We start from the raw sequence: 288,358 nt of genomic DNA, 5'->3' as shown, positions 1-288,358 counted from the left end.
TCGGTGGATTGGTGTCCGTGAAGGGCCAATCGAAAGGCCACCTGGCTCCCTTGAGTTACTTCCATTGGATTTCTTACTTTGGGTTTCTTTAAGGACCGTCTGTATGTCTCTACCCTAACAAACAAATTATCCGAATTTCCGTTGCGAAAGTAGCGCCCTGTTTGCTGCAATGGTGTGGAAAAAACTTGGTTGCAGATGGGGTGTTAGTTGCATCAAAAATGGTAGTCACCTCAAACCAAAATGGTGATTGACACTTTTAAGTGAAACTTGAGATGGTTTGCTACAGAATGACACATCTACCGATTTGTAAGTTATCTCAATAAATTTCTGTACCATTCCGAAATTGTAAAATCCTTTTCGACTCACCCTGCACAGAAATGATGCTACGTTCACCCCTATGGCTGGTGCTGGCGGCTTCTCGGCAGCACGGTCGTGACTGTGACTGATGGTCGCAGAACTGTGGGTTAAATAGCTTGCAGTTTCCTCGCCGAATACGGATTATGTTAGCACCAGCCAATGGCAAACGCTTCTCAAAAAGTGAAACGTCGACGTTATATGAAATTGACAAACTAAGTTCTCTCAGGCCAGATAAGAATGTATAAGAAGTTAAGCCTTTACCAATCGTCAGTTAAGTAGGCTTCTAATGTTAAAAATAGGCGGATTTACAGAACGAATGAAGAAGCAATGTCGTCTACTGACATTTACATGAGTTCTTATCGACATTTACTTCGTGGGTAGCCGCGCGGTTTAGGGCGCCTGCCACGGTTCGCGCGGCCCACCCCGTCGGAGGTTCGAGTCCTCCCTCGGGTACGGGTGTGTGTGTTGTCCTTAGCGTAAATTAGTTTAAGTTAGATTACGTAATGTGTAAGTCTAGCGACCGATGGCCACAGCAGTTTCGTCTCATAGGAACTTACCACGTCAGTTAAATCTTATCAACGTTTTGCAGATAAACAAATAAATTAGGGAAAAGTAATTACATGCGAGTGCAGATACCACGCGAAAATATAATTAGGAAGTAAACTGCATTAAAAGGAAAACCCATTGAAATTCATAAATCTCGCAAATTTGCTAGACACTGCCCACTAGTGTGCATTCGAAAATGACGCCGTTGTCAAAGCAATACAGACGTGAAGATCAGAGAAGTGTGTATTCAAAGGGAAGCCGTTGTCAAGGTAACGTATAAACCAGTATGGAAGCTCCGAAGCCAAAGAGGTACATATGGGGATTCCGACTGCAGTCATGTTATCGATACAGGTCGATATCTTCAACGACGATTGTGTGGACGACCTGTGACATACATTGCTGGAGGAACTGAAAATCATCCTTACCACATGATGGCATGTGACTGGAAAATTGGAGTAATATTAAGCAAAAATTATAAATGCAAATGGTAACGTAGTAACCAGCATGGAAGCTCATAAACCAAAGAAGTACACATGGTGATGCCGACTGTAATCATGGTAACGATACAGGTCGATATCTTCAACGACGACCCGTAGCACAGCCTTCCAGAAGAAACGTAAATCATTCTTACCAAGAGGCCGCGTGTGACGGAAAAATTGGAGTGATGTTAAGCAAAAATTATAAATGCAAACTAGGGTCTGAAACGGAGAAAACATATAAAAATGCTGTAAAACTGCTACATGGTAATATTTCTGTATTTTCTTGTAACGCCTTCGTTTTAGTTCTCTCTTTAACTTTGCTTTTCCTACCCTTCCAGGCCTCATATTCTCAATATGACTTTAACTTAAAGTCGAAACTTTTCATAATAAATACGTTTCATTCCAATCTAGAATGTTGTTCTAACTAAATTTTTCATATTGAGGATCATTCTGTCTACGGAAGTACCCCAGTATCAAACAGACATGTTTGTTCTGTTGAAAAATGGCAGCCATATCGATGGCTCCCGACACCATGAAGCCAACGGTAACACCGTCGTGCCTCTACAAATCACTGGAAGGACGAGACCTCTCATTCGCACTCGACGACTACTCATGGTAGTGCAGTACCTGAGCTCAAGAATGCGACGCCAGTTTTCGGGAGTACATGCTTTCCAGTCACAACAGTTTGTGTTGAGGTGTTAACGACAACCTATTCGTGGACAGTAATTCCTTAGTCTGCCTGCTGCGAGTCTCCAACCAATGGTGTGCAAGGAGGAGACACAAGGGATCCATTACTACGTGCCGGATAGCAGGCACAGACGTGAAGGTGTTACGATGTGTTTGGTGCACAACACGGTGGTCGTACTGTGTAGATGTCAGATGGACGACCGGAAACCTGACGACGAGTGTGCCTGCACTCACGTACCCATGCAGTCCAACATTTGAACCACTGTATATCCGCATCTCAATATGGACCCATTCGCAAACCGTCCAAGCAGATATCCGCAATGAGGCTATTTTCAAACTCTGTCAAGTTGATGATAACGCTGTCTCACATGAGTATGCGGCTTGTCCGTGTCCTTCACAGTTATCATTCAAATTCTGACTCTGTTCATGGCCCTTATCTACCCTACCAGACCTAGTAATAACATTGAACGCGAATTACTCTAATGAACTCTGGTGGTCACCATACGTTTTACAGAGAATTGTAACCGTAATCATTTACGTACCCGTCGGGCACGAAGTTACAGTGGCGTCTCATGATATTCTGGGTGCTTAGTATTTTATTCTTTTTTTTACGGCAGTTTTTGGTAACATTTCTGGGAAACAGTGACCTTGTAAGCTAAATAAAATCAGTGAAAAAACAATCTATATCGCGATGGTTATTTTATTAAAATGACTGATTTCCGATTAGTCTTAGGCCGTCTTCAGACCAGCAACGTCAAGTTGACGATGTCTAGAATAGTCAGTACATTTCAGTTGCTACAATTGCTTCTCTCTGCAACGACTGAGGTCTACTGGCTGTTCTAGAAATCATGAAGTTCAGCTGATGGTGCTGATTTGAAGATGGCCTAAGACTAGGCCGAAACCGATCATTTTGATAAAATAAATATTCCAGACATCGATTAAAATTTGATTTCCAATCCTGAGGTTGTACTTGTTATGGGAGTGGAAATGGACGGAGTACCATATTGATTCGTTATTAACTGTTTACCCATTCCATATCATACAAAATTGCAAACATATCTCTAACCCGCGAGACACAGTTTCAGTTCGGAAATTAATATACGAATATTGTAGCACGTTAGCACCCAGTATATGAAAAATAATGAATGTAAAATCATATAATGAGGAGTGATTTTGTTATATTTGAGCAGAACACTGCGAAATTCTCATTATCTGACATATGTCAAAAAGCAAATACACAGGACATCGCACGCTACGAGTCGACATAGGTCCAGTATTCTATTTACGTCGCACTAATGAGCTTCCAGCACAAAGCAGGCAGCAGGGAACAATGCCAGTTACGGCGATTTGCTGTAAATCTTTAATGAACAGCAACTGGTGCGTGCAATTTATTTCCGTTTAACCATCACTGAATCAGCAAACAGATTACTACACAGTCGGAATTCACGCTCTGCATTTCCGCGGTGTAGTTGGTTGCGATGTTCGCAACGGTGTCAGGTGGCGGCGTATTGTGTGGACGGCGTCGCTGTGAGGTGCGGGCGCTTGTTCCGGCTAGCAGGTGTCTGGTGGCGAGTTGTCGAGGAAGCCTCTGAAGACGCCGCTAGCGGTCCCTCATCTGCCTCAGCAGCGCGTAGAACGTGTAGGAGGCGTTAATCAGCTGTAACACAGACACATTAATTATTCGCAGCACCTGCACACCTGCGACAAGTCGCTAATAATCGCTAAATACAGCCCTCATAGGGGACGCGTTATGTTCTACCATCTTTCAGAGAGTTATTCGTTCAGTATCCACTTATACACCCAAATGTCAATATCCTGTGCTTCAGTTGCATCACAATAACTAATCCTGTTATATTTGAGCATAACACAGCGAAATTGAGTTATTGTGATCGCTTCTCAGTTTTGTTTATTGATAACTTGATACCAGTATCTGAGTTTTATTTGTACAGCACTGAAGATGATCACTATGTGATCGAAAATCGATTCTGCTATCAATAAAACATCAATATTACGGCCAACGCTGACCTTACTTTTAATCCTGAGTCATCATTGTGACAGTTCACTAACTCTTTGTTAGTAAAATTTTTTACGTGTAATTGTCTTTTCTATTCTTAAATGCAACTACATTTTATGCTAATTGAAAGGGCTGTAGAAGACCTCTTCTGTGACGTGTGTGAAAACATATCAAATATTAAGAAAAAAGATGCACTGTAGACCACCGTCCGGTCGTATACAGAAGGGACCGCCTATAGGTCGCACTATAGTACATCCCTAAAAGCAATGACAAAGTGCCTGTTATCAAAATATGTACCCATAGGATAGAAATGGACCGGAAATCCTAGAGAAGGCCGCTAGAACAGTCGGGGTGGCAACACGATTCCACACCGAGCATGCGAAAGAACTTGCCTCTCTTCTAGTAGCAGTATACAATCGGTCTCTCCAGGAGCACAGGTCATCCCAGTTTTCAAGAAGGATCGTCGAACAGACGCACAAGAGCATACATCTCTGACATCTATCAGTTGCCGAAGTTTGGAACGTGTTTTACGCTCACACATTCTTCTGCAATAAATTTTAGCTGGTAATAGCGAATACACTGTTGAAGAATCACAACAGGTTGACCTATACTTGGAAAAGGCCGGGAGACACGAGAAGATTTCGGTTACATTACGTCATGGTCAGTAAGAGATTTCAAAATCAGATACTGGAATGTAAGGCGTACCCACTCAAATCACAAGTTAGTACTGATCGAGAGCAAGCTTAATATTAAGAGATTAGTGAGGAAGAATCAATACGCAAAGAAGTGGGATACGGAAGTACTAAGGAATGAAGAGACACGTATCAATTTCTCTGAGGCTGTAGTCACTGCGATAACAAATAGCTCATTAGGCAGTTCATTAGAAGAGAAATGGACATCTCTAAAAAGGGAAATCACAGAAGTTTGAAAGCAAATCATAGACACAAAGAGGGTAACAGCGAAGTAACCAAGGGGAACAGAAGAAATACTTCAGCTGATCGATACAAGAAGGAAGTACAAAAATGATCAGGAAAATTCAGGAACGCAGAAATTCAAGTCGCTGAGGAATGAAATAAATAGGAAGTGCAGGGAAGCTAAGACGAAAAGGCTGCATGGAAAATGTCAATAAATAGAAAAAGAAATGATTGTCGGAAGGGCTGACTCAGTATATAGCAAAGTCAAAGCAACTTTCGGTTAAATTAAAAGCAAGGGTGGTAACATTAAGAGTACAGCGGGAATTCTACTGGAAAATGAAGAAGAAAGAGAGGATACATGGAAAGAATACATTGATAGCCTCTATGAGGCAAAGGATTAATTTGATGACGTGGCAGAAGAAGAATAAGGTCAAGGCGGATGAGATGGGGGATCAAGTACAAGAATCAGATCTAAGAAGAGACTGGAAAGACATAAAATCAAATAATGCTAAATAGATGGATAACGTTCCATCGTAAATCATTGGGGTAAGTGCAACAAAACGATTATTCACGTTGGTGCGTAGAATGTATGACACTGGCAACATACCATCAGACATTCGAAAGAACATCACCCACATTTTTCCGAAGATTGCAAGAGTCGGCAAGTGCGAGAATTGTCGCACAGTCAGCTTACAGCTCATGCATCCAGTTCCTGGCAATATACAGAAGAATGAAACAGAAAATTGATCATCTGTTAGATTACGGTCAGTTTGGCTTTAAGAAAGATAAAGGCACGAGAGAGGCAGCTCTGACGTTGCCATTGATAGTGGAAGCAAGACTGAAGAAAAATCTAGACACGTTCATTGGTTTGTCGACGTGGAAAATAATGTAAAATGTACGAAAATCTGATGAAAATAGGGTTAAGCTATAGGGAGTGACGGGTAATATAAAATATGTGCAAGATCCAAGACTGAATAATAAGAGTGGAAGACCAAGGAGGAAGTTCTAGGATTAAAAAAGTGTACGACAGGGATGTACTCTTTCGCCCATACTGTCAAACTATGTACCACAGAAGTAATGATTAGAATGAAGGAAAGGTTCATGAGTGGAATTAAAATTCAAGAGGAAAGAATATCAATGTTACGAATCGCTGATGACATTGCTATCCTAAGTGAAAGTGAAGATGAATTATGGGACATGCTGAATGCAGTGAACAGTCTAATGATTACAGAATGTGGATTGAGAAAAAATCGAAGATAGATGAAAGCAATAAGAGGTAGCAGAAATGAGAACAGCGAGAGAGTTAATATCAGGTTTGATATTCGCGAAATAGATGAGTTTAAAGAATTCTGAAGCCGGCCGGTGTGGCAGAGCGGTTCTAGGCGCTTCAGTGTGGAAGTGCGCGACATCTGCTACCGCAGGTTCGACTCCTGTCTCGAGCATGGATGCGTGTGATGTCCTTAGGTTAGTTAGGTTCAAGCAGTTCTATGTTCTGGGGGACTGGTGACATCAGATGTTAAATCCCATAGTGCTCAGAGCCATTTGAACCATTTTCAAAGAATTCCGCTACCTAGGCAGCAATGTTACCCATAACCGACGGAGTAAAAAGTAAACAAAAAGTAGATTAGCAGTGGCAAAATCGGTATTAGTGACCGAGAGAGGTCTCCTGATATCGAACATAGGCTTTAATTTGAGAAAGAAATTTCTGATAATGTATGTTTGGAGCACAGCATTGTATGGTAGCAAAACATGGACTATGGGAAAACCGGAGCAGAAGAGAATCGTAGCGTCTGAGATGTGCTGCTTCACAAGAATGTTGAAGATATTCATCAAGTATGCAATAAGGAAGTTCTTCGCATAATCGGCGAGGAAGGAATTTATGGAGTGGTTTGAAGGTATTAAGATGGCCAGTTTCCCAACACATGCGTTGGCCGGGGAAGCCATATGTGATGACCGCGCGGATCCCCCGATATAAATCCACTGGACTTTTATTTCTGGGCTGCATCAATGAGCTCGTCGAGAGAGACGTCATCGATGATGAAGCTACTCTGAGACGACGTATCCATGAAGCTGTCATAACCATCAGAGCTGGGAGGCCATTACGAACATACGCTATGAAGGACGTGACAAAAATCAGCGCTGTTGTTCTCTTATGCAAGCTCATAAGTACTTAATTTCGTTTGGAACATAAATTTGCTTCGGAGAGGTAATAAAACTCTGCATTAACCACAATGTCTTTCTATTTTCCGTTTGTTTTGCATAACATGTAAGTGTGACGCACATTAAAAAATGCAAGGATAAGCATTTGAAATGCCATGATAAGCTTTAAAACCTCAATTAAACGTTTTTACCAAATTATGCAGTGAACATCAGAGAACCGTCCAAGATGCAGTGTTTCTTTCGTTTATTACTTGATGACTAGTTTTGTGTCTAGTTCATCATGAAATCTTCCACTAACCTATGCAACAACATCAATTACGACAGACATATGCCTATACATTTAAGTTAAACATATCTTTTCAATTAGTAAAGGGCTTAACTTCAATCACCTAGATGAATGTATAGGCGTGTGGTCGTCGATTGATGGTGTTGCATACCTTATTCGGAGATTTGATAATGAGTCTAGGCTCGCAACTAGAGCGGTTCTCCAGAGTTTATTGCATAATTTGGTATGCCATGCAGCTGCTGACGTCATGACTTCCAGAATTTTGGAAATCTAAAATCTGTAAATAAACGTTTCTACACTTCCACACACAGTATTGCCCTTGTTTGTGGTAATGGACGCCGCACATAACACAAATAATGACTGATAAGTGATTGTTGTTTCACAGTAAACATATGTGTACGACAAATGGTTCAAATGGCTCTGAGCACTAAGGGACTTAACTGCTGAGGTTATCAGTCCCCTAGAACTTAGAACTACTGAAACCTAACTAACCTAAGGACATCACACACATCCATGCCCGAGGCAGGATTCGAACCTGCGACCGTAGCGGTCGCGTGGTTCCAGACTGTAGCTCCTAGAACCGTTCGGCCACTCTGGCCGGCTGTACGACAAATGATGTTTGCCAGTGTGCGTACAAACCCTGACAGATTCCTTTATTTGATGCTGACCTCCACATTCGTTATTGGAAGGCGTGCCACACCGCTTTATACGTCTCAATGGCATCTTCCCTGATCTCGGGAAAAGTAAACATTAATGGCTGCTTTGTACCACGCGTACGTAGATTTATTACCCAAACTCAAACCATATGACTTGTAAAGGCTATAACTGTTAGTTTACAAACAAAATAAGTTTTGATGTAATGTTGTTCAGTACTACATCCTCAAATTTTGTATTTAGCATTTCACTATGTCACTACGGCTGCAGTATATTTGGAAATATTTTTTATAAAATAGGTATGCCTCGTTATATTTAGAGCGAATAATTTTGACATCTATGTCAGTAATATTTTTCTTCGTGGCCTATTTTATTGTTTTAATCTGTTGACATCGAATAGTCATAGTTGTGTTTTGCTGCTGAACTGAAGATGGTCGTTGTTGACTGAAACCGGCAGTCTGAAGACCTACAATATTTGTGATAATGGAAGTGAAACAAAGAAATTAATTCTACAAACAGAATATTCTGCACGTACACCCATTACACCCTGAATATTGTAATTGTACGCCCAAAGTTACTTTTACGTCTAAAAACGTCTGTTCATTGAGAATGATACGATACTAGTAGACCTCTCTCGGCCACAAATGCACTTTTTGCCATTACTAGTCTACTTTTGATGTCCTCCTTCCTTTGTCCGTCATTGGTTATTTTGCTGCCTAGGCAGCAGAATTCCTTAATTTCATACACTTCGTGACCATCAATCCTGATGTTAAATCTCTCGCTGTTCTCATTTCGCTACTTGTCATTATTTTCTTCTTTCTTCGATTTACTCTCAATCCATACTCTGCACTCACTAGACTAATCATTCCATTCAGTAGATCATGTAATTCTTCTTCACTTTCACTCAGGATAGCAATGCCATCAGCAAATCGTGCCATTAACATCCTTCCACCTTTCACTATACGAATATGTGGGCCCGCCCACATGCTGCTGTTGAAGTTTCGTTGGGAAGCCGTTACAAATCCTCGACTCAATCCCGATCTCTTCCCATATGATTTCTACAACTTTGGAGTCCTGAAGAAAGGTTGGTGGCTGTCGATTTGGTAGAATCATGGTTCTGCAAGCAAGCGCAAACATGTTTCCATGAAGGCATTGACCGCCTTCTCTCACAGTGGGGTAAATGTATTAAGTTATGACGATTACTTTTCAAATAATAAACAGCCCGTCTACTCTTTTTTCCATCTGCTTCGTTTCAATTTGACAGCTTTTTCTGCCTCAGTGATCTTGTCGTGAACTGGTGCGTCTTGTTTCTTGAATTTGGGTTTCAGCATGAAATAGCACAGATATATTCTACGCGAGAAAGATTTTACACGTGATATTAGGAGTTCCCTTGGATAAAAGTTTGCATGGATTGCTTAGAGAATAATTTTCAAGCCAGTTTTCTTCTTCTTCGTCTTAATCAACATCTTCTTTAATATCTTATTATTCTTCATACACTTCTGCAGCCATGTTACGAAGACAATTTTGCTATCATTTTCGCAGTCACTCCAATCATTTTGGATGAAATGAAGTGAGAAAAGTTCGTTCAAAAAAGCTCTGAACAGTAACAGAATAGATAGTGACTAGAGCAGCATTAAAAGTATGTGTGTTTGTTGCTTACTGTAATTTTTATGTATCGGTTAACTACACAGGTGGTGTTCCGGCGTAACGACAAATGTCGGCACGAAGATGAAGAAGGCAAGAGCAGAGAAGGCTGTGAGACGAAGTCAGCACCACGACAGGAGCGGCCTCTAGCCGAAGATGATACAAGCGACGCTTCTGCCAGCCTCGGCTGCAGAGTGGAAGACCAACACTAGAAGAAACCACGGACTAGAAGAGAACATTAGAGCCGTCATACTAACTGTTATACTGAGACTTGTGCCTTATAACAATAATTGATTGTATGGACATTCTATGTAGAGAAGGACACTGATTATTTGTATGTCACCAATTGCTTGTGACCCACAGTTAAGTATTGTCAATCTAATTTATTGTAATGGCTGTTTAGCTATCCGAGAAAGCACCGTATAAGAGACGAGTGCACAGGACACCACAGACAGAGCTATAATCATCATAATGCCATTAACAACTGATTTGTTATTTTTATTGCGCAGTCTACTAAGCTTTCATTCCAAACTACTAACATCACAGTATTCGAAAATAAACTATCGAGGACTATTTTAGAATGTTATAGAAAAACCGGGGAAAGCTAATGAGTTTATATCCATTGAGTAATTGTCTATACTGCAACTGAGTAATGTAAATTCCATTATGACGATTCTGAATAAATAACCATATATGTAAACCGTACATAAAAATTACTTCCTGCTATTAAAGTTGCAACAGTGAACGCGCATATAACAAAAGTCAGATTTTCATAAAGTTGTATTTCCTTACATGTACAAATTATTAGCGTATTCGAGCACCTGCATTAAGTGGTAGCAGTCTACCTTCTGTACATGGGGAAAGGTTGCGCAGCGTGTTTCTCACACGGACATCACATTTGGACCCTGTTTGTTTCTGAGAAGATAGTGTTATGCTTTGTATAAGGGACGATGAAAAAGTTTTAGTATGAGGGCGTTGATGCAGCTTGTATGAAACATACCTCGCCTCCGATGTGTAGGCAAGGGATTTATGAGGCATTTGTGTCTTTCCAACGCGCGTGCGGAAAATGCGGAAACGTAAACTATGGCGATGTTATTACCAAACGTTTCGAAAAAGGACCATCGTGCTGTTATTTTTTCCCTGGCGGCCGAAGGATAAATACCGCTAGACGTCCATCGGAGAATGTAGAGTGGGTATGTGGCAGCACGTCTGGCGGAGACCACCATTGTGGAATGGTGCGTTAAGTTGCAGGCTGGTGGCGATCCGACACAAGACGCCGTTCGATCTGGGAGGCCAGCCTCATCCAAGTTGGATATACTCGAGTCCTATAGTCCTCCCCCCATGAGATTATCACGCCTTCGGTCCCTTAAAACAGGCCTCGTAGGCGATTCCTGTCGGACGAGAATCCGCAGCAGGCTGTAACGGGCTTCTCCAAGCATCAGGACACGTTGGTTTACCAAACAGATATCTTCACCTGGTGCCTCGGTGTGGTTATTGCCTCAATGCTCAGGGTGGTTTTGCCTGACTCACATGCCGATTCTGCACTGTACGACCTTCGAGCAGAAACTTTTGATCGCTCTGAAGGAGAAACATCTGCCATTACTTAACACAATTCGTCAGCACAGTATCGTGACTTATCGAGACTTTTGTTTATTGTTCTGTTATTTCGCTAATCACGTTGTTCGGGATCCCACGACTGTCATGTGAATATGAATGCCTTGCGTTCGGGAGATCCATAGCGTAGCTCGCGTGGGAACAACTGCCTCACGTTACCTGCGTCCGAGAGAACAAACATACTGTTCACTCGCCTATGCACGATCGTACAGCCACGTCGCACAGGGAATGGATTTCTAATAACTTACGCGAATGTAACCGGGTGACGTCGTTGACAACCGCCTATATTTCGACAGGAGCACATCCTACCATTTTCGAGCCATAGCTGCAGCAAGTAAGCGTTGCGAAAGCGAATTTAAAACCTCAGTTTTCAGAAAAACTCTGGAAAGATAACACTCTCAGACACTTTAAACACTAGCGCCATCACAGATAAAAGATGATCGAAGTCAGAAGTTACCGATTTTGAAATTAATAATCAACAGGTTGGGTAGAATTAACTGTGTCCTTCTGTTTTTTGAGAAGAGAAAGAGCAGGATTCCACGCAGAATTTAAACAAAAACCACCATCTCTATTTATAAGGTTACTTGCTAATCTATTTTCAACAGCTTCCTCAATAACGCAATCCAAACAGCTGGAAGTGCATGCCAGAAGCTCCGTGTTGTTTTATTCCAATGGATGATAGGTCCCAAGGCAATATTCTGCAATAGCCAATCTGCTCGGCTGTTGTAAGCGAGAGTGTCGCTTATGCCAAGTATATCGGTCCTCCACATTCCTGATGACATGCTGCAATTGCAAGGAATACGGTAGATACCCGCCTTATTCCAACCAAGATCATCTTTCACGGAACCTAAAAGGACCCTGATCTTAAAAGGTGGTCAAAAAACACGCTTCACATCATATATCCCCCAAATACGACCAATCCTGTTCCAAATGCTCCCTGTGTAGGGCAAAAGGCCGTAGACCATTTCGGTATTATCATCATTCGCCCCGTGCACAGTTGGCCGACAGGACAACGCACATCTGGTCTGTCTTTCATCATAACCATTCTGACGAAAGGTAACAAACTCTCAGCGTCCGCGATGACGTCGGCCCTGTGAACGAAATTACGAAGTACTCCTTCGCTTTGAGCGGAATGATGACAACCATCAACCTGCAGACAGATGTGATAGTTAATGTGAGTAGGCTTCCTACAAAAACAGCATTTCACGAAGTATCAACAACATTCCTCCCGAAGAACAAATCAGGGAAGGGAAGACACCTCAATCGTGAAACAAATGGTATAATTAAATAAGCTGTTGAAATTAGATTAGCAACTAATCTTGTAAATAGAGATGGTGTTTTCTTTTAAATTCTGCGAGGTATTCAGCTCTCTCTCTCTCTCTTTCTCTCCCTCTCTCTCTCTCTCTCTCTCTCTCTCTCTCTTCTCAAAAAAAAAAAAATAGAGGGACACAGCTAATGCTACGTCACCCGTTAATTGTTAATTCCACTATCGATAACTTCTGACGTCAATCATCTTCGGCGCTAGAGTTTCTAGTGTATGTGAGTGTTGTCTTTCCAGAGATCCTCTGCAAATCTAGGTTTTAAATTCCGTTGCACAGCGCCTTCTTGCTGCAGTTTTGCCTTGAAAACGGTAGGGTGTGCTCCTGCTGAAACATGGGCGGTCATAGACGGCATCACACGACAGAATTCCCGCAAGTTGTTTGCACATTGTATACTCCAGGAGAAACTCTGGTCTCTGGAATTGGATTTATTTCCAGCAAGATTAGTTTCCACACGGATAGCACCCGGACACTTTTAGTATAGCGGAGGCACGCTGTCCTTAATCGCTATTTCCCTTGACGTAATGGCAGAAAGAGCAGCGCCGACAGTCGTGCATCCATTGATAACTCTACGTACAGGAGCGGAACCACATCGTCTTTTTAGAAGAATCCCGATTCTGCGTACAGCATCAGATTGGACTTGCAGGTGTGTGGAGGGTTCGAGAAGCACCAACGTTAGCCGACTCCATTCCTCATCGATATGTGCGCCATTGGGCACACGACACAGTCACTTCGGAATTGCATAACAGTAATTCAGACAGCAGGCGCTACATTTGTGACGTGTTAAGGAAAAAGGCTGCGAATATTCGAGATTTACGTGGTTTTATCTTCCAACACAAATACAAAGGACCCCACAATTCCCCTGCTGCTTGCCCTACCTGGATACAGAGGATTTTCGATAACTGCCACGGCAAGCACGTCTTGCAGATCAGTTTATCTCTAATCCAATGACACCATCTGCTGATGGGTGGCGCGCCACCAGTCAGCAGATACTGAGACTGCTGAAATCTGGCCCAGAGTTGAAGCAGCAGAGTATTTGCCTGGAGAGGGTAAGTCATTTTTTGCAGCGAGAGGGGACAGTCGTGTACAACGAATTTCGTACCGTCTATAGATTCAAATCCTCTAGAAATTTAATGAAGTACCGTTCCTACTGTGTTATAAAGCAACATAAGTAACATTTCGTTGTCTGGTATCCTCACAGTGGATCAGTATAGGGACTATAATATATTGAAGGAAAAGAAGTCACAACTCCAAGAAGGACTCATGCGACATAAACGAAAGTTGGTAGGCTTGTTTCTACATCTGAAAGATATTGTCTGTTCATATTTGGAGTCAGTCGCATAAGACTGGCTTTAGGGGCGTCCCCATGAAGAAGCAAATCAGGTTTACTTTCAATACTCGCTGTAACGGTCGTGAGCGTTAGTTACCTCTAAGATTGGAGCTGGTGAGTTTGTCGCCCGTAAGGCGACAAACACGCCAAAATCAACACCTCACTGAGTTCGAATGAATTCGGGTAGTAGGGTATGAGCATACTGCGATGCTGCAGATAGACTTGACATGAATGCAGCTACTGGACATGATTGCTAGCAGCGGTGGCCATGAGAATCTGTGGTCTCAAGAAACCGGGCTCCGGATGACCAAGTGACACTACGAGAGGGAAGACCATCGTGTTCAGCACATGGCTCCGTCGCATCGTACTGCACCTGCAACAGCAATGTGAGCAGCAGTTGGCACCACAGTGACACAACCAACTGTTACAAATCAATTACTTCAAGGACAACTCCAGAGCCAGACGCCCTGTGGCGTGCGCTTCACTGACCCAAAACAACTGTTATTTCATTCATGTCAAGCGAGAGCTCATTGGAGTGCAGGGTGGAGGTCTGTGTGTTTTTGAAGAAAGTTGTTTCTATCCCGGTACCAGTGATGCCCGTGTTTCGGTTATGAGGAGGCAAGTTCAGGGCCTACAACCCACCTGTGCTAGACACAATGAACCTACACTCTCAGGCATAGTCGGGGGTGCGATTTCCTATGACAGCAGGTGTACTCTCGGTTACCACACGCACGCAATCTGTACGTCAGTATGGTGATGCGATCTGTTGTGCTGCTTTTCATGGATAGCTTTCGAGAGGGTGTCCTCCAATAGGCCAACACTCGCTCACATACGGCTGTTGTAACCCAAATTGCTCTACAGAGTGTCTGAGTCGTGCACGGCTCGCGTTTATCCCTTTTATTGTTTGTCATCTTCTATTACGGTACTGCCGTTCGTTTTCTTATTTAATTTACTGGCATCACTAACTTCCGGCCTTACTTGCCCGTGAGCGGCAGCAGCAGCGCGTATCGATAAGTGCACTGTCGTACCATCTCTGGAGCGACCGATAGTATTTCCGGGCCGTTGTGTGTCTGGCAGTCAGTTGGAGACGGACCAGCAGCGCAGTCGGGACGCAGCAGCAGTGAAGTCGGGGACGGAGCGCCGGTGAGGCACCGACAGCCAGTGCTCGCCGACCGCTGGCGACACACATGAACTGTCCGACGGAGGGAGATTGAAGGGGGACGACTGTTGGTTGGTCGTTCGGTAGGTCGTCTCATCGGCCGACGTATATTTGGTCCTTTCACCGTTTACGGGTCTGGGAAGTTGGTCGGTTGGCATGGAGCAGCGAGGAAGTCTCCGTGGCGCGTGTCTGGCCGGGTCCTGGTGCCGTCCACGTGCAGTGGGAGTGTGAGGGGCTGTTCCCATTGCTACGAGGTCCGTGGCTCACCTATCGCGGACACGAAAGATATGTTATCCTATCCCCTGGTCCGTTGACTATCTGTCGGTTGGGGTCTCGTCGGGTCGTCAATAGTAGGCCCGACTGCCTGTCTCACCTAAGCGAGCGTTAGTGTTTCAATTCCAGGCCGAACATCTGAAAGCCCTTGGGTGTACTGCCCCCTTTTTTAAAATTTGTTCTTGTTTTTCTTACTTATATGGCTTCTATCCGATTTTTTAAAACTAAGAGTTCTTTTGCTGTCAAGACCTTCAACTCAAATTAAAAAAAAACTGTTTCACGTAAGGCCTTCATCATTTTAAAAGAAAATTAATGTTTTGGAGTTTTAAGTATTAGGCCTTAAGCCGATTTGAATTTAACTTGTTTACTACAGCCTAACTAAAGAACTGTTTTAAGATAAGACTTGCCTTTTAAACTTCTGATTTTGCTTGCGTTTTAAGTTATTGGCCTTCAGTTGTTTTTAAGTTAAAGTGGCTTTCAGCCGGTAATTAAATCCCAAGGATTAAAGCTGTGTGTTTGAAAAAAAATGATATCTCGTTTGATCAAATAATAAAGTTGTATGTTCGAGTGTAACAGACAGCCCCTTATTTTGGCCCCTTTCCACAATTTATACTATCTGTTTTGTCCTGTCCTGTTCTGAGGGATTAGCAGGGCATATCATTGGCGTATCAGCGTCGACATATTGCCTTGGCCTCATCGAACACCAAGTCTGTCACCAATTGAGCACATATAGGACATTATCGGACAACAACTCCAGTGTTTTCCACAATGAGCATGAACCGTCCCTGTCCTGACCGAGTGCAACAGGCATGGAACTGACTGCTGACTAACTGTCATCCGGTACCTGTACAACACAATACACGCATTATTCCATGCCTGCATTCAACATACTGACGGTTACACTCGTTATTAATGTACCAGCAAATCACATTTGTAATGGCTTACCTCACGCTTATATTACCCCGTTATCTTTCGATGTTAATCATTTAAACGTATTACCCAGACAAAAGTATTTCAGAAATTTCATTACTCTACGTTATTTATTTTGTGGTTTTACGATTTTTTCGAGTTAATGTATTTTCGATATCCTGTTTATTTTTTGATACTCTTGGATTCCTCCCATGAACCATGGGCCTCGCCGTTGGTGGGGAGGCTTGCGTGCTTCAGCTATACATATAGCCGTGCCGTAGGTGCAACCACAACGGAGGGGTGTCTGTTGAGAGACCTGAAGAGGGGCAGCAGCCTTTTCAGTAGTTGCAGGGGCAACAGTCTGGATGATTGATAGATCTGGCCTTGTAACACAACCAAAATAGCCTTGCTGTGCTGGTACTGCGAACGGCTGAAAGCCAGGGGAAACTACAGCCGTAATTTTTCCCGTGGGCATGCAGCTTTACTGTATGGTTAAATGATGATGGCGTCTTCTTGGGTAAAATATTCCGGAGGTAAAATAGTCCCCCATTCGGATCTCCGGGCGGGGACTACTCAGGAGGACGTTGGTATCAGGAGAAAGAAAACTGGCGTTCTACGGATCGGAGCGTGGAATGTCAGATCCACTAATCGGGCAGGTAGGTTAGAAAATTTAAAAAGGGATATGGATAGGTTAAGGTAGATATAGTGGGAAATAGTGAAGTTCGGTGGCAGGAGGAACTAGACTTCTGGTCAGGTGAATACAGGGTTATAAATACAAAATCAAATAGGGATAATGCAGGAGTTGGTGTAATAATGAATAGGAAAATAGGAATGTGGGTAAGCTGCTACAAACAGCATAGTGCACTCATTATTGTGGCCAAGAGAGATACGAAGCCCACGCCTACCACAGTAGTTCAAGTTTATATGCCAATTAGCTCCGCAGATGACGAAGAGGTTGATGAAATGTACGATGAGATAAAAGAAATTATTCAGATAGTGAAGGGAGACGCAAATTTAATAGCCATTGGTGACTGGAACTCGATAGTAGGAAAAGGAAGAGAAGGACACGTAGTACGTGAATATGGAATGTGAGGAAGGAATGAAAGAGGAAGCCGCCTGGTAGAATTTTACACAGAGCATAACTTAATCATAGTTAACACTTGGTTCAAGAATCATAAAAGGAGGTTGTATACATGGAAGAAGCTTGGAGATACTGGAAGGTCTCAGATACATTATATAATGGTAAGACAGAGATTTAGGAACCAGGTTTTAAATTGTAAGACATTTCCAGGGGCACATGTGGACTTTGACCATAATCTATTGGTTATGAACTGTAGATTAATACTGAAGAAACTGCAAAAAGGTGGGAATTTAAGGAGATGGGACCTGGATAAACTGGAAAAATCGGAGGTTGTAGAGAGCTTCAGGGAGAGCATTAGGGAACAATTGACAAGAATGGGGGAAAGAAATACGGTAGAAGAAGAATGGGTAGCTTTGAGAGATGAAATAGTGAAGTTAGCAGAGGATCAAGTAGGTAAAAAGAAGAGGGCTCGTAGAAATCCTTGGGTAACACAAGAAATGTTGAATTTAATTGATGAAAGTATAAGATATAAAAATGCAGTAAATGAAGCAGGCAAAAAGGAATACAGACGTCTCAAAAATGAGATCGACAGGAAGTGCAAAATGGCTAATCAGGGATGGCTAGAAGGCAAATGTAAGGATGTAGAGGTGTATATCACTAGGGGTAAGATAGATACTGCCTACAGGAAAATTAAAGAGACCTTTGGCGAAAAGAAAACCACTTGCATGAATATCAAGAGCTCAGATGGAAACCCAGTTCTAAGCAAAGAAGGGAAAGCAGAAAGGTGGAAGGAGTATATACAGGGTCTATGGAAGGGCAATGTTTTTGAGTACAATATTATAGAAATAGAAGAGAATGTAGGTGAAGATGAAATAGGACATATGATACCGCGTGAAGAGTTTGACAGCGCAAAGTCGAAACAAGGTCCCGGGAGTAGACAACATTCTTTTAGAACTACTGACAGCCTTGGGAGAGCCAGGCCTAACAAAACTCTATCATCTGGCGAGAAAGATGTGTGAGACAGGCGAAATACCCTCAGACTTCAAGAAGAATATAATAAATACAATCCCAAAGAAAGCAATTGTTGACCGATTTGAAAATTACCAAACTATCAGTTTAATAAGCCACGGCTACAAAATACTAACACGAATTCTTTACAGACGAATGGAAAAACTGATAGAAGCCGACCAAGGGGAGGATCAGTTTGGATTCCGTAGAAATGTTGGAACGCGTGAGGCAATACTGACACTACAACTTATCTTAGGAAACAGATTAAGGAAAGGCAAACCTACGTTTCTAGCATTTGTAGACGTAGAGAAAGCTTTTGATAATGTTGACTGGAATACTCTCTTTCAAATTCTGAAGGTGATAGGGGTAAAATACAGGTAGCGAAAGGCTATTTACAATACGTACAGAAACCAGATGACTGTTATAAAAGTCGAGGGGCATGAAAGGGAAGCAGTGGTTGGGAAGGGAGTGAGACAGGGTTGTAGCCTCTCCCCGATGTTATTCAACCTGTATATTGAACAAGCAGTAAAGGAAACAAAAGAAAAATTCGGAGTAGGAATTAAAATTCATGGAAAGAAATAAAAACTTTAAGGTTCGCCGATGACATTGTAATTCTGTCAGAGACAGCAAAGGACCTGGAAGAGCAGCTGAACGGAATGGACAGTGTCTTGAAAGGAGGATATATGATGAACGTTAACAACAGCAAAACGAGAATAATGGACTGTAGTCGAATTAAATCGGGTGTTGCTGCGGGAATTAGATTAGGAAATGAGACGCTTAAAGTAATAAATGAGTTTTGCTATCTGGGGAGCAATATAACTGTTGATGGTCGAAGTAGAGAGGATATAAAACGTAGACTGGCAATGGCAAGGAAAACGTTTCTGCGGTTGCCCTTGACGCTGCATCTCAGACAGGAGCGCCTGCGATGGTGTACTCAACGACGAACCTGGGTCCACAAATGGCAAAACGTCATTTTTTCGAATGAATACAGGTTCGGTTTACAGCATCATGATGATATCATCCGTGTCTGGCGTGTTACGACCCGTGGCTCTACCCTTCATTCGATCCCTGCGAAATCCCACATTTCAGTAGGATAATGCACGACCGCATGTTGCAGGTCCTGTACGACCTTTCTGGATACAGAAAATGTTCGACTGCTGCCCTGGCCAGCACATTCTCCAGTCACTACTCTTGATGAACTGTGGTATCGTGTTGAAGCTACATGGGCAGCTGTACCTGTACAGGCCATCCTAGCTCTGTTCGACTCAGTGCCCAGACGTATCAAGGCCGTTATTACGGCCAGAGGAGGTTGTTCTGAGTACTGATTTCTCAGGATCTATGCACCCAAATTGCGTGAAAATGTCGTCACATGTCAGTTCTAGTATAATATATTTGTCCAATGAATACCCGTTTATCATCTTCATTTCTTCTTGGTGTATCAATTTTAATGGCCAGTAGTATACTAGCCATGGTAAAAATTTGGCATGCAGTAGTTTAGTGTCACTGGATTCTGAAGAAGGCCAAATAATTTTGGCTGAAACCTGGGTAAAGTTTGGTTTCTATTTGCAGCTGATGCTCACGTGTTACATGTTCAATTATCACATTGCTGACGGGGCTGCACAATGTTAAACATTCATAGAAAGGTAAGACTTTATATCATTCTAATATTAGAAGCTTCTAATAATCATTTAAGGTTTATTACTTATTTGTAAAAATTACTACGTACAGTTCATAATATAATTAACTGATGATGAGAAATAACTCATTAAAGTACTGAACACGATCTGCAGGTATCAGATTAAGTTTTACAAAAAATAAAATAAAGAATAAATATTAAGGAATCTTGTTCATGCAGAGATCAGTATTTCAGAACAAATTTCTATATTTCGCGACCATGATCACAAACTTATAAGTCCTCAGACTACCGGTTTCGGTGAGCAGAGACCACCTTCAGATTTGCAGAAACAAACATGGTAAAAACAAAAATAGAAATTGTGGATTGCCTACAGCTTAAAACCATAAAATAGGTTGTGATGAAAAGTATTACTGACATACATGTGAGAGTTATGCGCTTTAAATATGACGAAGCAGACCTGTTATTAAAACATGTCCTAATATAAGGGAGCTGTGGTAGCATAGTCAAATGATAAACACAAAATCATCAAATATACATAAAATATGGCATATACAACAGTCATCTTGCTAACAGCGGTACTATTGGAAAAAAGAAATAAAAATGGTTGTGTCGCAATCTGGGCAGCTGTCGCTAGTGTAGGCGTACACATATTCTTCAGTTATACAGTGTATGATAGAAAATAAGAAGAAGAATACAATCAGTAAACTCTGTAGCGGGCTTACCCTGAGTATAAGTCATTACAGTAATAAAATGCAGTAAATTAAAACACGACAAAAGTTGGATTGTTAAAAAGGAATAAAATAATGGAAAATCCAGGATGGAATGTATTGTTAAAAAGTAAATAGTTAAGTGACAATAATTCTGATACGCTCTTGTGGTGAATTTCAGATGAAAAGTTAATGACGTAAATAAGAAAGCTTACTAAATACCCAAAATAATATAAATAATTGTGAAGAAAATGACGAAAGAAATCAAATGAATAAAAACAGACTGTCGTGTATAACCAGCACCCTCTAAAGGCGTTACCGCAAGAATGTCGCGTAGGCGAGAAGTGGTTAGAGGACCGTATCTGCCAGAGGACACCTCGTACATTGTGATACACCGTTCCAAGAAAAGAATAATAAGACACCGTACCAGACCATTAACAAAATTATCTAGTTAATGAAATATATTATACAAACAGAGATGGGACAAGAAAACACGAGAATTATACACTCAACGTAAGAAAATAAAGAAATATCTAAAGCACTCTATACTAGGTAAAGACATAGGCAAGATATATAGAAGAGAGATGCTCAGTGCCTGTGCAAAGAAGCAAAGTAGGCGTCAGGTACAGACTCGTTCTGCCCATTGAGCACATTTGTTGGTGCTTCTTTTTCCGTTTTTTAAATGTCAAGGTCTTCCAACAAATTGAGAGCACGGCGGTTTTTCACTCTGTGGAGAATACACAAATTATTCTCAATGCTGCCTATAGAATGACCAGTTTTTGACAAATACAATCCCTAGACAGTTTTGTACGTGCCTGTGAATGCCCTTTAAACCATACGTCAGGAAAGCTGACAGTTAGGCAGATATAATATTTATCACAGTTATTACAATCAATCCTGTACGATCCAAAGCCATCAATTTTTCATATGCCCTTTTCAGTTTATGTTTTACTCGCAGTATTAGGGTGTTGTCAACTTGAAAGCCACATCTAACATTAGGTTTTCCGAAACATTTTTGTATTTTCTGTCACATTTAGCAGCGAAATTTTATAGGAATGGTTTTCCCTCGTTGTTTTTAAGTTCTATTTTCTGGGTGGTGTTTTCAGCTGTAGATAATCCACTCCTTGTAGTTCTGTTTTTCCCACGTTTTTATGCAGATCCGAAGATGGCCATTGCTGACCGAAAACGGTAGTCTGAGGACAAACAAGTTTGTGGTCATAGACATAAGATAAAGGAATTTATTCATCACTTTCTGATTCACTGTTCCACTCGCGACCATGTCGCAGATTCTGAAATCAGTATTTCAGTTTTAAAAATAACATATTTGGACTATAAGCAAACATGTTTGTTAGGTAAATGTTATATAACAAAAAGAAGACAATAACCAACTAAATTTTATTTATTCGAATACATAACTTTTCCCAAACAGCTTTAAAATAAATGTTTCAACTGATTTTCTCTGCTAGTTGATACGACTACATGTGATACTACTCAGGCGACTTATAGTATCATCGGCCCACTGTTTTCATTAAATATCTGTCTTAACAGTTAAGTCGCGGGGTCGAAAGTCCACTGTAAAGGTGCGTTAACACCTGTGAGACTTCCCGTGCCCACTAGGTGCATGTGGATGATGGTGGTTGAAAGTTCCAAACTGCAGAGGTTATCGCTCCCTACATTTACACACTACTTAATGTAACTTAAACTAACTTACGCTAAGGACAACACACACACCCATGCCCGAGGGAGGATGCGCATCTCCGACAGGGGGAGCCCCGCGAATCGCGGCAAGGCGCCTCAGAACGCGCGGCTACCCCGCGCGGCTGTAGATTTTGCACGTAGAGGCAAGGGAGCACATGCAGCCGTGCAAATTACGCTTTCCTTTGGTGAGTGCGTACCGTCCATTATGTGCAGGCGCAGGAGTGAAGGAGGCACATGCGACAGCCGCGCGCATGTCCGTGGTTCCCTCCGATTATTGGTTTCTTTGACTGTAACTGATATTTGAAGGAATGTTTTTGACATGCGTTTCCGTTAGTACCATGTCTGGTTCGGCTTATGAGAAATAAGTAGAAGTTGTTCAATATTATGGTTCCTTTCCTTTAATTCTGCTGATTATAAAGACAAAATTAAGAGGAATGATTGTCTACAGTTCCTGACAAATAAGTGTAACAGGTAAAGAACGAAATCCAATGTATGATAGACAGCGTACTTCACTCGGTAGCTCTGGAGAGTTGTACATACGTAGTCAATGGAACACTGGTTAGAATGTTGCTACGGTCTTTTCATTTTTTCGGTCAGTTCGAATGGCTACATCATATGAACATAAAATTCATTAAATATAAGCCAATTAACATATATATAATGTTATTTTATGAAAAATGGACATATTCTTGTTTCTACTTATTTATAGCATGCAAAATTGCAAAGACAGATTTTTAATTGTCGAAATTTTATAAAGGACTGTTAATAAATTTACGATTTTTTAAAAATTTTAACAATCTTTATTAACAATCTTTCAAACAATACCGGTAATTAAAAATTTATATTTGTAAGTAAAACGAATTTTGCTTGTGATATGTAATTAGAAACAAGAACACGTGCCTTTTTCAAAAAAATTATGACTAAATAAGTATTAATCAGCATTTGTTTTATGAATTTTATATAATACGATACACGTATTCGAATTGAACGAAAAAAATACAGCAGTGAAAAAAAAATCTGTAGTTATTTCTGATGTGATATAGATGAAAGTTTCGCGTGTTAACGACTCTTCCAAATACTCTCCTCTTTGTTTGCTATCATTTACTAAAAACTAATTTAGATGTCTTGAACTGTTTACGAGATGTGATTTCTTACATGCATCAAACGGAAACTCGTAGCGACCCCTATTTTTCGTTCCGAAATATTGTCATTTCGTGTACTGACGTACGTAATCCCTAGATATCGCAACAATTACGACCATTAACGAAAATATAGTTCTTCTTGAAATTGATATATATGGCTATCTATAATAGAAGAATCGATGTTTTTCATCAAGTAGTTTGCGTAACACCGTTTGAGAATAATTGTAGTGTAGCTGACGTGCGCGCGTCTTCGTTTTGCCAGAGTAGCGTGTCAACACGGCAAAGTGTCTCGGTCTGAGTGAGATCAATGAAGCGCACAGGCTGAGAAAGAGGCATGCGCCTACACGCGTGCCTCTGCTTAGAATGGGGGCAAGCAGCCACACGGGACTAGCCGCAAGGCGCACGTGTGTAACGCGCCTTACCGTTAGCCTTCCCTGCAGCAACGCTGGTTGCACGGGTCAGTCTGCGCGCCAGGCGGAGTGAATCCACTGCCAACTCGAGCGGCTCCTGCAGTGATAGGCAGCATAACGGGAACGAAGCGTAGAAACCACGATGTAAGTTGCACTCCGCGATTTAATGGGCAGTTGCACTTGCAGCTCCAGTTAGTCTCAGCTGATCTGTGGAGGAACACCGATCTGGTTCCCGAAGGAACCGTCACTGTCGCCGACGACGAGTTCGACATGGGATCAGCAGTCCAGTGACAACACGTCATCACGGAGCAGTGTTGAAGCCGGGAAGAAAACAGCAGTGTTCACCGATTTTGACTTACATGGCAGCATCGACAGCTTGATGTCGATTTTTAAGGACGAAAAGATGTGCACTTGCAACGTATCAGTCCCAGCAACCGACCCCGCGAGAAAATTTGTGTCATAATTCTGATAGTCTCAGTTTCGACGGGCTGTATTAATAGCTTTTAAACTTTTTGAGCGTTAGTTTTTGGTCACTCTCTCCGTCTAACTGCTCCCGCCTTATGCCCGAGCGCGAAGTACCGTACAATCGAGTATTATGTTCATAATGTCGCGGAACGGACAACCACTAATAAGGCATCTGCAGGAGCGGTACGGAATGACTACCAACCCGAACTAGAGCTCCTGAAAGGCGCGACTTGAAAGCATCGTTACTCGTGGTTATTCGACTAACTTTTCTACAAGACAAACAAAAGCCTATGGAGTTTTCTTTGTGTTATTATTTATGCATCTCAGTTACGTTGCAGCAGTCACAGTCACAAATGAATACGTGCTACATCTAGAGCAGCATAGTGGACGCTACTTTACTTGAGGACGTCATGATAACGAGGCTTTCCTTTCACCACAGTCACATTCGTGGACCATCTTCATTAGTACGACAAGGCACGGATGTAACACAGATAAAGGAGATTATGATGAAGTCTGCTGTGAAGATGATCATTTTTATCTGACGATTCGCTAATGCAGAGGAAATTAATGAAACGAATGGGAATGTTATCAAAGAAGATGTGTAGCACTGTTTAGTTAATAACATCGCTGTCGTGAAATGTTTTCTTTGGATTAAAGAAGTTGAACTGTAAGAGTAAAATACATCTGTAGGAGTTGCGCTGTTGTTCAAAGTGATTGGCATGGTTTAATTGTAAATCGAGAATTATTACCTTGGTTCAACAATAATTCTTTATCTGCTTCGGTTTTTATGACCAACTCCCCTTCCTCTTCCCACGACTTCAACATCCCGTGAACAGGACGGGACCACTGTGCATTATTTCCACTGTGGTTACAGTGGGGCGGAGTGGGTGACCAACAACCGGTACGTTCAAAGGTCAAGCTCTATACATTCAGAAAGTTGTAACTGCGTCTTATCAGAATTATGACCCAAACATTCACGCGGTATTAACTGCTGTAGTTGATATCTTGCAAGTGTACCTTTTCTCTTTAAAATATGAGGTCAAGCTGGTGATGTTACCTTGTTAGTCTCTGAACCAGAGTGTCACAGGCTATTGCTGTTTGTATGACGATCACATGATAGTTCATTATTTGTGTTAATGGATAAATCAGTGTTTTAACACAGACATTTGCAGCTCTTTCAATAGTTGCACTTTATGTGTATGCATTCCGGACACTGTTTGTTGGTATATACACAGACACAATAGCGGCACCTCGTCAGCTGTTGTCAACGTACGGAAGTGGCAGTAACCACATCTGTTGATGAAGAAATGAAGTTACAACAACGTCACTTTCCACACTAAACGAAGACAGACATTAGTCTCTTGACATTGCTGTGGTGTCGTAAACTACTTGTCAGGCGCTATGGATATTAAGATATCTTGTAACTTTGAGGCAATAGCTCCTGAACGAATAAAGTCATCTGCCAATAAGTTTTAAGTCAGTGCAATTAAAGGATATGGCCATTTATCCCACATAGTTGTTGCTCATCGGAGACTGTTCATGTACTGTTTACATACAACTCTCAGATCGTTAATTCTATTAGCACTTTCTTTTACGCAAGACCCTTCATTGCAGCCCAAATAGTCCACGCGTAAGTGCCTGAATGCAGAAACGTAAGAAAAATCTTGATAAGTACGGAGGGGAGTCGGAAAGTGCAATGGTAGCGCACACTGTTCGGGAGAGGTACTTTTCTGCGTTATAGTCGACTTTCCGTACACAGTCTGCATTGTTGTGAATAATTAGTTAGCTTGTGGTTCCCGTGCATTTGGAAGATACGAAATTACAAAATACTTACCGAGACAAAGGTGAGCCTGTTGACAGGGTAGAGTTTGCCGGCGGTCAGCAGCAGCGGTCGCTGCGCCCTGCACATCACGATCCGCAGTGCTCTGGTAAAGCGCTGACTTGCGCCTACCCAGCCACTGCTATAGGCCGCCCGCGAAACATACAGTCCCTGCGGGAGGTGTAAGAGTGCAGGCGAATCGAAACATGTCAGCTCCACACTGTACTATTAAGTTTTGTCTTCTCCCTCTGTATTTCGTTTATGCACATATTTTGCAAGGCACACATAGTATTTTCAGGCCATTTATTTATTTTCTTTAAAACCGGTGTTACAATACGCGAGGAAAATCAAGTTGCATATAATGAAAATTCGTGACGATCTGGTTATCTCCACTAGGACTAGCGAAGAAACCAAGTATGTCAAAGAGAAGCTACACGACAGAGCATCAAACGCTGGCCCCAAATATCATACAATAATATTCATAGTATGGAAAAATTGCATCATAATATTAAAAGTATCTCACTACAAACGAAATATGTAATTTATAGTTCTGTGCCCTCTTTGAAGCATGTCGGAGAATTCAGTGTATCATGTGGATCAGACTCAAAAAATCGTACGCAATAATACTGAATCTATAGAATAAACGAGCGATATCACTAAAGCGAAACCTCGGCATTACAATACAGCAGCTTTGCTTCAAGCGTTACACGCCCCAGGAAAGTCTGTAGCAAGCCAGTCAAAAATTAGTTAAATCCGGGAGAAAGAGCGAAAAATCATCAAAAAAGTTTATAGTGCCATCAATTTAAATGGTATATTGATTAAAACTAGTACTACAGACTTACGCAGAGCAACAGGCAACTTGACTGATGCAGTGTGTTGAACATTTAATGTTTGATATTATACCTGCAGATTGGACAACACTAGAGGAACTAAAAACCTACTTAATATAATAAATTAGAAACAGGTAAAAATCACTTGGATGCAGGAAATTAAGCAGGACATGCGAGAAATGAAAGCCGCAAAAGTTAACTAAGAGAATACAAAGCAATTTTCTATCCTAGCCACCGATCACAAATTTTCAGAGAAAGGTAAAAATACCACTGAAAACAGTGGACAGGGGAAGGAAGCTGTCAGACCAACATAACAAGTTGAAACGCGCGCTATAACTGGGCATAACGATGAAAAAAACAATAATAATAATGAGATCTACAAGCATTTATATAACATTTGTAGACTTCAAAAAAGCATACTATTCAATTGACAGGATAACACTGTTCAATACCTTAAAAGAGTTTGGAGCTGACAATAAATCAGTGGCAATCGTAAAAGACACACTGGCAAATACAAAAAGCAAAATTAAATTTTTAGGTAAAACTTCCAAGGCTTTTAAGATCAAAACTGGCGTAAGGCAGGGAGATGGTCTGTCCCCACTGTTGTTTTATTGTGCGGTAGAAAAGGTAGTCAGGGAATGCAGAAAAGAACAGAACAAGAAGGAATTAGAAGAATCACAACTGGGCGAAAAGTGGATTGTCTGACTTTTGCAGATGATATTGGCATCTTTATTGAATTTATAATAGATGCAATAATGAAGTTAAATCTCCTACAAGAGATACCTTCAAAAGCCGACATTCATATATCTTCTAAAAAAACAGAGTAGTGATAAATGTGAAGGAGGCGCCGAAATGTATGGAAACTGATTATGGCAGAATGAAAAAGGCTACAAAATTTAAAAATCTAGGCGAAATAATACAACCAAATATACAAAGAACCTAACCTAGAAGGGCTAGGAGAATGGAGGTGGCTTTTCAACTAACAAAAACCTCTAGAACAAGAAATCTGCTTCCATAAATGAAAACTTCGATACTACATTACTGTCAGAATGCCTTTGTGCATGAAAATGCCTATGGTTAAACACAGCTAAACAATCAGATGCAGTAGTAAAGAATGAAAGAAAAACAATCAGGTGATTAGTGGGGTCAAAATACATGAATTGGAAGTGGAAATTAAGAAGTAATAAAGAAGTTTATGAAAAAATACAGCGAACATCAGACACGATGAGGTAGAGAAGAAATGCATTCTATGGTCATCCAAAAAGTCTAGATGAAAACAGGATAACAAAAAGAATTCTTTGAGAGAAACCCCAAAACATCAATGACGTGGCTAAAATAAGTTAAAGCTGACCTGAGAGAAATGTAAATAATGGAGGAAGAAATAGGAGCAAGAGAAAGTTTCAGAGCAAAAGTTAAAAGTTTCAATGGCTTCCAGGAGAAAACAAAGAAAAAGACAAGTACAATATGGACAAAAGGAAGAAGAGAAAAATATAGGGAAGGAAAAAAGTAGAAAAGAAAGAATACATAAGTTTTTTCATGTGGTCCATAGTAGACCAAACTAATGAATAATAATAATAATAATAAGATACAGACGCCTGTATAAAATTTATACGTTAACAGAAAGTTTTTGATAACGTTCATTGGACAATGCAATTTCAAATTGTCAACCTATCAAGGATAAATTATAAGAAGCGGAGGATTATCTGAAATTGCTCATGATATAGATTGCTGCCATAAAAGTTGAAGTATGATGACGTAACAGTACTAACTGAAAACAAACGGGAACAGAGACGTGACTGATTCACCATGTTATTAATTCTGGACATGGAGCAAGCAATACAGGAAACCAAGAAGGAGTTTGAGAAATAATCATAATTCACGGAGAAGAAAAAGATGATTTGGAACCCACTTTGTAATTCTGTCAGAGTCGCCAAAGGATTTGGTAGATCAGGCGAATCGAAAGAACAATGTACTGAAGACAAATTATAAGGTGAACATAAAAAAATAATAATGAAACATAATCAACATATGTCAGCTTGCGCGGGAAATTAGATTTGGTAACTAGTCGTTGAAAGTAGTAGAAGAGTTTTGCCATTTGAGTAGCAGCATAACTGACGACGATAGACCTTAAGAGCATGTGAAATGCAGACTGGAAATAACAAGAGTAGCGGATAAATACCGTAACATCGAATATAAATTTAACTGTTGCAAAACAATTTTGTAAGTATTAAAGCATAGAATAACGCAAGAGTGAAACGTAAGCAATAAAAACCACCAGCTACTGTAGAAAAGAAGCTTTTGATATAGGGTGTTACAGACGGTGGCTGACGATTAGATGGGTATATCGGATAATGGTAAAAATCTGTGACGAAAAAGAACTATGACACAACTTGACAAAGAGAAGTTATAGGTGGACAGAATGCATCCTGAGGCTTGACACAGGCTTGAGTATGGTAAAATAAATTGGATGAATATTGGATGCTGTAGATTTTCAGAGATAAAAAGTCTCACACAGGACAGACTAGCATTGAGAGCTTCACAAAACTAGTCTTCAATCAGTGACGAACGAATTAGAACAGTTGACGTTAGTCATTAACATTGTGATAAATATCTTTTTCAGGATATAACATTCATCCCTAACGTATGTAATGATATGCAGAAAAGTATGGTGAAGGTACTGAAGGAATCTAATTTCGGATAGAACATCCACGAACGAGAGAATCTTAATGGATGATAGTTATCAGAAGAAATAATAAAGGAAAGAGTAAATGGGAGGGAACGAAATATAAGAGACACAAGTCTGAAAGAAACTGAGAGATTGTGACAGGAATACTGCTTCGCTTTCGGATAGAAGGAGACATTTGGGATCGCCGAAAGGGAAGCATCACGAATGATAGCAGGGAAAGCTTTAGCCTACTCTTTAGATCAGCGTTGTTCCTGTATCAAATGTAAGTTACTATAATTTGTTCTACTGACGCATGCCTCAAATGGAAATGGAGAAAAACTTAGAGATTTAGTTATGCATACATAGACCTAAGGTAACCAACGTATCAAATCCTTTATTGCGTGTGTGGAATAATGATAAGTGTTTTTGAGTATTTCAGTGACTAAAACACCGAGGAAGTGAACAGACCATCAAAAGATCACGTCGTCTACCTGGTTATGTCCGAGGTTTACGTTCAAGCGTACAAATACTAGACGTGCATCTTATGCTAGTTCGAATTATCAGGACGTTTCTCATATCGTTCTGGGATGAAATTACTGCTGGTAATGCGTCGTGCTGTGTCGTAACCAATGGTTTCCCAAAACAGAATAGTTTCAACCCTACACCGAGCTGACTCCTACACAGGCATTCTAGTTGAGGATTGAAATTTAACTTGAAAAATAAAAAATACATTCCACTCTGAAATAGAGTATCCGTAGTCGAGAAGCGTTATCTAAGGCTGTTATCATTAGAAACACTTAGCACTGAGCAGATGACATACATCATGTATTGTCAAACGGTGCAGCAGATACACGAACCGTTCTTCAGGAGTTTTTTACATGCATCATCGACATAACATTTATTCAGAATACTAGACGAGATTTCATTGCAAGTCTTTTGACTGCTCATGTGTGACCCGTCACGATTTCCTCCTTTATCTCAGAGAAACAGCTCCCCCACCAACTTCTATCCTCTGTTCTATACATTCTCTGTTTTTTCCTTCGATTTTCGACCGTCGCAGTTCACTGTAATACCATGTAAGTTTAAGCTTTGTACATCTCGAGCAAAATGTCTCTCACAGAAATAAGTTTTTATCATTTTATTCCAGTTTTGAAAAGATATTTTAACACTAAGCTAATTGAAGTTTTCCCCGCCAGTTATGAATTGCAAACTTACTTCTGCTGCATCGTCTAAATTACAGAGGAAAATATTGGCACAATGCGCTGGGTTTCGAATTAGAGAGCCGTACGGTTTCAATTACAAGACAACCGCGCTTTAGTAGTATGATATTGCAAGTTGTCTCATTATTGCATTATTATTGCTCTTAATATGTTCCTACTTTAATAGTGGGTGGGTGCAAACGTTCTCCTATGTCCATCTCCAACTTCGCTCTTATTTCGTCTATGACTAGCTACCATTATTAAGGCAATCTTTACCTCCTCCATTATCTCGTGTCCGCACCAGCAGTAGATGAAAATCTGGAACGCTGGTGTCGGCAGGTACATTGTACATTTCAGCACACCATTTCCTTCAGCGTTCTGAAAAGACATTATGAAAAACTTAATACACCTACCGTTAATATTACGATAAACTTACTAATTATCGGACTATGTCTCATTTAGACAAGTAAATGCTGGCCACGTACACGTTGAACAAAGAAATAATGTACATGATCGGCGTTGAAACAACACGTGGTTGAACAACAAACAAAAAAATTACATATGTTGTCTGATTTTGCTCTTACAGGAATCCAAGTAGCAATTTCAAATCTTGCAAAGAAAAATAAGTTAAATGGGGTCAGTGGAGTTCTGCCGTACATTCATATCGTGTCTAATTATTGAAAATAATGTTTGTTTACGTATGTCATTTAACTTTGCAGCAATGAGTCAAACAATTAGTCATCACCTAGAAGACATCACGCTTTCATCGTGTAACACCGCCTGTAGCTGCAGTCTAGGTAAAATCTACAAGTTTCTTTGGGTATTCTCATCCAGCGAAAGCCACCCATTGGTATTAGACGTCGGACCAAACAACTTGCAGAATCGTTGATTGCTACGTGCAGTTTCAAAAGGCCTCAAACTTTTACTATGAAGTTTACGTCGTGCGATATAGTGGATCATTCGAAACGCGATAGAGTGTCAAACAAACAACATATACGTCCAGTGCTGTGAACACTGCTATTGTCGGTCTGATAATGGAGAAGGTCCTCTGCCCTCGTCATTCTGCTCTAGGTAGCACGAAACATTCTTTATTTCGTTACACAAAGTAATCTTAACCACATTAAGGTCGCTAAAGGAAACGTAAACTAAATTTTTGTCGACGGTTCTAGAGATACTTAAAGATTAGCTTTAATTCGGCAGACGAATGCTACGGTTTTCAGTCGTAGCTATACACAAGTCCATTCTCTAAATCAATATGCCTTGTTCAACTATTAGCTGTACAACCTAACACATTGCTGCCACCAAAAGATAACGGACATGCTTAAGCAAAAGATAACGGACATGCTTAAGCAAATATATAAGAACTGAACCTCGAAACTCAGGGCTGCCAAAACGTCTTCCGTCTGTTTCCCATACCCAGCGACATGTCTGCCTGTGGCCTAGGCATCTCAGGGGTTAGGGGTTGCTTATTAGGATATATAAACCTCTACTCTGGAGGACTTTCAATTCGAGTTAAATGTTTAGCCAAGTGCTGTGGTAACAGAGTGACTGTCTTCCACCCCCGTACAGTCATTCCCATTGGCTCGTGTCTCTCTTCTGTTGTTGGCACTGTTTGCTACCAGCACTTTCGTCCTTGATGTCGCTTCTTGGCATAATCACGCGTTACTATTCCAAAAATTAGATTTTCACTCTGCAGCGGAGTGTGCGCTAATATTAAACTTCCTGGGTGATTAAAACTGTGTGCCGGATCGAGACTCGAACTCGGGACCGCTGTCTTTCGCGGGCAAGTGCTCTCCCAACTGAGCTACCCAAGCACGACTCACGACCCGTGAGAACGGGTCCGGCACACAGTTATAATCTGCCAGGAAGTTTCGTATCAGAGCACACTCCGCTGCAGAGTGAAAATCTCATTCTGGAAACATCCCCCAGGTTGTGGCTAAGCCATGTCTCCGCAATATCCTTTCTTTCAGGAGTGCTAGTTCTGCAAGGTTCACAGGAGAGCTTCTGTACAGTTTGGAAGGTAGGTACTGGCAGAATTGAAGCTGTGAGGACGAGGCGTGAGTCGTGCTTGGGTAGCTCGGTTGGTAGAGCACTTGCCCGCGAAAGGCAAAGGTCCCGAGTTCGAGTCTCGGTCAGGCACACAGTTTTGATCTGCCAGGAAGTTTCACTCGTTAGTGTTATTTTCATCCCAATTTTGAGAAAAATTTATACCTCGAGATAAGCTCTTGTTAGTGGTGGAATTCTCATGAACCCAACAAAGCCCGGTTTAACTGAATTCATCCCATCCATCCCCCCCCCCCCCCCCTAACTCTAAGCCGACACATGGAGCGTGCCTGTCCTCATGCAGACAGGATGCAAATCGTGTAACGGGCGATGGAAATGCCTACTGAGGTCCCACTGCTAAGGAATAATAGGCTAAATACACGTAAAAGTACTCCCCAAACCTAAGTGAAAGTAGCTTAAGTTATTACTAAGAAAGGCCATTCGCTGTAGGCTCAAAAATTTATGCTACAAATTATTTACTTCACAGTGAATGAATGTATATCTTATAACCCCTGAAAGTGTCTTAAATTTATCAAATTTTTCTTTGCTGTTACTGACAACTCATCGAAATAGATCAAATAAATAATCTTATAAAATAATTTTTTCAGCATAGCAGAAAGCACAGAAGAGAAATGCAGGCGAAGTAAATGGCATTGTCCCTCTCTTCTAATGATAAGCTTCAACAAAATAATGCTAGACATTGTTCAAGATCTGTGTAATTTTTTGCCTGGTTGCGAAAAAAATGGGGGGGGGGGAGTGCGGCAAATTTGGGTTGACGCAGGATGGTAGACAACCACGCTACGCCACTGTTGTCATGTCATTCCCATACAACATAGACCAATATATTTCTCCAGTCCCGAGAAAATGTGTCCTATTTGTGGATATTCTAAAATAAAATGCCAAAAATTTCCTGACACGTCGACTTCGAAGTGTGTACTTCACATGCTCAAGTAATAGCTGTATGTACACCGCGCTTCCGTGATGATGTTACAAACTTCAGGTATCATGAAGCAGGGTAAATATATCAATTTGAGGTAAGGAACTCAAGTCTGTAAACGATCGAGTCGACAGTTATAAGCGAAAACCGTTCCGATAGCTCCGACAGTGGCATACAAGTACCGTTACTATTGTTGCTAAGATTGTTGAGTAGGAAACTGTCAGAAGTAGAACATACCAAAAAAAGAGAAAAGTGACCAGTCAACAAGGGGTCTAACGTGCATACCTTAAGGACTATGAGCACTTGTCCACCATCGCTAATGTGAAGCATATCTCTCTTACTGGGGAAGTGCTGTTACATCTTAAGGTGTGCATTTTGGAGCCCACATTTACATTTTCTTCCTTGTTTTGGTGAATACTACAACCTCTGACAATTGCATACACTACATTCTAAGCAACAACAGTGCCGGTACATGTATTCGACTGCTATAGGTATCAGAACGATTTTCGCTTATAACTTTAGACTCGGTCGTTTCCGGGCCTGGATTTCTTACCTCAAATTCATACATCTATCCCTCTCCATCATCCTTGAGAGCTTGTAGCATCATATATTAAAGGTTCTCTATCAAAAAAGAATACTTAAATTAAACAGGACCTCAGCTGGACTGAATGTCGCGCATTCCAGGCGTAAAGCCAGTTACGGTGCAACAAAACTATCCACAAAACAGATCCACCTCACCAACAAAAAATTCTCACGTAAACGGTAATTTAGTTTCTGACATACTAATAAAAATTTCAAAGACTGAATTGGATGAGGCACATAAACAACAGCTCTAGCTATTTGGAAACTCACACTCAATATGCGCGTAACCTTGACATACGTGAACTCAACACATCCCTCAATTTCCTGCAGCTTAAAGAAGCTGCTGTATTTCATGGAATGTATTTAGAGTTCGCTAAAACTATAGGTTCTCACACGAAACAACTGCTCCTATGACTCTTCAATGAAATAATTCAAACCGGAAAACTACCTAAGATGTTTAACAAAGATAAAGTAAGGCAGTCTTAAAATCACACAAAGAAATAACTGATTCTTGAAATTTTCCCAGCGTGCTGAATATTCTATGAGGTTTCAAGTTTGCAGCCGGATCATGTTGACTCCTTGGCACAGTATTTCGATTGGCAAGATATCAAAGTGAACTAACTGCAATCCTGAAAGCTCACAGAATAAAGAAGGAACCGATGTTGCTGATTATTGATCGGCTCTCCACTTAGCAGTACTTATATATAATTAGAGAGGCTCTTTCTCACATCCAAGAAGCCATCGGTCAAATAATCCCAGCCGAACAGAGTGGCTTTAGAAAAAAATCGGAGTTATCGCGATCATGTGCTAACGCTTAAACCATGGTTGAAAGTGTATTTCAGAGAAGCCGGAATTTGGCTGCAGATTTCGTGTATCTGATACCAACTTACGGAACAGTATGGAGAGAAGGCTTAACACTCAAGTTTGTTGGTGTTATTCCACCTCGGAAGTTAGTACGTTTACTCAACAACATGCTTTATTATCCACGGTTTTCAGTTTTTTGAATGCAAAGCTAGAAGATGGAGAAACCTGCCTCCTGGCTCACATTCAATTTAATTTGGGTGTCTTTACGACATGCCAGCTACTAGCACTGAAGTGTTAGAACGAAGATGTAAATCATTGTAAGTACACTTTGAAATGACCGCACAGTGTTGAATGACTGTTTTGTAGGTGAAGGCTCCAGCTAAACCCAAATAAAACAGATGTCACAACGGTCCATCTCCTTAATAAAGAGGCACATAGGAAGCTGTAAGTATTACTTGACGGGGTGTACGTTTGCCAAAACTATCCTTAAAGTAGTCCTGAGTGCTGTTGACAAGGTATTTCAAATTGATTCCGTATTTTTGGATTTCCAGAAGGCTTTTGACACTGTGCCACACAATCAGGTTGTAGTGAAACTTCCTGGTAGATTAAAACTGTGTGCCCGACCGCGACTCGAACTCGAGACCTTTGCCTTTCGCGGGCAAGTGCTCTTGGTAGAGCACTTGCCCGCGAAAGGCAAAGGTCCCGAGTTCGAGTCTCGGTCGGACACACAGTTTTAATCTGCCAGGAAGTTTCATATCTGCGCACACTCCGCTGCAGAGTGAAAATCTCATTGAGCTTGTAGTGAAGTTGCACGCTTATGGAATATCGTCCCAGTTCTGTGACTGGATTCGTGGTTTCCTGTCAGAGAGTTCGTAGTAATTGCTGGAAAGTCATCGAGTAAAACAGAAGTGATTTTTGGCGTTCACCACTGCAGTGTTGTAGGCTGTCAGCTGTTCCCTATCTATATAATCGAATTAGGAGACAATCTGACCGCTATGTTAGGCTGTTTGCTGATGATGCTGTCGTTAATCGCCTCGTAAAGTTACAAATTGCAAAACGATTTAGAAGAGATATCTGTATGGTTCGAAAATTGGCAACTGACCCTAAATAATGAAAACTGCGAGGATATCATGAGTGCTAAAAGGAATCCGTAAAATTTACGTTACACGATAAATCAGGCAAATCTAAAATTCAGCTAAACACATAGAAATTACAATTAGGAAGAACTTAAATTCGAAAGAACACACTGAAAATGTTGTGGGAAAGGCAAATCAAAGACTGCGTTTTATTGTAAGGACCCTTAAAAAATGTAACAGATCTATTAAGAATTACGCTTGTCCATCCTCTTTTAGAATACTGCTGCGCGGTGTGGGGTCCTTACCAGATTCGATTAACGGAGTACATCGAGAAAGTTCAAAGAAGGACAGCACGTTTTGCATTTCCGCGAAATAGTGGAGAGAGTTTCACTGAAATTATACAGGTTGTGGTGTGGACATCATTGAAACAAAGACGTTTTTCATTGAGGCGGAATCTTCTAACGAAATTTGAATCACCAACTATCTCCTCCGAAAGTGAAAATATTTGGTTAACGCTCACCTACATAGGGAGAAACGATGATTATAATAAAATTAGGGATTCAGAGCTCAAGATACAACTGTTCGTTTTTTCCTCGCGCTGATAGAGATTGGAAGTGGTTCCATCAATCCTTTGCCAGGCAGTTAATTGTAATTTGCGGAGTATCCATGTATATGTAAATGTAGATGTAGTCTCCTCCGGTCCAACTAAGTAATTTAAAAGGCACTGCACAGAAATGTAAAAGAAACTTGGCTCAAGAGTAAATCTAATCAGCAGAATAGATGGAAACAAGTAGAAAGCAAATGTAGATATGCTGCACAATGCCGTATTTCGTGTACCCATCAGCTGAACATTGTGATCCTCCACGGGAAAACATCACACTTACAGTTAACATGAACCTCGTCTTAATAAGGCCAATGATGAACATTAATGGGACTGCCAGACCTACATTAAACCGGTGGTCTCATGTTCTGTCCACAATTGCTCCTTCCGATCTCATAAATAATCTGCCATGGTGCAAATTCTTAAGAAGAAAGAGTCGCATGAGAACTGTGTTTTCCTGAATCCGTCGGCAATACGCCTGATATCAAGAAAGCCGTCTTTGGTTCATCTACGGCTCACATCTACGTCTAGATGCGACAGAGCGATGGAAAAAAATAAACATCCACCTCAAACAGGCTCCCTAATTCAAAACCCAGAGAGTAAAGTTGCAATGTTTGATTTTTCCTGTCACGAAAGGTTGAGGCTTAACCGTATCCAAAAGGATCAAGAGAGATTTGTCCACGTCTTGAAGCGGTGGGATTTTTGTGAAGGCGCTGCGCATGAATTGAAGCGAATGAATAAACAGCAAGATATATTGTGTAGAACAGCCCGCACCATGCATTCAGAGGATGTCTGAAAGACACATAAGGAGTGACACCGAGAGCATTGAAATGGTTGTCAAATTGAACATTAACTGGTTAATTCATTTATATGTATCTAGTATGTTATCTAATGTCATATGACACTAAGTAATAAGCCATATAACTGCAGTGTATTATGACGTTTGTAATACGATATGGCGGATCTGTCATGCAGTATAAGCCTTGAACACACATACAATGAAGTAGGATTTGAAACTAATAGTAGTATAGTAATTAAAACACTATTCAAGAAGTAACACGTTTTCTGAAAACAGTCTTGAGAAGCTAGCTCGGCAGCCCACACGCAATGCAAATGTCTTAGACCTTGTAGCTACGAATAGGCCCAACCTTATCGACAGTGCCAGTATAGAAACGGTGATTAGCGATCATTATGTCGTTATAGCAACTATGGTTACGAAAGTAAGTAAATAAGTCGACAAGGCTCGGAGAGTGTTTTTGCCAGATATAGGAGATAAGCAGTTCTCAGCATCTCATTTAGACAGTGAATTGATATCATTTAGTTCCAGTGAGATGAATGTAGAGGAGTTATGGGCGAAGTTAAAGCCGATTGTAAATCGTAGTCTGAAAAGTTACGTGCCTAGTAAGTGGATAAGGGATGGAAAAGACCCACCAATGGTTTAACAAAGCAGAGACTGTTGCAAAATGGCTCTGAGCACTATGGGACTTAATATCTCAGGTCATCAGTCCCCTAGAACTTAGAACTACTTAAACCTAACCAACCTAAGGACATCACACACATCCATGCCCGAGGCAGGAGTCGAACTTGCGACCGTAGCAGTCGCGCAGTTCCAGACTCAAGTGCCTAGAACCGCTCGGCCACCAACGGCCGGCGGGCTGTTGCACCAACGGTTCAAAAGAGAACGCACAAATAACAACAAGCGCAGGTTAGTGGGGCTTCGTTCGTATGTGAAAAGATCTATGCGCGAAGCATAAAACAAGTACCACCGTCATATCTTAGCAGAAGATCTGGGAGAGAATCCGAGAAAATTCTGGTCATATGTAAAATCGCTAAACGGGACTAAGGCTTCCATTCAGTCTCTTGTTGACCAGTCTGATGTGGCAGTTGAATATAACAAAACGAAAGCCGAAATTATAAACTTCTCGTTCAAGAAATCGTTCACAAATAACAGCCGTGCACACATACCGTCATTTGATCATCAGACAGACCCCCGTATGGACGATATACTATTAAGCATCCCTGGCGCAGAGAAACAGCTAAAGGATTTTAAAGCAAATAAATCACCAGGTCCTGATGGAAGTCCAATTCGGTTTTACATAGAGTACTCTACGGCATTGGACCCTCATCTAATTTGCAGTTATCGTGAATCTCTCGCCCAGCACAAAGTTCCAAGCCACAGGTACCTTTTTGAAGGGTAAAAGAACCGACACACAAACTTAAAGAGCAATATCCCAATCTTCTCAGTTCGAATGTAATAAAATTTCTTAAGACTGAGAAGCTCAAATCCACGAATCAGCATGATTTTAGAAAGCATCGCTCCCGCGAAACTCTGCTCGCCCTTTTCTCACATGATACACTGAGAACTATGGATGAAGGGTAACTTCCAAACTCCATATGTATAGATTTTCGGAAAATATTTGATTCGGTGTCTCACTGCATGCTGTTAACGAAGATACGAGCATATGGAATAATTTTACAGCTATGTGAGTGGCTTGAAGACATCTTAAATAATAGAATACAGTATGTTGTCCACGGCGGCGAGTGTTCATCAGGAGTGCCCCAGGAAAGTGTGATAGGACCGCAGTTGTTCTCTATATACATAAATGATTTGTCGGACAGGGTGGGCAGCAATCTGTAGTTGTTTGATGATGATGTCGTTGTGCATAATAAGATGTCGAAGTTGAGTGAGTGTAGAAAGGTACAAGACAACTTACACAAAATTTACAGTTGGTGTGATGAATGACAGCTAGCCCTAAATGTGGAAAACAGTAAATTAATTTGGATGAGTAGGAAGATCAAACCTCCGATGTTCGGATACAGAATTGCTAGTTTCCTGTCTGACAGAGTCAATTTGTATAAATATCAGGACTCAACATTGCAAAGAGATATGAGATGATACGAGAATGTGAAAACTATGTTGGGGAAGGCGAATGGTAGATTTCGGTTCAGTGGGAGAATTTTAGGACAGCGTGGTTCATTACTGGTGGGTTCGATCAACACGTGAGCGTTACGGAGATGCTTCGGGAACTCAAATGGGAATCCCTGGAGGGAAGGCGACATTAGTTTTGAGGAACACTATTGAAAAAATTTAGAGAACGGGCATTTGAAGCTGACTGCCGAACGATTCTACGGCCGACAGGACACATTGAGCGTAAGGTCCGGGAAGATAATATACGAGAAATTACGTGTCGTACAGAGTCATAAGGAACGTCGTTTATCCCTCACTCTATTTGCGATTAGAACAGGGGGGCGAATGACAAGCAGTGGTACAGCATACCGTCTGTCATGCACCGTACAGTGGCTTGCTGCGTATTTATAAAGATGTATATGTAAAGAAAATCGAACAAACTCGTATAGCCACATAATTCCAGAATGAGATTTTCACTCTGCAGCGGAGTGTGCCCTGATATGAAACTTCCTGGCAGATTAAAACTGTGTGCCGGACCGAGACTCGAACTCGGGACCTTTGCCTTTTGCGGGCAAGTGCTCTATCATGTCTCCGCAATATCCTTTCTTTCAGGAGTGCTAGTTCTGCATGGTTTGCAGGAGAGCTTCTGTAAAGTTTGGAAGGTAGGAGACGAGGAACTGGCGGAAGTAGAGCTGTGAGGACGGGGCGTGAGTCGTGCTTGGGTAGCTCAGTTGGTAGAGCACTTGCCCGCGAAAGGCAAAGGTCCCGAGTTCGAGTCTCGGTCCGGCACACAGTTTTAATCTGCCAGGAAGTTTCAGACACATAATTGCCTACAATCTACTTCCAACGTTTGTACTTTCGGTTCTCTCACACAAGTTCATTCTTGCAAACAACGCGAAAACTAATGATCATTCGGCACTCTCACGTTTTCTGTGGTTGGATACTCGATTACAGCACGCTGTTCCTCAAGCACCGACAGAGTTGCAATATACACCGCCATGTTACATACTATTATTCCGAGCCTTCTAGTGACAGAGTGTTGCAACTTGCTTGAGCGAGCGGGAAAGTCGACCGAGTATATGCATGAAAGAAATACTTCACCCGATATTGAGAACAGAATAAAAAATTCGGAGGCATTACTTTTCAGCACACCTTTATAGTGAGGTCAGTTACATTGCGAAAGATTACGGCAGAATGTCTACTATAGGTTACTGCTTATATGTGTTACACTGAACTAGTCCACAGTCCATGCTCGAATATTTGTTTACTATGTCTAACATTTACTTATGAGGCACAGTTTAACTGCCTCTTGTAAGTTCATTTCAGTCACCTCTTGAATTTCCTTCGAAAGTGAACTGACTAGTTTGATTTCCTACCTGTTGTCCCTTTTTTCTTCATTCTTTTCGTTTGCTTGTTTAATATAAGTTAACTTGTGTTTTGGTATCACAGTTTTCCACAAATGTTTTTTCCCCAATGTGCAGTAAGAATTGTCAGATGTACCCCCACAGCGCATATATGATCCACGTCTTTTTTAACAGATCTTTATAAAGAAGCTGATCACCGTTTCTGTTCTTATTGGTCATTCCTGAAGACTGAAATGTGGTCAGTAGTTCGTTTTTCTCGTATGTAAAATCAACTCACAGCTAACACCTGGGTGTGCACGGAATAATGAAGACTTCAGACACTTGCTGTTATATGGTCTTCATACGACTCTAAACGTATGAAATGGTGAGCACATTCTTTTTCTGAAAGCACACCGAGTTGCTACCAATGAAAATAAAAATTTTTGTAATGTATGTATGTTCGTTATCATTATAAAAATAGTCCATAAATCAACCTTACTTTCTATTAAATAGCTTCATAAAGCAACAACTGAGATAAAACTAATCATATTTTCGTGAGTAGGATGCTCGTAACACATTTCGTGGCAGATCTTCTTATAACTACCAGTGTCTCGAGAAGCCTACAGCAACCTGTGTCACTTTGTACTTTATGGAAGTTTCTCTTGACCAGGACAGCAGCCTTAACCAAGAACACCATTATATACACGAAGGACTATCGTGTGTTTCTGTTGTTGAAGAATGAAAGAACAAAGTCGTACGTGCAATGACGTGTTGCCTGCATACGAACATTTCTCGGATTACGCGTTCCCAATGATTCGACGATACGAAAATTAGAAAGGAGTTTTCTAAGGACTGGCGTAGCTTTTTCTACGGGCTCAGCCAAGTGTGGTCACTATCTTTCGTACGTATCCGTGTAGACTAAAGTCTTTACTTATTGACACATTAAAGAGTTTAATTTTTTCGGTATTATTGACTTTTTTTAAATGTCTTACTGTGACATAAGAGTTCCTCTACTGGTATGTATAGGACGAATGTAGATGCTAGCAAGACAAACCTATTATCATTAATTGAGCGTAAGTGAATGAAAATAAAGATACTAAAATCTTTAGCAGTGGAAAGATTAGCATGACATTTACTAGGGCGAAGCAATAGTTGAGAAAACTATAGTAGATAGTAATGACAACAATATCACTTAAGATACTGGATGTGGTATACGCAGTGAGCAGTCGCAGACTATCCGTAGCCGTCTTCTGGAAATCGTACAGCAGATATGTGACTGGAAGCTGATAGCGCTTTTGCTGCGTACTCTCACTTTCTTACAGTTTACTCTGTGTTTCGTGTATGCTGCTCTCTTCATTTCATTTGCTCCCACATTTCATAGTGTTGGAGCCATTGCAGCGATATCACTGACTGTGCACTGTGATGGGAAAGCCTTACAAAGGTGGCCTGGAAGAGCGCCACGCACGCCGCCACCACGCTGCAGATGAACTGGATGAACGCCACGGGGCCCATCACCGTCTCCAGGAACAGCACCAGTCTGCGGACAGTACGTGCAGCTCCATGATGAGTCCCGCTGTGACATGTTATTCTCTTTGCATTAAGCTAATAATTAATAGTGTGTGGGGCTGAGAAGTCACCAAGACGTTTCTTTATGTACAGTGTAACGAAAAGTACTTATTGCCGACAATATTATGACAAAATACAGAAGACAAATGCGTGCATGGAGGTAGGTGTACAAACTAAACAAAAATCGTGTGTGTGATATTATTTACTTCTGTGCAGTTTAAGCGCAATTATTAAATCGTAAACGATATGCTATTGTAAAATTACTTATACCAACAACAGGGACAAGGAAAAATAGTATTAACGGCCTGGTATAAAAACATTCCCTACGGAGATACTTTCTGCTAGGGCAGCACACAGATGTGTCCTTCTATTTACGTTTTGTACCACAATATTGCAACGAATTATAGTATATAGCTAGAACTGTTCCGGCCCATTGAACGTTGTAATGCTTCTAATGACAGCGAATTGGTTAAATCTTGGTAGGAACAATCACAGATTTACACGGGACGAAGGACAAAGTTATTGTTTACACTGTCACGATATTTAAAGAATTCAATGCGGAACTTGTCCTAATTGCAATAGTGAAAATTAATACCACAGTTAGCAACAGAAGTAGGAAAATTTGAGTCCTATACCGCTTTTGAAAATAATGCAAGAGCGAGGTCATTCACCATTATGGTCGTAGTACTTGGCTGATGTACATAGTTTCCTTGCAATTGCATCATAATATTATATTTACACTTCGTGTGTGTGCGTATGCGTATGTGTGTGTGTGTGTGTGTGTGTGTGTGTGTGTGTGTGTGTGCGCGCTGTCCTGCTGCTTCATGACGGCTTATATATGTTGTTCGTATGGATGTATTTAATTATTTGCAACGAAATAACTGTAGAATTATTTTGATACCGGTGTTGGCACTATCTGTGTTATAATTCAGCTGCGAAAGACAGTAGTTTCCACAGACATTTGTGTTTGAGCCTGTGTGATAGATGAACGTGTATGGGTTTCGGCAACACACTATCTCTGTTACGCAAGCAGTAGATTAATGTGTTTGATTTTGATAATGAGGAAGGAGTTCTTTTAGTACTATGTTCATTTATAACTTCATGTAACTATGCAGTGCGTAATACCTACTATACAAGTGTTTGTATCGTGTACGAAAACACTAACGCTACTAATTAAAGTGAGGTGACGCATCAGAAAGTATTCATTTCTCCGTGATAGCGTGTAACGATTATAGGAGATAGAATGCGCAGGAAATGGTAATTATAAATTATAGGGAAAACTGAAGAGAACTATTATTCTTAATGAGAAAATCATTGCGCATTGTTTATACTGAAATGTAGCAGTAACAACTTGAAGATAACGTTCATAGAAAGGTTTGCTGTTTGTCACCCTCGTGTCTGCCACTTCGATGGAAAGAAGTGTTTCAGTAAATTACTGATCTGTTTTTGTAATATGTTCTATGGCAGGATGTTTTCCGCTTGGTTAAATAGTAGCAGAAACGTAAGATCGTGACTGACCCGTTTCAGTTATGAGGCAATTCTGGGTTTTTTTTAGCTATTACATGAGGGATTCCAGCGAGTTATGAGGTGACAGAGTAACATGGTTATCCAACGGCGTATCTTTCTTCTAGTGGAGCAAAATAGCTCGTAGGATGGCAGTGTATGGACCAAAACGGTTATAAATGTCATACATTGTTTTAATGGGCTTTAGGATGAAATAACTCGCCACGTACAGCCAAAAGAATTATCGATCTCTGAAAGAACTGTTCGAATCGCTAGAAAAAATTTGAAGTTCTTGACTAATTGAAACTCTCCCAAGGGAAGTACTTAACTGAAACAATTCCAAGGAAGCATTCTCTTAGAACAAAGTAAGTGTATCGATTCTAAGAGGTATTCTGGTGACCATGCACTATTTTAAATTCGAGTTATTCTATTTTGTCAGACACCTGTATTCTGTCACTTATTCGTACCGCAAAATCTCCTGGTGATTTTTTATGCAGCTGCGCAGTTGTAAGTACAAGTCATTCTCTTCTTCATATGGAATTATCTGCCTAACGGGTGCTGTATCTCCCTGGAGGGCGTTCCAGTACGGCGGCTGCTCTTCATAACGAGTCGTCTGTTTTCCGAGTCTGGACAGTCGGTGGCTCAGTATCTTCAGCTGGGCGGCGGCGTGGAGCATGGCAGTGGCGAAGAACACGTCTAGGCCGACGCTGATGAAATTCCAGTAGAAAATGGCGTGGCACTGCACAAAATAGGCTGCCGAGTACCCGATCAGGTCGTCGGAGCGGAGGCCCTTCAACTGGGAGAAGGGCAGCTTCCTGTCATTGGGATCGGTCGCAACCCCAGTGATAACGGGCATCAAGAACCAGGTGGGTGCCAGGACGTTGAGGTATCCGAGCGAGCCGCAGGTGAAGAGGATGGCCTGGCGGTGGTACGAGCAGAAGATGGCGGACACGGCGTCGTCTCGCTCGCAGTGACCCCTCTGCAGGTCGATGACCTCTCGCAGGTCGCGCACGAGGCGGCAGTAGGTGTCCGCGTTGCCGAAGAAGTGCAGCATCTTGAGGACGCCGCCGACGAGGGTCATGGTGACCATCATGGTGAGCGTGATCTCGTAGATGTCGCCCTCCGAGTTGTAGATGTGGTACAGCGTCATGTCGATGGCGACCACCTGGCTGAGGAAGGCGACGGCCGTGTAGGCGGCGAAGAGGCGGGCCCAGCCTGTCTGGCGCTCTGGCGGCCACAGGCCGGACCAGCGCAGGATGCTGATGTTGGTCGCCAGCACGTTCGCTGGCTGCATCTTCCTCTTCACCTGCGCCTGCACAACCATAGCAGCAACCACTCCCTACGGTAAAAAGATGGTCATGCAGTAACGTGGCTTGGGTACATACAAGCGATATTTATTTACACACGAGGTATTTCATGTGGTAAGACTATAGGCACGGCAGCTCTCTTGTATCTGGTCACACTGCAAATTCTTGTATCCTAAAATCTTACGTAGTGAATTTTATAAACCAAATGAAAAAAAAACAGACAACAAAACTGAAAGGCAGTCATACAGCTGTTAGTATTAACATAAGGGGAATTAGTAATACTAGTTTATTTTATTCTATAATGGTACGTAGTAACTACTAATTTATAATTCTTTATTCCAAAAAAAAAGTGGATATTAATTTCACATTTTATGCGTGAGAGTTCGTTAATAATTTCATATTTGAGTAATTACATTGTTGGCTCGAGAATACTCCTTAATTTCATTAAAATATTGAGCTCTGTTTAAAATGCTGCGTGCCTGCTTTGACAGTTTCTTTCTTTCTTTCTTTCTCGGGGTCTTTGTCCCGCTCCAACGCGGGGTCGGCTTTGTTTTACGGATTTGGCAGTGTTAATTGCAGAGGGTGGCAGATGCCCTTCCTGTGTACCCCAGCTCTCTGCGCCTAGTGTAAGTCATGAAATAGTGGGAACGTTTTCGACTGTCTGTGAGTCGTGTAACTGAGGTGGAACTTGGGGCCCAGCCGGTATTCACCTAGCGGGATGTGGGAAACCGCCTAAAAACCACATCCAGGCTGGCCGGCATACCGGCCCTCGTCGTTAATTCGCGGGGCGGATTCGATCCGGGGCCGGTTCGCCTACTCGAGTCCAGGAAGCAGCACATTAGCGCTCTCGGCTAACCTGGCGGGTCTTCCTTTGACAGTAATACACTGAAAATTAATAAATTGTAACTCACGCTGCAAAGGAAACTAGTCCGTCGACTGTCGAATGAAGAAAGTGAGATGAATCGACCTCATCTTGCCTGGCGTGGTAGATGACGTGGTACGGTTACTATAGCCAAACTGCCGTATAATTTTTTCCATCCTGCTGCTGTCACTTTGAGTGTATGCTGCCGTATATTGTACCAAGGAGTGCAATAATTTCTTTCCTTGATCACATCATTTGGCGCCATTCTATATTATTTTACAGATCTTACAGTCAGTAACAGACCTCTGAGGTGTCTTTGAAATTATTGATTGTGACTGACCTGCACTTCCGGTTTCTCATCTTAAGTCACAGTTTAACCAAACACACATGTAATAATGCATCGTTATCTACATCTGCATCTACATTTATACTCTGCAAGCCACCGAACGGTGTGTGGCGGAGGGCACTTTACATGCCACTGTCATTACCTCCCTTTCCTGTTCCAGTCGCGTATGGTTCGCGGGAAGAACGACTGCCGGAAAGCCTCCGTACTCGCTCGAATCTCTCTAATTTTACGTTCGTGATCTCCTCGGGAGGTATAAGTAGGGGGAAGCAACATATTCGATACCTCATCCAGAAACGCACCCTCTCGAAACCTAGACAGCAAGCTACACCGCGATGCAGAGCGCCTCTCTTGCAGAGGCTGCCACTTGAGTTTGCTAAACATCTCCGTAACGCTATCACGCTTACCAAATAACCCTGTGACGAAAAGCGCCGCTATTCTTTGGATCTTCTCTATCTCCTCTGTCAACCCGACCTGGTACGGATCCCACACTGATGAGCAATACTCAAGTATAGGTCGAACGAGTGTTTTGTTAGCCACCTCCTTTGTTGATGAACTAAATTTTCTAAGGACTCTCCCAATGAATCTCAACCTAGCACCCGCCTTACCAACATAGCAAAAAATGGTTCAAATGGCTCTGAGCACTATAGGACTCAACTGCTGTGGTCATAAGTCCCCTAGAACTTAGAACTACTTAAACCTAACTAACCTAAGGACAGCACACAACACCCAGCCATCACGAGGCAGAGAAAATCCCTGACCCCGCCGGGAATCGAACCCGGGAACCCGGGCGTGGGAAGCGAGAACGCTACCGCACGACCACGAGATGCGGGCACCAACATAGCACATCTACAGTTAGTTCGCATGCTGGACGATGACTTCCGACATCTACCGACTCGTACCGATCAGAGAAAGGGGCCAAGTTGTTGCATCCAGATAGTAGAATGCAAACATGTCATAAAGAACCTTGTTCTGGTGTGGGTGGAGTGTCAGGGACATGATGCCACCTGTGGGGCGACGAAGGACAAAGGAAGCGGCTTGCATCATCACGGGCAGTGCTAATACATTTTAATTTGCTCCGATCATCTGCTGTGGTAAAAATTGTACACGAAAGTAAAGAGATTTACTGAAAGCCCGTTATAGAAACGTTCATCTTCAAATGCGGCTCTTATTCGTAACAATCGATATGATATCAAATTAAACATATTATAACACAACTAGAGTACTGTTAAATAAGAAACATTGGCAGTTATTGGCGATCCACATGAGTAACTTTTACCGACTAGTAGTGATGAGAACTAAAGTGAAAAAGATTATGTATCACAGTTGTACAGAAATAATACAGAATTTCCTTATATTTCCATAATTTAATTTAATTATACGTCTCTAAATCTCTAATTTCGCCGTTGCAACTTAATAGCTGTAAGATAACAGAGCAGCGCGTCTGACGGATTGGCCAGTCATAAGAACGAGACTTCGGGGTTCAAGCATAGCATGTCCGACAGTGTTATGAACGGCGTGGACGAAAAAGAAAATAGAATCGTGTGGCGGGAATTTCGAACTGAAAATATTCAATTTATCATAACTTTTTCGCGGCGGCAAGAACATTTTATTCATAACTTTCGATAAACGAGTCCGCCCCGATAGCTGTGTGGTCAGCGCGGCGGCTTGTCACGGCAGGGGGCCAGGGTTCGATGCCCGGCTTGGTTGGAAATTTTGTCGTCTCAGGTACTGGGTGTTGTGTTATCCTAATTATCATTTCATTACCATCAATGGAAAGCAACTGGAAACCACCACTGGAATCACTACCCAAGACGCTCATGAGGTGGACCTCTCTGACTAGGCTCCCACATGACAAGACATACCGTAAGGCAGAACACAAAGTTTTAAGTTAGATAAACGAAAAACCTTTTTCTCCCCTATCGTGTTACAGATGGTCATTTCTTGGACCGTATCGATACTTGCATTGGGTAGCAGATTGGACACGCCTGGTCTCCGGTGACACGTTACAGAGTAATTGAATTCTATTTGAGTTCCTACCCTATTTAAATTTGCGTCTGTATTGCACTGAAAATATTTGCACAACAGTGCAAATTTCGAAGGTTTGCAATGCGTGTCTTGTTTGGAAACAAACCTGCCCCATTCACTAGCGGTAACTGCTGTCGACGACAATAATGTCCCTTGTCTCGCCGCCGACAAGCTTGCGTTGAGTACTGCTCGGTTCTGTCTTGGCCCTGTTCTCCAGGCAGTGTTAGTTGTATGTTAACAGTGGTACACAGCAGTACGCATAGATAGTCTTACTGGTGGAAGAGTTGGCCGATATGAACCTCGTGCGTGGGTTTACTGAATACATTGGAAGAGCGGCACAACAACGCTGTGTTGAACTGATCCTGTAGCGACGTCACGGTACTGAGAGTTGTTGCATTACTCTGTGTTTTGTGCAGTACTTTTTAGTGACTGTATACTACAAGATTCTTCGCTTTTGTGAAGGTATTTTCACTGAGGTAACAAACCAAATAAATCATAATTACTTTAATACTGTGCAACAAGAGACGCGAGACCACGGGTCCGTTATACCAATACGCTCAGAAAATATTCCATAACCACCACCGAAATTTTTTCAGTGGTGTTATGGTTCCCACTGTACACAGACAAATCAGTTAAAAATTTAAACTGAGGAACAGTAACGGTTCATCTATTACACAGAGTTGTCAGAAACAATATGAAACACTCGTAAGAGTGTTGCAGCGTATGTCGTGATGAGATATTACGACTAAGAAAAAGAAATCTATAATTTGCGCTAGACATTACTATCCTGTTCAGTTTAGTAGAAGCACTCCAGGCAGATACAACGCAAAAATTCAAAAATTTCTACTAAATTTAGTGAAAACATATCAACTGTTGCTGTTCTCTAAATTGTTTCCCTTTCTAGGGTACATTCAAGAACTAAGAATTCCTTTTGCAAGAATAATAAATGACTAGATTCATTATAAACGGGGCTCCTCCCTCACAGTATGCAGATAAATCCAATTTGTTGACAGTAGTAAATGAAAAATTAACGCCAGTTACTTAACGTGTATATTAAAAAAATAGCAATACTGAAGCATACATGTATTCGCTCATTCATTAATGCGGTTTTCACAAGTATTTTTATACAGATAGCTGTTCCGGATAAGTTATTCTTTGATAACTTGCACAACGTTCAAGAATCTGCAACGTGACAAAACCTACAGCAAGCGATGTATGCATGGGTGTTTACTACCATTAAAAAAATACCAATCGTTACGCTGCGACAGTTAAATTAATTCTGGAGAGGAATTTTAGAATATTGCACATTTCTTTTAAACAGCTACATTCGCACTGAACACACCACCATATTTACTATGATTACAAACAAAATCGTTATACTGAGACAGTTAAATTAGTGACAGAGATGTATCACAGAATGTTACGCATTTGTTTTAGACAGTAACAACCGTACGGCAGGCATCACTATGTCTGTTACATTGAAGAGCCCAAGAAACCGCTACACTTCCCTAATATCGTGTAGGGCCTCCGCGAGCACGCAGAAGTATCGCAAAACGACGTGGTATGGACTCGACAGATGTCTAAAGTAGTGCTGGAGGGAATTGACACCAATAATGCTGCAGGGCTGTCCATAAATCCGTACGAGTATGAGGGGGTGGATATCTCTTCTGAATAGCACGTTGAAAGGCATACCAGATATGCCCAGTAATGTTCATGTCTTGGAGATAAGTGGCCAGCAGAAGTGTTTAAGCTCAGAAGAGTTTTCCTGGAGCCACTCTGTAGCAATTCTGGACGTGTGGAGTGTCGCAATGCCCTGCTGGAATTGCCCAAGACCGTCGGAATGCATAGTGGACTTGAATGGATGCAGGTGATCAGACAGGATGCTTACGTACGTTTAACCTGTCAGAGTCATATCTAGACGTATCAGGGGTCCCATATCACTCGAACTGGACAAACCCCACACCATTACAGAGACTCCACCAGATTGAAGATTCCCCTGCTGACATCCAGGGTCCATGGATTTATGAGGTTGTCTCCGTACCCGTACACGTCCATCCGCTCGATACAATCTGAAACGAGATTAGTCCGACCAGTAAACATGTTTCCAGTCATCAACAGTCCAATGTCGGTGTTGACGGCCTAGGCGAGGCGTAAAGCTTTGTGTCGTGCAGTCATCATGGTTACACGAGCAGGCCTTTGGCTCCGAAAGCCCATATCAGTGATGTTGCGTTGAGTGGTTCGCACACTGATACTTATTGATGTTTCAGCACTGAAATTTGTGGAAGTGTTGCACTTCTGTCACGTTCAACGATTATCTTCAGTGGTCGTTGGTCCCGTTCTTGCAGGATCTTTTTCCGGCCGCTGTGATGTCGTAGATTTGATGTTTTACCGGATTCCTGATACTCACCGTACACTCGTGAAATGGTCGTACGGGAAAATCCCCACTTCATCGCTACCTCCGAGATGCTGTGACCCGTCGCTCGTGCGCCGACTGTAACGCCACGCTCAGACTCACCTTAATCTTGACAACCTGCCGTTGTAGCAGCAGTGATAAATCTAACAACTGCGCCAGACTTTTCTGGTCAGATGTAGGCGTGGGTCACCGTATACGCCGTATTCTGTCTGTTTGCGTATCTCTGTATTTGAATACGCATGCCTATACCAATTTATTTGGTGCTTAAGTGCATAACAACATTCGAAATGGGGACAGGGTGTGTGTACCCACATAAAGGAGGTACGAATACGATGACTGTGACTAACAAAAATGATCAAATGTGAGTGAAATCATATGGGACTTAACTGCTAAGGTCATCAGTCCCTAAGCTTACACACCACTTAACCTAAATTATCCTAAGTACACACACCCATGCACGAGGGAGAACTCGAACCTCCACTGGGACCAGCCGCACAGTCCACGACTGCAGCGCCTTAGACCGCTCGGCTAATCTCCCGCTGCACTGTGACTAACCTGCGAGTAAGGAACACCAGCGCCAATTTCAGTTGCTGTTACACAGTAGTTATGGCGTATTTAACAGTTAGTCTCCAGTATCTTCTCGTCTGAGCTGGTAGAGTTCTGAGTGGCCAGGCAGATCGTACGTGAGACACTACGTCACCAAATCGATGAATCTCTCTTACATTGCTCTCCAGACAAAGGCTCTGTCATTGGTCGCGTTCATGTAGAATGAGAGCCTTCGGAAACATAAATCATGCAGTAATACCCCGACATTAAAAACTGCAGCACCAATGGTTGGCTTCTGTCGCTGAGCAAACATATTACTTCACTCAAAGTGTTTTAGGATCCTGACAAGTCGAGGCTGAAAGCTAGGATTCTGGGTGAAAATTTAAACAGTATTTTTGGGGATGAAGGTAATTCTCTTTGGGTAGAGATGCCAGAATATATTCTCCCTCAGTCGCCATCATGACGAGAACTGTAATTAGAGTGATCTGTTACGAAATCGATTCAGTGTTTCGTAAATGAGATACAAGTTGTGGCCTTCCATTAATGATAAATTCCGTTCAGAGGGCACTGTGCGACAGTTGTGAAGGCGAAATGACAGCTCTATTTCGCTTGGCTCTAAATAATTGGAGCTGCAGTCCAGTTACGTCGTCTAACGTAATGAAGCTCCGTCTGCTCCCATCTACTTACGCACTGACGTTATCAGTGGAGCGTAACATCGGAGGTAATTATTTTTGATTTAACCCAAATAATATGGTTTGTTCTAAATTTTACAGAGTAGCTGAAAAGTCTTTGTCTCGCTATTGATTGCTCACATTGCTTTTTTCCCTAATTTACTAACGGATTTCACTTACTGGTGATTCTTCAATTAATTTTGATGTCCAATGATAATAATTTCGCTTTGTATTGCTCTTGCGTATCCAACCTGGAGCAGTCGTCTACATGAAACAACATATCGCCTTAAGATGACTACAAGTTACTCTGCGAAATATTGTGTTACGTAAATGATTGCACCAGGCTGGACATCCGAGAATAACACAAACAGCAGGTTCGCCACAACGGCTTAAGATCACACAACAACTACTTCCCCATAACTTTTTTCTTTTATTTCTTTTATAATCTACTCTCAGCTACCATAAAAACAAACAGCTAAAGATGGAAAGCGACTGAATGCACAACGACTATTGCGGATACACTTATCTTTCTATAGGAAAATATAGGCGAAGGTAATTAATCTCATGTACGATTAAACAAAATACGCACGTGAAACTCGATCGACGCCATACATCAATTAACATTTATGATTCCTCCACAGTTTCACCGCGTCTAATAAAAAACTTTAAAACTAATACTACCCTGTGATGAAATCGCCCATTTAATTTTCCTTTCAGCTAAGCTGTTAACTGCATTCTATATTAACCGATATCCCAGTTGCATAATAAAACATTTGTCCCTAGAATTATTCTCTTAAACATAATACGAAATTGTCCCAACGTTTTACGGACAGATCTTTTCAAAACTCTTCCAGAATAATATGCATCATAGAATTGATCTTAAATCTTAGCTCATACTTTGCATGTAACTAGATGTTTTATTCTAACAAGCAACTAAAATTTTAAAGAGGTCTGATGACCTTCAAGCACGAAACTTTGTGCGAACAATAATTACAAGTAACCTACACATATTACGCGAGAAACCCATCTGAAATACTGCAAGTATTACATTTAAACAACCGCTCGCAATTACGCCTCAAATCCTAAGAACAGAACAATTTATTCCTCCCTCTCGCAAATAAAGAAACCAATTATATTCTACTGATCTCCGTCCACCAAGAGTTGTGCTGCCAATATGTACTTCCCTCATACATTACAGTTTGTCCCACTGCGTTATCACATACATCTAAAATTCACCAAATTACTCCTTACACGAAACAGAAATCTCCCACCCCCCAACTTCTTAAAAACTACACATGAAAATGCCCTAACTTACCCACAGACTTTTTCACGTCACGTTCTTATTCACATCTCTGCCACCAATGCCTCTTATAACGTTTATCTCGCCAGTGAGACTATATTTTGAACCTCACTTTTTTCTGCTTTTTCGCCTACTCTAATTCGAGCCCTCGTCCCTCTTTCACCAACTGACTTACGTCTACAGGCAAAATTTGTCACTACCGCTGGAGCACTATATTTACACACTTTGTTTCTTCATTAGCCTCAATCACTTCACTTATAAGATTCACATTTTTAATTTTACACTGTTCTAAACATTGCTCCCTCAGAATATCATTTATAATATCCCTTCCTTTCTCCTACATACAATATCAGACCAACTCTCTGTTTCATTATCACCATCAAACAATTCATTAAAACTTCATTCGCCCCAGTTTCTCCTGTTCTACCGATAAAACATATTGCTACTATTTATTTCTCTCGGTGGGGCAGTAAAGGCTTCAATATTTCTGCTCATCATTTGCAATCAAAATAGAATATTTACTTTCTTCCTCACTGTGCTATTTTGTCCTAACATCATCTCCTTAACAAATATTTTCCCCATTACCCAATTCTACATTCTCCCGATTCACTTGCAAATCATCAGTAGGCGTCAAATCAGCCTCAAAATCCATTATTTTATCATCCTCGTAAGAATCAAATATACTGTTCCCTTCGTCTGAAGTAACTATATAAGTAGCTGCAAAACTCTTATAATTAACCAAACAACTTAAAACTTTGCCTCGAGTCCACAAAACCTCTCGTATTTCCACCGAATCACTACAATCTTTGTCACAATTAATTCCATTAACATCCACCGATATTTCATAAGATTCATTACTTAGAACATCCATTACACCTGTCATACGTAACAGGAGTCACCACCAACAACTCTCTCAATCTCTGCCATTACACCATGCAAAGTGCCGCTATTGCATCGCTCCACATCAAAATTCACAGTGCACTAGATTTCCGCCAAGCTCGAAGAACCGGTAGTCCTTTACATTTTCGCTACTCTCAGATTCCTCCGACACTTCGTATTCAGATTTACCATTGAACACATTACGTTCCTGTTCAACCTTCCACATCCACTCGCAATTCATCTTTTCATCAAGAGGCATCAGTTTACTTACATCAACAGAAATAAATGCACAGATTCCTTCCTCCAAGATATCCAAATCAGTAGCTTCAACTTTCGCGACTTAAGCTCCTCAAACATTATCTTTGTTTCCTTTTAACAATTTCCGCCGATACATAATAAAACTCACCACCTGGTGAAACTATTGCTATGCCGCCTGCACAGATACCTCACATAGTTCCGTCGATACACCACAAAACAGATCTTCAACAAACGACACCACAGCTTCACCGTCTTCACAGATAGCTTTACCTACTTCCTCAGATAAAATATCGTCTACATTACTCTCATATACATTAATGTAACTGTTACTCTTGACTAGTGCCTCATTGGAATTCGTTATACAGTCCACCTCCACCAAAATTAAGGCCCACCTTAGCCTCAATGCTGGCTCAAATGGTTCAAATGGCTCTGAGCACTATGGGACTCAACTGCTGAGGTTATTAGTGCCCTAGAACTTAGAACTAGTTAAACCTAACTAACCTAAGGACATCACAAACATCCATGCCCGAGGCAAGATTCGAACCTGCGACCGTAGCGGTCTTGCGGTTCCAGACTGCAGCGCCTTTAACCGCACGGCCACCTCGGCCGGCCCTCAATGCTGATCATAAAATTTACCACCAAGCACCCATTCACTCCATCATTAGCTTCCCTATCGTAAAACAATATTTTCAGCCCCATATCCTCATTATCGAATCTCTAAACACATTTTTTTATATTTATTGCGCCCACTTTCTGATTGCGCTGCTCAAAATTATTCCCCACTTTTTTTATTTTTTACAGCCTTCTTATCAAACATTTGAGGCTTCTTTGCCGAATTTTGGACACAGAGGTTTTAAAATATCGTGTCTCAATCAACGCAGGTTTATTTAAATATTTCTTGACCTAAACTCCAGCAATCTCTAATTTCCTGTTCTTGGATTCAGGCATTACATTTCGTGGAGACGCTGAACCTCAAATCTTCATTCCCGGTTTTGATTTCTGTTGTGAGAATTCCCAGTTCCACATGTCTTTTGAAAATTATCATCAGCATTGACATTATTTTGGTGGTCATTGTAATTCTCATTCTGATACCCATTTCCCAGTCAACTGTTCCCATTATGTGGCTTGTATTTCAACTCCCGGTCACGTTTCTCAATAAAATCCAAAACCTTGTTAATGGAATTTGTCAAACTTTGGACAAGAACCCACAGCAAAATTCCGGTAGTCGTCTCTTGACCGTCGTAGCCTCCGTCAACACTCCATTAGAATGATTTATATGCGTCAAATTAGCTAGTTCACGCACACAAACATTCTACAGCAACCCATTTTCGTGTTTGAAACAAGGTCTGTTTAGGAACTCGTTCTGAAGTAGCGTTTGCTCGATTCACTCCATAATTTGTTCAGGAAACAATTCTCAAATACTCTATAGTTAACAATTAATAAAATATTTCGGGAGATTATGACGTGGTCGATGGGCTTCACCTTAAAACCCGACGTTTTGTCCCATCTGCGGAGATCATATTAAGGGGGGGATCGTAGCTTTCTTGAATGTCCGATTCACATCCTGGCTCCCAACTCACTACTGCCAAATTCCGTTTCCGCGTAGTTCCTCGCAGTGGAGCGACGTCACATGTTTTGAATACGCGAGCGCAAAGGGCCATTGTAGTCTGCCGTCGTCCGCTGTTGATGTCACCTCATGGTGGAAGACTGGTACACGTCTTCTTCAGCACCAGACTGCCGGCCGGTGTGGCCATGCGGTTCTAGGCGCTTCAGTCTGGAACCGCGTGACCGCTACGGTCGCAGCTTCGAATCCTGCCTCGGGCATGGATGTGTGTGATGTCCTTAGGTTAGTTAGGTTTAAGTAGTTCTAAGTTCTAGGGGACTGATGACCACAGATATTAAGTCCCATAGTGCTCAGAGCCATTTGAACCAAGCACCAGACTGCAAATGTCATTCAATTTCACGTCGTGTTCCTTCCTGCTGATATTCGTGGGGTGTTTTACAGTCTGTATACCCTCTCCGTATAGCCTTTAATGGTACCCGCTTATGCCTGCCAGTAATTGAGTCCTTCAAATTGAATGACATGGTCTCCGGGTTGCAAAGCATGTTCCGCAACAGGTGATCTGTCTGTATCCCTCATCTTCAATTGACGTTGTGCTCTGCTAATCGTCTTTGGACTGTTTATTCACTATGAAACATTAATTTCTGTAATTATAAAAATATTGAAAATATTGTTGTGTCATAGGATGTGCCTCATTTTTCTGAGATCGCAAATATATTCAGATTTGCTTTAATACTTGAGTGGAGCGTAGGACCTGTTGCAGCGCGACCTGAGCCGTGCGTCCATTAGCGTTCACCCCTACAACAAATTCATTTTACCTTGTACTGAAATCGTGTGGCCGACCAGCTCGCCTAAATACGCGTAACTTTAAAGTAGTCATCCCTAGAAATGAGGTCAGTGCAGAATGCTCCCCTGAAGAGATGCACACGGTAAACGAGTAGATTGCCACAATAACATTGACAAGTTCGTGTACCATGTTAAAAGATCTGGTGATCAGTAACACTTTTGCAAGATTATACATCCAGAGAATATAACACCCGAATCATCAAAACGATCATTTTCAACGAAGCTCTACATACCCTCAGAAGGCAAGACGTGGGAACCAAGTAACGCATCGAGGAACTTGTCGAACCTCTTTTCGGGGATGCATTTTTATGGATGACAAAGCGCGGCCACTTAACTATGTACTGAAGACGAACTCTACATTCCATTGTTGGTTATCGTTGTGTAGAGATTAAGAATTTTTATCTCAGTGTACCAACAATAGAAATTGCCACCAGGATAAAGAAGCAGAATATGTTTCTCTACAATAGACAAAGCTATTAGGTGGAAGCACTCACACATCTTATACCCACAGAGACAATCTCGAAATATGTCCCTCCATTACGCTCTGAAAGCCTCATGGTATATATCCACTCCATTCATAACGTGTTCCGTGAATGGTCTGACACTCATTCCTTTAGTTCTGGTTAGCAATCACGACTCCAGATTTGACAGACAGGGATCAAATCTAAGTTTAGTTTAAGCTTTGTGAACTATCTATTTCACTGAACAAAATGACATATTTTGGATAGAAGGAAGTAAGGAAGGACGATTAGGGTTTAATATAGTCGCCTGCATGTTCTCTAGAGAAGGAGCACCATCTCGGATTATCTAACGATGTGGAAAGAAATCAGCCAAGCCCTTTACAAAGGAACCATTCCCGGCATTTGCCTCGACAGGTTTAGGGAAATGAAGGACAACCTAAATAAGGACGACTATACTTGGACGTGAACTGTCGTCCTCCACAATGCGAGTCCAGTGTGCTAACAACGCGCCATCTAGCTCGACGTTGTTTAGGATGGAGATGCGTGCCAAAATTTTATACTCGGTCCGAGCTGCAGCGTATATAATAATATGTGCAGTATTTAGCTGGAAGGTACTGGTATACGCATTACCTCGTCGAAAGGACACGTACTAAGGGAAGTAAAAGTGAGTCCTGGTTAACAGCAGCGTTACGTTTGGTAAATAATGGCAAGCAGAAGGAGTGAAGGGTGTGGTCGCACTTCAGTCGGATGATTGTTGCTGCCTTTGATGTACCAAAACCTGTTAGCAAATATCTCGACACAAGTGAAAATTTGAACAGCTTAAATCAGTATCTCCAGCCCCCCTCTACCGCCACCTACCACGGACCGTGCTGTGGTGGGGTGTCTTGGGCTCCTCAACGATATAGTTAGCCGTACTGTAGACGCAAACACAATGGAGAGGTATCTTAATAGAGGCCAGAAAACACGCGGTTCCTGAAGATGGGCAGTGGTCTTTTCATGAGTTGCAGGTTTAACAGTCTGGATTACTGACTGATCTGGCCTTGCAACACCAACCAACATGGCCATGCAGTGCTGGGACTGTGAACAACTGAAAGCAAGGGGAAACTGCAGCCGTTACTTTTCACAACGACATGCAGCTCTAATGAATGATTAAATGATGAAGAATCATCTTGGATAAAAAATATACTGCAGGTTATGAACTGTAAATTAAAAATGAAGGAATTGCAACAAGATAGGAAATTAAGGCGATAGGACGCGGCTAAGTTGAAAGAACCACAGGCTGTTCATAGTTTTAAAGGAAGCATTAAGCAACATTGACTGAAACAGAGGAAAAGAATACAGTAGAAGACGAATGGTTAGCTTTGAAAGATGAGGTAGTTAAGACAGCAGAGGAACAAATATTTAAAAGACAAGGCCAGCTAGATATACTTGTAAGAGCCGGCCAAAAATAAACTACCCCACCTGGAGTGCGAGATGTATGATACAGGAGAAGTACCATCAAACTTCAAGAAGAATCTAATAATTCCAGTATCAAAGAACGCTCATGCCGACAGGAGTGAATATTAATAAATTATTAGTGATTCAAAAATACTGAAATATGTACTTTATTGTAGAACGGAAAAACTGACAGGAGCCAATCTCGAGGAAGATCAGTGTGGTTTCCAGAGGAACGCAGAAACACTTGAGACAATATCGGCCCTACGAATTATCATAGCGGACAGGTTAATGAAAGGAAAACATATTTTATAACATTTGGGTACTTAAGGAAAGCTTTTGATCATGATGACTGGAATACACTTTAAGAAATTCTGAAGGTAGCAGGGGAAACATACAGGAAACAAAAGGTTAAATACATCTCGTACAGAAATAATGATAAAAGTATGCCAACGTTTATACAAAAAGAAAAAAAAACAGAAAGAAGAAGAGATACCAAAACTGGAGATAAACCAGGGAGTAAGGCATGGCTGTAGTATGTCAGCATTGTTCAATATCTACATCGAAGACATTGTCAGAGAAAGGATGATGAATCGATTATCTCAAGCTATTAGAATTGAGTCAGGTAAATTTCTAAATACAATGCTCTTCAAAACGATCAGGTAATCATATCTACATCTACATCATACTGCATAAGCAATATAATGGTGGGTGGATGAGGGTACTTTCGGTACCACTACCTGATACCTCCAACCCTGTTCCACTTGCGAATATCGCGTGGGGAGAATGATTGTCGGTAACCTATACAGGAGAGTGAAGAGAAGTTTCAGATACTGGTAAACAGATTAGACAATATTGGGCTTCAATCACACTCTAAAGACATCAACAATAAACAAATGCAACAGCGTATCCTATAAGGACTAAGGTAGTCATCATTACAGGTGTCCCATTTCCAGTATCTCATATTTGACATAACCTTTGAAGAAGAGAAAGATATGAACAACAAAACTAACAGCTGTCAGCGCATATGTGAGAAGATAAGATCATTGAAGACTAAAACTAGAAGAGAAACCCAAATGAAATTTAAGAAAGTCGTCGCATTGCCCGCAGTATTAAATGGAGCAGAAAGTTTGACATTAAGATCAAAAGACCTAACACAACTTGAAACATCGGAAATGAAGTTTTGCTTAGATATCTGAAATTCTGCACAATACAAGATATGATAAGAAATGAAGAAATAAGGAATGATCTAGGGGTACAGCCACTAAATGAAAAATTAATCAAACGGAAGCAGCATCGAATAGATAATCCCTCGACAAGCAATGGAATACATCCTGTTGGATTGTGGCTAATCCTAGGAAGAGGTGGTAACCACGAAACAGGCTATAAGGCCTGCTGAGGCCGAAGCATGCTACAAAGTCTAATGATGAATTGGCAGTAGATGAAGAAGATTGGAGAAAGCGGCAACAGGACGATTACCCGTGAGGGCATGTAGTTTTATAAGACTGGCGATATACCATCAGTCTTTCGGACAAACATCATCCACACAATTCCGAAGATAGAAGGAGCCGACAAGTGCTAGAATTATTGCACAGTCAGCTTAACAGCTCATGCATCCAAACTGATGGCAAGACAGAAAAACGGAAAAGGAAACTGAGGATCTGTTAAAAGAGGAAGAATTTATCTTTAGAAAAAGTAAAGACACCGGGGAGGCAATTCTGACTTTGCACCTGATAATGGAAGCAAGACTGAAGAAAAATCAAGGCATATTCGTATGACTTGTCGATCCAGAAAAGTGTTCTGATAATGGAAAATGGAACAAGATATTAGAAATTCTGAGAAATATAGGGATACGGTATAGGGAACGATGGGTAATATACAATACGTACAAAGCCCAAGAGGGAACAATAAGAGTGCTCGGATAAAAAACGGTGTAAGACATAGTCTTTTGCGCCTAGTGTTAAGGTTCAAGTGTGCGATTGAAGTTCAGGGTGAAAGGATATCAGTGATAAGATTCACTGATGACATAGTTATCCTCTGTGAAGGTGAAGACAAATTACAGGGCTCATTGAATGGAACGAATGCTCTAATGAATACAAAATATTGTTTGAGTACAGATTGTGGAGTGAGCGTAAATAGAAGGAAGACAAAAGTAAGAAGATGCAGCAGAAATGATAATTGCGTGAAATTTAACATCAGAATTGGATATGGCGAAGTATAAAAGTTTAAGGAAGTCTGCTACCTAGTCAGTAAGTAACTCATGACTGACGGTGCAAGAAGGACATAAAAATTAGATTAGAGTTGGCAAAAAGGACATTCCTAGCCAAGAAAAGTCTACCTAGTATCAAACATAAGCCTTAATTTGAGGAAAATATTTATGAGAATGTATATAAGGAGCATATGATTGTATGCTAGTGAAACATGGGGAGTGTGAAAACTGGAACATAAGAGAATTGCAGCATTTAAGATGTAGGGCTCCAGAAGAATGTTGAAAATTAGGTGGACTGATAATGATATAAATGAGAATGTTCGCCAGAGACCCGTCGAGGAAAGGGATACATGGAAACACTACCAAGAAGATGGAACAGTGAGCCATGGTGGCTCGTTTCGAGAAGGTCCATCGCTGTTTGCAATTCTTTGGTTTCCTGCCGCATCGTGTAGCTAGGTGGTGCTCCGGCGCCAGGAGGAGAGTTAAGGGAGAGAGAGTTGGCGTAGCGGAAATAAGGCAAATGCACCAACCTTGGCAAGAACTTTTATGAGAAAGTGTGCGCTGTTGGGTGTGCTTCGCGCCCGTGTAGCGCTACTGGTTGTAAGCTCTGGTAGTATTTCGCAGCGGTCACTATCCTGGTGGTTATCCCGTATTTGGGTTACACAATGGGCAATGGGCAGATCTGATTTTTGGTGCCTTCCGTTTACCCTTTATAGTCATATTAGTTCAGAATGAAGCCGATCTTCTGGAAGTGAAGGTAATACTGTTCCGAACTCTGGATCCAAGTAGGTAGTTGCTTCCTTCTGCATTTGTATTGCCAATGTGGCTGACAGCTGGCTTGAGATTGTATTTTAAACGACAACCTTCACCTGCTTCGGCTATGGCTAAGCGGAATGTGACGTTGTTTAAGTAAGAATGTGAGCAGTCTGTTTTAAATTCACGCATTTATTTATACTCAAAATTAATGGAAATCTAGTATTGCCCCCACGTGGACTGCAGAGTTTAAGCTACAGTTACATCACTGGACGGTATATATGACCCGTTGTTTACTCTTGGGCTCACTGCTGGAATTGTTGTAGACTGTAAGCTAATGACGCTTAATTTGCCTTAAGTTCTGGAATTTTATGTGTTGCGTACTGCACAGCATTGCAGGTCTTGGCGATGTCAGTTTGGGCCTAGCTAATATTTTACCGCATATTACATATTTAAGATTTCTGTAAATTTCCTGTGCTGTATAGTCAGCAGATTAATTGCATTTTATCGTTTTTGTAAGCTTTTTCGTGTTATTGAGGTTTCAAGGTAGTAAGGGCCCGGTATTTTGGACGATCGTTTCAATTTGTGTCAGTCCCAAGCGTAGTGATCTGGTACAAGGATTCGCTAGATGGAAATTTAATATTCATACAATAGTTCAAATTTGGGCTACCCTACCTGTTCATTCATTCAACAATTCTAGATTTCAAGTGGGAGACTTCTGAGCGCATTAGTGGTTTATTCCATATCGATCCATTACTGATTAGAAAATCCATAGTTGGTTTGAAAGTTACCAGAACTATGATTAGTTCCTGTGTGCTACAATTGTTCAAACATCTAAGCAATTTGCTTCCACACCTATACATTCACATACAGGTCCCAAATGAATTTGGGATATGCATCTATGACCATTCAAATGGGCTTGAAATCTTCATTGAATCTTGAATATTCTCACATACCTAGAAGATGAGCCTACCATAAATCATTGAATCCTTTTATTATCATACGCCCTGTCGAAAATTTTTGCATGCAGCCCTGTGAAACTAATGAACAGTTGTCTCCATAATTACTCGATTATGCATGATTCTCAAAGCTCTGAAATGATTAATATTATTTCGTTCATGTGAGCCATATTCCCTGTGGTGAGCAGACATAATCGTTCTATGATTTCGTTAGGAGAATCGTAATATATATACTCCAGCGGTAGCCTGTTCAGTCTTTTAAGCTGAGCTTCAGTGCCTTTGCTATATGCAACTGCTAACGTGGGTTTAGTTATATTCTTGTATCTGTCACACAACGACGCTTCAACTGGTCCTTTTGAAGTGTTAGCCTTCCTGTGTGAGTTAGTAACACATAATACTTCAGCATACAGTGACACCTCTTGCAGGAACTACTTTTCAATGTTTCAAGTTTTTGTGAAAATTAGTTCCAATAAAACAAAAGTTCTTTCAGATTCCTTATTCACAAATTGTATTCCTTTCTTGTTTAAACATATTGGGCGATTATCTGAAATATATCTTTTCTTCTTGTTGATATTGTACGTCCGGTATGACTCAGCAATACTGTGATGGTTAATGAACTCATTAATAGCATATACTCTCTCTTCTACCCCTTCCTCATTTTCTTCTTGTCTGCCTCCATCCTCACCGTGTGACAGCCTTTTAAGGCTTTCATTTACTGGTTTAAACATTTCAAAGAGAGACTGATCTCATTATAACTGCCCTAATTTTAATAATAGTAATTTTCATCTAATGGTCTTCCACACTTCAATAACTTGACACTTTGCTGCTTTATTAAGAATTTTTGAGATAGCCACAACTTATATATACTCTGCGACTACTGGTGGTGTCCGGAGCTAAGTGCCTTAGCTATCACCTTGTTTCTCTATCTATCTCTCTCTCTCTTTTTTTTATTTTTATTTTTATTTTTTTTTTTTTTGAGTTATCAGTCTTCCGACTGGTTTGACTGGTTTGATGCGGACCTCCACGAATTCCTCTCCTGTGCCAACCTCTTCATCTCAGAGTAGCATTTGCAACTTACTTCCTCCATTGTTTACTGGATATATTCCTAGCTCTGTCGTTCTCTACAGTTTTTGCCCTCTACAGCTCCCTCGTACCATGGAAGTCATTCCCTGATGTCTTAACGGATGTCCCATCATCTTGTTCTTGTCAGTTTTTTCCACATATTCCTTTCCTCTCCGATTCTGGGCAATACCTCATCATTCCTTGCCTTGTAAATCCACCTAATTTTCAACATTCAGCTGTAGAACCACATCTCAAATGCTTCGAATCTCTTCTGTTCCAGTTTTCCCAAAGTCCATGTTTCACTACCATGCAATGCGGTGCTCCAAACGTACATTCTCAGGAATTTCTCCCTTAAATGAAGGTCTTTATTTGATATGAGTAAACTTCTCTTGGCCAGAAATACCCTGTTTGCCAGTGCTAGCTTACTTTTGAGGTCCTCCTTGCTCCATCTGTCATCGGTTCTTTTGCTGCCTAGGGAGCAGAATTCCTTAACTTAATCTACTTAGGGCCATCAATCCTGATATTAAGTTTCTCGCTGTTCTCTTTTGTGTTACTTCTCATTACTTTAATCTTTCTTCGGTTTACACCCAATTCATATTCTGTACTCATTAGACTGTTCGTTCCATTCAGCAGATCTTATAATTCTTCTTCGCTTTCACGCTGGATAGCAATGTCATCAGCGAATTGTTCCATCTCTATCCTTTTTTGAATTTTAATTTCAATTCTGAACCTTGCTTTTATTTCCATCATTGTGTCTTCTATGTAGAGGTTGAACTGTAGGGGCGAAAGACTACATCCCTATCTTACATCCTTTTTAATTTGAGCACCTCTTTCTTGGTTGTCCACTATTATTATTCCCTCTTGGCTCTTGTACGTATCGTATATTACCCGTCTCTCCCTATACCTTATCTCTCCTTTTCTCAGAACTTTAAACATCTTGCACCATTTTACATTGTCGAACGCTTCTTCCAGGTCGACAAATCATGTGAATGTTTCTTGATTTTTCTGTAGTCTTGCTTCCATTATCAACCACAACGTCAGAATTACCTGTCTGGATCCTTTACCTTTCCTTGATACATCCATGTATATGAATTTTGTTTCTTCTATTTTCTCATTGATCTATAGTTCACATTGTTGGATTTCAGCGTTCATCCACTCCACCACCTCACCATTTCTAGCTACCACCTCAAAAGACTTCTCAGTTTCGTTAATTTAGCGTTGATTTCCTCGATTTTTTTCTGTCAGTGCATGAACATACAGGGTGTTTCCGTAGGAGAACGTGCAAAAATGTAACAGGACATAGAGAACGCTCCACTAAACAATTTGAGATAGGGAACCTGGGGTCGGAGAAGCCAGCTTAAGGAGATATGGAAGTAACTTGTTTACCGCTTTGTCTAGCGTTACCATTTCCCACCTTATTTATAACTAACATGCGTACAAGTTTACATATACTGTGCTGTTTATTTACATTTACTTTATTTCCTGCAAGGAAACGGGCAGGACGAACCTGATTACTAGGAAATATCTCCTGGTCACTGGATTGGAAGGTGAGGTCCTATTCCTTGGCCTGCGGGGTGACCGGACCTGAAACCCCTTGATTATTTCCTATGGGGATATCTAAAGTCACTTGTATATGAGACCCCAATCGATATGGGGATGAAACTAGTCGCCAGAATTGTAGCTGCCTGTGATGTGATTCGAAACACACAAGGGATATTGGTCAGGGGACGTCAGAATCTTGTTCAATGATGTCATGCTTGCATTGTGGTTGATGGCCGTAAGTTTCAGCAAATTTTGTAAGGAACAGTACAAATGGTATGTTCATTGCGTCATTGATTATATTTGCAGTTAACTGTAACTAAGTAAACAAAAAAGTACACAGCAATGTGATCTTATTCTTATCATCTCCTTATAGTGTCTTCTCCAGTCCCAGGTTTACTACCTTGAATTCCTTAGTGGTGCATCGTCTATGTACTGTTAAATTTCTGCACGCTCTTAAGGAAACACCTTGCATGTGCTTTGCACCCTGAGAACGAGTGTGTAACAAATGTGAAAATTTGTACATAGTTATAGTATACTGATACAGTTACAACACTGCCTTTTTAATGTAGAATCTCGTCAAATTTCGTCTGGTGTTTAGGCTATCTGTGTTTATAACCAGAAGACCATGTAGTGAGTTATACCAGCAATCCTCCATGTAGTGAGCTATTCCACCGATAGCTCCATACTGTAACGAATTAATTGAATGACATGTCATTTTCTACATGTGGTTCGTAAATACGCTTCTATTTCAGACTGTCGTGTTTGAAAACAATAATAATGTTCACATTATGTCGGACCAACTACTTTGGGTTCCTTGAGTATGTCTGACTCAAAATATATTGACTTGAATACGACACCCAAAGTAGCAATATTCCTAGATCTCATCTTAATTTTCCACAGTGGCATCATCAAATATGAATATTCTATTTGGCTTTATTTTCTCACATGGTGAAGTGTGACTCATTGACAGATACTTCAAATTGCTGGATTCTAGTGTTCAACTACTCCAATACATCATTTCTAACCACCACCTCAAAGAACTTGCCAGTTACATTAATTAAGCGTTGATTTCTTCGATTTTTGCTGTCACTGTATAGACATCTGTGCGTTGCACTTGTGTGGTTCGTTATTCCCTCAATGCCATGCAAAATCTTCTGCAATAGCCGATGTTTTGTCTGAAACAGGGTTTTTGAGAATATAGACATTTTACCAAAGCAGACTTCCTTAGGATGTGTTAACTTTGTTAGAACATGGTTAGTCATCTCACCAGCTGAAGGTTCAATAATTAAAACACATATAATGTAGGGCAGCAATGATCGAGTCTTCTTCTTCTGGTATTTAGCATCATCATTGTAGGACCAGTCGCTTACTGCAAGACCCTCGTCTTGTCCACACAGTCATGGCGGTAACTGTTCATTTACATAAGGATGTGGGACTCAGGAGGGAAATAAATAACACACTTATGGCACTTAAATTTCTTATCTATAAACATTTAGATATTGCTGAATATATAAACAAAATTATATAAGATTGTTGTTCTGTGCCTACATCTGGAAAAGTTGATTCATGTATCTGTAGCTCCATTGATGCAGAGCATGAATCGTAGACTAGAGTAATGGTTTCTTCTGATGGGTAAAGAGTCTGCCGAGTTAACTCTAGTACACTACTTCAGAAAGTCCCATAGGATCGGAGGATATACACTCCTGGAAATGGAAAAAAGAACACATTGACACCGGTGTGTCAGACCCACCATACTTGCTCCGGACACTGCGAGAGGGCTGTACAAGCAATGATCACACGCACGGCACAGCGGACACACCAGGAACCGCGGTGTTGGCCGTCGAATGGCGCTAGCTGCGCAGCATTTGTGCACCGCCGCCGTCAGTGTCAGCCAGTTTGCCGTGGCATACGGAGCTCCATCGCAGCCTTTAACACTGGTAGCATGCCGCGACAGCGTGGACGTGAACCGTATGTGCAGTTGACGGACTTTGAGCGAGGGCGTATAGTGGGCATGCGGGAGGCCGGGTGGACGTACCGCCGAATTGCTCAACACGTGGGGCGTGAGGTCTCCACAGTACATCGATGTTGTCGCCAGTGGTCGGCGGAAGGTGCACGTGCCCGTCGACCTGGGACCGGACCGCAGCGACGCACGGATGCACGCCAAGACCGTAGGATCCTACGCAGTGCCGTAGGGGACCGCACCGCCACTTCCCAGCAAATTAGGGACACTGTTGCTCCTGGGGTATCGGCGAGGACCATTCGCAACCGTCTCCATGAAGCTGGGCTACGGTCCCGCACACCGTTAGGCCGTCTTCCGCTCACGCCCCAACATCGTGCAGCCCGCCTCCAGTGGTGTCGCGACAGGCGTGAATGGAGGGACGAATGGAGACGTGTCGTCTTCAGCGATGAGAGTCGCTTCTGCCTTGGTGCCAATGATGGTCGTATGCGTGTTTGGCGCCGTGCAGGTGAGCGCCACAATCAGGACTGCATACGACCGAGGCACACAGGGCCAACACCCGGCATCATGGTGTGGGGAGCGATCTCCTACACTGGCCGTACACCACTGGTGATCGTCGAGGGGACACTGAATAGTGCACGGTACATCCAAACCGTCATCGAACCCATCGTTCTACCATTCCTAGACCGGCAAGGGAACTTGCTGTTCCAACAGGACAATGCACGTCCGCATGTATCCCGTGCCACCCAACGTGCTCTAGAAGGTGTAAGTCAACTACCCTGGCCAGCAAGATCTCCGGATCTGTCCCCCATTGAGCATGTTTGGGACTGGATGAAGCGTCGTCTCACGCGGTGTGCACGTCCAGCACGAACGCTGGTCCAACTGAGGCGCCAGGTGGAAATGGCATGGCAAGCCGTTCCACAGGACTACATCCAGCATCTCTACGATCGTCTCCATGGGAGAATAGCAGCCTGCATTGCTGCGAAAGGTGGATATACACTGTACTAGTGCCGACATTGTGCATGCTCTGTTGCCTGTGTCTATGTGCCTGTGGTTCTGTCAGTGTGATCATGTGATGTATCTGACCCCAGGAATGTGTCAATAAAGTTTCCCCTTCCTGGGATAATGAATTCACGGTGTTCTTATTTCAATTTCCAGGAGTGTATGATTGCCGCCTGAGTTAACATGCCTGGTATAAATTAAGAGGAAATAGTGTGAACTTATTATTGTTTTCAAACAAGACAGTCCGAAGTAAAACCATATTTTCCGAGCACATGTAGAAATTGACATGGCATTCAAGTCTACTGTAAATATATATACTCTCTGCTGTTAGATATTTTAATAGTTCCAGGGAAGTCCCCTACAAACATTGCATGATCATTCAGTATCACTATTGGTGAGTGAGCGTTCCTGTATAACAAGGCTGAAATCTGCAGTGGCACTTCACATAGTCAACGCCATTCATCCGTGGATAATATTATCTTGATGTCACTGAATCGAGGGTTTTCAAATACTAGCAACATGTGGAACTACTGATTCGATACCATACTTACTGTGACACACTTACAGCCACTGGTGTTTAAACGGTAGGTTCTAATGAACAGCATTATTCCCGTGTCATGTGGGTATTGCTAGAACGACTTCACCCTGCCTGCAAGAAAAAGCAATTATTAGTTGCATGTCTATTTTCTTCCCACCTACATTTCTGTTCATTACCATCGAAGTTAATACTTACACTTCCTTGCAGCGGGGAGTGTTGATAAGCGTCTTCACATCTTTACCCTTTGATGGTTCTCTCACAAGTGGGTGAACTGTTTATCTATCGCTGTAAATACGTACTATTCGCAAATAGACTGACCTCTGTTCCCGGTTCATCATAATCATCACTGTGAATAAACAGCGTGATATGTGGCAGTTTTGTCGGTCCAGGGAATGTGGTAAAGCAAACGCCCACAATAAGAGAGAAATCAGGTTTCGAGTTCCAGTCACTCACAAAATTTCATATGTCACCGATGGGTAGTTTAATCGTACCCAATACAGTTTATGTAAAAGAATACGTAATTCAGTGAATATATTTCAAAACGTATTTCAACTGCATAGAACTTTGAAGTAGTTCATGTCCCCAATCTACACAAGTAATCCCACTGTCGAAATGAAACTGACAGTTTCACGTGTAATCTGGACAGCGTGTAGTTTCGGGCGAATCTTCCACCCTCGTGAGAAGAAGGCTAGGTTAAAAGAGGACTAAAATATCCGAGACCTGAGAGCAATTCGATACCGCAACCTTTCGGTTTCGAGGTGAGCTATTTACCGCTAAACTACCAGATCATTTTTTGGATTATGCCTTCGGAATGGTCACTGATTTAACCAAAATGTTTGTCAGTAATAAAATTATCTAAAAGTTGTGTCTACAAATTAAAACTTTAATAGAATATGGTTCATTCTAATCGTAGCCTTCCCATGCTTTCTTCAAAATCTTACGATCGACAACATATACATTACCTTTGGTGGTCTAATCTCTTCATTTTAATACGACAGATTAATGTTTATGTACCACCTCGATGAAGTTTTCAGTTTTTCATCGATAAAATCATGTTGTTTATCTTGCTTTACACAGTGCTTCTGACTGTATTTCGCATACATACACTGATGAGCCAGAACCTAATCACCACCTGCTTAATAGCAGCACGTTTTGTATGCAATGAAACACCACTTCTGAGTGCTACGAAAAACTTATGGTGTAACTAGCAGACATGTTTTCATTGAGCTACGGCTCAATTTTGATGGACTCGTGCTCAGCGGAATTTCAGCTGACGTCGTTGGGTCAACTTGGGAACATGTAGACGTCATCTGCTACAGTGCCCCATCTTCAACAAGGTGTTCAGAATGGTGTGCTCCGAGACACTTGTGCCTGCTGCACCGCTGTACTCTGGCGTCAGCTGTGCCGTATGCCGTCACCTGCCTTGCTGTAAACAACAGGAAAACCTTCAAGTTCCGTGATGAGGAGTGATCTTCCAATACCTAGTCGTCTACTTGTTGTTTCACTGTCCTTGAATCACTTTCCGTATGACGGCAGCAGGCTAACATCCGAAAGACGTCGCCTTTTAAAGCTGCTGGTTCATAAGCGCCATGTCGTAACTATCTAACTTGTGTCAGACTCCATTATTTTAATGGACTTTACGATTTGCTGGTCATATCGTCGCTAAAATGAGTCCACAATCCTACCTGATCCGCTTACACTGGTAGGTCAGATGCAGTCTCAGGAACTTGGAAGTTTGTTGAAGGTTAGGTTGCGCTGAGAAATAATTCTTAGGAAAAAAATTGGCAAACTGCGCTATCACCGAGGTTATTAGCACTGAAGTTAGCCTACCAGTTCGTTGAGCCGCAGACTGAAGCGGACAGCCACAAACAATTAGTATGTAATAGCGCACGAGATCGCTTAGCATTTGGTTGTGGTCCAATCCTTACTATCGTCACACGTCCCATTTTTGTATGACCCTCTTGCTAAGTTTAAGGAAATCAAACAAAGAACACGTTTGGCGACCCCTTTCCCTGTGAGCCGCTTGAATTTGGGCGCGCAACGGCCTGATCTGCTAACTTCAATGCCAATTAACTGGGAAACGACGCAATGTATCGAATTTTTTTCTCAATAGTTATTTCTCTACCCTGCAACACACTTATTAGCTTTTCATACGGTTTCTAACCACCATGTATAAACGTATCAGGTATGATTGTGGAGTCTTTCTAGCGACGATACGGCCCGCAAATGAGGAAGTCCACTGACAAAGGGGACTTCTACAGAAGGTAGAGAGTCAGGACACTGTGCTTAGGAGCGAGCAGTTTGGAAAAGGCGAAGCCTTTCTGGTGTTAGCGTGCTGCTGTCATACGGAAAGCCATTCAACGACGGTGAAACAACGAGTAGGCGACCAGGTGTTGGGCGATCACTCTCCATCGCAGAACCTGGAGGTCAGAGGCTTTCCCGCTGTTTGCAATGGGTGTAGCAGGCGCAACTGTTTCGGAACACACCATTACGCGCGCATTGTTCTTCAAGTACCGCGCACATTGTTGTTAGAGTACCTGGAGCTCTGTAGGAGACGACGTCTACGTGTTCCCATGTTGACCCAAAGACGTCGTCTCTTACAATTCCAGTGGGCTCAAGATCATCGAGACGGATCCTTAAATTGATGGCAACTTGCCGACTAGACTTTTCAGACTGTCACCCAGTCACCTGCTCGTAACGCTATCAGCCGTGGGCAGTAGTCGTTGTGCTTGGTTCACCACACTTCATGCATTTCCGCAGCTGAATAGCGATGAAGAGAAATCTACACATGACATTCTCATACATTTGTTGATTCAAAATATTTGGTTAATTTCATTGTTCGCAATGCGAGAATCAAATGGATACCTTGTGTTTACATTTAATCTGCAGACCTCGCACTTCGTCGCACTCCGTACACAAGGATGTGCATACAAAAATATCGTATTGATCAGTGTTTGACCGAGGGCTTAATACTAGTAATGTTGGAGCTACAGCTGCTATTAAATGTGTGGTGACAACAAGTAGTTTCGTTAGTAAAGTCCGCGATCTAGATTCGTAGTCAATTAACTATCATCTCGCGATAGAGTTATCGTAGCCCGTACACATTTCTTTCGAAAAAACCCTTTCACCTACTAACTTCATGTAAAATTAAGTTCGGTCAGATTTCTTATTTGACGACTCCACTGTTGAATGTTGAAGGGACGTCGAATCCGAAGATATCTTCTTCTTAATTTATTAATAACCCATCACATGCCTCTTTAACTAGTTAAAATTAATTCTATTTTAATAGCGTACTTAATGTTAATTTTCTCCCCTTTACCATATTTTTACTCGTGGCACTGTAATCTATTTTCATTTTGTGCATGAGAGGTCCAGAAACAAGCCGGTGGAGAGGCAGAGTTAAAATCAAATTTTAGAAACATAGTTTCGACTACGGATCAAGATCTATAGGGTAATTTATTTTGATATATCTGAAAAAACTCACGTTCTTATTTTTCTTTAACATTATTTCAGAAAGGGGTTGCTGGAAGGCGTACTTTCTATATTTTCCAAAGGAGCAAGCTCAGTAGACGACAAATATGGGATGCCAAATTGCGGAATATCACATTCCAAGTCTCACTGCAACTCTGCAATACGTTTTTCACTGCACATGTTTCTAATACATTCATTTTAATGTCATCGTGAAGATACGCAGGTAAGAATGAGTATCAAGTATCGAATCTCATCGAACATAATTCCCTTACATTTTTCGCTGGCAGTAGAGGCTAGACCTGGTAGATATTGATCTGGAAATTTATGCTAGTACCTGTGATGGTTTCAAAATAATCAACGATACCTCTGAAGCAATTTTAGTGGAGGAATAAAATTATGTACTAGTAGTCCCATATTTTGCTATGACATACAGTTTACTGAAACGAGTCACGGGCGGAAGCTTCTGCTGAACAGTTATAGATAACCACTGTACTAGATTTTGAGAAAGATTTGTTGTCTACAGAACAAAAGTGAATTTGTGGAGAGTCATCATATGTATCGACAGCGGGGAAATGCTCGGTTTTCATACTTATTAGGTAAACAGCCATCGTGTAAGGATTCGTCATACTGATGCATAACTGCGAAAATTCTGTATGAACGCGAATGGTGGGGATAGAATACATGGTGAACTGACCGCTTTACTCAAACGCAAACTCACACAGCCATCTTGAAATGAAGACTCATCCTTATTACCATTTGCGCATTGGTCCTTATACGCAATCATTTATACTTTTTCCAGTTTTATGGCAAAATATTCTTTATGTTGTTAATGTATGCCTTCTGACTGTACGTAGGACTGTGTTCTAATTTTCACATGTGTAAATATTATATAAGCTGTAATTATTATATAATATTAAAATTTTAATTTGTGTGGCAGGTATTGCGATGGTTCAGTTTTTAACTGCAGAAAATATTGTTAAGACTGAGGGGATCTTTTGGTTGAAATACGAGAATGTGGTTTACTGTGTCGGCTTGGGGACGGGTGACTGTATTCAACACACTACGTGATATTTTTTTATCATTATTATGCAAACGGATGTTACTGATGTATTAAATCCGATCATCCAAAGATTACGATCGTGGATTTCAACTGTGCGGGAGGTGGAAGATCAATAAACAAGAATTTGTGAGAAGAACTGTGAACTATGTTAATTAGATGATGAAGTGTCTCGGACTTCAGGAGGCTGCATTAAGAAGAGCCTAAGATTTTAAGCATTCCATTCTTATGTATACTACAAAGTGACGTTTAAACTGACAGAAGTTGAACCTGTGGTTAGGCCATTTGCTCAATTTACGTGTTATGTTTGTGACCTAAAATAAATGTGTACTGTTTACTATATTAACCGCGTTTTACACTAACTGGACAACATACAACAAATTATCGTAGCAACCTTCAGTGATTCCTAAGACATTCAACATGTCACAAACGGTGAACTCCCAGTGCAGATATTAAGCACCCTGAGTTATAATTTGACGTTTACTGACATTGAACTTTGGATGAACGGCTTCACCAGGGTCATCCATTTTGTTAAGGTGCAGTGGCAGTCGCAGATTTTATTACAGCCTCAGCGAGGTCATGTGATACCAAGATATGTCTTCCCTGACTTCTCTTCCGCAGATGGTGACAACTTGTTGCTTATTTATCCTAGTATGAACTTCAGAACAACTAATGTAGAAGCAGAATTAAAGCTGGTAAAAGGGTTAACGGTTATCACTTTTCAGAAGGAACTCGTTTGTAACTAAACATAAAGTATTCGCACAAATGCGGGTAGGACACGGGCTCTAAGGTTTCCGTAGAAACATAATTATGTATAAAGATAACAATAAAGATGATTCATGTGGCTCAGTGGTCTGGCGCTAGTCTTTCTACTGCGCCCCATTTGGACGACTTGCGTATATCTAACCTGCCCCAATTATCCAACCCGGGAAAGGGGGCCTTCAGTTTAAAGTTGAATCCGAAGAACTTGTTGTTCCTGGCCACTCCTCACATCGTTGAGAGGTGAAGGCTAGGTTAAATCGAAGGCTGCAGAATCCGCGGTTGGACCGAGTTTCGATTAAGCTTCCTCTCGATCTCCAAGCACGCACTTTACTGCTTGACGACGATACCCGATATGTATGTTTATTGTTCATCTGCAGGTTTTGACGAGTGAGTTTGCGAATATCAAAATACGTGACGGAAATGGGCGTATCTTTTAATTTCATTGACTTAGAAGCTTACATTTCTGACAACCTTAGTATGTGACACAAAATCCAACTTGATACTTCCACCCATTTCTGAGAAAATGTGGTCTTAACAGTCAGACAGACAGTTAGTGAGAGAGACGGCCAACGGAGTGATACCATAAGGGTCCCATTTTTACAGAGTGAGGTACAGGACCATAAAAAGAAAGACTAAATCATTACTGATCAACTGTGGAAGGTTACGTAATGTAAACAATCAAATTTGCGGCGAGAGCAGTACTTGTCCCACAATCTGGAAACATCGTTCGACAAAATATTCATACTGAATAGCATTGTAATATTATTTATTATTTCGTACTGATATCTAAAACAGAACACAACGAAGTTAATGTTTATCTAGCAGTTTTGAAGTACAGAAACTGAGATGTCTAATGGATTTATTGCTCGAAATTGTCTATTATAATGAATTAGTATACGAGCAAGCGTCTCAAGCTTTTCAAAAGGTTTTCGTTGGTACTCTGGGAAATACCTAAACTGATAAACCCCATTAATTCATTCCCAACAGAGAACCTCCGCTCTTCAACTACCGTCTCGGTTGGTTTCGGCTGAAAGATAAAAAGAACGAACAAATAGTGGGCCTGATTAAAATAGCCCGCTCTACTTCTTCAAGTGGAAAATGAAAAGCGAAAACAATATAACCTTACCGTGAGGGATTCTGTAAATTAATGTTGCTTATCTTCTTCTTCTTGGGGATTATGTACCTACGGTTGGCATCGCTTCTCCGCCCCCAGTCGCCATCTTCTTCTGTGTTTCCTCAACATTCATATTCCTTGCTTCCATTGCCTCTTCCACATCATTTTATCAGTTGCTTCGTGGACGACCCCTTTTCTTGCGCTATGATGGTCTCCGCTATAGTATCCTATTTGGTATTTTGTCTTCACTCATACAATTCACGTGGCTAAACCACATCAGCTGTTTTTGTCATATTTTTTCACAGATATCGTTATCCATTTTCATCTTTTGTCGGATTACGTTATTTCTCATTCTATCCATCGTAGTACAGTTTAAGCTTCGTGTTAAGCAATCCATCTCATTGGCAAACAGCTTTTATTTTGCTAACGTCCCAGCCTTCCGTTCCGTACAAAACTATACTCTGCATCATAATCTTACACAGTCTCTTCTTCCATGGTCTTACCCTTTTGTTCCACAGTACAGGGTTCATGATCCTTGTTACAGCTCGTCCTTTGTTAAATCTACTAGTGATTTCATTGACTTATACATTCTCTGCTTCGTTGTTCTTCTTATCTTTTTGTTCCTGAGAACAGAGGTCATTGCCCTAGTCTTTTATTAATGTTAATAGTGATTTCATCATTGCTTGTGCCCTGTTTCTCAAATAATACTGCAAGAAATTTGGCTTTTCTACACCTACAATTACTTCTCCACTTTCCTCCAAATTATTTACTTTTTCCTTTCTAACATTTCTTCATGTTCACCTGCAGGCCAGCCTTATGGTATTCCTGTTTAAGCTTTCTTACCATACATCTCAGATCATCTTCATATTCTGCTAGTAATATCTGGTTATCTACAAAATAAATGCTAAATATCTTGCTGTCCTTTATTGTCACTTCCTCAACGTGGATTTTCAATTGCAAGTCTGCAAGATTCCTCCTACATGCAGTTTAAAAAGGTTCGGTGACAGCCCACATCTCTGTCGCAGAGCTTTATTCTACTTGAATTCTTCTGTACAAGTATTCACAATCCCTACTCTCGACGTGTTACTTTCATATAATTTCCTAACAGCCTCTAGCAGTCTTTGATCTAACTTTGTCTCAGCTTTTCCCGTAGTTTGTTGGTGGTTACATTATCTTATGCTTTCTCTAGGTCAATCAATGAGACACGCGTCTCCAGTCCAATCTTTGTGCTTTCTTCACGCATTATTTTCATTGTGAAGATGTCCGTTACCGACCTTCCTGCTTGGAATCCTGCTTGCTCTTCTCGTTGATTGCGAAATGTTTCTTTCTCTACCAGATCTTTCCCTACCTTCGAGTACAGTCTTTCAACGAACGAGATCACTGCCAATCCCCTATAATTATTTGAATCATTACGTGACCCTTCTCGTGTACAGGTATTATGTGACATATATTCCATTGCACTGAACGTCTTCTCCATTTAATACTTTCAAACAGCCTGCTTAGTACCTCCAACAATTTCGGTGAACTGAACATCATCAGCTCTGAATATATTGACCCATAGGATTGTCCCTTTTTTCATCTTAGAGCTCCTCGCAGTCTGCTGACGAACTTCTGTATATAAACACCATAACTCTTCCTGTGGCAACCTCACCTCGTATCTATGTGAAAATTCAGGCCAATTATCCTGGAGCAGATACTTGAAATACGTTGACCACTGACCATGACTAATATTATTATTATAATGTAACTTGTCACTAGTTGACACGCATTTACGTGATTGTTCTCCACGCCTCAGCACTACGAGCCCCACTAATCACCCTCTCTACAATTTCACATCTTTCTTCCCAAACCTTCTTTACCCTTTCTAGCACTTCTCTTTCCACTTTTCTATTTAGTGACCTATATCTGTCTCTTCTCCGAGTGTAATTCACATTCAGGAACGTCAGATAAGTTCCTTTTTTCCATTCAATCATCTATCCTACTTCTGCATCCCACCAAACTGGTTTCAGCTTATATTCTCCAAGTGTTTCTTTAGCTGATTATCTAGCATAATTTAGTCAGATACTTACAGTACCGTCTTGACAACTACTTTGTCTACGCACACATCAGAAAAACGTTCATCTGATCACAATACAGCACGCATTCCTAATATTAATTTATCTGTTGCTTTAAAACTGTGGCATGTTTGTTTTAATTTCTGATTGTGTAGAAGAAATGACAGAGACCTGCTCGTGTAGTGTAACGTTCAGCTTGCGATGTAGGAAAATAATCCAGATCCGGATGGAATACGAGAGGCGGATTCAACAGTGGGCTGGTACACTGGCCAGCCTGGGTGTGAGCATCCTGTCATTTGCCTTCCTTTGAATATTTCCTGATAGTTTATTCTCTGCCCTTTGAGATTTGCTTTATATTTCCTTTGTGTAAGCTGTTGTAGAGCATAGTTTTGCCTTTTATAGCTAACGTCTGTGTCCCACAAAAGCTTTTTCGTAGGATTTTTTGTTAAAATGTGAAGAAGCTGGTAATAACAACATACGTAATGACGAATATGGTTGTTTACATAACCATGGTGCCATTCTAGGTCTCACCTGGCGTCTTCCAAAGCTGAATGCTCCTCTCGTTGCAGAAGATGTCGCTCGGTCGTGGCTCCCTTTATGAAGTGGTGCTGCAAGTGGTGTAATTATAGGCAAATAAGGATCTATTTTTCTGAGAAGCACTTCAACTTAATTCAAGGAATACCACATTATTTATTTAGTGCTGCAGTCCTTTCCAGGGCACTGCTAATCCACACTCGAATTATTACACAACCCTACATGTTAATCAGTATTTAACATTGATGAATGCTAATATTGATCACTTTAAAAGATGTTAATGAACACTTTATCAACAATTATCATGAATCATAAACATTTTGAGCAGTAAAAATGGTTCAAATGGCTCTGAGCACTATGGGACTTAACATCGGAGGTCATAAGTCGCCTAGAACTTAGAACTACTTAAACCTAACTAACCTAAGGACATCACACACATCCATCCCCGAGGCAGGATTCGAACCTGCAACCGTAGTGGTCGCGCGGTTCCAAACTGTAGCGCCTAGAACCGCTCGGCCACTCCGGCCGGCAGCAGTAAAAGAACGTGAGCTTGCATGCTAATAATTCACGCGATCCACGACCTTTCACACATGCGACTGTTCAGTTCCGTCGCCGCCAGCCAACTCCACCAGCTACAGGAGAGCTTCTGCCTCGAAAGTTTCAGCCAATCACGACCCAGGAAAATGAGCGTTTCCGTATATGTTAATACTTCGCCCAGACAATGACAAGTAAAGACCCTCTCTCTAGGTGGATGGTGACACCTTAACTCGCTATCAAGGCGCCACAACATCGCTATATTCTACCCACACAGCAGGGTTTGTAACATGTTACAAAAGATTAGTATTTATTTGGTATCAGTTTACTATAAATGGTACAATATTTAACATATTTATATCTGCTACCATCATTGTTCCCATTTCTTACCTATATACATTCCTGGAAATTGAAATAAGAACACCGTGAATTCATTGTCCCAGGAAGGGGAAACTTTATTGACACATTCCTGGGGTCAGATACATCACATGATCACACTGACAGAACCACAGGCACATAGACACAGGCAACAGAGCATGCACAATGTCGGCACTAGTACAGTGTATATCCACCTTTCGCAGCAATGCAGGCTGCTATTCTCCCATGGAGACGATCGTAGAGATGCTGGATGTAGTCCTGTGGAACGGCTTGCCATGCCATTTCCACCTGGCGCCTCAGTTGGACCAGCGTTCGTGCTGGACGTGCACACCGCGTGAGACGACGCTTCATCCAGTCCCAAACATGCTCAATGGGGGACAGATCCGGAGATCTTGCTGGCCAGGGTAGTTGACTTACACCTTCTAGAGCACGTTGGGTGGCACGGGATACATGCGGACGTGCATTGTCCTGTTGGAACAGCAAGTACCCTTGCCGGTCTTGGAATGGTAGAACGATGGGTTCGATGACGGTTTGGATGTACCGTGCACTATTCAGTGTCCCCTCGACGATCACCAGTGGTGTACGGCCAGTGTAGGAGATCGCTCCCCACACCATGATGCCGGGAGTTGGCCCTGTGTGCCTCGGTCGTATGCAGTCCTGATTGTGGCGCTCACCTGCACGGCGCCAAACACGCATACGTCCATCATTGGCACCAAGGCAGAAGCGACTCTCATCGCTGAAGACGACACGTCTCCATTCGTCCCTCCATTCACGCCTGTCGCGACACCACTGGAGGCGGGCTGCACGATGTTGGGGCGTGAGCGGAAGACGGCCTAACGGTGTGCGGGACCGTAGCCCAGCTTCATGGAGACGGTTGCGAATGGTCCTCGCCGATACCCCAGGAGCAACAGTGTCCCTAATTTGCTGGGAAGTGGCGGTGCGGTCCCCTACGGCACTGCGTAGGATCCTACGGTCTTGGCGTGCATCCGTGCGTCGCTGCGGTCCGGTCCCAGGTCGACGGGCACGTGCACCTTCCGCCGACCACTGGCGACAACATCGATGTACTGTGGAGACCTCACGCCCCACGTGTTGAGCAATTCGGCGGTACGTCCACCCGGTCTCCCGCATGCCCACTATACGCCCTCGCTCAAAGTCCGTCAACTGCACATACGGTTCACGTCCACGCTGTCGCGGCATGCTACCAGTGTTAAAGACTGCGATGGAGCTCCGTATGCCACGGCAAACTGGCTGACACTGACGGCGGCGGTGCACAAATGCTGCGCAGCTAGCGCCATTCGACGGCCAACACCGCGGTTCCTGGTGTGTCCGCTGTGCCGTGCGTGTGATCATTGCTTGTACAGCCCTCTCGCAGTGTCCGGAGCAAGTATGGTGGGTCTGACACACCGGTGTCAATGTGTTCTTTTTTCCATTTCCAGGAGTGTATATCGACGAGCAAGTCGCCGAAGTGGCGTCAAATCGAAAGACTTGCACCAGGCGAAGGGTCTACCCGACGGGAGGCCCTCGTCACACGCCATTTCATTTCATTACCTATATATAACCACATTTCGTACAAGAAAAAGTACGCTTTCAACTTTATGTTATTATACGTAGATAGAGTCAAGTGTGTGGTGCAAAATCAAGTCCAGGCCATGACTGCCCCTTCCTTTCGTCGTGGCATTAGGAGGGAGAGTGGTGTCGAATCCCTCGCCCCGACCACCCTTTGCTTCTGGGAAAGATTCCCAGTACATTTGACAGCAGGCTGAGTATATCTCAGGCCATCCTGGAGAATTTTCAGAGAGGAAAAATTCACTCTCCTGTGCGGGATCAGACACTGATCTCAAAGGCCGCAGTCTAGGTCACAACGACACATATTGTACCTAGCGATCTCTCAAATACCTGTACGTTCTATTTACTACTTGTATCTTTTCCACAACAAACTGTCAGAGGCCTTCTGGTCATGTGACGCTCTCCTGGTCAAGTATCGGACATGACGAGTTATTTCGTCTTATTTTCATTTCAGTGAGTCAACTTCTTGTTCTTTCTGCTTCTGGTTATCACATTTAGCATTCAACCGCGATTTTTATATATATTTTAACAACGCGTTTCGAGAGACAATGCTCTCATCATCAGGTTGTAAAATCTATGTCGCGAAATTAAACGTACTAAAAAGACAAAATACCATCACCAATAGTTGGTGGGTCCATAAAGTAAAAAAGAATTAAAAGTATATTGGACTGTGGGTCCTCGTCTTACATTAAAGTTGTTGACGCAGGTCGATGGCCGTCCCATAGCTACCAAATATGCTGTCGACTGCGCCGGCTCGGGTGCTGTTGTGGACTAACGTGCCTAGGTGTTGTGGCGTGGTTACCGCCGTGTGCTTGACGGTAACGCTATGCTATTGGGCGCCTCATTTCCTTACTGCATTGGTCTGCCATCGTTAGCCTCTCGCAACTCCGTCATTGACATGCTACAAGTTTTAAGTCGCATGCCTGCCCTAAAATAATTCTAAAAACCCGCTAAAAAATCTCATTTCTTTAAAGTTATCTTGTACATTTAGGATATTGCTTTGTTTCTTTTCATGGATAGCTATCTCGAATTCCTCTAGTAAGTCAAGTTTCCTCCCTTTCTTTTCTATATGCAATATTTCTACGTTGTCTTCTATGCTATTAAGGGGATGGCCTGTTTCATATATATGGTTCGCAACAGCTGATTTGTCATAATTTCCTAACCTGAACGCATCTTTATGTTCTTTATACCGGATCGCGAATGATCTTCCTGTCTGCCCTATATATTTTGCATCACACGTTCTGCACTGAATCTTATAAACTCCCGATCTTTCAAACTTATTTCTCTTCTCGCCAATATCGTGCTTAAGGCTATACCTCACTAGGTTATTAGTCTGAAAGGCTATTTTGACATCGTATGGCTTAAAAATATTTGCTATCTTTTGTGAGACTTTTCCGTAGTATGGCATCGTGATAATTTTCGCTTTCTCTCCATCAGGTTTATTCTTTTTGCGCTTATTATATTTCTGCTTCTATTACTCCGCTTATGTCTTCAGGAGTATTTAAATCTCCTATCACAATTAAAATATTATCTGAATATGCGTGCATATGAATGGATTTCTTTATTATTTTACCGCTCTTATCTATTATTCACATTATTTTGGCGTAGGTTTTCTGCAGTCATAGCAGAGATACTGACTTGGATATCGCTACCGCAGATTATCTGGAGTGTGTTGACTAACGGTCAGCAGAAGCCTCAGTAGAGTCGGAGTACTTGTTTTCGCAAATGCTATTCCGACGACCAAATCAAGCACCTATGTGAAAACTATATATTGTTTCATCAACAGTTACCTTTAAGATCTAAAGCTTATTGTGAGGCCCCGTGGGAAGAAAACGAACCGAATTACGGTAATCAATGCAACTGCCCCTCCACAGCTTCGCTTCGAGGCACTTAAGGCGCAAGACAATTTCTTGTCCAAAAATTAATTACGACGATTTCACATTCACCCTGATCACTAGATGTGGCTTCCTGAGACTTTTTCTCTTCCCCGTATAATGCAACGAGTTGTAAAAAGAGACGTCTATCAGATCATTGAAAATGTGAATACTTGAAATAGCATTTATGAAAGCTTGTACTCCAGCCTGACTGACGTTTCCGCATAGACTTCGGTTGATCAACTGATTCGTGGTTGTGTTTAGTAGATACGCCCGACGATATCGCCTCTGCACCAGCGCTTAATAAATACGACAGCACTTCTTTCAAACACATTCCACTGGTAGACGGTCCAGGATTCAGCCACGTGGAAACGGCGCAGTACTGTGATATACACTACTGCTCAAACGTTCCTTAACCCTGAAGGCCTTCCTTCGTTGTGGGATTGACAGAACACAGTGAATGAGTGAGACCCAAGCCCTGCCATTAACTTGGAGCTCAGTCGACATTCTGAGGTGTTCACGGTTAGCACTCTCTGCTGCAAGTACACAGATATCGTCGTTCCGATCTATGTTCACTAGGACAGGGGTTTCCAACAAAATTTTCTCGAGGACCCCCTCATCGAGTATGATTGCTACCTTGTCATATCACAGTATCAAGTACCTAAAAAGCCAAATTAAGGGTCTTTTTATATCTTTTCTATTTTTGGTACTTAGAAAAAACATTGACATATTCATTTTTCCAAAACAACGCTTTACAAACGCTACTGTTTTAATACAGGATATCGAATATGTAAACAACACGGTCTGTGAAAGCACTGGCAATAAATTAACTGGGCCGATTGTCGTCTGGAATGCGAGTTGCTGTGTAAAGTGACTGTCGGTTGTCAGCTGCAAAGAGGCAGCGCGCGCACTCTAATGGCATACAGCAGAAAGATTGGCCTCTATCTAATTCTAGTTTTGTGCTAGAGTGTGCTAGTGTCAGTTGGCTCTAGGAAGACACTAGGCACAGAAGTTAGCGTTCGCTAAAGCTCTGCTCATGCAGGAAGCGGCCAAAACAACAAATCTGTTATCATACGAAATATATTTAATATATTTTTTATTGTAATAGCATCTTACGGACCCCCATGGCATAGCTCGTGGACCCCGGGGGTTCCACGGACCACCTGTTGGGAACCACTGCACTAGGGTATCTGGTACCGACACCAATATCTCAAACTGTATCGACATCTCAAAAGATTCGGTACAAAAATATCGCTCGATAATTCTGTAAGAAAATTGTTTATTACAGCACTCCATAACTTTGGAACCCATAAGAAAGTGCATTTGACAGATGTGATAAGTAATTTAGACATTATTTCTATTAGGTTATTAAATATATCAGTGAAAGCTCTGATGAGTTAGTACCCACTTTTTATAGAGTATTAAATAATTCCGTAAAGTGAACTAAGAACAAGTTGAAGATTTACTTGTAGCAAATATTGTTGTTAATAGACATCAAGTACATTCGGTTAGCAGTCGTTTAGAGATGTGAATTAACATTCAATGAAACAGTGTGACACGATAAACAGTGACTGTCAAACTGAGATTAGATTTATTGCTAAGGCCTCGATGTGTGGGAGGTATGTAACGATGATCTGAATACTCGTTAGATACACCATAAATCTCTAAGGCAGAACTCTTCTAATTTCCAGGTCCCAGATGGGAAGCATTTTACATCTGTCTAAATAAAAGATAAAAATCTGTATGAAAGCAACATATGACATAAATCATGTTGTCATCTTATCTGACAGTAAAATGACAGCACTGGACTGGAACTGTAGGAGACTGCACGCATTTGAGGAATGGTAACGGAAAACGCACCAAGTGACATGTTGTTGCACAACGTTTCTCGGTAATCCTTTGCACGTCCCTAGACCTGTTCCAGGAGTAAAATCATGGGGAAAATGTTCCAAACAATCATTACGAGACGTCACATGATCTTTGTGCCAAGCAGGGTTTCCAGTGGAGTTGCAAGTCAGATGTGTCAAGGTCTCTTCCTCGTAGCCTGCGATAGTTTGAAGAGGGACCACACAAGTTACAGCGCGTGTTGACAGCGGTTTCAGGTGTGACAGAGATTTTGCAGTTATGGGGAAACGGAGAAAGGTAAGCAAGACTTTTGTTACGCAATATATACGTAAGATATTTGAGGCAAGAGTCATGTAATTCCAATGATACAAGGAACGTCCTTAGTATCAAAGACAATGCTGAAACACTCTTGTCAAATCGAATGTGTAAGATAATCATTTGTAATGTGAGTAAAGTGTGTCATAATCATCCAACTGAAATAGCTATGTAAAAATTCTTACGCTTAAACAGAAGAATGTGAAAATGTAACTGTATTCAAAGGACGAAAGAATTTGGCACAAGCATGCCATCCCGTACTTGATCTGAAATACTATCTATGTTATTCAGTTACAAAACAGATAGACCTGTTGACTGTGCTGTCATTTCTTTATCAGCAGTGCAGGGAGTTTTACAATAAACATTACGTCTGACCCGAAGAGTGGAGTTATGAAAGAAACAGAATTCAGTACTGACATATGTTTTTCTTGAATTTGACTCTGTTAGTCTGTTGTAAGAAATTTAAAATAAAAGCTAAATGACTTTTATTGACTAAGGTTCTGCTAGTTATAATATTACTGCTGTATTTCTGTACTTGTATTACTACAACATGTACTTCGTCGTGAGGATTGTTTGGAAGACACGACTTCAGGCGGTCACTCCGTTTCCTGCTATTGGCGCAGGTTTCTAGTGTGCGACACGAATCACACCTGCCGCTCGTCGGTTGCAGTGGCTGTCTGCTGTACACACGTCCCAGGTACGTGGTCACACCATATCAGCATTTTAATGGGCTGCCTGCTGCTGCAGTGGAATTGACAAGCACATTACGAGCAGTGATCTGACATTGACAGAAGCCACCTGGGGAAGCGGATCAGAGGGTGAGCTTTGACGCGAGAAGGGGATGGAACGGACCTCAAATCCGCTGTCCATTAGTGGCAAGCGTGTACGGGATCATAATTAGCTGACCGCTGGGGCAGGAGATATGTGCTGTCTATCGAGATACGGCATGCAAGTCGTCATCAAGGGGTTGCGACAATTGCTGAATGTTTTAGTTCTCCTGGATTTCGACTCCAGTTCTGTTTTAAAACTGTAACACTGCAGTTCACACGTACAACTTAGTTACTTAAGTACTACGAAGATATTCATAAAGTTCTTATCTTCACATCGAAAATCGAAACATTGCAAGTTATTTTAGTTTGTTTCCAGAAACATGTCTTCCTTACTCGTGCACAATGAAATCCCTGCGCCACAGTACGTCATCACACTGCCACAGGAGAAATGTGAGAAATGACGCAGCTCACTGATTGAGAATTGGGCGCTAATATGCTTTCTGCGTTTTATGGGGAACAACGCGGAAAAAACCCACACTGAGTTAGTGGAAGTGTACAGAAAAAATGTGTCTTGATGTTATACAGTAGTTAAGCGGCACAGACACTTCGAGTGTTGCCTAGGGTGATCAGACGTCCGGATTAATCCGGACATGACCTCCTTTCTCTTTGTCCGGGGGCCGGGCGGATTTTTACAGTGTCCGGCTTTTTCGCAAAGTTGAGCGTAATACAGTTAAATTTACAATTCGTCCCATTCTGTTGCTCTTTTCTTAATTACTTTAACTATTGGCACAGCCTTCGTGATAAACACGCGCGAAGGCGGTGTCAGTAGGTAGCACCAGCATCGTCGATGTTCTCGTTGATCGACCTTTAAGCGAATGCAAACATCCATTATTTAAAATTTTCGTTTCCCATCTTCGCTTTGTATTGGCTTGGCTTCCTGTAGTGCCCGTGTGATTTGTGAGAGTAATTTTTAACCGAGGAGTTACGTAAAATATTTGGCTATGCCTAAACGAACGTGTACATTTTCTGATGTCCGTTCCTCAAATATCCGGCTTTCAAGAAAGGGAAAAATGAATTTGAAGCGGAATGTAAGATATGTGGAGCTGGAACGTACGTCTCAGTGGCCAATAAAGGTAAGAAATAATTCGACAGATTAACTGTCATGGTTTCATTTCATTGTTTCATAGTCATTCAATTTATTTGTATTCGGAAGGTTACAGTGCAGTTTACATGTCGTCAGCTGTTGCTTGGATTGTAGATGTTGGTATCGGTGCGTCGAATGAAGGGAGGTGAATGGTTTTACGTTTTTCGCTTTCTAAACAATTCCGTGTTGTTGACATAACGAAACAATTGACGCCACACTGTCACCACATTCAATGTTTATAATTTTTTTATGTTGCTCAGTTAATCACCACCTGACCACCAGTAACAATTGACAACTAGTTTCAATTCCTGGCAGAAACACAAAATCTTATTGGCTGCCTGAACGCTATAAAACGAAATGCATGTTGCTTTGTCACTGAAACGTTAAATTTCTTGCACAGGTGACCAAGATCTTCAACATCACATGGCCACTCACAAGCATAAAAAAACCTTCAGGCTTCCAGTTCAATGTCTAGGATAGAGACATTATTTCAGCAACAACAATCTACTTCTGCTATAACCCACAGAGCTCTTGCTGGAGAAGGAGCAGTAGCATTCCATAATGTTAGGCATCATTTTAGCTACAGATCAGTGGGTTATACGCCGAAATTAAATTAAGCAATTTATTTTGACTCGGATGTTGCTAAAAAGATTTTCTCAGCCAGAACAAAAACTCAGAGTATTGTAAATAATGTGATTACTCCTCTTGCCTTGACTGTAACAATGGAAGATTTGAGTAGCATATCTGGTTTTGGTGTCTCTACTGATGGAAGTAACCATGGCAATATAAAAATGTTTACGATTGTTATACAATATCTTGACTACAAACAGGGTGGTTTAAAAAAAAAGTAATGGAGCCTAAATCTATTCCAAATGAAACATCTGAGACAGTTGCAGAGTACATTACAGAAACTTCACAGCATTTACTGGTGATAATGCAAACACAAACTTTGGTGGTATTAACCGCAAGGAAGGCAATAATATATATAACAGATTAAAGACATCTCTGGAAAATGAGCATTCAATTGGAGTGGGATGTCCAGCTCACATTTTACACAATACAATTCAGCGTGGAGCTGATTGTCTTTCTATTGATTTACAGTGTATTATTGTAAAAATACATAATTATTTTTGTATTTACACAGTTAGAACAGAACACTTGCGATCTTTCTGTGAATTTGTTGAAGTTAATTACAAGCAAGTCCTCTCTCATGTGAAGACTAGGTGGCTGTCTCTTTTTCCAGCCATTGAAAGGGTATTGGAAATGTATGCTTCTCTTAAAGCTTACTTTCTATCTGAAAGCTAACCACCAAAGGTTTTGTTTCAATTTTTTGAGAACAGGTTGAGTGAAGCTTACTTACGGTATTTGCATTCATTGAAGTCTTTGTTCAGTACAAGTATTATGGAATTAGAAAAGCAGGACAACTCTGTGGTTGATGTCAATGAAATATTAAAGTCAGTATGTAAGGTGTTTGAAGACCGATTAAGTGAAAAATTCATTTGCCTCAAGGTCAAGCAGATCCTGAAAATTGCAACAGAGGAATGCTTCGAGAAAGATGTCAAACTTTTTATGGAGGAAGCTATTTTACTTTATCAATCATGCCATGAATATTTGAAATGGTGGCTGTGTATGTTTGAGGACTTCTCATGTTCTGGATGGATGTCACATAAAAATGATTTTTGCTCCAGTGATGTTGAGAAAAGCCCTGTATATTTGCAGGAGAAATGTATAGCCTTTGAAATTGAAGATGCAAAATGTTTTGATCAGTTCTGCAATTTCAGGCAATTTCTAAAAAGGAATAATGATGATCCAGAATTTAGGACTTTATCTTGTAGTAAAAAATGGGGAAACATTTTTTGTGACAGTAAGTCAGTTGACTGTCGCTCAGAGTTGCTCAACCTTGCTGAATACTTTTTCAGTATTTCAGGGCATAATGCTAATATGCTTTTTTATTCCAGTCTTTGATCACAAATGAATTCTTTAGACGATGACCGGTTTCAGTCTGTAATGACCATCTTCAGATCTAAAATATATAAGTATATACATCGAGTGAGCAGTGTGTCTTTTAACATAAAACAGCAATATGTATCATAATATACTGTCATACACCAGGGAAATGTACAGATAAAATATGGTATAACGTACCTTTTTTACACCATGTCCTAAAGTGATACGGCCATAATGGCATCGTCAAAAGATATAAATATAATCAGCATAGCATCGTCACAAAGATTTAAAATATGGTGTAGAATAGGCCGCGTCATCCACATAGTGATTATTTCCAACTAGCTACTGAGGTACAGTAGCATCCAGAAACCTGCTTGCCTACACCCTCCCTAGATGTCGCTACTGTGGGCTTGCTTATATGTAGTCATCATTTACGCAAAAACATAATCTGATAAAAGCACAGTAGATAAAATGCATGTAGCAGACTTATTAAAATTGATGACCTTCATAGAAACCAATTGTGATACATTAAAAGATGAATGCAGTTACCCATGTAAAATTATTAAAAGAAAATATATGAAGAGTATAGGTCCAACCCATTTTTATGATGAATTTACGGTCAACAATTAATATAGCGTAATAAATTGCCTGGTCAACCTATAAATTACTTATGAAAGATATAATGTCTATATGACAGCTGAAAAAGAGACTGATCAATGAACAGAGCCCTCTGTTGGGTCGGCCACCATGATGTTATGTAGGCGTGCATCGATCGTAAAAACTTAACCAATAGTTTGAGTAAAGACTCTGATAAATTTGATGGCTCTGGGGTTTACAAAATCATTTGTAGCAGTTGTGACAATTTTTACATCAGTCAAACTGGCCGCTATTTTAAAATTAGATTCAGGGAGCATTTGCAAGCACATAATAAAACTGCTTTAGGAATGCATTTAGCAGAAACCGGCCACACTGTAGACAATATCGAGAGTTGTATGCGGATTTTACACAGGGCAGAGAAGGGTCGCACTCTCGAGTTGTTGGAGGAGTTACAAATTTACAAAGCCAAAAGGCATGAGCCCAGTAGGGTACCCAATGCCTACTTTGCTTTGTTTGATAACATACTAGGATAAGAATTTTTTTTTCTTTACTGAATTTCAATTCCCCCCCAAGGGGGCGGGCTGGCAGCATCTTAGTATGCCGCTCTTAAGCCTACAGACTTTGTTAAAAAGATGAAGAGAATAAATAATAAAAACAGGCGATAAAGTCGGAGACTTAAAGAGTAACATAGCGAAAAAAATCGTGGAACTTAAAACAAAGAAAAGAAGGGATGATAAAATACATACGAAGCAGACAGGTCAAACAATAGACAGACAATTAAAAAAACACGGCGACAGTCCAGTTTCTGTTCGCAAAAGATATAAAATTCACACCTAGCGACAGCATGGTTTCTGTTTGCAACACGAGAAAGACGAACAACACTGAACAGTCACTGAAACACTGCACTAAAAAGTTGGCAAATGTGACATACCACAGCCGAGAGTAGGTGGGGGCAAACGGGACAGATAATGGGAAAATAAAAAAGTGGGAGAAGGAGAGGAAAAGCGAAGGGGGGGAGGCGGGAAAGGAGCCGATGGAGGATGAGGACCCATAAGACGGGTGGGGGTGCTGGGCAGACGCGACAGGGAGTGGGGAAGGCAGAGGAGGGGAATACAAAAGATTCACGGTGGGGTGGGGGTGGAGAATGGAGGTAGGGAAAGGTTTGGTGGGGAGAAAACAGGATGGAATGGGGGAAGAGCGAGCCCAGGGAAAGGATGGAGGAAAGGAGGGGGGTGGGGATCAGAGTTGATAGGAGGGATAGACGGAGGTCATCATCCGGGAGGGGGAGTTGATGGAAGCCACCTTGGGAAAGGAGATGAAGGGTGTAGAGATGGAGGGTAGGGGGGACACAACAGTGAAGGCATGGCAGGGGGCAGGGACGGGAGAGGAAAGGAGAAACCAGGGGATGGGGGGGATCAGATAACCAAATAATGCCTCTCGTATTTATACCTAGCCTTACTTGGGGAGTTATGTTGAAAAAACAGAAGGCATTTCCCTTACTTCCACACAGTTATCGCTCTAATCTTGTAACTGATTATCTCCTACCTACTCATGGAATGAATAGCCAAATATATAATTTTATTTATTGAATGCTTATATGTGTTTAAAAGTTTTCTGTGGGTGACATGTCACGATGTATGTAAAGCCCTCTATTGGATAAATTCTTACAATCGGTGCGCTCCTACACAAAATCCTCGCGGCCGACCCAACAGAGGGCGCTGTTCATTGATCTGTCTCTTTTTAAGCCATCATACAGACATTTTATCTTTCATAAGTAATTTATAGGTTTCCACAGGCAATGTATTACGCTTTATTAATTGTTGACCGCAATTTCACCATAAAAAAGGGTCGGACCTATACTCTTCATGTATTTTCTTTTAATAATTTTACATGGGTAACTGCATTCATCTTTTAATGTATAATAATTGGTTTCTATGAAGGTCATCAATTTTAATAAGTCTGCTACATGCCTTGTATCTAATGTGCTTTTATCAGATTATGTTTTTGCGTAAACGATGACTACATATAAGCAAGCCCACAGTAGCGACATCTAGGGAGGGTGTAGGCAAGCAGGTTTCTGGATGCTACTGTACCTCAGTAGCTAGTTGGAAATAATCACTATGTGGACGATGTGGTCTATTCTGCACCATATTTTAAATCTATGTGACGATGCTATGCTGATTATATTTATATGTTTTGAAGATGCCATTATGGCCATATCACTTTAGGACATGGTGTAAAAAAGGTACGTTATACCATATTTTATCTGTACATTTCTCTGGTGTATGACAGTATGTTGTGATACATGTTGCTGTTTTATGTTAAAAGACACACTGCTCACTAGATGTATATATTTATGTATTTTAGATCTGAAGATGGTCATTACAGACTGAAACCAGTCATCGTCTAAAGAATTCATTTGTGATCAGAACAAAAAAGCATTTTAGAGTATTGGATCACTGTTTGTACACGCGATTATGTAGCAGTTGGTGAAGCATAATGCTAATGCCAAAAAAATATTTTCTCTAATTACCACACAGTGGACCAATGAGACGAATAGATTAAACCTTGAATCAGTGAAAGGTCTGTTGATGGTCCAATATAATTTAAAAGAATTTTCATGGGTGTCATTTTACAATTATCTGTTATGTAAGCCTAAACTTCTGCAAAAAATTGGTTCCTCCGAGAAGTATCAATAATTGTTAAGGAATGTATGTATGTTATGTCTATAAATAATAAACTCATTTATTAAAATCGAACGTATGTTTGATTGGGAATACTGCAGATGAGGATACCACCCGTCAGCTTTGGACAAGTCACATGAAAGTAGCCAATCAGGAGTGGCGTTTAGGCTGCCGCCTTTGTTAAAGCTTAATACTACGCATAAATATAAAAACAACTGATGCCACACAGTCACCACAAGCAATGTTGTTAATTTAAAATAAAAAAAAAAAATATTGCTCTGGAAATCACCGCCTGACCACCAGTAACAATTAACTACTAGTTTTACCGGTAATTCCCTACAGTAACGTGACTTGTCCAAAGCTGAGGGGTGGTTTCCTCATCTGCAGTTGAACCCTTTGATGAGTCCTCTTTTTTTCTTCCTTTTTCCTTCTTTTTGAAGCTGTTTGTCCTCCTTTCTAAACAATTGCATCTGGTCACCCTAGTGTTGCCATATGTGTCTGGAAAAGACTGTAGCACACCCCAAGTAAAGATTTCGAAATGGAATATGAAAATGTTTTATATTTCTATTGCAGGTCTGAATAGGAGCAGAAGTCTGAAAAATATTGTAAGGTAGAAAACTCTCTCCCTACCTGGAAATGTCACTTTGAAATCCTTAGAATCCTCGTGACATATCAGAGATTAAAACTGTTCAATGAATAATACGCTTACGAAATTGCAGCATGCTAGAATAGCTGTGGGTCAGCAACTTCTGTTAATAAAAACCAGTCCAAAGTTGCAAATTTCATATTTTATATGTTCACACGAATATTAGTTACAGACCGGGATCGATTTTCGTATGATCGTAACATAATCAAAAATGGTATTTCCGAAAAAGCAAAAACCATGTGTTCGTTTGCACATTTTTACTTGGATTTTGCATTTTTGTAAATACCTTTTTTTACTATGCTACGTCGATTTGAAAATGGTCCCCTCTCCCCTCCTCCTCTCCCGAAAGTAGTCATCGAGTATGAGCCGTAACTTATCTCTGGAGCGGTTATTGTGTCTGTTCTTTCTTGTGCCCGCGCTTTGCCGATGTGCGACTGGTCGCGAACGCCTATTTAGGAACACGCGAAACGCTTCGAAGGGGAGTTGGCGTAGCAGCGAGAAGCTGTGGAAGTTACGCTCGTTACCGAGAGATGGCAGTGACCAAACCAGTTGCAGTACTGGTCGTGACGTGGTCGGTGGTGGGCCGTATGAACCCGGAGTTGGCTTCAAATGGTTCAAATGGCTCTGAGCACTATGGGACTAAACATCTATGGTCATCAGTCCCCTAGAACTTAGAACTACTTAAACCTAACTAACCTAAGGACATCACACAACACCCAGCCATCACGAGGCAGAGAAAATCCCTGACCCCGCCGGGAATCGAACCCGGGAACCCGAGCGTGGGAAGCGAGAACGCTACCGCACGACCACGAGATGCGGGCAAACCCGGAGTTGGTTTTAGCCGAGTACGGAAGCAACGCTTTTCAGTGAACGACGTAGCGTGAGACTTCAAGCTAATAGCGGAACTGGGGCCTCGCTACGTCTGGAGGACAGTGTAGCCGAGCAGAGGCCTGAATACAGCAGGCCTGCATCCTACCACCGTGCCAACACGTCTGTCTGCCGCTGCCAACTTCAGATGTGTTAATTCTTGTGGGCAAGCTGTTTTCTCATCCAGGATCGTTCTAGTACGATTAATTGTTGGGTGGCCCTTTCGTATTGAGCTGTGGTTCCTCAAATGTGCTGTCGCGTTTTGTGTATCGGAGTTCCAAGCTCTGTAGGTGCCGTTTTGTTTACAACTGCTACATGTGTCCTTAGCGTAATTTACCGGGTCTAACTTAGTAAAGGTGTACAAGTAGTTCAAACTGTATAGAGCTTGCGGCCGGGAAATTTTGGCCTAATATCTGTTTATCTAAAGCCCAATGGCTGGCAAGTTCTATAAGCGTGACTGTGGTAAAGTTTATGGTTTTTTTTTTAAGTATATTGCATTCAATAGTAGTGTAAGTAGTGAGACTCAGTGAAATTACTGGTAACGGTTGCTCTTGCAGTACTTGATTACGTACTGGCTACCTCTTCTCAACTGTGTACGCAAGCCACTCTAATTATACAATGCCGTTTTAGTTGTAATTTTAAAAGTGTAATTTTGTCTTATCCCTATAATGAGCTGTGATTTTACAGCTTTGCGCACTGCTAGAGTATTTAAATAAGCCTCCTACTTAAATCATTTGATAGTTAAAGTTGCAACGATGTCTTACGTGCATTACAGTATTGCAGTTTGCTTTAAGAACTTAGGACTTACTGACTGTCTGCAAGGCCGTACGTTAATATCTCATTTAACGTCTTGCTTGCAAAAGATTGGCTGGCTTCACAGTTGACGTAAAACGGGCTATGTTCTAATACCTTGTTTCGTGCATCGTAGAAGAAACTTGTTTTATAAGCCGGTTGAGGTGCGCCTCACGCGTTGCCGAGTCAAAATATTCAAATGTGTGTGAAATCTTATGGGACTTAACTGCTAAGGTCATCAGTCCCTAAGCTTACACACTACTTAACCTAAATTATCCTAAGGACAAACACACACACCCATGCCCGAGGGAGGACTCGAACCTCCGCCGGGACCAGCCGCACAGTCCGTGACTGCAGCGCCCAGACCGCTCGGCTAATACCGCGCGGCTTGCCGAGTCACCAGTACAACTAAGTGAGTCTAAGACCGCAGAAGGCTGCTAGGTTTGAGCAGTACTGTAACTGATACATGTATTCTACCATTAAGAAATTTTTTTCTGACTTAACGCTGTAAGTTCTAAATAATGTTTTTGGTGGTTTCAACTATTAAAAAGATTTCAAACCCTTTCTGACCCGCCAAGCTTATTAATACTGTTAATTTTATCTATAGTATTTGAATTGAACAAGTACAATATATGTACAGTCTTTTCCTAAACTTCTTTTTTAACAAAAAATTAGCTATATTTTGCAACTAAGTTTCGTCACAGCCAAAAGCATAAGTACCAAATTAAAAAAAAAAAATATTTTGTGGAAGTCACTGCCATTTTCCTTAAATTAAAATATGTAGTCTTAAAAGTTACGTTTGTTGCTTTGCAAGAGTTGCATGAATTTTTTATTTTGTGTATTATTTGAACAAATACTAATCTGTAACATCATTGTCTCTGTGTTATTACCAGTGTTGCTTGTTTCGATGCTTGGTAAGTAAAGTTTGTTGTTGGGAATGCTCTATGGACTTGACCTTTTCATTCCTCACAGCCTTGAGGCCTGGCGGCAACATACCAGAGTGCTTAAAAAAAGTGAAATTAGCCACTTTGGACTGGTGTTTTCGTTGTACTGAGTAATACGCTTTCGATAGTAGACATGAACCGTTGATATAGTCAGGTTAACTCTCTGCTAAAGGCTTTTCCAGTGCTTTAATGTGGCCATCCCGTGTAAATGCCGAGCTTTCTGTTGCACTTACAAAATCTGCTTCTGAGTCGATGTAGCTTTTTCCACATATGTCAACTGTCGGTACCGTAGCCTTCGCTGCACACAGCACTTTCGCGCAAATTCTTCTCCAGCAATGTGGTATTCCTGTCATCAGAACTCCAACAATCATCTATACTCACCTCTGTAGCATATCCGCAAGAACAGTACCTTTCCTTCTTCTTCGATAACGACGCAAGAGACGTGAATGTCAGCAGCAAAACTTCCTACTAAGGCGATAAACATTAATATTCCATTATTTACCTTTTTTTGCCAAAACACCTGTTTTAATTGATTCCCTAGCTTTAATCGATTTTTAAGCATATACACACTGAGGCGACAGAAGTCATGCCATACCTCCTAATATCGTGTTAGACCTCCTATTTCCCGCCGTAGTGCAGCAACTGGCATGGACTCAAAAAGTCGTTGGAAGTCCCCTGTAGAAATAGTGGACCATTTTGCCTCTATAGCCGCCCATAATTGCGGAAATGTAGCCGGTACAGGAATTTGTGCACGAACTGACCTCTCCATTATGTCCTGTAAAGGTTCGATGGGATTCACGTCGGACAATACGGGTGGCCAAATCATTCCCTCGAATGGTCCAAAATATTCTTTAGACCAATCGAGAACGATTGTGGCCCTATGAGATGGCGCATTGTTATCGATAAAAATTACATCGTTGTTTGTGAACACATAGTCCACGAATTGCGGAAATGTAGCCGGTACAGGAATTTGTGCACGAACTGACCTCTCCATTATGTCCTGTAAAGGTTCGATGGGATTCACGTCGGACAATACGGGTGGCCAAATCATTCCCTCGAATGGTCCAAAATATTCTTTAGACCAATCGAGAACGATTGTGGCCCTATGAGATGGCGCATTGTTATCGATAAAAATTACATCGTTGTTTGTGAACACATAGTCCATGAATTGCTGCAAATTGTCTCCAGATAGCCTAGCATTTGTAGACTTAGAGAAAGCTTTTGACAAAGTTGACTGGAATACTCTCTTTCAAATTCTAAAGGTGGCAGGGGTAAAATACACGGAGCGAAAGGCTATTTACAATTTGTACAGAAACCAGATGGCAGTTATAAGAGTCGAGGGTCATGAAAGGGAAGCAGTGGTTGGGAAGGGAGTAAGACAGGGTTGTAGCCTCTCCCCGATGTTATTGAATCTGTATATTGAGCAAGCAGTAAAGGAAACAAAAGAAAAATTCGGAGTAGGTATTAAAATCCATGGAGAAGAAATAAAAGCTTTGAGGTTCGCCGATGACATTGTAATTCTGTCAGAGACAGCAAAGGACTTGGAAGAGCAGTTGAACGGAATGGATGGTGTCTTGAAGGGAGGATATAAGATGAACATCAACAAAAGCAAAACGAGGATAATGGAATGTAGTCGAATTAAGTCGGGTGATGTTGAGGGTATTAGATTAGGAAATGAGACACTTAAAGTAGTAAAGGAGTTTTGCTATTTGGGGAGCAAAATAACCGATGATGGTCGAAGTAGAGAGGATATAAAATGTAGACTGGCAATGGCAAGGAAAGCGTTTCTGAAGAAGAGAAATTTGTTAACATCGAGTATAGATTTAAGTGTCAGGAAGTCATTTCTGAAAGTATTTGTATGGAGTGTAGCATGTATGGAAGTGAAACATGTACGGTAAATAGTTTGGACAAGAAGAGAATTGAAGCTTTCGAAATGTGGTGCTACAGAAGAATGCTGAAGATTAGATGGGTAGATCACATAACTAATGAGGAGGTACTGAATAGGATTGGGGAGAAGAGGAGTTTGTGGCACAACTTGACCAGAAGAAGGGATCGGTTTGTAGGACATGTTCTGAGGCATCAAGGGATCACCAATTTAGTATTGGAGGGCAGCGTGGAGGGTAAAAATCGTACGGGGAGACCGAGAGATGAATACACTAAGGAGATTCAGAAGGATGTAGGTTGCAGTAGGTACTGGGAGATGAAGAAGCTTGCACAGGATAGAGTAGCATGGAGAGCTGCATCAAACCAGTCTCAGGACTGAAGACCACAACAACAACAACAACAACAACAACAGTCCACGAATTGCTGCAAATTGTCTCCAGATAACCGAACATAACAATTTTCAGTCAGAGACCCAGTCCATTCTGTGTAAACACAGCCCGCACCCTTATGGAGCACCCACCAGCTTGCACAGAGTCTTGTTGGTAGCCTAGCTCCATAGCTTCGTGTGGATCTACACCACATTCGAACCATACCATCAGCTCGTATTAACTCAAATCCGGACTTACCTGGTCAGGCTATGGTATTCCAGTGGTCTAGAGCACAACTGATGTCATCACTGCACAAGGAGAGGCGCCGCAGGCGATGTCGTGCTGTTAGCAGAGCCACTGGCGCCGGTCGCCCGCTGCCACAGCCAATTGACGCCAAATTTCGCCGCACTGTCCTAGCTGATGCGTTCATCGTACCTCTCAAACTGATTTCTGTGGTAATTTCATGCAGTTTTGCTTGTCTCTTAGCACTGACATACCTACGTAAACGCCTCTGCTCTTGGTCGTTAAGTGAAGGCCGTCAGCCACTACGTTTCTGCGGTGAGGGCTAGTGCCTGAAGCTTGGTATTGTCGGCGTACTCTTTACACTGTGGATCTCAGAATATTTTATTCCCCAACGATTTTCGAAATGGAATGTTCCGTGCTTCTAGCTAAAACTACCATTCGGTGTTCAGAGTCTGTTAATTTCCATCGTGCGGCCATAATCACGTCGGAAACTTTTTCACATGAATCACCTGAGAACAAATGACATCTCCACCAGTTCACTACCACTTTATACCTTGTTATGCGACACTACTGCCATCTGTATATGTGCATATTGCAATCTGATAACTTCTCTTACATCACTGTATTAAATCTAACCAAGGTTATCATGCGACCAAGACGGAGCCTCCATCCATCTATGAGTTGGACTACGCCTCAACTTATTAAATTTCTTGGCAGTTCTGTTCAGTTGCTCATCTAGATTATTCACAGATACAAAATCAACACTCCATTCCTGTGGCAGCACCAGATATTCAGTGCAGTTCCACCACAACTATCGAAGTTACTTGGTATGCAACCATGAATAGCACTACCATTATCGTCTGCAACAATGTCACCGGCCAACCAACGTTCTCAAAACACTTTTCCCAGACGAATCCCCTCTAATTACTTAGTACCGACACCACAGTCACTCCCAAACGTAAAACCCCTCGCATAGTCCCCATATCAGTGAAGTTATGGACCCCATCGTCCATCAAGTCATCTGTTTTTTTTTTCGTAGCTGACCAGAATTACGTTATACCAAGGATGTGCGATTACGTAGTACTGTGTACTCAGTAACAATAGTGAATATTTAGTACTTTGTACAAAAAAGTCATACAAGAATTACCATTGCAAGTAGATTGTGTTTAACAGAACAACACGTGCATCACTTATAAATTAAAGACTCGCTGTTGGTTAATATCTTACAACGTAAATGATAAACTCATAAGATTCTCTCTCTCTGTCTAACCTGTATTACGTTTATAAAATATGTGTGCATTCCAGGACTTACTGAGAAATATAAAGGTCCACTTGAAAACAGTATTTGGATTGGTTTGTATTAATCTTGTGTAAATCACAATATGAAGTATTTTTAGTGCGAAGTTGTGAGAATTTCTGTAGTTTTCTGCTCCGTTATCGGGACCTCATTTGTTGCAGCACAGCGAACAGCGAATAAGATGCATTTATCATCTAAAAAGTAAGATAAATTCATTTTAGTGAAAAAAAATTAATTTCTAACGAGATATTATGTTAATATAACAGATGGTACAAAAGTATCAGTATTGGGGTGAGAAAATAGAACTAAATTTAAAGTACTTATGAATCCTGGATGGAACACACCTCGAAGGCATGACCACGATTACTAACCAAACGAATTCGTTCTTCTTACAGTAGTTCGGAAGAATGTAAAACAGTGGAGGGCAGGTGAAACGAAATGCTACGGCGAAAGAAAGTAATTAGGATACGAAAAAGCAAGTAACTAATAACAGTAATAGTAATAACTGTAACAACTGCTGGAGGAGCTGCTGTCTCAACAAATATCTGTAGGGAGAAGTTGAGCCGAAACACGGGCTGTATCATTGCAAGAGATACAGAGGCAAGAGGGCGTGCCGGGGCTTAGCCCTGTTCACTACTAACAGAGGCGCGTCATCTTAACGCACCTGTGATGAACATACAAAGGACTGCACCGTAATCTAAGAACGAAACTAAACATTACAATAACTTTTCCAAACTCAACCCGTGTATGCATAAGTATACTACTGTTAATAGTGCAAAGACTCAGACTGATCAAATGAATGTTAGACAACATATACAATTTTATGAAACAATAAGCAGTGCTGAATAACAAAACTACAAAGCTAAAAACTCTTCTGAATATGCAAATTTATGTCACAATTAAAAGTCACAAGCCTCAACTTTGTCAGAGCAATATATGGGTCAAAATCGGCGTTTTTACGAAAAACTGAAAGGCACTAAGTATTAGATTCAGATATATGAAAATTCGTATGTAGTTTCAGTTTGATGTGAAAACATTAAATAAGTGACACCAATAAGCTATCTCTATTAGTTTTCAAGCTATTTACCAATAACCAAATTTGGAAAGAAGACATCCTTAGCCATGATAAATTAAGTCTCATTTGTATTTGCAACAGAAAGTTCTAATTACAGCACTCGATTACATTCATGCAATAATAAAACTGTGCCAAGTTTCAAGAGTGTTTAGTAATTAACAGTGGTTACAATGAATCTTAAAGAGGCAGTTCAGAGGTCATACTGTTTTGTCGGTTCCGTTTTAAGAATTCTAGCCAGCAAAGATTAAATCCAGTAGATCTAAGACCTTATCAGTAATTAAAGCAAATTTTTTCTCTATTTATATAAAAATTAAGAAGATTGTAAATTGTTGAACGACAGAGCTATTAATGAATACGTGTCCGACAAACAGGTCATTTAGATACTGCTACCTGTGCCTAGGGCGGTTGATAGCAGGTGTCCCGTTTGGCGATCCGCTGCCACCATATACAAATATGGCCAGAGAGGCATATAGGGAGAGACACTTCGCACGAGGTATCAATTGTTCGCGTCAGTCAAACGCCTGTTTGCGTGGTGCGGCTGATGACGTCAGAGCTGGGCAGACTTGAAGGCTTTGCCGATAAAAGTAGGAAGTGAACTCGTGACTGTACATCGTCCTGGATCACTTAGATATCACGGAAGTTAATGTTTGTGAGTCGCTCTAATATTGATGAAACCGCTTGGCAAGTAACGAAATTGTTTACCGCTTAGAAAACAAGCAATCAACTTTCGGTGATTAGAAGTCAGGGGATAGACTATTTTACTTAGAACTTCCCATAGAGATCGCCTCTAATTTGTTAATAGTGCTGTTTCCGATTTGAATGTTAATATTATCATAAGGGATATTATTATATTTTGTGCGGGTGAACTTTTATAGAATATATCATACAGTTAACACTCAGTATTTCTATGCGTAGTCCTAGTTCCTGATCCCTCTCACTAAATAGCAAGAGGGAACATCTTCTTTCAGTGAGCACAAAGAGTATTGTGGATTTACAGATTGTAAATTACGGTCAGTATGTCCTCCATCGCTTTCTGGCCGACCACAAAAATAGTTTTCAGGCCACTGCAAACGGTGAAGGTAGGTGTAAAGCTCGTACAGACAATTTAAGTGTCTTCTCATAACGACATAACGAAGTCTCGACCATCTGCATTATTTACCCGCTACCCCACAAAGCGATGCTACAAATAACAAAATTCTAATGCAGTGTTTAGTACAAGCTTATCACAAATTTGAAATGGGAATGACTGTTAAGTGACACTGAAGGAGCAGGTAGTTGAACGGAACAGACCTGTACCAGAACAAAATACACTTAATAGAATCATGGAAGAAAAAGTTATTAGAAAAAATAGGTGCCCCGGTGCTTCAGTTGAAGAAGGAAGAGCTGTGAGTTTAGCGTGAAAGCTGCAGAGATACTTATCCAACGGCAGAAGCAGAAGTCTGGCTCGACGGTAGTCTCTTTGATCTGTACAGTACGTTTTGGCTAGTTAGGGAAAATACACTGTTCGAGTATCACAAGAGAAAAAGGTCCTCTTTTGAAAGGCCAAGGGGCACTGGATTATACCGTCTGGAGTACATTAAGATGAGGCAAATCCGACTTCAGAGATTGGATTCTAAGACGTTCTCCGGTAAAAATTAAGTAATCATGAAGATTAGGCTGCACTGAAGAACGATGATAAGGAAATTTCTCAGACGTTTTAGATACTGAAAAACTGAATACCAGTGTTGGTAGTCGAGTTGACAAGGAATGAACATCTCTAAAAAGGACAAATGTATAAAAAGAAAATTTTGAAAACATTCCCTGTGAAAGAAGAAATATTTTAGTTGGTCAATGCAATTAGGAAATATAAAAATATTCAGAACATGAAATGTGTACACCATAAAAATCACTGCCGAATGATATCAATAGGAAGTGCAAGGAAGCTATACCGAAATGGCTGCAAGAAAAGTGCTAAGAGGTCTAAAATGAATCGACCATAGGAAGGACAGATCGAGTGTACAGTTATTCCAAGCTAACTTTCGGTAAACACAATGCACAAATTCAAGTTTAAGACCAGAAAATTAACTACATTTCTAAATCGTGACGAGAGATCATGAGTAGAACGAGTACATTTCGGACCTGAACGAAGGGGAGGAACTGTCTCATAACGTTATATCCGTAGAAGATGAGGTGGATGTACACTCTGGGGACATGTTGGAATCAGTGTCAGCTTGACATGCCACTGGAAAAAAAGTGCTACAAGAAGATAACACGCCAGCCGAATTCCTAAAATCATCGGGGGAAGTGTCGGGTAAACGTTTATTCAATTTACTGTGGAGAATTATGAGATTGGATACATTCCATCTGCCTTTGGGAAGAATATTATCCACACGATCCCGAAGATAGTGACGGGAGACATATGTGTGAATTATCGCTCAATCAGTTTCGCATCTTATGCACCTAAGTTGCAAACTAGAAGAATATGCAGAAGAATAGAAAAAATGGAGAGCTGTTAGATGACGATTAGTTTTGTGTTAGGAAAAGCAGAGACATGAGAGTGCCATTTCTGACGTTAGGCGTGAGAACGGAAGCAAACATTAAGCAAAATTGAGACATATTAATAGGACTTACCGACGTAGAAAAAGCGTTCGACGATGCAAGGTGCCTAATTCTCAGAAAAATTTGTTGTACACAACAGGGAAAGACGGGTAACATAGACAATGTTAAAGAACCTAGAGGGAACAATAAATATTGAAGTCCAAGAGAGAAATACTCATATAAAAAGACCACAAAGTAAGGGTGCAGTCTGTCTTATCCATAGTTGAACTTGTATACGGAAGAAATAATGAGTGAAATAAAGGAAACGTTCAAAAGTGGAATTAAAATTAATCGCAAGAAAAAGTAAATGATAAGAGTGGCAGATGACACTGACGCCCTTTGTGAAACAGGGGAAGAATTACAGGACATGATGAATGGAATAAACAGTTTATTGAACACAGAAAATGAATTGATAGTAAACCATAGAAGGAAAGTATTTAGGAACAGTAGAACTGAGGTTAGTGACAAACTTTGCCATTAACAATGGCAAATCGTGATCTTTTTCAGCTACATTTTGCTCCAAAGGTAAATGCAGAAGCCAATGTATAATAGAGTAAAAAGAAAGATTTCTTATATAGTAAGACTGCACATTAATGATATCAGGTCTGAAAGTACTTTTTTTTATAAATTCCAAATGCCTGTTTATTACCTTTCCTAATAGTGGACAAGTCCGTGTACTGGTATGTCAGTCGGAGAATGCTTATAGACGTTTAAAGCGAATTTAATATCGTCCAAGAAACTAAATCCAGGTATAGTTATAGAAAGAATAGAGTTGCTTGAGCTATTATTAGCCTATGATTACTTCGAATTAAATGGAAAACGTTACCACCAAATGGATGTGTTAGCAGTGGGTAATAGTCTTGACGGTACTCTAGCCGAATGTTCTGTGAACAATTTACAAAAGAATTTTTTTAAAAGATCTTAGCAGCTTGAAGTAGAAAACTGTCTACTATAAATTTTAAGTTGATGATGTTTCAGCATCGTTTAAAAGCAACTAACATGACATACAGAATTGTGTTGACTCGCTAGATGACATACATCCGAACATGAGATCTAGCCTAGAACATAAACAAAACTCTACTGATAAATTCCTGACCCTATACTTAACGATCAGTGTGATTTTAATCAAGAATATTTTTTCCGTATGTTTTATGATGTTTCATACACATCTTTGCTTTATACTGTGCTTTGGAATTTGGTGTTATTCTGCCACAATCTATCATAACAGTCGCCACAGCCCTTCTCAGTTTTGTTGCCCAAGCGATAGCAGCGCCTCAAGCGGCTAGCAAGCGACACTTCTGAATACGATATCGAATGAATGCGAATATTAACGTTTGCACTGAATTGTAACATAGTTTTTCACAATAGTAAGTGTTTGTAGGGCTATAAAAATCTACACTAACAAAAAGTGACACGGATTTGTCATTATTTAGTTTCCTAAGGGCCCTGGAAGGTACGAAACGGTACCTTACAGGACAGTTGTTTACGATTCTCTGTAAGTGCTAATAAATACCAAAAGTCCCGACCTTTTGCAAAAAGACGTTTTATCTCTACCCAACAAAGCAGAGTTTTGTTCACTACACTTCCAGCCAAATCAGTGAATAGGAATGTTGGAAACTTTTATGGATTGTAAGACCTACATTATTTAACGTAATAAATAAGCTACCACAGCCGTAGCTAAAAGAAAAGCCACACAGACGTGGTAATAAGTAGTCAAAAGCGCCGCGCGGAGTGACCGCGAGGTTAGAGGCGCCATGTCAGTAACTGCGTGGCCCCTCCCGCCGGAGGTTCGAGTCCTCCCTCGTGCATGGGCGTGTGTGTTGTTATTAGCATAAGTTAGTTTAAGTAGTATGTAAGTCTAGGGACCGATGACCTCAGCAGTTTGGTCCCTTAGGGATTCCACGCATTAGTCAAAAGTTTCCAGTACACAGAAGAAACTAATTCAACAATTGTTCCTATATCTGAGCCACATACGGCAACACAAACGCGTTTGAAGCAAAAGTAATTAGATTTACAAAAATATTCGTGTATTAGGAAGTCGAGTGAAGTGCAAGAATGAAAGAATGATAAGACTTTGAAAAAAATTTTGAAGTGTGAAGGAAAGCGCCTATAATAATAATAACAGAAATATATGCTTCTCATGCATGAAATACGTGTTTTAATCTCTTTCTTTCAGCAGAATAAGCTACTAATATACACTTATTCCGAAGTTTTTCTTCGTGAATACGTTGTTGATTATATCACTAAATTAGTGATACTCGACTGTCCTCGGGCATGGACGTGTGTGATGTTCTTAGGTTAGTTAGTTTTAAGTAGTTCTAAGTTTTAGGGGACTCATGACCTCAGGAGTTAAGTCCCATGGTGCTCCGAGACATTTATTCGACAGTTTTTGCAATATATTTCACGATAATTCATGTCTCTTATTAATGTACTAACGCGTCGAACGCAAAAACAAAACAACTGTTTCGTTAATTAAGTAGAAAATAATTAAAAACGAACGTTATCCTTACGACGCTTATGACTGTCTGTTTTCTCAAGACTTGGAGCGCTAGTGTCGCGCCACCTGTCAAAGGGTAAAAACTTTCACACTAGAGAGTGTCGTGATTGCCTGTATTAGATTGTGAATCTGATGACTGGATATTGCTCACTCGTGACTGGGCACTGTGGCAGAGATTACAGATCCTCAGCTACGCCCAGTCCATGAACCTACACGTCGAGCTACAACGTGCTTGCTTCTTGAATTGTGTTTTGCGTTTTTGATGTGTTTTTTTGTTTAATTATTTAGCCTGTTGGCTCGACGTCTGCGGCTTGCATCCCATTCCTAACCCAGTACACGAGTTTAAAACATCAGGCCACGACACACCCTATAGAACGCATATTCGTCGGGATACGAAAAATGTTGGCCGGGCGTTCGCTGGAGTCATCGTTTCTCTTCAGCTTTGCGCTGCTATAAGCATTGATGTGTGGCTACGACACAATTAACAACCGAGTACTCTGGGCCACGACACGTTCACCTACGGAATTTAGTCTCTGTACACATTTTACAGGCAAATCCTCGTTGAATTCTTCGTAAGTAGCTGTTATACAACCCCTTTTGGCTCCTTCTTGTTTTGCATATATTGGTGTCACATACAGTACCTGATAACCTTTTTACATGTTTGTCTTACATGCTTACATTCTTGCTTATATTGTTCTTAATCTTTTACAGTTTTATGATGTTTGGTATGCATTATTTAATTAACTCTTTTATATTTTTTGCACTTACTTTATTTTAATACTAACGTAATATTATGGTATTTTTGTTACTATGTGTATTCGCGCGCCACCTAACAGCACATTGCCTTTCCTTTTGCGCGAGCGCAAGTTTGTATACGTATATGAATGGATGACTTACTGTAAGTTATTGATAACTCACTACCGTAATGAGACTGCATAAATAACATTGTATATCAACGAAGTCATGTAAGACGGGTTTTTACTTCACGTATTTATGCTTTGGTTACACCATCTTGTATTGATATCATTATCTTGCAAACCTAACTTTTTACCTACATTGTACATGCCATTATGTTATTGTGTTCCGTTTCTTATATAAGATATTGCTGTGATGCAGATGTTGTGGCTTTGTCTAACTTTACCAACGTACGTACACATTCTCGGTAGGAATTGAACATTGTCTGTTGCATCGAAGTTTTAATTAATTCCTTTTAGTTCCATTGTCAGTGTAATTTTTCTGTTGTCATTTCAAATCTGAAGACAGCTGGATAATCAGGTTAAACTAGTAATCACTTAAACACGTGAGGAACCTTGCCTATTAGAAGCTTCTGTTAAAAATGTTTTACATTTATTATAATATTGAGGATCATGTGGAAGACAAAGCGAAGGAATTTTACTATCCTGAAAGAAAAGCGACAGATGTTGGATGGAGTAAGTAGAGTATACAGGGTGTTACAAAAAGGTACGGCCAAACTTTCAGGAAACATTCCACACACACAGATAAAGAAAATATGTTATGTGTACATATGTCCGGAAACGCTTAATTTCCATGTTAGAGCTCATTTTAGTTTCGTCAGTATGTACTGTACTTCCTCGATTCACCGCCTGTTGGCCCAATTGAAGGAAGGAAATGTTGACTTCGGTGCTTGTGTTGACATGGGACTCATTGCTCTGCAGTACTAGCATCAAGCACATCAGTACGTAGCATCAACAGGTTAGTGTTCATCACGAACGTGGTTTTGCAGTCAGTGCAATGTTTACAAATGCGGAGTTGGCAGATACCCATTTGATGCATGGATTAGCACGGGGCAATAGCTTGGCGCGGTACGTTTCTATCGAGACAGATTTCCAGAACGAAGGTGTCATGACAGGAAGACGTTCGAAGCAATTGATCGGCGTGTTAGGGAGAACGGAACATTCCAGCCTATGACTCGCGACTGGGAAAGACCTAGAACGACGAGGACACCTGAAATGGACGAGGCAATTCTTCGTGCAGTTGACGATAACCCTAATGTCAGCGTCAGAGAAGTTGCTGCTGTACAAGGTAACGTTGACCACGTCACTGTATGGAGAGTGTTACGGGAGAACCAGTTGTTTTCGTACTATGTACAGCGTGTGCAGGCACTATCAGCAGCTGCTTGGCCTCCACAGGTACACTTCTGCGAATAGTTCATCCAACAATGTGTCAATCCTCATTTCAGTGCAAATGTTCTCTTTACGGATGAGGCTTCATTCCAACATAATCAAATGGTAAATTTTCATAATCAACATGTGTGGGCTGACGAGAATCCGCACGCAATTGTGCAATCACGTCATCAACACAGATTTTCTGTGAACGTTTGGTCAGGCATTGTTGGTGATATCTTGATTGAGCCCCATTTTCTTCCACCTACACTCAATGGAGCACGTTATCATGACTTCATACGGGATACTCTACCTGTGCTGCTAGAACATGAGACTTTACAAGTACGACACAACATGTGGTTCATGCACGATGGAGCTTCTGCACATTTCAGTCGAAGTGTTCGTACGCTTCTCAACAACAGATCTGGTGACCGATGGATTGGTAGAGGCGGACCAATTCCATGGCCTCTACGCTCTCCTGACCTCAACCCTCTTGACTTTCATTTATGGGGGCATTTGAAAGTTCTTGTGTACGCAACCCCGGTACCAAATGTAGAGAGTCTTCGTGCTCGTATTGTGGACGGCTGTGATACAATACGCCATTCTCCAGGGCTGCATCAGCGCATCAGGGATTCCATGCGACGGAGGGTGTATGCATGTATCCTCGTTAACGGAGGACATTTTGAACATTTCCTGTAACAAAGTGTTTGAAGTCACGCTGGTACGTTCTGTTGCTGTGTGTTTCCATTCCATGATTAATGTGATTCGAATAGGAGTAATAAAATGAGCTCTAACATGGAAAGTAAGCGTTTCCGGACACATGTCCACCTATCATATTTTCTTCCTTTGTGTGTGAGGAATGTTTCCTGAAATATTGGCCGTACCTTTCTGTAACACCCTGTATAGTGCAAACTGACATAGTCCAGGAGAGCGTTGCTCGCAAAGGAAGTCTGCTGGTATAAAACACATGCCTTAACTTGAGAAAGTATTTCTGAGAATACACGCTGGAGCACAGCATTGTATGGGAGTTAGTCGTGGACTGAGGAAAAAACCGGAGAAATGTTTAAGATGTGGTGTCACAGAAGGATAGTAAAAATTAAGCGGACTGATAAAAAATGTTCTCCATATAACCGGCGAGGCATGGAACATGTGCAAAATACAAACTGTAGGAAGGGATTGGATAGTACGGGAAGTGTTAAGACATCAGAGAATAACTTACATTGTCAAAAATCGTTAATTTTGGGATATGGAGAATAGAATAAGTGGGGCGAGCAACTGAGGTTGTTGGGTACAAGCGACAGTCTGAGATGAAGTGATCGGTACAGGAGAGGAACTCATGGTCAGCTGCAACAAATCAGTCAAATAAGAACTAAGAAGATTGCTTTATCATATCGCTTAATTCATTGTAATTTACCTTTAAACACTTAGAAAAGCTTTTCAGTACAGCAAAAACCGGTTCACCATCTCAGTCTTACTGAAATATTGTAACGTGCGTAAATAAGGTAGTAAGCGATGAGCTGATCGAGTTACAGAAGTGAATAGAATATCGAGTAAGAAGAATGGATCTTACATAAATTGGGTGCAAACAGTTTGCAGATTATCGTCAGAAACGATTAGCAGTGATTCAGTTGAATGAATGTAGACCAGTATTATGGGAGACACATCATGGTCATGCAGGCTTAAACTTTGGTCCTCGATATGATGATTTACAATAGCCATAAAATTTAATGTAAAGGCTACAGGACATATAATTTGCTTATGTCAGAAGCAATTAGGAGAGCAGGAGGAGGAGGAGCTTCGCGCTAAAATCTAAATCGATAAGAACGAAGTAATAAAACAACGCAGAATTTATCTAATCGACAATCTAAAGCCACTGCAAGTGTCAAACACAGACATGAATGGACGGAACACTTACCACTGTTCACGAGAACACAAGAGGATAAGCACTCACCATCGAAAATGGGAAAACAGAGGATGTAATAGAAATTACGTGAGCAGATGAAGTGTAAATTAATGAATCATTAGCCAAAGAAATTCGGAGGAAAGCACTCTCCGGAAAATCCTTGCCAAAAGAAGGTAGATTAACAAAACGTTCAAAAATGTGCAGGAATTGTTAAAGTGATACGGTCAGGTATACAATAGGGGAATTGCATATAATAGTAAAGCAGATGTTCTTATACAAAATTTGCAGTTGGTGCTCCTCACACTAAAACAATAAATAAAATCCGCGTAAACTTGTGTCAGAATGTACTTTGCTTTGAACTGCTAACGAAAGGAAACTGGCCGCGAGGGGTGTCCGGGCGGTGTGAGTCGCCTTGGCACGGTTCGCGCTGCTCCCCCAGTCGGACGTTCGAGTCCTCCCTCGGGAATGGGGTGTGTGTTGTCCTTAGCGTAAGTTAGTTTAAGTTAGACTAAGTAGTGTGTAAGCCTAGGGACCGATGACCTCAGCAGTTTGGTCCCATAGGGACTTACCATAAATTTCCAAAGGAAATTGTAGAATTCTGTCTTTTCAGGAAGGCGAGCCATACTTTCATCGTAACTTCCGTTTCCAGCAGAAGCATGCACTCGTCCAAAAGAGTGATAAGTGTCTGCGCTTAAGTGCGTAGGGGAGGGCGCTCATGGTAATCTCGTGGTCAATGAAGAAATAATTTTGACATTTCTTCCGCTGCATGTACAATTTCGTAAGGGAGCCCCTCAGTAGGCAACGGTTTGAAATCAGGGAAACGTGAAAGTCATGGATCTGGCCCTCTATAAATCTGCGAAGTTAGTTATTTTGGGCATCTAGAACAATGAGATATTTTTGCATTTTTGTTGCAGACCCACCATACGTATGTTATGCATCCTCTTAATTTACTTGGTTACATCCTGTAGCAACTCTTCCAAGTAAACCATATTCACTAAATTTTCGTATTATTACACTCCTGGAAATTGAAATAAGAACACCGTGAATTCATTGTCCCAGGAAGGGGAAACTTTATTGACACATTCCTGGGGTCAGATACATCACATGATCACACTGACAGAACCACAGGCACATAGACACAGGCAACAGAGCATGCACAATGTCGGCACTAGTACAGTGTATATCCACCTTGCGCAGCAATGCAGGCTGCTATTCTCCCATGGAGACGATCGTAGAGATGCTGGATGTAGTCCTGTGGAACGGCTTGCCATGCCATTTCCACCTGGCGCCTCAGTTGGATCAGCGTTCGTGCTGGACGTGCAGACCGCGTGAGACGACGCTTCATCCAGTCCCAAACATGCTCAATGGGGGACAGATCCGGAGATCTTGCTGGCCAGGGTAGTTGACTTACACCTTCTAGAGCACGTCGGATGGCACGGGATACATGCGGACGTGCATTGTCCTGTTGGAACAGCAAGTTCCCTTGCCGGTCTAGGAATGGTAGAACGATGGGTTCGATGACGGTTTGGATGTACCGTGAACTATTCAGTGTCCCCTCGACGATCACCAGTGGTGTACGGCCAGTGTAGGAGATCGCTCCCCACACCATGATGCCGGGTGTTGGCCCTGTGTGCCTCGGCTGTATGCAGTCCTGATTGTGGCGCTCACCTGCACGGCGCCAAACACGCATACACCAAGGCAGAAGCGACTCTCATCGCTGAAGACGACACGTCTCCATTCGTCCCTCCATTCACGCCTCTCGCGACACCACTGGAGGCGGGCTGCACGATGTTGGGGCGTGAGCGGAAGACGGCCTAACGGTGTGCGGGACCGTAGCCCAGCTTCATGCAGACGGTTGCGAATGGTCCTCTCCGATACCCCAGGAGCAACAGTGTCCCTAATTTGCTGGGAAGAGGCGGTGCGGTCCCCTACGGCACTGCGTAGGATCCTACGGTCTTGGCGTGCATCCGTGCGTCGCTGCGGTCCGGTCCCAGGTCGACGGGCACGTGCACCTTCCGCCGACCACTGGCGACAACATCGATGTACTGTGGAGACCTCACGCCCCACGTGTTGAGCAATTCGGCGGTACGTCCACCCGGCCTCCCGCATGCCCACTATACGCCCTCGCTCAAAGTCCGTCAACTGCACATACGGTTCACGTCCACGCTGTCGCGGCATGCTACCAGTGTTAAAGACTGCGATGGAGCTCCGTATGCCACGGCAAACTGGCTGACACTGACGGCGGCGGTGCACAAATGCTGCGCAGCTAGCGCCATTCGACGGCCAACACCGCGGTTCCTGGTGTGTCCGCTGTGCCGTGCGTGTGGTCATTGCTTGTACAGCCCTCTCGCAGTGTCCGGAGCAAGTATGGTGGGTCTGACACACCGGTGTCAATGTGTTCTTTTTTTATTTAACAAAATCAATAATGTTGGTAGTTTCTATAACCTACTAAGATGTGTAAATCACAGTGTCCTGCTAGAAGAACTGCAGTTTTAACAAACTGATTGTACAGTCTACGAATGGACAATGTCGTACCTAACAGTCAATGTAACCAGGGGAGATTCATCTGGCAAGTTAGAAATCACTTGCATGATTCCACAAGGCTCAATCTTAGTGTTGGTAGGTTGGTTGATGCTGGGGAGCGGATCAAACAGCGAGGCCATCGGTCCCTTCGGATTATGGAAGGATGGGGAAGGAAGTCGGCCGTGCCCTTTCTGAGGAACCTTCCCTGCATTTACCTCAACTGATTATGGAAATCACGAGAAACCTAAATCAGGACGGCCCGACCCGGGTTAGAATCGCTGTCCTCCCGAATGCAAGTCCATTGTGCTAATCACTACGACACCTCGCTCAGTAGTCTTAGTGTCACTATTATTTATCATGTATGTAAACTATCTTCTGTCAAAAATACAAGTAGAATTAGAGCCTTTTTGCAGATGACACTACGATTTTAATTCCAATCATACTGTAACATCCACGAGATAAATTTTAGCTACAGTGTGACGAGAGGAAATTATGCCTCTAACAGTTATAAACATTATCTATCCGACATATAGAAAAATAGTGAAATAAAACAAAACGATGACAAGTATTAATTATTTCTATAATATTTTATGATGTAATTGGACATATCGATGTGTGTCATACAAAGACAATGATAACAGTAAATTCCTTTTATGATCTGCGTTTGTCTTCCTTTGTTATTAACTTTTTTTTGGTTGGCTTTTGTAGGTTGCGGACGCAAGACGCGTATCAAACTGAGGTCTTTTAAGAAATTGTAATTATTTGTTAACTATTACTTGAGAATAGAGTTCATTATTATTATAAATATGAGTGAATAATTATTTGTAACTTTAATTCCTCTCTCAATAAGCATTAACTGTGTTAATTATTTCTTTCCGCTGCAACTAGCGCAGCCATTGATGATAGCGATTTGTATCGTATTTTTATTTGTGTTTCTTACGAAAGTATCAAAGGTTTGCTTCATGAAAATTAGTCTAAATAGTGCACAGTATAAAAGTAAAGTTTGATCGGCATAAGTACAGATACTTATCCTGTTAAAAGGAAATTTGCTCTAACAATAGAAAGTTTCTGTCAATTGTCTGCCGCCATCTTAACAATTACCTCAGCGGCAAATTCAAATTACGCAACTCTGCAGACATAAATGCCGAAGGTAATAACAATGTGTAACAATAAATGTGCACCAGTGGCCCGAACTCATTTTAATGAAAATAATTCGAATCAGATTGGTTCCTTAAAAACAAGGCTCATAGCACAATCCATATAACAAACTTGTTCTTGCTATGTATGGAGCCGAAATTAATTACTCACGAGTTGCGAAGAATATTGTTTCAGATACAAACGTCAGTGTTGTGCGCGGTTGATATTCGGTCGTTTTTTCTGAAGATAACTGTTTCCATCACGATCAACAGTTGTGTAGAATCTGTTGTATGAACTGTGATTTAGTGACACTTACACAACTTACAGACAACACTTTAATACAACATTAACTAGGATTTCTTTAGCAACTTGACCAAATATTTAGTTGGGAGAAAAAAATATTTCTAATTACTCACTGTAATTAAATAACATTATCATTTTCATGTACAAATTAGTTAAATACCAAACTACTGAATAACACAGCGAACGCCACAATACGTACACCAAGAGAAGAAATGGTAAATGATGTCCTTAGACGTATTATTAAGCGATTTACATCAAATACTCACCCTCTCAGTATCAAAAATACACAAAGTATTCAGTTCTGTGCATCTAGAGGTACTACTTTAATGATAAATGTGACACATGATGAGGTATCAATATCTAGAGTGGAAACTTTAAAAGTTTTTGTGTCCAAATCGATGAGAATTGAAATTAAAAAAAAACTTTTTGAACTCCTATAACAAATCAGCTCAAATAGTTTGAAACTCGAATAATTGCAAATCTTGGGAGAGACAAGTCAGTCTGTGGATATACACTCCTGGAAATGGAAAAAAGAACACATTGACACCGGTGTGTCAGACCCACCATACTTGCTCCGGACACTGCGAGAGGGCTGTACAAGCAATGATCACACGCACGGCACAGCGGACACACCAGGAACCGCGGTGTTGGCCGTCAAATGACGCTAGCTGCGCAGCATTTGTGCACCGCCGCCGTCAGTGTCAGCCAGTTTGCCGTGGCATACGGAGCTCCATCGCAGTCTTTAACACTGGTAGCATGCCGCGACAGCGTGGACGTGAACCGTATGTGCAGTTGACGGACTTTGAGCGAGGGCGTATAGTGGGCATGCGGGAGGCCGGGTGGACGTACCGCCGAATTGCTCAACACGTGGGGCGTGAGGTCTCCACAGTACATCGATGTTGTCGCCAGTGGTCGGCGGAAGGTGCACGTGCCCGTCGACCTGGGACCGGACCGCAGCGACGCACGGATGCGCGCCAAGACCGTAGGATCCTACGCAGTGCCGTAGGGGACCGCACCGCCACTTCCCAGCAAATTAGGGACACTGTTGCTCCTGGGGTATCGGCGAGGACTATTCGCAACCGTCTCCATGAAGCTGGGCTACGGTCCCGCACACCGTTAGGCCGTCTTCCGCTCACGCTCCAACATCGTGCAGCCCGCCTCCAGTGGTGTCGCGAGAGGCGTGAATGGAGGGACGAATGGAGACGTGTCGTCTTCAGCGATGAGAGTCGCTTCTGCCTTGGTGCCAATGATGGTCGTATGCGTGTTTGGCGCCGTGCAGGTGAGCGCCACAGTCAGGACTGCATACAACCGAGGCACACAGGGCCAACACTCGGCATCATGGTGTGGGGAGCGATCTCCTACACTGGCCGTACACCACTGGTGATCGTCGAGGGGACACTGAATAGTTCACGGTACATCCAAACCGTCATCGAACCCATCGTTCTACCATTCCTAGACCGGCAAGGGAACTTGCTGTTCCAACAGGACAATGCACGTCCGCATGTATCCCGTGCCATCCGACGTGCTCTAGAAGGTGTAAGTCAACTACCCTGGCCAGCAAGATCTCCGGATCTGTCCCCCATTGAGCATGTTTGGGACTGGATGAAGCGTTGTCTCACGCGGTCTGCACGTCCAGCACGAACGCTGGTCCAAATGAGGCGCCAGGTGGAAATGGCATGGCAAGCCGTTCCACAGGACTACATCCAGCATCTCTACGATCGTCTCCATGGGAGAATAGCAGCCTGCATTGCTGCGAAAGGTGGATATACACTGTACTAGTGCCGACATTGTGCATGCTCTGTTGCCTGTGTCTATGTGCCTGTGGTTCTGTCAGTGTGATCATGTGATGTATCTGACCCCAGGAATGTGTCAATAAAGTTTCCCCTTCCTGGGACAATGAATTCACGGTGTTCTTATTTCAATTTCCAGGAGTGTATTTTATATATTTTCATTCGTTAGAGTCATGAAATAATGTTATGGACTGTCTTATCTTTAAGGAAGTAAGTGTTCATTCCTCAAAAGCGTGCTGTAAAAATATGGGGTGCCTGCACACACGATCATATTGCAGACATCTGTTTCAGGAGATTGGCACTTTGACTGTGGCTTCACAGTATAATTGCTTCCTCATGAAGTTTACTGTAAATAACAAATTCAGTTCAGACGTACATAATCACAAAACCAGAAGGAATAATGATGTTCATTATTCCACATAACGGTTTTCTTCCCCAAAAAATGGGATGCATAATGCTACCATCAAAGTTTTTTAGCACACAGCAGTATAAAATGTCTGATAGGCAGCAAAGCTAAATATGAAAACGAACCAAAAAAGTTTTTCCTTTATAATTCCTATTACATAGAAGAATTTCTGTGAAGAATCATATGTGGTACAATTACCAGTTCATCTGTAGTTAAGAAACGAAACCTTGTAAATTGTCAACCAGTACCCGTATTTATGTATTAATGTGTAACATGAATTTAAAATGACTTTTTCCAAATGATAACGACTAATCGTACAAATGGGTTATGTAACACATAACTAACTGTAAAATGCACATGTTAGATGTTGATGGATGAGTATATGGCCTTATCTGCTTAATATGCTTAAAATGCTGCTGGTGTTTAACTTGAAACGTGAGTAGTTTCATCTGTCGGTTTGTTAGGCAAATTGGTAATTCCGTTTTTTCCACATATCACCTAATCTGTAAACTAGGCTAAAAATATAAACAGTGGAATAGGTACTTGAAAAGCCATAAATATTGTATGGATACACCAACTGAAAGTGACGTACTATGCTCTTGGTGTGGTGGAACGACTTTTATCATCTGCCCCTGTGAAACGTCGTGTGAGGAACCCGGCATCTTCTTCAACAAAAAGTGTTTTCTCAGGTCAGACGTACGAATGAATCATAGTCTTCGTCGAACCACAATGTGGCGTGCAACGTATGCTATCTCTGCAACGTAACGAAAAACAGCAGCAAGGGCTGAATGACCAGCTTATAGTTCATTACAGTATGAGGCCATGTACCTAGAGATCGTACCTGAATGATCAAGCAATGATACTGAGCAGCACATTAATCCTATGACGCACTACTAGTACACCGGTGAAATATTCAAGAGACAGTCTGTCAAATAACACATAGTCATAGAGAGTTCAATGTCTGAATCAGTTATTTGACTTTAATCGACACTACTGTAGATTTTTCAGTGAAACTTAATCTTACATATCGGTTGGAAACTTAGTTTCTAATGTTGAAATTAACAATAATTTATATGACATCTTACGCGCTGTAATGTTTCGTAAATGATCAAAGTCTTTGACACAGGTGCGGCGAATTATTAACGCTTAAAGTAGTATAAAGTGCCTGCGAAAATGAAACGTTCCGTGCTACGGACGCATCTCTCTGGAATAAATAACCAAAGATGTATATTTGGGGAGTCAGTGTGAAGCGATTACAGAGATCGGACGTGTTTTATGTTGGAGAGATTTTGCTATTGTTGTGCGGCGCTATTAAGCTCCATTATGATTGTTTCTTTAGTCGATGGCACAATAAAAAAAATCAAGAAAATAATACGCATTCAAGGTGTGTATTTACCAATTTATAAAAGATGTGACTGACATTCTTCAGATATTACGTGACGTAGATCGATCGGAGGTGCTGTGTGGAATGATACTGCGAGCCTGAATCTTTTCACGTTCAATATTCTTCGTGAGAATATCCCAGAAGCAATAAGCTTTTCTTTGATAGAAAATTAGACACATCATTCCATACGCATCATACAACATAGCACCTAGTTGCGCCGAACGATCTTCGTAGCAAAATAAACATTTTAAAGATTTCAGGTGGAGCAGTTCCGACAAGGAGTATCAGCGAGATCGACGCTGCGGGACGTATACCTAGCTCTCCTGTAGTATTTCAAACCAAAGACTTATACTCTTTGGCTTTTAAAAGACTGAAGCTAAAACCTAAATAAAACCACTGGAAATCATAGCTAAAAGTACCAAAAATAAGAAGCAGAGAATTTTCTTAAACAAAATTTCTTAAATAAATAAATTAATTACTTATAATATATTAAAATGGCGTCAGAGTACAGGCGGCCAACAATTAAAATTGTTATATATTTGTTGTTGTGGTCTTTAGTTCTGAGACTGAATTTTATAGACCCCAGCTCTCTCATATTTATCGCTTTCCTGCTGTAAATTATTTCTTAGTTTAAACAGCAGCGTATTATTGGTCTGAAAAGCGGTATCAACTTTAAAAGGTTTGAAAAGTTAGCCACTTTTTGCAGAAATAGTAAATAAATTTAACGAGTTACACGGTAAAATTGAATTCACTTTGGAAGAAGAGAAGAATGGTGAACTGCAATTTCTCGACCTAAGTATTAGGAAACAAAATGGTAGGCATGTTTTTAAAATATTTAGGAAACCAACCACGACTGATGTGTTGATACAAAATAATCCCCGCCATCCTAATAGCCGGAAACTTTCTGCTTTTAGATCTTTGATAGATAGAGCCTTTAGAGTCCCTATGAATGAAGAAGACGGAATGACTGAGTTGAAGATCGTGAAACAACTAGCCAGAGCTAACGGATATCACCAAAACGTTGTCAATAAATTAATACGACAGAAACAGCGCGCGAATGCAAGGAAGAATACCGCAAATAATATTACGAGAGTCACAATACCACACTTCGGTGATATTTCGTAAAAAGTGGCTAACATTTTCAAACCTTTTAAAGTTGATAGCGCTTTTCAGACCAATAATAGGCTGCGGTTTAAACTAAGAAATAATTTACAGCAGGAAAGCGATAAGTATGAGAGAGCTGGGGTCTATAAAGTTCAATTTCAGAACTGAAGACCACAACAACAAATATATAACAATTTTAATGGTAGGTCCTTTAAACTACGTTACAAAGAACATAGCGATGCTTTCCGGCTTAATAATTTCGAAAAGTCAGCTGTAGCCACGCATATTTGGGAAACGAGAAACCCCATGTTGGGAATAGATCAGGATCTCGTTATTTTACATAGACAGGACAAAGACAAAAAGCTGGATCTACTAGAACAGCTGAAAATTACGATACATAGCGTGGATAATTAGAACACACTGAATAAACAGCTAACTAGTGATACAAATAACTTTTTCAAACTTTCACTGGTTTCTTTTAGTAACAACATTTTTATCATTTGGCAGGATACCATCATTTCATGAAGTCCTTGGAACATGTATACGTAATCTGTTTGTATAGACATCTCTGTGAGTTCCTTGTTTAGGTGCGCGTAGCTCACGCGTGTTTCAGTGTCGTGTTTGACTACGTGGTGTGTGGTATCAACGAAGACGCACGGGCGGTTTACAACGATAGAGGAGAGAGCCATGTGGTTAGCTGTTGAACACCATAGGCGACACCACTTTAGAGTTTTTTATGTTTTGACGACTATGTGGAGATGCACCTTGGAAGACACGGCTGCAACAAGGGAAGTTGCCACGATGTTTTAATTTTATTACCAATTTTATTGTGCCTGGTGCACGTTCCATTTTAGCGAGTTTTAACAGGTTTTTTAATTTTTTTTATTCTGATGATGGAAGCTTGAAGTCCGAATTCCGTCAATCTTAGTGTTTTACACTATAAACAAGTGGTTCAGCCGATATATTTTTTAACATATGTTACATGTTCGCACGTCACTGCCCTGTGAATGGCCGTTCTCCTACCTGAGGATCAACTCTGTTCCTGTCCATCCCTACCATCCCACCATCATTCTCCGTCTCTACACACACTTGTCCTGCAACTTCCATCAGACGTCGTGCTGACGTCGCTACCAAGACTTCCTCATATTTACACGACTCCACCAGTGCAAGAACACCCTACATAAAGACAATGTCAGATCTGTTACTTAAACTTGTAATTAATTTTTGTAAATTACTGGGTGGAGCGTGAGGTTAAATTAGCTTTGTTCCAGGTTTTCCATGGTTTCCCGCAGGAACCCTTGCCCGAATGGGAAGGCTCTTCTGATCGAAAGTCCATGGCCACATAAGCCAATCACAGAGCTACTTTCTTACAGTTTTAGCCCCTTGTTGTCTTATAAAGAAAATCCGCGCTTATAAAGGGACATTGTTATGGATTGTATCTTGCGTTCAGCTGCGGCGAGTGCCTGCGAGAATTAAATGTTTCGGGCTACGAACGCATCTCCCTGGAATAAGTAAACAAAGATGTATATTTCGGGACTCTGTGCGAAACGATTACAGAGATCGGACGTGTTTTATGTTGGAGAGATTTTTCTATTGTTGTGTGACGCTATTGAGCTCCATTGTGAATGTTTAGTTAGTCGACTGCACAATAAAAAAATCCAAGAAAATAATATGCATTGAAGGTGTATATTTATCAATTTATAAAAGATTTGACAAACATTCTTCCAGAGAATATCTCAGAAGCAATAAACTTTCCTTTGATAAAAAGTTAGACACATCAATCCATACGCAACATACAACTTAGCACCTAGTTGTACCGAACGATCTTCTTAGCAAAATAAACATTTTAGAGATTTCAGATGGAGGAGTTCCGACGAGGAGTATCAGCGAGATCAACGCTGCAGGACATATATCTAGCTCTCCTTTGACATTTGAAACCAAAGACTTATATTCTTTAGCTTTTAAAAGACTGAAGCTAAAACCTAAATAAAACCACTGGAAATCACATCTAAAAATACCAAAAATAAATAAGAAGCAGAGAATTTTCTTAAACAAAATTTCTTAAATAAATTAATTAATTAAAATATAATAAATCACACTGATGGAAGCGGCAATGTTACACCCTGAATTACTTGTCAGACATTTATCAAACTTTGTGGAGATGTCCGACCAAGGATCTTGCTGCAGTGGTAACACCGGTTCCATCAGGTCACCAAGATTAAGTGGTGTCGGGTTGGCTAGCACTTGGATGGATCACCGTACGAGACTACCGAGCGCTGTTGGCAGAGGGATGCAATCAGCCTTGTGAGGCGAAATCATGAGCTACCTGATCGTGAAGTAGAAGCTCTGGTCACGAAAACTGACAATGGACAGGAGAGAGGTGTGCTGAGAACATGCATCCAGTGACGCCTATTATAATGACACAGTGGTCGGTCGGTACCTGAGGGTCTTTTGAGGCCTATTCGGACGGAGAGAGAGTTTGTAGGCATGTCCATCCAATAAAGGGTACTAAATGATTACACTTTAATTCCGTTCTTCACTGCTGTTCACCATCAATAGCAGGATGGTGTATGACACACACAGACAATAATACACTCTTATATTCATTGTTGCATGGAAGTAAACAGCATCCAGATAACATCTTGACGCACTTTTAGCCATGCTTGATACGCAGTCTGCGCCAGTTCTTGATGACTGCTGGCTGGAGGCCGGTATGAAAGTATACGTCTTTCCATCGTAACCCATACACTGTCTAATGCTGACTAATTGGGTAGGGGGAGAGATGAACAGCCGAAACAAGATTCTGTATATTCCTCAATGAATTTATAGTGTTAAATGCGATGTGGGATCTTGAATTACCCAGCCAGAATATGTCATTTGGTTCTCTGATACCATCGGGGGGGATACTAATAGCAACATACTTAAAGCATTCAACTTCCCTTGAACAATTATAAAATCAGATAGTCCCCAGACCATGATTCCAGGAGTCACTACAAACGTTGCTTCCAATGATTCACCACGTCGCCTACAGACATGCTGTCGTTGAGCTGACAACCACGAACAGAAGCGAGACTCATCACTGAAGACCATAGAATGATACTCAATGTCCCATTTTATTGTTGATTTACACCAAGCATGTGATATGGCGTCAGAGGTAAATGACGCGTGGAAACTCGAGATCTAAACTGAGCTTCCAGCAGCCTGCTCCCAATGGTTCATTTAGACAGTCTGGCTGTAACATCTGCCTGGATTTCAGCTATTTTAATCCGTCTGTACTTCATTCAAACCTGGGCGTAGTCCTTTTGGAATGACCCATGGCTCCTCTTCTTGTCACACTGTTGTTCTGAGTCTGTTTCGTCACCACTCATTGAACTTTCATTGCACTACTGCCAACTGTGTGAAGGATGTTGGTTTGAAGGAAAACGAAGGATTCGACAGTTCTCAAAGTCCGAGAGATGCCGACAAGCTGCACTTCGTACAAATCCTCTGGGCATACTGTGTTGCTCTCTCCACCTGAAAAGTTCTATTTCTGTTAGAAGCACCCAATTTCAGTCATGTACTCATACAATTCTTCATCTTTAAAAATGACTTTTTTTCCCTGTTGAAAATACTGGAATAAGGCTAGCCTAAGAATAAAAATTCAGTGATCCCAAAGGCATGGAAATTCTGGTGTAATATCAGTTTGTTGCTGTTAGGTCGAAGTGTTCATGGTGTATCACTTCATATTTTTGCAAGCGTACTGTGGTGTTGCTGCTGGGTAGGAACTCACCGACAGGAAAGTCGCCTTGCTGATAGGATAGATCTTTCCCGCAGTGAGCAGCAGCGGCCTCTGTGTGCTGCATACCAGCATGCGTAACGCGTTCTTGGTACGTTTGCTCGCCTCCGTCCACGCACAGCTGTAGGCAGCCAGCGACACTCTTGCGCCCTATGGGTAGCATAAGGTTTAGGCGTTAGGGTATAAGTGAGGGTGGAAAGTTATCTGCACTCTGCAGTAACATTAACACGGCATCGCTAAGAATGAACATTGCAGTATTATGGCCACTACTTATAGTACAACCAACAGAAGAACTCACATACTATAAAACAAACAAAAGCTAATCCATGACTCACTGAATATCGAGTATTTATGAAGGTGTGATTTAAAGTCATGTAGGAGGCTAGTGACCTTTCTAGTAAATATGTGTATATCTGTAGTTAAGCTGGCTAGGTCGCAAAGGTCATACAACAGGTGAAGGATGATTTTATTGATCACAAACTACGCATGACGCGTTTCGGAATTATTTCTGTCTTTAGAAATCGAACTGCAAAGTTACCACAAGGACAAGAGCATTACCAGCTGTGTACGTCACATAAGATTACAGACTATTGTTATCTCGTGTTACAGACACAACTGGTCACGCTCTTGTCCTCGTGCTATATATACACATTTCGATTTCTGAAGACGAAGCAATTCAGAAACGCGTCATGCATACCTACACTTTACGTTCAACAGAGTCATTCTTCAAATACTGTATGACTTTTTATGCTACCTAGTCACCTTAACTAGTGTTCTACGCATATGGAACTTTAAGTTTGAAGCGTCACTTCATTTTAGTGTCTTGGTAGTTGTGTTGCTGTCCGCTGCCCGTGGTCTCGCGGTAGCGTTCTCGCTTCCCGAGCACGGGGTCCCGGGTTCGATTCCCGGGGAGAGGGGGGGGGGGGGCAGGGATTTTTCCTGCCTCGAGATGACTGGGTGTTGTGTCGTCTTCATCATCATCATTCATCCCCATCACGGTCGGAGGAAGGCAATGGCAAACCACCTCCACTAGGACCTTGCCTAGTAAAGCGGTGCGGGTTTCCCGCATCGTTCCCCTACGCTCTGTAAAGAAGCATGGGACTTCATTTCCATTTCAGTTGTGTTGCTAAAATTGAGTACCTGGTGAAGGGAGAGGTTCGTAGATTTAGCATTCAGTTTAACAACGATATTATGAACATGGTATATTGCTACTCACCATGCTAAATTTCATTTCAGATAGGCCCAACAGGAAGACCACTAAACAAGTAAGCTTTCGGCCAAAAGGCCGTCGTCTAAAGTAGACAAGACATACAAATTAAAACCAAACACAATTCTGCCCACTGTATCTGGCTACTGAGGACAGACTGAGACAAACTGTGCATGACAGGAGAGGGAATTTCGGTGGTGGGGTGTAAGGAGGAGGCTGGGGTGGGGAGGGATAGCTAGGGAGGGGGGGACAGTGGTGGTTTTGACAATGATATAGGGACATGGTGGGGACAGTGTAGGGCAGCTGGTTGCAGCTGCGTGGTTAGAGGGGTGGTGACGTGGGACAAGGGAGCGAAGAAGGAGAGAAATAAAGAGACTGTGGGTGTGATGGCGAAACAGAGGGCTATGTGGTGCTGGAATGGGAGCAGGGAAGGGGATACGTGGGAGAAAGACAATGACTAACGACAGCTGAGGCCACGGGGAATATGGGAATATACACTACTGGCCATTAAAATTACTACACCACGAAGATGACATGCTACAGATGCGAAATTTAACCGACAGGAAGAAGATGCTGTGATATGCAAATGATTAGCTTTTCAGAGCATTCACACAAGGTTGGCGCCGGTGGCGACACAACGTGCTGACATGAGGAAAGTTTCCAACCGATTTCTCATACACAAACAGCAGTTGACTGGCGTTACCTGTGAAAAGTTGTTGTGATGCCTCGTCTAAGGAGGACAAATGCGTACCATCACGTTTCCGACTTTGATAAAGGTCGGTTTGTAGCCTATCGCGATTGCGGATTATCGTATCGCGACATTGCTGCTCGCGTTGGTCGAGATCCAATGACTATTAGCAGAATATGGAATCGGTGGGTTCAGGAGCGAAATACGGAACGCCGTACTGGATCCCAACGGCCTCGTATCACTAGCAGGCGAGATGACAGGCATTTTATGCGCATGGCTGTAATGGATCGTGCAGCCACGTCTCGATCCCTGAGTCAACAGATGGGGACATTTGAAAGACAACAACCATCTGCACGAACAGATCGACGACATTTGCAGCAGCGTGGACTATCAGCTTGGAGACCATGGCTGCGGTTACCATTGACGCTGTGTCATAGACAGGAACGCCTGCGATGGTGTACTCAACAACGAACCTGGGTGCACGAATGGTAAAACGTCATTTTTTCGGATGAATCCAGGTTCTGTTTACAGCATCATGATGGTCGTATCCGTGTTTGGCGACATCGCGGTGAACGCACATTGGAAGCGCTGTATTCGTTATCGCCTTACTGGCGTATCACCCGGCGTGATTGTATGGGGTGCCATTGGTTACACGTCTCGGTCACCTCTTGTTCACAGTGACGGCCTTTTGAACAGTAGACGTTACATTTCAGATGTGTTACGACCCGTGGCTATACCCTTCATTCGATCCTTGCGAAACCCTACATTTTAGCAGGATAATGCACGACCGCATGTTGCAGGTCCTGTACGGGCCTTTCTGGATACAGAAAATGTTCAACTGCTGGCCTGGCCAGCACATTCTACAGATCTCTCACCAATTGAAAAAGTGTGGTCAATGGTGGCCGAGCAACTGGCTCGTCACAATACGCCAGTCACTACTCTTGATGAACTGTGGTATCGTGTTGAAGCTGTACACGCCATCCAAGCTCTGTTTGACTCAATGCCCAGGCGCATAAAGGCCGTTATTACGGCCATAGGTGGTTGTTCTGGGTACTGATTTCTTTGGATCTATGCTCCCTAATTGGGTGAAAATGTAATCACATGTCAATTCTCGTATAATATATTTGTCCAATGAATACCAGTTTATCATCTGCATTTCTTCTTGGTGTAGCAATTTTAATGGCCAGTAGTGTAGTATGTATTGCAGGAGGAATTGCTACCTGTATAATTCACAAAATCTGGTGTAGATTGGAAAGATATAGATATCGCAAGCTGTGAAGTAGTAATTTTAGCGAACAGCTTTCTGCTAAGCAGCGTGCTCAGCAACTGGATGATCCAGTTATCTCTTGGCTCCAACTAACCTCCAAACTCTACCAAGCTGCTCTACCTTACACCCACCACGACCCTCTATGATAGTACAAGCAGCAGTGTACTGTCCCCCGCGTCTATCTTTTTATACTTCCCCACCCAACTTCCTTCTTATCCCAACAAAGACGATTGCTTCTCCCATCTTGCGCAGTTCGTTGCAGTCTGCTCTTGGCAGCAAGAGACGCTTGTCATGTGTTTGTGTTGTCTACTTTAGGAGAAAGCGTTTCGTCCGAATTTCCCATCTTGCGCAGTTCGTTGCAGTCTGGTCTTGGCAGCAAGAGACGCTGGTCATGTGTGTGTGTTGTCTACTTTAGGAGAAGGCGTTTCGTCCGAAAGCTTGCTTATTTAGCAGTCTTTCTGTTGTGTCTGTCTGTGATTCAACATCTCCACTACATGGTGAATAGCAGTCTCTTCTTCTCATAATATTGGCACCATTCCATCCTGGATTTTCCACTCTTTAATACTTAAGTGTAGACATATGAAAACCTTATCAAATGAGGCTACTTTTCTGATTTATGGACTGTAGTTTCATATTGTGATTGTTTTGTTTTTTGGGAAAGTAGTCGAATACTGTAAAGTGTTTGTGGTCTTGTTGTTGATCAGCTGGTACTGAGTGGTGTTTTATTATTGTGCTGAAGAAATTTTAATTCTTTTATTGTTTTGTTTTAAACCTAATAGTCTAACTCAGTTGGCACATTGCTATTTCGTCAACTGCCAGGAAAGATATTTTTGGTTTAATGAAAATTGTTTGTCAAAGGAAACCAATGCCTACACAACTCACTCCCCCCTCCTTCTCACCGAAGGGGCCACACTGCACCCAAACCCTACGCTAGAAATCTGTTTTCCAAACCCCCATTTTCAAGACCAAACTATGTCATTCTCATGTCATGTGGACACGGCACAGTGCGTAACTTCCTGACTCGCCGTCCATTCGCTTGGGAAAGACAGCAACCGCTCTCCTGGCCTGTTTGTGTCTACACTTTGTGGCCATTCGCTGCATCGACTGTTAGTGGAGCCTCCTTCCTGGTTGCTCGTCACACAACCTATGGAGTAGGCAACATATTCATTGGCTGTCCATCAACTGACTACTGGAATGGTCGTAAAACAGCTGCCCGCGGGGCGCATGCGGCCCCCAACAAGTATCAGTGCGGCATGCGGTTCTCAGCAGTGTTTTACGACAAACTGCTTCCACCAACTAATAACCCAGTTATAACACGTCAACTAACTCTGAGAGCCTCTCGAGAGTGTAGTTTTCCCACTTACTAATAAACAAAAGTACTTACGAAGACAGCTATATTTTGGGACGCGCTTGACTTTAACTGACGTTGATAAATTCGTCCGTTAGGTAAGATGGCAGAGGCGTAAGTAGCGCGGTCACTGCGGGGCTAGAAGATATGAGAGTGGGAATGTTTTCCTTCCAGTGCTGACAACTCATAGGTGTGCGTGACTCGTACCGATCAGCTCTATTCATGAATGTGCATTACAGTGACGGTCATCTTCATCTGCAGTACATATTTGTAAGAAGGGACATGGAATTAGATTAAGGCTGTTGTAATACCAGAAATTTCGGTCGATTGCCCATTCGACAATTGACGGGGTTAATCTCAAACTGCTTTTAAATATGAAACCAATTATATGGACGGGCTTGATCGGTTTTCTTTATAGTGTTTCCAGGGACCAGTGGTTTCTAAATTAGCTGAAGTCAAGGTGCTGGATGGCGTGAGCTGTTCATTCCGTAAGTACAGAAACAAATTATTGGCTTCACGTTCTCTTACGGACGACGAAATTTTGCGAGAATTGGAGCAAGAGTTAGTTCACATTCACAGTGGTAATGACAATATCGACGATTCAGATGATGGTCCTCACTTCGTGCAAGAAAAATTGTGTCAGACCTGAAGCAAGTCTTACTAATTTTTACTTCATAAAACGTTCGTTGAATGCTTGCATTCTTTTATGATCTTTCCTCAATTCTGAACTGTGAAACAATGTTATTTATTCTTTAAAGGCAAACAGGAAATGGTACAATAAATGAAACTACTTACCAGTGTAGTGAGTGTAAAATAATCATGGGAAAGAAGCCTTGTCTGTAAGTATATCACATAAAAACTTACACTACGTGAAAGAATTGCGTAACTTTTTATACAGTGTATCCTAGGAGGAATGGTCAATATTCAGGAATACGAGTGGAACGATAATTTGAAGCAGAAAGTTTCATATGGGGTTATGCCCTGTTCTGGAAGGTTTCCGAGAAGGAACATATTTAATATACACTCCTGGAAATTGAAATAAGAACACCGTGAATTCATTGTCCCAGGAAGGGGAAACTTTATTGACACATTCCTGGGGTCAGATACATCACATGATCACACTGACAGAACCACAGGCACATAGACACAGGCAACAGAGCATGCACAATGTCGGCACTAGTACAGTGTATATCCACCTTTCGCAGCAATGCAGGCTGCTATTCTCCCATGGAGACGATCGTAGAGATGCTGGATGTAGTCCTGTGGAACGGCTTGCCATGCCATTTCCACCTGGCGCCTCATTTGGACCAGCGTTCGTGCTGGACGTGCAGACCGCGTGAGACGACGCTTCATCCAGTCCCAAACATGCTCAATGGGGGACAGATCCGGAGATCTTGCTGGCCAGGGTAGTTGACTTACACCTTCTAGAGCACGTTGGGTGGCACGGGATACATGCGGACGTGCATTGTCCTGTTGGAACAGCAAGTTCCCTTGCCGGTCTAGGAATGGTAGAACGATGGGTTCGATGACGGTTTGGATGTACCATGCACTATTCAGTGTCCCCTCGACGATCACCAGTGGTGTACGGCCAGTGTAGGAGATCGCTCCCCACACCATGATGCCGGGTGTTGGCCCTGTGTGCCTCGGTCGTATGCAGTCCTGATTGTGGCGCTCACCTGCACGGCGCCAAACACGCATACGACCATCATTGGCACCAAGACAGAAGCGACTCTCATCGCTGAAGACGACACGTCTCCATTCGTCCCTCCATTCACGCCTCTCGCGACACCACTGGAGGCGGGCTGCACGATGTTGGGGCGTGAGCGGAAGACGGCCTAACGGTGTGCGGGACCGTAGCCCAGCTTCATGGAGACGGTTGCGAATGGTCCTCGCCGATACCCCAGGAGCAACAGTGTCCCTAATTTGCTGGGAAGTGGCGGTGCGGTCCCCTACGGTACTGCGTAGGATCCTACGGTCTTGGCGTGCATCCGTGCGTCGCTGCGGTCCGGTCCCAGGTCGACGGGCACGTGCACCTTCCGCCGACCACTGGCGACAACATCGATGTACTGTGGAGACCTCACGCCCCACGTGTTGAGCAATTCGGCGGTACGTCCACCCGGCCTCCCGCATGCCCTCTATACGCCCTCGCTCAAAGTCCGTCAACTGCACATACGGTTCACGTCCACGCTGTCGCGGCATGCTACCAGTGTTAAAGACTGCGATGGAGCTCCGTATGCCACGGCAAACTGGCTGACACTGACGGCGGCGGTGCACAAATGCTGCGCAGCTAGCGTCATTTGACGGCCAAAACCGCGGTTCCTGGTGTGTCCGCTGTGCCGTGCGTGTGATCATTGCTTGTACAGCCCTCTCGCAGTGTCCGGAGCAAGTATGGTGGGTCTGACACACCGGTGTCAATGTGTTCTTTTTTTCATTTCCAGGAGTGTACATTGTTATTTATTTTCTCCATTGTTTAACAAATTTTCAGGTTTTCACAGATCTAGACGTACAACAATTATGAAGCATTACAACATGCGTGTCACAAAGTATTAATTGAAAAATATGTACACGGAAAGCGCCGACGGTAGCCTTCGAGAGCAACAGGAGCACTGTCATCTCAGAAGATGTAAATAAACACTGTATCTGCATATTCTTTAGTGTAGATGCATTGTGTGTTAATACAAACATAATTAACGTATGAGTCTGTCTGATACACTCTTAATCCTTCGCACTACTTCACTCATAACACACCATGGACAACTGCACCTTCAATAGCAGAAAGGCATCCCGAGAAAAGAAACTGAAAGCAACGAGTGAGGCTAAACTACACTAAAATGTCAAAGAGGCTGGTTGGTTAAGACACTCAAGTGCGCCCCACGAGCCCAAACACATGTAATTAAATACGCTCTATCTCGGAAATCATTTGGAGTAGGGCAAACGTCCATAAGAAGTTCTTTGCTTCAGATGAGCGTTCTTGCCATATACCTGAACATTTACCACTTCTCCTAGGACATCCCGTATCTGTAATCCAGAATAAATAGTTTGAGGCTTTCATAAAAGATTAGCATCACAGTTAAATATTGGACAGTGTTCTCAATTAAAAACTTTAAAAACCATAAAAATATCAACCATTATAAGAAACGGCAAGGATTATGTCGGCAGTAATCAAAGGTTTCATAAATTAATCATTTTTTCACACAGACAAGACAATAATACATCGTCAGCTATATACAGTGTCAGAACTTCAGTGTGGCAACAATCTGAAACATAGCACTGTCGACACGAAGTGTTTCCAAGCGGTGCAGGCGTTTAACGATCAGTATATTGGGGGGGGGGGGGGGGGGATGGCGTCGGTTTATCGCGTCCTAACTATAACTAGTCTATTGGGGGCTCACAATATACTAATTTATATAGGCTGCTAATTAATAATAAGAACGTTATATATACGGAACGAAGTCGGCATTGGCTCTGGAGATTGCTGACACGCTCAGTACTCGCTCTTCTAACTACCAACACTGCCACTCTTTCAGGCTGCTACACCATTTCAAACTAATTGGTCCAGCGCTCTTGTACAGGCCTGGCTGGCACCGTACCACTGCTCATCAGCCACTTGGTCCACGGCTACTGGCGATGGCTCTCCTTCATGTCGCTGACTCTACGGTTCCGTTGCCCACATCCCCAAAGCGCAGCCTGCATCATCAGCCTTGGCTACCATCTCCAGCTCAGTCGTGGCTCACGTTGACCACGGGTGACAACACTGGCTTCCCGACCGTTCCACCGTGGTTATGGCACTCACTAATAGTATATATTTCGTGTTGCGAGCAGAATAGGCGACTGGTCTCTCATCGTCTCGAATTTGCCGAGATCAGCTCACAAAGGCGCTAGCTGCGGCACGAACGCCGTCGACTGCACCTTCTAACTAAAGAAGCGTGAGCTACGCTGTCACGGACAGCTGGACGGGGCAGGAAGAACAGCGTGCGACAATTTCAGCTTCATGACACATATTAGTGTAATGGCTTATCTTTAAACGGTGGGCGTTAAGTGTGTAATGCAACTCTTCTTTTTCTTGGTCAACTTCGGTTAACAAAAGTGCGGAATTTGTTGTGGGTTATCGTAGAATATTACAGTTTCAGCCCCTACAGTTTCGTGAAGTTCAGATAAGTGCTGGCAGTATATGTCGCCTTCAAAATGGAGTCTGTAGCGCAGGTGCGTTCCAAGCAGGGAGCTGTAACTGAGTTGTTTTGGCGGAAAATCAAAGCATCACAGGTAGTTATAGACGCTCGCACAGTGTCTTCGGAGACATGGAAGTGAACAAAAGCACGGTGAGTCGTTGGGCGAGTCGCCTGTCATCATCGCAGCGAGATCGTGCTAACCTGTCCGCTAACCGTGCAGCCCGGCCCCACACAGCTGTGATTCCTGCAGAGTCGCAGGTGATCGACGGATGACAATGAAATATCTCACTGCACAAATGGACGTCTCTGTTGGTACTGCTGACACATTCGTCCACCAGTTCGGGTACTCGAAGGTGTGTGACCGCTGGGTTCCTTGCCACTTAACAGAAGACCTTCGGCGTTACGAGGTTGATATTCTGTCGAACAACTTCACAGGCGATGGAACGTCTCCTTCGAATAAAAAGTTCAGAGCCGCACTCTCAGCCGGTAAAATCATGTCGACAGTCTTCAGGGACTCTGAAGGGGTTATTCTGTTTGATGTCCTCCCTGATAGCGTGACGATCAACTCTGAAGTGTATTGTTTTACCCCCAAGAAACTGGAGAAACGACTTCAGCGTGTTCGTCGCTAAAGTGTGACTATCAGAAACCTTACACCGCCATCTCTCTTCCCACTGCCGGCCAACTATTGGCAGGCACAAGGGTTCGAATCCGCTTGGCTTAGAGTCAAGCACCAGCTTTAGTGACTTCGGCTATTTGTAAGTTTGTAGAGGAAGTAGCACGTAACTAGAAGTTGTGTAGTGTGGTTAGCGTTGTAGTTTAAGTAACAATACATAAAATAAATTCTGTTCGTGATTTTTTTCTACGATAGATCGACGGTTCTGCTTGGGTTGAGATGATTTTTCTCATGACGACCTACTATTAGACGAAACTCGATTGCCGGTGACCCTGGTATATGAGCGGCATATTACTTACATCTAAAGGTGTCTGCTCATTCTCATGCAGGCCTAGGAACTTGTAAAATCCCTGCTTGTGCTCGTGGACTATCAAAATATTTCTGGAGTAGATTTTTCTGAACTCTAGTTCTGAAATATTTAACGGGGATTACGTTTCAAGAAGTTGCAACTATAACTCGAGCGCTGAAGTGGTCGTAACAAGGCGTGTATGAATCTGTCATCGCACACGTAGTTCGTACCAACTTGTCAAATAAACGGCTTATTGGGCAAAATATAACCATTATGTGTCGAGGACGATTATTTTCGCCAGCTACATCCTTCATGATATTTGATCAATTTCTTATCTCTTCCATGACACAGATGAGAGCAACAGATTCTAGAAACTTTAAAGTCGATAACACACCTTTATTTACACCATTCGGTACACTATCTCACCACATAATGACGCTGTCGCAGCGCAAGATTGTACTGCGAAGGAAATCTACCGATTCCCTTTCAGGGTTTCGACCCTGCACCTGACAGTTGTGAATACAGCAGTAAATATGAATGGAGTTTTAAAGATACTCATTAGCTACTGATTGCACAAAGTACTAGAACGACAAGTCGTTTTGTACCATACAAGCGCTAATGCGTAGTCTAATTTAATACTTACCTCCTCCATTATATTGTGGCCACACCAACAGTATATGTATATCTGAAATGCAGGTGTTGGTAAGTACATAGCGCACTTGAAAACGACGTCTGGCCGTGGATTCTGAGGGCAAACAAGGTTTAATTACACGACGCATCATAATGCATGTTTTACATATTCGCTAATCCTTCAATGTGTATGGTTACTATTTATCGTTTTGTTTGTGCCATACTTTAAAATCTCACTACTGTACCATTCAAAGTAGAATTCAAAAAGTCACTGATTTTTCTGCTTTAAATATGTTGACTTCCTAAATTTAATGAAGTAATCATCCCCACACATTGTTGAAGAAAGCCAATATTCTAAAAACTCTATAAGACGAACTAGTAATCACCCGACTACCATAAATGAGCAATAAATATGCCAAAGAATGTTCTGCTCTCAAGCACATAAGATGCTCAAACTAAAAAGAAAAAAAGATTACTAGCATTCTTAACAATTTACGACAGTCATTTCTTGTCGCTCTTGAAATTCAGTTTACTATATACAATTTCAGTTAAAGTCCTGAACTGAGAGATAGTGGTCTGTACACCGAATTATTTGCTAACATATCGTCCCTGTCTATGGCAAACATATTCAGTCACCAATTTCATCTGTTAAGATATTTCTCGCAAATACGGACGAAACACCGGTAAATGATTCGATACATCGACCACAACCTTTCAGTCCGGAAGTTTATATTGAAGTAAATACCAGTTGTGAAACACTTCACAGTATCATTATTTGTGCTGTAACTGTACGTTATCTATTTCTGTTTCTTAGCGTTTATTATCGGTGTTACTTTCCACACAAGTATAGAGTTGTTTTAATGCTATCTGTTTACTAGTTTGACATGAGCTAGTAAAATAGCCCATTAACTATAATTTTCTGCTACTGCTCCCTCTGTTTTACGAAGCTTTAATTCAGTGGAGAAAAAAGAAGAAGGAAAAAAGAGAGACAGAACCGAGTAGTTTTATTGAGAAAAGTGGGCTTTAATTTTATCAACAACATGAGCCATCAGTAATTGCAACAAGTGTTTCCAATCAAAATACACTATGGATATCGTCGACGCTCGTAGGGTTATGAAAATATTTTCAGTGCATAGAAATACGCAAATAAAGTAAGGCAAGAAATCAAACGAAATACAATTATGCTTGTAACGAGTCACTGGATGCCACGAATCCCTTGTACCTCACTACTCAGAAAATATCCCTGATCATTCTCCGAAAAGATTTTCGGCGCAGTTCTGGTTTACGCTGTATAGAGCAAGAGTACCTCTGCCGAACTCCTCCAAAACACACTCGCACTAATGTGATGGAAACCACTGCATTTACTTAATTTACTCAAACATATTTAAACTAGCAATTTCAAAGTAAGGAAGATAAAGATATAACATCATTATACTGCTTGATAAAATATAATAGAAGAGATATTTTTTCATCCAAATTACACTACTGGCCATTAAAATTGCTACACCACGAAGATGACTTGCTACAGACGCGAAATTTAACCGACAGGAAGAAGATGCTGTCATATGCAAATGATTAGCTTTTCAGAGCATTCACACAAGGTTGGCGCTGGTGGCGACACCTACAACGTGCTGACATGCGGAAAGTTTCCAACTGATTTCTCATACACAAACAGCAGTTGACCGGCGTTGCCTGGTGAAACGTTGTTGTGATGCCTCGTGTAAGGAGGAGAAATGCGTACCATCACGTTTCCGACTTTGATAAAGGTCGGATTCTAGCCTATCGCGATTGCGGTTTATCGTATCGCGACATTGCTGCTCGCGTTGGTCGAGATCCAATGACTATTAGCAGAATATGGAATCGGTGGGTACAGGAGCGTAATACGGAACGCCTTGCTGGATCCCAACGGCCTCGTATCACTAGCAATCGAGATGACAGGCATCTTATCCGCATGGCTGTAACGGACCGTGCAGCCACGTCTCGATCCCTGAGGCAACAGATGGGAACGTTTGCAAGACAACAACTATCTGCACGAACAGTTCGACGACGTTTGCAGCAGCATGTACTATCAGCTCGGAGACCATGGCTGCGATTACACTTTACGCTGCATCACAGACAAGAGCGCCTGCAGTGGTGTACTCAACGACGAACATGGGTACATGAATGGCAAAACATTTTTTCGGATGAATCCAGGTTCTGTTTACAGCATCATGATGGTCGCATCCGTGTTTGGCAACATCGCGGTGAACGCACATTGGAAGTGTGTATTCTTCATCGCCATACTGGCGTATCACCCGGCATGATTGTATGGGGTGCCATTGGTTACACTTCTCGGTCACCTCTTGTTCGTATTGACGGCACTTTGAACAGTGGACGTTACATTTCAGATGTGTTACGACCCGTGGCTCTACCCTTCATTCGATCCTTGCGAAACCCTACATTTCAGCAGGATAATACACGACCGCATGTTGCAGGTCCTGTACGGGCGTTTCTGGATACAGAACATGTTCGACTGCTGCCCTGGCCAGCACATTCTCCAGATCTCTCACCAATTGAAAACGTCCGGTCAATGGTGACCGAACAACTGGCTCGTCACAATACGACGGTCACTAGAATTGATGAACTGTGGTATCGCGTTGAAGCTCCATGGGCAGCTGTACCTGTACACGCCATTTAAGCTCTATTTGACTCAATGCCCAGGCGTATCATGGCCGTTATTACGGCCATAGTTGGTTGTTCTGGGTACTGATTTCTCAGGATCTATACACCCAAAATGCGTGGAAATGTAATCACATGTCAGTTCCGGTATAATATATTTGTCCAATGAATACCCGTTTATCATCTGCATTTATTCTTGTTGTAGCAATTTTAATGGCCAGTAGTGCAAATATAGACATTGTTAAGTTCCTACGAAAAGTATGTTTTTATTATGAAATAACATTCCATGTATCTTAGCTTGCCAATGGCCTTGACGCACTGGTAACGCCGGTTCCCGCCGCATCACCGAAGTACTGTCGGGTGTGGTGAGCACTTGGATGGGTGACAGTCCAGTTCTGCATTGCGCTGTTTTCAAACGTAGTGCACTCAAACCTTGTCACGCCAGTTCCGCAGCTGTTAGACTGAGATGTAGCGGCTCTGGTCATGATAGCTGAAGACGACCGGGAGTGTGGTGTGCTTATCGCATGCCTTTCGACATCTGCATCCAAAGATGCCTTTCGGATTAGGATGACGTGGTGGTCCGTCGGTAACGTTTGGCCTTAGGATGCCTGTTCAGCCAGAGTTTGAGAGTCTGGCAAATTATATAGATTGACCAAAACGCGAGGCAAATAATTTGAAAGTGAGTAAAATAGTTCACTTACGAAAGTTGACTGGAAGAGTGTGACGCAGATGCTGCCAACACTGAAGAGGAACTGAATGAAGGCCACTGGGCTCATCACAGTCTCCAGAAACTTCACGAAGCTAGAAACAAAGTCATGTAGCGATGTTTATTGTCATTGACTCAGCAGTGAAACTGTACACCAACATGAAATGTAGTTAGAAAACTATACAAAACATGTCAATATTTTCTATGAACGACATCTTACGTGCAAAAGACTACAAACACTACAAATATCACGTTGCTATATATAAAAAAAATGAAGCTAACCAGGTTCGCCACAAATTCTTTGATTGCCTTTTTTAGCTGAAGTGTACACACAAACATGCGGGTGACACAGAGACATCAGACTGCATCGGCTTAAGAGTAAAGCACTTAAATACTTGGAATAAAGTTGGAATCAGAACAAAGTGTAAGCAGCCCTGAAGTTGGCACGTAGATATTTCCGGGATTTTCTATCGCGGTCAGGCATAGGGTCGTCCCAGTGTAACAGTACAATAACATTGTCTCACATACAACCACACCAGCGATATGGTAACGGACTCACAGAGTATCGACGATATAATCTGCAAGGCTCAATATATCCACTTTGGTAACCGCTAGAACACCTGCAAGTTGTGCTGCAAACAAGCCACGTGGAGATGACAATTAGGCGTCTATAGATTCTTCGATGTAGCTGTTACCTCACCTGCAGGACCTCGATCCTAATCTTAAAATGTTACAGCTGTATTATGTGTAAAACGATTCTGATATTCGTTCGTCAGTACGGATTTCAGCTCACATTCCTTGAAGTCGCAACATTCGCTCTCTACTGCTGTTTTCAAATTCGACAGAGCTTTGGGTTTCGTTTCCCTACGCTACGTGGTTGTAAGCTCTGACCAGCATAGTTTACTGTCAGTCTACAACCCTTGAACTGTGACTCTCCATTCACGCTACAAGATTGCATCGCACTGCAACTAACTGCAAAATTGGTCAGTCGAGTGAAGCCCTGCGTCACTTGTCCCCTCCCTTCATGAAACCATCTACAACCTAGCTTCCCTGAGAAGGATCGTAACCCTGAGTGCTACCAAGTGCGGCTAACAGATACACGTTGTTTCAAAAAGATACATGAGATTCCACAAGACTATATCTGTTGTGCATCAGTTGTAGGAAGTAGCTATAAGGTAGATTTTTCACACCATCCCCACCACCCCATAGACATATAGATGCATGGGTAGCATTAACATTCAATTATTTACAATTTAGGTAAGATATCTATATGGTGCGAAAATTGGCAATTGACAATAAGTATGAATAGTATGGGATCATCAACCTGAGTGTTAAAAGGAATCCGTTAAAGTTTGGCTACACGATAAATCGATCAAAACTAAAAGCTGCAAATTCAACTAAATACGTGTCACAATTACGAACCATTTAAATTGGAGAGAACACATAGAAAATATTGTAGGGAAGGCGAACTAAAGACTGCATTTTATTTACAGAACACATAGAAGGTGCAATAAATCGACTAAAGAGACTGACTGCACCACGCTTGTCCGTCCTCTTTTGGAGTACTGCTGCGCGGTGTGAGATCTTCAGCAGATAGAATTAACGGAGAATATCGAATCGATAAAGTTCAAAGAAAGGCAGAAAGTTTTCTGTTATCGAGAAATGGGGGAGAGATTGTCACGGACATGATACAGGGTTATGGGCGAAAATCATTTAAATAATGCTGTTCCTCATTGTGGCGGGGTCTTTTGACGAAACTTCAGTCACCAACTTTCTCCTATGAATCCGAAAATATTTTGTTGACGCTAGCCTACATGAGGAGAAACGGCCATCATATCAAAATAACGGATATCAGAGCTCGTACGGGAAGACATACGTGTTCGATTATCCCTCAAGCTGCTCGAGAGTGGAATACTAGAGAATTAGTGTGAAGGTGGTTCGATAAAACCCTCTGCCAGGCGGTTGAGAGTGATCTGTAGAGTAACCACGTAGATGTAGAGTAACCACGTAGATGTAGATGAGATGTAGACTTACACGCTGTCGAGCTGGAAGCTTTCCTGAGTAACAATGACACTTGTTCGTCTAACTGTATAACGTCCTTGATCCAGTGAGTAGTCGAATGGGTCAAATGGCTCTGAGCACTATGGAACTTAACAGCTGAGGTCATCAGTCCCGTAGAACTGAGAACTACTTAAACCTAACTAACCTAAGGACATCACACACATCCATGCTCGAGGTAGGATCCAAACCTGCGACCGTAGCAGCAGCGCGGTTCCGGGCTGAAGCACCTGGAAACGCTCGGCCACAGTCAGCGTTTTCGTCACCCCAAAAATATAAATGAACTACCAGAATGAGATATTCACTCTGCAGCGGAGTGTGCGCTGATATGAAACTTCCTGGCAGATTAAAACTGTGTGCCCGACCGAGACTCGAACTCGGGACCTTTGCCTTTCGCGGGCAAGTGCTCTACCATCTGCGCTACCCAAGCACGACTTACGCCCCATCCTCACAGCTTTACTTCTGCCAGTACATCGTCTCCTACCTTCCAAACTTTACAGAAGCTCTCCTGCGAACCTAGCAGAACTAGCACTCCTTCAATAAAGTTGTGAGGATGGGGCGTGAGTCGTGCTTGGGTAGCTCAGATGGTAGAGCACTTGCCTGCGAAAGGCAAAGGTCCCGAGTTCCAGTCTCGGTACGACTCACAGTTTAAATCCCCCAGGAAGTTTCATATCAGTCCACACTCCGCTGCAGAGTGAAAATCTCATTCTAGAAATACTTGCCCGCGAAAGGCAAAGGTCCCGAGTTCGAGTCTCAATCCGGCACACAGTTTTAATCTGCCAGGAGGTTTCATAAATGAACTTCTCGCTCTCCGTGACAAAGTAAAGGCTCACACAAGTCTGCGCACCCGGGAGGGGATCACAGAACTTCAATAGACTTCTCCTTCATCCACTCTACAGCCGGGATCTCGCACTTTCCGACTTCCATCTGTTTTCCCCAGTGTGGGATGCACTCCGCAGGAAGCAACACGTCGATGATGGGGACGTTATAGGTGCAGAAACACGTTGGTTCCGACGTCGACCAGTAGAATGGTACCGTGCTTCCATACAGGTCCTCGTATTAAGGTGGCGTAAGTACACCGCACTGTTCAAATGTTCAAATGTGTGTCAGTTCTTAAGTGACCAAACTGCTGAGGTCGTCGGTCCCTAGACTTACACACTACTTAAACTAACTTAACGCTAAGCACAACACTCACACCCATGCCGGAGGGAGGACTCGAACCTCCGGCGGGAGGGCCGCACGATTAGTGACATGGTGCCTCTAACCGCGCGACCACTCCGCACGGCACGCCGCACTGTAAAGAATTGTGTTGAAAAACAGGTTCTTGTAGCCAAAAGAGTGGGGAAGCTATGGTAAACTGTATCCCGAATAAAATCTATCTGCTTTCAGAAAAAAACAAATGTATTTCATTCCTTACTCATCACCTCTCGTACATTTACAAGGATTTCTTACTATGAGCTACGTCAGCGAAATGAGGGAAGACTGAATAATGGGAAATGCAAATAAATACATTGATCTCAAATAGAATTGCAAAAAGTACCTTAAATTTGTATTTGCATACACTCAAAAGTGAGCCATGCGGACGCTTTGCGACAACTGTGCTTGTGGAATCTCTTTGGATAGTGTTGCTTAGCTACGGTTTCCTTGGCTTCTGTGAAGGTTGTACCGTCGCGATAATGCGAGTGTGATTTAAGTGCGCCCTCAGCACTTACAGGGGCTGTATGCTAGGGTTTAGGTGTTTGGCGGAGTCTCGCTCGCAATCATGCCTTGTGCCTGGGAGCCGTGGTGGCCCACTTGAAATATTTGGATGGCTGGTGATTATTTAGCGGATCGTGCCTTTACCATGCCTGTGCGATGACTAGTGATATTTTGGAGTTCGTCTTTGGCTTGTTCCCTGCTGCTTTGGTTGTTGGACTTGGAACTGTGGTGAGTACCATTTCTTGTGTGCGTTAAAAGATAGTCGTGAGATTCGCGAGCCCCCACCGCCACCACAACGTCCCATTCCCGTCCTCGTCCTCCCATCCAGTGCGAACACTTCTAAGTGTCATCTGTTGTTCTTCCCAGAAAGTGATTGGCCGATGCCTTTAATGTGGATCAGCATCCTGGTGATAAGAACCCTTCCAGGTCAAACATCTGTTTAATTGTAAAAGAGTATCACTTTCGAAAAGTTGGTGTCACTTTGCACTACACGTGCTTGTGTTTAATAACTTAAAATTTTAATATCTGCTATTCCCTGAATTTAAGTACCTTTTATATTTATTTTATTTTCAATACTTGCGGGCTAAATGGGCTCAATTTAATAGCCTTATGTCTCTGTTGTGTTTGAGGCCTGTAATTCACTTGCTACGTAATTTTAATTTGTGTTTTGTATGTATGGTTTAGAATCGGTACTGAATCGAGCTGCTTCTGGGGCGCAGACCGAAAGCGAGCCGGTTAGTGTATTTCGCAGATTTGTCTCCTCTGGCTCTACACTTGCTTGGGATTTTGCTACTCATAAAGGAGCTGGTGATGCCCGGAGTACTCCCGTTCGCTAGCTGAAAGTCAAATTTTTTCTTACTGCAGACTCCACAGTCTACTTCACAGACGTGTGCATTATTTTAAATTTACTTTCTATGACTGCGTATGTTACTGAGATAACAACCTCCTCTGGCTTCTTCACAACCTCTTACATAATTCTTTTCTTAAATTTCTACTACCAGTTCTCCTGTCTACGTGTTTTCATTGTTAGTGTTGCGACAGTCTGTTCTGTCTGCTTCACACATGTATACATTATTTTTATAAGTTTCAGCTACCTGCTGCTGTGTATTAATGAATTTGTTGTTTAAAAACTCTGCTTGTTTTTGGGATAGCTACCGAAAATTAATGTTTCCACTTTGGCCTCTGTGGCTCAGATCACCAACCCAAAAGAGGCTTATCTGAAAGGACCACCCCCGACCACTGCGTTACAAATCAAGGGCAATCACATCCCATAGTTGCCAAGACATGTCACTTAATGTCGAAGGCGGCGGATTCACTTTGTGCACTGTATCCTCGTCGTTTTGCTGTCAGGAATTATTATCTCCCTTTGCCTAACGGTGAAATGTTGGCACCGTTTTTAGCGCACCAAGACTTTTGAAGCTGTTTTCTTAAACTTATTTGCAAAATACTGTTAATTTTAAAAAAGTGCTATCGACATCTAATTTAAAGTGACGAAAGTAGAATTTGGGGACAGTTTAGTGAACTCACTATCTGATCTGGAAATTTACAAGTAGTATGCTTAATTGGTAGCTTAAAATTTTTCAATCCAAGAATAATCCACTTTAATTAATTCTTTGATATTAACGATATTGCTACAAGCCATCGATTCGTTCCTTGAACTGGCAATATCCTAACGATTTATAAATTTAGTCTGTACCTCTTTAAAGAGCGGAAGCAACTGCAGTCTCTTGCAATCGTTTTTGAACGAAATGTAACATGTAGTAACAGTTCATTGTGACATAAAAGGCTTTGCATGGGTTTTATTTCGTGCCTCAGATCTGGCGATTTTCATAATTCTGATTACATCAGAGAGATTGTGCTACTGTAAACCGCGCCGGGTGTCAGCCTATACTGGTACAGGTAATCGAAATCAATTGGAAGACTCTGTTTTGTAATTAGCGCTGAATGAACCCATACAACCATATTAACACTGTAATTACCTCGTGAAACAACTTCACTGGAGGTTTTAGATGACAGAATCAGCTTTTACGTAAAAAGGGAAATGACTTATATGCACCAGAAAATTATTTTAACGATATTAAATCTTACGAAAAAACACTTTTTTTCTTGAATGTCACACATATTGCCATGTTGTCAAATAATTATAAATATGACACAGTATGCAAGGATATCGTATAAAACTGTAATCTATTTATTTATGTTTGGCTCTGTCCTTACCAAAACTAATGTTAGTCAAAACACGCTCTGAGTTGTAAATGGTGACTGGCTTTCAACAGAATTGCTTCAAGTAGAAGGAGTTGTTGCTAAGCTCTCTAGGAACCAGACGCATGTGAGCAATTGCCATCTGCTAGATACATTTCCTTTATGGAAATCTTAGGTTGGCAACATGTTAAGCAAATATATTTTGGTTAACGTTAGCAAATAAACCTGTAATAAATTGACAGCGTGACTCTAAATTAATTACTTTACATCCGAAAGAATGTGTAATTTTCGAATAGTGAACCTGTTGATATTGAAATTGGGTCTATGCTATCTATTACAAAGACAAGAATTTTCAACTATTGTGAATTTTTTAAGAGTGTGCCAGATACACATGGTGGAAAAACGACTGATAGTAGGACAATAAAACCCTGTGCAAACATTTGTAAGCACATGCGCAAGAGAAATAACGAATAAACCATCGAAAGAAACACATCTTAATTTTCACATGACAGGGTAATAACTGTTAAATGCGTACCAAGCTTACGTTACAGGTTACAAACGTTGTTCAATGTGACGACCATCTGCGCCCGTGACAGCTTCGAACTGCAGTGGAGATACCGTTTTGCAACTGTTCGCAGCACTTTACGAATGGTGGACCATCCAATGTTCAGCTGTCGTGACACAGCTCGTGCAGTCCTTGAAGATCACACACTGCGTCCAGCATTAGCAGCCATGGCAACAGTAAATTATTCAACAATTTGCGGCGTAATTGGCCGTCAACCTCTCCCACGCGCAGTTCCCAAATCACCAATTCATTCGACTTCCGAATCATGTTCTTCAACCACGGTGAGGAAAGAAGACCTCTACATATTCCTTCAAAGTATCGATGGACGCGAAGAGCAGAAGCACTGGCAGTTGTTTTGATAAAACTGCTTTACAAACAAAGCGCCCCTCACCTTGTCCAGACCCACATTGACTGTCTGCAACTGTAATGTAGACTCACTGAGAGGCTTCTGCTACTAATTTTTACTAACTGAATATCACTCTTTGGAAGTGTATACACGTCATGCTGTTATAGTTCACTGTTTCCTGGAGTTCTGCATTAATTAAATCCGTTGAACATCTGTTTCTTGTTGAGAACGAAGTCTTTCACGACGACACTGATATGTAGATCATTTACGGCTTTCTTGACGCGTCATTTCGAGATAAAATCTTGAGCTTTCGACGATAGCCTCCATCGTCATCTTCAGGAGCAACTGATTGTCTTTACTGTATTTTTTTTCCTTTATTGTATTTCGATTCCATCCGATGGGGGCGGGCTGGCAGCAGCTTAGTACGCTGCTCTGCAGCCTACAGACTGTTTAAAACGTAAGAAAGAAGATAAAAAACAATAAATGCAGGCGATAAAACGGTGACTGAAATTGTAAAACGGCGGAAAATTGCGGAAAGTTAAAACATAAAGCAAAGGGTTGGCAAAGCTAATAAAATACACAGGAAACAGACAGGCAACATAGCAGACAGACAATTAAAAAACATGGCGACATTCTGGTTTCTGTTCGCAAGAGATATAAAAATCACGTCCAGTGACAGTATGATGTCCGTTCGCAACACTTCGGAGAAGACACACAATACTGAGTACTCTCTGTAAACACTGTACTAAAATGTCAGCACAAAGATAACACACCATAGCCAAGGGCAGATGGGGGGGGGGGACTGGGCAGATGGGGGGGGGGGGAACCAGGAAGGAGGAGAGGAAAAACGAAAGGGGTGGACCAAAGGAGGGAGAAGACTCATAAGGGGGGGGAGGGGCAGGGCAGACGCGAGAGGGAATGGGAAAAGGCAGAGGAGGGAAATGCAAAAGGACTCAGGGGACGTCATAAGTGAGTGACTGCGTGTGAGATCGCTCTCCAAGTTTATATATATATATATATATTTAGGTTTCAGATACATATTTTAACGGTTTTTGTGATAATATTTACTATAAAAGTCACGTATTAGTGGTTTCTTCATTCACCTCTGCCTTTCTTGTGTTGTGACCAGATATTTGTGAGTGTTTCGTATCGAGCAACTTAACCTCTTGCCTGTGTTTACATTCCGCGCTGACTAGTTGCAGCTGTAGCGGCGCATCGAAAGCTAAGTACTAATTAATTGTTTGTGTATAGTGGTTTATTTAGGAACTTTAGTAGTCTTCAACCGGTGTTCTTGGTGTTTTCTGGTGAAATAATTTCAGAAGAACCTTTTGGGAACTGTTTTCAGCTTCGTTACTGTGTCATTAGACGTTTGATTCTCTTTCTGTATTAAACTTTTGTTATATTCACACTTGTTGTTTATTAATACTGTTAATAATAGTAGTTACTTCCCTTGTAGAGTAAGTTTGTGATTATTGTAGTCAGGTTTTTAATATCTTCTTATTGTAGTAGCGGAATTAGAAAAAGTAAAATTTTACCATGAGCGAGAAGTGTGGGCTTTGCCGTAGGTTCGTGAGTAGTGGATTGCGGTGTGAGACTTGTTCGAAGTATTTTCACTGGTGGGAATGTAGTGGGGAAGCCAGTGGGCATTCTCGTGAGATCCTCTCCTGGAACTGCAGGTTATGTAGCAAGAGTAAGTTGATAGAGGAGCAGGAGCGTAAGATCTGTGCCCTTCAGGTGCAGTTGAAAAACGCACAGGAGGAGCTAGATAGGATGAGGAGGGAGAAGGGGGTTGGGGAATGGGAGCTGGCTGTTGGCAAGAGATCTGCTAGGAGAAGAAGATTTTCAGATAGTTTTACTATTGGTGTTTACAATAGATATGACCAACTGTCAGAGTCTAGTGGAGAGGAATCTCTAGTAGCTGTAGATGTAGGAAGTATGCAGCAGACCTCAGTAGTTACGGTGGCTAGAACAGTTGCAAAATCGAATAGGAAGAAGAAGGTTCTGCTGTTAGGTAGTTCTCATGGCAGAGGTGTAGGCCAGCAGTTGCAGGAAGTGCCGGGGAGTGAGTACCAGGTCACCAGCATTGTGAAGCCTAATGCAGGATTGGCTCAGGTGACTGTTAACATTGGGGGGTTATGTAGGGATTTTACTAAAGAGGATCAGGTAGTGATTGTGGGTGGGGCTGGTAATAGTATTGATAGGGATGGGGAGTATAACATAGATGGTGACCTGGAAAAGATAGCCACTCAGACTGGCAACACGAATGTGCATTTCGTGGAACTGTTTCAGCGTCACGATCGGCCTCATCTTAATACAGCCGTCAGGCGTAATAACATGAGACTTGGGAGTGCGCTGATGACAGAGAGCATGGGTCACATTTCAGTGGTGTCGGTTGAGTCTATTAGCAGGACGGGTTTCACTAGGCATGGCCTGCACCTCAACAGGTATGGGAAGGGGACGTTGGCAAAGCTTATAGGTGACAGCATAGATGGGGTTGGTGGGATCACTCATGGGAAAATTCCTACAGTAGTGGGTGTTAGAGCTGCACCTTTTTTAGATTGAAGTCAGCTGATAGGTATTCCTGCTTAAGGGAAGTCTCTCTAACAAAGGAACCACTTTTGACAAAGCTTAGGTATCCGAGTAATGAGGGAATTAGTATATTTCATCAAAATGCACAAGGTATTAGAGATATAGTTAGCGAACTGCTTATAGATGTTGACTCTGAAATTATTGGTATATCTGAACACTTCTTAAATAAGGAGATAATTCAGAGGCTTCCTTTACCAGGATAAAGGTAGGCTGGCAGCTTTTCGAGGAGCTCTTTGCGGTGTGGGGGAGTAGCCATGTATGTGAAAAATGGCATCCCATTTGAGTCAATTGATGTTTCAAAGTATTGCACTGAAAAGGTGTTTGAATGTTGTGCAGGTGTGGTTAAATTTAATGGAGCTAAACTGTTGTTATTTATAGATCCCCAGACTCCGATTTCACAACATTTTTGCTAAAGCTAGAGGAGGTTCTTGGTTCACTTTATAGGAAATACAAAAAGTTAATTATATGTGGTGACTTCAATATTAATTGTATAAGTGATTGTGCAAGGAAGAGGAAGCTGGTAGACCTCTTTAATTCATATAATCTTATGCAAACCGTATTCTTTCCAACGAGAGTGCAAGGGAACAGTAGAACAACCATAGACAACATTTTTGTTCATTCCTCATTACTAGAAGGGCATTCTGTTAGGAAAAAGGTGAATGGCCATTCAGATCATGATGCACAAATTTTAACTCTAAAAGGTTTTTGTGGTGCAACACGTGTTAAATATAGTCATCAGCTGTTTAGAAAAGCTGATCCAGTTGCTGTAGAGACCTTTGTAAACCTTATCATGGAACAAGAGTGGCAAGATGTTTATAGCGCTGATACAGTAGACGATAAATATAATGCTTTTCTCAAGACTTTTCTCATGCTCTTTAAAAGTTGCTTTCCGTTAGAACGTTCAAAACAGGGTACTAGCACAAACAGGCAGCCTGGGTGGCTGACTAGAGGGATAAGAATATCTTGTAGAACAAAGTGGCAATTATATCAAAACGTTGGAAACAGTCAAAATCTAAATGCAGCAGCCCATTACAAACAGTATTGTAAGGTGCTTAAAAATGTTATTAGGAAGGCAAAAAGTTTGTGGTATGCAGATAGAATAGCTAAGTCTCAGGATAAAATTAAAACCATATGGTCATTCGTAAAGGAAGTGGCTGGTCTGCAGAGACAGGTCGAGGATATAGAATCAGTGCGTAGTGGGAATGTCCGTGTTACTGATAAGTCGCATATATGTACACTATTTAATAATCACTTTCTGAATATAGCAGGTGAACTAAATAGAAACCTAGTCCCAACAGGGAATCATATAGCGCTCTTAGAAAAAAGTGTTCCGAGATTGTTACCTGAAATGCTCCTCCATGATACTGACAAGAGGGAGATTGAGTTAATAATTAAATCACTAAAGACCAAGAACACTCATGGATATGACGGGGTATCTAGCAGAACACTGAAGTATTATTCTATGTATCTGTAACTTTTCCTTTAGGGGTGGTCGGTTTCCTGACCGATTAAAGTACTCGGTAGTGAAGCCACTTTATAAAAAGGGAGACATTGATAATGTTGACAATTTTAGACCTATTTCTATGCCATCGGTGTTTGCTAAAGTTATCGAGAAGGTTGTATATACAAGGTTATTGGAGCATTTAAATTCACATAATTTGCTGTCAAATGTTCAGTTTGGTTTTAGAAATGGTTTAACAACTGAAAATGCTATATTCTCTTTTCCCTGTGAGGTTTTGGATGGATTAAATAAAAGGTTGCGGACGCTAGGTGTTTTCTTTGACTTAACGAAGGCTTTTGACTGTGTTGACCACAAAATATTACTGCAGAAGTTGGACCATTATGGAGTAAGGGGAGTAGCTTACAATTGGTTCGCCTCTTACTTTAAGAACAGAAAGCAGAAGGTAATTCTCCGCAATATTGAGAGTGGTAGTGATGTTCAGTCCCAATGGGGCACTGTTAAGTGGGGCGTTCCCCAAGTGTCGGTGCTGGGGCCACTGCTGTTTCTTATTTATGTAAATGATATGCCTTCTAGTATTACAGGTGATTCAAAAATATTTCTGTTTGCTGAAGACACCAGCTTGATAGTGAAGGATCTTGTGTGTAATATTGAAACAGTATCAAATAATGTAGTTCATGAAATAAGTTCGTGGCTTGTGGAATATAATTTCATGCTAAATCACAGTAAGACTCAGTTTTTACAGTTTCTAACTCACAATTCAACAAGAACCGATATTTTGATCAGACAGAATGGGTATATTATAAGCGAGACAGAACAGTTCAAGTTCCTAGGCGTTCGGATAGATAGTAAGCTGTTGTGGAAAGCCCATGTCCAGGATCTTGTTCAGAAACTAAATGCTGCTCTATTTACCATTAGAACAGTATCTGAAATAAGTGACACTTCAACACGAAAAGTAGTCTACTTCGCATATTTTCATACGCTTATGTCGTATGGTATTATTTTTTGGGGTAATTCTTCTGATTCAAAGAGGGTATTTTTGGCTCAAAAACGGGCTGTTCGAGCTATATGTGGTGTAAGTTCGAGAACCTCTTGTCGACCCCTATTCAATAGTCTGGGAATTCTGACATTGCCCTCACAGTATATATTTTCTTTAATGTCGTTTGTTGTTAGCAATATTAGCCTATTCCCAAGAGTTAACAGCTTTCACTCAGTTAATACTAGGCAGAAATCAAATCTGCATGTGGAATGCACTTCCTTGACTCTTGTGCAGAAAGGAGTGCAGTATTCTGCTGCATCCATTTTCAATAAGCTACCACAATAACTCAAAAATCTTAGCAGTAGCCCAAACTCTTTTAAGTCTAAACTGAAGAGTTTCCTCGTGGCTCACTCCTGCTATTCTGTCGAGGAGCTCCTGGAAGAGCTAAAAAATTAAGCAAATTCCAGTGTTACATTGTTGATTTTCTTCATTTAAACTTACGACTTGTCACCTGAATATGTTTATTTATATTACATTTTATCTGTTTCTAATATCGTGTTATAATTTCATGTATTGACTCGTTCCATGACCATGGAGACTTCTCCTTAATTTGGTCCCACGAAACAATAAATAAATAAATAAAAATAAAATAAAAAGAAGGGGGGCAGAGAGAGGGTAGATGGGGAAAAAGAAAAGGGGGTGGAAGGGGGGGGGAGAGGGATCCCAGGGAAAGGACGGAATAAAGGAGGGTGGGTGAGGATCAGAAATGGTAGGAGGGATAAATGGAGGGAGAGAGGACATCATCCGGGAGGGGGAGTTGATGGAAGCCACCTTGGGAAAGGAAGGGTGTAGAGATGGAGGGTAGAGGGGACACAACAGTGAAGACGTGGCAGGGGGCGGGGATGGGAGAGGAGAGGAGCAACCAGGGGGTGAGGGGGATCAAGGCGGCGGGAGATGTACAGTATGCGGATATGTTCAAGGAACAGGAGCAGATGGGGGAAAGGAATGAGGTCATAGAGGATCCACATGGGGGACGGAAGGCGGATACGGAAGGCGAGGCGGAGTGCCTGACGCTCAAGGATCTGGAGGGACTTATAGAATTTGGAGGGCGGGGAGGGAGGGGGCAGATACCCAGGTGGGACTGGCATAACACAGGATGGGATGGATTAAGGATTTGTAGGTGTGGAGGATGGTAGAGGGGTGCAACCCCCATGTCTGGCCAGAGAGGAGTTTGAGGAGTCGTAGGAAGTTGTGGGCCTTGGATTGGATGGAGCGGAGATGAGGGATCCAGGTGAGCTGACGGTCAATGGTGAGGCCAAGGTAGGTGAGGGTAGGGCCGAGGCAGATAGGACGGGCGCAGACGGTAAGGGAGAAATCCAGGAGCCGGAAGGAGCGAGTGGTACGACCTACGATGATTGCCTGTGTCTTCACTGCTGATGTAGTGGTCTTATATAACCCCATGGATGGTTTCTGATTGCTCGGCGATTATGTACTGCTATCGCAGACGGTGTCAGCGTCTGCGCTGGTGGCGCCACCGCTTCCGTGAAACGTAAACACTGCAAGGAATGTCTCTGCTGCTTTTCTGCATCATTCGTTCCTTTCCACGCACTGCTCAGATAATATCCAATATCAAGGTTAAAGTTCTTCTCGCCCATTTTTATTGCAACAGCCTCCTTAATAACATAATGCCATTATGTGAAGGCATGGGACAAAATTTTTGTTTAATCGAACAGTATTTTATGTTTCTTAGTGAGTCTGTGCTCCACATTTGCGATTTCTCCAGTTCTCTATTTTCAACATGCCACTGGTGTTCTGCACAGCGGTCGGAAACGGCTTCCACACTCACAGGGGATATTATAAATTCCAGGGAGGCTGATACCGAGACTGTCCTTAACAGGGCGCATCATCTCTTTAATTTTCTTAGGAGGATGACAAATCGGTCTTGTACCCCCTCTACCCAGGTCCCTTCCTATTTTATTAGATACAGCGCCAGAGCAGTACGTAATCTCCGACCAATCACAACCCGACCAATCAGAAGCCCTCCACGGGCTATATAAGACCACCACATCAGCAGTGAAGACAGTATCTCCTGACGATGACGGTGGAGACTATCGTCGACAGCTCGAGATTGTATCCCGAACTCACGCGGCAAGGAAACCGAGAATGTTTTACATAATGGTACTAATGGCTCTGAGCACTATGCGACTTAACTTCTGAGGTCATCAGTCGCCTAGAACTTAGAACTAATTAAACCTAACTAACCTAAGGACATCACACACATCCATGCCCGAGGCAGGATTCGAACCTGCGACCATAGCGGTCGCTCGGTTCCAGACTGTAGCGCCTAGAACCACACGGCCACTCCGGCCGGCTTTACATAATGAAATAATTCGCCCCACTAAGGTGTTGGAACCAGGGGATACTGATCAAAAAGCCAATCCCGAAATGTTTGATGCACCTTGTTCAGACACTGAAGGGAACAATTTAGCCGGCCGCGGTGGCCGAGCGGTTCTAGGCGCTTCAGTCCAGAACCGCGCAACTGCTACGGTCGCAGGTTCGAATCCTGCCTCGGGCAAGGATGTGTGTGATGTCCTTATGTTAATTAGGTTTAAGTAATACTAAATTCTAGGGGCTGATGACCTCAGATGTTACGTCCCATAGTGCTCAGAGCCATTTGAACCATTTGAACAATTTAATCCAGTTTCCAACATAATCACCAACTTTCTTTACACTGCTGTTAAGGTGAGATATATGTCCAACATCTTTGAATTCCTACAGAGAGAAAGCTGCAAAGGATGACTAGTGGCTGTCATCTGCTATCTTATAACCTTTCTTGCAGATAAATATATTCCTATAAATGCAGTTGAGGCCTCCAGTTACTTTCTTTCTGTTATGGAATTTTCTGTTATGGAATTTTTCTTTCCACCAAAAAATTTTTCTTTCCTTGCCTGATGAATTTTATAACTAAGATGTCTAATTTGTTTCTATGTCTCTGGAACACTTAAGTCAGACCTATCTATTGTTTTAGCTAACAATAATCAGGGGAACTATAACAAAGATATATTTCAAGAGTATACGTTTTAAGATTATATTTGTTCCACAACATACGAGGGTGATTCTATAAGTCATGGCAGCTTCTATGTATCGTGCGAACATGTGGCATCACCGCATCGCAGTAAATATATTTAAAGTCAGCGGGAAACGTTACCGAAGTCGAAACTTCCTGGCAGATTAAAACTGTGTGCCGGACCGACACTCGAACTCGGGAAGGTAGGAGAAGAGGTACTGGCGGAATTAAAGCTGTGAGGACGGGGCGTGAGTCGTGCTTGGGTGGCTCAGTTGATAGAGCACTTGCCCGCGAAAGGCAAAGGTCCCGAGTTCGAGTCTCGGTCCGGCACAGAGTTTTAATCTGCCAGGAAGTTTCATATCAGCGCACATTCCGCTGTAGAGTGAAAGTTTCACTCTAGTTACGGAAGTCAACCGACAGATAGCGATCCCTTACGAGAGTAGCACGGTGTCAGCGCCTGAAACATTCGTTGTCAGGTTGGCCGAACTACAGGATGGATTCTCCCCCACCCACCCTACTCACCAGACCTCTGTCCATGTGACTTGGACCTCATTCCACGACTGAGAAAATCACTACGTGGAAAGCGCTTTGCAAACAGGGCGAATGTCCACACTGAATTTCGGCGAAGGCGGCACATGTTGGTGGCAATGCCAATGGCATTCAGCGCCATCCTCATCGTAGGAAACGCCTCGTACATTCACTGGAGGACGATTCTGAACCACAGTAGCTGATTTTAATTCATTTTTATTCCATTTGTACTCTGCACAAAAAAAGTTTTTACCGAGTTCCAATGCGTGTGTATCATTTCAGCCTTTACCGTAACTTCCTGTAATGAAGACCTATTTTATGTAGGCATTAAAATACACACTGTTGTAACAGTTCAATATACATCGTGGATTTATCATGTTGTTACATTATCGAAAGATATACTACAGTTGCGTGACATATGGAGTGATTCTCGCATACTTCGTAGTAAACTCATGTACCAAATCGGAGAATTATTCTCTCGCTTGAAAAATAACGGAAGAACAAAATTTGGACTATAAAACCGAATAATCCGTTCAAAACGAATCGTGTGGTCCTAGCCGATTGTCATATCATTGTATACGTACCTGACAATTTCTTGGTGTCGTTTTATTTCCTGAACCAGCTGATGATACATGCCTCCACTTTCTTCGAGCGATTCAATTTCCCGCAGTGCCAACGGTGACCAACATTCTTGTTTGTGCACGCCCGAAAACTCCGTCGCAGCAGACACAGGCGACCGACTTTTGTTCAGCTGAGACAACCGTAAACTGAGAAGCTGCAGCTGGGCAGCGACGTGGATCATGGCGGTCGCAAAGAAGCCGTCCAGTCCCACACTAATAGCCACAAAGTAGAAGATGGACGGAAACTGAACGACGTATCCAAGAGCGTAGAATGCTGTGTTATTATTGTCGACCCACCGAGCGTTGACCACGGGAAGCCGCCTCCCTGCGGAAGCTGAGGAGAACATGTCGAGGATAGGAAGCAGGTACCAGATGAGGCCAGTCAGTGCTAGGTAGGCGAACGTGTAGTAGGTGAGCCGCATCGCCTTCCGGTGGCAGGCGGAGAGGACGCTTTGCGGGTCAGAGAGAACGTCCGTCTGTGTCTGCTGTATCAGGCCGTTCAGACGCCCCACGAGGCGAAGGTAGGCGCCCCTGTTGGAGAGGAAGTGCGTCATCTTGAACAGGACGCCCAAGTGCGACATGACGACGATGAGTGCGTACGTGAGCTCGTTGATGTCCCTCTGCGATAGGTAGGCGAGCTCCAGCACGGCGAACAGCACGGACAGGAAACAGAAGTACAGCACGCCTGTGTACACCGGAAACAGCAGCCGCCAGCCGCGCATGCGCGCCGGCGGCCACAGGCCGGACAGCTGCAGTACGCGCACGTTGTCCTGGAGAGCACCATGCGCCTCAGCGAACATGGTGGGTGAACTCTGGAAATGAACAGGGAGATCAGCTATTAGATTAATTGAAATTAGTACCCAGCGGTGTTTCTGTATGTATGTATTCCATTCTTCTAATAGACCATCTCCTCCTTCCCACCTCCCCTCTTTCTACTCCTTACTACCTCTCCTCACAGTCGCTCTTCTCCTCCCAGTCTCTCTCACCACCTCCTCCACCCTAACTCTCCAACCATCTCCTCCTACCCGTCTCTCTGTCCATCTCTGCCAATCTGCTCCTCCCCCTCTATTTCTCCGCTCCTCCCCTCTCGGATCATCTCATCTTCCCCCCCCCCCCCTTTAATTCAACCTATCTCTCTGTCAGTCTCCTCCTTCCCCTTTTCTCTGTCCATCTCCTCTTTCTCTCTATCTATATACCCCCACCCTCTGTCCATCTCTTCCTCTCCCTTTTATATTCTCCTTTTCCTTTCTGTGTCCATCTCCTCCTCTCTTTCTCTCTACTCATCTCCTCGTTATCCCTTCCTCCATCTCTCTTCCCCCTCTATCTATTCATTTCCTCCTCCAACACTCTTTGCCAATCTCTTCCTCCCCCTGTCTCTATTCATCTCCTCCTCTTTCCTCTGTCCACCTGCTCCTCTTCCCTCTGTCCATCCATTTCACCTTCTCCTATTTCTCTGCATCTCATCATTCTCTTCCTCCTACTCTTTCACCTTCTCCCCTCCTATGTCTGTCCATCTCTCCTTGCCCTTCATTCTCTGTTCATCTCCACCTCCCCCACTCTCTCTACACGTTGTCACACTCACAACAATAGGACGCTGATGGTTCTTATACAACTGTATTTCTTTGAAACATGTGTATCAGATTTGACTGAATTTGTTCACCCTCTGGCAGAAATGCAGGCATGTACTCCCGCATGCAAACCAACATGAAGGAGCCGAATGGAGTCCTGCGATAGACCGTCCAAAGTATCTTTCGTCTGTTGTTGCAGTTCCGCAATGGTTACTGCAGACCCTGGAGAACGAACAAGTTTATCATGTCCCATATGTGTTCAGTTGACGAGAGATCTGTTGACGTCGCTGCGCAGAGCTGTTGTTGGACACCACGAAGAGCACACAGCGTCTCAGCAGCCTTATTTGTACATACATTTTCTGATGAAAAAGCACATCACATACCTGTCGAAAAAATGGCTGCATCATGGGAATAACAACCTTTGAAATATAGTAGGAACTGGATACATTATCTTTCAGGAATGTCAAATCTGACTGCAGGTTGTAACTGATGGCCTACCACACCGTTAAGCTTGCGCCTTGACCTGTGTGTCGTGGCGAATACGCTATGGAATAGACAGGATACCAGTCTACGCAATACAAGTGCACTTGCACGTCCGTCACTCGGATACAGACAGAATGAACTCCCATTACTGTTGTCAACAGAGCGCCATTCGACTCTCTAATCAGCTGTCTCAGGACACGAGACTAGCCATGCTTTCCGGTGTCGTGGGGAAAGTAGTAGACTGCCCAGAGTAGCTATAGATGCAAAATGATACAATGTCTGTTGTGACATGTAACTCATTTTGCGTCCAGTATTTAAAAATAAATGGGATAAAGTAGTTCAAAGTTACTCCGATTGACTGTAGTATGCAGATGCAGCACACTAGGTTAGTAGGTCCGTCTAGTTCGGCGAATTAAAAAGAGCTGATGCCTGATGTCACCGGGAACCCTTACTGAACATTTTGTATGTAACAAAAGTTATTCCCCTAGGCGCGATCTATCAGCCCCAGACTTAAATCTCTAAGACTTCGAAACACCCTTTATATCGGTATTCACCATAATCTCACTTATCTCGTTCGCACGATCCATAGGCGAGATATTTCTTGGTGGTAGAAAATTATCACTGTCTTCCTCGAACATCTGTTCTCTGTATTTCTCCAACTGGTTTTTGACGGAATAATGTCACCTCTCTTCCAATAGTCCCCATTTAAATTCCTCAACATTTCTGCTACACTCTCGAGTAGGCTATACTAATAAGTCACATCCGAACTCTTCGTCTCCAAATAGTTCGATGTCTGTTTGATAAGACTTTAAACGTTGGAGCAGCACTCTGTAATTAGCTGCACCAGCGCCTTGCATGTAATTACCCATACAGATGCACTGTACTTTCCAAGTACCTATCCAACCTGTTTTTCATTCAGCTTCACTAATACTGATTTATATCCGAATACTATTGTAATCAGATATTGTAGGGAAGTTTACCTTTGTTCTGGGCGTTTTTATTAATACTAGCTCATTTAAAGAGAGAAACCATTCAGTGCAACGAGTGGAAGTTTTATCCAGGTAAGAATTCGTCCAATAAATATGACAACTGCCTTCCAGGACAGATATTCCTAGGTATCTGAAGCTTGTGACCGATTCCAGTGGCTGCTCAGAGATAACGTAGTTAAACTATGTTAGCTCTTTTCTAGTAGCCATCTTGAGGAGATCTGAGTGGCTATGTTGTCGTTACACAAGCATTTTAAAGCTTCTTGTTGGACTTTTTCATATATCATTGGCTTTCCGAGCTCATAGGTACTTAAATAACCATTACTTCTGAAGGTTGAGAAATATAATTCTTACTGAAATACAGTCGTACTTTGACAATCGTGTTATTGAGCTATTGTTACTGTAACACCACACATGAAAGTCTGCATTCTATAAAGCGGCCAAATACCTCCTCCAAACTGCGCCAAAAGACGTGAGAGCTGAAGGTAGTACAAACAGCAACGTACACAAAAAGTTAATAATTCAGGAAACAACGTCAGAATAGTGCTGAATGTGAAATCCAAAAACATCGTTCAACCTTATTAATTTGAGGCTACATCTTTGGTCGATACTACACATCTGTGTCCTCTATAGTATTGTTAACAACTTAAGTGTTATTCTTCGTGCAAAAACTTACCAAATATAAATGGCGTTTTTTTCTTGGTAACCGTCGCAGTATTACTGATACAACACAATACCGATTCCAATAGAAACTCGCAGCAGATATCCCTTCTTATTCATTTTACTCGATCACATTGACAGCTGCAAACTAACCTAGCAACTACTTGCGAATAAAGAATTTATACCTGACTTTGTCAGTTAACTAGCATTGACGTACCGTATTTCTTCTTCCCTGTACGACTGAATAAACTAAAGTGTCCTTAGTGCCATCAGTATTCGGATCTTTGCTATCACGTTCGCAGCAGTTCTTTAGAAACAGTGGATATTAAAGTGACATCGAAGTATTCTTTAATTTCTATCGAGTCTGTCTGTTCTCGTTGCGTCGTGACAAAGAACGCTGATAACACAGTCGTAGACTGCAGCCGAGTTTCCGTCGCCCGTTAAGTCTCCTCATCACGTATTTAGAGATCTGCTCAACGCGATAATCCAATCATCTCTGAACCCTAATATTACCATGATTTATTTTTCTCTTTGTTAAGAAAATTTCTTTCTCGGCTCACCTGTAATTTACTCAATTTATAACCACGTAAAGCTTCTTAAAAGGAAGCCTTCAAAATCTTCGCACTTTGTGGGAAGGCTTCGTGACATTGCATCAGACACGTAAGAGAAATACTTCTTGTTTAATTACCCGGAAGGCAATTTTTTGTATTAGATGTCTTCTGGGATTGATTCTTTAGAAAGCATGACTTTATCTCGTTCTTTGTTAGTTTACAACGTGACGTCGACCCTACTCGGACCAGTTATCTGGTGGAGACCATGAGAACAAGTTTTCTACGGCATTTTTATGGTACAGCAGATAATTCTGTGAAAAGGGGGAAAAATCTCAGATAAAGGACTGGATCTCGAATGTACACTACTGGCCATTAAAATTGCTACACCATGAAGATGACATGCTACAGACGCGAAATTTAATCGACAGGAAGAAGATGCTGTGATATGGAAATGATTAGCTTTTCAGAGCATTCACACAAGGTTGGCGGCGGTGGCGACACCTGCAATTTACTGTCATGAGGAAAGTTTCCAACCGATTTCTCATACACAAGCAGCAGTTGACCGGCGTTGTCTGGTGAACCGTTGTGATGCCTCGTGTAAGGAGGAGAAATGCGTACCATCACGTTTCCAACTTTGATAAAGCTCGGATTGTAGCCTATCGCGATTGCGTTTTATCGTATCGCGACATTGCTGCTCGCGTTGGTCGAGATCCAATGACTGTTAGCAGAATATGCAATCGGTGGGTTCAGGAGCGTAATACGGAACGCCGTGCTGGATTCCAACGGCCTCGTATCACTAGCAATCGAGATGACAGGCGTCTTATCCGCATGCCTGTAACGGATCGTGTAGCCACGTCTCGATCCCAGAGTCAACAGATGGGGACGTTTGCAACACAACAACCATCTGCACGAACAGTTCGACGACATTTGCTGCAGCATGGACTATCAGCTCGGAGACCGTGGCTGCGGTTACCCTTGACGCTGCATCACAGACAGCAGCGCCTGCGATGGTGTACTCAACGACGAACCTGGGTGTACGAATAGCAAAACGCCATTTTTTCGGATGAATCCTGGTTCTATTTACAGCATCATGATGGTCGCATTCGCGTTTGGCGACTTCGCGGTGAACGCACATTGGAAGCGTGTACTCGTCATTGCCATACTGGCGTATCACCCGGCGTGATGGTATGGGGTGCCATTGGTTACACGTCTCGGTCACCTCTTGTTCGCATTCACGGCACTTTGATCAGTGGACGTTACATTTCAGATGTGTTACGACCCGTGGCTCTACCCTTCATTCGATGCCTGCGAAACCCTACATTTCAGCAGGATAATGCACGACCGCATGTTGCAGGTCCTCTACGGGTCTTTCTGGATACAGAAAATGGTCGACTGCTGCCCTGTCCAACACATTCTCCAGATCTCTCACCAACTGAAAACGTCTGGTCAATGGTGGCCGAGCAATTGGCTCTTCACAATACGCCAGTCACTACTCTTGATGAACTGTGGTATCGTGTTGAAGCTGGATGGACTGCTGTACCTGTACACGCCATCCAAGCTCTGTTTGACTCAATGCACAGGCGTATCAAGGCCCTTATTACGGCCAGAGTTGGTTGTTCTGGGTAATGATTTCTCAGGATCTATGCACCCACATTGCGTGAAAATGTCATCACATGTCAGTTCTAGTATAATATATTTGTACAATGAATATGTGTTTCTCGTCTGCATTTCTTCTTGGTGTAGCAATTTTAATGGCCAGTAATGTAATTTTATTACGAACGATGGAGAGTTTTCCTCCACTGTGTAATCTTATGATTCACTTGACTTGCATCATTCAATGTGGTATTAATTATATTGTTCGAAACTGAGGGAACAAGAGATACGAGTTACGTAATATTTTACACAATATGAAGAGGTACAGAATTAGCGTAACATTTCAGTCAGAAAACTAAGAAATAATTTCTTTATGGAAGATAGATATTTGGGTTATTCCCTGTGCACAATTGATTAGTGGTATTAATGTTTATACTCGCTATCACCAACCGCAAAGCTACGTGGTTTCATGTGCTATATTGAGGATTTAAATGGAAATAAAATAATTTTTATTTTTCCTGATACATATCTGCTTTGGAGTATGGGCACCGGGCTTCTTATGATTAATCATTTGTTTTTGTAAGACTGTTTTGACTTTCTGTGAGAAAGACGATGGAATTCGTTTAGAATATACCTGTATGACATACACCCCAAACGCAGAAAAAGGGCAATATATTACATAAGATAGTGTGAAAAAGAATCTTCTTGCAGAATAGATACCGTGAGCCTGTACTGTAGGTTGGGAGTGAGGTTCGAAATTGCACAGAAAGTATACAAGCAGTAAGAGTTGAACCGAACTGTCAGGTGAGCTGGAACGTGGATAAATCATTGGATGTCACCTGAGCAACAAATCCATTAGGCGCCTTTTAACCCTTGTAAAGCTGTCCAAGTCGATGGTTGGTGATGTGACTGTGAAGTGGAAAAGCGAAGGAACAACGACAACTAAACGAAGACCAGCCAATGATGGACAGGGACCTTCGAGCAGTTCCCAAAAACTCGCATGAAAACAGCGGAACGAATGACTCTGAGTTCTGCAGTGGTACCAGAAGGCCTGATAGGACAACGACTGTATGTATGGAGTTGAATCGGATGAGCTACAGTCGTGCTCAAAAGTATCCGAACGACCTGAATTGCAAGTCGCCTGATTCGAATGCAACCCACATAGCGCAGCTGTCTAGCAGGTTCTCTAATCGCTCCTCGGTACAGTCGTTTGACTATTGAAAATGGTTCCAACAAGTCACCACTAGAAAACACTGCTCTGTGTCGCAATAACTCAAGATGTAAAGTAATACCAAGGTACTACAAATATCAGGAAACATCACAGATAAGACGGTTCTTCAGGCCTGTAAGTTCACATTTATTACAATAAATGACATACACGAAATGTTACCACTCTCATTATTACGTCAGATCCGTAATTCACGTAGTAAGTTCGTCGTATTCATAATTTCTTCTTCAAAATAACATACCGTACTTATTATTTAACACAAAATGACAATAAAAATTTAAGTTATTCACGAGCAGCTTGTTGAGAATATGTATGAACTTCAAATGACACGACGAACCGTCTCGTTCTGCATGACCCAGGTCATGCAGACTGAGCAAAGGCTTCGTGACTGACGGAAACTAACAGTCATTCCTGACTAGGCATACAGAGAGTGATATACCTCGATTTTAGACAGTATCAGTTAGCAAATAGCAACTTTAAATTACAGACCTTAAACATTGTTAACGGACGCGAATTCCTACCCAGCATCTATTGTCCTTGTTAACGAACTACGAGAGATGTTAAATATTGCTTCTTCACAAGTAATTTACTTGAAATGCCGTGAGGTAAAGCTTTGTGTTAGACAGAGATTCGAACCCAGAACCTAATTGCATTGTCATCGAAGCACAATCAACTGTGACATATCGGATTTTCTCGGCAGTAGCTAGATGTTTTAACTGAAATGACGAGACGAAACATTAATTTTTTCTTTCCCAGGACTCCACCTGGCGCCTATCGCTGTTATATTCTAGAGAAAACGAACGTTAAAAATGGGTTTGTTACACCAGCAGCGACATGTGAGCATGTTTGAACTAGAAATAATATGAAGAAGAGTTCAGTGCTGACTGGGAATCGAGCCCCACGCATATCGTTGTTGACTGCACACAAAGAGACGTCAGCTACCGAATTACTCTCCACCAGCAGCTCGGAATAACATCCTGGAATTTACAATGATTTCTCAAACAGTTCTGTATCTCACTGGGACTCAAAAACGTCAGATACCGTTAGTGTTGACAACGAATGAAAATACATTAAAAAACAAAATTATTACCCACCAGAAGACAGGTGTTCACATGCTACAGCTTGATAATACATAATGAAAGCTTTAGTGCCGGGCCAGGATTCGAACTCTTTCACGCGCAGGATGTGGAGTTGTAGAGGAATCTGAAGTTTTGAAGAAACAACAAACTGCAGTCGAGCTGTATTGTCACGAAGGGAACAAATTCCGCGTAAAGGGCGGTCTGAGTTGCATTCCCAGATCAGAACCGATTTCATCGACATACAGAAGCTCAAATAAAAGATGGAATAAGTGTCCTGTGACCCTACATTGCGTTTGATTCGTCACTAGAAATAAATAACTAGTATAAGAAAGGTTACTGCTGATAGAGTTTCTACGTGACGCGACTCCTGACTTGATTGTGGTTCAACCTAAAGTCTATTTGGTAGAGAAGGAATATCATGTTTAACGTGAATTCCAGACCACAATGCCATTATACCTTCTTCACTTGGCGTAGCCAGAAGAGAACAGAATCTGTCTCTCCTTATCAAAAACCATCAGCAGAAGTTGGAATCGAACCCAGACCATAAGTATATGAACCTAGCATCAATCCAAGAGACTACCAAAATCTCTGCTCAATCAGTCATTATTCTATCACAAGAAAGTTGCGCCACACTGGATGAGAATTCGGACACACAGACTCCCTGTAGTGGTTTGCAGCGTGTTCAGTACATTCATTTACTTGGTTGACCGAATCACCATGAACTAGCTGCCTCGGCTACCCAGTGCATACATTCGACTCTTTTGTAATCACCGAAATAAAATCACGTCGCTACGGTCGCAGGTTCGAATCCTGCCTCGGGCAAGGCTGTGTGTGATGTCCTTAGGTTAGTTAGGTTTAAGTAGTTCTAAGTTCTAGGGGACTTATGACCACAGCAGTTGAGTCCCATAGTGCTCAGAGCCATTTGAATCATTTTGAAAATCACGTAACTGACACCTACACAGAACTGCCAACAGTGTAGGATGCAGAAATTTAAACAGGAAGTGTCCCTTTCGACTTGAGCTACTCTATTGCGCTATCTGTTTGTTAAAAACGTCGTGCAGTGCAAAAGAAAAGCTGTAACTGTCTGTCTCTCAGAAGTCTAGATCCGGCCATATGCATTATCTCACAGCACTGTGCAATGCGTAAGTTCTGGAGGAATTGTTGTTGAGTTCTGGAGGTGTTGTAGATATGTGTCAGCTAGTAGCGTAACGGGAAGTGTCGCGCACTGTTGATAAGACGTCGAGAGATTGGGTACATTCACTGCTACATTTTTTAAAACGCCGTACTGCTGTCTGCTGAAGTTATCGATCTAATGGAACTTTGAACATAATTCCCTTCACTTCTCAACCCAAAATAGTCGCATTTGGAAAAAGGGCTAACTTCTGCGACATTTTGTTCTTTTCGGGTTTAATAGATGGCCAGGCAGCAGATGCATCTCGAAACTTTTGTATTATGTATGGGGAGAGCGCATCGTGCCAAAATACGTCAGAAAAGTATTTTCTACATTAGCTGTCGTGTGGCAGTGGCATTTTATTCTTCATAAAACCTTGTTTGACAGCTTTAAATCAGAACATGTTTTCTACTTGCATGTAATCAATAAACTGCATGTGCATTGTTAGACTGTTGTAGATTACATCAGAGAATTCGCACATATAGTTGATGATTAATTTCTCTCTCATGTTAACTAATGTTTTAACAACACTAAAAGAAATCATACGAAAATTGTGCACTGTATTATAAGAAATAAAATAAAACTACCCACGATAACCTTACGACGAACGTCTGTTTCAATAAAACTGAGTATCTGTTCACAAGCGAGCCTCTATCGGCACGAATTAGTAAAATACTAATAACTAAGATTTCGATTGGGTCTGTGTTTGATTGGTATGCTGTGTCATACTCAAGCGGTATGCAAATGTGGCATTTCATAAATAAAGTTATGTATTCCTAGAAACCCAAAATTTGTTGGTTAGCAGCGGAAAGGGGCGTTACCTGTTGTGCAGCATTGTAAGTCTTTCACCATTGCACTATGAGCCGAAAGTATTTTCTTGCGATTTCCTTATCGATGTGTGATCTGACTGCTTGTAGCTCTTACACAGAAGGGATAAAAACGTTACAGTCAGCAAGACTGGAGCCGCAAACAATAACAGACGCTTTCTCTCAGGTTAGCACGTTTCCAAACAGCTAGGGAAGAGGCATGCGTCTACGACTCCTCTTACGAGGCTAGTAGTGGCTAGAACTTGTAAACCGCTATTTAAATGACGAGTTTAGATGCGATTTTCACGTACAACGACTTTCATGGGCTAAAAACTGTACATTTACAATACTTTGTTACAGCTCAAGCGCTAATAATAACTCAGATTATTCAATGGAAATGACAGAAAAAATCAAGTGAATTTGAGGCTTAATTCCGTGCACACCAGGAAGTAACTCGTCGATCACAGAGTTGCCAAATATACCTTGCCTTATTGCCAAATCTCAGTTACATTACCAGCAGGAAGAAGACGAACCGATGTGATCCTACAGTGGGCTGGGAAGTGACCATAGCTGGCGTCTCAAAGACGCGGCCGCTACGGCCTGAAATACGTAATCCGTCTGATTCACATGTCTGTAACTGGGTTTAGGGACTGGAGCGTAGTTACTAATAATACTCAGAACTGACTGCAAACTAAGCTTCATAAATCAGTAACTCTCATAGTTGTTTTTATATATCTTTCGTAAGTGTACTCAAAACTAAGAAAACCATTGACGAACGTTTTCGTGCCTCGCCGATAGTCGAGCACAACAAACAAATAAAAATAAAAAAAGACCGTGTGTGTGAGAGAGAGAGAGAGAGAGAGAGAGAGAGAGAGAGAGAGGGAGAGAGATAAAAATAAAAAAGAATGAGAGAGAGAGAGAGTAAAAAATTGTTGTAAAGAAATGTTTCATTAAAATGACACGTTCTACATCATTACGAAATGTCGTATTCATGATCTGTGGAAGAAGATTGGTTCAGAAGATTGCTTCTACTTAACCATTTAACAGACTCTCATTTTTTCCACCGTGACTAAATTTGTAAGCTAAGCACATCATCCGTTACAGCACACTCCTGGCGCTGAGAAATGTGGCCACAATGGTCTGGTGTAACGAACTATCACAGGTGGATTGTTTGGGTTCAGGCATTTACTTTTAAGAGGCACGAACAGAGTTACTTTACCTCTGGTAACCTAAAGAGAAAGACGTTATAATCCAGAATTCGCATTAAACATCACGTTCCTTCATTACCAATTGGGCAGAGCCGGTTTACGTTGGGAAATGACATAGGCGGAAATAATGGTTGACAGAAATACTGTCTCCAGTAAACTTACTTACATTAGAAAATTTTATTTTATTTGATTTAAAGGAACATGGCTCTTATTTCTCTTGTACTTGATTGAACTAGAGACGTAGAAAAATTTGGTGCTGCACTGTGATTCGAATTCGTATCTAATCTTTCGAGGATCTGAATATCTCGGAACAGTATAGTTCAATCATTTCGTTCCTTTTCCCAAGACTGCAATCTTCTCTAGGTCTCCTCCAATGGAAAGTATGTGGGTCCGAATCCTGATCCAGTACAAAAATATTCATTATTTCATTTCAAGCCATATCACGTGCATACTAATCTGCTAGTGAAAATTAACGTGCAGTTACTGTCTGTTCATTTGTTGCAATAATCGCAATAAGTGTCGTTATTTCTGGTCAAACACGCACACGTCTTACTGTTGGTGAGTAAGCAAGTCTTACTTTAGCTATGTTCGTGGATGATAAAGAAATACGGTAGGCGTGCGGTTCGATTGTCGCTCACACACAAAAAATTGTATCCTTATTTTAGATTCAAACATCTAGCAGCTGGTAAGAAAAACCGACACGTAACATTTGATTTTACTTAGTTTACAATCCGATTGCGTGCTGGTTAGTATCTCCGTCACAGATCTTCACATAATGCGCTTCATCTTTAAATGCATTAACACTTTGTTCCTTCTGATGGAGGTACATCACACATCTATCGTGGTTAGTTAACAGGGACTAAAGGGTCTTTAAAGGAGTCCCGGTTTATTAAAAAAACGGTAGTTTTTTTTTTTTCAAGTTTAGATTTGGTTACTGATATTGGCGAATATTTCTATAATTCGTGCCTCTTCATGACTAGTCAGCAATATGATATGATTAGATTAGATTAGATTAATACTTGTTCCACAGATCATGAATACATTTCGTAATGATGTAGAACGTGTCATTTTAATGAAAGATTTCTTTACAACAATTTTTTACTCTCTCTCTCTCTCATTCTTTTTTATTTTTATCTCCCTCACTCTCACTCTCTCTCTCTCTCTCTCTATCTCTCTCTCTATCTCTCTCTCTCTCTCTCTCTCTCACACACACACACACACACACACACACACACACACGGTCTTTTTTTATTTTTATTTGTTTGTTGTGCTCGACTATCGGCGAGGCACGAAAACGTCAATGATATATAAAAACAACTATGAGAGTTACTGATTTATGAAGCTTAGTTTGCAGTCAGTTCTGAGTATTATTAGTAACTACGCTCCAGTCCCTAAACCCAGTTACAGACATGTGAATCAGATTGATTACGTATTTCAGGCCGTAGCGGCCGCGTCTTTGAGACGCCAGCTATTGTCACTTCCCAGCCCACTGTAGGATCACATCGGTTCGTCTTCTTCCTGCTGGTAATGTAACTGAGATTTGGCAATAAGGCAAGGTATATTTGGCAACTCTGTGATCGACGAGTTACTTCCTGGTGTGCACGGAATTAAGCCTCAAAGTCACTAGATTTTTTCTGTCATTTCCATTGAATAATCGGAGTTATTATTAGCGCTTGAGCTGTAACAAAGTATTGTAAATGTACAGTTTTTAGCCCATGAAAGTCGTTGTACGTGAAAATCGCATCTAAACTCGTCATTTAAATAGCGGTTTACAAGTTCTAGCCACTACTAGCCTCGTAAGAGGAGTCGTAGACGCATGCCTCTTCCCTAGCTGTTTGGAAACGTGCTAACCTGAGAGAAAGCGTCTGTTACGGTTTGCGGCTCCAGTCTTGCTGACTGTAACGTTTTTATCCCTTCTGTGAAAGAGCTACAAGCAGTCAGATCACACATCGATAAGGAAATCGCAAGAAAATACTTTCGGCTCATAGTGCAATGGTGAAAGACTTACAATGCTGCACAACAGGTAACGCCTCTTTCCGCTGCTAACCAACAAATTTTGGGTTTCTAGGAATACATAACTTTATTTATGAAATGCCACATTTGCATACCACTTGTGTATGACACAGCAAACCAATCAAACACAGACCCAATCGAATTTAAGTCATTAGTATTTTACTAATTCGTGCCGATAGAGGCACGCTTGTGTACAGATACTCAGTTTTATGGAAACAGACGTTCGTCGTAAGGTTATCGTGGGTAGTTTTATTTTATTTCTTATAATACAGTGCACAATTTTCGTATGATTTCTTTTAGTGTTGTTAAAACATTAGTTAACATGAGAGAGAAATTAATCATCAACTATATGTGCGAATTCTCTGATGTAATCTATAACAGTCTAACAATGCACATGCAGTTTATTGATTATATGCATGTAGAAAACATGTTCTGATTTAAAGCTGTCAAACAAGGTTATATGAAGAATAAAATGCCACTGCCACACGACAGCTAATGTAGAAAGTACTTTTCTGGCGTATTTTGGCACGATGCGCTCTCCCCATACATAATACAAAAGTCTCGAGATGCATCTGCTGCCTGGCCATCTATTAAACCCGAAAAGAACAAAATGTCGCAGAAGTTAGCCCTTTTTCCAAATGCGACTATTTTGAGTTGAGAAGTGAAGGGAATTATGTTCAAAGTTCCATTAGAGTGATAACTTCAGCAGACAGCAGTACGGCGTTTTAAAAAATGTAGCAGTGAATGTACCCAATCTCTCGACGTCTTATCAACAGTGCGCGACACTTCCCGTTACGCTACTAGCTGACACATAGCTACAACACCTCCAGAACTTACGCATTGCACAGTGCTGTGAGATAATGCATATGGCCGGATCTAGACTTCTGAGAGACAGTTACAGCTTTTCTTTTGCACTGCACGACGTTTTTAACAAACAGATAGCGCAATAGAGTAGCTCAAGTCGAAAGAAACACTTCCTGTTTAAATTTCTGCATCCTACACTGTTGGCAGTTCTGTGTAGGTGTCAGTTATGTGATTTTATTTCGGTGATTACAAAAGAGTCGAATGTATGCACTGGGTAGCCGAGGCAGCTAGTTCATGGTGATTCGGTCAACCAAGTAAATGAATGTACTGAACATGCTACAAACCACTACAGGGAGTCTGTGTGTCAGAATTCTCATCCAGTGTGGCGCAACATTGTTGAGATAGAATAATGACTGATTGAGCAGAGATTTTGGTCGTCTCTTGGATTGATGCTAGGTTCATATACTTATGGTCTGGGTTCGATTCCAACTTCTGCTGATGATTTTTGATAAGGAGAGGCAGATTCTGTTCTCTTCTGGCTACGCCAAGTGAAGAAGGTATAATGGCATTGTGGTCTGAAATTCACGTTAAACATGATATTCCTTCTCTACCAAGTAGACGTTAGGTTGAACCACAATCTCGTCAGGAGTCCCGTCACGTAGAAACTCTATCAGCAGTAACCTTTCTTATACTAGTTATTTATTTCTAGTGACGAAACAAACGCAATGTAGGATCACAGGACACTTCTTCCATGTATTATTTGAACTTCTGTATGTCGATGAAATTGGTCTGATCTGGGAATGCAACTCAGACCGCCCTGTACGCGGAATTTGATCCCTTCGTGACAATACAGCTCGACTGAAATTTGTTGTTTGTTCAAAACTTCAGATTCCTCTACATATCCACATCCTGCGCGTGAAAGGGTTAGAATCCTGGCCTGGCACTAAAGCTTTCATTATGTATTATCAAGCTCTAGCATGAGAACACCTATCTGCTGATGGGTAATAATTTTGTTTTTTAATGTATTTTCATTCGTTGTCAACACTAACGGTATCTGACGTTTTTGAGTCCCAGTGAGACAGAGAACTATTTGCGAAATCATTGTAAATTCCAGGATGTTATTCCGAGCTGCTGGTGGAGAGTAATTCGGTAGCTGACGTCTCTTTGTGTGCAGTCAACAACGATATGCGTGGGGCTCGATTCCCAGTCAGCACTGAACTCTTCTTCATATTATTTCTAGTTAAAACATGCTCACATGTCGCTGCTGGTGTAACAAACCCATTTTTAACGTTCGTTTTCTCTAGAATATAACAGCGATAGGCGCCAGGTGGAGTCCTGGGAAAGAAAAAATTAATGTTTCCTCTCGTCATTTCAGTTAAAACATCTAGCTACTGCCAAGAAAATCCGATATGTCACAGTTGATTGTGCTTCGATGACAATCCAATTAGGTTCTGGGTTTGAATCCCTGTCTAACACAAAGCTTTACATCACGGCATTTCAAGTAAGTTACTTGTGTTGAAGCAATATTTAACATCTCTCGTAGTTCGTTAACAAGGACAATAGATGCTGGGTAGGAATTCGCGTCCGTTAACAATGTTTACGTTCTGTAATTTAAAGTTGCTATTTGCTAACTGATACTGTCTTAAATCGAAGTATATCACTCTCTGTATGCCTTGTCAGGAATGACTGTTAGTTTCCGTCAGTCACAAAGTCTTTGCTTAGTCTGCATGACCTGGGTCATGCAGAACGAGACGGTTCGTCGTGTCATTTGAAGTTCATACATATTCTCAACTAGCTGCTCGTGAATAACTTAAATTTTTATTGTCATTTTGTGTTAAATAATAAGTACGGTATGTTATTTTGAAGAAGAAATCATGAATACGACGAACTTACTACGTGAATTACGGATCTGACGTAATAATGAGAGTGGTAACATTTCGTGTATGTCATTTATTGTAATAAATGTGATCTTACAAGCCTGAAGAACCGTCTAATCTGTGATAAGATGTTCCCTGATATTTTTAGTACCTTTGTATTACTTTACATCTTGAGTTATTGCGATACAGAGCAGTGTTTTCTAGTGGTGACTTGTTGGAACCATTTTCTATAGTCAAACGACTGTACCGAGGGGCGATTAGAGGACCTGCTAGACAGCTGCGCTATGTGGGTTGCGTTCGATCAGGCGACATGCAATTCAGGTCGTTCGGATACTTTTGAGCATGACTGTACAATGGCCGAACACATCCGCATGAGCCACGTGACATCTGAGATCGTGCGAAGAGCGACATCACTGGTAAGTGGATGAATGGACACAAGCCTTTCAGTGATGAATCACGTATACCCTGTGTGAAACCCATGGAAGGGTTCGCGTTTGTCGAGTGACTGCAGAATGGGAAGTGTCAACAGTGGAATTTGTCATGGTTAGGGTGCAGCCCCATCATTGCACTTAAGAAAACGATAAGTGTGTAAAGATAAAAATACATCTTACAGCACTGTGTACTGGGTACACTTCGGAGACGATGATTGTATCAGCTTGACAATGCGCCCAGTCAAAAAGCAGTCTGTGAGGTGACGGTTTGTGGACCTTTCATTTTTCTGTCATCAGTCTTTTGAGCTGTTTGATGCAACGTGACACGAATTCCTATCCTGCTCTGACCTCTTCATCTCAGAGTAGCACTTGTACCCTACGTTCTCAATTATTTGTTGGGTTTATCCATATTTCTGTCTTCCCTACAAATTTCATTCCCTTCAGCTCCCTTCAGTACCATGGAGTTTGTTCCCAGATTTCCCTGATGTCGTAACACACGCCCTACCATCTTGTGCATTTTTCTTGTAAGTGTGTTCCATGTATTCCTTCCTTTCCGATTCAGCGGAGAACCTCCTCGTTCCTTATTTTATCAGCCCACCTAATTCTAAAAATTCTACTGTAGCAACACGTATCAAGCTCTTCGTTCTCTTCTGTTCCGTTTCTCCCAATGCCCATGATTCACTACAGTTGCTGACCATAACATTCCTGAAATGGGCAAGTCTGTCCAGCGTCCCGACCTGAACCCATTGGAACGGCATAACGATGTCTTTAGAGCACTTGCCCGCGAAAGGCAAAGGTCCCGAGTTCGCGTCTCGGTCCGGCAAACCGTTTTAATCTGCCAGGAAGTTTCACGGCATAATGACGAATTAGAACATCGCCTTCGCTCCAGACCCAAGTGTGAATCACTACCTTCTATGGTTTCAACTCTTGAGGCGGAATGAACTGCCATTCCTTCAGTAAGACTCAGACACCTCACTGAAAGCGTTTCCAGCACACTTCATCATAAAGGCGTAATGTAGATACACCACATACTAATGTCCTCTACCACTTGTCCAGATACTTTTGATAAGAGAGTATTGTTTGATATTTCCACAATGAAGATCTTAAATTTACTCACATTTATATACTAAGTGCGTCTTACAATAACGATCGCGTAGATATAGGAATGCAGCAGGATTTCTTCTTGAATTTCATTAATGAAAGCTTCTGGGTATATAAGCTTAGTGGCGCTGCAATAAATTTCCTGTTCGTCACCTCTCTTAGGGCTGAGAAATGTTGGTTGGCCCTGCAGATACTCCCGTGGCAGTGGATCCTGAGTGTACACATTTGTGTTCGGAGAAATGGCGATGCAGATCTCCGTCCGTACCAAGTAACAAGCATTGTATTCTCATACCTACACAGAGCAGATGCAACAACTCCAATATGTGCGTCACAGCAAAGGTGACGTTCAATCCGTTTTTTACCGCTAACAGCAATGACGACGCCGATGACGTGAAGGCGGAGCGGCAGTTATCACATGTACCCCTTCACAACCTCTGCAATATATCCAGAGTGCTGTTATGGTTCCGGAATGGAACTCTCTCTTGTTTGGTGTTCCAGTCAGAAACAATTACACACAATTCACTGTTGTCACAGTTATGACTAAAGGGACGTTACAGTTTTTTGACTCAACAAGACACAGTTTCAGGAGAGATATAAAAAAACCGAGCGTTATTTAGAAATACTGGCCAGTCAAATGAAATGTAACCCCCAAAGTGAAGTTTGCAAAATTCTGTGGTAAAGGCACGAAGTTTTATCAAGACTGGTGATTTGCATAAATAGTGACCACTAGTCTCAGCCAGTGCTGGTAAACGTGCAGTCGTGTTTGAGCGAGCTACTACCATTCACAGATTGTAGCATGGAACTCTCTTAATGGTGAAAATAGGTAGTGAATTAGTAGCTACGAGGTACTGATGTAGTCTACGGACAATGTTCCATTTGGTGAGATAATGTCATCCTGGAGGTGACTTTGAGGTTATTGCATAATGGATACATCCCCTTTTAATCTTCGCGAATAAGACATAGGTGTTAGTTGTTTGGACTGAAACTCTTTATGTTAAGTTATTAAATAACTTTGTGAAGATTAACCATCATTTAAAACAAAGAACCTAATTGCTCAAGCAAATATATGTCGACTGAGTGTGAAGCAGCCTGTAGATATTTGTGTCAGAGATTTTTGTAATTCTAAAGATGTATACCTTACATGTTAGGAAAGGAGTTTTTACGTTATCACATGCAGCTGAAATACTAAGGTAACCGAGATGATGAAGACAAGCCATATGCCTGTGGTCAGTTTATTGCATGATTGTCAATAGCTTAATTTTCCTTTTATTGGCCCGTGCTGGGTGCCAGGAGGTAACTGATTGTGGTTGATGTTAAAAGTTTTCTCGATTGTCTGTTCCTCAGTAGTAGTCTAGGAGTGGAGAAAGCGCTCCGTTACGGTCACTGTAAATGAAACTTCTTGGGGTTAACAGGTTGTGAGACCTTTCTGACAAGAAATCACGAATCCAGTTGCACAACTCGGACTAAAATCCTTAGACACGTAATTTCCTACAACTATATACCACTTTTGACATGTTTTATTTCAAAACCTTATCGTATAATTCCCGAACACTGTCAATGTGTTAGCGAAACATTATACCAAAATGTACATTGTTGTACGGCAAGTGCCCAAGTACAGACCACTATGATTTTTATACGCTGAAGCAATGATGCCGTTAGTTCAAAACTATTTATTTCACTCTTTTTTATGCTCATGAGGATGCAGAAAGTATTTTAATACGAAAAGGTCGCAATAAAAAGGGAAAACTTTCTCAAGTCTCTAAGCACAGCTGGCACAAAGTTATAAGTAGTCAATAATCTACTCTTTTACACCCCATTTGTCTCTTAGCTCTGCGACACTGTACAAGTACCTTTTCGAAAAGACCTTCACTGACACACTAATTTTACATACAATATATAACGTTTTGAACGTTAAAATGACCCTTATAGTTGGCCATTTCCAAAAATTCCCACTTATGTCCATACAGTTGACTGTGATGCCTGATTTGTGCACATTCAGTACAACACCACCCCAGTATTCCCCTTACGCTGAACTATCGCATTATCACACACTTGAGGCACATATACTACTGTCCCATCAACAAACTTCGCTAATCCATAATCACTTTCTTCTGACGTGTTCAAGTCAAAGGTATCATCGTTATCCGATGCAAATGATGCTGTATTCTCATCACTACTAGTAGTCACCGTCTTCTTGAGAATCTGAAAATTACAACGTAATGTGAATCTCATTGCCTTAATGCAAATAATAAAAGTACATGAGAATAATGTACGTCATATACATTTACCGTAAATGTCTTCGGCTTCTTTGAAATTCCTGAAGGTCCAGGTACATCCTCTTGGCCATTGCAGGCTGTATGATCAGTAACATCTGTAGCACACAAACTCTTGCCTGGCTTGACGTTGACTGTCTTCGTCTTCTCCTAGTGCCAGCACGATCAGAATTAGTAAGAGTTTCTTCTGCCTTCACTGATTCGAGATGATGTAGGAAGAAAGCGCTCACTAATGGTAATGAGAAATCGGATTCATTATTCGTTAACATGTTTACAATTTCATTCCTGTTGACAGAGTACAGCCCTGATTTTCTGAATCAAGCTTTCAGACTGGAAGGTCTATTGGCAACCACACTATCTACGAACTACTTTAACAGCGGTGGGAAAATGTCGTTTTGGATTATTGGGTATTTTCTTCCTCAAGATGTTCTTCTGTAGTTAGTTACTTAGTTAGTTTGTTACGTGTTCCTTTGATCAATAGCACGGAAAAACCGTTATAATGTGGAACGCGTCAAATGCACAAGAAATGCAGACAGAAAACAAGGTCTTTTTTTTATATTATAGTGTTATACGTCAATATTTCTATTATCTATCCCATTCCCCTAAATGGCACAAAATGCATATACTATATCTCCAGATTTATTTACTCATTTTCAAGAATTCATCTATGGTATAGAAGGAGTTGTCAAGGAAGTATGATTTCAATTTGTTTTTGAAACTACTACTGCTGCCTGTCAGACATTTTATTTCATCTGGTAATTTATCAAAAAGTTTTATAGCAGCATATTTTACCCCTTTCTGTGCCAAAGATAGGTTAAGTGAAGGATAGTGTAGGTCTTTCTTTTTTCTGGTATTGTAATAATGAATGTCGCTGTTGATTTTAAACTGGTCCCTGTTGTTGAGAAAAAATTTCATTACTGACTGAATGTACTGTGAAGTCTACAAGATGTGTGACTATCAACCCCACACATTATTCTAACTACTTTCTTTTGAGCAGTGAATACCTTTTGCCTAAGTGTTGAGTTGCCCCAGAATATTATTCCATGTGACACCAGAGAGTGGAAGTATGCAAAGTATGTTACCTTACTAATTTCTACATCCTCAAAATTGGCATTTATTTTGATTGCAAAACTTGCTGAACCTAGTCGCTTTAGGAGATCCAAAATATGACTCTTCCATTTAAGATTCTCATCTGTATGTACACCCAAAACTTAGTATGCTCTACCCTGGCTACTAACGTCTCTTGAAGTGTTATGTTTATTGAAGGAATTATACTTTTTTACAGCAGAAAATTGGATGTACTGTGTTTTTTCAAAGTTCAGAGCAAGCCCATTCGCAGAAAACCAATTAATAACTTTTCCACTGACCTTATTTGTATCATTTTCTATTGGACTTCCTTTTACTGGATTACTAATTATGCTTGTATCATCAGCAAACAGTGTCAGTTCAGCATCTTGTTTCACATAAGAAGGGAGGTCATTCACATATACCAAGAACAGAAGGGGACCCATAATCGAACCTTGTGGAACACCTAACGTAATTTCACCCGAGCTAGATGAAGTTGCAAACTCCTTCGAATCACTTGAAGCATATAAAGAGACTTTTTGCTTCCTGTTCTCTAGATATGACTTAAACCACTCATACACTGTTCCATTTATACCACAGAATTGTAATTTCTCTAACATAATGTCATGGTTCTCACAATCAGATGCTTTGGATAAGTCACAGAATATTCCTACTGGTGACATTTTACTATTTAAAGACTATTATGTGGACAGTGAAATTGTATATTGCTGTAGCAGTAGAACAGCATTTCAGGAATCCAAACTGTGATTTTATAAGTATCCATGTAGCATCTGACACCAGTAAATTTTCATAGGACGAAAATAGAAGAAGATGCAGAGGATGGGTCAGACGTGTTGCGTTTGAAGGCAAGGCAATGAGTGAAGCATGATAGTCTTCACACTTCTTAATAACCCTTCGAATAATGCGACTGCTTCAGTCGTTCCCAATAATGACCTTCCTTCCTTCTTTCTTCTTCAGCTTAGGTGAGAGCAAAATCATGAACAGTTCTACAAAACTTATTCTGTAGAACCAACCCCATTTCGTGTAGCTATATCTGACTCCTAGGGGGCCACCTTCCTTCCAGCTATCCCACATTTTCTCTACCTCATAATTGACATATGATGGTAAGATCTTGCCAGCCGCATTCCCACACATCATGACAGAAACCGACGTTTTGCTTGAATTCATTATGACTTCGGGATATTTCCAATCCCGTTTAGTTAAGACCCTTTTCTTTCCCGCGTCATCAACCAGGTTTGTCTCACTGTAACTCTAAATATTTTCAGGAGCAATACCGTCCAGTTCCTTCTGAGTGTTGTCTCTGAACAAGTGATTCATCCCAGCATTTTCCTGCAAAATTGTTGGTGAACCTTATTTCTTTGCGGCCACATGCATCCAGATACAGTTCTACAATGCAGCGGATGTGGAAATAGGGACCAGAATTCACTCAATTTTATAGTATTTGATAGTGTGCTGCACAAATTATTCCTCATCTTGTGAAGTAAATACACAGCTTCGTGCAGGTTGTACCAATTGTTTTCCCGTACAGCCTCACTTTAAGAATCATAGAACTACTTGGACATCCACAGACAACTGCAGCCTTGGGAGAGGATTCTCTTTTTGGGTTGATATCTTCGAAACACTGATGCATCACAGCTTCAGAATAAGATGTGCACGGGCCATCTCCAAGCTTCTCCTCGATCCCTTATGATCACTCATGGCTGCCTAGAAGTTACTAAAAAAGCCAAAAATGCTTTATCACTCTTAATATGTCTTCATTCTATAATTATGTGCCAAAAAATCTGTTTTTAACAGTCAAGAACACGGAACACACGTACAGTCCATCCTGGAAAGTGGATCATAGATGTGCTCAATGCCACACGTTTTATTTTTATTGCACATTTCTGCATATAACGTCATTAGATATGCACCAAAGAAAAAGATAATATAGCCCAAATATATTAAAACACAACTAAAGCAAATTCTAATGAGATAGATCTTACCTTGCTCTCAGTACGAAGTAAAGTCGGAAGACCAAGTTGAAAACAAGCCTCTTCACGTTTACGCTATGGCTACCGTTATGCTTTACCATGCGCCACTTTGCAGTTTCTTACCGTGCCAGTAGAGGGCAAACTACCCCAGTATTTTGTGAGCGATGGTAGCTCTCGACTGTTACTAAACGGTACTGTGTGGAGTCTTCATAACAAACTAGGGTCATAGTTGTGCTTAAGGTCCATAGTTAGGGGAATTTATGGTATGCAATTTGATTAGAAGACGCTTGTGAGGAACGGTGCCAGAGGCATTCTGGAAATATAGAGATATGGACTCAACTTGAGACCGTGTGAATAAAGAACCAGTTGTATTTCATTAGGAGATATTTTAGGAATACGTGCTTTCTATGTGTCAATAGATCGCTTTCTTAGAGGTTCCTAATGACCGAGAGCACCAAATGTTCAAAGTCTTACAGTGTCAGTGATATACAGGGTGTACATAAAATCTAGGAACACATGCAATTATTTATTGTACAAAAACTAAACAATGTACAGATATCATATATACTGCATTTTGAAGAGAAACTCTGAATGTTTTTTTTTTTTTTTTTTTTTTTTTTACAAACATTCGATATGCGAACCATGAGTGACCCGGCAGACGTCAATACGGTAAACGAATTCTTGCCATCCCTTTCCCAGCATGGCATCGTAGACTGTGGCAGTCGCTTCCCGTGTTGTCTCCCGGAGCTCTGCTACACCACGCGGTAGAGGCGGTACATACATCAGATCTTTAATGAGTCCCCACAGAAAAAAGTCACACGAAGTCTTGATCGCGGAGGCCATTTCGTGAAACAGCTTTCCTCTTCTGTAGCACTGCTGCCATGTTTGCGACTAGCGCTGACTATCGGCAAATTGCCAAACTACGCTGAGGAGGTATACACGAAAACAAATTTCAGGGTTTCTCTTCAAAATGATATGTGTATGATATCTGTACGATATTTGGTTCTTGTGCAATAAATAATTGAAAGTGTTCCAGGATTTTATGTACACCCTGTAGCTCTATAATTCAGGAGATTACTTCTGTTCCCTTTCTTGTATATTGGTGTGACATATGCAACTTTTCAGTCCTTAGGTACGATCTTTCATCGAGCGAGCGGTTGTATATTATAAATGGAGCCATTACATTAGCATACTCCGAAAAAAAACCAAATTGGTCGGCTATCTGTACCGGAAGAATTGCATTCGTTGAGTGATTTAAGTTGCTTCGTTACACCAAGGTTACCTATCTCGTAACTACTCATATTGGCAGCGCTCGTTGATTCCAATTCTGCTTCTGAAACACCCTTACAAGATCAGAACTTGCTACGGGAGTAGGCACATTTTTTCTACCACTTCCGCATTATTCGTTAAAGTACTGTTGGAAACGAGTAGCGACGTACTGTTCGGCAACATCTTCGTTCCACTGTTGCCGGTAGCTGATAACTTTGGGTGGATTGTTAATGGCAACATCCGCGATATGTCATGGTGTGACTGGTTTATCAAACGCACTCTACACGGCTGAGAACATGGCGGGTTTCGCCTGATTATTTGACTATAATGAATGGTGGAGAACAGACAGGACCACAGAGGGCTAGAAACAAAGCTTCACTTGTACATTTACGACAAAGCTAGACAGTTACGGGTTTATGGTGTTTTTGTGGAACTTTGACGAGCCAGAACATTAGGACTACCTGTTCAATAGCTTCTTTGTTCGTCTTTGAAACAAAATACATCACTGATTTTGCGCATCAGAGATCCGACAGTTTGTTGGTAGATTTGTGGAGATGTGTGGCATTAGATGTCTACGCGCAGACCATTTAATTGGCGTGAATGACGGGCTGCTGATGTGCGCACGCGGTGAGGGCTCCGAATAGCGACCCTGATATGCTCCATAGGACTTACATCAGGCGAATTTGGTCGCCAAGGCATCAACCTAAATTCACTATAATGCTTCACAAACCACAGTAGCACGGTTATGGCTCCGAGACACGGACGATTACACTGCTGAAAGATGAAATCGCCGTCGGGGAAGACATCAAGGATGAAGTGATGCAGGTGGTTTGCAGTTGCCAGAGTGGCTTCCGTTACTACAACAGGTCCCATGCAAGCGCAGGAGAATGTTTCCCATAGTTTACACCAGCCTGCGTCTGTGGCGCGCTGCTCGTTTTGAACCAACGTTCATCTCGATGACGGCGTTTGTAGAGACGAGCACCGACCCAATGTAGCAAAAACGTGATTCACTCGAAAAGCCGACACGTTTCCATTGAGCGACGGTCGGATAGCGATGGTCCCGTGGTCTGCTGCAGAGCTCCGAGTTCAACCATGGACGGAACGATGTGCTTCGAAACACTAGTGCGTTCACCAGCCTCCAAACACAATGTTCTGTGAAGAGTCGCGGACATCCAGCCATTTAGCTCCTAGTTGTAGTTTCACCTTCCTTGTACCCTCTTCCGTAGACGCTCACAACCGTAGGACGAGAACATCGACCAGCTTCGCCATTTTCGAGATACTCGTTCGCAGGTTCTGCGTAATAATTATCTGCTATTTGTCAAAGTCGCTTATCTCAATGGATTTCCACAATTATGGCCTGTGTCTTAGCTATCTTGATCCTCCATCCGTGTCTGCTCCACTTAATTACTTTAATTACCGCTTCACGTGCCATGAAGGCCATCACGCGGTATCCACCTTCCAGGTGAGCAGTGGGAATACTGTTTTGGCTTATCAGTGTGTATCTTGCGTAATAATGTCGAGTGCCTGTTCGGTTTGTGCAACAGTTTTGATTTTATGGCTCTCTTAAAAATTGATGCTAATAGTTTCGGTCAAACAACTAAACAGGAATACCATCCGATAGCATTTTTCATTTCGGCCTGTTTGTCGCTTTATTTACGCTAGTTAATAAATCTAACTTTGAATCCAAACGCCATCATTCTAGTGGTGATATTTATGACAGTAGCCGAAAAATAACCACAGGAAAAAAGTAACTTGGAGAAATTCTACAATGTTGTATTGCAGGAATCCTATTAAATGTATATGATGCAGCTGACGCTATAGCTTCATCAAAATAAGGAGTACATTGGATTTTCATTAATAAAGAACTATGAAAGAGCTTTCTGCGAAATGTGCAATACATTTGCTGAAGAATTACCAAAACGAAACTGGTAGTGGGACGTGGGTCTTATCATTCTCAGTCTGAATTAAGGAACAAAGCAGTAGGTGAACGCCTGTGGTGTTTTACGAGTAACAAAGGAACGAAATTTTTACGTCAGCCGGAAAGACATGGTTTTAGGTTTCTGCAATTCAGAAAGGATTAATCTTATTGATTACCTTGCAAAAGGTAACTCCAGTAATTGTAAAATAATACTCAGTTCTTGGACTTACTAGAAGATTAAAAATGCGAAAAGTGGATTTCAAAAGGGATAAAACAGACTAGCTTTCAAGAGGAAAAAAAAGAAAACTTCTCACAAAATGACTTGAAGTACAAAATGGTTCAAATGGCTCTGAGCACTATGCGACTTAACTTCTGAGGTCATCAGTCGCCTAGAACTTAGAACTAATTAAACCTAACTAACCTAAGGACATCACACACATCCACGCGCGAGGCAGGATTCGAACCTGCTACCATAGCGGTCGCTCGGTTCCAGACTGTAGCGCCTAGAACCGCACGACTTAAAGTACCATTTGCTGGATTATACACCTTAGTTGCCATATTTAGCGCCTCACCTTCATTCTTTCTCACATACACACTGAGGTAGCAAAAGTCATGGGATACCTCATAATATCGTGTCGGACTTCCTTCTACCCGACATAGTGCAGCAACTCGACCCTGAATGAACTCAACAAGTCGTTGTAAGTCCCCTGCAGAAATAATGAGCCATGCTGCCTCTGTAGCTAGTGTTTCCGGTGCAGGATTTTATGACCTCTTCATTCTGTCCCATAAATATGCAACGGGATTCATGTCGGGCGATCTGGGTGGCCAAATAATTTGATAGAATTGCCGAGAATGTTCCTCAAACCAATCGCGAGCAATCAGTGCCAACGGCCTTGTCAAAGAGGGTGGAGGAGCAGGCAGAGGTTTACAGCAATCTCTTGCACTTGGAGTGGAAACCTGCCCCTAAAATGCGGACGATTTAGCAGTGATCAACTGGATGAAGATGCAGAAGGCAATGGAAACCACTGCATTACAGAAACATTAGTCTACGTGTATCCAAAGTACGTGTCATCTGAAAAAGAAACAAAAGTGTCATGGTGATCTCTCTAGTAGCAAAATATTTCGGACTGACACCCATTAGCACCCATTCGTATCTCCGGGAGGGGACTGTCAAGGCAGAGGAGACCATGAGAAAAAGACTAAATCGCCAACGAAAGGATAACGTTCTACAAGTCAGTGCCTGGAATGTCAGAAGCTTGAACGTGGCAGGGAAGCTAGGAAGTCGGTAAAGGGAAGGCTCAGTCTAGACATAGTGGGTGGCATTGGAGTGAAATGGGAAGAAGACGCGATATCTAGTCTGACGAGTATGGGGTAATTCCAACAGCAACAGAGAATGGTATAACGGGAGTAGGATTCGTTATGAATAGGAAAGGTAGGGCAGGGAGTGAGTTACCTATTCAGTGATAGGTTTGTTCTCGTCCTAATCGACAGCTAATCACCACCGACAACAATACTTCAGTATACAGGCCGACGTAACAAGCTGAAGATGGGGAGAGAGAGAGAGAGAGAAAGTACATGAGGATATTGAAGGGGTAATTCAGTACGTAAAGGGAGATGAAGATTTAACAATCACGTGGGACTGGAATGCGATTGTATGAGAAGGAGTGGAAGAAAGGATTAAGCAAGAACAATTTCCGAAATGGAATGTCCCATTCGTCTAGCTCCAACTATCAGGCCGCATTCAAAATCTGTTGAATCCAGTCGTGCTGTCATAATCACGTCGGAAACCTTTTCCTGTGAATCAGCTGAGTACAAACCACAGCTCCGTCAATGCACTGACCTTCTACACATTGCGTACGCAATACTGCCACTATCTGTATGCGTCCACATCGCTATCCCACGAATCTTGTCATCTCAGTGTGAATAAAGTGATGGATGGAAAATGTTTTGAACCCAGATTAGAAGTTATGACAGGCATAAAAATGTGTTTCAGTCCTTAATTCAGCAACACATGTCTTGGATATAATGTGTTCCCTGCTGCGGAAGGAATAGGTTTTATTCATTTCAACACCTGCAACTGAGCGACCGGAAACTACTCAGGTGCAACGTAATCTTTAAGGTTTGAACTGGATCGAGGGTGCTTCACGGTGCCCATGTCGTCTTTCTGGTAGCTGGGTCGTGCGTCACGGTGTTCCATGTCGACAGTTATTCGATAGTATACCACTGGAGCATGCACAGTGACCTATTCCAGATCTGGAGTATGTCTGAAGATTCCTGCTGGTAGCAACCAACTAATATTCTATTTACTTTTACTATAACTCATAGATCTCATTTCTCTCGTGCGTCTGGATTATGTTTTATCATTATTTATAGCACTTTATTTCAGTAGAAAACGCAAAAATCACTAGGAGAGTGAGAGAATTTGTCTGTTTTGCTTATGGTATCTGGGTCTGTAATATTCATTATTCTTAGACACAGTGTGCAAAATTTAAAGGCTTCACATTCATTTGTTGAAGCACTGAACTGGATGTACACTGACCGACGAAAGAAGTGAAGCACCCAGGAGTGAAGGAGGAAGCGAAATGAAACTTCACGGGTTGAGAGAGTATGTGATGTTATTTTTGCCATTAAAAACTCTAATCAGTATTTACAAAGAACTTGATAGTAACACCTGACTTATCAGTATGACATTGCAGTCATTCCTTCCTGGATGAATGTACCAATTTAGATGGGGGGATGCCATATCCCCATTATACCCTCTCCAGAGGAAAATGGCCCACAACAGTCGTAACTGATCCTTTATACTCTGGCACTGGAACGAAGTTGACCTCCGAACTGGTCTCAGACATGCTTCATCGGGAACAGAACTGGGGATCTTGTTGGCCATAGGAGGACCTCAACAATGCACAGACACTTCATCGAAACACGTGCCGTACATGGATGAGCATTTTTCTGTTGGTAAATGGTACCGCGTTACTGTCGCATGAGAGGTAACGCGAGAGGACACAGGATGTCCTTCACAAACCGTTGTGCAGTCAGAGTTCTCTCAGTCACTACCAACGGTGACGTGACGTCTTATGCCACGAATAAATTCGCTGTGTCTCTCCTAAACATTGGAAGAATGGAGCCTGTTTCCTGGTCCTACCATATGCGCCAATGATGGTCATCTGGGTTACTGAAGAGCAACGACTCATCGCTGAACACGATGCGACGCCATTCGTCAGTGGTGCTTGCTACCCCGTCACGGCACCATTCCTAACGCAGCCATTTTTGTTATGGCGTTAGTGGCAACCTATTCCGTTCATTGCTAGCATGGTGCGGTATGATACAGAATGTTGCAGACAGTCCATTACTTGCTCTCAGGTGGTAGGTGCAGAAGATAGGGGGCTATGATGTGTTTGGTGCTCAATTTAGCGATCCTCCCTGATGGTGGTCGGATTTGGTCAATTGGAAACTTGACGACGATTGTATGTGCCCTGAAGTTTCCGTGCACTCTAACATTCAGTCATTGTCAGATCCAAATGCCTCAGATATATAGATATTGCACGATTAGACCAGCCAGTCAAATAGATACCACATTAAGGTCCCTTACAAACCCCTCCAGGTGCTGATAATATCGTCTCGTACAAGTACACAACATCTCCGGGTCGTCCACAGTGACCACTCCACATACCAAGCTACTGGCTGGTTCAAATGGCTCTGAGCACTATGCGACTTAACTTCTGAGGTCATCAGTCGCCTAGACTTAGAACTACTTAAACCTAACTAAGCTAAGAACATCACACACATCCATACCCGAGGCAGGATTCGAACCTGCGACCGTAGCGGTCGCTCGGATCCAGACTGTAGTGCCTAGAACCGCACAGCCATTCCGACCGGCTACGAAGTTACTCACACGAGTTATAAACTCAACTTCTCTGGTAACAGTACTAAACACTTACAGAAGAAATGCGCTCTAGTGGCTGTTCTACACTGCTGGCCACCGTAAATGCAACACCCTGAAGGAAGCATCCGAATCAAGTGAAATTTACACCATGAGTTTGCAGCGATGAGATATGTAACTGATTAGAATTTCAGCGCAGACGCATATCACGCGCGCCTGTGGCGCCACCTCATAGCGCCATTTAAGACTTGGCGATTTCGACGAGTGTACGATCGGCACGTGTGTTTACCTTGTGGTTGTTTTACAAGACGATCAGTTATGCCTCGTAGACAACAGCGAACATCTTTTGATCAAGTATCCGAGTTCGACAGAGGAAGGATAGTGGCTTACCGAGATTGTGGATTATCACACAGAGAAATCGCTAGTCGTGTTGGACGAAACCAAACAACTGTAATGCGGATATGTGACCGTTGGATGCAGGAGGGTACGACGGACCGACGTGGTCGATCGCATTCACCTCGGTGCACCACTGCACGTGCTGATAGGCAAATTGTGCACATGGCAGTGACGGATTGCTCAGTGACATCCCGAACCATAGCTCAGCACATTGCGTCTGTAACGCATCATCCAGTGTCTGTGCGTACCATTCGACGCCGTTTACAGCAGAGTGGTCTGTCCGCAAGACGTCCATTGCTTCGTCTACCATTGACGCAGAACCACAGACGTCTCCGTCGCCAATGGTATGATGACAGACGGATGTGGACGGCAGAATGGAATGACGTTGTCTTTACTGACGAGGCACGCTTCTGTCTGCAGCACCACGATGGTCGGATTCGAGTGTGGAGACACCGTGGAGAGAGGATGCTGGACAGCTGCATTATGCACCGCCACACTGGTCTTGCACCGGGTATTATCGTATGGGGAGGTATTGGATATTGCTCTCGGACGCCTCTAGTACGCATTGCCGGTACTTTAAATAGCCGGCGCTACATATCCGAGGTGCTAGAGCCAGTTGTCCTTCCGTACCTACAGGTCTCGGCCACAGCCATATTTCAACAGGATAATGCGCGACCACACGTGGCACGCATTGTCCAAAGGTTCTTCGTCAATAACCAGATTGAATTGCTTCCCTGGCCGGCTCGCTCTCCGGATCTTTCGCCGATAGAAAACATGTGGTCCATGGTTGCTCAACGAGTGACCCAGATTACATCCCCAGCTGCCACACCAGATGATCTTTGACAACGTGTGGAAGCTGCTTGGGCTGCTGTGCCCCAGGAACACATCCAACGTCTCTTTGACTCAATGCCGAGACGTGTGGCAGCGGTGATCTCCAACAATGGCGGCTACTCTGGCTACTGATTCTGGCAGGAACCAGATGTCACAGACGTCTGTAAACGTAATCATTTGATACTTGGTCAACATGTTATCTACAAAATAAATTTTGTTGTGCTACCTCTTGTCTTTCTTGGTGTTGCATTTACGGTGGCCAGCAGTGTACTTGTCACAAAAACTACAGCTCTAATCATGTACATACCCATAAATGATGTTGTAACGTTGCGAGTGTTACGAGTATGTGGGCAAGTTATTCATCCGCCTAGATCTGGTATTAGGGAGAAATGAATTTGTTGCTCGGCTGAACGTCAGAAGGCCCAGGGCATAGCGTGCCATGGTCAGCCCAGCTAGTTGACAATTAGCAGCCAACCAGATGTGTCAGCAAAGGGCCGGATGTGGGGTAATCCTGGTAAGGGAAATTTGGACGAAGTATTGATCGCGTAAGAGAGATGACTATGCTCCCAGCAATGGCCAGCTTTGACACAAACTGAAAAATAGCTTCTTACAGCTCTTTGAGAACCTATAGTAATTCATGTCAAGTACTAAAGCAAATCTGAATACACCGACGATCTCAGATAAATGAGGTGCATCGAATGCCACAAAAATATTTCAATACCTTCAAAACTACAGAAGTTAATATGTGACAGTGATTAAACATTTACAAATTGAACTTCTGAATTGACAACATTTGATTGCATCATGCGGTTTCATCAAACGATATCTCAAATGACAGCATTGCACTAAGACTATCACCTCCGAAAGCTACGTATCTGTAACTATTTTATTCCTTGATTTATTGCTTCCTTCATACCTGTTTCATTATGTTTTTCAAAACATCATATCTGCCGCAATTAGACAGTAAAAGAATATACACTACTGGCCATTAAAATTGCTACGCCACGATAATGACGTACTATAGATGCGAAATTTAATCGACAGGTAGAAGATGCTGTGATACGCAAATAATTAGCTTTTCAGAGCATTCACACAAGGTTGGCGCCAGTGGCGACACCTACAACATGCTGACATGAGGAAAGTTTCCAACCGATTTCTCATACACAAACAGCAGTTGACGAGCGTTGCCTGTGAAACGTTGTTGTAATGTCTCCTTTAAGGAGGAGAAATGCGTACCATCACGTTTCCGACTTTGATAAAGGTCGGAGTGTAGCCTATGGCGATTGCGGTTTATCGTATCGCGACATTGCTGCTCGCGTTGGTCGAGACCCAATGTCTGTTAGCAGAATATGGAATCCGTGAGTTCAGGAGGGTAATGCGGAACGCCATGCTGGATTCCAACGGCCTCGTATCACTAGCAGTCGAGATGACAGGCATCTTATCCGCGTGACTGTGACGGATCGTGCAGCCACGTCTCGATCAACAGATGGGGACGTTTGCAAGACAACAAATGGCTCTGAGCACTATGGGACTCAACTGCTATGTTCATCAGTCCCTTAGAACTTAGAACTACTTAAACCTAACTAACCTAAGGACATCACACACATCCATCCCCGAGGCAGGATTCGAACCTGCGACCGTAGCATTCGCACGGTTCCGGACTGCGCACACAGAGCCGCGAGACCACCGCGGCCGGCCTGCAAGACAACAACCATCTGCATGAACAGTTCGACGACGTTTGCAGCAGCATGGATTATCAGCTCGGATACCATGGCTGCGGATATCCTTGACGCTGCATCACAGACAGGAGCGCCTGCGATGGTGTACTCAACGACGAACCTGGGTCCACGAATAGCAAAACGACATTTTTTCGGATGAATCCAGGTTCCGTTTACAGCATCATGATGGTCGCATCCGTGTTTGGCGACATCGCGGTGAACGCTCATTGGAAGCCTGTATTCGTCATCGTCATACTGGCGTATCACCGGTCGTGATGGTATGGGGTGCCATTGGTTACACGTCTCGGGCACCTCTTGTTCGCATTGACGGCACTTAGAACAGTGAACTTTACAATTCAGATGTGTTACAACCAGTGGCTCGACCCTTCATTCGATCCCTGTGAAACCCTACATTTCAGCAGGATAATGCACGACCGCATGTCGCAGGTTCTGTACGGGCCTTTCTGGATACAGATAATGTTCGACTGCTGGCCTGACCAGCACAATCTCCAGATCTCTCACCAACTGAAAACGTCTGGTCAATGGTGGCCGATCAACTGGCTCGTCACTATACGCCAGTCACTACTGTTGATGAATTGTGGTATCATGTTGAAGCTGCATGGGCAGCTGTACTTGTACATGCCATCCAAGCTCTGTTTGACTCAATGCCTAGGCGTATCAAGGCCGTTATTGCGTTCTGGGTACTGATTTCTCAGGATCTATGCCCCCAAATTGCCTGAAAATGTAACGACATGTCAGTTGTAGTATAATATATTTGTGCAATGAATATCCGTTTATCGTCTACATTTCTTCTTGGTGTATCAATTTTAATGGCCAATAGTGTAGTATCAGTACCTAACATCGTTATATTTGTGTGGTTAATTAATGAACACTTCATTATTTTGCCAGTAACATTATTTAAATATTGACTGCAAGTGAAATTATGAAACTGTGATCATTTTTAAGAGTTCAATCGCATTTGTTAGCAGACACTACAACTGAAAAAGAACCAAAATATGTTTCCGTCAAGGATCCATAAATAGGTGTTCAAACAATACTTAAGGTCAATCTCTTGTCATTTATAATGAGCACACTTGCTCAAGAATGCTGGCTTATTTATTTATGAACTTACAGTTACTTATATTTATTGAAAGTGTTCTGAGTGTGACCGAATGTTTAGCACATTTCTTTATTTAAATATTGTTGCACTATATTAGTTTAGTGCAAGAAGCGGTCAGCTTGAATCAAATCATACCTGCAGGGGTTAAGGATGATGTATTTTCGGTGGGGATGGTCTTCATTCTATGGAAAAGCCGACAGCATCAGAACACTACGGGATTCAAGTGGAGATTGGAACTTCTCGAGCGAAGAGCTCAAGGGAGCGATTCAAGACACTTTATGTCGAGTTCTTGAATAAGACAGACCTGTAGTAAGGTAGCGATTCATTCTTGAGGTGCCTGATTCTAGGTCGTGAATGGCAGTTACTATACTTTTTCTTCTCAGTGGACTTATATTTCGAGAGGTTTGAATGTGTTGTGGAGTTGGATTTCTACTTTTGCTGCTTCATTTACGGAAATGTGAATAGACAGAATATAAGTTACTAATTCTTTGCATCATGTCTATGAATTTGTGAATCACGTCTGGAACTGTATACTGTTTTGAGCTTGCGAATGTTTTTGTATGCCGATTATAAAATGGGCTTCGTTTTTGCGTATCTTCGATGACTATTTAGTTTCGGGAATTTTGCTGCCATTGTTGTGACGCTCTCAATTTAAGTTGATTGCATTTGATAATGATATTTTCTGTCTGTATTTTAATTGAATATTGTAGGACCACTTCCCATACATTTGACAATTCTTTTCTTGAGGCCGGCTGGAGTGGCCGAGCGGTTCTAGGCGCTACAGTCTGGAACCGCGCGACCGCTACGGTCGCAGGTTCGAATCCTGCCTCGGGCATGGATGTGTAGGATGTCCTTAGGTTAGTTAGGTTTAAGTAGTTCTAAGTTCTAGGGGACTGATGACCTCAGAAGTTAAGTCCCATAGTGCTCAGAGCCATTTGCACCATCTTTTCTTGAATAAATTTTAATTCTTTGACTTCTACATCAACTGTAGAGGTTAGAATACAACTTCTGTTATTAAATTATCCATTTTTCTTTTGTTTTATATTTCTGTGTATTATGTTAACTCGCAATTCTAGCCAATGCAAAGACTATCTGATTGCAGGGTAACAGCCACAGGTTGTTATTTCCGGCAAATTAGCTCCAGGGCGTGAGGTGTGTGGCTCGACCCTGTGAGTATATCGAACTATTCTTTTTTAGGCAGAGATGTACTGGTACCTAAAGTACGAGTAACTGCAGGTAAAGTGACAACAACTTTGTCATATAAGGACGCTGTTTTGAAGAGCAACTACACACCAGTAACCATTAGGTACCGGTCCAGTTGGGGTTTTCTTGTTCGGCATATGAGGCTAATCGCCTTAGAATAACAATTGTAATACTAACACTTTACAGTATTCTGTTGTCCAGGTCCCAAAACTATTGCTTGACAGCCAGTTTGCTTGGGAGCACCGAGCATAAGATTCTGCAAGCAGTAGCGTGAGTGAGAACCGATAGTAAACGCTAGGCGTGGGGACGTTCGCCGCAGAACTTCGGAGCCCTCGACGGCTGCATAGCGGCAATGTAGACGTGGGCCTCCAGCAGCGATTTCGAGTTCAGAGCATCGACACTTCGAACGGCAGCAGTACAGCAGTAGCAATCAGGATGACCAACAAGTTAAGTACTTCCTCCGATAGCCTTAATATATGTGAGCCCACAGGATCATTGTCACTGAGGGAGCTTTCAATGATTAAGCACTCACCCAGTGTGTATGGCTCAGATAATGCGAGTGGGCCAGTTTGTCCAAAATATGTACGTGATAATTCCGATGGAAACGATATTAGTGGAACAGCCTGTCTGAAATCGAGAAGGGTGATGTAACTGAGGATAATTAACTGGCACGGTTAAGGGTAATTCCGACAAACTTGAGCTCTGAAATGGGGGTGTTGAGTACAGAGATATATTCAATAAAAACAGTGACATCTTCACCAGAGCCAAGGGTAGTAGAAAGTGTAAAAGCTGCCAAGAAAATTAAATCTGATATAGAAGAGAACTAGAATCATTAAGGGCAGATGTAGGCAAAATTTCTGAAGAGGGTGGTTAACACCAGAGTCGTAAAAATGGAAAAGTATTTCAGGGAGAAGTAGCAAAATGTACCGGACGAACTGGGCGACGAACTTAAAATCTCTGTGGAGAAGCAAAATAAGCGTAAAGTCGTGACAAATAAGTCTATCAGCAATTTGTCAGGTAGGGTAGCCGAATGTGAGAAAGTGCTTAAAAAAGGAGAACATTTTGAATCAAGATTATATAAAGAAGCTGTGCAGTATGAACAGTGGTTTAAAGAAATAAGGACAGAATTAAATTCGTTAGCAGCGAATCAGTCTACTGCTGAGATAGGTGTTCTATGAGTTAATTCAGAAACGACAAAGAGTTTTGAAAATGATGATAAAAACTATCGAGTTGATTTTCTTGCTGTGTGTGAAGATGGTTTTGTGAGAGGAATGTCGGAATAGGCAAATATTAAGTTCACCAAAAGACATCTTGAGGGCAATGCATAATCATGGGCGACTTTGTTGAGTGCTCCATTTCCATGAAATGTTTGAGAGTTGTTTCCTGTAGAAATTCTGGAGTGAAGAGAAGTAAACACGATTCTAGAACGAGTTCCTAAATGGATCAAGTTTCAGACGCAGAAGCAGATCGATGCGGGATTTTTGTGTGCGTGAACTCATAAAGAGTCTATAGTAATTCATACCAATTAATAAAGCAAATCTGAATGTAATGGGGATCTCAGGAAAATGAGGTAAATCCAATGGCACAACAATATTTCGATATCATTAAAATTACAGAAATGAAATACTTCACAGTGAATTGACATTTATACAATGAACCTCTGAATTAACAACAGGTAATTGCACCATGTGATTTCAACAAACGATATCTCAAATGATAAGAGTGCACTAAAGCTATCATCTCTGACAGCTACATATCTCTATTTTATTTCTTACCTTATCACGTCTTTTATATGTGCTTCATTATGAAAATGTTTGTTAGAACATCGTATCCACCATAATTACGTAGTAAATGAACTCAGTATCAAAACCCCACATTGTCATACTTGTGTAGTTATTTAATGAACACTTTACTATTTTGTCAGTAAGCAAAGAAGGGAAATCAGAAAAGTGGAAGGAGTATATAGAGGGACTATACAAGTGCGATGTTCTTGAGGACAATATTATGGAAATGGAAGAGGATGTAGATGAAGATGAAATGGGAGATATGATACTGCGTGAAGAATTCGATAGAGCACTGAAATACCTAAGTCGAAACAAGGCCCAGGGAGTAGACAACATTCCATTATAACTACTGACAGCCTTGGGAGAGCCAGTCCTGACAAAACTACCATCTGGTGAGAAAAATGTATGAGACAGGCGAAATACCCTCAGACTTCAAGAAGAATATAATAATTCCAATCCCAAAGAAAGCAGGCGTTGACAGATGTGAAAATTACCGAACTATTAGTTTAATAAGTCACGGCTGCAAAATACTAACACGAATTCTGTACAGACGAATGGAAAAACTGGTAGAAGCCGACCTCGGGGAAGATCAGTTTGGATTCCGTAGAAACATGGGAACACGTGAGACAATACTGACCCTACGACTTACCTTAGAAGCTAGATTAAGAAAAGGCAAACCTACGTTTCTAGCATTTGTAGACTTGGAGAAAGCATTTGACAATGTTGACTGGAATACTCTCTTTCAAATTCTGAAGGTGGCAGGGGTAAAATACAGGGAGCGAAAGGCTATTTACAATTTTTACGGAAATCAGATGGCAGTTATAAGAGCCAAGGGACATGAAAGGGAAGCAGTGGTTGGGAAGGGAGTGAGACAGGGTTGTAGCCTGTCTCCGATGTTATTAAATCTGTGTATTGAGCAAGCAGTAAAGGAAACAAAAGAAAAATTTGGAGTAGGAATTAAAATTGATGGAGAAGAAATTAAAAATTTGAGGTTCGCCGATGACATCGTAATTCTGTCAGAGACAGCAAAGAACTTGGAAGAGCAGTTGAATGGAATGGATAGTGTCTTGAAAGGAGGATATAAGATGAACACCAACAAAAGCAAAACGAGGATAATGGAATGTAGTCGAGTTAACGCGGGTGATGCTGAGGGAATTAGATTAGAAAATGAGACACTTAAAGTAGTAAAGGAGTTTTGCTATTTGGCGAGCAAAATAACTGATGATGGTTGAAGTAGAGAGGATATAAAATGTAGACTGGCAATGGCAAGGAAACCATTTCTGAAGAAGAGAAATTTGTTAACATAGAGGATAGATTTAAATGTCAGGAAGTCGCTTCTGAAAGTGTTTGTACGGAGTGTAGCCATGTATGGAAGTGAAATATGGACGATAAATAATTTGGACAAGAAGAGAATAGAAGCTTTCGAAATGTGTTGCTACAGAAGAATGCTGAAGATTAGAAGGGTAGATCACATAACTAATGGTAAGATATTGAATAGAATTGGGGAGAAGAGGAGTTTGTGACCAACTTGACTATAAGAAGAGATCGGTTGATAGGACATGTTCTGAGGCATCAAGGGATCACCAATTTAGTACTGGAGGGCAGCGTGGAGGGTAAAAATCGTAGAGGGAGACCGAGAGAGAATACACTAAGCAGATTCAGAAGGATGTAGACTGCAGTACGTACTAGGAGATGAAGAAGCTTGCACAGGATAGAGTAGCATGGAGAGCTGCATCAAACCAGTCTCAGGACTGAAGACCACAACAACAACAATGTGGAACTCTGAACTGTTTTGATATTATGAATGTTTGTGTATATTGATTATGATATGGACTTTGTTTTCGCATATCCTTGACGACTATTTAGTTTGGGGATTTTACTGCCACTTTCGTAACCCTCTCAATATAAGTTCATTACATTTGATAAGGATATTTTCTGTCTGTGTTTTAACTGTGTATCGCAGGACCTAGTCCCGCATGTTTCACAGTTTCTTCCTTGAATAAACATTATTCAACATAATTCCCTGTCGTCTACATCAATTACATATATGAGAATAGAACCTCTTTTATTGAATTACTCATTTTTAATTTATTTTAAATTTCTGTGTATTTTACTACCTTGCAATTCTAGCCAACGTGTAGCCTGTTTGACTGCAGTATCACAGCTACAGGCTGTTATCTGCAGCAAATTACCTGTGAGGCAAGAGAGCATACTCGCATAGCTCGGCCAAATGATTACATCGAGCTATTCTTTTCAAACAGAGTTGTGAGTAGCCCCAGTACTTAAGGAACGAGCTACAGCAGTAAAGAGACAATTGGTTTACTCGTTTAGGAATGTTGTTTAGAAGTTAAACTGCACAGCAGCAAGCGTTACGTACCATCCCAGAGTACAATTGTTCGTGTTAACACTGTCATCTGAACATGTCTTCTGGGTGTTTCACTTCTTTTATGAAGCAGTGCAATTTATTTTTTGCTGTTCAGATAACAGTAGAAACCGAGCACTACCCCGTTGTTGTGCTACTTAGGATGCAACAAAATAGTACCGACGAATGACGTGGCGTTGTATAGGCTGTTTTAAGGAACGAACTGAGGATAGGAGCCCATGTCTTCATCCAGTGACGCGCCAGAGCGCCGATCTCGTAGGGACCAACACCAGCCGCTAGGGAACCTCTTTGGCAGAAAAGCTTAGTTGTGTTCGTTGACCGGCGACAAGCAGTATCTGGCAGCATACGTCAAATTAGATTGCGTCGAACGCAGCCACGTTTGTTGTAATGGTACTGAGGAGCACAAAACCCGAGTCTGCCGTCGAAATGGTGGCGGTGTTATACCATTAGTCGTTCGCAGAAATTTTTTCCAAAAGGGGGAAAAATTCAGAAATAACAATTCTTCTAGATAACTGATTCGGTGATTTAGGAAACTTATTGTGGTCCAGGAACTAAATGTGAGAGACAATACACAAAGCATTTACACCTCAAACGACTGATAACTATTTAACAGTATTTTTTGTGATGGATTGGTCTGATACCTTAATACAACCGTATTCAGTTATATATGCAAAGTACATGTGATATCAAAACGGATGTGGATGCGACCTTTTTGATTGAACGCTCTAAGATTTCAATCACTTGTGATTAAATCCAGCATATAAAACAATTTATGAAATAAAGGTTGAAAACATTTACAAAAATTTATTGATAACCTCACATTGTGATACGAAATGAAAATGAAAGATTGAAAAAGAAAAAAGCCATAGCGATAGAGAAAATCTGTTGAATATAAAGAAAATAGAGAACATTAATGCTCCTCGAAGTGAAGAAGCAGGATGAAAACATTTCCTTTCCTTGCAAAATACATATGATCACATTATTGAATTTATTTTATCACTTGCATGTCTTGTTTTTACTGACCAGCATAACTAAAACAGGACCAAATGTTTCTAAATTAATTCGCTGACTGCGAATTCCTTTATATCGGCTGTATTAAGTATAGATAGTGACGTATGAAAATATATGTGTCAGCAGGATTCGAAACCGGATTTTCAACTTATCGCGAGCTACCGCCTAAACCACTTGTACGCTCCCCGGACCGAAACAAATTGCCGTATGCTACACTATCTACAGTCTTATCTCGTAGTCCTCTATGGATTGTGAACAGCGTCTGTACGGTCAGACATGAAAGTAAGTGAACAAAAAATGTTTTGAAAAATGCTCTTTTAGGCTGGGTGTCGTAATATGTGAAGTAGACCTGTAACCGACTAGACGAACGTAAGAAATGTCCCGAAACCACACTGGAATTGATAAGTAGAATAGACTTTTAATGGCCTAACACTGAACCAACTCAGCTGTTATCTGTGGAGGTTGTCACATTACTGTCATGCTTACGTTGTACTGAAATCCGCGCTTCAGAGAATTGAATTTTAAAGGTTCCCACCCATTCTGAGTGAAGAATGGCGCCGATGCTTCCACCGCGTTAGGAAACCATCATAATATCTTTTGAACAGCGTGAAAACCAAAACTAATTCCCAAGACATGTAGTCATTGCTAAAATCACAGAACTTGCCGTTCCGCCTGGTAATATTAATCTAGAGTTCAGTAGCGTCACACACAATCCTTGCTAGAAATTCAGAGAATTCTCCAATGAATAAAAAGGATGTACCCAAATTCCATGAGGCTGGCCCTAATAACTTCAACGGTCAATAGCGACATTTCTCGACATGATGCCTCATCCTTTGTTTGTTCCTCACGAGAATAGGTGACCTACAACCAGCTGCTGGACGCTGCAACTGGAAGTCTGTAGTGTCGTTGGTGAAGCTCTTGGAAACGGAGTCATGTCCTCAATGTCTTTCTCGAGGTAACCTCTAGAACCCTTCGCTGTTTCTTCATGTTCTTTTATTATAGCCGATGTGACAACATCAATAATTTCAACTAGTCCTTTAAAACTTTACTTTCCGAAGTCGTCAGATCGATTTTATTTATATGTAATTTACTACCCAATTTGACTCATAATGCAAGCAAGTCGCTTCATATGGTAATACACCACAGGCCATTAAAACTGCTACACCACGAAGATGACGTGCTACAGATGCGAAATTTAGCCGACAGGAAGAAGATGCTGTGATACGCAAATGATTAGCTTTGCAGAGCATTGACACAAGGTTGGCGCCGGTGGCGACACCTACAACGTGCTGGTTGCCTGGTGAAACGTTGTTGCGATGCCTCGTGTTAGGAGGAGAAATGCGTAGCATCACGTTTCCGACTTTGATAAAGGTCGAATTGTAGCCTATCGCGATGGCGGTTTATCATATCACGACATTGCTGCTCGCGATGCTCAAGATCCAATGACTGTTAGCAGAATATGGAATCGGTGGGTTCAGGAGGGTAATACCGAACGCCGTGCTGGATCCCAACGGCCTCTTATCACTAGCAGTCGAGATGACAGGCATCTTATCCGCATGGCTGTAACGGATCGTGCAGCCACGTCTCGATCCCTGAGTCAACAGATGGGGACGTTTGCAAGACAACAACCATCTGCACGAACAGTTCCTCGACGTTTGCAGCTGCATGGACTATCAGCTCGGAGACCGTGGCTTGACGTGCATACAGACAGGAGCGCCTGCGATGGTGTACTCAACGATGAACCTTGTTGCACAAATGGCATAACGTCATTTTTTCGGATGAATCAAGGTTCTGTTTACAGCATCATGATGGTCGCATTCGTGCTTGGTGACATCGCGGTGAACGCTCATTGGAAGCGTGTATTTGTCATCGTCACACTGGCGTATCACCCGTCGTGATGGTATGGGGTGCCATTGGTTAGACGTCTCGGTCACCTCTTCTTCGCATTGACGGCACTTTGAACAGTGGACGTTACATTTCAATCGATCCCTGCGAAACCCTACATTTCAGCAGGATAATGCACGACCGCATGTGGCAGGTCCTGTACCGGTCTTTCTGGATACATAAAATGTTCGACTGTTGCCCTGGCCAGCACATTCTCCAGATCTCTCACCAACTGAAAACGTCTGGCTCGTCACAATACGCCAGTCACTACTCTTAATGAACTGTGGTATCGTGTTGAAGCTGCTTGGGCAGCTGTACCTGTACACGCCATCCGAGCACTGTTTGACTCAATGCCTAGGCGTATCAAGGCCATTATTACGGCCAGAGGTGGTTGTTCTGGGTACTGATTTCTCAGGATCTATGCACCCAAATTGCGTGAAAATGTAATCACATGTTAGTTCTAGTATAATGTATTTGTGCAATGAATACCCGTTTATCATCTGCGGCCAGCCGGTGTAGCCGAGCGGTTTTAGGCGCTTCAGTCTGGAACTGCGCGACCGCTACGGTCGCAGGTTCGAATCCTGCCTCGGGCATGGATGTGTGTGATGTCCTTAGGTTATTTAGGTTTAAGTAGTTCTAAGTTATAGGGGACTGATGACCTCGATGTTAAGTCCCATAGTGCTCTGAGCCACTTGAGCCACTTATCATCTGCATTTCTTCTTGGTGCAGCAATTTTAATAGCTAGTAGTGTAAGTGCATGAGAAGTTTATTTTTATTGTCTTGCACTGAGCAATGAGGTATTCTTGATCCTACATTAGATCCAATAACTTCCCCCCTCAGTACGTCACATAAGATATACATTTAAGCTAGACCACCACTGGACACTGGACACGTACACCGAGCTAAAATAAGACTGCGTTTTTAAAGGTACCAAGCGAAATAGCGCAGTGTTAAAACACTGGGTTCACATTCGGCAGAACGCAGAATCAAATCTCAATTAGGCTCCTTACATTTTGGTTTTTGGTGATTTATACTAATCGTTTAAGGCCACTAAGGTGACGATTCCTTTAAAAAAGTCACTACCAATTTCTTTTCCGTCGTCGACGGGCCATTAAGCTCTAATCTCCCTTCCCCCGTTAATTTACCGAGAACAACAACCTTTCATTGCAAAAATACTCCTGCCGACCTTTTCCTTTGCAACTCGCAATGGAAACTGCGAAAATAAATGTGATATATGACCGGCTGTTGATTGTGATGGCTCGGTGGGACGTTTAAATTCAAGCAGCACTCATATTGTCTCGTTACCTGCGAACAGTACAGAAGACACAGCAGTAGACTGAGGGACGGAGCACTGACAATGAAGCACCGACAGGCGGCGTTCGTCTGGCTGATGCCAGCGGCTGACATACCGCAGGCAGGGCGCAGTGCAACAGCTGAAGCATGCACCACCGCACACCATAAAGCAGGGCCCGACAGCGTCCAGCCAGCGCTGGATCATTCCAGGCAGTCCAACCGCCCCTTTCTAGAACGCAGCACCTCAGCACAGTGTATTACTGCAAAGAACTATTGCCGGCCGCGGTGTCCGAGCGGTTCTAGGCGCTCAGTCCGGCAACGCGCGACTGCTACGGTCGCAGGTTCGAATCCTGTCTCGGGCATGGATGTGTGTGATGTCCTTAGGTTAGTTAGGTTTAGGTAGTTCTAAGTTCTAGCGGACTGATGACCACAGATGTTAAGTCCCGTAGTGCTCAGAGCCATTTGAACCATTTTTTGAAAGAACTGTTAGCGACATCCTTTTCTCCAATTGGCTAGTCATCCTTCAGTAGCATATTACAATACAAACAACAAGGCATGTAACTGACAGCAGTTAATGACACTTCACGAAACGTATAGTTTGTTGTTGGATTGTGTTCCTTCTGCAGAAACCAATTCATGTTGGTTTCGTTTAGAAAATGCATGTAATCCCGTGATGAGTGCAATTTCATCCCCATTATATCGAAACACAAAGATCTTAAAAGCGTCTGTATTTCGAAATTCTTCTTGACCAACTGGCTGCTTCAAATATTACACCAATCGCGCATCCAACACGTCAGCGACGATAATTCAAAAAAACCATTCTGAGCAGGCAAAGATTAATTTTACTATTTGGTACAAAAATTAACTAGCAGCTTACTATCGATACTTAATACAGAGCGAAACTTAAGAAATGGAAAAAGTAAATAATATGATGTGCGAAGATATAGGATCACCACAACAGGAGGCAAGTTTGAGACCTACCCACAACACCTGTACCGTGTTTGCCCGAGACTGCAATAGGACACAAATTATTCCCGGCGGGGTCACGGAATTTCTCGGCCTCGTGATGACTGGGTGTTGTGTGATGTCCTTAGGTTAGTTAGGTTTAAGTAGTTCTAAGTTCTAGGGGACTGATGACCATAGATGTTAAGTCCCATAGTGCTCAGAGCCATTTGAACCATTTGAGGACACAAATTATCTGAGGTAATCAAAACAACCCCATACTTTAAAAAACCGGGGATAACGAGAAAGTAAAGGAAACTAGAAGAACAAAATAGATATATATTTGAAACAAAAGAACTCTATGTTCTGTAAATATGTATGTGCATATAAACATTCGTCATCGTATACAGGGTGTCTCCGCTAAGAACCGTCTGTGACTTTTTCTATGTTGTTCCGTACTTGCGTTGTGTAGCTAGAGTCACCCCAGACAAATACAACTCGTCAAGTCTCATATCTACATCTACATCCATACTCCGCAAGCCACCTGAAGGTGTGTGGCGGAGGGTACTTCGAGTACCTCTATCGGTTCTCCCCTCTATTCCAGTCTCGTATTGTTCGTGGAAAGAAAGATTGTCGGTATGCCTCTGTGTGGGATCTAATCTCTCTGATTTTATCCTCATGGTCTCTTCGCGAGATATACATAGGAGGGAGCAATATATTGCTTGACTCCTCGGTGAAGGTATGTTCTCGAAACTTCAACAAAAGCCCGTACCGAGCTACTGAGCGTCTCTCCTGCAGTCTTCCACTGGAGTTTATCTATCATCTCCGTAACGCTTTCGAGATTACTAAATGATCCTGTAACGAAGCACGCTGCTCTCCGTTGGATCTTCTCTATCTCATCTATCAACCCTATCTCATCTATCAACCCTATCTCGTACGGTTCCCACACTGGTGAGCAATATTCAAGCAGTGGGCGAACAAGTGTACTGTAACCTACTTCCTTTGTTTTCGGATTGCATTTCCTTAGAATTCTTCCAATAAATCTCAGTCTGGCATCTGCTTTACCGACGATCAACTTTATATGATCATTCCAATTAAACCACTCCTAATGCCTACTCCCAGATAATTTATGGAATTAACTGCTTCCAGTTGCTGACATGCTATATTCAAGCTAAATGATAAAGAATCTTTCTTTCTATGCATTCGCAGCACATTACACTTGTCTACATTGAGATGCAATTGCCATTCTCTGCACCATGCGTCAATTCTTTGCAGATCCTCCTGCATTTCAGTACATTTTTCCATTGTTACTACCTTTCGATATACTACAGCATGATCCGCAAAGAGCCTAAGTGAACTTCCGATGTTCTCCACAAGGTCATTTATGTATGTTATGAATAGCAACGGTCCTACGACACTCCCCTGTGGCACACATGAAATCACTCTTACTTCGGAAGACTTCTCTCCATTGAGAATGACATGCTGCGTTCAGTGTGGACGGAAGGTTTCGGTTTGTTTCCCGTTAAAAAATCACACGATTTTTAAGTTTACGGTGCCACTTCGACAGACTGGTCCCAGATCAGTCTAGCCCTTTATCGATTTGTATTGATAGGGACAGTAACAGACGAAGAGTAACCAGTACTGCAGCAGTGACAGCACAGCCCTGGCCCGTGCTGACTCCTACCACCTGCAGTCGCTGCTGGACTGTTAATGATTTCAGAAGTAATCGCCACAACTGTTATTGCACTGTGAGACAAGACAGTCAGTACCTTCATGGAAAGATGTTTGCGATTACCTACGGGTAAACGATTTTACGCAGACGTTCACCTTTTCGTCCGAAGCAAATCGATGGCCGCTAATGTCATTCTTCAGGGCTCTAAAAATATAATAATCGCTTGGGAGGGATCGGGACTAAAGGGAGGATGTGTAAGGCCTTCAGCTAAGCTTCCGCTGCGTAGTCGAAAAAACAGGCATGTTAGCTTCGGGGAAGTCATGATAACCTTCTTCTTTGACTGCAAGGACCCGCGGCTCATTGACTTTCTGGAACACGGCGTCACAATTAACGCACAACAGTACGTGAACGTTTAGAAAAACTTGATGCGCGCCATCAAGCGCGAACGCTCAGGAATGTTGAGGGGTGGCATCATACTGTTACAGCCAACCAGTCGCCTACATGTTACTTAGATTGTTTCCACTACGCTGCAGAAGTTCAGTTGCAAAGTCTTTAGACACCCTCCATACATCCCTGATTTCTCCCCTCGCGATTTCCATATTTTTGAAGCACTGAGGGACAACATTCGTGGGCATCGATTTACTTCGGACAACAGAGGTTCCGTAGGCAACGGCAAATGTTATTCCATGAAGGCATTGGTCGTCATGCCTCACATAGGAATAACTGTATCAACAATTATGGTGGTTAGTTTTGAAGTAATAAACAATTTACTTACTTTTTATCCCTCTCTTTCGTTTTCATTTGACTGCCACTTATATTAGCAGTATTCTATGCCACGTACTACCATCTGTCACCTCTGCAAGGGGGTGTTTAATTGCCACTGTTTCCACATACGCTCACTAGCCCGAATATTAGTCAGCCTTTCATAGGGCACACAGGTCGCTTTGTAACGCTGTAGGTAGTGTAAAATCGGCACCACATTGCCCTGCAAACCTCGACTGCTGATGTCGTTCATGACTACAAAGCGGTGTGTACTTGTCAGTTAGTTGTAGGGAATGAAAACAGTAAGGTGGTTCGACGTGGCAGAATAGCACAATGGTCCTGTTGTGTTTGGATATGTTCATGACCACACCGTGAGCGAACTTACACAATTTGTTGGTGCATCAACGCAGACTGTCCAACGTTGGACCATGCAACATGACGTAAAAAAACGCTAACCGATAATGACCAGAGAGGAGGGTCACTTGTTATCAGTGACATCTTGTCCCAAAGCCGACGGGAATTTCTGCTGTCACTGAAAGCATATCTATCTCATTCAGTTTCCGAGCTAACACTACGTAGCGAGCTGCGTGCAGTGAAAGTATGCAGTCAGCTACCAAGCAAAAGACTATTTCTGACAGCTGCGCAGGAAGCAGTACGTCTTTCGTGAGACAAACGATACAGAAACTGGACAGTTGTTTACTCTCGTCCCGCCAGCCACTGTGGGCGAGCGGTTCTAGGCGCTTCAGTCCGGAACCACGCTGCTGTTACCGTCGTAGGTTCGAATCCTGCCTCGGGAAAGGATGTGTGTGATGTCCTTAGGTTAGTTAGGTTTAAGTAGTTCTAAGTCTAGGGGACTGATGACCTCAGATGTTTTAAGTCTCATAGTGCTTAGAGCCATTTGAACCATTTGAATTATCGTCCGAAAGATCACGATGTTGACAGTTTTCAAACGATGCAAGACGTCAAGTACACAGCCCCGCAGTTAAGTGTATAGCCTGCTGTCTCTATGTCTACTGAGAGTATGTCGGGCACGGGGTGAAACTTTAACGTCTTAGGGGCGGTTTTCTTACTGTGTCTTGGGCCCACTCATTCTGTTTACCTTGAACGTGTGTCAGGATGTTTACTGGAATATTATCGATGACCAGGTGTTGTCCTGTATTCTACATCTTGATGAGTATGCTGTGGGCACTTCAGTCTTCCAAGATCACATCTATCGTGTCACGGGGATCATGGATTCCTGCCAGATTTGCTCAGTTACTGTACCGCACATCGACGTGCTCGCTAAATTACTCGATATTAACCCAGCGACAATATCTGGGACTGTTTGGAACAGCTGGCGAAACGTGCGAACTCGGCAGCATTTTGGCAGCTCTACATGATCTACTCATCAATGAGTGTATTTATCTTGTTACGGCATACCGGAAGAAACATTTGGGAACTCTTCTTCGCTGAACTGAGGCCGATGCACCACATACGTCAAGGCGGTCTTAAGTTCCCTAAAGGGTTTCGCTGCAGCACTTTCGTCACCAGACTCTACGTCTCACCGTGTTTTACCGCCATAAGCCTTATTAGCTATCTCTAACAGCTTGTCGTCATCAAACACTTATCATTTATCGTATTCCTCACTCCTAGAAATGACTTATTCATAATGAAGTCTGTAAGTTCAAAAACACTGGTTTTTAAACATTAAAGAGAGTTATCTTCTGCTGTCATGTCGTCAGTAAACATTCGACGATGATTGTACTTTGGTTCCTCTAACTGGACTCAGAACTTTAGCAGCCCAGCATGTACCACATAAATGATAAAATGATTTAGGCTTTCGCGGCCATCTATTCAAGGATTCACATACCGGTTGATTCTCGGACACGCTGACCGTCATTTCTTCTTTTTGACTTTTCGCTAGAGAGCGTGGTTAGCATTTTGCAGGGATTTTAAGCGTGTTTTTCTCTGACGATCTACATCTCAATGTATTTATATTTTCACGCCAAAACGTGTTTGGCCGTAACTGCATTTAGTATTTGGTTGGCTTCAATGCTGTCCGTTACCGCCCTTCATTTAAGTCACCGTCTACTAGTTCAGTCCCTATATCATTAACGCATTCCTTTCCATGAAGCCATTTAATGTAGTACGGTAGTCAATATGTGCAAGAATCAAGCACTATGCTAACTCAACGTAACATATAAACTTTCACGAACGGAAAATGTAATTTTAAAACTTTACAGGTTATTGCGCTGTGTCGTGTGGAGTTTCTTGATACACCCACTTTTCATCCTTGTGTAAGGTGGAAGTAATCACAAGTGGTTAAAAAAAAGGACAGATGACATCTCACCCCGTCGTAAATGTACCTGGCCCTGAAGTTTCACTTCCATCTGTAGCGAGCCACTGTGTGTGATCCACTGGTCACACCCTGAATATATTTCCAACGGACAGGGACGTAACTGCGTTAATGAAGAATCCATTCGATCATGGTATGATAGCCTCATAAATTCCAGTAATTTAGCTAATACGTATATCAGGTTTTGCGTGAATTTATGTCAAGCTTTGGTTTGTGAAAGAGATTTCATAAGGAAAATAAATTTGATCAAGGCTACTGTGAGTGAAAAAAAAAAGTTTGCCTTAATATGATTCGATTTTCTAGGAACATCAAGTAAGAGATTTAGAAGAACGCAGTTATTTATTAAACGACTGGAAGATGAAATCTTCTACATTATTTTGTTGTTTCGATTGCATTAAATCGTATAGTCTTAATTGTAAGTTTTAATCCATCAGTGGCAGGATGATTTGTAACTAAAATTCTTATCTTTGACATATGTCAAGAAACATCTACTAATCATTCTAAACTCTCCAGAAGAAGGGCTCCATTATAGAGTAGACAGAATGGCGTATCCCAGAGAAAGGGCATTATGAGGAGTCTGGGTCCGCAATATTGTTGTTAAGAAAGAAACTTTGTTCAGAATATTTGCTGGGGAGTTGTACGTGATAAGTTGAAGCTTGGATTGGTCTCTCCGCGCTGCCCACAAAATGCAGTATTATAAGTTCGAATACTGGCCCAAGCGTTGTTTTTGTCTGTCACACACAGTCAACGATCTATGTTGTCTGCGCGTAATAAAATCCTTCTTTCTCACACTTAAGACATCTTTACGAAAGGCGCTCGCTTGTTATTGGTGTTTCGCTTTTGAAATTTTTCATTAGCTGACAGGTTGAGAAACAGACCCGATATAAACAGTAGAATCTGAAGACTTCTACCCAAGGTGATATTTTTATGAAGGGCACCAGACTCTAGGGCTCACGTGACATGTTTGAGATAAGAGCTTTAATTTGAAAATGCTGCAAAACCCACGACTCATCGACATTAGACCCATAAATTGATAGTGGTTGACAGTATACATTTTATATGATTTGGGGCACTTTATTTCGTTGTACAAGTGTTTCCGCTGCTTACATCTTGTGTTCGACAGTCAGTATAGTTCCGTTTCAACGGTAGTTTTACATGTGGTTGTTGCTTCTTGGGTTTTGACGGTGATCGAAACAAGACTTCTAAAATCTCATACCCACAGTTTTCAGAAGTTTCTTTCACAAATAATAATTATTTTAATCACCAGAGAAACGGGAATAAATTTCATTTGCGGTCACAGTTGGTTTCCTTTCGTAATTAAAGAGAAAATGTCAGACATTCGTTAGCCACAAAATCTGTTGCCTTGGATTAATTTATTTTACTTTACGACGAAAGTTGTTCTTCACTAATTACTTACAGAAACACGCTCGTCGGGAAGCGCAAAATCTCTTCTTCCTGTTCCTTCTGGAAACAGCTTTGCTTTGAAACGTCGGAACAGCTGTAGCTTTGTTGAGATGAATTATCGTCTTTTGTTTCTAAACCGACAGTTCTCTTTTCGGCGTTTACGGATACCACTGGGAATGAAACCACGTACAGTAAATACTTGCGTACTAATTTCTACTTTCTAAACGGCCTCATGCAGCAAATCAGTATCTCTACAGCAATATTTCTGGAATACGCATATTACAAGCATGTCCAGTTCCTTTCAGATTCAATCTAAGAACGCCAGCACTTCCAAATTAACACTGAGATTGTATAAACGTGTACGTGGCAACGCAATAAACTTTGATGCAGGCGTAGAGGGTCGTATCTTGCGATAAATATACAAGCAAATCACAGAAATTTAACACAAGTATATGAAAAATAAAATGTTTTCACTTATAAGATTTATCTCGCTTTTCTTTTTAGGAACCATTATGGGACAATTTTCCTAATTTCTTTGTGTCAACTAAAGAGCCGTTATCGCACGTGACATCAGACTTTTATTATTCTGTAGGTATCCGTTTGAATTTAAAAACGACCACAAATATTTTTCGAACTTCATTACAACGTTTTTGGTATGTTTTGTTCAGTTTCAAACTGTGTGTTTGTTGTCGTCAATGATCAATCACAGCAGTTGGCATATATTTATTGTCGTTCGTGTCGGTTCATTATTCAAGAGTGAGGAACGGTACACCTAACGTTTTCCGAAAAAAGACATCTGCTCTAAGGCACTGTACAGCTCTCTGCCGTAATATCTCCTGTTCACTAAACTACTCAGTCGTTAAGTTTTAAAACGTAGATGGTATTACAAATCACAAACAAAATGAAAAAGCCAAACATTGTCTGTGATTTCTACCTGGATAATACGGTTGGCAGTCCTCAATAGACATTTCACTATTTTAACACTAGGTTTAACTATTTACCTAACAATAGATTGAAGCGCTCTACGGAACCCTAACTTTATCATATACGTTAAGTGCAAAATGTCCCTAATAGTAACTCAAGACAGGTTTCCAGAGGTGCAGAAATACGCCGTTGTCAAACCCCTCGTTACAACTACCGACCTGTTTCACAGCTGACACAACTTTCCCAATCTTTTTGTTTTTTTAAGGTGATGTATTCTAGTATAGTATCTTACCTTAGGGACAATAATATTCCCAGCAAATCATAGTTTGGGTTTCAGAGGAGTTGCTCTCCTGAGATTGCTAGTGGCACTTTATCCAACAAATTGTACAATCATTTAATAATAAAATAGCGCCAGTTGGTATTTTCTGTGACCTATCTAAGGCGCCAACAAATGGATAATGTTGTATTTAGTAGTTAAACCATTATAGTGTGGAGTCGTAATTCTAGGGATAAATCACGTATGGGGTCCCCCAAGGATCAATTTTAGGACCACTATTGTTCCTTATATATGTAAACTATCTTCCATCTAATATGTTTTTTGTGCAGAAGACAATATTATTGTAATAAATCCAAGCATACATACAGAAACCGGAGAAAAGGAAAACAATACTCTTAAAAGTATCATTGACTGATTTTCTGTGAATGGTCTCATCCTCAATTTTCAAAAGAAGCAACATATTCAATTCTGCAAATGTAGGGGTGATACACTAATAACAAATGTAACACATAACAAACAGGGTGGAAACTTCAAAATTTTTATATGTCCTTATTGACGAGAATTTAAAATGGGAAAAGTAGATTTTGTAACCCCTAAAACAACTTAGTTCAGAAACATTTGCTCTTAAAATCATCACAAATCTTCAGGAGTGACAAATAAGTAGGATGACATGTTTTGCATATTTGCACTCAGTAATGTCATATCGAGTAATGTTATGGTGTGACTCACCTTTAAGAAAGAAAGTCTTCAGTGCTCAAAAATGTCCTGTAAGAATAATATGCGGTGCTCATTCACTATCTTCTTGGAGAAATCCGTTTAAGGAGTTCGGCATTCTGACTACTGCTGCGTAGTATATTTATTTCCTCATGAAGTTTGTTGTAAATGATCCACTCCAGTTAAATGGGACAATAATGCGCTTAATTACAATACCAGAAGAAAAGTGACACTTCATACTCCACATTAAGGTTGTCCTTAGAACAAGAAGGGTGCACAATGCTGCAGATACAATTTTTGATCATTTACCAAGTGGTGTAAAATGCCTGATAGATAGCAAAATAAAATTTGAAACAAACTGAAAATATTTGTCATAGACAACTCCATCCATTCAGTAAGATTTCTGTTAGAGTAATTCGTGAAAGATAATGGGGAGGAATTACTAACTCACATCTGTATATTTAGAAAAGCTTTGAACTGCACAGCACATAACCATATTTATAAATTGATTTGCGATGTGAATTTAAAATGAGTCTTTCAACATCATTACGATTTGTTGTGCAAAATATGATTCATGGAGCACGAAACAAACTTAGCAAAATTATCAGAACCTGTTATGGAACGGAAAAGAAGGGAAAACTTGTACCCAATAACTTTCAGAATAAAAAGACACTTCGCTTAAGATTTTGAATAGGAAACATTATTCTGAAATCATGAAAAAAACAAGTGATACGCACTTGACAGTACAAAGTTCCCGTTACACTTGTTCACCTACGTGGAAGATTATCTCCGTGAGAAAACGTTATACATGATAGAGTAAGACTGATATACGTTAAACGACTCCAAACAAATCAAAATAAATTACAAACGCAAACAAAAAACTAAGAAAAATTTAAATGTGACAGCTCTGTTAGTGTAATTACTAACGCTTTCTAAAATTTCAAGAAAGGCAGGGAATGGTTACGGAAGAATCAGGTCAACCTGTCCATGTCATCGTACATTTCCTGACTGGTCGAGGTCCATATCCAGCGTACCTAATGTGAATCTCATTTTAAGTCGACAACAACTACCAATGTGTTGAACGTAGATCCCCTGCGCACACTGTACTGAACTGTGAGAAGTACTCACACACATGGCGAAACTTAACAGGAATCACAATATAAACACTACAACACACACTCAGGGACTCACACAAGTAGGAAAACGTAAGTGAAATAACAGACCACATGTCAAAGACAGAACACACAATCCATAAATAAATAAGACCTTACAGGCATCGTAGGAGACATCAAAGAGACGACTTGGTTAGTTCACATGAGTACAACGGACCAGTCCAAGACTGTCATGAATGACTTAACACGCAAAGAAGAATATGTAGACAGCGAAATATAGGAACGTTAAATATAAATGAAACTAGAGAGAGACAGTTTTATTATGTAACGTAGCTGATTACTGTACTGTATGCCACATTAAAGCAGCTACAACAGTAACAAAGATTTTTAGCACATAATGGGGTTTGGAATAAGAATATATACGTGATAAAACACATGAAGAGACACAATGCGTAACATACACAACGCGTAGCAGAATTAATCCTTTATCACACAGTAAACAAACATAATGCATAATGTATAACGTACTGCGGCAGGTTACTGTACTAGACACCATTGTAAACATGTTAAACAGTGACCTAGAACTAAGCAGACTAATATGTCAACATACCTTAGTAAGTAATCATTGTACAATGTATGTCAGACTTGATGTCACTTTCCGAGACCTCCTCCCTGGGCAGCGCAGGTGAAGGAACATTTACTAATGAATCTATCCTGTCTTCTTTTATCGCTCTTCTTAGGTTTTCTTCTCTTATAATTTCCTATTTCTAATTTGATGGATAATAGATGTATAATAGTTTTATGAGTATAATACAACTGCCATTTTCAAAAAAAGCGGAGTGTAAAAGACCTCCATGAGGCCCCACCTCCACATGGTGTTGAGTGGAGAGACTGCGTCTTTAGCTGCGTAGCATAAAAGTTGTATTGTGGGGGTCATTGGTTCCAGCTAAGTGGACTGTATGGAGCACTGCAGTTGGCACAAAACGTATCAGACGGCGGGCGTTAGGAATCCAAAACCAGTGAGAAAAGTGGAGCACGAAAAAGGTTCAGCATGAAAAAAGTGCAACATCTGGCGAAAAAGATTCAGCATGAAACAAGTGCAACATCTGGCCCCATAATATTTAATGTCCTTTGTCACTTATGTAATGAATTGTTAACTCAGGATGTTTCCCCAGAAAGATAGATATATGCAGTTTTCAGGCCTCTGTATGAAAAGGTTGACTCCACTGATGTCAGTAACTGCGCCCATTGACATTCCTTACGTCATTTTCTAAAATTTTTTAAAAGGTAATTTGTTCCAATATTGTCAGCCACTATCGTAGTAATTTGGTACTTACCCATACACACTTTGGATATCAAAAGGGCCATTCTGCTGAGTCAGCTAGTTATACATATACTGAGTACACATTACAACAGCCTCATTACAAAACCTCACATACTGGGATCCTCTGTGACATGTCGAAGGCATCTTATCTTAGTCACAATAAACTTCAAAATGTTCAAATGTGTGTCAAATATTATGGGACTTAACTGCTAAGGTCATCAGTCCCTAAGCTTACACACTACTTAACCTAAATTATCCTAAGGACAAACACACACACCCATGCTCGAGGACTCAAACCTCCGCCGGGACCAGCCGCACAGTCCATGACTACACAGCCTGAGACCGCTCGGCTAATCCCGCGAGGCCATAATAAACTATTAGAGAAGTTGAGATATTTTGGATTACTCATATGTAGTTCAGCAAATGCCTGGTTTAGTTCTTACTTAAGAAACAGAATGCAGTAAGTTACCTAAGGTTCGGCGATTAATACAAAGCAGGACGCCACAAGATCTGCTTGGGGAGAAATTACAATGAGGGACCCACAGGGTTTGACATTGGTCCAATACTGTTCTTGGTTTGTGTTAATGATCGGCCATTTTATTTGAATCAGGAGGGATAATTAATTTGTTTGCAGATGATACAAGCATTGTTGCGAAGCCGAACATAGAAAAATTAACAGATAAAATAGTAAATGACATTTAATGAAAGTTACTGGGCAGCTTAGCACAAATGTGTACCATTGTTAAAATAAAAATGTTCTACAGTACTCTTTAAAGCGTCTAACTGGTGCAGAAAGAGGTGAAATATCCAACTACAAAACTGTCTTACAATCTACCCATGGAAATAAAGTGCCCGACAGAGGCAGAAGTAATTTAAAGATACTTTTTCGGAAGACACCCTTCTATAACGCAGTTGAATTCTTGAATAGAGATAATTAGTCATTCAATAAATAAAAAAACTGTAAGCGGCCAGCAAGCAGCCATATAGATATTACTTTTCATGCTTTTATTTAGTAATATGTAAGTATTTTATTTTGGTTCCGTTGACACGTTCCTCATCATAACGTTTATCGTGAATTTGATCTAAGGAATGAGTAGCTAAATCTGGAGCAGTTACTGCTAAATCTGTCATAAGTCTGTAAGAGACAAGCCGTGTTGATAGCATGCTACACTCCTGGAAATTGAAATAAGAACACCGTGAATTCATTGTCCCAGGAAGGGGAAACTTTATTGACACATTCCTGGGGTCAGATACATCACATGATCACACTGACAGAACCACAGGCACATAGACACAGGCAACAGAGCATGCACAATGTCGGCACTAGTACAGTGTATATCCACCTTTCGCAGCAATGCAGGCTGCTATTCTCCCATGGAGACGATCGTAGAGATGCTGGATGTAGTCCTGTGGAACGGCTTGCCATGCCATTTCCACCTGGCGCCTCAGTTGGACCAGCGTTCGTGCTGGACGTGCAGACCGCGTCAGACGACGCTTCATCCAGTCCCAAACATGCTCAATGGGGGACAGATCCGGAGATCTTGCTGGCCAGGGTAGTTGACTTACACCTTCTAGAGCACGTTGGGTGGCACGGGATACATGCGGACGTGCATTGTCCTGTTGGAACAGCAAGTTCCCTTGCCGGTCTAGGAATGGCAGAACGATGGGTTCGATGACGGTTTGGATGTACCGTGCACTATTCAGTGTCCCCTCGACGATCACCAGTGCTGTACGGCCAGTGTAGGAGATCGCTCCCCACACCATGATGCCGGGTGTTGGCCCTGTGTGCCTCGGTCGTATGCAGTCCTGATTGTGGCGCTCACCTGCACGGCGCCAAACACGCATACGACCATCATTGGCACCAAGGCAGAAGCGACTCTCATCGCTGAAGACGACACGTCTCCATTCGTCCCTCCATTCACGCCTGTCGCGACACCACTGGAGGCGGGCTGCACGCTGTTGGGGCGTGAGCGGAAGACGGCCTAACGGTGTGCGGAACCGTAGCCCAGCTTCATGGAGACGGTTTCGAATGGTCCTCGCCGATACCCCAGGAGCAACAGTGTCCCTAATTTGCTGGGAAGTGGCGGTGCGGTCCCCTACGGCACTGCGTAGGATCCTACGGTCTTGGCGTGCATCCGTGCGTCGCTGCGGTCCGGTCCCAGGTCGACGGGCACGTGCACCTTCCGCCGACCACTGGCGACAACATCGATGTACTGTGGAGACCTCACGCCCCACGTGTTGAGCAATTCGGCGGTACGTCCATCCGGCCTCCCGCATGCCCACTATACGCCCTCGCTCAAAGTCCGTCAACTGCACATACGGTTCACGTCCACGCTGTCGCGGCATGCTACCAGTGTTAAAGACTGCGATGGAGCTCCGTATGCCACGGCAAACTGGCTGACACTGACGGCGGCGGTGCACAAATGCTGCGCAGCTAGCGCCATTCGACGGCCAACACCGCGGTTCCTGGTGTGTCCGCTGTGCCGTGCGTGTGATCATTGCTTGTACAGCCCTCTCGCAGTGTCCGGAGCAAGTATGGTGGGTCTGACACACCGGTGTCAATGTGTTCTTTTTTCCATTTCCAGTAGTGTATGAAGGGATTATTACGCTGCCTCTTGTTGTGGTTCCTATCGCCATGGCCCCTCGCCCACCCATCTAGATCCTAGTGTAAGTAGGTATAACATAAAAACGAAAACAAATTCTGGAAAAAGCTACACAAAATAACTCTGAATTGCTGGACATGTCTTACAGCTCGTGGAAGCGTCTACGAGACTTCACCTTACATTGCTGACACTGCAGATTCGATGAGATTGGGGGTCGACGACAGTGGAATACTTCATATCTTGGGATAAACGGCTTCTTGATTTGAAACAGCTAGGAAGAATCATTCGTAACATCCGACGGCTCACTGCAGCAACACTTTTACTGGTATGTAAATACTACTCAATTCATTAAAATCACTGCTGTCTTTGCTAAGTAGTTATATGAACAGCACGGTGCTAAATCTTTCTATAGCGACATCAACAACCTGTAGAATCGCGAAGGGCTTCTCAAGAGACTGTAACTAGAACATACACTACTGGCCATTAAAATTGCTACACCACGAAAATGTCGAGCTACAGAAGCGAAAATTAACCGACAGGAACAAGATGCTGTGATATACTAATGATTCACTATTTAGAGCATTCACACAACGTTGGCGACACCTATAACGTTCTGACATGAGGAAAGTTTCCAACCGATTTTTCATACACAAACAGCAGTTGACCGCCGTTGCCTGGTGAAACGTTGTTGTGATGCCTCGTGTAAGGAGGAGAAATGAGTACCATCAGGTTTCCGACTTTGATAAAGGTCGGATTGTAGCCTAGCTCGATTGCGGTTTATCGTATCGCAACATTGCTGCTCGCGTTGCTAGAGATCCATTGACTGTTAGCAGAATATGGAATCTGTGGGTTCAGGAGGGTAATACGGAACGCCGTGCTGGATCCCAACGGCCTCGTATCACTAGCAGTCGAGATGACAGTTATCTTATCTGTATGGCTGTAACGGATCGTGCAGCCACGTCTCGATCCCTGAGTCAAGAGATGGGGACGTTTGCAAGACAACAATCATCTGCACGAACAGTTCGACGACGTTTGCAGCAGCATGGGCTATCAGCTCGGAGACCATGGCTGCGGTTACCCTTCACGCTGCATCGCAGACAGGAGCTCTGCGATGGTTTACTCAACGATGAACCTGGGTGCACGAATGGCAAAACGTCATTTTTTCGGATGAATCCAGGTTCTGTTTACAGCATCATCAGGGTCGCATCCGTGTTTGGCGACATCGTGATGAACGCACGTTGGAAGCGTGGATTGGTCATCGCCATACTGGCTTATCACCCGGCGTAACGGTATGGGGTCCCATTGGTCACCTCTTGTTCGCATTGACGGCACTTTAAACAGTGGACGTTACATTTTAGACGTGTTGCGACCCGTGGCTCTACCCTCCATTCGATCCCTGCGAAACCCCACATTTCAGCAGGTTAATGCACGACCGCATGTTGCAGGTCCTGTACGGGCCTTTCCGGATACAGAAAATGTTCGACTGCTGCCCTGGCCAGCACATCCTCCAGATCTCTCATCAATTGAAACCGTTTGGTCAATGGTGGCCGAGCAACTGGCTCGTCACAATACGGCAGTCACTACTCTTGATGAACTGTGGTATCGTGTTGAAGCTGCATGGGCAGCTGTACCTGTACACGCCATCCAAGCTCTGTTTGACTAAATGCCCAGGCGTATTAAGGCCGTTATTACGGCCAGAGGTCGTTGTTCTGGGTACTGATTTCTCAGGATCTATGGACCCAAATTTCGTGAAAATGTAATCACATGTCAGTCCTAGTATAATATATTTGTCCAATGAATACCCGTTTATCATCTGCATTTCCACTTGGTGTAGCAATTTTAATGGCCAGTAGTGTACAAATGAGTGAGTTTTCACGGGCAGTCGTCTATCCTGTCTTTAACTGAAGGTGATAATGCTGTAGTGATAATGCTGTAGTTACGTATTCCTCCATCTTTAGCAAAGGGAAGCCAGCCCATAATCAGAAGATAACGTCTCGAAATTAATTCACACAAATTAGCGTACTTGAACTATTATTCACCTTATTTCAGCAATATGCGACTGTTTTTCTCGCCTATTGGTATGATGTGTTATTTTCACCTATTATCGGATACGGATACCATCTGGTCTTCTTGTATTTACCCCATTCCTCTCCACACTAAACACCTTACAGTGTACCTCAATGATACAAATAGCGACACAGTTGCAACTACACCAGAGGGATGCCTGTTGAGAGACCAGACTAATCTGTGGTTCCTGAGGTGGATCAGTAGTTCATTAGCTTCAGGGGCTATAGCCTGGATAATTGATTGATCTGGCCTCGTAACATTAGCCAAAATGGCGTTACTATGCAGGCACTGAGGACGGTTGAAAGTACCAGCAAACTATAACCTTGTTCAGCAAAGTCATGCAACTATACTACATGATTTAATAATTACAGTATTCACGTGGGTAAAATATTTGTTTGATTAAATTTATTGACTTCTTCCAGCGAACAATTCAACCATTACAGGTGCTTAGGTTAGTGAGTACAATTAAATTCTAAAACCATAGTTATTTTGCACGTATGTGAAATCACAAACTTAATCTTCGATAGGCCAGAGATTTATATCTGTGGGTAACGTACTAACTATGGAACTGGTAGTTTTGGAGCTGTTGTCAGTAACTAATACTTCAAGATTTCTCAGCAGGGTAATCTTTATTTTTACGAGTCTTCTCCCACAGTTTATTTTAACGTGTAACATGATAAGATGTCAGTATGATATGCTCAAGGTATCCGTCGTCTTCTAAATGGTCGCTCATGTGGGTGAGCGTGCAACTCCAATCCTGTGGAAATGTGCAGGGTAATATGCTCATCCCAATCTTATTCCTATAACTGATGTTACATATCTTCTCCGTAGATTTTTATGGCTGTGCCATGGTTTTGTCCATACATTACACCGAACTGGAGCGAGCGAAAATCTTTTCTCTGCTGTGATATTTGTCACTGGGTTTCCTTTTGATTGCAAGCCTCTCTCTTTCATAACTGTAGAAAATCGCAATATGAAAGCTGCCTAAGAAAAATAAAAAAAAAGCACGTAAACGATGTTCAGCAAGTGGTCAAATTTACAAATTAATTTGCGATGTGAATGTAAAATGGCTCGTTTCACATCATTACGATTTATCGTGCAAAATTGTCTTTGCTACATGAAACTGATTAACTAACTAACTTCAGCAAGACTGTCTACTACGTAATTATCGAATACCTGAGTGTCCTTTTACCCACGTTAGATGAACGTATTTATTTTTTTGTTAGCTTTCGTTATTAACTGTAGCATATCATAAATACAGCTGTTATCAGCTTTCCTCTTTTAATGCTCTAATTGCTCCAAATTGCTTTCAGGATCATTCATAGACAATATTTTAATCCATTTTTTGGTTCCCACCTTAATTGCATCATTAATATTTGTTGTCTCTGCAGAGTAAATACTATTTGATGGCGCGAATGAAAATTTTTTGGCTATCTGCAACTTAGGGCAATAACATGCGCAACCAACTTGCTCATATATTTTACTGTGTAATCTCTTACAGCATTATTAGCTCTAAACTTTTTACCTTTTCTATCCGGTAGGTAAAAAACTGCAGGATGGGGATGGCAGACAGTTGTTTTATATTCTCTGCTGAACACGGGTAATATTCGGTACTTCCGTGCCGAAGGAAACGTAAATCTGAGACGTCGGAAAACTCACTAACAATGGTATTCGCTTGTCTTGTCCTGGATATCGCCTTTCTGCCAATTGGTGGGCCTTAATTATAACGGGATTGTTAATTATTATGGACCTTTGAAATAGAAACTTTTTAACAAGTAGTTCTCTACGATGCCATGGGGCATTTATTTGTCTTCTATTAGAAAGGCAATAGTTGGTGATAGCATCATATCTCGTATACACTGCCTGATAGCCCGAAACTGTAATAAATTTAGGTTATTTTAGTTCATACTTTGAAGCATTTCCTAACAAAAAGCTTTCACTGTTCGTTACACAGTGGATAAATTCGTAGCCTAAGATGAAGAGGAATCTGTCTGGGTTCTCCACCACACACGACTTACAGCCCGTAAGACATAGAGAGCTTTTTCTGGTTTCTTAACAGTATGATTAACGTGATCAGGATAGTCTACTACCCAGAAGAAACCCTAATACTTTTGATGATGTTCGTACAATCTAAAAGGACCAAGACTTACGCTAGGTGTTTTCGTATAAAGAAAACTGCAGAAGATCGAGACTGTTCCTTAGGGACCATACGGACAGCATATCAGCGGCATTATATGGAAATAAAATAGTTTTCCATTCGGATGTCTGGACCGAGAGTAATCGGAAGGATCAATATAGAGATGTATGGGTAGGTTGAAGTTTGGTACAGTAATTTGTTTAGTACAGTGACAGTGCATTGCGTGATTAAGTGTAATACCGGACAAGCAAATAGGAATACGGATAAACTAGATATATACGACAATGAACCGATTACACATAGTCATAACAGACACAAAGCTGCAACTTATCAATTTTTTAATTTCATATGGAATGAAGGATACATTACTTAGATCTAACAGCAATAGTGTTATATGAAATACAATATACTTAAAGTATAGATAAAATGAATTACGTTCATTTCTGATTAGGAAAATCTTAGATTAACCCCATAACACAATATTACCCACGTGAGTAGAATTAATTTGGATGAATTACACATAAAGGAAAAGGGTAATTTTTAGAAACAAGGTAGATATTCTGATTTCAAGATTGTAATAAATAGGAAATTACTTCAAATATTTTCAAGCAGTTGGTTATAGGTGGAAATTCAAAGTTTACGTGCAGGAAACTGCGTCCTCAGAGGTCTCATGTATGCTGGAGAGAATTGCAGAATATTTCCGCGGAGGACATTCCATGACTATCTGCTGATTGTTTGTGGCTGGCGTCCGCAGTGACACTCAGCACTTTCAGCGATTCATCACTTGCGCTTCAAGTACTTGGTGTGTATGTGATGTAGTGTAGTCCACAACATCCTAGGTAGGTGGAATCCAGGAGAAGCTCATCTAGGATCGACGATGAAACATTCAGAGTCAGGACTGGCTGCGAACTAGTCATGCCGCCATGCTGTTTCTCGCTGGAATACTTCAGAAGTAAGCCTTTTGGTAAATCACCAGAAGGGTTTCCTACAATCGAGACGTTGCCCTTGACGCCATGCCGCTTTTGGCTGGAATCCTCGAGAAGTGAGCCTTTTGCCAAATCTCCTTGAGGATTCCCTAAAATTAAGTCGTTGTCTTCGAGTGGCATTATAGTCCTGATGTACAACTCGGAATTTCTGAACATTTCTCCCATTCTCTTCTCAACGCAGCTTGTCGTACTATCTGTATCTGCGGTCATTTAATTTTAGACAGAATAGGTAGTCATTCTGTGGCCGTGGATTTTATTGCGCCGCATATGCATCTCAGCACCACATTTAGCTGTGTATCAACCATATCTGTATGAGCACTATTTAACCATATTGATCAGTAATATTGAACAATAGAATACACAAGTGAGACGGCACTTGTTTTCACAACTGACGCCTTAGTTCCCCAACTTGTCCCAGAATTTGCGTAATATGCCGTTTCTGGTTATTTTTGAGGCTTTTTCAGATAGGCGTTTCCTATATGTTAGGGAGAGATCCAGGTTCACGCCAAGATATTTTGCGAATAGGTTATGTGACAGCAACTGATTTATGAATGCAATTTACAGTTTATACCCAACATTCCTGCTACCAGATGGAAGGTGGAAGATTCAGTTTTGTTTCCATTTACATTCAGTCGCCTTACGTTAAAAGACTCATCTAAAGTTCGCAAATCCTAAGAGATCCATTTCTGAAGTTGTAAATCCATTATACTGCGTCATTAGTTTAATGATTTTACAACTTCAGAAACGACATACCAAGATAGTACTAGCGTGTATGACTACTAGCTCCACATATGATGAAGAAATTGAAAACTAATTTACTGTTTTAAGTGGGACAAAAACGTAATTATAAAAGTGACTGAAAATCGACAGTGAGAAAAAGAAGAGATGGAAAAATGAAGAACATGGACTGGAAGAAATAAATTGGAAAGGGGAAGCACCCAGACGGCTTAATCATTGGAGAAATTATTTCATGAATCACGAAATAAGGTAAATAAGGTTATGCGTTTGGAAGAGACATAGTAGCACAATAAGGTGTCAGCTAAATAGTATAATGGTTACAGAAATTTAGAAATATGATTTTAAGCTGAAAAACGTTTCCAGAAGCGGATGTGCTTCTCACCCACCGACTTAGTTACGGCAACACAGCTATTTTACACGCTACAATTCGGAGACCTCTAGCGAAAGAGGGCTTTGAAAAAGCTTTAAGTGTTTTCAGACAAACATTCGGGGGCCTTACTTCTCAGCACACCTTCGTACGAGTGTGACTGTGCGCTCCACGGGTTCACTACACTCTCGACTTTGATGAGGACGTCCGTCGTCATTTAGTAGAGAACCTGACGATGAGTATTAGAAACGTTATCCATGCAATGGGTTGCTGTAGAGATCACAGGCTAGAGAGCTCATGGCCTCCGCTGTGTGCGCTCCGTAAAGTGGGAGATTTGAAAGTGATCTGATCTTCAAACTTGTTTGACATCCAAACGGTTCATTTCCGGAAATTCGTTCCTTACCAAATCTTTCTCTGTTAAGTCCCAACTTCAAACTCTAGAAGCCTGTCATGAGAATTGTGAAACACAGTGTGGCTCTGTTGCATACACACTTCAGGCCATTAACACTGAAACACTAAGAAGGACAGGAATTAATAAAATTTTACATATTGTCCATATACAGTATAATGGGATGGATACTTGACTAAATTTAAGGAAGATTTGGAGGTCTAAACAGCGCCAAAATCAGTCACAGAGGTACCGTATCTCGCACTAATAACAGTTCAAATCCGGCTGGCCATCGAGTCGAACTGAGGTTGGACTGTATGCTGCCAGATTTTGTTTTTATGAAGTTTTACACTGGGAGCAAGATTGGTCCACCTTACCGAAGTACATTATCAAAGAATACGGCTCGTGCAACCATGTTGGTACTTTATACTTCGAAGTCGTCTGCGGATGTCGCAATTTTATTTCCCAATCTTGATATGCAGGAATATTGCTTCATCTGCACCACGTTTCCCCAGTAAGGAAGAAATTAGCTTGCACTGGCAAAATACTACGTTCTTACGTTGCTGCTGCGTCAGTAACATCGGTTTCAGTTTCTTCTTCGAAAATATATTTCCTTCAATAATGAGTCGCCAATGGGCATTTTCCATTGTCCGTGAGATGCTAGGACAAAGTTACTGGATACTGATAAGTATAAAACGGCCAATCGGTTGCTAGAAAATTTTGTTTCTACCGGGTTTCAACACCAGCTAAGAGTGCCATCATCTGATAATCCGCAGTTACTTGTAGTAACTGACGAACAAAGTCAAGAGCAATAATGCTCCCGTGACATGAAATATTTCATCAAGAAGTTAATATTAAATCCACATAAAATGAAGAACACACATAAGGTTGCCAACCTCCAGTAAAATTATAGCAAATGGCGCAGCCCTGTAAACACCGCTAACGGCTGTAAGAGGTAACAGTTAGTGGACGTAACTAACTTTTTAATATACCTATCTACTGTTAACGGGACTAGTAGTAACCAAAATCCGAAAAAAATTATATACACAGATCAAGTAGCTCAAAATGAGCACCCAGGGCTTGAAATGCATCTTCCATTAAAACAAAAGTTACTATATGTGTTCTGAAGACGATTTTTTTTATTATTATTTTGAAAGTAATACAATCGCGGAAGCAACGCTGATAACAATGAATAAAAACAAAGTTAGTCTCACCCACCCACAGATACTGACAGCCCCTACATTTGTAGCACTGTGTAAATTGCTGACGTACGATACGAAAGATATGTAATTTTCTACATTAAGGGACGTATTGTGTAAATCTGATGCACAATGGAAAGTAAAAAGCAGTCAGTGCTGATGAAGCGTTTGTTTACTACGCGATTAGCCTCGTATTTAATCACTGCATTGAGTGACTGTCCATTAAACTAGACATTAAAAGATGTAACTGTCAACATCGTTTGGTCGCTTATAACTGCGTTTTCGCAATTGCTGTTAACAAACGTGTCGACGAACTAATGTGCAATCTCGCTGTGGACGATGTAACAACATTTTAAAGTGCTTGAGGACATTACTTACAACAGATTAGTTGTTAAACTGATTTCCAGGTTCTATTATCGAACGAGAGGGCGATTATGAAACCGCAGAACGACTATAAAGTTAGAGGTCGGTTAGAGCCGTTGATCACCGTTAAATTATATTTCAATACCTGGACACGCTCCAGTAAATACAGCACTCGCAACACTGCGGAAGGCTTAGTTGCTTAATTTTATACTAACAGAGTCAGAAATCAGCCGAAGCCAGTAACAGATGAATGAACGCTAAATTAAACTCAAAGAGCTGTCACGAAATATTCTGTAATATTTAATACATTAAACAATTATGTGAATCATACATTAGCCCAGTGAGTAGATGGGAATCAGATAGGTAACCCAAAGGCTTTAATTTCAATCTTCAGTTGGTGTTGGTATTGTTTGTGTCATTTACTTGTGCCTTCATATTTATCAATGACTGTGTGAAAAATGCAAAAAGGTTCGGAAATTACATTGAACTGTCTCCTCGTAAATAAGTGAGTAATTCACCTAAGACCTCGGTGACGGCAGCAATGTGCTATGGTCAATAGAATCATTCTTGTTAAGGCATGGAAGTGATCAAACAAACCTTTGGCCTGAGTACGGCTTTAGATAATTATAACTGACAACATAAAACAAGGAAATCTGCCCTACGTTTCTAGCCACGAAGACAACACATAAGCCGCTGAATGTGTGTACACAAATATGTCGTTTTACGACTCGTAGCTCAAGAGGAATAACGGCATAAGCACAGAGATACGTGGGAAAATGCTGCATCATGCAAGGTTGGTTGGTTGGTTGATTTGCAGGAAGGGTCCAAACAGCGATGTCATCGGTCCCATTGGTTTAGGGAAGAATGGGAAAGAAAGTCGGCCGTGCCCTTTCAAGGGAACCATCCCGGCCTGAAGTGATTTAGAGAAATCACGTAAAACCTAAATCAAGATGGCCAGACGTGGATTTGAACCATCGTCCTCCCGAATACGAGTCCAGTGTGCTAACCACAGCACCACCTCGCTCGGTCATTATGCATGGTGCTTTAATACATTTACTCTTTACTCCTAAGACACTCATACAGTCGACTATACTTAAGGAAATCCCTCACAACGGGCAGTGGTTTTGACATCTTTCAACTGCAAAGCGCAAACGGCTGGAAGCGAAAACACTCGCCGTCTACAGAGTTATGAAGAGGCGTTGCCATAGTCGTTTGTAAATTCGCATTGTAGACACGCGAAGCAGCTGTGCTCAGCCTACAGAAACTGTTCGGGATACTCTACTTACACATTTCTACATTATTCATATTTCTTTGTACGACTGTTTCGTAATTTCAAAGGTCTTTTCACGAGTACATGAAAATGAAATATTTTCGATAAATATAGCACAGTACATTTTTTTTTTAGTTTCTAATAGAAGATTGCCAAAATGAATACACCTGCAGTGCCGGGTTTGTCAGCTAGTAAGCAATAAAAATACATACAGAGACACTTCTGAAATATAATGAAGTAACACTGCATTATAGTCCTTCCCTTCATTATACCTCTCGTATCAAATTAAAAAAAGTTCTTAATATTTTTACATTCAGAAACGTCATTCTTAAAATGATGGAATATTGTTCAACAAAAAGGTAATAGCTTCTAAATGTACAATACTACTTTTCACAATAATATTTGGCTGTGTATAGGTCATGGTAGACTTTTATTGCTCTCTTTAGAACTCCACTGGCGTGTGAAACAAATCCATACTATTGTCCATATGTTGCCATAAATGTGAAGCCCTCTTTTATTTTGCTCATATTGTTTTCACAAGAGTTTTGTAAGAGAGACACTGGAAGATTTTATTGCTTACTCATTCCCTGAGACGTCCTCCAGTCTTGGAGAGCTAACTATATATTTCACAGTCTGATCAGTTACTAAGGAAAAGTCTCTTTAAGACGTTAACAATTGTTACAATATATTTATTACAAAATGCAACGGGCAAATGCCTAACGCTTGATGTGTAGTAAGAACGAGAAAATTATAAAACGTATTGTGTGCAGCCAGTTTGTCTTTCTGGGCTCATGCCTATTAAAACGTGTGCAGTGACAGCGGTTCAGTAGACTAGGCGACCAGAAAATGTTAAAATGCAGTTGTTAACAACTCGGTGATAACACAACCAACGTGGTTAGCAAAAGGTCAGGTTGTTTTTCGTAACGTAGACAGTGACAGCAGCTGGTGACCAAACCGTATTGACAATGGAAGTAAGAACTTACTCGGACGTGGTACTAACAGTAGCGTCCAACTGTCGTAATGTAGTAAATAGTTGGCATCAGTTAATAGCAGTCAGAGTTGTAACAAAGATTTTGCTCAAGGACTCACTGCTGCCACCGTGATCTTGTAGCTTTGCTGACGTCAGTGTTGTTAGCCCTTAGTGAGGTGCAAAAACGTTCCTAAATATTCTAGAATGAATACATTTCAAATGAAACTTCTTTTCTACATTTAGACTCCGCAGATACTAAAAACCGTGCAACAAATTCAAAGCTTGACATTGACTGAACCGTGACACCTGTCGGGAGAGCGGTGGTTAAAAAGTTACGAATCATTCAAATCCTTCCTGGTGCATTGAAGCGCCATCTTATAAGACACGTAAAACGCTAAAATGCTGTTTCAATATTTTATGTGTTTTTGAGACGACACTGAAGAAATTTATAAAGGGTCTAGGGATAACGGGCACGATGTGTTCGATCAGAGGGCTGGCTTCATTCTGTAAGGAAGGAACAGAGTGAAGTATTCAATGATTTTTTTTTATTTCTTTGTTTTCTTATGAATGGTGGGAAGTCCAGAGTTATCGAGTTGGCCAATTTTGCTGCTTGTGTGGGATCTAGTGTAAAAGGGAACACTTTACTTCTTTATTTGTTACTCATACCTGGGCTCGTATTTGGGTCCTTATCACCTGCATGTTGGTCGGCGTACCTCACTGAAGGTGGAATGTAGCTGCATAGAGTGGTCACGGGATGTCGGTTGCGTTAATCGTGAAGTATACAAGGTAGGAGCCGTCCAACCGAAAACGTGGAACGCGACACTTTTGCCACGTCGGTTGGACTGCTCCTACCGTCTGCAACTGTCGAACTGTGTCACGTGATTTGTCGATTGTGTCGATCTTTTTCTGTGCTTTGTCTTTGACTTTTTGCTGTAGATACTTTTCCTGTACTGCGTCGTGAAGTTTCGTTGTGCGTGTCTACCATTTGGTTCCCAGTGCCATCCGTAGACATCTATTTTGTATCACATGAAGTAACTTGAGGTTCGTTGTACACGTCAACCCCCACGACATTGAACCACAAAGCACCGTGCCGGTGTTCAGGTGAGTCTTCTTAAAGAATGGTACAAGTGGCTGAAGCATGCGTAGTCCCGCATTTTTCTTCTCTGCCACGTGGTGTGTGAAGAGAACCTTCTTATTCAAATGGACCCCCTAGTATTTTACTAATGGGGATCATGGGATAGGATGAGTGTTGATTATGAGCTTCGTGTTGGTGAATAGTATAACAACCGTCTTCGTCGGGTAGATAGCGATTTTGTTCCTCAGTTTCCCACTGCCCCATTAGGTCGATTTGACGCTGCGTCCTTGTGATTAGGTGGTCCAAGTTTCTCCCTGTGACGAGGAAGGCCGTGTCGTCAGCGTACAGGCGATTCATTCTTGAGGTACAGTCGGCATATCATTTACACTGGTGCTGAACAGTGTGCGAGAGATGATTGAAACCTGGGGTATCTCGGCCAGGACCTATTACGTCCCAGAGCTTTGTCTACAGTTCAAACGTGGAACTGCCGCTGCCGCTGGTATCTGCGTGTCTTGGTGAAGTATGAGGATTGGCTGGTCTCGCCCAACTTTGTCCAAAGCTTTCTTTAGATCTAAAAACACACCAGTTGCTTGGCATGCATGGCTTCAGTTAACGCCGTGGAGTTATGCGGAAAAGAGGCTCTGAAAACCAAATTGTTCAAGGCGGATAACTTCTTCAGTAGAATTCTTCCAAATATTTTCCACAAAGTGGCTAGTAAATAAGACAATAATTTATTGGACTGCGATATGTCCTTGCGCGGTTTCGGACTCGATGTAGTGCATGCAGCTTTTTAGGCTCCTTTGAAGTATTCTTGCTGAAGGGAAACATTTATTATCTCCTGGGGAGTCGTTGATCTTCCTTCTAATGATGTGCTTCACTTCCACTGGCCTACTGGGTAACGCCTGTGGCCGAGTGAGAGCGGCTCGGAGTGCTGCCAGAGCTCCAGTGACGTAGTCTTGAAAGCGGAGGAACTATTCATTGTTGACCGGTAGGAGTTGGGGCGCCTTCATTTCGTCTCGATACGTTTCCGCATAAAGCAATGGCTGGCTCTGAGCACTATGGGACTTAACAGCTATGGTCATCAGTCCCCTAGAACTTAGAACTACTTAAACCTAACTAACCTAAGGACAGCACACAACACCCAGTCATCACGAGGCAGAGAAAATCCCTGACCCCGCCTGGAATCGAACCCGGGAACCCGGGCGTGGGAAGCGAGAACGCTACCGCACGACCACGAGCTGCGGACCGCATAAAGCACTGCATGCGCCAGAGTGTCGAACAACAGCCCTTGAGAGGCTTGGAAGACTAGTTTCGCTAGCGGCTGCTGTAGTAAATTTCTGACAATCTGACATTCCTCCCGTGTGCGACGTAAGAAGTCCGATACTTTTTGCTCGTAGACCTCTTGTCGCCATTCAGTCACTCATTTGTGGAACTCTCTTTTGAATCTGTGAAGTATTCGTCTATCCACCGGGTTCCGGAACCTGATTTAGTGTTGCCGGGTTCAATCCCGTTGTGTCTTGGTATAATGAGGTCTGGGTGGGAAGTCTTCAAAGCTAATATCCAGCTGGAACACTTGTATGGTGGCTCTGGCTTTCGCCATCTTTATTTTTTCGCTGAGAGTCTCTATAGCACCGACTACAGCTGCCTTGGTGGATGCATCTATAGTCGGCCTGACGTTCATGGTCAGATAGTGCTCGTAATGGTCCCAGTCGACAGTCCTCGTGATCCTGGGTGCCCGATGTAAAGATACTTGCTACGGAACCCCAATCATCGGCTTATGGTCTGATGATAGGTCGTTTACTTTCCGTAAATGGAGACTGGCATTGGTATTTTTCACAACAGCGATGTCTAGAACATCTGGATGTTGGTGTACCAAAGGCGGAACCATCGTGAGTTTCCCGTGCCAATCACATTTACGTCCAACTCGTCTTCTAATTCGAAAAGTCGTTGACCTCCCGAATTGATCCTCCGAAAGTTACAAGCCGTGTATTTAGTGGTGAGATCGCCGGCCAGGAGGACTTTGTCAAAGCCATCCAGGAGACTGGGCAGGACGTCAGAGGTTACCTGTTATTAGCGTTCATGTATGTCGCTGTGCACGTTAAGTTTCCGATTGCCGTTATGATGGTGACCGCCGTGGCTACAATGTTCTGAAGCTGTGGTAATTGTTCTTTGTGATGCCTGATTTCTCGGCGGACGAGGATGGTCATCCCGCCCTCACGTTGTCCTTTCCTATCCGTACGGTAAATGTGCATGTTTCGAATTCGGAAGTACGACGACTTCTGGAGATGTGTTTCTTATATGAAAGCAACATCGACTCCATGGCATGTGAGAAAATATTTTAGTTCTGTCGTCTTTGTTTTTATGCAATTTCCATACCAAATACATAGCCACATATGAGTGGTGTGGCTCCATTTAAAGGCGATACGAAGGCTGTAATCGAGCCCTTCACGAGGGAGACATTGGTGGTTAGCTTTTGCTGCAAGGTGATCAGCAACTTATCCATGTCCGTGAAAGCCGGTGCTGGCGGTACACGCGGGGTGGTTCGCTGGTCTCTGGCGCTGTAGTGAGGACATGTGGACGCCACATCTGCATAGGATCGCGGCAGTCGTTGATCTCTCTGGCTTTCCTGTACTCCTTGGTGAACCCGTGGAGGCGGAGGTTGCACTCGCGGTTGTGGTGACGCCTGATCCTGTGGATCCCGTACCTCTTCGCCGCGACCACGACGAGAAAACACAGTCGTGCATTGAGGTGATAGGTTGTTCGGTTTCAGTCGGCATTTCTTGAGCAGTTCTTGGTACTTGATACATCCCTCGCACGAGGCAGACCGATTCTCGCCGCAATTGGCGCACGTCGGTTTCTCTGTTTTGGGAGAGCTGCAGTCTCCTGAGATGTGGTGACCACAGCAACGGACACACAGCGCCGGTTCAAAATGGCTCTGAGCACTATGGGACTCAACTGCTGTGGTCATCAGTCCCCTAGAACTTAGAACTACTTAAACCTAACTAACCTAAGGACATCACAGACATCCATGCCCGAGGCAGGATTCGAACCTGCGACCGTAGCAGTCGCACGGTTCCTGACTGCGCGCCTAGAACCGCGAGACCACCGCGGCCGGCCACAGCGCCGGTAGGCACAAGTAGTTTTCGGTATGTTGATAGCGCTGGCAGAGCTGACACTGCACTCGAATCCTGGTCGAAGTTCGTATATTTTGGCATTGTTCTCATCTTTCGGAAGTCTGACACAGTTAACTGATTGTGGGATAAGCTGCTTTGTCTTCTCACCCCCTCGATTAAGGTAGATCAAAATTCCTGGAGCGCCTTCAGAAGTTCTGCAGGTGGTATCTGCTCTGGAAGCCTCTTGATAATAAGCTTCAGTTCTCTATTTTCGGGTGATTGGTGCAAAAAGAAGGAAATATTATTGAGCGCAAAAAAATTGAGAGCTTTATGTTGATCAGCAAAGGTGTCAACATGACACCTTGAGTCCACCCTCCAGATGTGCCTTCAACTCTTTTTTCAGGTCAAGGTAATTTGATGTGTGGTAAATCGTCACCAATGGAACAGTCGCAATCATGTTGCGGGCATTATCCAAGGTGGCAGCTTTGCCGTGACTCTGCACTTGCTGTGGTTGTTGATCTTCGTGGGAGGTGTACCTGGATGGTGTCTCTTCCATTGTACCAATAGAAGAGTATCGCTTGAAATGTTTCTTGTCTGCTTCCATTCTTCGTTTACGTGAGTTTTCATTGTCCGCTGCTTGTGTTTTCCTGTGCGGTCTACATTGCACAATCTTGAATGCATCGTCGTCGTGTAGCGGTGATTTGGATCTTCGTCTCCACCCTCCAGATGTGCCTTCAACTCTTTTTTCAGGTCAAGGTAATTTGAGTGTGGTAAATCGTCACCAATGGAACAGTCGCAATCATGTTGCGGGCATTATCCAAGGTGGCAGCTTTGCCGTGACTCTGCACTTGCTGTGGTTGTTGATCTTCGTGGGTGGTGTACCTGGATGGTGTCTCTTCCATTGTACCAATAGAAGAGTATCGCTTGAAATGTTTCTTGTCTGCTTCCATTCTTCGTTTACGTGGGTTTTCATTGTCCGCTGCTTGTGTTTTCCTGTATGGTCTACATTGCACAATCTTGAATGCATCGTCGTCGTGTAGCGGTGATTTGGATCTTCGTCTCCACATGATGGCGGGACATATTTCGTCTTCATCAGATGATGGGTGGTAATCTTCTTCAGTTGCGGTTACCGGTCCTGGCTGGCTTTGTGCCGTGCTGTGAGCGTCGACGTTTGTATGTGGTGAGATTCATATGGCACTTCCTACTGTGCTGCAGGGTAAGTTATGTTGTACGGTGTTGCAAAACGCCGATTTGTATTCTTCGATCCGTGGATGGCACCAATTCCTCCTCTATTCGCGCTTTTCCTCTCACTCCTGCTTGGTACTGTTTTCTTCTCGTAGGTCATATTCACAGCCTGGTTTGTCGTCAGTGAAGACCTTCCGTTCGGTGCCGCAATCGTCATAGGCGGAGCGGCCTGTGAGGCCACCAACGGGGCGAGCGCCGCCGGCCGGCGATCGGCCCGCTGCTGTGGGCGCGACAGTGCGCGCTCCGAGCTCCTTACGTCGCGGCATCACGCACTGCACTGATGTGTTTATTCAACGATCAACTTGAAAGACTGTTACGTGACGTCCGTCCAGACAAAACGACGAGAACAATGACGAACAAAATGAAAAAAAGGGGTTAACGTCTTTAGTTCGTAACCGAAACGTCCTGTCCTTAAATTCCGAATCAAAATAATCACCACTGGCAGTCGAAGACTTCTGGCGTAATAAGTCACCTTTGTTCTGTCAACTCACTTGGTGGAGGAGCGAACAGGGGTTAAGAGCACTCTTTCGCATTGGGGTTGGAAACTGCTCCTAAAGGGCGGAAGAATCAGCAGCAATCAACGGCATTAGAATGCAGATGGTGAAAGAAACTACTCCATTAAAGACAGATAATGTATATCCTCAGGACACGAGGTCTGTAATTGAAAAAGTGTTATGATGATACCTCCATTGGCAAAAAAAGCAAAACATAATGGTTTAGTCCCCCATTCGGAACTGCGGGAGGTGGCTGCCAAGGGGGAAGTGACCATGAGAAAAAGATTAACCAACCAACGAAAGGGTAACATTCTACTAGTCGACTCCTGAAATGTCAAAAGTTTGAACGTGACATGGAAGCTACAAAATCTGAAAATAGAAATGCTAAGGCTCAATCTACACATAGTAGGGGGTCAGTAAAGTGTAATGGAAAGCACACAAGGATTTCTGGTCAATCGAGTGTAGGATAACGTAAACTGCAGCACATAAAGGTATAACGGGAGTAGGATTCGTTATAAATTGGCAGCAGATGGAGGCGCACTGTTGTGAATCCAACCTCATTTGTTACATGAATACCTAATTACTGAATGAAGCCATTCAGCATTTGACCGTTAAAACAGTGTTTAGTGCAATTTCAGTTTCGACATGAATCATTGTCAAGCATTCTGAAAGCAAAGAGTCACCAAATAAAATAGGCTAGGGTTAAAATTTAGGTAATATAAATTTAAAACGGAAAAAACAAGGGGAGGTAATGACGTGGGATGCCGAAACCCATTGATACCAACAATCTAACACCAATTGTATTGGTGGTAGAAATCTACCCGATTTTCGACACACCATATGAGCACATGCAATGTAGGTAACACAGCAACAGCAAACAGGTACATAATGTGATCAAACGTATCCGGACACCTGGATGAAAATGACTTACAAGTTCTTGGCGTCCTCCATCGGTAGTGCTGGAATCCAACATGGTGTTGGCCCAACCTTAGCCTTGATGACAGCTTCCACTCTCGCAGACATACGTTCAATCAGTTGCTGGGAGGTTTCTTGGGGAATGGCAGCCCTTCTTCACGGAGGGTTACACTGAGGAGAGGTATCGATGTCGGTCGGTGAGGCCTGGCACCAAGTCGGCATACAAAACATCCCATGTGTGTTCTATGGCATTCAGGTCAGGACTCTGTGCAGGCCAGGCGTAACCACTCCACCACAGGCCGTGCATTATGAGCAGGTGACATCTCCGAATTGCTCTTCAACAGTGGGAAGCAAGAGGGTGCTTAAAACATCAATGAAAGCCTGTGCTATGATAGTGCCGCGAAAAACAGCAAGAGGTGCAAGTCCCCTCTATGAAAAACACGACCACACCATAAAACCACCGCCTCCGAATTTTACTCTTGGCGCTACACACGCTGGTAGATGTCGTTCACAGGGAATTCGCCATGCCCACACGCTGCCATCGAATCGCCACATTGTGTACCGTGATTCGTCACTCCATACAACATTTTTCCACTGTTCAATCGCACAATTTTTACGTTCCTTACCCCAAGCGAAGCGTCGTTTGGCATTTACCAGCGTGGTGTGTGACTTATGAACTGCCAATCGACCATGAAAACCAAGTTTTCTCACCTCCCGCCTAACTGTCATGGTACTGGCAGTGGATCTTGATCCAGTTTGGAATACCTGTGTGTTGATATGAATAGCCATCTGCCTATTACACATTACGACCCCCTTGAACTGTCAACAGACGAGGTCGGCCTGTACGCTTTTTTCCTGTAGGTGTTCCTTCACGTTTCCACTCACTAGCACAGCGGAGACAGTGGACCTAGAGATGTTAAGCAGTGTGGAAATCTCGCCTACAGACGTATGACACAAGTGACACCCAATCGCCTGACCACGTACGAAGTCCGCGAGTTCCGAGAAGCGCCATATTTAGCTCTCTCATGATGTCTAATGACTACCGAGGTCGTTGATATGGAGTTTGTAGCCCTGCGCCTGCTATACGGACGTCTGTGTCACAGCTCTCGTACAAGATAAGTAATTTAAGTAGTAATAAACTGTTTTTAACACTTTAAACTAATTAATTACGTTAATTATAGTGCTCTTCAAGCGTACCATTAAAGGTTTTTGTCTTACTCGCGTATTTTCACAGTAATGACGTAAAGTTCGTTTTGTTTACATATCGCGGCCAGGCCGAACTTTTGAGCTTTCAGATTAAACTTCATACCGCAATTTTAAGTGCATTTACTGATCGTTTAGTGTGCTAAATACGTTTGCTGCCCCTTTATATCTGTAGAGTATCGTCATCTCTTAAGTAATTTCCAGTAAAAAACATCTGAACCACTGTTTACATAGTCGCGAGTAGGCCTAATTTTTCGTACACGTATTTTCATTGTTTTCCCGTAACTTAACTGTCTTTCTGTCACTAAAATCGATTTGTACCATGAGTGTAAAGTGCCTGACGTGCCGTAGAATCGTTAGCTCCGTGGTCTGGTGTGATGGATGTAGTAACTTTTTTCATTGGGGCGATTGTAGTGGCGTGGGAATTGGGAAAATGAGCGAGACTCATCAGTGGTTCTGTAGGTTATGCAGTAGAGATAGAAAGATTGTGGAACAGGAGGGGAAAATTGCTGCCCTTCAGGCTGAGTTAGATGAGGCTAGGCGAGAACTGGGCAGTTTAAGGGGGGAGAAGGGTAAACACGGGTGGTAAGTGGCATCAGGCATAAGGAACAGGCCAAGAAATTCTTCTGACAACTTTGTTATTAATGTACAAAATAGGTTTGACCTGTTGCCTCAGTCAGAAACTGATGAGCCTCTCACAGATGTAGATGTAGACAGGGCTCAACAAGCTTTCAGCAGCAAATTGAATAAGAATGTAGGGAAGTCTGCAAAGAGAAAGAAAGTCTTGTTGCTAGGTAGTTCGCATGCTAGGGGTGTGGGCCAACTTCTGCAGGATGAATTAGGGTCAGAATACCAGCTCACAAGTTTTTTCAAACCTAGTGCTGGACTGAGGCAGGTTACAGAGGATTTAGGTTCACTATGTAGAGGCTTTACTAAGGAAGATTCCGTGGTTATTGTGGGTGGGCCGGGCAACTGTATTGATAGAGATCCGGGATACAGCGTAGAGTGTGACCTGGCGAAGATTGCATCAACATCGAGTCATACCAATGTTGGGTTTGTGTCGGTTCTGGAGCGCCACCACCGACCTCATTTGAGCTCTTCTGTCAAGAGAGTCAATTTGGAGTTGGAACGACTACTTGGATCTGGTGCAGGGTCGCACATTGGTGTGGTTCCTGTTGATTCACTCTGTAGGTGGGATTATACTAGACATGGCCTACACCTCAACAAGAAAGGGAAGGGTAAACTGGCTGGGCTGATAGCAGGAAACTTAAAGGGGGGAGGAACTACATCTCATGGTGGAAACTCTTTTTTAGTGTAAGATCAGTGTCCAGTGGGAAACTCAGCCAGGCAAGTACTAAAGATGTTAAAAAAGTTGAAGATACTCACAAAAGTAAAGTGAAAAATAATGTTAGTATATTTCATGAAAATATTGGGCGAATGAAGAATAAAATTGATGAGCTTCTGCTTTGTTTAGAAGATATAGAAACTGAGAATGTAATAGATGTACTATGCCTGTCTGAGCATCACTTTGTCACTGATATGCTAAAGGTTAGCATCAATGGGTACAAATTATCTGCACATGTAAGTAGAGATAATATGATGAGAGGAGGAGTTGCCATATATGTCAAAAGCTTCCACAGTGTAAAAAATTTAGAAACTAAAAATTTTTGTGTAGAGCAACATATGGAAGCATGTGCCACTGAACTTAAACTAAATGATGGCACTTTCATAATTGTAACAGTGTATAGGTCCCCCTCAGGGAACTTCCAGCTATTTCTAGAAAACTTGGATGCTTTGTTGTGCTATCTGTCAGACAGGGGGAAGCAAATTATCATTTGTGGGGATTTCAATGTTGACTCCCTGAAAGAGTGTAATAGGAAGAATGACCTTGTAGTATTACTCAGTTCTTTCAATTTGAGCTCCATCGTTGATTTTTCCTACTCAGATAACAAAGAACAGCAGTACATTAATAGATAACTTTTTTATAGACCAAGATAAGTTTAAGGACATAAATGCTTCTCCTGTTGAGAATGGTCTTCCAGATCATGGTGCACAGCTGGTTACAGTACATGACATAGCTCCACGCAGTATATCAAATCAGACTTTCAAAGCAGTGCATTCCATTAACAATATAAATATTGCAAACTTTAGGGAAAGCCTACAGCATCTAGACTGGGATGAAGTGTATAAGGAACTTGATGCAAACTTGAAATATAACTTATTTCACGATACATTTTTAAGGGTATTTGAAAATTGTTTTCCCAAGAAAATAGTTAAACATAATTCCAAGAAAACATATAAAAAACTATGGCTAGCTAAAGGAATAAGAATATCTTGCAACCGTAAAAGAGAACTGTATCTAACAGCAAGAGGGAGTACTGACCCCGAAATATTATAAAAACTATTGTGCGGTACTAAGAAAAGTTATTAAAAAGTCCAGAAGCATGTGTATCATGTCTGAGATCAGTAACTCTGATAATAAAATTAAAGCAATTTGGAATATTATTGAAAGGGAAACAGGGCAACCAAGAGCGCAGGAAGACTTTAGTGCCATACAACTGAATGACAAGTGTACTAACAAACAATCAGAAATTGAAAATATTTTCAATAATCATTTTTTAAATGTTGTGGAGAAAATAGGATCTACATCTTCACTAGAAGAGGCAAGGCTACTAATAGAAGAGGCCATACCTGTGCAGTTTGAAACAACTATAATTCCACCAACCTCTCCCTCTGAAATCAGTAAAATAATAAACTCACTGAAAAGTAAAAGCTCTTACGGAATTGATGGCATTTCCAGCAAGGTACTTAAAGCTTGTTCCCCACAGATAAGTAGGATTCTCAGCCACGTATGTAATAGCTCTTTGGAGCAGGGTGTTTTCCCCGATAGACTGAAATATGCCATTGTAAAACCATTGCATAAAAAGGGGGATACGTCGGATGTGAACAACTACCGCCCAATGTCTCTTCTGACAGCTCTATCAAAATTTTTTGAGAAAGTAATGTATTCAAGAGTAGCCTCCCATATTTGTAAAAAATAAAGTACTAACAAAATGTCAGTTTGGTTTTCAGAAAGGCTTTTCAACAGAAAATGCTATATACGCTTTCTCTAATCAAATATTAAATGCTCTGAATAACCGGACATCACCCATTGGTATTTTTTGTGATCTCTCAAAGGCCTTTGATTGTGTAAATCATGGAATTCTTTTAGATAAGCTAAATCATTATGGTTTGAGGGGGGCAGTGCACAAATGGTTTAATTCATACTTAACTGGAAGAATGCAGAAAGTTGAAATAAGTGGTTCATGTAATGTTAAAACAACAGCTGATTCCTCAAACTGTGGGGCTATCAAGTACGGGGTCCCACAGGGTTTGGTCTTAGGTCCTTTACTGTTCTTGATATACATTAATGACTTACCATTCCACATTGATGAATATGCAAAGTTAGTTCTTTTTGCTGATGATACAAGTATAGTAATAACATCCAAAAACCAAGAACTAAGTGATGTAATTATAAATGATGTTTGTCACAAAATTATTCAGTGGTTCTCAGCAAACGGACTCTCTTTAAATTTTGATAAAACACAATATATACAGTTCCGTACAGTAAATGGCACAACTCCAGTAATAAATATAGACTTAGAACAGAACTATGTAGCTAAGGTAGAATTTTCAAAATTTTTAGGTGTGTCCATTGATGAGAGGTTAAACTGGAAGCAACACATTGATGGTCTGCTGAAACGTCTGAGTTCAGCTACGTGTGCTATTAGGGTTATTGCAAATTTTGGTGATAAGAATCTCAGTAAATTAGCTTACTATGCCTACTTTCATTCACTGCTTTCGTATGGCATCATATTCTGGGGTAGTTCATAGTTGAGTAGAAAAGTATTCATTGCTCAAAAACGTCTAATCAGAATAATTGCTGGAGCCCACCCACGGTCATCCTGCAGACATCTATTTAAGGATCTAGGGATCCTCTCAGTAACCTCACAGTATATACATTCACTTATGTAATTTGTTGTTCATAATCCAGCCCAGTTCAAAAGTAATAGCAGTGTGCATAGCTATAACACCAGGAGAAAGGATGATCTTCACTATGCAGGGTTAAATCTGACTTTGGTACAGAAAGGGGTAAATTATGCTGCCACAAAAGTCTTTGGTCACCTACCAAACAGCATCAAAAGCCTGACAGATAGCCAACTAACATTTAAAAATAAGTTAAAAGAATTTCTAGATGACAACGCCTTCTACTCATTGGCTGAATTTTTAGACATAAATTAAGGGGGGCAAAAAAAAAGACAACCTTAAACATTAGTGTCATGCAATATTTTGTGTAATATAATATCTTGTACAGACATCTTTTATTAACCGACACGTTTCACATCATTACGAAGTGTCGTATTCATGATCTATGGAACAAGTATTAATCTGATCTAATCTAATCTAACCTGGCAGCAGGTGGAAGTACAATGCACCTAATATGAAGAACGTATGTTTTTGAGGTGTTCGGATACTTTTCATTACATAGTGCAGCATGAAAGTAGAAACCGATGTACCGAGCTCGTGTAGCCAACATGGTGGATGGAATACAGTGGCACTAAAACGAGAAAGATATATACATACAAAGCGTGTGAGGTGGTGTCTAAAAAGATGTCAATGTGTTAGAGGTTGACTCACGAAGGATGAATGTCACAGTCGTATAGAGTGAATGTAAGAGGTGTAAACAGATAAAACTAAGTATATAAATAAAATAAAAGTAGATAATACCTACATATAGCACTACATGTACATCTAATCACCTTGCCATTTTAAATGATTTAACTGACTTGCTAGTGACAGGAGCGTAACAGTTCAGAATCTTAAATTTAAACGTAAGGTAGAGGTCCAAGCACGCAGATACAGACAAACATGATGCGGCATACCACACATATGATGTGTTAATGTTGACGTTGCCACAACATCGCTACTGCCTACTTTCACTGCATGTAGTCTCCGGGTATGTTCTCGCAGTCATCAGTCGGCTTCTCTAGTCCTTCTCTGCAACATCTGAGCAGTCTTTGGTGTCATTTTGAAATACACTGTATATCGATGTTCAGTTTATCTTTGATGTACGTTCATGTAAGTAAATTCGATGCTATATGATCTTAATAATAATATATTTCTGCGTGTTGCTCGGTGCAAGTAGTTCAGTGCCTCTATACACTGTGACAAGTGAAGATCAGCTTCTTAACACCGTCTGAAACTTCCTCTCGATTTTTTGTGAAATGCAGACACACATACAAAAGCGCGTGCGCGCACGCACACACACACACACACACACACACACACACACATGTTTGTTACAGTAATGAAAACTGCATGCTTCCAGAATTCAGTACCTTCAAAAGTATGTAAGTCGATGGTAAAGGAAGGTAGTTCGAGTGCTTTTAATACGCATATTCCTTTCGAAATCTGCAAACGGGTACAGCAAATTTTAAATATCGCAGATTACCACTGTTCTGGACTTATGGCAAAATTTTAGGTACTGTTGCTCGGCTGGAGTAGCGGCAAGCGTTGCTCCCAAAGAATTCGTCGCACTCAGATTTTGGTCTGAAAATATACGACAGCCTCTTTATACTCTTGAACGGTTTCCTGGGAAGTGATTCGTGTTCTCCGTCGAACAGATTACTCGAGACGGCGTATACAATACCTCAAAGATCATCAGAGTTATTATGAATCATTCTACATAATGGAACTAATTGTTACCCAGTTACATGAAATAATTTCTGTCCACCATAGTCCCCAACTATGTTTCCCAAAACTCGTGAAGTCCTATACGTGACCACAGAAAATGTAGTCACAGACTCAACTTCTCCAGACAGTTCAAAGGTTGGCAATATAAATATGTTTTTCAGCTTCTAAAAAAAATTAGAAACAATAATAATTACAACTTCTCAGTTCCTTTCGTCTCTGATACTTATCATTACTAATAATTACTTGCGACTTGGTAATGCTTAATATAGTTATAAATACTAGTAAATTCTTAAAAACGTTACGCTTGTGCCGTTATAATTGTTTTGATAGGAAACTCCAGTAGAGGATACAGTACGAACGTTGTGTAAAGGAATGGATAGGAATGTCCACATCTACAAAAATTTTCTGTGATGTTCTTTATTTTATACTGTGCTGTATGCTACATACGTACTTAAAGAATTTTTCTAGATGGAGTGTTTATATAATGATTCTAATTGAAATTACATGTTTTATTGAGAGGTGTTTTGCGTGGAATACATGAACAGTTTACAATTTTATTTTTTCTATTTTGGAAAATAAGCATTTGTTTTCTTAGTAACACAGACAATACAACAATTCTCAACAATAAAGCAATTTTCTTTTCCGAACAGCACTGCATCCAAACAAAATGACGGAAAAACTTTGTTTGTCTATGTAATTTCGAACGAATTAAAGAAGGCAACGAAGCATATACATTACAGAAGTACAAATATAATGTGAAGCAGTATTTCTGGATGTAATATCAACATAATTCATTCGAACTGAAATTACATATTTTATTGATAGGTGGTTTGCGAGGAATACATGAACAGATTACACTTTCATTTTTTTTATTTGCACAATAAACAGTCGCTTTCTGAGTAACGTAGATAATGCAACCATCCCTCAACATTAGAACAGTTTTCTCTCCCGGCACGCGCTGGATCCAAACGAAATGACAGTCAAATTTTGTTTATCTAAGTCATTTCAGGAGAATAAAAAAGGCAATGCATAGTGTACATTACAGAAGTAAATGTGGAGGGGTGATCTAAACTGAATTAAAAGTCCTGTGAAGCCTCGTGAATATGTAAATTGTTAAGTGGGTTGACACTGCAAGTAAATTATCACTCCAAACAATGGAGAACGATTGAGAAGGCTCGAAGGTCAGTGACAAGAACTGTTTTAGATCGATTACCGCTAATCCAAACAGATCACTGTTTGAAACATGAATTTCCAGTTCCTTTTTTTTTTAATAATCTGTTGTGGGGGACTTTTCCTTGATTGCAGTTATAAATTCTGAAGGACAAATATATATTATTCGAGTTATTGAAGGCAGTAAGAAAGAAACAGAAACTATTTCATGAAGAAAGATTTTTACTTCATGGTTATGATAGTTTCTGTGTGTCACGAAAGTCTGTGGATGGCGTTGATGAAATCCACTGATTGTATGTAAAGTGCTTATAACCACCTTCATATGTATCAGCGAAAGGCCCAGCAGGGGAAACATTGCCACCGTCCAAATTCACACTGAGCGCGCTACACCGATTCCTAGGAACTGGACACCGTATCAGTCTGAAGCCAAACTGCGTCACAAGTACCGTGTAAAGTGATGATGGAAATTTGGGTTCCACCGAGTTCCTCTAAGTAAGAAATTATACTGACACAACTACTCATGTACAGTTACTGGCCTCCATCTTTTATTATAAAATACTCTGCACGTTGAAGACACTAATTTCGTTACTAAATTACGCATTTGTGGTAAGAAGTTAAAAATTGACTCTGCTGTGCCACGATTTACACAAGCCCAGTCATAAATCAAATAAAACGATATGACTCTAGAGATCTTTTCCAGTCTCAAACACCTATGATATGTGGACTGAAGCCACAAATGAAAGTTTCTGCCAAGGACGGGATTAGAACCAGAGTATTCTGCTCAATAGGCACATGTGCTAAGCAGAAGTGGTTCGAATCCTGGCCCTGGTACAAATTTTCGTTTGTTGCTTCAGTCTGCATGTATACATCATGTATGTTTGAGACTGGAAAAGGTGTGTGGAATCATATACTTTAATTTGTTTAAAGCACTATGCCTGGACTTCAGGCAGGATCCCCCATTCTTTCGATGCTGAGCTGCTGGTTCCATACATGGAGAGCTCTACAATGCTGTTCGAGTTTATGGGGAATACCAAATTGATTGAGGCGTTTGGATTGGGGAGAGGGTGTGCTAGAATAGTCTGTGCAGTTGTAGAAAGGCATTTTTGCCAAGGTGGCGTAGTGATTAGCGCATCTGCTTAGTGGGCAAGAGACGTGGTTTTGAATATCAGGCTTAGTACAAACTTTTATCTGTCGGTTCAGCCAGTCATAAATTTTTCATGGTCTAAAACAAGGGCGTGCGCCATTCAGAGACGATAATCTAGGCGTAGCATGGAACAACGTGCAACTAGGTCCTCCGTATGTTTCGGTTTGCTGTCTTAATAATGGTTACGGTCCACGGATATTACGAACAGTTCTGGTGGAAAGCAGTGTGCACTATTCTGGAAACATAAGTCTTAATGACAGTAGAGTTCTCTCAGCCGAACTGATAAGTTGACTTCCGGAGTTGGTCAGCGATCTCTGGTCTGGCGGAGCAAAGCGTAGAACGAGTAGGAGGCGTTCAGCAACTGAAAAATAACAGAACAGAATTTGGCAACAACTGTTTTGGTGCATTTATTAGGTGCATAAGGCAGAGGTCATCAATCGCGTCACACAATTGGCCGGATAACTGATAAAATGACAGAGTGGGCCGCATTAATATTCTGTACAATTCAGACAAACCAGAATGAAAGCTCTGGGAAAGGAACACGAAACCTAAATTCAACATTCCGTGTTAATCACAGGTGAGTGGCATGGCATACACACAAAACAAGTACAACCAACATATTTATTTGCTAAAAGAAGTTATCAAAGACGGCGAAGTTAACAACAAAAACTGTTACATCAGTCCTCGTCTCCTAAACTAAGCTGCAAAAGACAGTAAGATTTGTGAAATAACGTTTGGCTTTCAAGATGTCATCCATTTTTGGTTTGGTATTGCTAGAACTAATCAAGAAAATTGCTTTCAAATGTTCATCAGACAGTCTCGTTCGATGTGCTGACTTAACATACTGCATTTCTGAAAATGTTTTCTGACGTCACACCAGCGGAAAATTTCTCCAGTTTCGGAAACTTCACATCAGGTAGTTGCTAACTGCTACAAGATCTCCTTCTCTGTACCGCTCTTCCAGCAAGTTATTCGCTTGCAGAACAGTGAGTTTCTATTCTGTTTCATCTGGCCATCATCAAGGTTACACTCAAACGGATTCTGGAACAGAAGAATGCCACTAATTTCTAGCAAGATCTGAAAATCTCTCCAAAGTATGCTTCTGCAAGTCATGAATAACTTCTTTTCAGAAAAATCAAGGTTGACACTTTCGGGGGTTGTTGCAAAAACTCTTAAGACAGTGAAAATGAGAAACGCTTTCTCCTTCCCGTTGTGCTTAAAACAATGAAAGAGTTCTCCGACATTCCTTTATGATTCTGTACAGATCACAAACGAGGTTAATCTGTCCCTGAATTTTCAAGTTCAGTTTATTCACGTGGTATGTAATGTCGACCATAATTGACAACTGTGACAGCCAGGCAGGATCTGAAAACTACACCGTTTTCAGTAAGAAAAACGTCTTTTTCTTTACGGACCTGTGTAACATCATAGATTAAGGGTCGACCTGCGACAGCAATCACACAACTTGCGTACGGGCCGCCAGACGCCGCTGCGAGCGCTAAGAGTGCATTGCGACCGCAAGCGCGCGTGTTGCGTACGGGCCGCGAGGTGCCGCCACGAGCGCAACCGTATGTAAGTGCCAGCGGAGTTCGGCTCGCTCTCATTTTGTTGGCATCTCATTTTTGTCTATTCTCTTATTTGCTTAGTTGCTTAGCTCTTATTCGTTTATGGCTCATGTTATTGTGATCTCTTTCAGCCATTCTGATTGTTTTTATTTACTCCCAATTGAGAAGTGCTAATTTTGCCATTTCACTTTTGCATATTTCTCATTTTGCTAATAATATGCTCCTTAGTTTTTTACAGTTGAACTGATTAACATAGTCTCATCTAATGTTTGTTCATTGCAGCCTGTTCATATTTTGATCTTCTTTAAATACTGTAATAATTATCGGAAGCACTTCTTCCCTTAAACTTGTGTAAAGCATTCTCGATGTAGGATTTGTTCTGTGACACAGGTGTAAGGTTTTGAATATAAATTATATACGAAACTGTGCTTTGAAAGGAATTTATTTTTTCAGTTTGTACTACATCAGACGACAATTTTGTGATATGAGGGAGAAATCTGAGGGACAAACCCATGGAAATAGTCTTAAGTGATCCCCTTTAAAAATAAAAATTTGTGTGACACTGAAAGACGTGACACTGTAGGCACCGAATATATATATATATATATATATATATATATATATATATATATATATATATATATATATATATTCGGTGCCTACAGTGTCACGTCTTTCAGTATATATATATATATATATATATATATATATATATATATATATATATATATACACGTCACACCTGGTAAAGATGAATCAAGACTGTGTGGCATCTGGCCCACCTTACTTCTGTGTGATGACGCAAGACACAGAATTCAGAATCAATTTCTTCAAGAAAGGCCTGCCACTATCGATGATTGAGCGCATGTCCCCGAATAGTTCACTGTAAGAAAGACTGTTTTCAGTACACAATAAATATCTAAGTCTTTCCCACAGGGATCATGATGTTGCATAATGCAGTATATGAAGAGAGTGCCCAGAATTTCTTTCAGTTGGGTCCTGATCACTGGACATGGTAAATTTAAGGCACGCAGCGGCCAGGAGGTATCAGCACGTGTGAAGGTCGTTTAGTACTATAAACGTAATCTCTAAAGTTGAATGGTTAAAATGGCTCTGAGCACTGTGGGACTTAACATCTATGATCATCAGTCCCCTAGAACTGAGAACTACTTAAACCTAACTAACCTAAGGACATCACACAACACCCAGTCATCACGAGGTAGAGAAAATCCCTGACCCCGCCGTAAAGTTGAATGGTATCGCAACGTCTCGTCTTCCGTATGTTTTATCAAACAAGTTAAAATACCATCGGCGGGCCGGATGAACTGACATAGGGCTGCGGATTCGATCCGCGTGTCGCAGTTTGGTGACCCCTGGCTTAGGGTGTTTCACAAACTGGTTTAACTCTTTGTAACTGACACACTATTTCAATTGTAACAGTCTTATGTGAGCGCATCTTGTACTGACATAGTCTAACACGCCATAAAAAAAGTTTATGTTACGAGAAAGTTATTCTGCGTTACTGTGGACAGGTGTGTATACGGCGTTTAGGCCTTATGTGCCATTTAGTGAGCAAACCACTGTAATGCAGATAGGGCCTTATAAGCTAATGATTTCTGTAGGCAATGTAAGCAGTAATAGGTATATTAGGCAGGCGAATATATCGCCAACACCTATCTTGTTCACATTTTCGCACAACGGCCATATTAACTAAATGAATACAATGAAGAGTTAACTCTAAAGGAGATTTTTTTAAAAGTGAATGATTTAAAACTATTAAAATTTCATGTACAGTTATCACATAACGTAACTGCCTAAGACCCTCACTTTAATATAAGAGGTTCCCAATACGAGATCCAACAATACGTAATATACATCTATGGAGGCGGGAGACATAGCTTCACTCGTACATCATAGAGATTATTCTAAAACGACATTAATTCTGCTGTTGTAGAGAAGGTAGTTTCAGGATGATGTTATGTTATAATGTTGTCTGATAATATACTATTAAACTGATTTGTGTTAATCAAATATACGAATGAAAGAAAACCTTACGAAGTACTCGTATGTGTTTAAGAAATTCCTACCTTCTTCCTTGGTACTGCTTCCTCTACTCGCTTCTTTCTGTCTGTTAATAATGGCAAGTAGGATGGAAAACATCTTGAATTCCTACTTGTTCTTTTTGTAATACTGGAAAGCATTTGTGTAAGTAATTGAATACTAGAAAGGAGGGTGGAATTTAAAGGAACACTGCATCCAATGAATTAAATACAATTGAGTGCAAAGCAGCTTATATCTGTGCTCTGATCTCTATGCAATACTGTTGAGAGATTTTGTAAACAAACGAATCTTAGAAACTAGAAAGAAATTCAACGGTAGAGACGGGCTTAGTGAATCGTAAAGTTAATCTAAAAAGGGGAGACCTAATTAATATAAATGTTTTAAAGGAGTAAGATGTTTCAAAATCAGTTTCACGTTGGTTTTCTGGCTAAGTGACTTATTGGAACACTCCTGTAAATGCTGTTTAACTTATTTGATACTTTAGGATTGTGGGTGCATTTGGAGGACTTAGTGGTTCTTTGGCTGAACACAACTCGCAGTAATGAGAACTGTAGCCAACGGACACATCCTTAAACTGTAAGTCGACTTTTAATCTGTAAGAGTAAACATAGGTGATCTTTCCTGTAGTTACTATATTGTTGTCTATGATCAATGAAGATTCCTTTGAATACATTAAGGAATTATAATAACTACATAAGTTAGTCTAGATATTGACGTAGCTTAACAGACGTTTAAGTATTGTACCCATTGTACGAGTTGGCCATCACCGAAGATACACACATCAAAAAACGTTTTGCATCACCCCAGTTCCCAGAAATCATGAAGATAGAATTGATTGTGCGTATTGTATCACAGACACAGTCCCTTTGACTTTTCACAGATATGTCACTAAAGCCACCCTAAGATGTAAGCAACCATGCATGAGCAGCACCTATTAGACGGAGGGGGTCCGACAGCCGATCAGTTTCAGTCATTCAACCGTGTACCTACAAGGCTCGTGTAGTCTGTAGTTCAACCCTGCCTAGACGGTCAATGCTGCGGTTCGATCGCGTCCGCATTGTTGCTTTGTGCCAGGAAGGGCTCTCAACAAAGGAAGTGTCCAGGCGTCTCGGAGTGAAACAAATCGATGTTGTTCGGACATGGAGGAGATATAGAGAGAGACAGGAACTGTCGATGACATACCTCGCTCAGGCCGCCCAAGGGCTACTACTGCAGTGGCTGACCGCTATCTACGGATTATGGCTCGGAGGAACACTGACGCCAACGCCACCATGTTGAACAATGCTTTTCGTGCAGCCACAGGAAGTCGTGTTATGACTCAAACTGTGTCCAGTAGACTGCATGATGCACAACTTCACTCCCGACGACCATGGCGAAGTCAATCTTTGCAACCACGAAACCATGCACAGCGGTACAGATGGGCCCAACAACATGCGGAATGGACCGCTCAGGATTGGCCACATATTCTCTTCACCGATGAGTGTCGCATATGCCTTCAACCAGACAATCGCGGGAGACGTGTTTGGAGGCAACCAGGTCAGGCTGAAAGCTTTAGACACACTGTCCAACGAGTTCAGCAAGGTGAAGATTCCCTGCTGTTTTGGGATGGCATTATGTGGGGCCGACGTACGCCGCCGGTGGTCATGGAAGGCGCCGTAACAGCTGTACTGTACGTGAATGCCATCCTCCGACTGATAGTGAAACGATATCGGCAGCATATTGGCAAATTCCTGTGAGAAATACTTCTTTACTGATCCATAGTAATCTTTAGCCAACACAGTTACAACTAAATCGCAATCCGCTATTAAGGAAACAGTCCTATTTGTAAGCAATCGTTCCTGATGAAACTGGGGGGGGGGGTATGTCGTTGGGTCAAAAAAATGCAATACCTATTTTTTCGTGTTTGTCCAATTACACTTATAAGTGGCAAATTACACCCCGAAAGGTAATTTGGCTTATTAGTTTTAGAGGGAATATCTTCGTAACCATGATATACTAACATTCTTGAAAACTGCATAATCAACTTTTTGTAATACTTTTAAATTTTACAAAACACTCCAACACTATTAATCAATTTTGAAAAAGTGAAATTTTTGTAACAGCATGAATTAGAGAAGCTTTCTTGGTACATACACTCATTTTATGAAAGAGGGCTGTACAATTGAGCTGTCAGCGTATTTTCAACATACCTAATTAAAATATCTAAACGTTCATATTTTTCCTATTATTTATTTTACTTTTTTATTTATGTGCTAAACGATTATTTTACGTTTTTTTGTTCTTTAGTTTACCATTTCACATATGTGTATTTCATTAATTGAAAATATTGAGTAACTTGTTATTACGACACAAAAACATTACAATAATGATGATCTGTAAAGAAACTGTTAATAAATAACACATTTTATACCTTCTCTATAAAATGAAAGAAATTTCTTCACATAATATACACGACGGACAACGCAATGTAAAACAAATTTCTACAGGATTCTCGAATTATGGCGTGCGGTCTACTAAACATCCTAATCTGTATCAGGCGCATTGGGTACATTGGAAAACCTCAAACAGAATGAATTGTGTACTATTGACTGTAGGTTGACTAAATTGTTCCCGAAGTGGGGACTGACGTCATAATCATTCAGCAAAACTAGATCTGAAAGCCTCACAAAGTTCTTCCATGTATGACGAACGAATGTTCCTGCTCCGTCCAGCGTTTTGGGATCACCAAATGAACAAGTTCCTTGTGCGCAGGTACGACTCTCAAAGCTGTGGTTCACACTACACACCCCCGGTTTCAAAGTTTTAAATGAAACTAATGGAGAGTTTTGGAGGGCAATTCGAGAATCTCTTTTCAAAATACCATCCAAATATATTGCCAACACTATCTTGTTCACGTTTTGCCATATTAACTAAATGAAGGTCATTCAGAGGTAAACTGTAAGGCCGTCGAAATCTGGTATAGTAGTCTCTGTTCTCGTAACAAGAGGTTTTTATCTGAATCTGGCAGACTAGAGTCTGATCACGTCAATGATTAAAAAGTGAATCTCCACTTAAGGAACAATATAATCAACCTGCAGTCACTAGTACACAATCAGGTCTGTTTGAGAAGGTTTTCCATGTACTGAAATTACGTATGTTCAAAAAACTCCGACAGCACACAGTGTACAGCTTATTTTCCAAAAGATTATTTCAGAAACCGGCTTTGTTACTCATGGACGAGTGTAGCGTGAAAGCTTTTTTAATTAATATTTTAAACAAAAATTTTAATTTTTCGAAATTAATGGTGGCGAGGTATTTTGCAAAATCTCAAATTATTACAAAAGTTAATTAAACAGGTTTCAAGAACTTTAATTAGATTTCAGCTTTTGTATGAACCATAGTTTTTATGTATCATGGTTTAGGAGGTATTCCCCTCTGAACGTAGTATGTCAAATTATCTTCAGGGGAGTGAGTCAACCCGTAAAAGTGAAATTGTGCCAAAACGAATAAGTACGTACTGTATTATTGGGACCCCTCTACATTCGAACTTCGATGAAGATCGTTTATTTATAGCTGGCAATGTTCAATAGTGAGTGAGCACAATTCGTGGGAAAAAGAGTGGGACACGACTCAGTCGTATGCTGCTGCAGCATACAAAGTTTATTGTTCTTCTTACAGTCCTGGCTGGAAAAGATTACTGACGTCACAGATTAGAGCACGCAACTATTGACGTCAGTTCTTCAAACGGTAGTGGTTGTCTTGAGCGGCGGTTTACGCCTGTGATAACATTGTTTGTGCATGGTCACTGAAAATCGACCTTAAACACTAATAACCTCAGAGACCCTAATTCTTGTGCAATTTAAAATTGCTCTGACCTACGGCCGTTGCACCGATTATAATCTAACACTGAAAGTCGGTCAGCTCGTGACGTTCTGCCACATTCACTACACACCCGTCTATAACAGTCTCCTCAGATATTTTGTTCAAACTCGCACTACACGCCCCATCTACCACTAACACTTGGCCTTTATACACGGACCTTTCCAGTTACTTTTGCCCTCTCCCATTAATTTTCATATGCAAAAGGTGTCGCCCCATAAAAACATCTTCATGCAAGGTGCCACCATTATGTATCCGCATTCTACTTTAACAATTAAACATGTTACACACAAATTGACAAACAATATTGATTTGAGTCATCAAGTAGCTGCTGACAAATCGTAAGCACTCAAACTGCTCATACTTATACTATACTTTGAGGTTTGGAAGGTATGAACGTACCTCTAACGAGATGTTACACTTGTCATGCGTCTCGCTAACTTGTCGGAACTAAACTATTAGACAAACAATTTCACTAAACATTTGACTTTTTTTCATTTTTTCTTTGTTTACGTAACAAATGAAATGATATACACTGATAGAAATGGAAAGTGTTTCTTGACGTATGATTCCGATTTTCATTATCCTTTGTGGACATGTTAGTCGCATAGTGTATATTAAATGGTTCAACATTCATTCTATTTGGAACTGACGTTTACCAGTAACATTAGTACGAGCTGTGACCTCCACGCGTACGAATACCCTCTTTCAGTTCATGGAGATTGCTGCCTCGCGTCTGGAAAGAGAATATATTTCTACTCTTCTCGTCCCACACGTGCGCTAAGCAAGTTGGTCAGGGATACGTAGATTCCTCTTGGTATAAAGTGGAGTGTGGGATCTTGAGTTATCCCGCTGGAATATGGTACCCTGATCATGAAGGCTTCTGACGACAGTGTTTATCACTCTTGCTAGATATTGGTGAGCTTTCAGATTCCCTTGAACAATTACCAAACCAGTCCTGTTATTGTATCCAGTAGCAGCCCACACTATTACTCCAGAAGTTCTAGCGTGTGGAAAATCGCAGCTTCCTTTCATATTTCAGCAGGTTTTTTACGGCACGTTCTTCTGATCCGACCGCCACAAACAGAAGCACGACTCGTCGCTGAAGATCAAATGTAATGGAGTCGGCGGTACTGACACTATTGTCATGTTATCGTCTCTAACTCAGGATATTTTGTGCAGGACGATGGTCGGTCGATGGTCGTGCAATCAGAAGACATCTATTAGCAAACGCACTCTAACAAGGAGAGGTCTGTAGAGGTGGGAACGACTTTTTGAAACCAAACATACGATGATATAGGTTATTCCCAGGCGTCACACCCTGCAAACATTCAGCCTGGTGGTCCTCTTTTTCGGGTAATCGACGGAAAAAACTTTAGATTTTTGCTTGATGCTGAATAACGTTAGAAAATCGATCTGCGTAGTTTGATTCCCTGGTGCAATAGATAGAAGAATAGCTTCATGTGTAAAGGTTGTGGAATCGAATCTCGTCGGGTGAAGTAGATCTTTTTTATTTTTAAATCTATGTCGAAATGACTTTGGTCATTATTTATTTCATTTTTTTATATAATTCTTCTTCCCATTGGAATTTTTGTGAATATAAATTTATTACTTATTATAAAGTTCATTTGTTTGAGAATTCCGAACTGTCACTAAACAAGCAAACACGAAATAATCTATTTATATTGACAACGTAGTTGCTTGAAAAATGCATTTTTCGTTACTAGACGTGCAATTTTTTTGCATCATAAGAACATTTGAATTGTAATCGAAATACCTATTGCACATGGACAAAATAACGCAGATGAAGATTTAAATTAAAGAAAAGATTATAAGTATAACGAAATTCAAAGTGGACATAGATGCAATGAACACAATAATTTGGACGTAAAAACAGGGTGATAAAACAATAGAAATTAAATTGAATTTATTGCATAAAATTAATTAAAAACACATAACAAAGATTTCAAGTGGACAAAGAATGACAAAAAGGAAAATGAGAACAAATGAAGAAATTGATATTATGATTAGAATGATGTGATAAATGAATGGAACTAAAAATTACTTTTAAATAGATTAACTGAATAAAAATGATGATTAAAGTCGTTTCGATAAAGATTTAAGAATAAATAAAATTCTGCACCTTTTGTGAGACCCTTATTTAGCATTTAACAGTTTCACGTAGTAACAGAACACAAACTCGTCTGAAACGTAATTATATAAATGACAACACTTCCACATTTCAGTCTTTTGGACGGAAATTTGCAGGAAATCGTCCATTGAGTGAGTCTTAGGATACACTTATTTAGAATTCACATTACATTCGGTTTTCACTTTTTTTACGGAATGATTCTAGTCAAGATACCATCATAAGTTTTCGATATTCGAATCTTGAGAAAATCAGCATATGTAAGTCTGTATTTAGGATAACGAGTTACTTTCTCGTATTCATACCGTAAGTATGCCTTGTACTGTAAGTCATCTGTTCATTTTAGTCAAAGAATTATATGAATTGTGTGTGGCATGATCCACGTTATTGCATTTCGCTTTCCTTTGGGAAACTGTTTCCATTCAGGTATCATGGCGTTAGACTACTTTATACTGCGTACGTCTCTTCTACTGGACAGTCGAGTCATGTCCCTTGCTGTGTGTCACATCTCGGGCCAGTCAAAACGATGTTCAATTGTGTCCTCCGATTTACGATTTCCAAATCCGGCTGATGGCTTTAACTTGATGGAGTAGATCTTGGAGTTGGTCGCTGTTGCCTGGTTTATCACAATGTTCCAAGTCGATCCGGGGACTTCAGGTATTATGTTCATCGCTAAATTTCTCCACACGATTTTCCAGTTGTGCTGCGATAGTCAGCTATTTCTTTGAGAGCTGTTGCCATGTTACGAACTTTTCCTTGTTTTAGGATATCTGTTGGTATGTAGCTTTCATTGAGATAATAATTTCAGACAATGTTTACTGAGTGTGGGATACTGTCAATGTAAACCGGCGCTAGCCCTGATGTCGATATTTGTGAAACCGTGCAGCAGTTGGCGAGAGTGATCCCTTTTCTACAACGCACTTACTTCTATTGACGAACAGTGCATCGCATTTTGCGTGCAAGTCCGTTAGTCCCAGTCCACCCTCACTGAAACTGAGGGTCCAGGTCGACAGAGAAACCTTAAAGATTTCATCTCTCCTGACAAACCTGTATATCGCTTGCTATATAGCTTCCCCATTTTCTTGGGCATCGGCAGGACTTAAGGTAAGTAGCATGCTTTTGCGAGTATTTGTGTGTTGCACAGATTAACTTTTTCTGTCATATCTAAATTTTTCCTGGGTGAATTTCTATAACCGCTCTTATTTTATGTAGTGTTGAGCACGAATTGAGAGCCTCAATTCCTTGTGAGTTATTTAGCGAAATAACGCCTAACACTTGTTGCTGATTCTTGATAGTGAACCAACTCCGCTGTCTATTTCACTTATTATTTGCTATTGGCAACATCATAGTACTTTTGGGGTTAACAATAACGTCTGTAGCTTTTCGGTACCGTGGGAGGATGTTATGGTGGCGTGATTCGAACCGACAAGCTCATGCTTGTAAAACTACTCTCCTATCCATTATCCCACCCAACCATACTACTTGCTAGAACTCTTTTGAACGTTACTGAGTGTCATAGAAAGCTTCGAAATTATATTTCGTCAATGACTTGCAAAGAAGTCCCACCACGTAAATGGCTGCAGTATGTGATACCTGGATTCAAACTGTAGCGGGCTGAGATCATACACTATGCTGCTTCAGCAATATTCCAGCCGCAGCAGAAGAATTTTACAGGCAGCTAAAGCGTACGAATTGCCTAGGGGCTATGAAGTTTGTCACAATACACAGTATGCCTCTTAATGTCCCAGTTGACTGACGCTACACCATGTAAATCTGCGTCTGGTAGGGTGTCAGCGGTAAACGACGGTTGGCAATTCGATGATGATGATGATGATGATTTAGTTGAGTGGGCACTCGACATCATGGTCATCAACGCCCTGACGAAAAGTCAACATGAAATCTCATGGGTGAGGACGAAGTCTATCCCCACATGCTGAGCAGTTTATAACGTACTAAAGTCTGCCGCCCTTCCCTACCAGCTTAGGGATGAGACCTGACTGTTCACAAAATTTCACCACTCTGTTAACACTGCGAGGATGGTGCTTAGATCTCCAGCGACACCGAGGGCTGCCCTATTATCACTATACAGGATACATGTAGCCACAATATGCTGAACAGAAAGCAGCACGCCACAAACTTCACAGCATGGTGGATCCTCCCGCCGTAGGAGAAAGTCATGTGTATAGGGGCTATGCCCGATGCCCAGTCTGGTAAGCAAAAGCTTCTTTCAGTGGCGAGGCTGACACGAAGTCCGCCAAGCCTTTGTGGTCGATTTGAGAGACCACAGTTTGTTGTCTGACACCTGCAACCATTCGGTCTCCTACTGACGCATGATGCATCTGTCAGAAAATGGGATAATGGAGTGCAACGGTGCGACATTGATGGACAGCACCATCCCAACATGCTTCCTTGACAGCTTGGTCAGCCATGTCGTTACTCTGTATCCCAACGTGGCCAGGTACCCAGCAAAAGGTCACCTCCTGGCCACGGCATTGGAGCTGCTGTAAGGAGTAATGGACGAGCTGAAACAGCGGGTCTACCGGATACTTTGGTGAAGTGCTTGCAATGCACTAAGAGAGTCAGACCAGACATGAAAACTCGTACGGTGATGTCTGTGAACTCTCTCCAGTGCCATCAAAATGTCATATAACTCCTCATCATAATTTATAAATTCTTCTGGAAGACGCACTTTAAAAACCCCATCAGGGAAAACCACAGAACGACCGAGAGCACTCTCCTGCTGGGATCCATTTGTATAAATAACGATAAAACTATGGTACATACTTAAAATAGAAGAAAAAAATTGTAAAAACCACATCTGGAGTACAACTTTTCGTGAACTCTGTCAAGCTTAAAATTACTTTGGGCCTCCAAAGACACCAAGGCGGCAGTGTATTCCATCCCTGGGTGTGTATTTTCATGCCTGAGAGATCCAGAACCATGAGACAGTTTGTAGCACGTATACCAAGTGGCTGCGTCACTTGGGGCCGATTCCTGAACAGTCGTTCGAAAGTGAGTTGGATTACCGAAGTAAATGCCAATGACTGAGGTGACGCTAAGATTTTCAGTGCCTGTCGAGCCAAAAAGGATACGTCGCCAAATCCAGAGGGGTGGTTCGCCAACCTCTGCATACAGACTCTGAACTGGTCTGGTCTGAAAGGCTCCAGACGGTATCCGAATGCCCTCATGGTGGACAGCATCTAACATCCGGCGGTAGGAAGGATGGGCTGATCCATAGACCACGCTGCCATAGTCTAGAGGTGATCGAACAATTGCCCTATAAAACTGCAGGAGCCAGAACCTGTCACTCCCCATATTTTTCCGCGAAGGCATTTCAAAATGTTCAACAACCGGATGCCCTGTGTTCGTAGGTCTTTCAGGTGTGGGAGCCATGTTAATTTTGAGTCAAATAAAACCCAAAAAGCGCACAGTGCCTTGAAAACATAAAATATGATCCCCCATTATAAGCTCTGGTTCGTTAAAACTCAGACGAGCACGATTAAAATTGACACACATAGTCTTCTCAGGCAGCTGTATCTGCCTCGTCGTCGTCGTAAGACCAGAGGAAGAGTAGAAGATTGCAAAGTCATCCAAAAACAAAGAGCATTTGACAGGGCTTCTGACTGCAGACGAAATGCCATTGATAGCGATGATAAACAATGTGACACTGAGGACACTGCCCTGGGGCACAACATTCTCCTGAACAAAACAATCAGACATGGCATCGCCAATGCGGTAACGAATACTCCGGTCCTCGAGAAAGTATTGGATGAGAAGTGGCAGGCGTTCACGTAGTTCCCATTCATGAAGTTGGCAAAGAGTTTTGAAGCTCCAAGTAGTTTCATATGCTTTTTGGAGGTCAAAAAACACACAAACTAAATGGTTTCGGTGTAAGAAGGACTCATGTATTGCCATATCCAGTAGAATTAAGTCCTCAAGAGTGGAACGGTAGCGCGTGAAACTGCACTGGGAGCGGCTTAGGTGACCTCGGGACTCGAGCATCCAGACAAGGTGGAGGTTGACCATGCGTTCAAGAGTCTTACCCGTACAACTGGTAAGGGCGACACTCTGATAACTGTTAGGGGCGTTACGGTCCTTGCCTGGTTCCTGAATGGAACTAATATTGCCTCCTTCCAAGTCTTTGGGTACTGTCCATCAAACTAGATCTGATTGAAACAAGAGAGGAACTGACCTTTCGCTTCAGGGCACAGATGACGACGCATGGCGTAATGGATCTCATCAGGTCCTGGAGCAGTGTCTCTGGCTGCAGATAAAGTTGAATCCAGTTCCCACGTGGAGAATTACGCGAGAAGAAATTGAGCTTCCTCATCTCTGCAGTCTGACAGAATACCTGAACAGCAGGAGCTTGTCTGGATGACTTAGTAATAGTAAAGATGTGTTCAGCTAAAACGTGAGCGTGTACACCAAGATCCCATTATCTGACAAGGCCGTAAGGGGACGTGAACTACCCTTGCCTGAAATGCGTTTTATTGATTCCCTAACGTGAGCAGCGGAAGTGGACCGATTAATGGAAGTCGTGAATTCCTCCAGGAAGCCCTCTTCCATTCTTTGGTCACTCGCCTTTCATATGCTCTTGCAGACCTGAAGGCATGAAGATTGTCTGTAGTTGGACACTGTTTGAAGTTCCGCTGGCCCTGATTGCCAATCGACAGACGTCATTCCATCAAGGTACAGGCCGTCGCCTGAGGTGATTGCTACACCTGGGGAGGACTCTGCGGCAGGCCGTTGGATCTCATGAGTGATATGGGCCACCGCCTCCTATGCACAATCCTTTCGTTCAAAAATAGCCTATCGACTGTACTGTATCCAATTTGCCCTTTGTATCAGGCACCTGCGTATGCTCCTTCTGGCCACCGTCCTAGCTGGCAGTCGAATCCACACTGGGAAGTGGTCACTAGAAAGTAAATCTGGAGCCATCTCCCACTGAACTGAGTCTGAAATAGCTGGGAAACAAAAACAAAGATCAACAGCTGAAAAAGACCCTGTAGCTGTGGAAAAGTGAGTCATATGACCCGCATTCAGAAGGCACACATTCACATAATGGGCAAGTCGCTCGACCATCCGACCCCTGGAGCAAGTAGTAGCTGAGCCCCACAGCACATTGTGGGCATTGACGTCGCCCACAAGGGGGAATGGACGTGGGTGTGCCTGGAAGAGATCTGCCAGTGCGTCCGCATCCAAAGTGTGATTGGGGGGCCGACCGGTGTGGCCGAGCGGTTCTAGGCACTTCAGTCCGGAACCGCGAGACCGCTACAGTCGCAGATTCGAATCCTGCCTCGGGCATGGATGTGTGTGATGTCCTTAGGTTAGTTAGGTTTAAGTAGTTCTAAGTTCTAGGGGACTGATGACCTTAGATGTTAAGTCCCATTGTGCTCAGAGCCATTTGAACCATTTGTGATTGGGGGGGGGGGGGACAGGTACAAAGAAAACACTGTGATAGTAAATGGTGAAAGAACTTTTACAGCAACTGCTTGCATGGTCGTGGTAAGAGGATCAGGAGAGGAGTGGCCTCTGTCATCAAGGAAAATAGCCACACGACCTGTAGCCCTGTCTCCAGTAGTATCGTCCTTCATGTATATGTGGTAGCCCCATAATGCAGGTGTGTCTGTGACTTCAAGATGCGTCTCTTGTAAGCAGAAGCAGAAAGGCTTATCCCGAACCAGCAGCTGCCATTTTTCCAAACGTGAGCAATATCCATTCAAATTCCACTGCAACACGGTAGTCCCTAGGGAAGCCAGTGGTTAGCACTGGTGGTTCTTTTCTTTCTCCTCGGAGGCGGTGATTTACTGGGGAGGCCAGGGGGAACGTTAGCCGGTTCCATGCTCTCTGGTTTCTCCGACAGGAAGTCCATATCCTCAAGAGCATAGTCGCCATCAGAAAGTAAGAGAGCTCGTCGGTCCGACGGTTTACCTACCGCTTTCTTGGACTTGGGACTACATTTAGAAGGACGTTTTTCTTTACTGACAGGAGGAGGCAGCTGCCTGGGTTGCGGGGATGGCTTAGTTGGCTTCTGATGGTGGACAGTGGTATGTGGCTTAGGCGGTAAGCCTACTAATGGCAACTTACAAACGACATCAGTTGCAAGTGGAGCGTTTCCCCCACATGTACATCGACTTGTGCAAGTGCTCGCACTGGAATCTGTGGACTGAGTTTGTGTGGACGCATCACACTTAGCTACTTGTGTCTTAAGGGCTGATGCAAAAGAAGTAGCATAGGAATAAACGGGTGAACCTTAAGACGGATATAGGCTACAAGGATTTGTTCCGGTAATTTGGGAGTACTAGACTTTAGAATAAACGTTGCCGATTTTTCCAAGTTGCCATTGACTCTCCTCATATAATTCTGCACCTCCGTGATGCCCACATTATCCCACACTTCACGTAACTCGGCGGGATCCACCTCCATTATATCGAACTAGGTAACCACGCCCTAACTATAGTTAAGGGTGTTATGCAATTCAGCCTCGACTGGGTAGTCACCTTCAGCCTTACATCCCAGAAGATTAGATATTTGGTTGGAATTAGCAGTTTCAACTAAAAGCGTTCCATTACGAAGTCGTTTGACACTTTTCAGAGACCCAGCAATACCTTCCAATGCCTTGTCAATATAGAAAGGGGATATCTTCTCAAAGCTTCCCCCGTTTCGCTTGATTGCAATGAAAGTGTTATGGCACACTAATGCCCTGTTACTATTACTCTAAGGCTTCTTTTCGGGAGTATTGACCAGCCGAGCTCTCTTTGAGGAGTGGGTGTAGGTGCTGCCTGACGGTACACCCGTCCCGTCAGGAGTAGTAGTTTCATGAGATAGTTCCACAAGGATCCCACGAGATGCTTGGGAACCAACCGTCGACCCAGGCAGAGCCCTGCATGCTTGAGCAAGCCTGATACAACTGGGGGGGGGGGGGGGGGGCGGTAGGTGCCCCAGAGGTTGCCCGCTAAAGACTGTTTTACGTCAACAGTCATTCACCTCCTCAGCACGTAGCACACTGTGAGGTTGAGGGTTTTTTTATAGAGGTGTGTACCGTGCTCGCGGTCCAGGCGGTGAAGCCAAGACTCCCGTTCTGGGAAACACACAACATTCCACCGCTGCACTGCACAGTGGTTGTTGAAGTATGACCAGAGCTTATAGTGACAGAGGACTGGTGGCGCTTACAAGTCCCCAGCTCGGGAACCCTGGGGTCGCCAAGCGCGTGCTCAGCAAACGAATGCTGAACCCCTGAGAGGGATAATTCGAGGTCTCAACCAAACTTCCAAGCAGTTTTCGATGACATTCTGCCTCTAACCTCCTCTAGCATTACAGCAGATGTCATTGGATTGCTCTTGGAGCAAGGTGAAGAATCCTATGATCCTCATGTGATATGGTCCTTCTAGATGAAACAATGCCTTCTATTCTTAGAATCCCTACTGAAAAGTCCTCGCATAAAAATGAAAATTTATTCAACATAAAGCACAGTCATTGACATACCAGAGTATCTGCTTGGTAGCTTTCTGTCAAGGCGTACATTGTGTAGCATGATTCATTTCTGTCAGCACCGATATTAACAAGTCGAATCAAGTTTTGCTGTTGTAGAAATGAGGTTTGCACCTAAGGTATTCCTTGTATTCAAGCCACATTCTATTTCCATATTTACCAGTTATGCGATTTTGTATCGCGCCTGCAGATCTCGTGTAGCATTCAGCGAGTAAAGCATTACAGCAGAGTGGGCGCAACCATGAGTAAGGTTCCTACGCTGGCTGAAGGAGCCACTGGACCATGTGTTGATGTGTTGCTGCCAGAGGACAGTGGTGTGAGGCGCTGCGGCTACACAAGAGGAACGGCCGTTACATCAGCAGTGAGGTACCTAGGAAATGCCGAGTTATTCTTCCACGAAACAAGAGATCTTGCTTAATAAGTGTTTCCAATCAAAAGGCGCCTTTTCCAACACAGATATTAGGAGAAGCCTACAGCTCATAAGTACTTTCTTACACAAATACTACAACGCAAGCAGTCGATCACCTTAATAAATAAGTGGATAACGTTTAAGGTAACGAAAATGTACGGACGGCTAAGAAGTATCACGAGTGTAAGCACAAGTTACAGACACTCGCAGATGACATTTCTATCATCAGTGGAAGTGAGGAGGAGTTACGGGATTTGCTGAACTGAATTAACAGTCTAATGAATACAGAATATGAGCTAAAAGTAATTCGAAGAAAGACGGAAGCAATGGGAAGTAGCAGAAATGAGAACAGCGAGAAACTTAACGTTACGGTTCGTGGTCACGAAGTAGATGAAGTTAAGGAATTCTGCTCCCTAGACAACAAAGTAACCCAAGACCGCCGGAGCAAGAAGGACATCAAAAGCAGATTAGCATATATCCATGCCCGAGGCAGGATTCGAACCTGCGACCGTAGTGGTCACGCAGTTCCAGACTGAAGCGCCTAGAACCGCTCGGCCACTCCGGCCGGCCATTTATTTCATTCCTAAGTAACTTGCGTTTCTCTATTCCTAAATATCCCTGAGTATTTTTTTTTTTACTTTCTTCTTTCATCAATCAACCGAAGTATTTCTTGTGTTACCCAAGGTTTCTTTTGATTTATCTTCTTTGTGCCTATGTTTTTCTTTCCCATGTCTGTAATTGCCCTTATTAGAAATCACAATTCCTCTTCAACTGAAATGCCTACTGATCTATTCCTTATCTACTCCTCAGAGAACTTCTCCTCATTCCTGAGTACTTCCGTATCCCACATCATTGTGCATTCATTTTTGCTGACTAGTCTCATAAACTTCATCCGACTTTTCATTACCTCTAAATTGTGATCTGTGTGCAAATCTGCTCCTGAGTACACCTTACAATCTAGTATCTGATTTCGGAACCTGTGTCTGGCAACGATGTAATGTAACGGAAATCTGAACGTATCTCCCGTCCTTTTCCAAGTATACCTTCTCCTCTTGTGATTCTGGAATAGAGTATTCGCTATTACTAGCTGAAATTTATTGCAGAAATCAATTAGTCTTTGTCCTCTTTCGTTCCTAGTACCAATCCCATATTGTCCATTAACTCCTTCTTCTGATCGATCCCCTACAACCCTTTGCAGTCCACCATGACTGTTACATTTTCATCTCCCATTACATACTGAATTACCCGTTCAATATCCTAGTACACTTTGTCTATCTCTTCATCTTCGGCTTGCGACGTTGGCATGTATACTTGAACTATTGTTGTCGGTGTTGGTTTGCTGTCGATTCTGATTGTATACTTGAACTATTGTTGTCGGTGTTGGTTTTCTGTCGATTCTGATTGTATACTGGAACTATTGTTGTCGGTGTTGGTTTGCTGTCGATTCTGATGAGAACAACCCTATCACTGAACTATTCCCAGTAACTCACGCTCTGCCCAGTCTTCCTATTCATAACGAGTCGTATTCCCGGTGTATAGTTTTCTGCTGCTGTTGAACGAGCATTACCCTATACTCATCTGACCAAACATCCTTGTCTTCCTTCCGTTTCACTTCACTGACCCCCACTACATTTATATGGAGCCTTAGCATTTCCCGTTTCACATTTTGTACTTTCCCTATCACGTTCAAACTTTTGGCTCTTCACACCCCGAGTGGTAGAACATTATTATCCTTTTGTTGGTTATTCAGTCTTTTTCTCATCGTAACCTCACCCTTGGCAATCTCCTCCCAGAGATACGAATGGGGGACTATTCCAGAATATTTTGTCAATGTAGAGATCATAATGAGACTGTTTCCATTACAAGCCACATGTCCTGTGGATACACAGCATTTGTCCTTAATGCACTGCGTCCCATTGCTTTCTACTTTTTCATACCTTTGATTATTTTTGATTCCTTCTGCCTTTAGGGGCAGTTTCCCCTCCGGAAGGCTAGAGTGTGCCGTGAGCCTCTTGACTTAATCTCCCCAAAACTCGGATGGAAAATCACTTTAGGCATTTTGTACCATCCTCTACGGACTCATTGGCTAAAGTGAGACATTTCTACAAGTTTTGTACAGGTGGAGGGTTCCTGCGCGTGTCACTAAGTGATTCCTACACCCGGAAGTTTTCCAATACGATGCTTTTACCTACCAGGCTGTTTGAAAATTCATCACGTCTTCCTCACACTCTTATTTGGTCACTAGTAATAACAGTCCACAACCGTTCTTTGTTTAAGCGTTTCGGGCGTAACACATAGTCAGAACATCAGATAAAAGGACAAAACCAGAGTGTACTGCCACATGATTTCAGTATTAACATTAGTGCTCATGTGACACGAAACTCTATAGTTAGTTCTTTTATCTAATGTTCTGACGATGGCTTATACCCGAAAAGAGATTTTACAAGTGGACTGTTCTTATTAGCAGCAAAACAATGCAGTGAAGATACACGTGATCAGTATTCACGTGTAGTTGCACGTCTCCTGCATTCCTTTACGTCAAAACAAGCTGCTTGAAACTCACGGAAACAAACGTGATCCTGTTGATGGGGTAGAGCTTGCCTGCGGTCAGCTGCAGCGGCTTCTGCGCCCTGCACATCAGGATAAGCAGCGACGAGGTGGCACGCCGGGTGGCGCCGACCCACTCACAGCTGTATGCAGACAGCGACACTCCGAGGCCCTGTGAGCAGGGAAAGTGTTGACAGGTGGTGAAGAGTGCTATAGTTGTCATCAGCCTGAACGCTGGGCTCAACACCGCCGGACGCTAACATATTCAGAATAAAACTACACCGACGAGAAGAAAATCGACATCACAAAATAATTAATGGAGAGTAATGAAATTCTGGGAATACAATTTTGAAGGTAACATACATAAGCGATGAACATTGCAGGATCACAGGTTAACGGTAAACCTCCTGTTGCATTTGGTCGGTGAGTACAGGGACAGATAATACTTTTCGTGGATGACGATGCATCTGTAATGTGATGATGTCCCATATGTGCTCGAATGGAGGCACATCTGGTGACTAAGCAGGCCGAGGTGACATGTCGACACTCTGTAGAGCATGTTGGACCACAGCAGCGTTATGTGGGGGAGCGTTATCTTGCTGGAAAACATCCCCTGGAGCGCTGTTCACGAATGCCAGCACGACAGGACGAATCACTAGACTGACGTACAGTATTGCAGTTGGATAACCACGAGAGCGTTCCTGTTCTGACACGAAATGGCACCCCAGGTGTAGGTCTAGTGTATCTAGAACGCAGGCAGGTTGGCTGCAAGCACTCAACTGGAGTGTTCCTAACCAAGACACGGCCGTCACTGGCACAGTGCAGAGGCACAAACAACTTTCATCACAAAACACAACGGTCCCCACCTACCCTCCAGTGAGCTCTCGCAAATGGAGGTCGTTTGTGGTCTGTTGAATGCACGCAACAGGGTGTCTGGCTCAGAGCTGTCTTTGAAGTAACAGGTTTGTAACTGTTCGTTGTGTCACTGTGGTGCCAATTGCTGCTGAAATTGCTGCTGCAGATGCAGTATGATGTGCCAGAGCCATACGCCGAACATGATGGTCTTTGCTCTCGGTAGTGCTACGTGGCCGCCCAGAGCCCGGTCTTCTTGTGACCACACACTCTCGTGACCACCGCTGCCAGCAATCATGTACAGTGGTTACTTTCCTGCAAAGTCTTCCTACAGTATTGCAGAAGGAATATCCAGCTTCTCGTAGCCCTATTACACAACCTCATTCAAACTCAGTGAGGTTGAGAGAGGACAGGTTACTCTCTCACCTATTTCTCGTATACGGGAAATTATTAAAGATTTTGTTACAACGTCACGCACCTTGAGCGAGACTCTAGAAAGTTAATGGCCTGAGCAGATGTTGATGGAGCCTGCTAGGGCGCTAAAAGCACGAGGTAACTTTATGGTTCTTAGTTAGTTGAATGGCATGTTGGAAGTTGAAAGCAATTGGCGGCAAGCCCATTAGTAAATCTTGCCGGACAGGCCAGACAGAGCAGCCCCTAGTCGAGACAGATCTCCAGCAGGACAATGCCACTACACCTCCATTCGCGTGAGCCAAAGGCTGGGCTGTGGGCGACGAACTGAAGGGACGCATCTACACAGTCTACATTGTGTGCAGAGCCTTGTGTAATAAAAATTCACAAGTTTTCTTTTTTTCCGATCCTGCAAATAGGCCTGTGACCCATTTCCATCGGCTGCCTTGGTTGTTTAAGAAATTCCGGCGTCTGAGAAACGTTTAGAGATAGAATCTTTATTACACCTAGGACTAACATGCTCCAAGGCACAGGCGATTTAGATAAAGATCATTAAGACTTTATCTGTCTGCTTGTTGCCATGGGAAGCGACATGACTTCGGAGAAAAACATCTTCTCCCTCCGCAATAACTTAAAAAAGCCAGTAATTGGCGGTTTATTTTTTTCAGAGATGCAGGTTTGTTAACTTTTGTGCTGGCTCGACATGAGTTTGTGGAGGGAAGATTTAGCACCTCTAAAACCCTGTGATTGGCTCAAGACGGGGTGAAGGCGGTGTAGTTCGTGCACTTTGCGCGAAAACGGAATTATTTTATCTGGAGAGGAGCTTGGCACTCAGGTGCTGGACTTCGGTCTGGTAAGAGGACTTCTGGTCGATGCTCTGGCATGTGTGGTTGGTGCTTGGGACCTGTCCTGAGACTGACTTCACTTGAGGGTAATTTAAACTGGGGTGCCTCTGATGAAGTTCTTAATGTACCGACATTGTGAATTCAAACGTCTCGGACTACTCGTTTGCCGAGAGCACACTTATTCGTTTTTGGTTTGGCAGTCTTGACGTTTGGTATCCTTGTGCTCTCTGTCTTATAAGTGAGCCAATTTCGTCCTTGGTATGACCACCGAACGGGTCTATCACACACTGAAATCTACCGTGATGTCAGGGCTCTGATAGATGGTAGAGAGTAAATTGCGATCCGTATGCCTGATGGCTGGACCGTAAGATTTAGCATTTCTTTCGTGGCCGCGATCGATTCGCAGGTGCCGCCTAACGCCTCGCCTCCGCCGCGCACATCTAGCCAGCTGCAACTTACATCGCCGCTTGAAGCAAACACGATAACGTACTGCTGCTCCAGGCTTGTCGGGGCATATAGATCTCAATCGCCACTTGCTCTCAACTGCACCAATATAAGCGTCTGTACATTTGAGCAATCAAAGTCTGCTCACCGTCAGATCAATTCATATTGCGTTATCCACTTTTTTAGGGACAGAGCCCGCATCTCGTGGTCGTGCGGTAGCGTTCTCGCTTCCCACACCCGGGTTCACGGGTTCGATTCCCGGCGGGGTCAGGGATTTTCTCTGCCTCGTAATGGCTGGGTGTTGTGTGTTGTCCTTAGCTTAATTAGGTTTAAGTAGTTCTAAGTTCTAGGGGACTGATGACCATAGATGTTAAGTCCCATAGTGCTCAGAGCCATTTGAACCATTTTTTTAGGGCCAGAGTACTTGACTCACTTCTGCCACCCACAATTCTTGTCCATTTTGGTCTTAAACCACCTGTTAGTTGTTTAGGATATTCAATCATAACTTATTTAGCATAATTTATGTCTATCTTTTTTTGGGACAATACATGTTGTCAATAAACTAGATTTTGCATACATTCTCAATCATTTTTTATATAGTCATTACAGCGTAACCTTTCGAGGTGTTATTAATTTCATCTTACTTCCCGAAAGGCTTTTTAACTAACAAGAACTCACCACGTCAAATCTCAAAGGTAACTAATACTCACGACCGTTAGAGCGCGTACTTAAGCCGACATGATTTGCATCCACATAGTGGCGTTATTAGAGCCACTGTTATGCGATTGGTGCGAAATTGGAATAGACATTATCTTTCAGATGCAGAAACACGTCCCCATCGTTCATTTATGTCACACAACTCCTTCTTGGTGTTGCGATCGTTTTCCCTTAGTGTAGTTCTTATTTCACGTTTATCGCGTGACACGTGATGTGTTCTGTGTTTGAAGCTGCACCACTACGAGTAATTCCAATGTCACGATACATGGTGAAGTAACCTGCGCAGTTTATTTTAATGCATGAAAACTCGTTTTTTTAAAGTAAGTGTTCTTGACAAAATAATTTAAAATATTTGTGTTTTTTTCTGATTGTTTCGTGTTCATAGCGATGTCTTGGCATCCGCGATTGGATCTTTGACGCGGTTAGGAAACTATGTGGTGGTGCACAAAGTTATTCGTGACCTAACAACCATTCCTTGGCAGAAGTAGCGTTTAGCTGTTCAAGACGCCGCTGATAATAGCTTCATATGGAAAAGAGAAAAGCGTATGATCGGCGTAGTAATAATGTTGTATCAGTTCACGATCAGTCGCGTTCGGTTGCAGACCTTTGTTAAATATCGCAAAATTTTTATACGTGGCAGAGTCTCACATAATGCGAATGTAGAATAAAATGTTGTGACACTTTGAATTTAGTCTGACGTCTTCTGAAATTTTCATTTAAGACCTTTTTCTCTGAAGTATGTGGAATTTGCCGATTGGAGAAATGCGTTCTGATGTGTTGATGTAGTAAGTGCAAATATACATTAAAAATCTTACCGCGAAATATTGCTGTAAATGCATTCTGATCTTCCAAATTTACGACGAATCGAATTCAGAACAGGTAACATTCATATGTTTGGGATTCAATAGATCTGCCAGATATCCATTACTGAAAGGACCAAGTTAATGATCTAGAAGCTGTAAGTTATTTGTAAGTCCTAGAAGAGTAAAGATTAATTCATTTGAATAAACTGAGGTACAGGGCTTATATCAAGTCGCTGCGCTGCAGCCATTGAGCACTGAGCAACAGCAAGAATGTTGCATGACTTTAATAGAAAAAATTAATTGCAGAATACCAGGAAGTATTGCGTCCATTATTTTTTAAGGATTTTTGAAATGCGTACCTGCAGCTTTTATATATCTTCCGAAACATATTGATATGCTGGCATTTTCAATAAAAATAAGATTATTACGAAGACTATTTATGCATCTTGCATCTGCGCAGAGGGTAGCAGCATTATACGCCACAACACTACAACTTTGTTGGCTGGCTCTGAGGACCATGGGACATAACATCTGAGGTCATCAGTCCCCTAAAACTTAGAACGACTTAAACCTAACTAACCTAAGGACACAACACACATCCATGCCCGAGGCAGGATTCGAACCTGCGACCGTAGCGGTCGCGCGGTTCCAGACTGTAGAGCCTAGAACCGCTCGGCCACACCGGCTGGCACTACAACTTTGTCATACCGGGTACCAGTTGCTGAGCGGCTACATACGACGGAGGTACAGCGCGTCACATCCACAGTGCTTTATTTACATGTTTCCCGTGTTAATGTTGGCACCATCTGTTAAGGGCTGCGGTGGGAACACAAACGCCGTGTCGGCAGCTTTCTTTGTTACTGCATTTGTATTCTGAATTCTGTTCCCACTCCATTTATTTCGTACTTCAAGGGACATGGTCATCGCACAGCAACAAACACCCATCAGACCGTTGGGACCCGCAATGTCCTCAAAGGTAAAAGCAAGTAATATAAACCACATAATACTCGACACTGAAGTGTGAAATCAGACTACGGTTATGGTCCTATTGCAAGTACTATGTCCTTGTATATGAAGGCGTGATGGAAAGTACTGCCTCCGAACATAAAATGTGGAAATTTATGCCGCGTGTATCAAAGAACATCACTTGAGAACTCTCAACAACAGATTTGCCGATTTGACAGATTTCTCTCTCTCTCTCTCTCTCTCTCTCTCTCTCTCTCTCTCTCTCCCACACATACACACACACACACACACACACACACACAAACATACAGAGATACACAATCGTTTGCATAACAAAAAGAGTGACATTCAGTTTGACAGTTCCGCTATCACATGTTTTCATAGCAACAACAAATTCCGAGCGGTTGTAGGCGCTCGAATTTTTTGACAACAAACTCCGCACTGAATTTTGATATTTTGCGAAAAAGAATAAAATTGAAAGCAATATTTTAGTGTGTTATCGATGGTGACCATACCTTTCGTGTGTTTCAAAGACTGTATTGGTGGTTCAAATAGCTCTAAGCACTATGGGACTTCCCAACCGAGGTCATCAGTCCCATAGACTTAGAACTACTTAAATCTAACTAACCTAAGGACATCACACACATCCATGCCCGAGGCAGGATTCGAACCTGAGGCTGTAGCAGCAGCGCGGTTCCGGAGTGAAGCGCCTAGAATCGCTCGGCCACAGCGGCCGGCGACTGTATTGATATTACACTACTGGCTATTAAAATTGCTACACCACGAAGATGACGTGCTACAGACGTGAAATGTAACCGACTGGAAGAAGATGCTGTGATATTCACACAATATTGGCACCGGTGGCGACACCTACAACTTGCTAACATGAGGCACGTTTCCAACCGATTTCTCATACACAAACAGCAGTTGGCCGGCGTTGCCTCGTGAAACGTTGTTTGATGCCTCGTGTAAGGACAAGAAATGCGTACCATCACGTTTCCGACTTTCATAAAGGTCGGACTGTAGCATATCACGATTGCGGTTTATCGTATCGCGACATTGCTGCTCTCTTTGGTCGCGATCCAATGACTGTTAGCAGAATATGGAATCAGTGGGTTCAGGAGGGTAATACGGAACGCCGTGCTGGATTCCAACGACCTCGTATCACTAGCAGTCGAGATGACAGGCATCTTATCCACATGGTTGTAACGGATCGTGCAGCTATGTCTCGATCCCTGAGTCAAGAGATGGGGACGTTTGCAAGACAACAACCATCTGCACGAACAGTTCGACGACGTTTGCAGCAGCATGGACTATCAGCTCGGAGACCAAGACTGCGGTTACCCTTGACGCTGCATCACGGACAGGAGCGCCTGCGATGGTGTACTCAACGTCCAACCTGGGTCCACGAATGGCAAAACGTCATTTTTCGGATGAATCCAGGTTCTGTTTAGAGCATCATGATGGTCGCAGCCGAATTAGGACCCATCGCGGTGAACGCACATTGGAAGCGTGTATTCGTCATCGCCGTACTGGCGTATCACCCGGCATGATGGTATGGGGTGCCATTGGTTATACGTCTCGGTCACCTATTGTTCGCATTGTCGGCACTTTGAACAGTGGACGTTACATTTCAGATGTAATACGATCCGTGCCTCTATCCTTCATTCGATCCCTGCGAAACCCTACATTTCAGCAGGATAATGCAAGACCGCATGTTACAGTTCCCGTACGGCCTTTCCCGATACAGAAAATGTTCGACTGCTGCCCTGGCCAACACATTCTCCAGATCTCTCACCTATTGAAAACGTCTCGTCAATGGCGGTCCATCAACTGGCTCGTCACAATACGCGAGTCACTACTGTTGATGAAGTGTGGTATCGTGTTGAAGCTGCATGGGCAGCCGTACCTGTACCCGCCATCCAAGCTCTGTTTGACCCAATGCCCAGGCGAGTCAAGGCCGTTATTACGGCCAGAGGTGGTTGATCTGCGTACTGATTTCTGAGGATCTATGCACCCAAATTGCGTGAAAATGTAATCACATGTCAGTTCTAGTATAATTTATTTGTCCAATGAATACCCGTTTATCATCTGTATTTCTTCTTGGTGTAGCATTTTTAATGGCCAGTAGTCTATTACACTTTTTCAAAATATACTTACATGATATTAGTACTTTTTGAGGGGAATTACATACCTGATCAATTAGTTCGTGTCCACCATAGCAGTAGATGAATATCTGGAACGCTGGCATGGGAAGATACATGAAGCATTTCAAATTAGAATTTCCTTCTGGATTCTGAAAAAAAAAAGAAATTGAACTGCAAGTAGCATATGTCGCAAATTTTACATAGGTAGATTATAATACGAACTTCTAACTAGGTTATCCCGCGTACTGAATATTAAATATTAGGCCTACGCTGTTGAGAAAATGAATGAGATGTTTAGCGTAATACGACACTGCTGCCATTTTGGAGAATTCTATGATTGATGTAATGATTCTGTTTTAATAACTGGGCGACAATCATAGTAATTGCTTGCATAATTACTGTTTTAACTTTAATTAACTGTCATCATCAGATTCATTAATATTCAGAGCGAGAATTGTCCTGTTACTATTCTCAACATCAAAACAGAAGTGCATCCACTACTGACTCAAACTTAACAATAATCTTCCCGTCGTTATACATTGAAGCGTCAAAGAAACTGGTATAGGCATGTGTATTCAAATACGGAGATATGTAGAAAAGCAGAATACGGCGCTGCGGCCGGCAACACCTGTATAAGACAACAAGTGTCTGGCGCAGTTGCTAGATTGGTTAATGCTGCTACAATGGGAGATTACCAAGATTAAAGTGAGTCTGAACGTGGTTTCATAGTCGGCGCACGGGCAATGGGAGACAGCATCACCGAGATAGCGATGAAGTGGGGATTTTCCCGTACGACGTTTCTACGAGGGTGCCATGAATATCAGGAAACCGGTAAAACATCAGATCTCCGACATCGCTGGGGCCGGAAAAAGATCCTGCAAGAAAGCGACCACCGATTACTGAAGAGAATCATTCAACGTGATAGAAAATTGCTGCAGATTTCAATGCTTGGCCACCAATAAGTGTCAGCGTACAAACCATTCAACGAAGCATCATCGATACGGGCTTTCGGAGCCGAAGGCCCACCACGTACACTTGATGACTGCATGACGCCTCGCCTGGTCCTGTCAACTTCGACATCAGAGTATTGATAACTGGAAACATGTTGCCTGGTGGGACGAGTTTCGTTTCAAATTATATCGAGCTGATAGACGTGTATGGGTATGGAGACAACCTCATGAATCCATGGACCCTGTATGTCAGCAGGGAGTGTTCAAGCTGATGGAGGCTCTGTAATGGTGTGGGGTGTGTGTAGTTGGAGTGATACGGGACCCCTGATAAGTCTAGATACACCGAGCGAGGTTGCGCAGTGGTTTGCACACTGGACTCGCATTCGGGACGACGACGGTTCAATCCCGTCTCCGGCCATCCAGATTTAGGTTTTCCATGATTTCCCTAAATCGTTTCAGGCAAATGCCGGGATGGTTCCTTTGAAAGGGCACGGACGATTTCCTTCCCAATCCTTCCCTAACCCGAGCTTGCGCTCCGTCTCTAATGACCTTGTTGTCGACGGGACGTTAAACACTACCCACCACCACCACCAAGTCTAGATACGACTCAGATAGGTGACACCTACGTAAGCATCCTGTCTGGTCACCTGCATCCATTCATGTCCATTGTGTATTCCGACGGACTTGGACAACTCCAGCAGGACAATGCGATACCCCACACCTCCAGAACTGTAGAGAGTGGCTCCAGGAACAGTCTTCTGAGTTTAAACTACTCCGCTGGCCTCTAAACTCCCCTAGACATGAATATTATTGAGCATATCTGGGATGCCCTGCAACTTTCTGTTCAGAAGAGATCTCCATCCCTTCGTACTCTTACGCATTTATGGACAGCCCTACTGGATTCATGGTGTCAGTTCCTTCCAGCACTACTTCAGACATTAGTCGAGTCCATGCCACGTCGTGTTGCGGCACTTCTGGGTGCTCGCGGGGGACCTACATTTTATTAGGCAGGTGTACCAGTTTCTTTGACTCTTCTGTGTATATCAGTACATAAAGCACATAGACTAACAAAGGAATATTTTATGCCTTATTATCATTACAATTGATTTTGTTACGATGTATATGACCATAATGTGAGAGGGTTTAGCTTACACATGTCGCCTGAAACAGTGTGATGCAGACGGATACCGAACTGCATACGAACTGCGTCATAGCAACCGGACTCATCACTCGTTGCAGGACCTGCAAGAAACTGCGACAAGAAAACGTCTGAGAAAGGAAGTCAAAATATTGAATTCAGGAGTCCATAAATTATATTTTCGAAAGTATGACATCGTTAGCACAAATGAGGCTAGATCACATTTAGGATTATGGCTATTCAAAATTTTTTCTCATACAATGTCATTTAAACAGAAGGTGATAGTTTATAGGAATGAAGTTTTATTCCACCAAAATCACCCATTAAGAAAGAAAAACATATTTGTAACTGGGATCACAAGGATGCCTTCGGACGTGCCTAGATTCTTGTCTTCTAAGAATGCTTCATACTGGAACTTCGACGGCCACACAAATATAACTTCTACTTTTTTGTCCTTCATCCGCTGTGGCCGCAGAGGAAAAATTCCCATAATCGCACAGCTGAAAGACGGTGCGAAATATCTCTTCTCACTACCACTTGTAGAACAAAAAAGTGCTTCAGTTGCAAGTAATTTGTCAGTTTATTCCATGACCGGTTTATAAGCATAGAGCTTCATCTTCAGGTGTCACTAAATAATTATGTGATTATAAATGTGTGGTGGTGGGGACAGTCAGTCATGGGGGCCACAGCGCATTCATGGAAGGTTCGTCACGGAAGTGACTAGTGCAGACAGACCAGAAACCAGCTGACCGCATCAACGGATGCCACTACCGTGCGAGCAAATGACGGCGGGGGGAGGGGGGGGGGCGGAACCGAATTAGATCTAATTGCGCCACGTGATTGAGCCACACGAAATCGTATTGTTTCTCGAGGCTCGATAACAGTTCTCTATAAACAGTGTTCATTTAATACGATGACGTCACAAGCTAATGATGACAAAACAGACAGGAGTGTAACTTAATTATGCGGTTGGTAAAATACCCTGAAGCGTCAAAGAAACTGGTAAAGGCATGCGTATTTAAGGACAGAGATATGTAAACCGGCAGAATACGGCGCTAAGGGCGGCAACACCTATATCAGGCAACAAGTGTCTGGCGCAGTTGTTAGATTGGTTACTCCTGCTACAATGGCAGTTTATCAAGATTTAAGTGAACTTGAGGGCGGCGTTATAGTCGGCGCACAAGCCATGTGACACAGCATCTCCGAGGTAGCGATGAAGTGTGGGATTTTCCCGTACGACCATTTCACGGGTGTACCAACCCGGTAAAACATCAAATCTACGACATCTCTGCGGCCTGAAAAAGATCCTGCAAGAACGGGACCAGAGACGACTGAAGAGAATCTTTCAACGTGACAGAAACGCACCCCTTCCGAAAATTACGAGGGCTATTCCGAAAGTAAGGTCCGATCGGTCACGAAATGGAAACGACTATGAAAATCCGATAAAGCTTTGCACAGATGTGTTGGGTAGTGTCTCTAGTATAACCCCAGTTAGCATCACGTCGCTCTTCTCATTTCTGAGCTCGCAGTGAGTGCGTAAAGATGTCTAGAAAATAGTGTCTGCCGCCAAGTACGAGGGCCTGGTGAGAAATTTCCCCTGAAGCTATGCAGCTAACATTACATAACTGTCGTGCTGTTTCGTCTTCAAGACAATTCTCAGCCGCATTCTGCAGGGGCAATGAAGATGCTCCTGCATCGTTTTCAAATGGAAATGTGAGATTACCCACAATACAGCCCGTAATTGTCTCCCTCTGAGTTTCAGCTCTGGTCACATGAACCGCTGTCTTTGAAGACAACATTTCGGCACAAGACAACGAGCCGTAGGCCAGCGTAGAGAATTGGCGGAGAGCACTGGCGGCTGCCTCCTATAGCGAGGGTATTGGAAAGTTGGTACAACGCTACGATACACGTCTAAGTCGGGTCGGCGACTATGGAGATAAGTAGCTGCAAGGTGTATCTAACTGTTGCAAATAAAACATTTTTGATTTTTACCGTGGTTTCCATTTCGCGACCTATCGGACCTTACTTTTGGAATAGCCCTCGTACAATTAAAATTTCAATGCTGGGCTATCAACAAGTGTGAGTGTGCAAACCACTCACCGAAACAGCATCGATATGGGCTTTCGGAGCCGAAGGCCCAGTCGCGTACTACTGATGACTGCACAACGCAAGGGGGTACTCCTCGTCTGGGCCCGTCAACACCGACATTGGACTGTCGATGACTGGAAACATGTTGCCTGATGGGACAAGTCTCGTTTCAAATTGCATTGAGTGGATGGACGTGTACGGGTATGGAGCCAACCTCATGAATCCATGGATCCTGAATATCAGCAGGGGACTGTTCAAGCTGGTGTTGCCTCTGTAACGGTGTAGGGCGGTTGCAGTTGGAGTGACATGAGACCTCTGATACATCTAGATACGACTCTAACAGGTTCTGATCACCTGTATCCATTCGTGTGCTTTGCGCAACCCGACGGACTTGGGCAATTCCAGCAGCACAATGCGACACCCCCTAGGCCCAGAATTGCTTCAGAGTTTCTCCAAGAACACTCTGCTGAGTTTAAATACTTCCGCTGGCCACCAAACTCCCCAGATATGAGCATTATTGAGCGTATCTGGGATGCCTTGCAACGTGCTTTTCAGAAGATATCTCGAACCTCTCGTACTCTTACGGATTTATCGACAGCCCTGCAGGATTTGTGGTGTAAATTACTTCCAGCACAACTTCAGACATTAGTCGAGTCCATGCCAAGTTGTGTTGTGGCACTTCCGCGTACTCGCAAGGGCCCTGAACGATAATAGGCACGTGTACCTGTTTCTTTGGCTCTTCAAATGTATGTGAGAGTGAATGACAATCTGATTGCCGTGGGTAACTGAAACTATGTATCGTAATAGGAATGGAAGGAAGAAGGAGAAGAAATTTACCTAAGCTTCGATGAGAGGTTGTTATTACTTGTAGTAAAACTCCTATTTATCAATAAATATAAAAGATAATGATTTGAAATACTGGCGGACTAGCTGCTAGAGAGCGTGAACACGCGAGTTTGGTTTCGGTTTGAAGCATAACAAAGATAAGAGGAGGTAGGATAAATTAATAATGAATGAGACAGCAATGAAATATGACGAGACAGTTGAAAATAAAAAATTAAATCTACAGGGTACCTCAGTAAATGCTATGTGTGCAAAAGCCATGGATGTGTAGTGCGTCACTTAATTTTATCAGTGAAATAGATTAAATATATTAATCAAATAGTATTATTGAAATACAAGCCAGAAACAAAAGCAATGGAAGTTCAATAAGCCCGAATGAAATTGAATAGGAGAGATATGAACGAAACTAGAAAATACTCAATGTTGTGAATAATTAAGAATGCACAAGGTAAAATTATGCTAATTCTAAAGAGGTAAAGAGTAAATATATTAACACACGAAGTACAGAACCTGAGGCTAGTGTTCGTGCTTGAAGGAGAGTTAATTTTGCTTCATAATCTGTACGACGAAGTAGAAATGCCCTGATGGCGGATAGATAAAGTGAGGAAGTTAATGAGAAAGAATCAACTGAGCCAGTTATGCAGTCACAATTTGACTTAACTGTGGATTATATCAACCCTAGTAAGTCAGTAATAAACGATGAAATGATTTATGAGTTAAGTCAGCAGAAGGCAGAAGAAAATTATATGCCGAGACATTCAGAATCCATAAAACAGCAAATACACATGAAATGATTTATGAGTTAAGTCAGCAGAAGGCAGAAGAAAATTACATGCCGAGACATTCAGAATCCATAAAACAGCAAATACACATACTTCTGAGCTTTTTAATAACTTTTCTTAATATGTACAGTAGCTTTTATAGTAATTAACTGTTTCTGGCCCATTACTCTTTGGTGCTCTTAGGTACAGTTACATTTTCTGGTTACAAGATATTTTTATCCCACTACTAAGTCGCGGTTTTTGATATGGTATCTTACAATTAAACTTCATCATTCTTATAGTGAAAGTGTTTCCAAAAATATTCACAAACGTATGATGAAATAAATCACATTTTAAATTAGCGTCAGGTTCCACCTACACACCATGCCTCTTTAACTGCTGCAAGCTTTCCATATAGTTCGCAATCTTTAAATCGTTAATTAACACACCAGTTTGGAGGACTGTTTCGCATTACTGTGTGGAGTTATGTCATAAAAAGTACCTGTTCATCATGAACAGAAAGGCCATCCTTAACAAAATAAATATTTATTTAATTTAATTTGTCTGGGACTGTGAAAATATCTATCAGTGTGCTGATTTCCTTTACTACACGAATAGGAAAATCAGTAACATATGACAGACTGAAAGAACTGAGTAATATAATACTTCAAGACCATTTTTTCTATCAGACTTTTTCAGAAAATCTACTTTGAAATCCCCACAAATATTATTTTTCTTCCCTCTGTCTGACAGATAGCACAAGAAGGAATCCAGGCTTTTCATATATAGTAGAAAATTTTCCAAGGGAACCTTACAATTATGAAATTACCATTTTTTTTAGTTTACGATCACAGTCACATGCTTCTGTATGTTGCACTACACAAAATTATTTAGATTCAAAATTTGTCAGTTTATTGTATCTTTTAACATATACAGCTGAGCTGTGCCAGCTCTGTCATGTCCTTATATCTCTGCCTACTGGCTATTGGCGATCTGTCTCTGCCTAGTCACCGTGTGGCGCTTCAGTCACCTGTTGGTTGTGTCTCTGGTTGTAGTTTCTTGACCACATGGTCAGGCAGTCGGTCGCTCTCAGGGACAGATAAGACAAGAGGGGTTTACGGGCGCACGATTGTCTGAGCAGTCAGTGGTCGGCAGAGTTGTGGCGGTCAGCAATACTTAGGCCTACTTTCCACGCAGGTGGTTTACCCTGGATTAAGGAGGCATAGTTGTTGATATGGGTGTTGGAGTTCTGTTCATTTTCTGGTGCCGTCTGTTCAGCCCTTTCAGGGTAAGGAACTCGTTGCTCCGATGTTGAAATTGCTCCCGCTACACTGGACTGCCTGTGGTTCCACGTCACTCTGTCTCAAGTATTAAATATACCTGGTTTGTGCCTCTGTTTGATATTATCTAAGTGCCATATTTGATGTGTTTTAAAATTTCCTTTAATAGAAACGTGTTCGATATCTGTTTATCTTGTCTTTAGTGCCTGAAATTAACTGTGTAGTATGATCTATGCCACCACATATATTAGTAACCACTGAGGTCGAAATTTCATCTTATTTGTATTGGAAGTTGCTTCCCTGACTGATGCGATGACTATAAATTTGCTAGTGCCCACTGAATCTTGGCTCATTTTGGTAACTAAGTTTGTAAGGTGCCATATTTTGTGGTTTCCTTATTCTAGGATTGAAGACAACTGTGTAAGTTGAAATGACATGTTTAATGTCGCAATATTAGCACAAAATATACGCTTTTACACAGTTTTCATTGTGACAGCAAAAAACAGTTGTCAGGATAATACATCTCGTCGGCATGTAAAAGTGAAATAATCGTAAACCCAGCAATATTAAATATTAACTCTCTGAAGGTTAAATTATCCGAAACACAAAGATATTAAAATTTAACTAGAAGTTTATTTACAAAATTGTTCCTACACTTACGTTATGTGTTGGTCACTGCTACAAAAATCGTCCAATTCTGGTTCAAAGTTCGGTACTGTTTTTAGGATGACAATCAAGTCTCTGGTGGATGGTTAGTTACGTGACAAACTGAGCTAAAGATTATCCAAGGTCACTCGAATTTACAGTGAACGCAAGATGGTGAACCAACTTACCTTAACCTGCACCGAGCTGTCATCTGCTAGGCCACTCTCTTCCAACGATATTCCTTTAAAACTAATTACACCTTTGCTGAATTTTCAAACAGAAACTTTTCCTATGTTTCTCTTTATTCAAGAGAACATGTACTAATCCCTAGTCTTAGAATGTGGCGATGTACGCGTGCATGGCTGGAGCAGTGTGCTTATTATAATGCCCTCTCAGTGCTCACAAGAACAATTAACTAATTGACTGGTTCGTTTCTCCACAGTTGAAGCTAGACGATGCTACAGGTAATTTCTAGCCTTATGTCAACCGCTGTGAAAGCAGTGTTCACACAAATTACTGTTCTGCATCGTACAGAGCGTTATGCACTCCGTTCTGCGCTTGACACCAGTTCAGAGAAGTCCCGCAAAATTTCCCATCTTGTCTTACTCATAGCTGAACTCTGTTCCTACCTGAGTTCTTTCATTCTTCACGTCACGGCCTTTTTCGACCAATAGGAACGTTCCTCTTATTTTGTGGAATCTCTCTCTACCAATTGCGTCGAAATTATGACTCTTTTTCGCCTACCTAGCGTGTTTCCGCCAGACGTTTTGTACCCTTTCCAGTCTCCTAAATGGATATGTTGGCTCATGTGTGTACCACTCACTGGACACATGATCGAAAATGAGTCACTGGTTTTGTTCACATCCCTTTGGAATTCCGAAACGCAGTTTTTAAAAGCTTTCTTTCCTGTCTTCCCTCACCTGGGCCGTTATACTCGCTCTCCCTGTCTGAGTCACCTGGTTGGTTGTTGACTTTCCGCCTCGGACTCCCCTTTAAGTGGTTTCCGTGTTACCCCCTGTAGCGTGGCCTTGCCTCTGCTCACCACTCTGAAATTCCAAACTAAAACGCCTCTCACAGCTTGTTGCAACTTCTGCTCACTGACATGCATTATATAAGAATGGTGTGTTAATTACCATCAATTGAGTGTTGTCTCTGTTTTGTATTACATACTGATAGGAAAATTTGCTCACAACGGCCGAATTAAGTTAGGTGTCATATTCACCTTCCCATTGCGATGTACACTCCTGGAAATGGAAAAAAGAACACATTGACACCGGTGTGTCAGACCCACCATACTTGCTCCGGACACTGCGAGAGGGCTGTACAAGCAATGATCACACGCACGGCACAGCGGACACACCAGGAACCGCGGTGTTGGCCGTCGAATGGCGCTAGCTGCGCAGCATTTGTGCACCGCCGCCGTCAGTGTCAGCCAGTTTGCCGTGGCATACGGAGCTCCATCGCAGTCTTTAACACTGGTAGCATGCCGCGACAGCGTGGACGTGAACCGTATGTGCAGTTGACGGACTTTGAGCAAGGGCGTATAGTGGGCATGCGGGAGGCCGGGTGGACGTACCGCCGAATTGCTCAACACGTGGGGCGTGAGGTCTCCACAGTACATCGATGTTGTCGCCAGTGGTCGGCGGAAGGTGCACGTGCCCGTCGACCTGGGACCGGACCGCAGCGACGCACGGATGCACGCCAAGACCGTAGGATCCTACGCAGTGCCGTTGGGGACCGCACCGCCACTTCCCAGTAAATTAGGGACACTGTTGCTCCTGGGGTATCGGCGAGGACCATTCGCAACCGTCTCCATGAAGCTGGGCTACGGTCCCGCACACCGTTAGGCCGTCTTCCGCTCACGCCCCAACATCGTGCAGCCCGCCTCCATTGGTGTCGCGACAGGCGTGAATGGAGGGACGAATGGAGACGTGTCGTCTTCAGCGATGAGAGTCGTTTCTGCCTTGGTGCCAATGATGGTCGTATGCGTGTTTGGCGCCGTGCAGGTGAGCGTCACAATCAGGACTGCATACGACCGAGGCACACAGGGCCAAAACCCGGCATCATGGTGTGGGGAGCGATCTCCTACACTGGCCGTACACCACTGGTGATCGTCGAGGGGACACTGAATAGTGCACGGTACATCCAAACCGTCATCGAACCCATCATTCTACCATTCCTAGACGGGCAAGGGAACTTGCTGTTCCAACAGGACAATGCACGTCCGCATGTATCCCGTGCCACCCAACGTGCTCTAGAAGGTGTAAGTCAACTACCCTGGCCAGCAAGATCTCCGGATCTGTCCCCCATTGAGCATGTTTGGGACTGGATGAAGCGTCGTCTCACGCGGTCTGCACGTCCAGCACGAACGCTGGTCCAACTGAGGCGCCAGGTGGAAATGGCATGGCAAGCCGTTCCACAGGACTACATCCAGCATCTCTACGATCGTCTCCATGGGAGAATAGCAGCCTGCATTGCTGCGAAAGGTGGATATACACTGTACTAGTGCCGACATTGTGCATGCTCTGTTGCCTGTGTCTATGTGCCTGTGGTTCTGTCAGTGTGATCATGTGATGTATCTGACACCAGGAATGTGTCAATAAAGTTTCCCCTTCCTGGGACAATGAATTCACGGTGTTCTTATTTCAATTTCCAGGAGTGTATAAAGCTCTCATGTAAGGTGTGAATCTGACCTTCATTTATTCTGCCACTTGACAAGTCCCATAACTCTGGTGAGGTTTTTCCCCTTTCAGAAAGGTAATATTTCTTGTTCTAAATATAATTACTATTGTAGTTGTTTGAGTGTTAGCCCTGAAGATTTGCCTATTATCCGTTAAGTTAATGTGTTTGTGTCCCCTGTAATTACTTGATTTCTTCTGAGCATTTTCACATGTTCTATGATTATTATGCGTCAATTATATGTCCAATTGTTTCCTTTTGGCTTTCTCAGCTGTTCAGTGTTTGGAGGTGCGGCTCAGGGGTTTTATCTGTCACCCACTGGTTCATCGGGTGTAACCTGTCCACATCGGCTGTGTATGTAAGTGGGTCTCACTGTAGCCTTTGAGACGTTGCTGCCTCCTGGTTTGAGTTTCTATGTTGAAGCAATCAGGCATTATTTTAACTAGAAGTACCCATTACTACCCCCATGAACCATGTACCTTGCCATTGGTGGGGACGCTTGCGTGCCTCAGCGATACAGATGGCCGTACCGTAGGTGCAACCACATTGGAGGGGTATCTGTTGAGAGGACAGACAAACGTGTGGTTCCTGAAGAGGGGCAGCAGCCTTTTCAGTAGTTGCAGGGGCAACAGTCTGGATGATTGACTGATCTGACCTTGCAACACTAACCAAAACGTCCTTGCTGTGCTGGTACTGTGAATGGCTGAAAGCAAAGGGAAACTACAGCCGTAATTTTTCCCGAGGGTATGCAGCTTTACTGCATGGTTAAATGATGATGGGGTCCTCTTGGGTAAAATATTCCGGAAGTAAAATAGTCCGCCATTCGGATCTCCAGGCAGGGACTACTCAGGAGGACGTCGTTATCAGGAGAAAGAAAACAGGCGTTCTACGAATCGGGGCGTGGAATGTCAGATCCCTTAATCGGGCAGGTAGCTTAGAAAATTTAAAAAGGGAAATGGATAGGTTGAAGTTAGATACAGTAGGAATTAGTGAAGTACGGTGGCAGGAGGAACAAGACTTTTGCTCAGGTGAATACAGGATTATAAATACAAAATCAAATAGGGGTAGTGCAGGAGTCGGTTTAATAATGAATAAAAAAATCGGAGTGTGGGTAAGATACTACCAACAGCATAGTGAACGCATTATTGTGGCCAAAATAGACACGAAGCCCATGCCTACTACAGTAGTACAAGTTTATATGCCAACTAGCTCTGCAGATGATGAAGAAATTGATGAAATGTATGATGAGATAAAAGAAATTATTGAGGTAGTGAAGGGAGACGAAAATTTAATAGTCATGGATGACTGGAATTCGAGTGTAGGAAAAGGGAGAGAAGGAAACATAGTGGGTGAATATGGATTTGGGGAGAGAAATGAAAGAGGCAGCCGTCTGGTAGAATTTTGCACAGAGCATAACTTGGTTCAAGAATCATAAAAGAAGGTTGTATACCTGGAAGAATCCTGGAGATACTAAAAGGTATCAGATAGATTATATATTGGTAAGACAGAGATTTAGAAACCAGGTATTAAATTGTAAGACATTTCCAGGGGCAGATGTGGACTCTGACCACAATCTGTTGGTTATGAACTGTAGATTAAAACTGAAGAAACTGCAATAAGGTGGAAATTTAAGGAGATGGGACTTGGATAAACTGACTAAACCACAGGTTATACAGTGTTTCAGGGAGAGCATAAGGGAACAATTGACAGGAATGGGAGAAAGAAATACAGTAGAAGAAGAATGGGTAGCTCTGAGGGATGAAGTAGTGAAGGCAGCAGAGGATCAAGTAGGTAAAAAGATGAGGGCTAATAGAAATCCTTGGGTAACAGAAGAAATATTGAATTTAACTGATGAAAGGAGAAAATATAAAAATGCAGTAAATGAAGCGGGCAAAAAGGAATACAAACGTATCAAACATGAGATCGACAGGAAGTGCAAAATGGCTAAGCAGGGATGGCTAGAGGACAAATGTAAGGCTTATCTCACTAGGGGTAAGATAGATACTGCCTACAGGAAAATTAAAGAGACCTTTGGAGAAAAGAGAGCCCCTTGTATGAATATCAAGAGCTCAGATGGAAACCCAGTTCTAAGCAAAGAAGGGAAAGCAGAAAGTTGGAAGGACTATATAGAGGGTCTATACAGGGGCAATGTACTGGAGGACAATATTATGGAAATCGAAAAGGATGTAGATGAAGATGAAATGGGACATACGACTCTACGTGAAGAGTTTGACAGAGCACTAAAAGACCTGAGTCGAAACAAGACCCCCGGAGTAGACAACATTCCATTGGAACTACTGACGGCCTTGGGAGAGCCAGTCCTGACAAAACTCTACCATCTGGTGAGCAAGATGTATGAGACACGTGAAATACCCTCAGACTTCAAGAAAAATATAATAATTCCAATCCCAAAGAAAGCAGGTGTTGACAGATGTAAAAATTATCGAACTATCAGTTTAATAAGTCACAGGTGCAAAATACTAACGCGAATTCTTTACAGACGAATGGAAGAACTGGTAGAAGCCGACCTCGGCGAAGATAAGTTTGGATTCCGCAGAAATGTTGGAACACGTGAGGCAATACAGGCCCTACGACCTATCTTAGAAAATAGGTTAAGGAAAGGCAAACCTACATTTCTAGCATTTGTAGACTTAGAGAAAGCTTTTGACAATGTTGACTGGAATACTCTCTTTCAAATTCTAAAGGTGGCAGGGGTAAAATACAGGGAGCGAAAGGCCATTTACAATTTGTACAGAAACCAGATGGCAGTTATAAGAGTCGAGGGGCATGAAAGGGAAGCAGTGATTGGGAAGGGAGTGAGACAGGGTTGTAGCCTCTCCCCGATGTTATTCAATCTCTATACTGAGCAAGTAGTAAAGGAAACAAAAGAAAAATTCGGAGTAGGTATTAAAGTCCATGGAGAAGAAATAAAAACGTTGAGGTTCGCCGATGACATTGTAATTCTTTCGGAGACAGCAAAGGACTTGGAAGAGCAGTTGAACGGAATGGACAGTGTCTTGAAAGGAGTATATAAGATGAACATCAACAAAAGCAAAACGAGGATAATGGAATGTAGTCGAATTAAGTCGGTTGATGCTGAGGGAATTAGATTAGAAAATGAGACACTTAAAGTAGTAAAGGAGTTTTGCTATTTGGGGAGCAAAATGACTGATGATGGTCGAAGTAGAGAGGATATAAAATGTAGACTGGCAATGGCAAGGAAAACGTTTCTGAAGAAGAGACATTTGTTAACATCAAGTATAGATTTAAGTGTCAGGCAGTCGTTTCTGAAAGTATTTGTGTTGAGTGTAGCCATGTATGGAAGTGAAACATGAACGATAAATAGTTTGGACAAGAAGAGAATAGAAGCTTTCGAAATGTGGTGCTACAGAAGAATGCTGAAGATTAGCTGGCTAGATCACATAACTAATGTGGAGGTATTGAATAGAATTGGGGAGAAGAGGAGTTTGTGGCATAACTTGACAAGAAGAAGGGGCCAGTTGGTAGGACATGTTCTGAGGCATCAAGGGATCACAAATTTAGCGTTGGAGGGCAGCGTGGAGGGTAAAAATCGTAGAGGGAGACCAAGAGATGAATACACTAAGCAGATTCAGAAGGATGTAGGTTGCAGTAAGTACTGGGAGATGAAGAAGCTTGCACAGGATAGAGTAGCATGGAGAGTTGCATCAAACCAGTCTCAGGACTGAAGACAACAACAACAACCCATTACTCTTAGCCAGAAGTGTCCATTATTCTAAGCCATCTTACTCAGACCTGGGCGACTGTACCTGCCCCTTCCATGTTTTCCTTGTTTGAAACTTGGTTTTCATGTAATAGTTTTAATATTGATATAATGCTCAATCTGTTAAGAGCTGTTTTCTTAGTTTGCCACGCCAGTATCTTGATTATGCCCAAGGGGCTTCTCTGATTGATCTAATATTGGATATTTGAGAGGGTCCATGCCCTCTTTTGCATGTCGCCTATTATTTTCATCAATTTTATTAATGTTTTATGTCTCTGCAGAGTGGTCTTGGCGGAGGTTCGAGTCCTCCCTCAGACATGGGTGTGTGTGTTTGTCCTTAGGATAATTTAAGTTAAGTAGTGTGTAAGCATAGGGACTGATGACCTTAACAGTTAAGTCCCATAAGATTTCACACACATTTGAACATGTGTTACTTCTCTGGGTGGCCTGTTGTGAGGCGAGCACCAGAGGACGTGGCACCTGGCACCTGCATTTCGGTGGGGAGGGGGGGGGGGGAGAGCTGCACTTCTGCAAATACTGAGAGGGTCATATATCAACGAGCTTGAGCACCTGGTGGGACGACTGACTTTGGTCGAGTTTCGCCTGTTTTATGAAGGGCGAAACGACATGCAAGCCATCTGAGTGTCGCTGCAGTTTGTGTGTTTAATCTACCGGCGTTTCTGGAATGAAGACTGCTGGCGCCAACTGACTGCATTGTCCTCATGAGCTTAAGAATACTTGTGGACCATGCCCTGCTGGGCACGACTGTCTGACGCTGGATGGCTGGTGGTCTAGGCATGTTGTTTTCGTAACCGGTCAAATGGCGAGTTCAGTACCCTGAGCTAAATAGCAAAGGCATGACTGATCAACTTGAACTGAGGCAAGTTGACGTCATAAAGCCCTGCTCGAAATTGGAGAGAGCAGTCGCTATTGGCGCGAATGAAGTTCTGAGATAGTGTGGGGGAATTTTGTAATCAGCACTGAATGCTGACTCGGGGTTTTCGAGAGAAGTGGGGAGTTGAGTGGCATTGGCTTCACTCTAGCATTCCACGGGCGCAGGGCAGTCGGGACCCGATCTTCGTCGGAGTCAGACGGTCTTGCGACTTAGTCGCTCTTTTTCGGCAGAACTTAGAATTTGCTGACAGTCTTTGAGGCCAGGGGTTGAAACAGAGTTGCTGCACAGCAGAAGTCGGCGCCTACATCATCAGAACGCTACCTACCGATGACGTCCTGCAGGTTTCAGGACTGGTAAAGTAGGCATTGTAGGACCTATCATTTTTATACTGAAGTTCTCAGCAGCATGCCTGCTCGTTTTGCTACAAGTCCACCTTGCTTGTTTCTCCATGAGATCCCATTTGAGCTCTCACTATCAATCGCACTATTGTATTATAGCCAGGGGAATAATACTGATTCATTAGGACCTCTAGTCATTATCGTCAATTTATTGCATCACAGAGAATAGGAGCCCCTTGTTCTCAGGCCAACTCTTATTCTCATAGTTGTTCTGTATAACCTACCATTTAGCCCACTGTTTGTATTGACAATTAAGTACCTTTGTGTTCTGATTTATAATAAATCATATTGTAATATTTAATCGGCATATCATTTCATAGACAGATGCAGAATCCCATTTCCTGTCGTTTATTGTGATAAAATTCCCTTTTCCTTTACTGAGTAGATCATGACTTTTATTAAATTACTGTGATTGTGGATTCCTTATTTTACCAACTATCAGGGTCCACCATCAATTCCTTTCGTTACCGTTGTGCACATAATCAGTTAGGTGGTGCCGGCTGGAGTGGCCGAGCGGTTCTAGGCGCTTCAGTCTGGAACCGCGCGACCGCTACGATCGCAGGTTCGAAGTTCTAGGGGACTGAAGTCCCATAGTGCTCAGAGCCATTTTGAAGTTAGGTGGTGGTAAGGCGGGGTTCGAGTGCATGTCCAGTTCTGATGCAGAATTCGCCAGAATTAAAGAGGTGCAATATTCTCCACCCCGGCACCTCGCATATTGTGTTAAAAATTGTTGCTGTGCTCCTTGCAAAAGATATTAGTTCTTAACGGGCCTCAGCTTGTCAGATACCAGACTTGTGTAATTTTATGTCAATACATTTCTTGTAAGTTATATTCACTAATGTCAAGCACCCATTTTGTCCAGACAAATACTGGAATTGTAATCTTTAGCATCATTGCAGTCATTGTTTGCCAGTCGCTAAGCGCGTGTTTAAGTAATATTTGTTTGTACTATTTGCTAGCCAGTCCTCCCTAAATTGATGCATTTTATTCGTTTAAATTAACTAATTAATCATCATTTAGTTTAACTGGAGAAAATTTTAAGTGACAGCGTGAATCATTTCTATTTTATTACTGTTCCTGGTATCTGTACAGTAAAAGGTTGTTGGACTCTTGTGAAGTAAAAGGACTTGTGATAAACAGCCTGCACCTTTCCCATGCCCATTTAGTTGTTTCACTATCCTGGGGCGTCCACTGACATTTCAATGGCAACTACTCCTGTTTCCACATTGTCTCTACTTACATTTACTTTTCCGTATATGTGTCTATATGATGTTCAGACAGGCATCGTACAATTGCTGCATTCCATGTTTATGAAATGCAATATACAAACATTATTTTTCGCTGTATTTCTATAACAATATTGTAATATTTTATCATCTTTAGTACCCGCCCGTCTGAGCTCCTCATTGTGCTTAATTCTTTTCAATGTCGTATCACTGAACACTGATCTTACCTAGAAAAGAGGTACTCGCAGGAGTTTTGGCGCCCCCTCCCCCTATTTAAGAATTTTGCTGTCAACCCAGCTAATTTACCATTCCGTTTCTTACTAAGATGCAGGCAATGCTTAACGATTTCTGACCTACCAATAGCATCAAGTGGACCCAAACCCATGTCAGACCCAGCAGCCACCCAAAGCAGCCGATCCAACTCCATATTGACCCTGCTTACTGTTTAACTGGGGCTGATCATATTGCATGAAATAAGGTACCAACCACATATTTGTATGGTCCATTGCAGAATCTATTTTTAACAGATAACTCTGGATATTGTTGCCTTGATCCCTGTCAATATTGTCTCCCGCTTTACCCACTATCCCAACATGATCCTGCTGTGTAAGGCCCTTGTACGAGGATGCTACATCCTCTACTGCTTGGCTAAAGCATGCAGTGGGGTTTAAAAAGTTTGTGACCTGGTACCTGTCACCTACTTTTTCCTGCAAAATCAGGCCCATACCTCTTCCATGGCTATTTGCTAGCAATAGAGGTTTCTTTCTACTTTCCACTTTTTTTGGAATAGTTGGTTTCCTAAGAAAAGTCTGTTGGGTATTCACTACACCTGCGTCTACGTGAACTTCTTCCTTACTTAAGTAAGGTATCAAACCAAATCTATTTTTCGTGCCAATGATGAAAAGATCAGATGCTGTTCTCTTTCTGTGGCCCCAGTTCCCGCTTCCCACTTGTCTTCACCCTTCTCCCCCTTAATCTCATCAGTTCCTCCCCAGCACATTCCAGTTCAGCCTTAAGAGCTCAAATCTGCTTTTCTTTTCAGCTATTTTCCCGTCCCTTGAACATACTTTGCAATATCGTGGAAGAGTCTCACTTTCCTCCCCAATTCCCAAGCCACTACATGCTCCCCCCCTCCCCACCAGCCATCCAACCATATGTCACAACAGCTGCCTAGAACCCCAGAACTACACTATGTCATCAAAAGTATCCGGACACCCACTAAAACACACTTTTTCACATTAGGTGCATTGTGCTGCCACCTACTGCCAAGTACTCCATATCAACGACCTCAGTAGTCATTAGACATCATGAGAGGACAGAATGGGGCGCTCCGCGGACCTCACGGACTTCGAACGTGGTCAGGTGATTGGGTGTCACTTATGTCATACGTCTGTACGGGAGATTTCCACACTCCTAAACATACCTAGGTCCACTGTTTCCGATGTGAAAGTGACGTGGAAACGTAAAGGGACACGTACAGCACAAAGGCGTACAGGCCGACCTACTCTGTCAACTGACAGAGACCGCCGACAGTTGAAGAGGGTCGTAAAGTGTAGTAGGCAGACGCCTATGCAGACCATCACACAGGAATTCCAAACTGCATCAGGATCCGCAGCAAGTAATATGACAGTTAGGCGGGAGGTGAGAAAACTTGGATTTCATGGTCGAGCAGCTGCTCATAATCCACACATCACACCAGTAAAAAAAGTGTAAGGTGCGTAAACATTCTACGATTGAACAGTGAAGAACGTTGCGAAGAGTGACGAATCACGGTACACAATGTGACGATCCGATGGCAGATTGTGATTGTGGGTATGGCGAATGCCCGCTGAACATCTGTGCCAGCGAGTGTAGTGCCAATACGGAGGCGGTCGTGTTATGATGTCGTGTTTTTCATGAAGGGGGCTTGCAACCCTTGTTGTTTTGCGTGGCACTATCTCAGCAGAGGCCTAAATTGATGTTTTTAAGGACCTTCTTGTTTCCCACTGTTGAAGAGCAATCCGTGGATGGTGACTGCATCTTTCAACACGATCGAGCACCTGTTCATAATGCACGGCCTGTGGCGGAATGGTTACACGACAATAACATCCATGTAATGGACTGGCCCACACAGAGTCCTGATCTGAATCCTATAGAACACCTTTGGGATGTTTTGGAACACCGACTTCGTGCCGGGCCTCACCGACCGACAGCGATACCTCTCTTCAGTGCAGCAGCACTCCGTGCAGAATGGGCTGCCATTCCCCAAGAAAACTTCCAGTGCCTGATTGAACGTATGCCTGCTGTAGTGAAAGCTGTGATCAAGGCTAAGGGTGGGCCAACACCATATTGTATTCCAGCATTACCGATAGAGGGCGCCACAAACTTGTAAGTCATTTTCCTCCAGGTGTCTGGATACTTTCGATCACATAGTGTAGCTTTTCTACGGCAGCTCAAACACTTCGCATTCGTGGTTGTTTGCAAATTTATTTACGAAATTTAGCAAAAAAAACTTCGATAATATTCTATTATCTACAGATCCCAGGAGTCACTAAAATTATGTAGGACACTAATATATGTGTGTACTATTAATATAGAAACGTAATGCAGTTAAAATTACGTTAAAACGTAAACTTGACACTCGAAAAATTAGGCATAAAATCGCGTAAGCGCAATACGGACGTTTTGCGTTTTTAAAGGAATTAAAAAACTGTACTTTTAACTTTTATCGGCTCTACTTTATGTATGTGTACCGAAAGAAACTTAAATTCCACACTTAATACATACTTACGCAAATGTTTTAAGTTTGTGTAAGTCTACGTCCGGAAAACTCGAAAACTGGCACTTACAAAATCTTTTTTTTTCTCGAAAAATACGTTTAGAAAAGTGAAATATTCAATGAACAACTTAGAGTAGGCGCTAAGTAACTTATTTATGGCGTAATATTTTCTTAATTAAAAGCTATTACAAAATCAAACACTTGTCTTTACAGGCCCAATATTCCAGCGTCTGGCCTCTGGGTCAGGGCTACCAACAGTATTAGAGAAATGGTAGAGGAAGTGGATGGAAGTGATGTGGAATTACAGCACTGAGAAAATAATTTGAAACAGTGCGGAAAAACTATAGTCGAGAGATGCTACCTGCATTAGACACAAATGTTTGGTTCAAATGGCTCTGAGCACTATGGGACTTAACATCTGAGGTCATCAGTCCCCTAGAACTTAGAACTACTTAAACCTAACTAACCAAGGGACATCACACACATCCATGCCCGAGGCAGGATTGGAACCTGCGACCGTAGTGGTCGCGCGGTTCCAGATTGAAGGGCCTAGAACCGCCTGGTCACGCCTGCCGGCCATTAGACACATATCCTCCGAACTATCCACATCCTTGGGAGAGCCGACCATGGTTGAATACGGACCACAGCTGCTAAACAACAGTTATGAACAAAATCGTTATTCGACCTTCTATGCAGGATGAATGAGTTAAGCGAAAATGCTGGGAGTAAAACATGTAGAGGGAAACAAACGCTTTGATACAGTAAGCAAGACGAAACGGATGTACATTACAGCAGTTTCGACTGAAAATTACAACTAAACAACACGAACAGACAACTGCAGATCACTGATCCACTTACAGAACTTCGTATTTGGAATTCGTAAAAAGCATAAGAAGCATTTCTTGTCATCTAGATCATAAATGAAGGGAGAATAACAAAAAAACATTAAAATACGTTATTTTCATTTGATGACGAAAAGAAAACATTCGAAAATGAAATATTGAGCAAAATATTTGAAATATTAGGAAGAATGTGGATGGAGAAGATTTATCTGCAATATGATGGAAAAACAAAAACATTAAGATTGTATGTCGGGATTGTAACATTTCATTGTCGTTATTTGTCTTTGATATTGGAGGAACAGTTGCGAAGAACGACAGAAAAGAAGAAACTTTGCATGGCGAACAGGTACCTATGAAAATTCACATAACAGAATTTGGGTCATAAACAACCAAATCAATGCTGAATGCAATGAGGAGGAGTGAAAAGGAGAATATAGTTTCAACGTGGAGATTACAGACTAGGAAAATTTAAACAATTTTACAGCCAAGCAAAGACAGTAGGGTACGATGACCAATAGATGAACTGTGCCAAATACAGTGAGGTACAGACATAGTGTGATTTCCATGACAAAATATTACTAGTGGTATCAAATCTTGACAATGCCTTGCTGAAGAGCTTTGTGGAAGTCCACGTCTGCAGTTAGCATCGTATGGAATTTGTAAGGGTAGCGTTATGTCCTTACTAGCGATCGACACACGAGATTTTCTTTAGGATGGAACTATTGCTGGTTTTCTACAACATTGTGGACGGCTGCACTTCATGCCAACTGCAGGCATTTCGATTGTCGTCAACAATGTGTTCGGAATTCCACGCAGATTTTGGTCAACATCGTCGAACCTTACTTAGGGCAGACATGTACCGTCTGCGGTCACTGCTTCTTATCTCTTTTCTCGCATTTACTCCGTTTTAACCAAGGTTGTTTCTACTAATTTCGTATGGCCTAACCCTCCCCCCTCCCACACGCACGCACACACGCACACAACCACTCACACACACACACACACACACACACACACACACACACACACACACACACACACACACACACATGCATACCGTGGTAAAAGTTAGCAGTTAACTGGTAGAAACAATTTCAGTGGATTATTTTAAGTCACGAAGGACGTGAAATGATGTTACTACATCTGCCTCTCTTTTCTAAGATAATTTACTTAATTCTCATATAAGAAGTGGTTGTCATTCTTAGTGTCACGTTTGCCTCTTCCACTTTGGATTTGTCCTCCAGATTTTTCGCTTCGCACCCTCTTCAGTCACATTTTTCGTCTGTATTTATAGTTCACATAAGACATCCATGTCTTACATTTCATAGGCATAATTTATAGTAATTTGTGGGAGTGAAAGTGAATTATTACACTTGTGAAACTTAGCGTCGTGAATACTGTAAGAATTGATCGAAGTCGCTATCTGGAGGTGGAACCATTTTATATACTGCGTTGGACTGAAATAGCTGTGTACTTGCTCTGCTTGGTGATTTCCAATAAAATTCATAGTCTACTCAGCGGTTTTAGGAACAGTCGTTACCCATAGTTCCCTACTAGGCTGTATTTCCCACCTGAAGTTATAGTGCATCCCCTGCTATAAGTATTAGAGTGTCGAATTTTATACGAAAATGAAGAAACGACAGGATTACAAAGTGAAATGCGAATTATTGAAAACCGAGAGCTGAAATAACGGGAAACATTCGAAATGTAATTCTACAACTGTATCTCTAATTTCTTTGATTTTCTCACAAACGTTATGCCACTACTTAACTTTACTGCGATGGCAACATTGCATTCACAAGGTACGTTTCATGCTTACATGGACACCTGTAGATGTTTAATGCTGTCTGTAGAACTGTTACGCAAACACGTATATTGCTGACTTCAAAATACACTCCTGGAAATGGAAAAAAGAACACATTGACACCGGTGTGTCAGACCCACCATACTTGCTCCGGACACTGCGAGAGGGCTGTACAAGCAATGATCACACGCACGGCACAGCGGACACACCAGGAACCGCGGTGTTGGCCGTCGAATGGCGCTAGCTGCGCAGCATTTGTGCACCGCCGCCGTCAGTGTCAGCCAGTTTGCCGTGGCATACGGAGCTCCATCGCAGTCTTTAACACTGGTAGCATGCCGCGACAGCGTGGACGTGAACCGTATGTGCAGTTGACGGACTTCGAGCGAGGGCGTATAGTGGGCATGCGGGAGGCCGGGTGGACGTACCGCCGAATTGCTCAACACGTGGGGCGTGAGGTCTCCACAGTACATCGATGTTGTCGCCAGTGGTCGGTGGAAGGTGCACGTGCCCGTCGACCTGGGACCGGACCGCAGCGACGCACGGATGCACGCCAAGACCGTAGGATCCTACGCAGTGCCGTAGGGAACCGCACCGCCACTTCCCAGCAAATTAGGGACACTGGTGCTCCTGGGGTATCGGCGAGGACCATTCGCAACCGTCTCCATGAAGCTGGGCTACGGTCCCGCACACCGTTAGGCCGTCTTCCGCTCACGCCCCAACATCGTGCAGCCCGCCTCCAGTGGTGTCGCGACAGGCGTGAATGGAGGGACGAATGGAGACGTGTCGTCTTCAGCGATGAGAGTCGCTTCTGCCTTGGTGCCAATGATGGTCGTATGCGTGTTTGGCGCCGTGCAGGTGAGCGCCACAATCAGGACTGCATACGACCGAGGCACACAGGGCCAACACCCGGCATCATGGTGTGGGGAGCGATCTCCTACACTGGCCATACACCACTGGTGATCGTCGAGGGGACACTGAATAGTGCACGGTACATCCAAACCGTCATCGAACCCATCGTTCTACCATTCCTAGACCGGCAAGGGAACTTGCTGTTCCAACAGGACAATGCACGTCCGCATGTATCCCGTGCCACCCAACGTGCTCTAGAAGGTGTAAGTCAACTACCCTGGCCAGCAAGATCTCCGGATCTGTCCCCCATTGAGCATGTTTGGGACTGGATGAAGCGTCGCCTCACGCGGTCTGCACGTCCAGCACGAACGCTGGTCCAACTGAGGCGCCAGGTGGAAATGGCATGGCAAGCCGTTCCACAGGACTACATCCAGCATCTCTACGATCGTCTCCATGGGAGAATAGCAGCCTGCATTGCTGCGAAAGGTGGATATACACTGTACTAGTGCCGACATTGTACATGCTCTGTTGCCTGTGTCTATGTGCCTGTGGTTATGTCAGTGTGATCATGTGATGTATCTGACCCCAGGAATGTGTCAATAAAGTTTCCCCTTCCTGGGACAATGAATTCACGGTGTTCTTATTGCAATTTCCAGGAGTGTATTTATATTAACGTGCATCAACCTACAAGAATATAAGTAGTTTAAGTTACAGAGTAGATTGCTACCTTTTAAACGTTTTCTTGTGCCAAACAAGCACAGTACTCCGACTAACATATTAACAATCACAACTTCTCTCTGCCTCATGCTCTGCCCCCGCAACTATCGACGTTAGAGTTCCAGCTCCATTTCTATTAAAGGTAAAAGTAAACATAGCATTTATTGAAGTAACTTCGTCTTGGAGAATGTTTCTAGAATCATTTATGTCATTAAACGTTAATCTGTATATTGTTTCAAAATATGGATTCTTCTTACACTTTGAATGCACGCATTCCTCACTGTCAGTTTATTTTGGCTCACTTCCACTGTTCATGTTTTCTGTGGCCAAAGACGTATGCAAGTTAGTTGTGCCTACCTCAAGACGTATGAAGAAAGCAAGTAACGCATCAATCTCTGAATCTGTGTGAACCACGGCAATTCTTCTTTCTTGAATTTTACGTAATTCATCGTTAAAGTTAATGTTGAAGCTAAATGACTGATGGATTGCTGTAATGCAACAGTTTATAGAGAAATATTGAGACGGTACTGAGATGAAATGCTCAGAAACATTGGTTTCATTCACATAAAATCGCACGCTCATCTTAGATTTACGGAAGTGGATGATCATTTATTATTAATCACCCCAAGTTAGCCGTACTATGCCCTCACTCTGTCAGGACTTTCCTAACCGTAACATTATTTCTCTGAATAACTGTAACACACCATAAATATGGTCTACAGCAGTTACTTTAACACACAGAGTGCACACTTTGCACACGGACTATTAATTACTGATGTCCTTTACTGTAACGTTTTGTGTTTCTCACACATCCCGCCACCAATCGGGCCAGAAAAACGTTATTCTTTCTTTCTGCATGCAGCTGCCCGTGTCTCCGCCTCCCACTCCTCTGATATTACATTCGTTTTAATTTCCCTGGACAGATTACTTATAGAATAGAAAATACACAGGTACAGCATCTTAAAGCTAAGGTTACACATATTATATAATATTATATAGCTTATAAGTCATAAATGTAAGAAAGGAAAAGACAAAATAACATACGACACTAGTGTAGAAGTATGTTTTAACGAAGTGGAGAGCTACATTATGAAGTAGTAGTATGTCAGAAATAACAGGCGATGAAAGACATCACTGGAAGATCTTAAACAGTAAAAGTGGAGGCTATTGGAGCAAGTGCTAAGGCGTTCAGGAAAATTTTTATTCATGTAAGGAACGCTATATTCACAAACAAAAATCAGAAACCGCAATATATCCTGGATTAGCTGCATCTGAAAGATAGATGAAATTGGTTCTCATTTCAGTTCGTTTAGGTACACCTAAAAGTGACCGAGCAGTTCTAGGCGCTTCAGTCTGGAACCGCGCGACCGCTACGGTCGCAGGTTCGAATCCTGCCTCGGGCATGGATGTGTGTGATGTCCTTAGGTTAGTTAGGCTTAAGTAGTTGGAAGTTCTAGGGGACTGATGACCTCAGAAGTTAAGTACCATAGTGCTCAGAGCCATTTGAACCAACACCTAAACACATTTCCTAAAAGTCATCTGTTTCACAGCTTGATATGTACAAACAACTGGATACATACACACCACGATTACATGAACTGCTTAAAAACATGTGGGAACATGTGTGAGCATGTACTGAAGAGGAACTTGCTGCGAAATAATAAGCCTTATGAAACTTAAGAAGAACTTACATAACTGTGAAATAGAAACTTAACACTACTGTATATAAAGGCTGTCTATTTGAATGCGCACATTTCTTCCCAATATTTGCAGCTGAGTAACATTCGACATCAAGCTGCTTCACACCGTACACTGCACGTTCTAACCAGACCCACATATCAGTCTCATATCAGCAGACACTGCAGTTCGTTGGATTAGCTTAATTCCTACCTACGGAGGCTGGTATTACGAGACTGGGTAGG

General features: G+C 42.2%; 1 protein-coding gene across 1 annotated transcript; it reads right to left on the bottom strand.

The window, feature by feature from the left end:
• Positions 1–121,523: 121,523 nt before the first annotated feature.
• Positions 121,524–265,399, bottom strand: LOC126199576 (odorant receptor coreceptor-like). The gene is made up of 9 exons (XM_049936500.1): positions 265,259–265,399; positions 262,869–262,970; positions 255,653–255,808; positions 171,177–171,311; positions 170,941–171,090; positions 151,294–152,141; positions 135,214–135,313; positions 131,868–131,969; positions 121,524–121,733 (listed from the first exon to the last, which is right to left on the bottom strand). Exons 1-9 carry the CDS (start codon positions 265,397–265,399, stop codon positions 121,524–121,526), a joined length of 1,944 nt encoding a protein of 647 aa, XP_049792457.1.
• Positions 265,400–288,358: the final 22,959 nt, after the last annotated feature.

The sequence above is a fragment of the Schistocerca nitens genome, chromosome 8, assembly GCF_023898315.1.
Source record: "Schistocerca nitens isolate TAMUIC-IGC-003100 chromosome 8, iqSchNite1.1, whole genome shotgun sequence".
Classification (NCBI taxonomy): domain Eukaryota; kingdom Metazoa; phylum Arthropoda; class Insecta; order Orthoptera; family Acrididae; genus Schistocerca; species Schistocerca nitens.
The sequence above is the reverse complement of the archived record's forward strand: the minus strand, read 5'-3'. Positions and strand labels throughout refer to the sequence as shown.

Bases quoted from the DNA above. Each gene is read 5' to 3' on its own strand.
- LOC126199576 (XM_049936500.1), bottom strand. From the start codon at position 265,399: ATGGGAATTTTTCCTCTGCGGCCACAGCGGATGAAGGACAAAAAAGTA. The intron at 255,809-262,868 runs GTATGTAATTCC...CCCTGCTCACAG, and splicing joins GACACGAACTAATTGATCAG to GGCCTCGGAGTGTCGCTGTC. The intron at 135,314-151,293 runs GTACGTATACAA...CTTTGTTTCTAG, and splicing joins CGACACCAAGAAATTGTCAG to CTTCGTGAAGTTTCTGGAGA.